Source organism: Ascidiella aspersa, chromosome 4 (assembly GCF_963924565.1).
Source record: "Ascidiella aspersa chromosome 4, kaAscAspe10.2, whole genome shotgun sequence".
Classification (NCBI taxonomy): Eukaryota; Metazoa; Chordata; class Ascidiacea; order Phlebobranchia; family Ascidiidae; genus Ascidiella; species Ascidiella aspersa.
The window spans coordinates 28834571-29064181 of NC_139450.1; the positions used below are offsets into that span (position 1 = coordinate 28834571).

Sequence of the window (229611 nt, forward strand, 5' to 3'; positions counted from 1 at the left end):
ATTGCTATCGCTGCAGGCAGGTTAATTAAGATCAAATAACAGTTTTTGAAATTCAATTTTAAGTGAACAAGGTTAAGACCAGCCTCATATTAGAATGTGACACATTTAGGTTTGACTTGACTTATTCATATATGAATCTATACCAAGTAACTATGGGCTATTTGTGGTGGACAACTAATAGCTCTCAAACAATAGAGCATTTAAACCATTCTGACGAGGCTTTTCCGCTTAATAAAGTATGCAGCTTGCGGTCTATTTAAAAACCTTTAAACTATGACAGATCAAGTTTTGTAGATTAATCGCTAAAGGCTATTTTTACTAAATAACTGGCTTTCTTCATTGAGCTACATAAAATAACTGAAAAAAGCTACATAAAATATCTGATCTACTATACTTCCCACAACAGTGGATGACACTGTTAAACTTAAAACCGTCAGAAAGTGACAAGAACAACAGATCGGCATGGCATTACCCGAAAGTGGAACTTTTTCAAACGCTCGCGCAAAAAAAAACGCGGATGGAGAACGGGAAAAAGGTATACACGCGTTAGATCAGCCGCAACGCAAAGAAAAACGTCAAAAAACGTCGAAAAACTAACAAAACAAAACAAAAAATCGGCCACCTCGAACGAATATGCTGCTGTTTGTTAAATAGAGACGCGCAGAAAAATGGACGATAGCACAATACACATATATGACGACACAATTAGCTGGCAGAAAAAACAAACAATCAGAACTCAGAAGAGCGTTCGCGCGAACACACTTAAAGCAGAGATATCAACAAAGCGCCCGCTTACGCGTCGTTACGTCACTTCCGGAACGTAGCCTCTCTCTCATCAGTTGCCGAGGGGTCACGTGACCAAAGTTGCGTTGCGCCCCAGTGAGTCCGTTTTTAGATTTAAAAACTTCCTTTTAAATTGGATTTTAAACCGGATTTGTCTGTATTAGTTTGATGCTGTTGGTTTAAGAATTTGTAGACTAGCCGCCAAAGTGGTAAAATCAGTAATTTTTGCGTTTATAGTTGTGTATTTGCGCATTTGGTATATAAAAAAAAACACAAATATGTATGTTGCAGGATTTCGTTGCTTTAAAACAGCGGTTCCTGGGCGTAATTACCGCTGAAAACGTAAATGTAACAATGGTATGAGATGCTGTCATTAAAGCAAAACGTATTGTCAGCATTTCGACAAATTGAACTCTTTATGGTAATTTTACCGCACATATTAAGGTCATTTTAGTGTTGTTTATTCAAACTGTTGTTGAAAGGGTTAAGAACAAGTGCTTTTAAAAGAGGTAAAAACTTGGAAGTGCCCTTTGATATTCACGTAAATCGAATACAAATATAAGCGACGTATAAAGTTAAAAAAGGCAAATTTAAAGCCTGTCGCAGTGGTAAGCTGCATTAGTTGCGAAAACCACTCTTTGACACACAAGTTTAGGGCGGAAACACCGAATAATACTGCTGCAATTACGTAAGGCGAAAAAATAAATAAATGCGAAACAAACCGCTAGGTGTATTGTCTTGGTTAGGTTGTGGTAAAACATACTGACCAAAAAAAGGCAAGTTTAAAACTGCGGGCGGGGTACACAGGGGTCGGTTCATCTGGGCCTTTCGGCGCCGATGGGCCAAGTAATTCTCGCAGCAACAAACGCGCCACAGACTAGGGATAATATCGGATCGGGGAAGTTTCTGATTTTAAGTGGAAGTAAGGGTACTTGTCCGATACTAAGATCGTATCGGCGCCGATTGCAAAATAACATACAAAACAATAAAGGTAACTTCTCAGTGCGAAAGCAAGTTTTGCTAAACAACCCAACCCAGCAAAACATTACACTTGGTCGTTCAATTAGAACAATTTTCAATTGTTCCAATTTGCATTTAAACAGTTTTTTCCCACAATTTGAACAACTTTTTCCCCAAAGTAATGACGTCATTTTTTAATTTTTCCATTTTGGATTTAACCTTTTTTCCCAAATTTAAACAACTTTTTCTCCAAAAGTAATGACGGCATGATTCAATTTTTCCCATTTGGATTTAAACAGTTTTTTTTTTCATTTAAACAATTTTCTCCCAAAGTAGTAACGTCGTTTGGCAGCGGATCGGGCTTTGCACGCGGGAAAGTCCCTTTTCCGGATTGACTTCCTGGAGTAAAATGCAAAAACATTGCGAACACCGCAAGCGCTAATTTGTCTAACAATCCTCCGTTTAGAAACTTAGGGGCGATGCCCAAAGCGCTCTGGGGGGTCTCTGGCGCCGCCGGAACCCGGGGGCGACTATCTCGGCGCCGGGCCCTTGTAGTTCGAGGCCGGCGCCGGAATCATGGCCCGTGCGGCCCGCGTGGCGGCGCTATAACACTCTGCCACGTCGCAGACGCCCTTGGCCCCCGGTGAACCGCCGGCGCCCGACGGGCCTGGGGTTCCTGGTTGGCCACTTTTTCCGGCTGGGCCTGGTTGGCCTGGTCGGCCGATTCCTGGTGGCCCCTCCTCGCCTGGAAAAGAGATATTGGAATCAAACGCTGATCGCTTTAGATTTTTATCACAGAATGTTCGTGTTTCTGAATTTAAATTTTCGATTAAAATGGCAAGAAGTTATTGGCTTTGACAATGTATAGCAATCCGTTTTTGGTGTGTTTAAAACAAATTTGCCAATAGCATCGGTCAATCGATGAATAATGGACAACATATCAAAATATGGTTTCTTATGCCTTGTGGAGCATAAATATACAGTGATTGTTTTATGTTTCTTAATAAAAAATAGCAGTTCTCGGTGATAGAAAAAAAGCACACTTTTGTTACTCGGGGTGGAATTTCAGTTATAACATAATTTTTTTTTACAATTTCAAAATAATTATTTTTATACCTTTTTATTAGCAATATTCTTACTTATTTAACTAGGAATAAATGCGAACAAAATTTGAAGATTTGGTTAGGGCTATTTTTATGCTTTAACAAAAAATTACAGTTCACAGGAGCGGGAAATAAAACACACTCTTGTTAGTCGGGATGGTACTTAACTTATAACAAAACTAACCTTTTTTAATAAAACAAAAAATAACTTTTTTTTAACTATTCAAAAATAATTGGAGCACAATGGCTGGAGGTTGTAGTAAGACGTAAGAAGAATATTAAAGCCCATACAGAAGTAGGTAGCATTTTAAATGTGTTGATAAAGAGTTATTCGAAACGTTCAAAATGATATCAACTTTTGTAAGGGCTTTGATTTTTGTTATTCCGTATTTAAAAATCGTTTTATACCTTTTAAAAACCAACATTTTAACTTACCAGGGCGTCCGACTTTTCCGCGTGGACCTCGCTTTCCGATTCCGGGACTTCCCGCATCACCCTTGGGGCCAGAGGTGCCGGGTTGGCCAGGAGGCCCTGTCGGGCCAGTTTGGCCGGGTAGGCCTGCCGGGCCGGGCTCCCCTGGACGACCGTTGCGCCCCGGGCTTCCGGCTGTCCCTGAAAAGCCCCTGGGGCCGGGAGAGCCTGGCGGTCCAGGGGTTCCGGTGAAGGATTTCTGAAAAAAATAAATAAATGAATTATTTGCAATGGCGGAAACGAGATTTTTAAATTATTATTACGAGTGTAATGATTGAAGGATTTTATTTATTTATTGTTTTATTTCTGATTTAAAATATAAAAGCAAAATTGCCGCAAATCCTAATTGTTCAAAGACCTTTAACTAAATTGGTTGAATCAATGTACTGGTGTACTGTATACGTGTTAAACATTATCTGTGGAAGTACATTTTAATGCTTTATTCACGAATTCAGTTTGCAAAATAATCTAAGTTGAGCGAAAAGCATATTTATATTCGAAAAACGTGTGCCGATTCAAAACGAAATTAATTGACAAACTGGACCGATTTTATGTTATAACTGTTACGAAAAAATACAGCAAAAAACTAGAACATAAAAACTCGTTTTCCTACAAGTAGAAAACGTGTGTCTTGTTTCATTTCGTTCACTATTCCACCCTTTGTAGCTGGCCGTCGGTTGCAGTTTAGGCCCAAGTCTAATATGAGTGTCAGCAAATACAATCAGGACACAATATACATGACTTTTTGCGAATCTCTTTTTTTTTCGCACCATGTTTGAATCGGATTTGAGCAAAGGTGGTACTTGAAAAAAAAACACATATTCCGGCTGCTTTTATAGCGGGCGAGTAAACTGGCTCGCAAAAAAATTGCAACGTAAATTTATGTATAAAAACTGTAAATTTATGTGTTTACTTTACATTATTTCGCTTTGTTTTTATTTGTTTTAATGTCACCTCTACTCCCACTTTATTCGTTTCTGTTGACTTTCAGCTTTTGCGTTTTCACTTATCAGCACTAATTGTTTTACGCCTTTGTTTTAATTCTGAAGGGCAAATTATTTTGTTTCAGCAATTGCTAAATCCAAAGAACCCTGGCAGCCTGTTTTTTGGCGTAGAGTGACAGTTGTTTTTAGTAGTAAACGAGCTAGCGTTAGCCGCTTTGTTAAAAACTGCGCTCAGCGTAGGCGTTCGCGCCACGCCGAAATTATTATAATATTGCGAGATATTGAATTGCTAAGCCAAAAAGGTCGAGTAGATCGACATCATCTTAATGAAGACATTTCGATACGAGCTTGTATCATCTTCAGTTAAGTGAAACAAGCTGGTACCGAAACGTCGTAATCAAGATGATGTTGGTCTACTCGACGTTTTTGGTTTTGCAATTCAATATCAAGATACTTTAGAACACTATATACGGATCTGTTCATAAGTTTAATGGTGAAAATAACGGCCCAAATAGACGTTAAAAGCGACATGCTTTATTTTCAAACGTTTCGGCAATTTCTAATGCCATCATCAGTGATCAAAATAAAGCATGTTGCTTTTAACGTCTATTTGGGCCGTTATTTTCACCATTAAATATCAAGATATATTTTACAAATGCGTACATAGTGTACCAGATTAGAATATTACACTTGAATGCGGCATCCGGCAAGTGACGATCGTTAGGCAGGAAAATGAATTGGCGTTACAACGAATAAGTACGTAACAGTGACTTACCGGCTGCGGTATCCGGTCCAGGATGTGATTGGTAATCCGGTCAATGACGTCAGGCAAGCGGTCGTCAAGGAGATTATCAACCGCTCGATTTACGATGTCCTTGAGCTGGTCAGGGGTCACGGAGCGGCCCGGGGTTCCGTCTTTTCCGTCCTTTCCGTTTTTTCCGGGCCTTCCATTTTTTCCCGTCGTCCCCTTCAGGCCTGCGAGCCCCGGGGAGCCTTGGAACCCAATGGGGCCCCTGGGACCGTCCTCCCCAGGCGTGCCTGGGGTCCCCTTGGCGCCGTCGGAGCCGGGCGAGCCTCGGTCGCCCCGCACCCCCTTGGAACCGTCTCTACCGGGCTCGCCAGGGGGTCCTTCTACACCTGGTTCACCCCTGGGACCCAAATCTCCCTGGAATAAAAACAGTTGACATGATTGTTTGGATTTTTTTTTTTCTAAAACTCAAAAAAAAAGATTTTATTTATACCGCTTTAATATTTGGTTAGAAAAATAATTTTTCAAATAAAAATAAAAAAACTGACATTGTGTAAAAAATCGTCTTCACTTTATTGTGAAAATGGTCTAATAAGTTTTATTTTTTAAAGATTTATTTTTTTTGTGATAAAATAGTTTTCACAAAAGATAAGTTTAAAAAACATTCCGCCAACTTTATCTAACCGAAAAAATCGCTCGTCGTTTTATAACGGGCATCTCAAAAGCTCCACAAATTAAACCAACGCTGCGTTTATCCAGCAAAATTTACCCTTGGTCCTGAAGGTCCGGATGGGCCAGGTGAACCGTCGCGTCCGCTGGCGCCTTTCGGGCCTCGCTCGCCGTTCTTTCCGGGGGTGCCATCGGAACCGGCCGAACCAGGGGCACCGTCTTGGCCCTGTCAAGTTTAAAAATATGTCACAATGGTACACACTTGATAAACGAGCATATTAACATATACACAGGAATCCGCTATAGTTTATTTTTTTCATATCATGGTTTCTTTGAGTTATCAGTTATCACACAAACGCAAGTAAAAATCCTTAATAAAAATGACTTTTTTTATTTTCTAGATTCATACGGTTTAAAAGACCAAAGATGCCTTTTTGGCGAAATATATTTCTCCTAATATCATACAAAATGACTGAATTTGATAAAAAACAGGAAAGTGTAAAGAATATTTGCTTCAAAGTTATTGTCTTCATTCACTAACAAGGGAAAGAATAATGTTTATAAAATTTATTTTATCCACAACCGCCAAAATTTCGTAAATTCGGCACCCAATTAAAGCAAGGTTAAAAAAGCTAGAGCTTTTTGATTGAATCCTATACGAAAAACTCTTCCAATTTGAAATTCAACAGAACTACATAGTTCTCCAAACAAAAAACTACTGATATTACGTGATGACGTCACTTACTGGAGCCCCGGCCAGTCCGTCGAGTCCCCTCTCCCCACGGCCGCCCCGAAGTCCGGGGAATCCCCTCTCGCCCGGCGGACCCTCTGCCCCGGGTGGTCCGGGCTTGCCCTGAAATCGTAACAAACAAATATTGCGTTAGAAGACGTCGCTTTACGTCATCAAACCGATAAATGACGTCATACTTACCGAAAGGCCAGCGGTGCCAGGTCGTCCGTCCAGGCCAGGAGGTCCCTGGTAAAAATTATAAAAAATATAGTAAAAAAGGTTTTACTCTAAGAAAACAAGAGAATAGTTTTAAATTTTTAAATTTAGGAAAAAAATCCTAAATTCAGTTTACTGAACAAGGATCAAAATCACAACAATCAGTTAAAAAGGTTAAATAGCTTTCGCAAAAACAAGAGAACAGTTTTAGATTACAAATTAAAAAAAAATCAAATTTAGTTTACTGAACATTATAAACAGCTTTAAAGCCTAAAAAAAAAAAAGTTTTCGCTTTTAAAAAGTGAGAAAACAACCGTCATTAAAAAGCCGTAAAATCGCGTCAAAACTTAACATACCTGGCTTCCTTTCAGTCCGTTGGGACCTGGTGCCCCTGGTTGGCCATTGGAACCGTCAATGCCGTCCAGACCCCTCGGACCTTGGGGCCCACGTTCCCCGTCCTGGCCCTGAAAGTGACAAACAAAGAATTAGAGTTATCCACTGAACATTGCTCCTAAATTGGGCAATTACTGAGTAGTGATTTACAAAACCAGTGCAGGCAATTTTGTGAAACAAAACAAGGACGTACTAAAAATATCAAAGCACATATGAAGTAGGTATGTATGGGATTTGACATTCTTATTACGTCTAACTGCCACATCCAACCATTATGCTCCAAAACAAGGATGCATTTCGATGATCTTTTAATGTTTGTTTGGATGAAAGTGTCTTAAAAAGGGATATACTGTCCCGCTAGAAGTTCAATAACACGATTTTTAACCTATGTTTCAACCAATGACGATTTTTAACCTTTAACTGTCTACAATTCTACACATATATAGAAGATATGGAAGTTTCTGGCTGCCTACGAAAAACTTTTAGTTTTTGAATAATTTTAATAAAACTCCGCAATGTTTGCAGTTTGTTTTCAACATAGCTTTACAGCTTGTCCAAAAAAGAAAATATTATAAAATGTAATGTCATCCTTTAAAGAAAGCTATAAAGAAGTGGGGGTTAAGCCTTACCCTTGGACCACGGTCACCCTTTGTTCCGGATTCGCCTTGTGGGCCTGTGTCCCCTGGTGTTCCAGGCAGGCCAGTGGAACCGAATGGTCCTGTGGAACCCTTGGTGCCCTGAAAGAAAAGCATTGAAATTAACCGAACGAGATGTGATCAATCAAACTATATAGTTACACCAGTTTTCAGTAACGCATAGTTTTATTGTAAAAATATATAAAGCGAAAAGTTGATCTAAATATTATAATTTAGATAACATAAAAACATAACTCAAGGAAATAAATACCTTTTCTCCCCGAGGTCCAGGTATTCCTTGTAGACCGCTAAGTCCGGGAAATCCCTAAAACAAATAAAACACGAAGCCAATTAAAGATAGTTCAATTCCATGCATTTAAGCGGGAAAATTAGGTTAGAAGGTAACATCTATTTTTAAGGCTGTTTGTGTTAAAAAAAAGTTAAAAAATTTGCTAAGAATACGGCTTTTTTATAAAACAAGTCCTGAAAATTTAATTATTAAAAATCTAATTAATTGAATATCTGATACTATACTTTGCTGTTCAGCATTTGAAAAAATAGCTTCAGATATTATTGTCAAAATTAACCCCTCTAAATTGTCAAATTGCCGCTTTAGGAGTGACTATCCACGAGACAAGAAATATTCGTCCGTATATAAGTGTAATTTTGCAGAGAAACTTTCATACTGGCAAGAATTAATACGATTGTATTTTGGTAGACACTTTAATTAAAGGACTCATCTTATACTTTTCGCAATTCAGCATTAAAAAATAGAGCATCTGGTAAATTTGTCAGAAAAGGTTCTTTAAATCACCAAATTACCCACCTTTTGGGGTAATTATCCACAAAATAATAAATAAGAATCTATAAGCCTAATTCTCAAGAAACTTCATACTGGCAAGAGTTGATACGATTATATTTTGATTAGCACTTTAGCGAACCAAATTGTCCGAAAAACAAAACATTTTCATCAAACTTACCTGGTCGCCCATTTCTCCCTTGGTCCCGGTCACCCCTCTTTCGCCCCTCTCCCCCTTCTGGCCGTTCCGACCGTCCAGGCCCGGTGCGCCCTGTCGGCCCAGTTCGCCCTGTGGAATTAAAAATAAAAAGTCACTTTTTTGGGGCAAAATCTCCTCGTAGAATACTTGTTTCTATTCTAGAAAGCTTGTTCATGATTTTCGGAGAATTGCAAATGTTTTGCCAAGATTTATTTATTTTTCAATTAATGTTTAAGTACTACCTATACCTCTGGTTTATATTCGTGTTGCATTTTGTAGTCTGGAAGAATTACGATACAGATATACACGGCTATATAGTATATATAGCTAACTGACTTTTTATATGTTTTTAAATTATTTTTCTATTTTTTATACCACAAAAGCAAGTATTTGGTGCAAAACAGCGGCTAAAAAGTGCAGTTATAACGCTTTATAAGGCCTCTTTATTTGGAGACGTTTCTCCCAACAGCAAACTTAATAGTTCACGATGGCAACAAAGCGCAACACTTCCAGTTAAAGGCGCAACACAGTCCACACGGCAAGCCGGGCCCAGTAAACAGTGACACACGTAGATCGGATTACCCGAGAAGGCATGCCACCGACCCGCCGCTATTGCAACTTTGAGAAGAGTTTTCATTCGGTAATACCAAGGTTCTGTCTCGAACTTTACAAGGGGCTGTTTTATCGAGGTCGCGAATTTAAAATAAGAGATTTTAATAATGGAAATAGTAAACGTTTCTTGAAGAATACAGTTAAACAAGGCTGGGTTCGAAATATAACATGGAAATACTTGGTTTATTGTAAGATTACTAACCTGGAGCACAGGTTTCCTTTGTAAATTGAAGGATAAGAATTTATTGTTTTCTACAGATTATACGTTTACCTTTAGTTATGAGAGTAGATTTACGGATATATATTTTTTACGACCAAATAAAATGGACTACTATAACTTATAACTTATTTTTTGGTTATAAGAGTAAGTGCACGTTAGATTCTGAAACATGTTTTACATTTCATAACTTTCATAGGTAAAAATAAATAGACTTTGGTACATTATGCGCGGATCTGTAATGTAGCTTGATAATGAATTGCAGCCAAAAAGGTCGAGCAGATCTATATTATCTTGATTAAAACGTTTGATACGAACTTCTATCATGTTCAGTTGTGATTACAAATAAATACATACTGATTTTAAGTAAGTTTTTCGCTTCATACGACTTCTGCAACTACAGTAAACCTATCTCGGGGCGCAATGAATCTCCTTGCATAATTTTACCCCTTCCCCCTCTTACAAAAGCGAAAACAGAAAAGCCCCAAACTCACCTTTTCTCCTTGGTTACCGCTTCGACCAGGCGGTCCAGGCCTTCCGTCGTCTCCCTGTGGAATAAAAAAGTGTTTTTAAAACTTTTGAAACTTCACGATTTTCTCTCAAGATGCAAACACAATGTAAAAAACAAGACATGTGCCAAAAATAATTTTTTGGCGCTAATAAATGGGGTTTGAACTTTTTATAACTCTTACAAGAAATTTGGAAAAACAAAACAACTGAAATAAAACTTCGGTTTCATTTGAACGCATTTTTAATAGCAACTCTCCAAATGGGTAAATGCGTTTCCTTGCCGTGTACAAAAAAGTATAAACATCAAGAGCCTTTTTGTGTGAAATAACCATTTGAAAAAATGGTGTTGAAGATATTTATGATATAAGCCTACTAAGAAAACTTCATCGGAATAATGGTGTTCATTATCATGATGCACAATAATATGCACGGCTTTTTAGTTTTTGTTTTTAAAGCTACTTTAAGTACGCTGCAAAAAAATAACAGCGACCCCTCCTCATTCGTTCTTTTTACTTCGATATTAAAATGGCGCGAGGGTGAGCCAAGGCAATAAAGAAAATTACTGTTTGGTTTCTATGGTTTTCTTGCTGATCGTTACTAAAATAATATGTGCAAACTGAAAGTATTAAATTACCTCAATTATAGAGCATTTAAAATCGCAGAGCCCCAATTTAAATAATTTTATTTTTGTGGGTAAATGAATTTGTTCTTATACTTTTAGTGTGTAAAAAAACGTAAGGCTGTCTTCTCGCAATGCAGTGTTGGGCAACTCCCCCTAGGTGTCGCAAGGGAGCGCAAAACCAAAACTATGTGGCGCCAAACAAACTTGAAAGACACACGCTTTGCAAAGCATTCTTTCTCGGTTAAAAAACACACGATGCTGACTTACCGGGATGCCGTTGGCTCCTGCTTGACCCTCAGGTCCCGGCGGACATTCCTCGCACAGGCTCTGCTGTAAGAATGAACAACAGTGTGACGTAACAAAGCCAACAAAATTTAAATAAAAACACGCCTTTAAACTAGTAATATCTTTTCATCGGGTTAGTGTGGTTTAACCTCATAAATTTGCATATTTTTAACGGTTTTTATAACACCGCTTTACAACACGGTGCGAATTTAAAATAGTAATGGTTGAATTTAATAGGTTTATATTCCAGTTCAATATGGTCATATAATTACCTGGTTTGGCAGAGGTTCTGTGATGACTTTTCCCTAAAAACCAAAGCAAAATCATTATTTAATTGGTACGAGATTTGAACAAACGTGAAAATATCACCCATATATGTCGGTGTTGGTCGGAAGGCAGTTACGGTATAATTTACAACAAAAAATAAGGATTCCAAGAATAAGCGGTTCCATTGTTAAATATTGAGGTGTGTTTTGATTCCACAAAGGTATTTTTATAAATAATAATGATAGATGTTAAGTAATGAAAAACAAAACTACAATAAAACGTTTAACAACAAATTTTTTCTGCGGCTTTTATCAAGTTACAAGAGTAGGACAAATAGATTAGCACACATAAGCGAATTATAGACAAGGGTCCCTTGAACTTTAGATGCCGGACAAGGCCCTTGACCATGCCCTACATAAAAAGGCTATTTATAAACACCATTTCCCCCAAAATACCCGCCAGGCCTTCAACAATGACAAAATAAAACCGTTCAAAGAGGACCAAAAACAACAACGTGGTGTATTGACGGCGTTTAAACACTGCATACATTATAGCGCGGCGACAAAAAAGGGATTGACAAACGGTCGAACAGAAATCGGCCTACAAAGGGATACGCTTTGTCACGCTTGGGCGCGCGTGACGACGTCACAATGGCAGACAGGGGCACGTCACAATGACGAGCGCGACGCTCACCGGTAGTCCAGGTGCTCCCGGCTGTCCGTTCCTCCCATCTTTGCCAGGAAATCCCTAAGAAAACAACAACAGATCTTTGAGTTCATAGGCTCGCTTCGTTATTGAAAATCCGATCGTGTTAGAGGGATTATTGTGAAATCCCGCTCGGGCGTAAGATTTTCCACCGGCCAGGCCTTTCGCAAAGTCAGAAACGAGATTCTTAGCGCTTTTGTGTCTTGTTTATGGGTTTAGGGGGCTTCGGTGCCGCTAACAACACGGAATGCCGTGTGCTGTGGTTTTGGCGCTTTTCGGAGATAAATTGTCTCCAGGCGCCAACAGGAAAACGGTGATTTCCTGAAAGTGAAAGGCGGCTAATGAGGCTCAAAAGTAAGCTGCGTTTTTTTAAAGCGGTAAGCAAGAGTATATGACAGCTGCATTTTGATGGCCCTAAATTTAAACAAACAAAAAGTTTAATAACCTGAGTAAAACCGTGATCATACATTTTTGTTAATATTCCTTTAATAAAATGTCTGATCCTGGTTTTACTCAGGTTTTCAAACTTTAATATTATTGTTTGCCAAGCGTCAGCGGATCAGTGATCGACAAAGCAGAAACCTGCTGCCAATGATTTTGGATTTGGATTCCATAATGATATGCCCTTTTATATCCCCAAAAATTAGGTGTGTCTTACACGCGCCAATTTTGCGCATTTGTAGACAGTTTCAGGTTGTGATATATGCAGCTACACCTAAAACACACAGACCACTTTGTGCTAGACATAGTTTGATGAAGTCTTCCAACTCTAATATCCATATAAAAAATAATACAATAAATCAGGCAAAACACTTGAATGGCAGTACGGTTGCTCATTTACGAATACCTTGAGTTCGAGAGTTGTGACTATAGAAAACACAACATTTGGTAGCGATGCTTTTTCTTAAACAGCGGCTTTACATTCTTAAAATCGTTGTTGCTTCTATACTTCAATCCCATAAAACACATCGCGACCTGCATACCGCAATTTCAATTTACACAATATCGCGTAGTAACCTATACCAAAAAAGAACGGCGACGACATGCAAATGGCCAGCATTCCGCGCCGGGTGACTGGGAGCTATTTCGGTAAGGAAGCCACAACCACAACCAGTAGCAGTATAGCAGCAGCAGAATTCGACATTTGTTGCGTCGTTTAAGGGGATCAGCTCATGTTTGCGCGACCGAGGCAGCGTTGAAAGAACTTCTCGCCTCGTTTGTCTAGTTTACATGGCCACCGCCAAAACGGCCGGCTCCAATTTTTTGTCGTTTTGGTGCTAAATTCGCGGCCACGCGGCCTGTCTGCACTGCCTATAACTGCAACCTTGGTGTTTGCAAACTATGTTAAAAAATTTTTTTTTGCAGCCTTGATTAGGTATGACAAAACCAGCCTTTTTCCAATTCTTTACTTGTGCCTTGGCTGAGGGAATTTTCCGTGGTTTAACGGATTTAACCCACTGTTTAAATTCCTATTTATATCCTATTTTGGATATTAAATTCCTATTTGACTTATATTTTGGATTGCGACGTGTTTTCGTGACATTTTCGCAAGTATGGTCAAATAACTGCCAGTTGGTATTGAAACGATCACGTTGGCCGATCAAACAGTCAAAAATATGTCATAAAAAAACGAAAAAACAGCATTTGCCTCCGCCTATATACAGAAACCGGCCTTTTATAGAGTGGTCGAAAGTAGGGCTCTCTCAAATTTGATGTGAAGATTGTTTATTTGCTAAGCATGGGTATTTCAAAGCAGGGTTAGCAGAGTATAGCGCTAAACGAATTTCACATTGTACATTAAACACTTTGTACGTAAAATTAATATAAAAGTTTATCAAAAAATGGTACAAATTCACATTTAGTTCACATAGCTTCTTCGTGATTTTCAACAGCTCACACACTTTGCCCAATTTTATTGCTCATTTAAAATAATGTTTTAATTTGCGAGTTAGAATAAATACAACTGCATAAATGGCCCGGCGGTACAGCACAGTTGTGCACCTTTGGGAGGGAATACTGGCCGTGTGGCCCACACTATATCTATACTCGTCTGTCGGCGAGAGCGTTTGTCAAGGCGCTGGGCTTAAATCGAATCTTGCAACACCCGGGCCGAGGTATTTAATTCGCTTTGCTGCTGTGTACGATCGCATCGGATCATTGATTGTGAAAGGTTAAACCACGACGGTATGATTTCAACTTTGGTAGGGGTTAAAATTGCTTGAAATAGGTCGCAAATATCTGCTGATTTCAAAACAGTTTTATATACGAACCAACTATTTAAGGTTTGAAAAAAAAAGTGTAAAACCTTTGTTGGAACACAGGGAGATGCTGTTCAACCTAAAGCATAAACTAGCTAGGAAAACCATGGCCGGAAATAGCATAACCAGGCGAATTGTGATGCAGTGACCATATCAACAGACATATTAGGATATAGAGTCGTTTATGGTTTTCACACTATTTGTATCGCAGGGAACTTTTGTCTGGTTAGGTCAAATCTGTAAGGTTATCTCTTTTTACGCTTCGTCTGGAATAACAATAGTTATAAGCATAAAGTTAAACATTTAGAATTAAACGTGACCTTTTATATTGCTTTTGATTTTTTTTTATATAAAATTGAAATCCGACAGTGATTCATTCTCTTTATCTAAAAATTGGATTTAAAACTATTAAAAATTATTTTTAAACAATCTAGAAAAAATATTGTAAAACACAAATCTAAGTTAATTCCTTAGCTACGCGAAAAAAGGTATTTACCCTGGGTCCCATTTGACCCTCTAATCCAGGCGCACCAGTGGGTCCAACTACCTGATGGGTTTGACCGTCCCTTCCAGGGGGTCCAGGCACCCCATCCACCCCCGGCGGACCCTGAAACAAAACACGGTATTAGGTGAAGGTTAGGTAAAATCGGGGGTAATGGATACAAAAACGCACATTACTAAATAGATAAGTTTTGGAACGTTTTGTTGTTGTGTTGGTAAATTTAAGCACAGGCACTTTTACAGAAAAACTTTTTATACGACTCTGTATTTCGATCAAGAAAAATTTCTTTTAAAGAAAGCTCATTGGTTTTCAATGTAAATCGAAAACAAAGCAGTATAAATGCCATGGCCAGCACGATGTAAAACAGTTTAAAAGCACAAAAAAAATCCAAAGACTATTTAAAAAAAAAATTTGAAAAACATAGGGTTTTTTGAAAGACTTCTCGACGCACTTTAACTATTTTTGAACAAGTTTCCACCAGATGTCGCTAAATAAATTCAGGGACTTTTAAAGCGCAGACAGTAAATTACTGTTGTTAAAAAAATTAGAAAAAAATTAAGGCGACATCTGGTGGAAACTTGTTCAAAAATAAAACACTGTTTCTTAACCTTTTTTTGCTTCAATAAACGTTTTGCAAGCTTGAAGCTAACAAAACACAAATAAGACAATGGCATAAATAAGTTAAATTTGGATAATACCATATCTACGTAATGCTATCGTAATTTATTTTATTTTTGTTTTAATAATGTTAGAGAAATAACGTCCGGAAAAAAATCTAACAATGTAAACTACTGCAGTCGGGGGCCCAAATAAATCAAAAGGCCGACACGTAGGTTGTGAAATACTGCTTTAAAATAAATCCAAAACGTTAGCAAAACAAGCCATGCGTTAACAAAAAAAAATCTAAAACATAAATTAATTTTTCCGTTTAGGAAAGACTCACAGTAAGGCCAGGGGTTCCGGGCGGTCCTGTTGGGCCGGCGTATCCCCTGAGACCTATCTGGCCATCGCTGCCCGGCTGGCCTGGAGGTCCTTGAACGCCCTGCGATTTATATTACATGTAACATTAATTATTTGTTAAACAGTAGTAAGGTTTAGCGATATAAAACAAGAATCAAAAGTGGATTGAAAGAAAATTAATCAATGCTATACTACGAACAGCCTGCAGACCTGTAACTTTTTAAGATGGCGCACCAACATATAATTCAATAATTCATGAAATTAAAGTGTTTCAATACGGCAGAGTGTCAAATAAAACAAACTAAGCGAAATTGACAATAGTAAAGATTAAAATGCAGAATTTTTACAGTTTTCAAAGTTCAATCAATTTATTGCAGTTTTCAAATAATAATAAAGAAGTTATTAAACTTTATAATTTTCAGTAAATTTATTAAACTTTTCAAATTTTCAATAAATTGTCAATAAAAAATCCTTTTCAACAATAATTTAAAGAAATGAAGTTGAACCCAAAATCAACAAACAATTACCGGTTCTCCAGTGGCTCCAACCACTCCCGGATCCCCGGGAATTCCCTGACCCCCCTTGGGGCCCCTGAGTCCGTCGGCGCCGGCTGGACCAGGCTCACCGGCGGAGCCTTTCTGCCCCTCGTCCCCAAGGGGTCCGATACGCCCCTGGGGTCCGCGTTCACCCTGCGGAAGAATGAAAAGCTTGAAGGAACGCGATTTTTTTCATTTTTAGCAAATGAAAAACTTATTTTGTTATCGAGTATAGGCAATGCTAACATTGTTATATTAAATATGAATTTATTAAAAAAAAACATTAGAAATTGTTAACCTAAAAATAACAAAAGAAGACTAAAATATATTGCGAGGGTTTTCGCAGCAAAAATGTAACGAGAGTTTTGCCAGAGTTTTAGATAAAAGAGACGCATACGATTATTATCGTAAAATTAGCAACATTTTCTTGAATACATTAGCATGTTTTTATTTCTTATTGTTTTTTATTTAAAAGCCAAAAAATGCTTTTTTGCTTCTGGTAAAATTCCAAATTAACGTGTTAAATTAAAATCACTCTTCAAATATTTGTATCTAGGTCGAACAAGTCTAAATATTCACGGAGTTAATTTTTGCTCTGCCATTACAAAAAAAATTTAAAGGCTTATGTGGTATTTTATTACATAGCAAACCTATAATTGTTGTGTTTGCTATTGGCCCAACTAGTTACAACGAAGAATTGGACTCCAATCCAAACACAATGGTTAAGATTGAAACACTTACACTATTCTGCGGTTTGCGCGTCTATAAACAAGATACCACAACAAAAGCAATGTACTTATAAAGGAAATCGTAGATTTCGGTTAACAAAAAGGTCTAAATTCAATTGCGAGTCATTTATTCTGCCACAATTGTCCCTGTTGTTATTCCAAGGCCTGTGTAAACAAGACCGCATACAAGGGGGTATATATGGCGAGGGTAAATATTATGAACTCACCTGGCGTCCCGGTTGGCCGTCGGTACCGGGAAATCCCCTTTCTCCGCGCTCGCCCTGTGAACATATTTCGGACGAGTTACCACATCGTAAAAGTACATCGCAATTTTGATTTTTGGAAAAAATGCGTGTCCTGCTATTTTTCTTTAGCTTGGAGTTTGTTTAAAATTGAACTGCATATGGCCATCGAAATGAATGGCTATATGCACAAAATCTTTTAGCATTGGCAATGTGACTTCCTTTAAATTTGGCCATATGCACAACATTTACTATAGCTACGTTAAAAAAAGTATTTTTAGTAAAAATAAAAACAGTTTACATGCTCTCTGCCCGTTTTACAAAAGCAAAACACTCTACATAAGCTTTAAAACCACATTGACAGAAACAGTAAACCTAAAACTGCAGCTTAAAAAAATGTTAAAAAAATTTACGGGAATGTGAAATAATGCGGAAAAGGTGTACAAAACATGAGACAACGGCGTGGATAAATGGAAAAAAGTGTAAAGGAAACACGAAATTCGGTTGGGGTTGAAATTATCAGGGGAGTTAGTGAGATACCTAGGGCTGGGATTTGGGGTTAGGTAAACGGTTGTATATGCCTCATTGGGACAATCTATGTCTTCTATCGACGGGTTAGGATATATTTCGATTTATACGTTATTAAAACTACTATGTATTAGTCATATACTGATCTTATTCCAAACTGCATTTTATTCCGTTTAAAAGCGGAAAAATACGGAAAAACGGTTGCGGTAAAATGCGGAATACCTTGCTTCCAGCTTCCCCGTCTGTTCCCGGTAATCCATCCAGTCCGTCGAGCCCCTTTTCTCCCTTGCTCCCCCGTTCACCCCTCTCTCCCTTCTGACCGTCGGCGCCTGGAGCGCCCACTTTGGGTTCCGGCGGGTCGGTGAATTCCCTCTGCCAAAACAAAACGACGTCACGGCGCGGACAATAGCTACGTTGTGCTTTTTGGTGTTTTAATTTATAAAATCTATATTGTCCGTGGTTTGATTTGTAGATTTAATGGAATAACAAAGATGCAAGAAACATTTTTTTTAATTTTTTTTAGAGGTTTGATTTTTTTTTAGTTGCTAAAAAAATAAGTCTAGTCCACCACTGAATACGCGTTCTTTAAGACTTTTGACAACGTCGCTTCTTTTATATGAAAGCAAATTTATAAGCCTGCATTTCAGAGTTGTTGTACAATTTAATCATGCTGTGGACTTTTGCATAAAGTGAACCTTGGTGAAATTCAAACCTTAATCGTGACTTCGGAGATGCCTGGAGTACCCGGACTGCCCGTTTCACCCTGTCAATCAAAATATTCAGTTCAAACGATCAGTAAAATATATTTGACAAACCGACTTAACAACGTCGTACGCCTGGACTTGCAAGCCAAATATTAACAACATGCTAAGATGACGTCGATTTGCGTTAGTTAGGTAGGGATCTGTGACATAGTACTTTTTGTAATATATTTAAGACATCCAAAAATAGTTAGTTGAGATACTAAGACTTAACCAGGCAAATTTACAACGCAAAACCATAATTTAAAGATGGTTTTTGATTCATTGTAAGTGGTGCTTTAAAAACATTTCTTGTTTTACAAAAAACATTTTAAAATGGCTTCGAAAAACTTTTCGCTATAGGTATTAGGTACGTTAGCCACATGAAAATACAATAGATTTGCAAAGACAAAGACTTGTACTGCACCTTTTCGCCAGTTTGGCCAACTTCTCCTTTGGCACCGCCATCGCCTGGCACTCCCTAGTAACAAAAAAGTAAAACAAACTATAAATTAAAAAAAAGCAGGAAATATTTGAGTTTGCAATTTCATTTGCTTGTTGAGACACATTTAATAGGCTGTAAACACTCTAAAGTTAAATATGTTTTAAGAGTTAACACCTAGCAAATTGCAATCGAAATTTATAATATTTTATATTACGCGATAACAACCGGATGTAACTAAACGTTTGTTGACTGGCCTGAAAGAATTATTGTTAAAGAATGTTATGGTCAACTGGCCTGAAAGAATATCTTTAAGTGTCAGCTTTTTGGCGCAATTTATTGACGATATTTGTTATGGGAACGGATCGTGATACTTTTTTTTACAAGGTATCAGAATAAAGTGAAGTATCGAACATTCCTAGCACCAAAGTATTTTTATCACAACCAGCCTACTAAGTGTTACAGGTATAAACGTTACGGAGACGCCAACGTATACTTACCGGTTCTCCTGGGTCTCCGGTAAGTCCCCTTGGTCCCCTTTCACCGGGGTTGCCCTTTGCCCCAGGGTTGCCGTTGAACCCGGCTGGTCCCGGGTCACCCTACAAGTAACAAAACATTTAATCATTAGTGGACGATAATATTGGATCAGGTTTAAACGCCCAATGATATAAGTTTGGCATCACCATAATCGGAATGTTTTGCAAAACATTTTGTTTGATTGGGTAAATCTACCGTAATTCTTTGGTACACTATGCACGGATCTGTAATGTAGCTTGACATTAAATTACAAAGCCAGAAAGGTCGAGTAGATCGACATCATCTGATTAAGACGTTTCGATGCGAACTTGTATCATCTTCACTTAATGTATTTCAACTAAAAGATGATGCAAGCTCGTATCGAAACGTCTTAATCAAGATGATGTCGATCTACTCGATCTTTTTATCTTTGCAATTTTGTTTGATATTCATTAAATAACCCGGTGTTTTTGCAAAAGTTCTGTTATTAAACATGTATTTTTGAGTTAAGGTTTTACAAATCCATAACAACTCGACATGCATCAAGAACGACGCCGTGGTTTTCTGGGACAGGCATTTCAACTGAATTTTTACATTTGCAATATTATTACTAATCAAATGACACAAATAAAGTATTTAACAATGCAGAAAAACTAATTTTCCAAAATAGTAGACCACGCTTTCCACAAAAATCAAAGTTTTACACAACAATTAAAATAAGAAATATTTTACAGCAGCATTTAGGACCAACTTATAAGCAGAAACATTGTATTTTCACCCAACTATATTAAAGCCAATTTACCTCGCGGCCTGGAGTTCCATCTCTTCCTGGTGGCCCGATGGCGCCGTCGACGCCGTTTCGGCCATCCCGCCCTGGTTCTCCAGGACTCCCTTTGGGTCCAACTTCGCCCTGTGATGGTACAGATTAATTAATAAGAGCGTTGATATTGGCTTAGTTTGATACTTCTGTTTGAATTGCAACTGAACATTTGTATCAATTTGTCAAGAAAACAGTGGATTAAATGAACGATCAAACTAAATGATTTTTCTATACTTTCGTCTCAGTTAGTTATATTATAACACTTGTGAAAACTTAAGCTTTACCGTTTGCGTATAGTTTACAATGGGAAGATCTTAAGACCCACCCCAAGTCCACGTATATAACTCAAACCAAGACAACAAAAAAAAAAAGTTTGTAAAACGAAGAGGTACAAATGCAAGTTTAAATGAAATTGTTTTACTGCGGTACTTTTTGAACACATACCTTAAGATTAACATGCACATAAACTGCATTCAAAGACTATTCAAAGATTTTTGAAAAAATAAGGGTTTTCTAAAGACTTTCAACATACAATTCGAAATAAAACATAAAATAAAACATAAATGTAAAGAAGACTTAGGGCAACCATTTTAAGCCAATCATAAAGCGTACAAAATCACGCAAAGAATAGGAGGCGTGGTTTCTCCGACAAACCAAGTTTTTTATCAAAAAATTGTGCGCAGAACACGGCTATACGCACGTACCTGGTCGCCCGGGTACCCTTCCAGTCCAATCTCACCAGGTGGGCCAACGTCGCCCTGCAAATTGACGAGGTTGGTTACGGGTGGCCGGCATACAATAACACAATAAATAAAATATAGCGCAAAAAGGGTTGAAGTACTTGGCATCAGACAATGGAAACAGGATGCTGGTGTGTGCGGTATTTTTAAGGGTGAGTGTCAGATTTTCAATGGGGAAAAATTGATTTGCCCCACCTGGGTTCACGGTCAAGGCGATTTCGAGTGGGCTAAACTGGCAAAAAAAGAAAAATGTGTCAACTAAAAATGTTGTAGTTGAAAATGTCAGGCATATACATAAGATATGGCTTTTAAAATTGCTTTTTTATGATACTTGTTTAAAAGGAAATTTCAAACAGGTTAGAAAAAAGTTTCAAATTTTTCACAATAGCATTGCAATATTATACTCCTATATAGCAGTAGATCTCAGTATTTGTCATAGGCAGACCCCTTTTGTTTCCTTAAAATAATAAAAACATCAAAGTAAACATAAGAAAAAAGGTAAACAATTATGTACAACAATTACTAATATACAAGTCACCACTTTTACTATCACTTATTGTACATAACCGGCCAAGCTATTATTTTTGTTATTATTACAAATTAATGGCTATGTTCCGGCTAATATGATTTAACCAATGATACTATAAATAAGAAAAATCTTGCGCGGACCCCTTTAAATCATAATTACTGAAACCAGTTTGAGAACAACTCCTATAAAGAACATACATTTTAAAGTCAAGCAGAGTGTAATAAATTTCTTAGACAAAAACAATCATAAAAATAATTTTAAAACAACAGCAAAACAAAATGAAAAACTTTGTAGCATAATTGGAGTTGGTAGTAAGATGTAGTAAGAATATCACAGCCCATACAAATAAATAAAGGTTGAAAATGTAATAAAGAGTTTATTCGAAACGTTCAAAATGATACCTACTTCTGTATGGGCTTTGATATTCTTATTACAATAGAAAAACTTTGGAGCATATTGGTTTGAGGTCGTAGTAGGACCTAATGAGAATATTAAAACTCATGCAAATGAATAAAGGTTGAAAATGAAATAAAGAGCTATTCACAACGTTTAAAATGATACCTACTTCTGTTTGGGCTTTGATATTCTTCTTACAATACAAAACGTTTTACCTTTTGTCCTTTTTCTCCATCTTTCCCGTCTTCACCTGGCTTTCCGTCATTTCCATCTTCTCCGTTATTTCCAGTCTCCCCCGTTTTTCCGGTTTCACCCCGGGGTCCGGTGTCCCCCACCTCGCCCCTGTCCCCGGTCGACCCTTTGGCCCCTTTGGTTCCAGGTACGCCCGGCTCCCCTGGCTGACCGTCGCGGCCCGGACGACCTATTTCACCCTGTTGAAAAAATACTCCTGTTTCAACTTTTAACAAAACATTGTAAACTAGTAAACCGTACGACCGTAGATACAGTAAGTGAATTGCATTGTTTAAACCTTCTAATAAAACAATGGGCATTATCGACGTCATATGCAGCCCAGCAGTGTTGTAAACTGAAGTCATTACAACAGTATGGCAGATAAACAATTTACTTTGTAAACAATTAACTTTAAGTTTAAAACGACTTGATTTGAGTCAGGTTATTTATCCAAATGACTTAAATCAAGTAAACCTATGTAGTCCCAAAAATTGACTTAAATGACTCAACACTGCTAGCTGATAAGAGTTGACAAAATGTATACCAAATCCCATATAAGAATATGTTGACTTGCGCCAACGTTTGTGAGAAAGTGGTTAAAAATATTAAAAATCCGTAATCGGAGTAAAACTTTTGGAATAAAAAAGTGTGTAATTAAAAAGCAGTTGTAACGGCTCGGTTTCAGTTGTTAATGCTCGAAGGTTGGATTTGTTTAACGAGTACAAAATCAGGCAATTCAAACAAATGGTATGCGCAGTGTTGCGTGAATTTATTTGCAAAAGTACAATAGTTTAAAAGTCGTACAAAACTATACTGAATCCGGAATCTTAAAAGACAACAAAACCGAAAATAGAAAATCGAAAATCTCATCTTGTCGCCTTATCATTTTTATTAATGTATCCTGTTATGTGTTGACTTACACAGTTTAGTTTTACAATCGCAATGTTTGCCAAAACGGCGTTAATCGGGCGTCGGCTTCGGTTTTACAGCGCGTCAATATCGTAAAATAGTGCCAATCCTAACTCGTTAACATTTTGACGTGGTACGTCACTACACGATAGGTTGCGTTTCCACAACAGTTTGTTTGTTCGCAATATATTAAATAAAAGTGATTTTCCGCATATTAACTTGACTTAAAATTACTTCAGTGAATATTACTGAGTAACTTAACATGCTTTAAGTCTTTCAGACAAAATAATTTCCTTTGGACTGAGGTCATTTAGACAAATTACTTAACTTTGACTTGAGTATTTTCATAAAAAAAATTTTTGGGTAATATTAGGTTATTCTCAGTTTAGACAGGATTGCTATATATTTTGTTCATGTTGTTGTATAGATCAGACAAGTTTACCAATTCAATTAGTTAAACATTCTATTGTGAAAGCAATGTCTTCGACTTGACTTAGGCAACTAAAGATTTTGAAGTGCTATTTTTGAGAATAACTTATATTTTACTAAGTTATTTGACTTGAGTGGGACTTAAGTGATTTCCAATGGACTTCTTTGCAAAACTGCCACATGCCTTTTCGCGTTTTTGACGCGTCACAGATGGTTTTGCCTAGAACCTTAAATTGCCAACTTACAGGGGGTCCAGGTGGTCCTTCCACGTCACTGACTGGTCCAGGTGGGCCGACTGGTCCGACGGGCCCAATAGCACCCTTTAAAGTATAAAATATTTAAACCAAGTCAACAATTGGGTACACTATGCAAGGATCTGTAATGTAGCTTGATAATGAATTGCAAAGCCAAAAAGGTCGAGTAGACCGACATCATCCTGATTAGGACGTTGATACAAGCTCGTATCGAAACGTCTTAATAAAGATGATGTCGATCTACTCGACCTTTTCAGCTTTGTAATTCATTATTGAGCTGCAAGTGACAATTGTTGGCTAAATTTCGTTAAAAATGCTACGAATTTAGCATAACTTTTTAGCATAAATTCGTAGTCGAAACCAAATACAATATTACTCAAGTGCGTAATAACGAATATGAAAAGTGAACAAAACTTACAGCGATGCCCTCCTCTCCCGGTGGGCCTTCTGGACCGGCAGGGCCCCTGGGTCCTTCTGGCCCCACTGGGCCGGCCACGCCGACGGCCCCCGCAATTCCGCGCGTCCCCTAAAAGAAAAAGAATATTAAAAAATGAAGAGCGAAACATCAAGTTGGAATTTGAAAGATTTGTGCAAAATAATAAAAATAACTGATATTTTTTAATTGCTGCAAAATTGGAAATGAAATTGCCCCGAACGTGTTTCCCGGAAAAGTAAACAAATACTATTATGGAAAAACAATCATTTTATAGGATCTGCCTTTCCGTTTACCATAATGCCTATACTTTCAAATTACAATATGGGCCTAAAAAAAACAAAATTGAAGAGAACTGAAAATTGAAGACAAGGGCATTTCAAGGTTAAACGAACACCCATTGGCATTTTCCAAAACATCCAAAAAACCGCCCCCGTTAACGGCCTATGGCTAGACGTTTAACGACCCCGCTGTGTATCGCTTTAGCAAAACCCAAAAGCCACGCGGTTTCCTGTGTCTAAAGAACGGTACTCTCCTCTTGTAGATTGCAAACACCCTTGACGTGATGCCAGAGGAACAATCGAAACCATTTAGCCTTGTTTATTGCGCGTATCGTGTTGACTTTGCCCCTTAAATGGTCGCGCGCGTGCTTGCCTTAGAGTTGGGTTAAGGAGAATTTCTCGAACCTTCCGACTATAAATAGCAGTTTGAGCAAAGCTGGTCGACAACAATGCGGACAAGGTTGTTGCCATAAGAAACCGAGACACCGTTTAGAGGCGACCAACTATGTAAGGTCCCTTCTCCTGAAGTTCAATTTCTGGGGGAATTGAATGCGCTTTGGGGAGGTGTTAGGGATTGGAAACCCCATAATTAGTTTACATCATAATCCCAGCCTGTTTTTCGATTGAAGTTTTCAATTGCTCTTTTCGTTTGTTATCCGACTGGTGTTCGGTTTGGACTTGCTGTCATATTATCGTTAGGAGTCTCGGTCTATGTAGTAATTCAGTGTTGTAAACAAGTCATTTTGAAATGACTTAAGTCCCAGTCAAGTCATTCGTAAAATAACTTGAGTACAAGTTTAGAGCAAGTCAACTTCAAGTCCAGCCCTTGTCAAAAAAATAAAACTTTAAATTTTGAAAACCGGCAAACTCCTCCGATTATTATGAGCAACTCAAGTCAAAAATAACATAAAAGCAGCATATAACAAGCAAATTCTTTTATGTGCAAAGATTGGGCTAAATTACGCAATTTTATAATTAATTGCTTAATTAAAACAATTTATTTTAACCCAAGTCATTTGTCTAAATGCCTTAAGTCAAGTCAAGTCATTTGCCCAAAAGACTTAAGTCAAGTCAAGTATTTTTGCCCAAATGACTTAAGTCAAGTCAAGCCATTTAAAAACAGTGACTTAAGTGCACTTAAGTCAAGTCATTGACTTAAGTCATTTCAACACTGTGTAGTATTGATGCAAAATTGCAACGCATTTCAAAACTGAATTTTGTGGCACCTACCATGACGCTTGGTAACATAAATGGCGCTTTTCAACATTAGTTTGACTACTCTAACGACGCCTATTTATTTTAGACGACGTTTACGTTCAGATCACATAAATGAAATACAAATGAAACCATTCATATGCTATGCATACAATTTTGTAAACTAAAAAGCAGGAAATAAGTCGACAAGACTAAAACGCTATTTGATTCAAAGAATTTTACAAGTAAATTCCACCGCTTATAGCTTCAACTATAGCTCGAATTCCAATGCGTTTGATCCCCTAAAATCCATTATTTCGCGAAATAATTGGGGCTTAACTTCAAATTGGCCAATTATTTAACACCTAACCTAAACATCGACTCTGTACATCACACAGTAGGAAAGGGGGGTCAAAAAGACCTCTCATATTTCGGAGGCGTCCTTTTAGCGCCCCACGCATCAGCTAAGACAACACGCGCCGTCTGTGGAGTTAAACCACGCGGGCACCGGGCGAGTTCTATACCCGGCCGGTCATTGAGCCATTGACGGGTCGTTTTGCTGGTCGACGGGGCGTGAGACAGCCTAATCAAAAGCAAGGCAGCCGACCGACGCCGCATCAGACGGACGAGATTGGATCTCGCGGTCGGCTTCTGTTGTGCAAAGCGAAATTCTGTTGGTTTTTCGCACGAGAACCCACCTTTTGGCCTCGCAGTCCGCGCTGGCCTTGCTCGCCGCGGGTTCCCTGCAAAAACAAGCGCTCGGGTTAGTTGTGCTTTCAACGCTTGATTAACGGCCTTGGTGTCATGTGGCGGGTCTGTTTTTTTATTATAAAGGCCTAATTTGCCAGAACCGCGCCTGATCTGTGTATGCCTCAATTTACAAAAAAGGCTCCATGAAAAACAGGCTTGATTTATGAAAGCCTTACTGCTTTGTAAAGAGTTTGATAAATACATTGCCAGAGCACGACAGTTATGGCCTGTTGAAAGTTGTTATAGTGGTAAAGCGCACGTTGGCTAGACGTGTTAATGGTTGCGGGCCAGACTTAACAAAACACTTGCTTTATTTCGTTTGCACGTACATAATAAGGAATACATAGATATATTAATAAAACTGTAATCAGAATACATATATTCAGACGGTGACGAAATTTTAACTTACTTTGTTTAGTTATTTAGTTAGGCTACCTAATTAAAATCAAGAAAGCCTATATTGTCTTGTGAAATTATAAAGGCCTTATATTTGCAAAGGTCCGGATCTTAATTTAAATTTAATCAAATCATTCACAGAGCGAGGCATACAGTTGGAAGTTTTCAAATTAAGCAACTTTTCTGCACAAAAAACACAAGGTTCCACAACTTAAGAATACAGTACAGTACTGCGGTAGTAACCGTAAGATTGGTATAATTAAAACTCGACGGCACATCGATCTCTACTTACGGGGGTACCAGGGACTCCGTCCACCCCGTCGCCCCCATCTTCACCGGGATTCCCCTTTTGCCCCTTGCTTCCGTCATTTCCCTGGAGCCCAGGTGCGCCGGCTTCGCCCTGCAAAAAACAATTGGAATAAGACCTAAATATTCCAGCAATAAGGCCTAAATCAGGGATGTCCAGCCTGCGGCCCGCGGGCCACATTGCGGCCCGTCTGAAATTTTTGTGCGGCCCGCTAGTCATTTTCACTCCCTGTAGTAGTATTTTAAATGTTCAATATTAGCCTAATTAAAATGTACCTGTCAGCTTTTAGGGGCGCACTAATAGTATAGTATGGGTAAAATATATATATATAACTCTAAAGGCCCGTTATAACTGTAAAGAGCAATACTTAATCTTGAAACTTAATAGGTTCTGCGGCCCATTAAATTATTTCAAGTGTCAATGCGGCCCACTATAATAAAATGTTGGACATCCCTGGCCTAAATAAACAAAAGACTAATACCTAATAATCGTAATACTGTATAAATCAGAATAAGCCCTAAATCCGCCGGAATGGGACCTAAATGGTCAAAATCAGTCCTATACAAGATTTTGCATACACCCTAAGTACATCACTAATTCCCCTAATAATTGTAACCCTAACCCAAATTATTTTCTCACCATTACCACAAATAGAGGCAAAAAATCCGGTGCCGAAAGAGGACAAACTCAGCCGACCAAACGTCCACACTAAAACACCCTATGCAAAAAGGCACTAAAAATTTTTATGTGTAATCGTTAAAAGTAACCTCCACTTTTTAAAAAAATTGTTTATTTTGCACGACCATCCAGCAAAATATGATTACACCTTGGAAAGTAATCCAGGAAATGGTTAGTTTTTTTGGGCTAAGGTAGGTTTATTTGAAAAGTGTGATTTGTTGGTAGAACTATCGCCTCATAGCCATCTAGTTGGTTAAAATGTCGAACATTGCAAAACTTCTGGGTTACTAATCACGCCATTTTTAAATAAAATACATCCAACAAATATTTCTCGCTTACTCACGTAGCTACAAAAAAAAATATATTGTATTTTTTTTTAATTTTCTGCCCATCACCTGTTTAGAAAAAATAACCAGTTGAAAAACAATGCTGAGTATGCACGTCTGCATAGACGATTAGACGTGACTGCTCAGCAGTAAACTATCGTATTACGGGCGGCTTAGAGGTTTGTGTACAGCTTGCGAATAGCTGTGGTTTGCCTGAATCACTAAGCTAAGAGCTTAAGCAGTGGCCTTATAAGGCTACAAAGCAGCGCCAAGGCAATATTAAAATGCAATCTAAAACGGTCAAAAATATACAAGGATGGTCTGATAAACTCGGGGAGTTTTTTACTGTAAACAGTTGCACTTTAAGTAACAACAACTTGTGCGTTCTGTTTTTTTAATTTTAATGTTATTTAATTTATTTTGGTTATTTAAAATGTTTGCCCGCTTTTAGTAACACATGCGAGTCTTTTACTGTAAACAGTTGCACTTTAAGTAACAACAACTTGTGCGTTCTGTTTTTTTTAATTTTAATGTTATTTAATTTATTTTGGTTATTTAAAATGTTTGCCCGCTTTTAGTAACACATGCGAGTCTTTTACTGTAAACAGTTGCACTTTAAGTAACAACAACTTGTGCGTTCTGTTTTTTTTAATTTTAATGTTATTTAATTTATTTTGGTTATTTAAAATTTTTGCCCGCTTTTAGTAACACATGATATCAGTTCGAAAAAATACATGTTTCTTTTCAACAAAAGTCTTATCTTGTGTTTTACTTATGTAATTTTCTATATATATTGACTTAAAGTATCAAGTAGGCTACATGAAACAATCCTGGCCGCACAGAAATCTGCTGGTTACATGGAATGTTTAAGAAAATTAGTAGTTTTCCAACAGGTGAATGCGAACGCAAAAAAGGCATCAAAGAATGGCCACCTTTTTGTGGGTTACCATTTGGAAAAGTACCCCTTTATTTGTGATTTGAAATGGGTCATTTGCTACATATTCAACAATGTTGTTGGGATTACCAGGTCGGGTATAACAAGTAATTCATGTTCATGTGCAGGTTATTGGGTGACTCTCAATTTTGCCACGGAAACACCGGCCTATATATTCTCAAGCACTAAGCACACCACTCCTTCACGGTAATTTGGAGCCTCGTAAGTTCATATTTGACAAACCGAAGCCGCTTCGTACAAAACCCGAAACTCGAAGCAGCATAACGCCAAAATCCATCCATCATACTCGACATTCCTCAACGGCGCGGCGAAAAACAAAAAAATGAACGTGATGTTTTTTAAGCCCGGAAGAAACACAGCAAGCAGTGCCAGCAAGCAACAGAAGCTATAGGGGATAATTGACCGGGGCCAAGCGGCGCTAACAAGGCTATGCTGATCTGAGCCGTCTCCCGCACGCCTCAAAACACAAGGATGATGACAGAAAGGGCTCGCACGTCGCTCGCGGTCTGCCGCCGACTCGGGCGAAATCCGAGTTCACGTTCGCTTCCTAATTAGGCTGCGTCGAACGCTTTTCGGCTGCTGTTTTTTTTCGTTTTCGTTTTTTTTTTTGGCGAGATATCGCGACTTGGAAGAAACGCTGGCGGAATTTTCGTGGTAAGGCGTCTCTGCACGGGATTAAAATGGGCCAGGGCTCTGTTACACTAAAATTTCAGGCTACCTACTCTACGGCCTGTCGGATGCAAAGCGCTACACCTATCGTAAACTGTATTAATAAAAGTTGAGCAAATAAAACACATAAACAATAAGAGCGGCCAAAGACTAAAATAGGGCGTAAACGATGACGATATCAATAGGTGGTTCTCCCGGCATTGCTCAAACCTGACTGCCCACATTCGTTTTGTAGTGCGCGAATTAAAAATCGAAAATAAAGCTTGAAAGGTGAGGTGCGAAAGTGAAAAAGCGATATAAAGTGGGTGAGAAAGAAAGAGTAAAAACAACACACAACAAACGATAAAACATTTTGTGCAACACCTCTTCTTTTTAATCGTGATTTTGCAATTTTTTTAGGCTGATTTACGGCCTCGAGACGGTCCATGCAACGTTGGTGAAAATCAAATTATTTTTTTTCTTTTAGTAAACCTTTTAATTTTTAGTAAACCCTAAAAAAACGGTCGAGCTTGCCATACATTAAACAGTTGACGGGAATGTACATTGAAGAAAGAGTACTGGTTTTGCATTCACATCTCATTTAAGAGATTAGATTAGGAGGTCAAATATAAATTGTGTGTTCAGTCGCTATATATATATATAGTCCTTTAATTTTTTTATTTTTTAGAATAAAACGCTCACGATTTAAGCAAATTGAGCGACTACAAAAAGTTGTAACAGTGAACTGGCAAAAAAGAGTTGAAGTTAAACCTAAAAGTTGCACTTTCTCTCTATTTTGTCACGCTTTGTGGTTGTTGTGATGAAAACAAAACGCAAATAGCAATAATCGGTGCCAAAAATGCCAGCTCTTAGCACAAAGTTTAACGGAAAAGCCTAAGAAATACCAGTTGCTGCGACACCCGTGACTACCACAGCACGACCTCTTGTTTAAGAACCTGGTCTTTCTATAGAACCTAGACCAGGGTTTCTTACCCTTTTTATGGTCGTGGCCCACTTTGTTTTGAAAAGTTTCCCTGGCTCTGGCAATCTGGGGATAATAGAATCTAGACAAAGCACAAACCAACAGCCAAAGTCCCGCCCGAATCGCAAATTTGCGCGAATTGAGAAGCGAAAGCGTTGTTGTATTTTCGGGTGTCGACCCCGTGACTGGGGCGGTAACTAAGCCCCACTCAGCACAGTGACCCCACGCCCCTGGGGGAAATTAAAGCGAGCGGCGGGGCCCGGCTGGCGAAAGCGCGTTATTCCGTACATGGGCAAAAGCCGCTGGTGTATATAGGTTGTCTGCAGACCGTGAAAGAACTCAAAAAATTCAAAACCGTGGTGAAGACTTGGGATTTTGCCGACAGCTGATTCTTAGCTGTCAGATTTACGAGATAACATTGGCTAATCAAGTCGGTGGAATATGCCAAAAGTCGAATCAAAAGGCCTGGCTGGTTTGAGATCAGTCGTTCGGTAAGCTGTGATACTTGGGAGTCTGCATTTCTCTATTTTTCCGCGCAGCTTTTGGATCAAAAGTGATCATATCAAGTAATAAAGGTATTGGAGTTTTGGAGGGTACAGTAAAAAATTAACCACGATAATTTAATTATATCGAACACCATTGATTCTCAAACACAGGCATATTTATTAAAGTGTATTTTACTTTCCTGGACACATTCGAAATTCTTAAAAATAATAATCGAGTGTTAGTTATTTTTATACTCGATCGAGTAAATTTGACTAAAACAATCACCTGAAAAAAGCTATATTAACCGCTATTAGTTTTCCCAAAATTCTTCCCAAATTTTTTGAATTTTAAATTCTCGATGATCCGCAACTCTACAAGACAACTGTGTTCGATGTTTGCTATGACGTTACTCACATAATTAAAGTAAATACACAAATGATGATCAGGCTAAATTATTCGTTTTTGATTTTTCTTAAACAAAACACTTTTGCGTGTTATACTTCTTCACATATAACTACTTTGCGAACTGCGTTTGTAGGCGAAGAAGGGTTAAAATACCCAAAAAAGTAGACAAATTGACCAACGCTGGAATCCGGCATTTATGTGTGCAGATCGTCAGCAAAGCACTCATTAATCAAAGCAAAATCGCGCTAAAAACGCGACGTTTTGCCAGCTGGGCCAACAGCAACTAGGATCCAACTTCCAACGCGGCGTCAGCGGTAACACAATCGCCTAATGCGCGTAAGACGAAACTCTACAAATCAAAAAGCGGGCGTGAAATTACCCCCTGGTTGGGGGTCGGCTGCATCGGGGTATCGCTTTGCCTTAACCGCTTCCTAACACGACACTTTGTGGTTCCATACTGCCAGAGAAGCCGTATTTGATGGACGAAAAAATTGGATAAAAAACAACTTGAAAATTTTTAACGGCACTTAGTATCTAACTGAATCAAAATATCTGATATCAGGTTGACCATACAATAGAGAACGGAATACCGTTATAATGTGTTAGGTCAGTGCTTCTCAACCGTGGTTCGCCATTCAAAATTGGGGCTCGGTTTGATTTGGTTGGGTGGCCGACTACACTAAAAAAGTTTTGTTGAGATTATAGTTTTAAACAAGATTTCTCCAAACTTTGTAAAAAATTCGGAGGCCAATAGGTAATATGGCCCATATTAAGCAAATACATGCTAATTGCCTAAAGTTTTGTTCATTTTTTTAATGAAATTATAGGGGTCGCCAAAACTTTGCTGCTATACCGACGCTTCGTATTTGGGTCGACGCTAAAAAAAGCTAGAGAAACGCTGTGTAAGGGCTTGAGAGTTTAACGAACAAGACAAACCAGCCGGGGTTATTAATTTGTTTCACACGATACCCGAGAAGCGTAAACGACCACTTGTTGACAGAAACAAACTCGCCGTCGAAAGCCTTACACTTAAGTTATGTCCGACCATGATATATAGGTGTTGCGAATTTGATGCCAAACTGTGACCGGACGTTTGCAACCACCCTGTCAGAAGCAGACTTGAACAACTAGATAATAATAATTTTCTAATTCAATGAGTTAGAGCAAAATGCGGCTAATTCTAATCTAATCTAAGTTTGTGAATTGCTTGTGCGCTATATTTCTAGTTCTAATATAATTCGGATTTTATTAAAAAATGCTACTTAGTCCAACGGCATTTTAGTCTCTTTGTCAAAACAAATAATTTGAATTAAAACTCTTTGGTTGGAACGCAATTTTCACAGTCCGAAAAGCATATGCTATGCTAAAAGGCATCAAAATTAGCACGTACATAGTTATTTACCATTGACATTCTATTAGAATACTTCTTGATTTACTGAAATTCATTGTAAATAATAAAATGTAATTTTGGTTTAAATTCGTTATTTTAAGAATTTGGTAATTCAAATTCTAATCTAATTTGGTAAAACTCAAAATGGCCTAATTTCAATTCTAATTTAATTTATAAAGCTAAAATTAATATCTGGTTAAAAGAGTTATATTTCACGAAACAGCACATACCTTTTCTCCGGGTGTTCCATCGTTTCCATCTAGCCCAGGGATACCCTGAAAAAGAGTAAAGCACAGACTTAAGTACTATGGTAAAAATACGGATAGGGGTAAATCATGGAATTAGCTCTAAGGATAAAACGCAGAATTAGGAATAAAAGTAAAAACACCGAATTATGAATAAGAGCGAAACATGAAATTAAGAATAATAGTAAAATTCGGATATACGAAAAAAGCAAAACATTTGATTATGGATTGAGTAAAACACGAAATTAGGATATAGATTAGTGGTTCTCAACCGGGGTGCCGCGGCGCCCTGGTGTGCCATTTCTAATATTCAAGGGTGCCGATAGGTATTTGAGAATTTTTAATAACTTAATTTTTGCTCTATTGGTAAGCATCTTGATACAACTAATTGTGTACGATTAGAGACCATTATATCAAATGACATTTTCCAACATGTTTTAAGTTGATTGTGTTGTTCCAGTTCCATTTATGGTTATATTTTAGCAAAAAAACTTAACGAAAATTCCAGTGGGGAGCCGAAAATCTTTTTTTTGAGTGATGCCGTACGCCATAAAAGGTTGAGAACCATTGATATAGATGGTGGACGGCGGACAAATTCGTCTTGATTTCAAACACATACGTTTTATCCTCATTTCACCAAACCGAAAGACCCCGGCAATTTTCGCTTAAAATATGTAGGTCACGCAACGCCCCAACTTCAAACCATATTCGGTAAAACGTTACAGGCATTGCATCCCGGAAAGCGGTAGTTCAAATGAAACGCGACATTTTTGTCGGAATTCTACACGTGAATTACGCCATTTCGGATGCTTGATTACAGTACAGACTACAACAAAGAGGCGTAATCGAGCGCGTACTGTGCACTTGATTTTGCACCTGGGCCACAGCCGTATGTCGCCCGAACCCAAAGCGCTCGTTTCGGCAAAAGTTGAAAGGTGAGTTTGGTTGGGTTTTAAGGGGTCGGCACGCCACGGCGCTGTCTGCACGAGACCACCCCTAAAGCTGAGGGGCCCTTATTTGGTGCCGTTAAAATGAGCAACGGCTTCGAGACGTAATACTGTTTTGTGGTGAGACGATTGGCGACAAACGCGGCCTTACGAATTTTCTTATTAAAAAATACAAAAAAGGAGACCTTGCGAATTTTCTCAATTAAAATAAAAAAGCAGGCTTGCGAATTATCTGAATTTAAAAAAATTGTGCAACTTAAAGAAATGTCGTTGTGCTATAAAAAACGAATGTATCTTCCGACGTTTCGGCAGCCGATGTCAGCTGCTATCATCAGGTTCAATAAATAAATTAAAACTACGTTTGCCAACTTTTATAACAAAGTGAAACAGAAAGTTTTTATGACATTAGTCAACGACAAGCCATGTTTGCAGCCTAAATTTTATGGTTAAATACCCATTTAAAAAATCTATCTAAATCGATATTTTACCCTAAAATCCACCAGAATCTGTATATTGTCCTCCAAGGCAAAATGTTGCTGTAAATTTCACCACGGTAACGATTTCTTTACGCAAAAACAAATAACGAGAACCCTTTCCGATTCTTATATATAAAAGCTTTACCGACAACGAAAAATAAAAAAATCCACCTGTTGGCCGTCAATTCCGTTTCTTCCGGGTAATCCGTCGTTTCCCGGAATCCCATCTTCTCCGTTTGTTCCGGGAATTCCGTCTTTTCCCGGCAACCCAGTTTCGCCTGTCAACCCGGGCGGACCTCGAAGTCCCTTCAAAAGGAAGACAAGGTTGGTAAAATGGCCTGAACCAGGGATTGATAAACTACGGCCCGCCAAGTTGATTATTAAGGCCAACGCAATATTTCCTTAATGATATAAAACTAGTAGACCGAAAGCTTTTCTAGCCCTTTTTTCTGGCTGGCTAGAAAAGCCTATCTTGCTTGCATCATTGATTGAAAGATTCGGTGAGTCTGGGATGGCTTTCGGTGTACTAATGATACGTAAGCCGTAATCGTTGGGCAAAAAGCAGCTTCAGAAGGGCTAGATCACAGTGGTTTAACACACACATGTGTGTGCATGTTTCATTGATATAAAACTACGCTTATCACTATTTTATTACAGAAAATGTTTGTCAAAGGCAAACCAAGCTGAATTTTGATTGAATTTGAAACAAAACGACAAATTTATAAAGCTTGCTATTAGGGATGTACTATCATATCGGATCTGAGCCGATAATAGCGGTGCTCGCCCGATGCTATGCTGGTATCGTTGCCCATTCGATACAAAATTAAATTAGGAGTTTCATCCATAATTTGCGATGAAACGCAGAATCTTTTATCTTGAAACGTAAATTTATCCGAAAATAGTAAGTTAACAACTTATGTTAACTAAAATTCTTAACACTATGGAAAGTTTTGTCGTAATAACTTGAAACAAATACCTTTGTACGATTTAATTTTATCTATTATGCTTCTTTGAGCCTTGTAATGACATCATTTGGTATATGATCGAATCCCGGAACTTTTCGCACGAAATGTCGGGTTTCGAAATCAGAATAAAACGACAAGTATCGGAAATCGATACTCACTATTTTTATGTGTCCTTAGTTTAATAAAATAATTGAGTTAAATAAGTTCGAAACAAAATTATATATCTGACACGCGATCTTCAATCTTTACAGTTACCCGGTCATTTATAAAGAAAAACTTGGGTGACCAGTGGCCTAAATCGAAAATTGACGTCCGTAAAATCGACAGGGTGGGCGCCTTCCCGTCTCCACGTCACTCAATACTTCCGATTCTTTCGTCGCTGAATTGCTAAGTCACGTACCAAATGACGATAATGTATGGTATTAGTATAGGGTTACCGGTTTGGGACACATAGAAATCGCCGGCACATTCCTGACAGTCACCAACAGTCGCAACGTCGAAGTTTTTTTTATCAATTGTTTTGTTTCCCAGCGGAATTGTAATGTCGAACTTTTCTCAGCGCAAAGTTATTTCGGGCAAATATATGCATGATTTGTGCAAATAAAATAAAAGTAAATAATGTTTGACACAGTACAATATGCACAGATATTCAGCAAACATTAATTGGAACCCAGCAAAAAGATATTACAATCAAGTATATCATCTTACTAAAGATGATGATTTGCTCCAGCTATTTGGCTTTGCTTCTAATAATTGACAGCTATGTTAATCAAGGTTAACATTAATTTCAAAGATCGACGTCAACATTAATTTACTGTCGATATTATTTTTTAACCTATATTTTTTTTAAATTTTTTTTGCATATTTAAAAAAATGGAAAAACAGTCAGTTTGCCACCGAAGGTAACTAAATTACGTAGCGCGAAAGCAACTTTTAGCCTATATTGTGGGAAAAAATACCTTTAAATGTTTCATTTATATGTGGTTTGTTTGTTTAAGCATGGCAAAGACGTCATTTGTTATCTGACAAGAACGCGATGCGTTTTTACCAAAAGAAAAAAAAGTCTAAAAAAACGAACATCTTTAAACGCAACCATTACAATAGGTTAGATTTTAAAGACATCTGTCCCTCCAGTGATTTACAGAATTTGCCAGCAAAAAAAACAACCAGAATCATAAGATTGGGCGTTTTTAACCACGGAACTTACATCCTTTCCGTCTTGTCCGTCAGTTCCGTTGTATCCGTCAATTCCACGTTCGCCCTGAAATTGCGTATAAGGTTAAGCACATTCCATAAATAATCGTTACATCTTTTTTCGGACACAAATTTAGGACAAAACCAATGATAACAAACATTGTACCAGCAGAAAATAAACAGATATATCTTATAAGATGTGAATTAAATGGGTATTTTGTTTTTTGTATATTTCTTGTACCAGTTCGCAACTTGTAACTCAGAGTGTTTCTATTTTGATCAAGTATCAATACAAATTCGCAAAGTTAAACTTTTCAGCCAACTCAATCTTGCAGTCTCGAAGCATTCATGCTTAATCCATATAACATTTGCTTAATGTCATAATGACTGTATAGGTTGTAGGTTAACGTATGAATATCAAAGCCCATACAGAAAACACTTTTTATTGCAAAGTTATTTATCTTTCCTTCGTTTAATGATTATAAAGTTAATAAAGGTCGACAAACAAATTCATCCGCGATGGCCAGGCCTTACAATTATCCGGCTCCTTACACAAAAAGAAAAATGTTTGATAAACCCTGTTTTAGATGGCCAAACATAATTTTTTATTGTTTTTTTTATTGCTTTTATTTAGGTTTTTATTGATAGAGGTATTTATATTTCCTTCGTTTAACAATTGATCGACAAAAAAGTTTATTTCCAAACCATAATCGCAAATCGTTACAAATCCGGTCCGCCATGGTAAGGGTACAGTTATTCGGCAAAAAAATCGGTTACCATTTCTCCCTTTTCTCCGGCCGGGCATTGGCAATCGACGGCTGGCGACTCGACGGCCACAGCTATCACTTCGGGCCGACGATCGCTGCTGTTGAACCGATTGTTTCCAACGAAGAAGGGTCGGCCCACAGTCGGTCGCACTACAAGGTCGATTTTGGGCGGTCGGGTGGCTGGGGGCTTGGGGGTCGTGGTGACCTCGGGGGTCGTGACCTTTGGGGTCGTGACCTCGGGGGTCGTGGTCTTGACGTCATCGGGTTTGGTGGTCTCCTGCGAAGCGGACGTAAGCTCGATTTTGAAAGGAAAATAAGGAACCCATTGAGATCTTCATGTGTATGTTTACACGTATGTTGAAATGACATAAAATATGTCAGGGGTTCGTGAACCTTTTATAACGAACCCCTTAAAAAGTGTTTTGGGCTGGCAAGACTTATCCAATATGAAGTCATAGCCTAGCCAAAAGGCTATGACTTGTAATTTAGCTGATAATAAATTGCAAAGCCAAAAAGGTCGAGTAAATGGACACCATCTTGATTAAGACGTTTCGATACGAGCTTATCATCTTCAAGATGCTGTCGATTTACTCAACCTTTTTCGCTTTGCAATTTATTATCAGCTAAATTACAAGTCATAGCCTTTTTTCCAATATGAAGTCATTGTACAAAAATGCTTAAGAATTCTGCTGTTGTCGGTCAAACCAACATGCAACTGTAATGGAGTCTAAATACCATCAAGGAAAAGGCGTCAAAGTGTTGTTTTTTTCAAAAAATTGATTTGCAAACGAACCCTCAAGTGGTCCATGCACCATAATTCAAGAACTCCTAAACTAAACTAAATGCTGATAGCCTTACTCCAAATCTCTCTCCTTCAAAACACAAACAACTGTAAATTTCATTTTTTTATATTATTAGTGAACATTTATCTACCTTAAAATTTTATTAATGTTCACTATAAAGATACTTTTGACTACCTTGAGGCCAGCTGGAAACCGTTCGTCGTCATCCAGTGTTCCCGACGGAATCGTGCTCGTGGTTTCTCTGCAATTAAATAGGAAAAAAGCATCAGTTTCTTAATGCAGAGACAGAATGTGCCAGGATTAGAAAAGCTACAAAATGACATAAAATTTATGTCCAATCCACTTTTCGTATTTTTTATCGTTAAAAGGACGTTTTGTCGTCTTGGAGGTAGCCAATTCTATTTTGCAGCGTCCGCAAAACAATAAGACATTAAGTACTGGGTCGAAAATAGGACAGAGTAAGCATCAAATAAAGTTTGATTTGTTTTAAAAAAATACTAAAATAGCATTTTTTGGGTCAAGCTGGTGATTAAAACATGTAACGTTGCCGTACAAATGTAATTATTTAATGAAATATTATAGAAACAAGATAAAAAGTAAAGGGTTATTTTAATTTAAAAAAAAACGTAAATTAGTCGCGGACCGTATTTAATTGCTTGATCCCCGCCCAAGAAGACTATATAATCTATTAAAATAAATGAGTGCTTACGGTTGCTTTGTAGTTGTAGTTGTTGTAGTTGTGGTTGTTTTCCTTGTAGTGGTCTTTGGAGTTGTAGTTGCTGGTATTGTACTTGGTTCATTCGTTCCGTTGATGGGCGGGCACTGTTGACCGCAAGGCAAGGCAAATCAAAGCAAGTGGTGCTATCATCATAGTTTTATTGTTTAAATAAACACCGCACCTATAATTTTGGTTAACTTCAAAAAGGATTAGTGGTTTTTAGACATGAGATCACGCGTTTAAATACTGGAATTCTACAGAAATCGTTACAACTAAGGAGGTTTAAAGTTTATAATTAGCCATGATTTAGGAATACATGTGTGGTTATTCTTAGGCGAAGAATTGTTCACAGTTATAAAGACATAGTTTCGAACTACGAATAAAGAAAAATGAACAAAATTAGGAAGTTTCAGTTAAAAATCTAATCACGGTCAGCGGTGTTTTTTCATATTTGTCGAAACGTCTCTCCAAATATAGCCCACTTATGTAACTACAGCAGTTTTAGAAACTTTATGTTTATTAAGCGTACGTGAAAATTTCTCAGTGGTCACGGGAATCGATCTAAAAGAAATTGTGATAAGTAACATTAACTTCTTCGTTCATCGAAAATTAACCTACAAAAAGTGTTTAAATGGCAGTTTTACATTGAAAAATGCAGTTGCATTTTTTAAACTTCACGCTTTACTACGTCACAATGGAACAACAAAGGGAAACAGGTGCTTACGTCGAGGGCTTGTCTTCCAGGCAATTCACAGCAACCCAGTTCAGCGTCATCAGCCGATTCGATTTCACAGTAGAGCTTGATCGACTGGATCTCGAACTAAAAAAGTAAACAATCTTTTTTATGATCTTAAAACATAAAATCAATTGGTAAAAGTTTACAGAAATGTATATTTCGCCTACAAGGCATCGTCAGTTTCTCAACTCGAATTCATTCATCTGATTTTAAATACAGTCTTAAGATCATCTGATACGAAAACAAGAATCTTTCTTTTAGATTTTATTGTCTGCGGGAGATTCCTTACTTCATAAAGTGTTTCAGCTTTAATTCTTTGCATGTGTTGAAATACCTTGATTTGTTCTGTAGTTTAAGTTTGGGTCAAATATGGGGTTTGAATCTCGACTAATCGGCGGGGTTTTAGGTGCTAAAACTAACATACACCAAACACTGTCATTGGCTGAAGTTATTCGTGCTAAAATTTAATATACGCAAAAATCGGACGACCTTGGCAAATATTCTTATTTTTACTTTTTCGCTCAAAAAATTAGCAATTAAAATATTTTTCGTAAAATTTGTCTATACCGAAGAACGTATGTGTCCAATTAAGTTTTTGTAGCGCCTTAGGTTCAAAAAGAGATTCGCATATTGCTTAAATTAACGGCATTTTTTCCAATTTATCAGAATTTTCACTTTGTTAAGTTTATGGCTGTTCAGGTAAATAAATTTAGACATGAAAACTTAGTAAAAACGTGCATACGTTCGTACGAAGCGCTAAAATGTTTGTATTTACATACGTTTATTTGCACTTCGGACGTATTCTTTACGTAATTATAGAAAACAAAGTCGGGGCACTTGACGATCCCGGAAAACTTGTTCTTGAAAATACGAGACATTTCGTGGTTTCGAAGAGGTTTTGTAGAGACGGCGCTTCGAAAAATCGGAAACCGGTGGCTCTCTGACACGTTATTAAAAACTTCGTCTGTATACGCTTTGGAGTTAAATTTTCGTGCCGCATTTTTTGGCTAACTGCATTATTATCGGAAAACACATCACCGGCACTAGTTAATGCATCTCTAAACGTACGTGCCAAAGGCGAAAAAAATCTGCCGACGATAAGAGCATTATCTTACACGGAGCTTAACTAACGTGGCACCAAAATACAGTTAAACGCCTAATACGGTTTCACCGTAAGTTTTGGCGTTAACCCAGCTGAGGTGCTCAGTTGGGCTGTCAATCAAACAAAGGGTAACTCACTCGCTAAGAGCTAAGGCCATAACAAACGGACAGCATCGATAACATCTCATTCAAACACCTAGATTACATTTTACACAGGGTTTATTGCGATGCTCATTAGCCGCCGATGTTTCACAACGCGATGTTGGTGTCTTGAGCGCTTATCGCAGCAAATGCTATCCAAGACGCATAAATCACAGTCAAATTTGAATTAAATTCTCGGCTTGGGGCTGAAGAAAAATCGAGAACACCTGTGCCGTTTGTGCGTCGGTCTCTACTCATTGGTTACATTTGTCTATAAACCCGTCACGTTTTATTATGACTTGCTCATTTATCAGGTTATTTTAGCAATACAATTTTGTCGTTTCACAAAGCTACATTTACTGAACGCTATCAAACAAAGCGAGTACGGCCTGTGACGTTTTTAATTGCGTATATATTTAGACAAAACAGAATGTAGTTTTTCGCGAAATTGCATAAGATTGTCCGAAAGGAAAAGCTAAAAAACATAACCTTAAAAAATGGTTAAAGCATGAGTTTTTAAAGCGTTTTCATATTTCTTATTTCAAAACCCAAACTGCCAATTCGTTCCCGTCACAAATTACAAATATTAACTAAACATACTACTTTATACGTCAATTACTGTAGTAAAAGCAGTTTTTATGCGTTTGAGTAAATCATAAAAAACTTAACGTTATTTCATCCAAAGCTTGTCTTTTTAAAATCCTTCAAGAAATTCAAATTGGTCACTTGTTTTAAAAGCCAAGTGACTCCTCTTTAAGAATCACTGACTTAAAAGTGGTATTTAAACAAATAAATACAATAAATAATTATGGAAGCTCATATACAGAAGTGGGTAACATATATCAAGAGTTAAAAAAAATCGCAATGTTCTCTTTGGATATAGGCTTTAATATACTTACGACACTTAAACAATTCCCCAGTTGTTACTACAATTTTCGAATCAAATAAAATATTTCACCACATTGGTAAACAAAGAGCGTGACGTCATACCTCGGCGGGGGCGCCCCTCTTGGTCCTTCCCAGGTAGGTTTTTCCCCCAATTCCGATCTCGTTGGCCTTGAGTCGCATCTGTTTGGTGCCAATCTTGTCACAGTCGATGAAAAGCGTCACGGAGCCGCTGCGTAACAAAAAAAGGAATATTACGTCACACAGCCATTAATTGTTACGTCACGCTGTTATTACAGGGGGCCTTGTCACGCATAAAACCGCTAAGCTGCTGGCACGAAAAACGGGTTTGATCGTTGAGCCCATTTCAAGCCATTGGGAGAGCGCTAATGGGTTGTCGCGCCTAATCGTCTATTCGCACTTCACGCCGTGAGTTAAGAGCCTTGGGTTGAGCGATTGGAATGGAGCAGTTGAGAGACGGGAATTTTGCCTGGTTAGCCGCAACGCCAATGAACACGGCCGCCGAAAGACACCCGACCTATGACCTAATACGTCTGACCCAATGAGATAAGAGCCCACTTTTTGGATCTAAGCGTTGGGGATAAGTCTTAGGTGAAAATTGAGTGGAAAGTATTGTTTTTTTTAGTTGTTATATAGACTAGCTAAAACGATTTATATAAACTAGAGTAAAAATATTTTTTTAATTTCACAGTAGAACCGTAATTTATTTTAAAAGTCAGTCCAAAAAATAAGGTAAAAATCACTTTATTTAACTTTGAAACGAAACAAAAGTTACACGTTAAGTGAAAGTTTATTTAGTAATCCGCTTAAGGAGCTTATCAAGTAGTACTTTGAAGTTGGTTCGTTGTAACGTGAAACCATAACGGGAATCGGCTTAAACGACAAGGCGCACTAAGCAAGCCTAAAAATGAAAAACGACTGAAAAACGATACAAACACTTTTAAGCAGGTTTTTGAGATAATTCAAAGCCCGAAGTGTATACAATTTGGTTACGAAGAAATTATGGTCTGTAGTAAAAATGACAGTTTTACGGGTTCAGCTTGAAGGGGTTGCCGCATTAAATGTATCTAATATAAGAATACAAAATATCAACATGATATCGATCCACTCGACCTTTTTGGCTTGGCAATTCATTAATATTATCAGGCTACATTACGGATCCGTGTAGAACGAAATACAAAATATGTAAATCCATTTAAAATCGCTCTTGCATTAATTAAAAGGCAGGGTGGTGGCGAAATATATAGGTTACTAAATAGAGCCTCGTTATGATCAGTAGCAAAGTAAACATTTAAGGTCGCTTTAGACACTGATTACTGAGCCCAGACTGTGATAAATAACAACTTTATGGACAAAATCTAATCAGTGGTTTTGAAACTTTTTTAGCTTGTGGCACGGTATAAAAAAATCAAAAATAATCGCGGCACAACAACAGTTTAATAACTTAACCGTCACCCTTAATACATGGCAAGTATATGACCAAATGTCTAAAAATACCAGATTTTAATGTATTGCATGCTTGCTTGCAAAATAAAAGTCATATTTCAAAACAACAAAAAATCACGCGACACACCTAAATTTCTTTATACAAGCACACTAGCGTGCTGCGTCACACAGTTTGACAGTATCCGACAAAGGTTGTCAAAAAAAATAAACCTTACTATGATGTTTTACGATATACGTGAATCGTACAATATTGACTTTAGCTATATGTGTTGACAATACAAAACCTTCTCTATAAGTAAACGTATTAAAAAAGATAAAAATTGTCCATATATACCAATAGATCGACTTGATAATAAATTGCAAAGCCAAAAAGGTCGGCTTGATCGACATCTTCTTGATTACGCTAGTATCATGTTTAGTTAGTGTGATTGAGAAGTAATCCCACCTTTCATGAGCGATGCTTTGATTTACTCCTCAGTCACATTAACTAAAAATGATACAAGCTCGTATCGAAACATTTTGATCAAAGTGATATCAATTTACTCGATCTTTGTGGCTTTGCGATTCATTATTTCAGCTACATTACAGATCCGTGCATAGTCTACCCAAATGGATCGACTAATGTGGCAAAATAATACGATTAGTCTTTAATTTCCATAACTCCGCATAGCAGCGCACCTGTTGATGTGCATGATGACCTTGTGAAACTTGTTGTCGAAGAGCTTGCGAACTCCCGGAAACTTCTTGGCTCTGAACTTGCTCGCCGTCACCGACCCGTCAATGCCCACAGCCACGAAGTCGAGCGATTTCTGGAAAAGCCGCAAAGTCGATCACAGATCAGCGGTTGAGCTCGTGCTGCTGAGAGCATCGGCTTTTTTCATGAGAATGATCCGACGCGCGCTTATGGGCATGGCGCTCGTCAAGACTCTTATAGGTGTGTTTGTTGTGTGGCCTCGTGATTACGTCAGTGGCGTTGTTTACTACTTCGAATTAGGCCCCGAAGGTAGAGTCAGATTTGTAAGACGTTTGATTGAAATATTAAAAAGCAAATTTATTGGCGTTGGAATGAATAGAAATTAGTTAAAAGTATAATATATAGAATTATTTGGGAGCATTTGATGTAGGCCGACTCATGACCCTTAAAACTCGTTACATGTAGTTATGCAGGGTCACCAGCAGGGGCGGTTCAAAAAATGTGCAAATATTTTGATTTTCCCGATGCGCCAAGTCCCCTTCAAGTTGTTTTATCGATTTAAACCAAATAAACCTAGTTTTTTTCGCGCTTCGTGCGTTTAAAGTTAACTTCAGTTATTTGCGCACAAATTTGCTCACAGCGGGAGGTTTACTTGTTTTATGACGTCATCTTTGATCATTTTCATGGACCCCCCCAAAATAAAGATCATTGGCTATGGGTGGGGCCACTAACCCCAATTGTTGAAATTTTTGGTATAAGTCAGTCATCTCGTTTAGTCCCGGACAGACTTGGACAACTAGATAATTGTAGTTTCTAAACTAAATGAATTTGAATAAAATGCGACTAATTCTAGTTCTAAACTAGTTTGTCAAATGCGGGTGTGCTCTAATTTTAGTTGTAATCTAATCCGGGTTTTACTAAAAATGTGTGTTTTCTTCTCCCAGTTGAAACAAACATTTGAACTAGTACCCTATGGTAGGAACGACTCGTAAGGGATTTTTACTGTCTGAAAAGCATATAGATATAGGCTATGCCAAAACATATAAAACTTTTTAAGCACACAAATATTTACCAAATGTCCAGCGAAGATGCTGAAAAGCAAAAAAGTCAGAAATAAAATAAAAGAAATAACCCACGCGTCTCGGGTTGAGTCGGATGTTGAGTTGCTCCTTCCCCTTGGCATCCACCACACGCATCAGGCTCCAAATCTTCTTTTTAGAGGACTTTGCGGTGAGACGGAAGAGGGAGGTGAAGGCGTACTGGTCGGGAAGACCCTTGCTGAAGAGGTCGCTAAGAATTTCGAAAAAAAAATGTGTGATAATTCAGTAATCCGAGCAACGAACGTCGCGCGATTTTGTAATTTTTGTGAAGTACCCGGATAACTGTTCTAATGTCGTTTATCATGTTGTTTTAATATATTTATAAAATTAAAATACATGTATTTTGGTTTGTGTTTTACTATTGGTAATTTACGAACCAACCTTGAAGCTATTCGTTTAAAATTAAATTAAAATATTTGTTAGGGTTATGTTCAATTTTATTTTCGATCACTCAGACCTGGCTAGGTAATTAGGCCTAACTTTTTTTCCAGTAATGCAATAAAGGTTTTAGTTTAACTCTTTAAGTAAATTTCAAGCGCAAGCCATTTATCAGTTGAATATAGCCTAACTTTTAAAAATCCAATTTTAAGTCAACATTGTATTTTCATGTGTATGCTAATATGGTTTAGCAGACCATATTCTCCATACTAAATCAAGCAACATCAAACCGTGTTGAACTTTAAAACTTTTATGTCCAGCATAAAAAATCTGGACTCAGTGGGAGTCAAACACACGTGCATGGCGTAACTCGACCACTGCTATAGCTCTACGAAGCTATTTATCACGCCTTTATTGTCCCAAATTAGCAACAAAGCCGTGCTAGGAACTCAACAGGTTGCCAGTCGGTGAAGGCCGCTTGATTTCTAAGCAAACGAGACGATCAAAACAAAACCGCAAGGCATTTGCTTAACCTATTCGACGACGGCAATCTGTGTGTTGTCGAAACCGCAAACGCGACTTTAGAAGCGTTTACAAATCCGTCCTTGTGACACGAACAGCGCGCTGTAACATACCAGAGAAAAAAAAACTAAAAAATGATAATAATACCACGCGTAAGGTAATTTTTGCTCTGGGTTTGTTTTTGTCCCGCTTTCCGTTTGATACCTTGCTTATAATTTACGTGCTCTTTCTTTCTACTTTTTTCTCGATTTTTTCACGTTTTTGCTTGTTGCCGTTCGCTAAGTTGCTGTTTTTGCTTCTGACCTCTGCAGGTATTCTATAATTTTTTACGCGATCTTATTTTTATATATTGATTTTACATTTTAACTACTATTATTAGCATTTTATACATGTTTTGTACAGAAAACTGATGACGCCTATTAATAAGGCGAAATATATATTTCTGGAAAATTTGAAGAAACGATTTGATGTTTTATACCTGTTTTAATAAACAGTTTTAAGATCACATAACAGAGAAATGAAGTGGTTCTCAAACTTTTATGGCTTGCGGCACCCCTCAGAAATAATGAATAAATTGCGACACCCCTACAAGATTTTTACGTAGGTAGTTCACTAGAAATCACAATAAACGAAACTGGAAAAACACACGTCTACTCTACACAACGTAGGAAGTTATAATTAATTTTATTCCACTCTAATCTTTCAAAAAAGTCTTAAGGGTTGAGCAAAAATTAGATTTTTAAACATTCTCAAATATCTATCGGCACCCTTGAGCATTAGAAATGGTACCCCAGGGTGCCGTGGCACCCCGGTTGAGAACCACTGAGCTAATGCAAGCACCTGGTAAGAACCGACGGGCTCTTTGAAAGGCGATAGGCCTCCAGTCCCTCAGCTGAACCCTTCACCAACGTGACTCCGCTTTTGGGCGCGCTGGCCCGGTCATCCAGCTTGAAGGCCGATATAAGATCGAAACCTAGAGATGGCCCAAAGGTCAAAGGTTAAGAACGAGGCTAACTGGCGAGTTGAAATCGTTTCGGAACACGAGTGATTTATTCCCGATTGCATTTCATGCCGCTATAGGATTGGCAGAGCTTGACCAAAATCCCGCTAATTACATCTGGCGTGGCGCCCTGAACGTATGGTGGTTTTGCAGGTAAATATGTGTAACCTGCTGTTATTTACTGGTGTGTCAAACTTTGTAGATTTGGCGAACGGCGGTGAACTTTGGCGCGCCCTGGTTATAAAATGCAATCAGGCCGGTCGCCATCTTGTAACTTGGTAGTGGTTTTGGGGAGACTTAACAGAAAAATCCGTACAAAATCACAGTGTATATTGCGTGATTACCTAGTTTATTTGGCTCATAACCTCTTATGATATACGAAACACTACATGTTAAACTTGAATCGTTAACAATTGTCTTGATACAAAATGGCGACCGAATTGTATTCAGCTCGTGTTCCAACAGTTAGTGAACGTGCAAGCTACAATGTGAGTGGATAGAGCAAAAAAGAGTAGAAGTTTTATTGCAACATGCCGATTGGTTGAGCTGAGCACGCACTAACCTGATGACGTAACCACTCCCCTGATGTCACCGATGACAATGCTGTTGATGACGTCACTCGCGAGCTTTTCCTCGCAGAAAGATCGCGACTAAATTATATGCGGTGATCGTGTGATAAGGAAACGACAGAAACGAGACTCTACCGATCAAACAACGGTGACGTCACGAACTGTGACGACACCGCTCTACCTGCTGACGTCATGCAAGTTCTTTCTGTGTGGAGGTGACGTCATGCACACTACTGGTATATACGGTATAAGCAGTGCTCGAAATAGGAATTTAAAATGTCCCAGAAACTGCATTTATAAGTAAAATCTTATATTTCAACAAAAAAAAAAGCTTCATAGAAAATTAATTTCAATAAACCGAAAGTTCAGAGAAAATAAATTTGGTATCGCGAAAAATAACGTTATTTTACAGATGAATAACAGCGATGGCGTCGTTTTATCGATATTTCCTTATTTCGAGCCCTGCGTTTATTTCGCGCGACAATATAACCAGCAGGTTTAGTTGCGAAGGTTTAGCTAAGCGTGCAAGCTTGCCTGGGACAACGTCACGGTCACCTTTCACCGGGTCGCCTTCGCCGGGAACCCCCAGTTCTGGACAGATGGCGTCTGCAAAAAAAATCAAACATTTAAGGCTTGAAAAAGTAATAAGGCACGGATTGGACACAGTGGGGCGATGTTATCTATATAACAATATTTGTTCTGCGACTTATGAGCCAACCGCCAACCATTATGTTTCGGGAAAGAAAATGAGCATTTGACTATGGAAATCCAATTCAAATATTGAAGTAATCCTAAAGCGGACGCATGTTTCAATAAATCGGAAACTCTTGAAAGGGTCGTACAATCACCAAGCTTACGGCAGTAAGAAAGGGAGGTGGTTTTTAAACCAAATGTCAATTTCCTGTTTTTCAAGTTTAAAGACTTGTTTTTCGTCGAACAATTAATATGCTTAAAATGGAAAATATTACCTGAAAACAAAACACTCGTAAATAAATATGAGATTAAAAGCAACGAACAAATCATCTTGATTACGAATTTACTGTAAAAATTACCAGCATCCACATGGAAAACCTTGTATAAGGCTCACTAAGCGTTTCAAAAGTAAACAAAAAATACAATACACATTGTTACGTCACACAGCCCGGTGTTACGTCACGTACCGACGCAGATGATCTGCCGAAGCGACTCCCTGATCCTTTCAATAGCGTGGAAGTCGTCGACCTGAAAGACGTGACGCGAATCCGGATCCGACGCGATCTCATTGAGCTCCTCCACCACAGCGCTCGAGACCTGTTGTGACGTCATAAGCACTGTTTTGGTGATGTCACAATGGATGGCAAAGCTTGATATTAGGATCGGATTAAACCGTCGTATAATGCTGCTGTGTTTTTAAAAGAGTGTTTCTCAAACATTTTTAGCGTTAGTAACAGAAAGAGAATAAAAATAGCGGCACACTATCTTTCATTAATACCAGTGGTGAAAGTAAGGCGGAACGGCCAGGCAGGGCTCCCGGTAAAAAAATGTTATTCTTTACCAGGTCATGTCCCTTTTTCACCAAGCCATCCCGCCATCTTCTTGAATGTATTTAAACTAAGAAACTAAGACTACAATTGCATATTTGTGCACTGTATTGAACGATAACCTTAGATTTCCTAAGATTGCTTGTTATAGACGTCCTGTTATGACGTAACTGTGTGACGTCATCTCGAAAAATGTTTATGAGTTTCGGTAAAAGAAATGATTCTACTGTCACCCCTGCATAAACCCCAATACAGTTGCAACTTGACAGTAACCACCACTTTAAGCCAATGAGGAGAGACCATGGCATTATCAGTCACTAAATGGACAGGGTGCAGTTTTTCTTCCTCGCGTGTTTTATCTTTGTAAAACGACCTTTGTAAGCGAGATATTTTTTAAATTACGAAACGTTTCGCGGCAAACTTGAAGTTCCGCCGAGGAACACTGTTGTGTTTAAGAAAAAACTGGTTAAAAAACAAGGCACATTAGTATAGCAAGCGGCAGTTTATACATGGTGAGATAGGCGAATATCAGGATGACATGAGCACGGCTTTTAGGTATTGAAAATTGCAATTTCGAATTTTTACGGCGTGTTTACTGTTTAGCGATTGTGTGAACGATACCAGGGTGGAAAAGGGAAACTTCTCTTCCGAGTTACAGGTTTGCAAAAGTATGAGCTGAGCTTTAGAAATTGGAAAAAGGGAAATCAGGTGGCACTATCTAAATGAAAAATTGTATTGAATTCTCGACAACCGTGGTTTACAAATCAAAGTATAAAGGTTTTATAGTGCCACCTGATTACCTTATTTAGAATTCGACAAATACGGTCATTTGCAAAGATAAAGAAAAAATTGAGCAACCCTTAAAATATTGCACAAAAATCAGCAAAATGTCTGTACATGTACAAATATGACATGGATTGTTTAAAAATGGCCAGTTTGACACAAACAAAACCTTCAGGCTAAATCAGCCGACGTATCCTCGTAAACAATTACCCAACTGTACTCGCCGAGTGGTTACACGGCATCCCAACAATTTCACCACTGACAAAGAAAACTTATCAAGGAGGTCAAGGCCCATTGTTACGCGAATTTCGGGAAACATATTTCTCATCACAAAGCTCTTGTCTGTCTGTACAAACTTCACCCGGCGTAAATCTGACTCGAAAGGGGGGACAAGCGAAGCCATTGTTGGGGGCGCGTATAAGCAAAGCCACTTGATTCGGTCGGGACCGCCGTCTGTCAGCCGTCCTCTCCCAACAAGGCAAAACCGCAAACGAGCGTGCTTGGAATGACTTGGAAACCGCACAAGGGCGACTGGTTTAAAGATTGAAGAACGCCGCTCGACACGTGTAATCGTGCGTGTATACTCGGTGGTTTATGGATTCGAAAGTCCGTTACGGCGTGCTCTGGGTTTGAAATTTATGGGTGTCTTCGTCCCAGTTAACACGGCCACGTTTAAGGTCACTCTCCGAAAAATACTATCAGGGGTCTGTGGCGTTTTTTCGCCCACCATATCAACGTTGACTGATTGTGCCTATATTTAGGCCGGTTAATGAATAGTATGGATTTATTCATATATAATTTATTTACCTTAGCTAATATAACCACGTTTAAAATCGCCATCGGTCTTCTTTAAAAAAAAAATAGAAACGACTGCATTTGAATCGAACGAGTAAATGATAAAACAGAACATCGGTGGAAAGTGTTCTTTGACAGTTTTGGAATAGTATACAGACAGGGTGACATTGAAAAGTACGTTATTCGAAGCGACAATCATATTAAATATAAGAGTTGGTCCTGTAGTTTTATCGTGTTTTTTATACAAACTGACCAATTATTATATTGAGTCACCTGTAAAATAATTTAGCCTATGCCAGTCGTTTTCATAAATGATAAGTCAAGGCACAGTTCGAAAAAATCAGGTCATTGGTTCTAAAAGCGATTGCAAACCATTTGAATTTTAGACAGAAATTTGGTTTGCGAAAAGCCAGATCCTAATTGTAATTAAAACACACTTAGACCAAGTAAAAATATGTGGTCTAACATAATGTCAAATTGTCCATAAAATTCATATAATTTCGGCATAAATATGCAAGTACAGCCATGTAATATGAAGGCAATGACTTAAGTGTACCTGTATGATAAGTTGTCATAACAAGCATATCTCCAATCTGCCCAATGTAAGGAAGTCTAACTGTTCATAAGACGAGCCCACTTTGTAAACGTTTCCTTAAACTAAAACGTCACAATCACGAGTAAAGTAACGAGCCTGGGTTTTATTGTGTCCACCTAATCCGCTCTTGTCATCATTTGACCGTCACGTGGCCATCAGGTCAAAGGTCACGCGATGTTGTGATAACTGTACTTAAGCGGTTTGACAAGATAACTGGAAACGAACTATTTGTTTTGCACAGATGACTAGCTAGAAATTCATATCGTTTCACCATATACTGCATGGCCACAATGTTGTTTTTCACGTTTTCTACAATTTTCTTAAGTTGAACAAATATAACCCAAAGTAAAAAAAATGTGTTATTGAATGAAGAACTGGTGCTGCCGCTAGACGAATATTCGTTGGGGAAGCTTCGTTATGCAATTACCTTAAGCTTGAGTTTTATATGTTTATTCACGCGTCAGTGGAGCAACAATCGACAAGTAGAAGCCTGTTATCAATAATATCAAAACGAAAGATATAACCTTTAACTTTGCCTTCAACTTTTTCAATCGACTTTACTTTACTGAACTTCAGCTTTTACCGAATTTACCATACATTTGTTTAAAGATGTCTTCTTCTTAAGTCATTTTTAGCCATATTATTTTCCAATGGTGTGGTGGCGAGGGGATCAATTAAAATTAATTATGTATTTAAGTAAATCTACCCATTGCTTTTGGAGTACATACCTATTCCTTTGCTGTCTACTCAGGAAAATTGCCAAGTTATATGAAATTAATATTTTGTACAAATTGCAACGCGAAATCTTTAATTTTTTTAGTGTGTCGCAATGTAAAAAACACCGACCGAAAATGTAAGCTTTCTCTAATACTGAATATGCTGTTGCTGCCAGGCATTGTTTCAATTGTACAATTGTTCTTCCAAATGTTCTTCTTTAATACTAAGCTTACCCCGACGGCGTAAAGCTGAATGCCGTGATTCTGGGCGTCCCTGGAAGGGTTGTAGACGTTGTCCTGTGCGCGCCCGTCAGTCAGTACGATGGCCAGCCGGTTGTAGCCATACTCAATGTCCCTGGCGCCGTACTTGACGTTGAAAGCGTTTTCGTGTAAGAAGCGCACCGCCTTGCCCGTACGAGTGTTACCTGTGTTCAAATAAAAATCGTTATTTTTGGTATATTTTTGCTGTTGCTTTCGTTGGGCTGCTGAGTGGGAGTCGGACTCGGGACTTAAAGGAGTTGGTTTGTTTGGCTTGAATCGAACTCGAGACTCGATTAAGATCGCGTAAGACTACTCGAGTCCAGAGTTCGAGGATAACAAATTTCAACACTGATATAACTGGTAATTGTAAAAATGCAATAGCAGAGGGTGAAATATTTTTCAATCATTGATTGTGGTTGGATTGGATAAATTATATGACACCTCTATGAGTGGATTGCTGAATATCCACCTTATTGTAGTTACATAAATGAGTGAATTTCAGGCTGTAAATTCGGAGCTGGACTCGGGACTCGACGTAATTGCACATTTGTGAGTCGGGCTCAGGTTATTTTTAACCGGTCCAGCAGCCCTGGTGTGCCAAATGCGGTCGCGTATTTCCAGTGGGAATAAAACAAAGATCAGCAAGGCCAACGTGGTGGAAACACTACCAATCGAAATCTAAAGATGAATACAAACCTTATGTATTCGTTATTAATTCACGGATATATAGATAAGTTTTTAACTTAAACTTCACGGGTGACCTAAAAACCTAGCGTCGAGCGAAAATTTTCGACATCTCTAAATGGGCAAAAAAATAGATTTGGCAACATGAGCACTGAGCAGGTTTGTGCTTCGGCTCATTGGGAGCGAACGGCGCGAGCTTATCTCAACGAGAATCTACACCGGGCAGATTAGTCGGGCGTGTCAGTGCAACGCGCTCTTTAAAGCGGCACATATAAGATCATCAGAAGTTGACAACCTGCAATATTCTTTCCGAGTTGGCCATTTTTTTTATAATAGAAGGATTCAGACTATCGTGAAGGAGTTTGCCATGTTTTTCTTGCATCGAACGTTTTGAATTAGAACGGGTTTTCATACAATAGCTTTTTCACTACACAGGCTTTAAAAAAATATAATTAAATGAATGCTTTTTATGTTAACTCAGGGTTTTGCCGAGTTTTTCATTTTTATATCAAAACTTTTTGATTAAAACAGTTTTTTTAAAGATATACTTAAATTCATACTTCGCGAGTTTTCTCACGAGATTGCTTTTATTCGTTTAAGAGAACATTTTGAATCAGAACGGGTTTTCGTGAGAGAATTTTTCGATTTGAAACAGGTTTTTATTAAGCTACTTAAAGAACACGCGAATATTTACGCAGCTGGTATTTCGTAGAGAACAAAGCAAAATAAAGATACCATAGCCAATAAACAATATTTAAACGATTTCTCTGCAGTTGGCATTGATTGACGATTCAAGGCGGAGAGTTTTAAACAAACGAGCTCACTAATAAGGCAAACATAGACAGCAAGCCAGACGCTTCCCTGTACACACAATGCTGATATTTAGCCCTATTTCCCAAACTATCCGTTTCCGTGTAACTCAAACAGACAACGCTATAGGCACGGGTCATAATTGGATCGTGTCGAGTTTAGGGCCAAAACCGCAAAACAAATTTTTGCGATCTGAAATTCGAGTTTCGGCCAATTAGCGGCAATTATATCATCCAAAGGACTGTTTTGCCAAGCCACCGCCAGTGGGGGTGCAAACAATCACCTGTTTGTTACGTAACAATCGCGCGCCCGCTGCTGTGTTGCGACGCGTTCATACGCGATCGGGTATAGTTGAAAAGAAGTGAGGGATTTATTTGTGTGCGGAATTCGTGCGAAAATATTAGGTCGAACTTAAAGCTTGAAAGATGTTGACTTGGCATGATGGATGGTTTGACTCTGAAAGAGGTTTTGATTTTTAAAACATTAACATTTTTCAAGTGTTGTAAGCAATCATTTTAAAAGGACCAAAAAGTCCCAGTCGAGTCATTTGTAAAAAAACGTAGGGCCAAGTGCAAAAAATAACAAGTCAATTCACGGTTAAGTGATTATTAAAGCAATTTAAAGTTGAATTTTTGACATGAAAATACAACGTTAAACCATACAATTTTTCAAGCTAATAAATTTCTTTACGTGGTAAGGCTTTTTGTCCAAACGTCTTATACAGTCAAGTCATTTTGTCCAAATTAATAAAGCCAAGTAGTATAAAAACAATGACTTAAGTAAAGTCACGCCCGTTTCACACGGTCCAATAAATAGACCGCCGTTCATTTTTGTTGACCTTTTTGAAGAAGGTTGTTTTGGGGTCGAATTTTTCCCTATCCCTCATAAACGTGCATGTCGGCCTACACAACAGAGCGGCATTCATCAAACAAGGATATGCTAAAACACTTGAAAACAAAATACTGTAACCAACGTTTGGTGGCCTAGAAAAAAATAAAATAAGGCTTAAAACGTTTGGTGTAACTTTAGCATCAAATGCTTGGGGGTGGCTTGCTTATTCAGGTGTCTGATTCGATTTCGTAAGTGTAATATTGTTGTCCAAGCGATTCACGGGAATGATTTTCTCCATACGTTAAAAGGTAACGATTATTATCAAATTTCGTCTTGCAGTGCAGATTTCCTTGACTTATCGCTTATCTTGTTTGAGGCGTGATTAGCAACTGTGCACCGTATCTCTGGAATGCTAAACCCGTAAATAATTACGTATCGGCGCCGCATCGCCTATTAACATTTCAGACCTAATTTGGTTTGAAACGAAACTGATGTTTGATTCGGACCCAGATTGAGGTTGGCTAAATTAGTTGGGCTCATTTATACAGTTTTACTCACCAGCATTGTTGATTTTTGTAACAAAACCAGCGAAGCCTTAAAAAAAAAAAATCGTAAAAAGAATGTCAAATAATTAAATCGCAATAGTCGTACCACGCGTTTAAGCGGTTCAACTTTTTACCTCACAAACTCGTAAAAATATTTTTCAAATTTCAAACGGTTTTAAATAGTAGTAAACTCGCAATAGTTGTGCCAAGCGTTGAAACGTTTCTTTTGGCGTATTTTTTTTACGGATTTAAATTTTTAAGATTTAAAAATTCGAAAAGTATGGCTAGGCAGCAGGCGGATTTATTTTCGGACAACAAAATTCGTGATTTGCGGCGCCAAAGCGATTCGCCCGGAGCTGGATTCGTCGACGGGGCGAACCTTGCATTTTGCGCGTTGCTGTTTGCCGCATTCCGCCGCAACCGAGTGGTAAACAGCAGTTAGGCTTGTTTGTTGCCGCTGTCTGTCCAAGTTGACGTCGATGGGAAAATGGTTTTCGACTGCTGGCACTTTAACCCTTTGCCCACGAGGGTATAGATCAGTTGTTTCTAACCTTTCTATAGTGTCATTACCTCTTACGGAGAACCGAATGTATTCAGGGGTACTATTTATTATTTCTACCTGTGTCAAGTGATGAGTAACCTGTACACCTTCATGAATTTGCATTTAAATAAACTTGTAAATTTTAATCAATTAGATTAGACGAAGGATTCTGTGTTTTTTTCGACAGTTACCGATTGAACAAATCGATTATAAACTTTGGAAGATGTTTTTCTTCAGCAAATAGCAACTTCACTTTAGGCCCGTTTAGGGGTTAGCTCATAGTTTCTCATTAATTTTGACCACAGGTCATAAAATAAGATAAAGCAAATTTGGTCATAAAAGAAGATAAAAAGACCCCTTACAGGCAGTTAACAACATAAACCTCCTTGGGAAACCATATAAATTGTTAATGATATTTTTCTTCGCAATAAATATGGATGCATATATTTGCAATTTTACAATTTTTGGCTATTAGAATAGTCGTGAATTTTCTTTTTTCAATTTATGGTATTTCAAGCCCTATAATAAAACGCAAAGGATTTGCACAAATTGAGACTATAAACCTATAACATTAAGTCAAACAGCTGCAGCTATCATCTGGTGTTTTAGTATCTTATTAACCTTTTTTGACGAGTTACGTAATTTTGCAGCTTGAGCTGAATGCGTTTAAAATTGCCGTTTTGATAAATTGCAGTATCTTTCAAGCGGTTGTCGAGCGACGTAATCTAGCTTGGATGTGAAGCAGAAATGTTTTCCAAACGAGATTTAGGTTTACAATTCGAAGGATTAACTCAGATATCCGATTTGGTCAACAAATTACTTCGCCAGCTGCAGAAACTCAAACTAAAACGGCAACATTCAGCGCTTTTTTGCGAGTGCGCAATAGACCGCTAGGAAACCACCTGGACTTCGTTTCGTAAACTGCGGATTAATTTGCCTTGTCAGTAGGCTGATGAGCGTTTTTTGCTCCTTTGTGGAGAAATAGCTGATGGGTTGTTGTATATACATATACGGAAAACGTGACCGGGTAAGCCTGGATTTTTTTTCTAATTTTCAGCGGCGAATCGTTAAAGCAGACTTGGGCAGCAGGATTCTCCAGCTTTTGTAAACTAGACTGGAAATAAATTTGGAGCTTTTCAGTTTTTCCGAGTAAGATTGGAATAGAATTATCGATTCGCGAAACTGGTAATTAAAACTAAAATCCATTTAAATTACAACGGGTTAATTTCTCGCACATTCGTCCTAGATAAAATCGCATCTTATATGGTCGTATTGGTAGACTTGGTAAGTTTCGCGTAGTACAATTGGCCTTTGTAACGGCTTAAAAGTGTTTGGACAAAGAGCCTAAAAACGACATTAGAAAAAGCAGCATTTTTCGCTAAAAAAGGTATTAAAAATGATTCTCAAAGATAAATATACGACGGTTATTAACGAATTAGATTAGAATTAGAAATGTTCACATTTCGCTTTAATTCGTCAAAAAATACAATTAGAAATATAAATTGCCCAAATCTAACCTATACCTTAGATCCCAGAAAGTTAACTAAGCGACCTCGACGATGGATTGTTACAAGCGATCGAATGTCGCGATAACGCAAACTACGTTATGGTTTAACCGGTTTGGTCAATATCAGATCGGAGGGTAGCAGTTGCCGAAATTTCACTGAAATCGTCGTATATTTTTTAGGACAAGCCAAAGATGAGTCGGATTTAGCGTAGCCGCACAAATATGCCAAGCTTATGGAATAACAGGGTTGATTTGTTTTTAGTTTACGTGACCTTAATATAGTCCTTAAGTATATGCGACAAGAATGTTGTTCTTTTATAGCACATGCCCTTTCATTAAACCAGCATAAACATATAAGGTTATTTCAATAGGGAGCAGTTTTTTTAAAACACAACCCCACTTTTAAAATCACATATAGTTTTACTATACAATAGAAAGAGAGTGGCCCAAATAATAGATAAAAGATTCATTCTTTTATTAGCAAACGTTTCGGCAATTTCTTTTGCCATCATCAGTGCAGTAAGTGAGACTAAGATAAAAACGAGTCACTTACTGCACTGATGATGGCAAAAGAAATTGCCGAAACGTTTGCAAATAAAAGAATGAATCTTTTATCTATTATTTGGGCCACTCTCTTTCTACTGAAGATAATCAACAGATCCGTGTTTAGTGTTCCTTTACTATACAAGTCTTACAATAAAGGAAAGCACAACCTTATTTTTTTAAGGGCTATTTCCAGCTTGTTTACAGATTTCAAGTAACTGTAGTTGTTTTGTAGTATCAATATAATTAAAAAAAGATTAGGAAATATCAGATGATACCATATTTACTCGTGCTTACATTCGGTATGAAGCGTATTTTTTTCCTTATTTTGACTGAATTAATTCAAGCACAGCTTGCAAAACATCCTACTCGTGATATTCGTGGTAAAAAGTTAAACAGGCCATAACAAGCTAATAAAAACGACCGCAGGTTGCGTTAACCAAATTAAAAGGTTATCTAATAAATCGCCTAGCTTGTGTGACGTTTCCCAGACATTGCTTGACACTTCCTCTAAACTAGAGAGCTCATCAAGAAAAGTTTGTTTGGCGTCAAAAAAGGCGGCTTGACGCTCGAGGAGCGAAACACCAGCCAATTTCTCGCGAGGGGTTCGTTGGCTTGGGTTTTTGACGCAACGCTGCTTTTTTGAGTTCTAGTGTTTCTTCAAGGACCGGGGTACTCGAGTGTTCTTGAAGGTAAAGATTGAATACTTGCGATGCGATATTACGGCCGAAATTCCGACCGGGCGCCGATCCTTCACCGCATCCGCATTGTTTCGTCACCGACCACGCCGTTTTTTTTAATTGTGACGTAATAAACGCGGAAAGTGCGTAATTGCAGGTTTTCGGAAAACTCCGGAAAGATTTAATTGGCGTCTGGCGGTTTTTTTCGAAATCGTGCTCCAGCGTCGAGCGAATGAGAAACGGTTATTTGTTGCTTGGAGCTTAATAAACGGTCGTAACGCTTGTCGCGGTTTTGCTAATTCTACAGGGAACCTTAAAAAAAAACGGCGCCCGTTCTTGGCTGCAAATTAAAGCCGTTTAACGCAGCTGTAGAACGATGCCTGGTAAAATATTTTTAACAAAATTTGCTGAAATGAAAAACTGCGGTGAAACACGCGTTTGGGAGTTTTAGCTATATTGAACGATGCCTGAAAAACATTTTTAACAAGATGTGCCGATTTGAAAAAATCGCGTGTAGACTATAACCATGTATAGTTGATTAGAAATGGCGCAAACTAATGGAAATCCCAAACGCACAGAGTTAATTGCATTATACGAAAGACACGTTCGTTGTGCGTCCATTTATAAAAGCTAAAGTTAGCTTGACAAACAACAACTTTGTGATATCTGTTTTTGAAAAGGACCCATCTAAGATGCGTGTTTTCTCTTTTTACAATGGTAAAAGAGAAACCCTTCCTTATAAAGGAAGATTGCCATATACTTCGACAAGAGTTTGGATTCTATGGTATAAAAAAGTATTACACATTTATTTTTTTCCAATAAATTTGTATTTCCTTATGATTTATGCGTCTCCAATCCAGTGCGATAAAAAGGAGCGGGAAAAAATTGTATTTTTGCCAAAAATTAATTCCTGTAACAGGGATGAACGAAATCCGCATTAAATAATCTTTCAAAAAGCAAGATTTCTATCAAATTAAAAAAAAAGTTGTAAAAAATATTTTTAAAATCAAGACTTCTATAAAACTAAAAAGATAAAAAATCAATTTTTTTTTTCAAAAATAATTTTTCATAAAATTAAAAAGTTAGAAAAAACATTTTCAGATGCAAGATTTCTGGAAAATTAAAAAAACTTAAAAAATTGTGCAAAAGAGCACGAAGAAGGACAACTGACCTGTGAGATAAGTGATGTTGCCAACGGCTTGCACCAAGTCCTCCTTGTTGGTGTGATCACTGAGGCCGATCGCCATTTGGGGTTGGTCCGAGTACACCACCACACCCACATGGGTCTGTTGGGGCCCCACGTCGAACGACTTGACGAGTTCGGTCACCCACCTGGGTGAAAAGTGGGGGTGAGAAATTGGAGAGCGTGAGAAAGCGTCGAACCGCGGTAGAAAGGTCAGGACGATGATACCGGATTTGGCGGGTTAACTTGCAGCGTTCAATACCGCGTGGGTATGCAACTAAGTATTCGAGGAATGGTCGTTTTTTTGTGGGGGGGAAGGCGGGGGTAGATGGGGCTATTGACCCAATCGGGGTGATTATTGGAAGTGAAATTAAAAAATTGAAGGACGCACGATTAAAAATTTCTCTGACATGAAGTTTACCCAACTCCAAAAATGTTAAAATTTAGAGACAACATAAATCGTCCAAAAAAAACCCTATTACCAAAATAGTAAGATCCGTGTTACCAAATACCGAAAAACCCCTTTAACCCCCCAAAAAAATTAACACGAAGTTTAAAAGAAAAGCTTGTAAACATTCGCCAAATTTGTTAATTTCTAAGAAAAAACATGAATAATTGACATGCGACATGTTATTAGCCCCTTAAACATGAAAAGGTTTTAGCTGTATTAATTTTGAATAGCCAAAGTGGGCCAAACCATAGTTTTTTGTTTTTTTGGCTTGTATGACTTATTTTTAATCACATAAATTTCAGAATTTGACATCTTTGTATCGATACATAGTATTTAATTTCCTGAAATTTTTTTTGGTAATCGTTGGTCATAAAGCAGCTTCCGAGGGGCTAGATCACAGATGTTATTAAACACATATGTTTGTGTGTCTTTCATTCATTCATTATTTAATTCCTAGTAGACATATTAAGAATCATTTAGTGTTTTCGGGATTACGTTAATATTTGGCAAGATCTTTTCGACAAGTGATGATGACGTTTCGTGGCGGTGAATACCAAAAAGCCTTCCAGACCCAACCGATTAAGCATAAAGGCGGATTCATTTTGATGATTGAACTTGATTGAGACGATTGAACTACTATAATTGATAATAATCTGTGACATAAATCTCGAAAGAGCCATTCACAGCGATAGGTCGATGATTTGTATATTGAATAAAAACGAGTATAACGACGATTTTAAAGAACTTTATCGAGTTAAGAACTTTATTATAACTATTAAAATGTTTAAAGTGCGAATACGAATGCCATCTATACTGCTGTAAAAACAATTAAATTATATATGGAGTGTTCAGGCATAGATAAAACAAATTTTAATGAACGAGCCTAACGTGCAACTATCTTAAATCAACCAATTTGGCTGGAGTTTCGGCCATAACCTAGGGTAGGGTTATGCACGTGAACGTTAAGCTCTCGAATGATAAAAAACCGTAAACGGACCGAACTATACTTACCTACGAACCCTGGCGAAATTTTCGTCTCCCACGCTACTGGAGGCGTCCAGCAAGAACACCAGGTCGTAGTACACCGTTCGGCAACCTGCGTTGTGACGTAACAAGGGAAGAAATTCAAAAAACAACACGGGCAAGCCTGGTGGAAGTTAAGCGAGCTTATAAGGGCAAAGTATGTGTCTTAATGGAAAGAGGTCAAAGCCTTGTTCTAGGGTTCTAGGCTACTGGCTCGGCTATCTAACAACGCGCTAAATACGCGGTCATTCCCGGGGATTTTGCGTGCTCTGTTACAGTCGCGGTTCACGTAAAGATACCTTAAGCTTGTTAGAAATCCGTCGACGCCCCCAAGCCCATCGTATCGCGTTATGTCAACATATTGCAAGTGATTTTATCTGTGATACCCATTATTTCCATGTCTGTCCGAGTAAAGTATAGTTGGATGGGTTTCAATGACTGAAATCACGGATATTATTACATAGCTTTGGCATAAAGTTTGGATTATAAAGACCGTAATGTCCTTAAAATTACCGGTTGAGATTTTTTTTTGTTTCAGGGCATTACTTGAAAATAGCATTAGCTTTCAAAAGACTACGGCATTTGATACATTTTAAAACTATACAATGGGCTTCTAACAAAACACAGACGATTACACCGAGTTCCGTTGTCATTATTTTGCCCTAATCTTCAGACCCAGGATATAAAGGGATTTTATTGTATTTATCCAACTTATAGCAATTGAATGCTTACGTAACACCCAACGCACACTATATACGAGTTACAATACTAAACATTTCCGTGCCGTTTCTACAAACATACAGAGTTAACCATGCAAAGTTGTTCGTCAGTTTCCTAAACACTACCAACTTTTTAAAACAGGAAATCTTCAGTCTTGTCTAAAAAAGTGCAACCAAAATAAAACGGATGAATCGACTTGTAAAAAGAAAGACAAATATTTATGTCTGAGGTCAGTACAGAAAAAAAGCACACTTATGAAATATGAACGTGTAATTAATTTAACCAAACCAAACAGGAGATAAGAAAGAAAGGATAAACTTCCAAACAAACAAACCAAAAAGATATTATTCTACCACTACATCAAAAGCGATTGTTTACCCTTTCCAAACTATTAGTTTTTAATTATGACATCACACAAAGGGGAGTTTTTTAACCTTTTTTAAAACGAAAAGAGACATGCTTTATGATCGATGCAACCAATCAGGAGATGTCACGCGCCAGTGATTTTTGGCTTGTTTCGTTCCGGTTCATATGTCATTGGGTCAAGCACTGTGAGTTAACAACAATCAATGATGACGTCATGCCAAGTAGGACGATCGTCATGCAATCGAAATCACAATTTTCGAAATTGTTTTTCTCTGTTTTTTTTCATGTTTGTTTTTGTCGACCAATCAAGGGTCATGCTCGTGATCACGTGACCACTCACGCAATCATGACGTCACCTCCGTTTCCGTGGCTTTCGTCGCTTCCGGATCTGTCGGCTTGTTCTGACAATGTTTTACGGAACCAAACGATATGTAGGTGAGCAATAAATGGTCAACAAACAACAAACAAACAACTGACTCTCACACAATCACGCTTTGAGGCTCAAAAAACAGCACAAGTGACATAAAATTCAGTATTCAACGTGGCTGATTATATAGTTATTTGTGGCAACAAAAAGCGTAGTTACCAGCGCTCAAAAATAAATTATCGTTTAACCGAAAAGTTTAATTTTTGTTTTAATTTTTAAATCTCACTCTCATGTAGTTCATTTTAAAGTTTTAAAATACTAAAGTTTTAAAATATTAAAATTTAAAATATTTTAAAATAATAAATTTTAAACCAGCTGACATTAATTGGAGCTAAGAGGATTTTAAAATTGAAAATTTTGTTAAACGTTAGGTTCAACCAGTTTGAGCGCTGGTAGATATTTTAAGCAGCGCAAAAAAATAGGCCAGTTTAACAAATTCACAACACAAACGGTTTAATGCAATTCGCAAACCTTTTCGGTTGTCCAACGTCTGTTGCGTCATCACTTGTGACGTCACGAGGAGCGCCAGGAGCAGCGGGGCGCATCGGCGGGCGAGTGATGACGCCATACCGGCCTTCTGTGAAGTAATAAACTATTCCTCTTGGTCGATACAAGACAAGCGCGAAAGACAGACAGACAGATCACAGAAGTAGCAGTAGCAGATTTAACGAGCAGCTAATAGAGCTGAAACTACTGGCCGATCAATCAGGTGCAAACTAGCATCTCGTCCGTCAGCTGCAACAAGACAAGGCTGATTGCGTCGGGAGTACTTTTGCCGGGCAAGGCCAAGCAGCAGTCAACCTACGGGCCACTTTACACAAGGCCAGCTCCGTTTTTCGAGGCCGGCGCCCTTCTTTATACTTCACACGAGGCCGGCTCGATTTTTCGGCCAATTTTTTCGGCCCATTTTTCTGGCCATCTGATATAGCCATACAGAAAATTACATTCTTTTCGTTTTCTTGGCATTGTTTAAGCCGCGATCGGAATCTGGCCACGCCGAATGGCCAGCGCAGAGTTTCTTAACATATTATGGCTAGCGGCACCCCATATTAAATAGATTGCGGCAACCCTACAAGATTTTTCCGTAGGAAACTCACTAAATTACCAAACCATGAACGGAACTGGAACAACACACATCAACTCTAGGCAACGTACGAAGTTACAATTGGATTTATCCAATTTAATCTTACACAGAAAGTTATAAGAGTTAAGTAAAAATCAGATACCTAAAATATCTCAAATATGTCGCGGCACCCTTGAAGATTACAAAAGGAATCCTAGGGTGTCGCGGCACCCCGGCTGAGAACCACTGGGCTAGCGCATGGTCGAAATGGCCACGAAAGAGGGCCTGGCCCGTTCACAAAAGGCCGCGGCGAGAGGTTGGCGTGTTAAGGCGGCCACAAACTGTTATGGGCAGACTCAGTCAAGCGCGCTACAGAGGAAACCGTTGTGAAGTGTCACTATTGCGCTTTAAGCGTCGACTTCGACCTTTATGTGGGGCGGGGCCCCTGCTGGGCAAATCGTTTCCGCCCCTTGCTGGTGACCCCCGGGTCTAAATGATTGCCTGTTATTTTTTGGAATCGTTTTTGGGCGAATTACGGCCTCCCTGTGTTGACGCGAGCGTTTGACGATATCAGCGCAACAACTTTTTTGCCATTTTTTCTTCCAATTTAAGATCGTATTATCTATTACAGTTTTTTAATGCGTCTCGACATAAGTTACCGTCACCTTATCTCAGTTAAATCGCTCGGCGAAACCACATTTCAAATTTAAAGAATTTTGTTTTTCTTTACCCACGTCTCGGCAACCTATGCAAGTAGCCTTCGTCATGGCGAATGACACTGAACGCTCGTACAATAATGGAAAACTCACAAAGATTTTTTGTCTTTTACGAAACGTTGGTAAAGAAATACAATTACCAGAGGAGCTGTTTTTTTTTTTTTTGGTAGCAACAGTTTATATATTAAATAATTTCAGTTTAAGCGCCGAAAAAAACGATCGACACTTTTACAAAGATCAAAAATCAGTGCCGCAAATGTCAAGTGACAGGTGCGTTTCGGCGTGAGTCGGGCTGAACCTTTCGCGCCAACTTTCAAAAGGGCGTAATTTGGGGTTAGGGGCGCGTTAAAGGGATCAGTCCTTTTCACAACCGGCAGACGAAAATAACACGGCGCCTCGCCACTGCAAATTCTTGCGGATTTGCCTGAAAGCATGGCAGTGTTGCCGATTGTAATTCACAGGCCAGTTGAAATTGCTTCATATGCAGCAAGTTCAAATTTACGGCCGTTTTAGCAGCGCTAAATTAAAAAAAGTATCGCGGCAAATGTCAATGCCAATTTTGCAATGACTCCAATGCCTAAACTTAAGATCACTTAACTCACTTTTTTTAAATGACTTGACTTGACTCAAGTCATTCTGGCAAACTTGCTTTACTTGAGTCATTCGGCCAAATGACTTAACTCGGACTTGAGTTATTGAGTTAAATGACTTGGGTTGAATCTAGGTGTTTTGGACTTGACTCGTTTTTTGTTTGAAACCCATTGACGCGAGTTATTTAAAATGACTCGTTTACAATACCGGTCAATGCGAAACCACCTTTAACTTTAGAAAACCTGGTAGGTGAACATTCATACCAAATCACACAATGAATAAAAGGTAAAAAAATAAAAAAAATTAACACGTTAAAACATCTTATTTTCCTCAGCCACAACTGAATTTTTCGGAATAACAAGATCACCGACCACCGGTCGAAAAGCGCTAGGCTAAGGAACGAAAATGGCGCAAGAACAAGGCTGAAAAAGGGATTCAAAATTGGAAACGTAAAATAAGTTTATTGCGTCACTCGAGTGGGACAAATGCACCCACCCGAGCCCCAATTTGCGCATTAGCATAGGTTACGTCGTACAGATGGCGGTTCAAACCGACTGACGTCAAACCTGTAAATCGCTTGGCGCTCGAGACAACAGGTGGTTTCGGCGGAATGCGATAGGCGATCTCGCGCGCCTATATTTAAACACGTTAGCATCTAATCGGACGGATAAGGCTGAATTCCGCCACGCGAAATTTCCGAATCGAGAAAGGGGCATAGTGCAAGTGACGACGCCGAAAAAACGACTGGCCCCAATTTTAAGCAAGCATTTTTTAGGATAGGTTGTTTTGCCGTTTCAAAAAGCGGTCGCATATACATTTGTTCATCTCATTTGCATGCTGTTTTAACCCTATACAATTTTTGCTCTGTATAACGGTCAAAAAGCGGAAAATCAATCGGATTTTTAAAAAATCGTGCAATTATTTTTTACTGGGCTCCCAGTTTTAAATGGTCCGCGCAACATGTTTTTAATTCATTAAAATATAAATTTATTATTGGCAGGAGCATATCTTTCTCGTTCAATAGGAAAGATAAAATAATAATTCGTTTACCGTAAATACTGTAATTAGTTTGAATGGGGTCTGTTAAATTTCATAGTTTTTAAGATTGACATGGCCCGCCATTAGTTCAAGATGCAAATAGCGTTTCAACAGGCGAATTTTTTTTTTAGAATTTTTTAGTTTAGGGATTCGCTGAAGACGTACATAGGCAAGGTTCGCAAATTGCAACACGACCTATTTTGCTGTTTTAAATCGGCCTAAGCTGTATACAACAGTGTTGTAAAAAAGTCTTTTGTATAATATTTTTTTTAATTACAAGACAAGACCCAGTCCAAGTCATCAGTTGTCCAAGTCAGGACCTTATTGTTTTGTGTACAAAAAATAACTAAATATCTCAATTTTCTAAAAGCACCCATCAACTCCGAGGACAAATGAAACGCAGACCAACTCGTTTAAATTCTGACTTTGAACACTATAATGAAGCCGGAGAAACGCTCAGGTATTGACGCGTCGAAGCAGCGGCGCACTTGCAGAGTGCTTAATTGCGTCTGGCCGCCGGTCGAAATTCCGCGCGTGCCTAGCAGACGAGCCGAGGACAGCGGGAGGTACGTGGCCAATTAAGGTCAGGCGCTTAATGCCGCGTCTTAATAGGCTTAACGCTCGTTGTCGATCGTTTTACCAACGAACGTTGCGGTTAAGGCGGCCGCTTAGACGGAAAGGTATCGTTTTTTTCGACACGTTTTTGCCAGAAAAGCGAAACGGCAGTGAGACAAACGATCTCCTACTAGTATAGCGGCTGCCGTTTAGACTGCAGTTTAACGGTATTAAAAATACACAAAAGTTGAACAAAATCAATATTTGGAACATATTGGTTTGAGGTTGTAGTAAAACGTAATACGAATATCGAAGCCCATACAGAAGAAGGTATCATTTTGAACGTTTCGACTAACTCTTTATTTCTATTCAACTTAGTGGCTATGTTGAAAATGAATAACGAGTCATTCGAAACAAATAAAATGATACATACTTCTGTATGGTCTTTGATGTTCTTATTAAAATCAATATTAATTAACGGCAGTGGGGTTGTAATCTCAAAATAAACGTTTTTATTAAATATTCTTATTAATGTTTTTAAACTGTGTTTAGTATCCCCCCAAATAAAAAAATAATTTAAGGCGATTTTGACGTACGTCGCTAAACGTTTTACTATTCGGTTTTAAGGTTTAATATTCGGTTACCGGATGGCCAGAGCATTGTTGTGCGCCGTCGTTCGCCTTACAAAATACAAGTTTGTTGATAAAAACGATCGGCGATGGCAAATTCTCTCGCGCAGGTGCCATTCGGGCGAACTTTTGACTTTTCGACAAGTGGTCTCTTCAAACCGCCCTGGCATTTTCGATGCTCTAAAGAACATAAAATGAGGCATTTCTAAGCCCGCTTTATAAGGATATAAACTGCCGCGTTCTTCAGACTACTCTTATATCGCTTCACTGGGTATTTTAGTATTATATAATTTTGTTTTTACGTGGCAGTTATAAGTCCGCTCGGAGATTTTCTTTCACATTGCCTGAACGTTTATATAAATAACAGAAAACTACACGATAAATGGAAAACTGCTTATATAGGAATTAAACAATATTTCGTTTGGAATACTATACGGTTAAACGGAAATTGACTTTCGCTAAGTCAAACCATCAACTCACTTTTTTCAGGGACCTGTAAGATTACGATTATCTGCTAAACAATGACGACTGTCCAGCACTTGGGGTAAAGCAGGGGTTCTTAAACTGGGGTCCGTGGACTAGTTTTAGGGGCCTAATTTAAATCAAAGTGTTCAATTTGAGAAGTAAAATTTCAATTTTCAGAGTTTAATTAAAAAAAAACGTTTTGGCGTCTTCTTCTTAACGTTATTTGGACATTTAAGTTTTACATTTGCTGGATCAAAAATAGCGGGTTTCTTAAGTCTACTTATTTTATGACGTCATCTATAAAAATTCCATACCGACCTTTTTCCACGAGAACCAAAACGTAAAACCATTTTTAGGGGTCCGCCTTAAAAATGTTCAAGAACCACTACTCTAAGGCCGAATCTAACCTTGTTCCTCTTGAAAAGTACACTGTGCTGAGTACTTTCATGTTGTACAAGTTGACCATACCTTTCCTACTAAACGCCTAAAAAGTTAACGCTACCAAGCATATATCCGTCGCCAAATGGCGATATTTCAACGGCGCCGTACACGAAACGTCAATTTAGGGCCTGTTTGCGGAGATGTAGCGGCGATACAGGGCTGCGAAGTGCCGCCTAATGCCGTAAGTGTTTCAACCGGTTCCACTATGCTCTTGGCGAAACACAGTCGTATCTTTCAGCTGCGAGGCCTCACGTAAGCACGCAAGCGAACAAAAGACCTAGTTACGCCGGCTCTTCAAAAGCAGTCGGACCACATTTTTTACCCCTGCTCTTTGGTCATGTTTGTAACGAAAAGCTGTGAATCATAGAACAACGAAAACCTTCTGCTTTTAAAACAGCTTTGTAAAAAAATAGCCCTTCGGGTGATAAAACAAAGACATACAGTTCCAAAAATGCTTTTTAAACCGGTCAAACAAAAGGGACTATCCTTAAACTATGATTTCTGCCGACTGTTTTTTAGGCGATCTTAATAGGTGACCTATGGGAATAGAAAAAACAAAAAGGCAAGGCCAAAATGAGCCCTGCGCTTCCTACGTTAAGCCGCCTAAACTACCACTGAAGCTTACAACTCTTTTCTTGCCTTGTGTTGCGGATATATTATTCCTCGGTGCGGCAAACGCGATTTCACAGCTTAAGTAAGCGGTAAGCGCGCGTTGTTGATGTTTGGCACACGTCAACACCAGGGCTACTGGCTTCTGAGCACGACGGGTGCCAGGTTTTTCTCGGAGGAAATTTCTAAGATTCGCCGCTTGCGCTGTAGCCGACGCGACGCTGCAACACTCTAAGGTGACGTCATAAAGGCCATTGTGTACGAAGCCCCCCTTTTTCAAGAGCTGAGGCGTGCAGTCACACTTTAAGTCACGCGAGCCACAAAGTACAGAAGGCCTACAAAAACGTACGACCCTATTTTCGCTAATAAGCATCAATTTTCATATCTGTCTCGGCCTGACGGCGACAAGTCGCGATTTGTTCGCGCGCGCACGAAATCTCGATTGTGACGTCATCTAATCCTAGGCGTTTGTTCAGCTTTGATGTCTGTTTATGCGCGCGCGCCACCACAAAGGGGTCCGTTACGAGGGGCCGGAAATAACAACAGACACCCGAAGGCCCGCCCGGGCCCACTTAGGCCCAAATATCGGGTTCGCTCAGCACCCTTGGCACCGCCGTCGACGCATTGTTCCAATCGCGGCAAATTGATTGTGACGTTACAGTGCGGCACGGGCGACCGAAGGAAGGAATTTTTCTGCGCCGCGGCGTTTAGTTTGAGCTTTGAACAAAACTGCACTAATGTTAATATGGGAGTACGTTGCCAGTAAACACTCGATTGCGAGGCACATGGTGCACCTGCATTTAAATGCACTAATGTTGTTTAAGCCAATATGCAAATCGCACAGTTTCGCGTATGCTTGATTAGCAATGTTTGTCAAACAGCGATTCGGTACACACTTCACATACAGCTGTTTACGCGTTCGTTCAGAGTATACGTGAGTATACGTTACTTGAAAAATTTAGTCCGAAATATCGCGTAGGCAGCAGTGGTATGACTCACCAATTGCTAACTCAAAAAATGTCAAGCATCCGCGGGTCCGCCACGACGATAACTAAAAAACGAAACACGGTAGAGCGCCGATCCGGAGATTTCTGATCCGCTACAGTCAACACAAGAAACACCAATTAAAAACGCAAGGCCTTGAGCATTTTGGCAGTCGCAATTGTGTCGTTACAAAGGTTTAAAAATGGCGCGGCAAACCGCACCGGCGCAAACGGCCCACGCGGAGATTCAGTGTCGCGGGAAGCGAAACCCTTCAAATGGGGACCCCCTGAAGCTTCGACCGCTATGCCTACGCTTGTTCATAGCTGGGAAGCATAAATCCCTGGCGCGCGCATAAATCCCTGGCGAAATAATACCACGCTCGTTTTGTTGTATGGCCACGTCCAAGGCTTAAATGGCAAACGACTTCGGGCATTGTGAGCTCTAAAATCGAGCAAAGCGCCCCAAAATAGCTTCTCAAACCTTTTTACGCGGCAAACACCTTTCGCTTGCTTAAACTATTAAAGGACCCAATGAACTTTTAAACAAGAAAAGATATGGCACGGCATTGCTGAAATATTCAAATCAGTACTCATAGCTACTTACTGTACACACGCAGTTAAATAAAATTCGACGTTGTTGAAACTCTACGAATTGGATGTGCTTCTCCTAATAAAACCCATCCGCCAAAAGAATTTAAAATATATTTCGCGGGTCGCTCATAACTGTTTCACGGGCAACAGTTTAGGAACCACTGGATTCGACCCAAAACTACTTGGCCGCGGTCCTGAACTCGTTAGTTAATCATTATTTACGCCAGAAGCAGCAGCAACAGAAGCGGCGCCTGTAAAACTTGTAGCCTGGCGCGCAACTCAAACATTCGAACATGACAAGCGACGCCGACGCCTCGACTCTAGTGTCATTTCGTATCTAAAAGCGAAGGCGCGCGTCAATGGGGTTTGTTATGATTTTGCTGCCATTCGAGCGACAAACGAGACAGGTACGACCGCCTTCGTTTTTCTGCTAAATCCTAAAAGCAGCCTTAAGCGTCTTTAACGGTGTTTTCTCACAGATCTACCTATATTCTCTCTAACAATAACCCGAAACTGTGTTTTCGCTTTGTCTGACTTTGCTGTACACGCATGCTGTCTTTGCGCAAACTAGCATTGTAAGCAAGCTACAGCTTGTCTCTCAAAATTCGCCTGTCGAAACCCTGTGCTATGTCCGACGCTGAGCCGTACAAGATGTCGTCTGACCGTGAACTAGGGCTTTGTCGCTATCCTCGTCTATATTTAGATGCTGATCAAATCGCAGGATTCGGCGTCTTTTATTGCTGATCGATAGCGCCACCTGACGGGTTATTGTTTTGAGACGGTGAGGAAAACGAAAAATTCAGCGCAAACTTACGCGCTAGGGATGTTCGATGCTTGACATTGTAGTGCGACTCGAATATTTGGACAAAAAGTATCGCCAATCCGATACCAAATGACGTAATTACTAAGCTTCAAGCTTTCAAAGGTTTTATTTTAGGTTAGTACGACAAATTTGTTTCACATTTCAGGTGTTCAGTTACCAAAAGTTGAGTTTGGAATAAATTTACGTTTTGACATAAAAAATTTTGCTTTTGTCAGCAAATTATGGATCACCACCATTGTATCGGACGGCCATCGATACAAGCACTTGGCATCGGTTATCGGCACCAATAGCCTACGATGTTATCGGACATTGCTAGAACGCGCATCAAAGCAAAATCGTTTCACTTCTTTATAAACTATTGCCATCCGATTGTTGTTTTATTACAAATAATTTTTCTTTACTTCGTGTACCATGCTAGTAACAAATTCAATGTTGATATACATATTTGGAATTTAAATAATAGATTAAAAGCGCACATAAAATAATTACATTACTCGTGTTATTTCCACTAAACTTAACCATGATTTCACTTCAATCAGATCATGGAATGAATAATATATTGGCTGAAATGTTTTACACTTTCTGTCCTAGTAAAAAGTAAAATAAGCAATATTACAGGAAAAAATATAAAGTTTAACACTTTACCTTGATCAGCTTGACCAGACATTTCTTCTACTTTAAGACTAAAACATTTCTTTCCACTTTAAAACGCTTTTTAAGACTTCTTGCATGGGAATAAATTATGTAGGTGGACGAAAAGCAACATCGTTTATCTTTGCAAGTGTACGACATCGTTTTTGTGTGATTTCGTCCTGATTAATTCCACTTGTGATGAATTGGGAGAAAGTATTACATCAAACAATGAAAACAAATGCAATTCTTGAAGCATACAATTTTAGTGGTTCTAACTGGAAACATGCAAGTTTAAAAGAACAAAAACATTCCAAAATCACCAAACCGTGAACAAAAATTACATGCATAACGATAAATCCCAAGCGGTACAGTTTTTAACCAGTGCGAAAATATTTTAGATTTTAAGTTCCACGTTTATCTATGGCTGATGTTACATTTAATTTCGCTAATTGTTAAATTATTTTATATTTAGGGATATTATACTAAAGTAATGCAACCTCAAGTAAATGAAAATCACTTCTTTTGTGCTTCGTTATGGACTTACACGTTTCATTGGAAAAGCTTTTTTTATCGGCGCAATGCAAAGATAGAATGTGACCTCTTCAAATGACGATAATGAAAATTGATGTAGAAGGCTTGTTTTTGCTTTTTTTCGAAGAATTTCATAGCCAGGCATTGTTGCTTCTGCAATACATGTACTAAAATTGGAAGATACAGAGCCAGGCAACATGTGTTAAGCTATCGTTAACCTTGTACCCAGCGCCATGGATTTTTACACGCATTTCGTTTTTTTTTGTGTAATACGTGTTGTTTGATCTGCATTGATTACTATTTGCCGCTGGGTTTATTTGACACTGTCTCCTCGGGAATCCTACCACAGCCTTCAAACAATTGTTAAATCAACGCACACTAGCACAGTATTTGGGTTAGGGTGCGGATTAGCGTTGGGGTATATGGGTGCGCCAAGTATTATCATATCTATTATTAACCGGCACCCTTACCAAATAATGTTTGTGTGAGGGTGGGTTTACTATTATTATTTAATAGTATTGCTTAACAAACGCTAACCCGTACCTTAAACCAAATAATGTGTGCTGTGGTAGGATTGCGCGGATAAATCTGTATTACTATTTTTTCTCACAGATTAATTTAGCTTGTCAGGTTTTTATAGCTGTAGTGGTCTTGCTGTTTTTAACTTAAGTAATGGTGTAATTCAAGCTTCTGAGGTACTAACTAAGTTCAGTTTGTAACGCTGACAAACAGCCACAGTTTCACTTAGTAAATTTCTCACATTTTACCATGACTTCAAATGGCAAACAGTTGGAGGTAAGGAATTTTATGGGTTATCCTTTCAAAAAGTAAAATATTCAGGAAACCTTGGCCCTATAAAACAAATCACCTGCTTTTTATTAATTAAGATAACCGACCAGACTGACTGGAGAAGATCGGGTCCTATGCGAAGTATTGTAAGGAGGATAGGGTCAACGTTACCCCTTGCAAGTACTCAGCGACCTCGGTTAGTCAAAAAAGCTCTATTTTGTTTAAGTTTATGAATAAAAAAATACCATTTTTTTTTATTATTAACCAATATAGATTTGCATATTAAAACAACAAAACATTGTTTAGTTTAAATCATCACTAAAAAATTATCTGTCTGTTATATCTTTATCACATTTGTATAGGATTTTTTCGTGGATAATTTTGAACAGATAAATATGTTTGTTTTGTTATCTTACTATATTTTTTGACTAATTTTTAGGTTTGAAATCCTTCCCAATGGAGCTCGCTTGATTGACAATGACCAAAAGTCATTATTTTCTCTCTCTGATATATCTCAATTGATTGAAATACCTGATGTGTAAGTTAGATCTTTTTGTTATATTGGTTAATTAAAAGGTGTTGTAATATCAAAAAGTTTTTATTTACTGTGCTTTTCGCTTTAGGAGGTTGGCATACTCAAGATCTTCAAACAACCTTAAGGCAGAATCTGAAGAATATAGAACAGGTTTTTGTTTTTCTCATAGTAAATTGATTAATTTAGTTTTGACTTGAAACTGTCCTTACAAAAATTATAAGTTTTGTATGCCATTTTGAGCTTGCCTGATTTTAAACTTTAAGCCTTGTCAAATGGCAGCTGATAAAAAAATTTTGATATCGGCAATAATAAACTTGCTTAACAGCTTATCAAAAAAATTTCAAACATTGTATAGTGGTTTATTGTAAGTAGTATTTAACATAATGTGGTAAAAACACTGTTCGAAATAAAAATACTCCAGATTATTATTTTTTTAATAACGTTACATCCCATTGACAGTTATGCATAGCTTTATTGTTTTTGCGCTATTTAGCCGATTCTTCTGGAATGTTCACAAACTCCACTGTTTCATCGGCGCCACAAGAGGAAATGGTGACAAAAATTTCTGCTCTCGAAGACGAGCTTTCTTATCTACGATCACAAATCGCAATGCTGGTCTCCAACCAGTCAAAACAACACGATACAAGTAAGTCTGGTGCTATTTCTCAAAAAAAATAGGGACATTTTTGTTAATTATTTGCCAATGATAGCCAAGTGGAAAACACAGTGAGACCTGCAAAGCAACAATATATGACCTACAAAGCAACAATCAGCAGCGACCTAATAACACCAAATTGGCATTAATAACCACGACAGACTAAATATAAAATAGTCTAGAGTCTGAAGTTGATATTGTTTTTATTTTGGTCTCAAGGCTGAAGTTCCTTTGAAGATATGCAACTATAAACAGGGTTGTTCCTTAGCAAAAATGTACACTCGCCAGGCGGGCAGGCGGCTATCAATCAGCACTTGCCCGGTCGAAATAACACTCGCCAAATTTGTTGGCACGCCCTCTGCAAATTTCCGTCCTAGCGCGGACATTTCTTGGGTTTTCGTTAACCTGTCTTGTGGTTTCTATACGTAAACATGAGTTTTATAAAAGTTTGGTCGTTTATTTTCATGCATGGATGAACAAATTAATGCCATAAAGCACTTTGCGCTTAAAATAATGTTTTTTAGCAGAAACATTTTTTACAATCTGCAGTGTCTTCAGTGAAAAAAATAGCACTGATAATTTAGTAGTCACGGCATGCCTGTTTTCCATTTTTTCTAAAAATCCTCGCGCTCTGTAAATGCTATAGTTACTGCTTACTGGTTGAACAACAAATAATGACTAAATAATTGTACGCCTTATAGTGGGTCGTTTTAATTTCCAAGGGCGTCCGCAAAGGTTCTGATTCGTATCTAAACATACACTAATTGCAATATAAATGATTTACAGACAGTTATATTTTAAGGCTGCTATGAACTTTAAGAGATCGCAACAACATACTTACAAAGACTAATTCCTAATTCTCAGCCATAGTTTCACAAGTAGGCGGTATTTTGAAATACTGTAGTGTTCAGTGGGCCATATCGGTCCCTTAAAAAAATACTAAAAAAACACTGCTTACAAATATTATATTTCTTATCGCTAGGTACATCGCAAGTCCAATAAACTTTTCGAAAGGTGTTAACGACCGGGTTAAACAATTAAAAATAAACAACGTTCAAGGTTAACAATAAACCTCATAACTATTTATCACTGCAGCAATGACGTTTTTTGATTTGCGGATAAACAACTTTTTAAAACTGGACGAAGAGTCTTTATTACGAGCTTCGAACGTGACTTAGATTAACATTATTTTGTGTGCAGTGTTGAATGTATTTGCGTCTTAGTGATTAAAGAAATAACTGGCGCTAAGTAATATTTTGCTTTAGCACCAACTAATTTAATTTATCGCTAAAGCCACTCGCCAGTCGAAAAAAAAAAATTCGCGCTCGCAAGTGCGGCGCCCCTTTTTCAAATATCTCTAGGTGCACCCCGAGTAAAAAAGGTTGAGAGGCTCTAGTGTAGTGGTTCACATTATTTTGCTGACCAAGTGCATTTTTACTGTCTCAATTTTATTTCTGTTTAGTTAAGGTCAAAACTGAATTAAACAACCCCTACAAGTGCTAGCCTTTTGACGATGGGTTTATTCAATGTGGAAGAGAGAAATATAGCTTTGGCAGACCTGCACAGTATTACACTAGTATTAGATTTCCTAAACGTCACATAAGACCTAAAATCTTCTGGAGTACTACCTGAAAAGCCTTTGCATGCCACAAGTGGTACATATCTTCATGTCCATTATTGGCAGGTTTCTGCTTGTTGTACACTACTTTGCTAATTTTAACAAGTAAAGAGTTTTAAACCATAAATATATTACGGGAATAGACCTTTGTTTAAAAAGAAGTTTGTATTTCCCCTAAGCAGTTCTATCAGTTTCCCAACAATTAAGCTGCAAACGACATGTTTCACTTTATTTTGCTTGGTGCAAAACAATTTAAAAAAAAAAAAAAAAGTTTTATACAATTCGGGTTATTCTTAGTGGATTGCAGATAGTTACCACTCCACAGTTTCAGAATTATGATCAGTGTTAACAATAGACACAAATTACTAACTGTCCGCTGTAATTTACTAACGGAGTCTTTTTGCTTTTCAGTGTCCGCAAGTTTTAGTTCCACGATAAGCGGCGCAGGTGAGCCCGCCTCCTGTTCAACCCCCATAAAAGCCCCTGCCCCAGCGGTACCTCCACCCCCACCAACCCCTGTAATGCCCCCTCCTCCACCCCCGGGAATTCCACCACCCCCGTTGTCAGAAATACCCCCACCTCCTCCCCTCATGGGGATTCCCCCTCCCCCATCATTGTCTTCCATTTCAATGTTTCAATCTAAACCTCAGAACAGTGTTTTGGATTTGATTAAACAGCGAAAGGCAGCAAGGGTAAGAATGTGAATAAAATGATATTTCATGTAAATTCTGTGTATAAAAAGTTGTATTGTATAATTATGTTAGTCTAAATAAGGTTTTTAAGCTGGCAAAATTTAAAAATGTATTGCAAATTATTTTAGAAACAAAACTGTTTTAAAACTCAAAAGAAACAAAAAAAATAAGTTTTTGTCTTCTGCTTTTATTTAATTTTTATCGTATGTTATGTAAATGTGAACTGGGGTCTTTAAGGGTGGTAAACTGTTTTTTGTATTCATTTTTTTATATAATTTATAAAAACTCAATAAAATAAAGTGACTGTTAAGCCTAAACCAGCATAAAAAGGGTCAGTTTTCAAGTTAATTTTTGTGTTTAAAAGCATAGCAATGACAAATGTGTTGACTCATTTTAAAAAAAATCAGCCTTTATGCAATCCACACACATTGGCAATTCTGATAATTATATGTCAACAACTGGCTTGTTTACATAAAGCTAAATTAGTAGAGCGAGAAGCTGTTTCCTGCCAGCTGCCAAACTATTCCTCAATAGGTCTAATTTAAGTACATCTTTATACTCTAGTAGTCGTTACGCAAATTTACTTAATTGAAGGGTGAAACGGTTTCTGAGAAACCGAAGGCTGTACTTTCAATGTCCGACGTTTTAAAGGACCTTCATAAAGTCAAGCTCAAGTCCGTCACAAGGTAAAAGAATCTATATCTAAAATTAGAATTTTAAAATTCAATTCAAGTTGTTTTATATAGCATCGTTAGTTTAACAATTTTGTATTTCCTAATAATAATCACTAGGGATGACCAATTAATATTGAATCGCGCACGATAGCCTGTGCTAAGTAGTAGTATCGGAACTCCTCTAATACTATGGATCAGTGATTCTCAAGGTTGAGAATCACTGCTATGGATGGTGATATCGGTGCCGATAACAAATTAATATAGGAATTTCAGTCATCATTTATGATCCATATCAGCAAGAACTCTTTCTGCATACTCCAATTTGTTCAATTAACAAACCACTTATACATACAACAGTCAACAATCCCATGTCCACACCTACCATAACAACAACGCACTCTGCTATTTATTTGTGTAGAAAATAAGTAAGTTTCCGAAGTTTATACCGAGTGAAACAAATACACGCTGTCAGGGATTTCAGATGCCACATGGACACCCTGCGTTATTTATACATTGAGTAACAAACTCCACAAAAAAACCTTCCTATTTACAAAACAGGTCTCCCGGCGGCACTCCCATGAACAACAAGCGTCCGAGCAAGGACGTGAGCCAACCTGTGGACGCAGCCGACTTCATAGCGGCCGCTCTACGCAAGAAGTTCGCCCACAGAAAGAACCTTATCGATTCACCGGACAGCGCTGCGGACTTGGGACTAAAACGCACCACGATGCGAGACCGCGAATGGGAAGATTCACCACCCAAGGTACGCCCACTAGCTACCGGATTAACGATGTCCTATTTTTCGTGTTTTATCACTATAGTCGACTTTTTTGCTTAAGCTTAATGTCGCTATTACTAGGTTCAAATAGGAAAGCTAATGAAATTAAAACATGGTAATGTTCGGTTGCAAAATTTGTTCCAAGTGTTACAAAGATTAGCCTTATCCTAAAATGTTGCATGTAAGCATAAAATGGACGCAGCTATTTTCCGTTCGTCTTCGTTTTTTATTGATTTAACGACAATCAGGTGTCAGGTCTTCAAAGTCGATCAAGTTAGATTTTAACCTGGTTTTAAAAACCATCAAAATTTGTCATTTCGGAAAACGCTATTTTGCATTGCGAAACATTGTTAAAATACTTATTTTAAGATCGGTGCCGATTCGAAATTTTTAGGTATCCACAACTCGGAATGTAACGTCACATGTTGGAAGTCGCTGTGTCGTTTCTGTGAGAAAACAACAGCAAAAAAAAACAATGATTCATTACATCCTCTGTTTTGTGTTCGTCATAAATGTATCACGTCACAGTAGTTTGACATTGTTTTAGGTGTCGTTAAAAACATCTTAAAAATCATGAATAAAGTTAGCAGCTTTGCAAGTTTGATAAACTGGGGACGAACAAACAATTTAACCTGAATGTAAGGAAGACAAAATCGGATATGAGTCGATATTGAGAGATATCAGGGTGGCGTATCAGTGCATCTCGTAAAGGCATTCCAGTCATGGTTAAAGTAAATCAAACCTAATAATCTGAAAAAAAAATTACGTTTTTTACAAAAGCAGTTGTGTGAAATGAAATACATGATTAAATTATTTATCACCGCAGTTTTACTTAAAAAGTGTATTTCTTTGCAGTTCGGACAGCATTTGCTGAAAAAAAGGTCGAATAACACAGTTCCGGCAACCTAACGTCAACATCGAAGTTCGCTGCATTCCGTGTTTTACCTCCACGCGCTGGTTGTTCCATGCAAGCTGCAAGTCATCGCTTGCCCTTCACCACCCTCTCTAACCCACCCACGTTCTGCTATGTCGTGTTTTCTTTTAACTTCACTTCTTCCCATGCTTTATCCTCTTTTTTTTGTGACCAGCGGTGGTGCTTTGAATACTTTTATCGTAGATCGTTGTTCTTCGCTGCAAATAACTGCCGGTTGCAGAGTTTTATCCTTGTAATAAATTCGCTTTCAAAGAGGCGAGATGCGTTGATTGTTACACAGAACCCTTCTACTATTGGTAGGGCTATATAACAGAACATGAAAACACTTTCTGTTCCACAGAAAATTGTGGTTCAACAATGCTACCTAATTTCCAGATTAACAGTGTTGTAAACAAGTCATTTCAAAATAACTTAAGTCCAAGTCAAGTTATTTGTGAAATAACTTAAGTCCAAGTCAAGTCTTTTCGAATAAATAACAAGTCAAGTCCCAGTCCAAGTCGTCAGTTGCGCAAGTCAAGTCCCAGTCAAGTCATAATTAGAGCAAGTCAACTTTAAGTCATGTCCTTGTCATAAAAATAAAACGTGAAACTATTACAATTTTTAAACTCGCATGATTATCAACAATAACTGAACTAAAAAATAAGGAAAACGGAACATATAGCAAGCAATTTGTTTTTCTTGCAAAAATTGGACAAATAGCTCAATTTTATAAAAAAACATACTTAAAGAAATGTTTTATTTAAAAAAAAGTCATTTGTTAAAAAAACTTAAGTCAAGTCAAGTCATTTGTCCGAAAGACTTAAGTCAAGTCATTTAAAAACAGTGACTTAAGTCAAGTTATTGAGTCATTTAAAAACAGTGACTTAAGTGCACTTGTCAAGTCATTACAACACTGCAGATTAATGCCAAAACCAAATTCTTAGACTGAAGTCCCCGCGCTACGTAATCCTTTATTAATGGGAAGGTATCGTTTTCTGCTAATTCTGCAATGTAATTTTCTACGGATATCGTCAAGACAGTGTTGTAAGCATTTAAAAAGAGGACTAAGGTTTTTAAACAAATTTTGTGATGTACTTTAATACCAAGCTTAATTTTTTATCGTCAAAGACGCTTAAATTAGTCCTACTGACAGAAGTATAAAGCGTAAGTCGACGAAAACAAGAGGAACTGAAAACAGGCCACAAACAAAAGGTTTACATTGACTAAAGACGCTTATCCAATGTTATTTTCAATGACAGTGTTGTAAGTATTTCAAAAGGACTAAGGTTTTTTAACAATTTTTGTGGTGTACTTTTATACCAAGCTTAGTTATTTTAATTTGTTTATAGTCAAGACGCTTGAAATAGTCCTATTAACAGAAGTATAAAGCGTAAGTCGCAGGAAACAGAGAGGAATTGAAAACAGGCCACAAACATAAGGCTCACATTGAATAATGACGCTTATCCAATGTTATTTTCAATGACAGTGTTGTTTAAAAAACAAATAAGGCTTTGTACCAATTTGTGTGGTGTAGTTTTATACCAAGCTTAGTTGTTTTTATTTGTTTATCGTCAAAGACGCTTGACAGAAGTATAAGGCGTAAGTCGCAGGAAACAGACAAAGGAACAACAAACAGGCCACAAACAAAAGGTTAAGATTGATAAAATACGTTTTCCAATGCTATGTTCTACTAATATCGTCAAGATAGTGTTGCGAGAATATAAAAAAGGGCAGAGTTTTTTTTAACTGTTTTAGTATTGCACTTTTATACTAAGCTTAGTTATTTTCATTTGTTTATTGTCAATGGCACTTAGAAGAATCCTGCGGACAGAAGTACAAAGCGTTAGTTGCAGGAAACAGGTCACAAATAGTAAACATGAGCAATGCATGTGCAGATAAAAAAACACAAATAGAAACTTTTTGAAATTTGTCCATTAAAAGGCATTGGTTCTCACAACATATAAAAATGTGAACTCATAAATATTTCGGTAGTGAATTAATTTGCGTTACTACAGAATACCAAAGGCGATTATTTTTTAACATTTAAAAAAACTAAAAATTTACACAGTAGGATAAAATTATTTCAAGTCAGAAACGATTACAAAATTAAAAAAAGGAAAACTGTAGTCAGCTGCTATTTAAAACTGTAATTCAGTTGATGATTTTATCAAATTTAGTTTTGAATTAGATTACATCAAACAACGATTTAACTGTATTATACCTTCTTTAGTGAAATATAGAGTGTTAAAGTCTTTATTTATTTCAAATAGTTGTGTATCTCTGATATGACAAATCTATTGCAGAGTTGTTAATGTGTCATTTTTGCAATTTTTTTTACCTTGTATTTTAAACTGTTTTGCTCAACTTTTTTTTTAAATAATCAAGCCTTGATTTCTTTGGTCTTCTGACAGTTGTTTGTCTTTCTAATGTGCCAAAAAATATCAACAAACTATATACTTTTTGTCAAGGGTTTTACATAATCCGAAAAATATAACTGAATTATGTTCCACTGGTCATCAGTAAAACATCATCACACTATTTATACAACAAAGTGTTGCTTAAATCAATAGGTCAAAATTTTCCCAAAAAAATTGTTTTAAGGTCAAAATTTATCATTTTTAGGTCAAAAAATAATGGTGTAATGCTAAAGCAGAAGTAAGAAAAACACTAAACATGTTCTGATTTTAAAAAGTTCCTACAGGATCGCAAGCACTGTTCAAACACAACATCAAAATCTTTATCATCTGAACCCTGAAACAAAAAAACAAAATTAATATGTCACATGCAAAGTGCATAACAAATTGCAACACTTGCAAAGTAGGGATCGTTGATTATTCCTTTCCAAGTTTCATCGTCATCAAATGAGCCAAGTAACAATAGCTTTGCTTTAAACGGCTTTTTCGGGGCCATTTTCTCCAAATCCCTGTAAAACAAAAAAATTGTTGGTTAGAAAAAAATACTAAAGTCGAGTCAAAATCTGGCCAAGTTTATCAATATCAAATTTAATATTGGGCAGTGGGCATGCGCACATCAGGCTCGGGCAGTATTATATAGTCTTATTAGGTTCCGAGTCTGACTTTAGCAAAATAAACCTACTCTAATAAGTCCAGAGTCTGTCTCCGAAGGCCTGCTTTTAATCCCAAACAACCAAGCTTTTCACAGTTATTCATTGCCTACAACATTGCTATAAAACCTATATAAATCGCAATTGTAAACACCTCATGTTGCTTTTATCCATGCCAAAAATAAAATCAAAGTCATCATAATCTTTTGCAGTAATCTGCCGGGCACTGTGACTTTCAACCAAGTGATAAACGCCATGTGATTCCATACAAGCGCGACCTCGGTCGTCTGGCGAGTTGCCAATTTGGTATTGTGAAGTTGCAGCACTGTCAACATTCCACTACAAAAAAGTTCACATTTTGATAATAAGACATACAATATTATTTTATACAAAGCACAGATAAATATAATACTCAGCTTACTAAACAGAATTGCATTGGGACTCTATTTAGACTTTTTTTTATTAGAGCAAAAATCAAAACCGAATTTAGATTTTTGTGATCAAAATTATTAAAACAGCGAAACTAAGAACTACGAAGTTAGATAAACGCTTTCAAAACAAATTTATTAAATGAGAAACACAATTTTATTTTCCAAACAAATTTATTAAAAGAGGAACTGAACAATATTTAATAAAATATTTTTATTGGTAAACTCAACCTACATCTTTTATGGAACCATTTCGCATTAGAATTTGCTTGAAGCATGCTTCTGCAATAGGAGACCGACAAATATTACCTAAACAAGAATTAAGAGGTAAAAGTAAAGTTATATTTTACTGTTGAAAAATTATATTTTAACATACACACCTAAACAAACGAATAATGCCCCTTTCATCTTTAAAAGCACAATCAACCTAAAAAGTAAAACCTAAAACAAATATCATGAAAAACCGAAGGAAATACAAAATAAAGCCAATATTCTTTTGGAGTCATTTAAAATGGATTACAATCGTGCTACATACTTAAGTTGCCAAAATAATTGTTTGTTTTGTTCCCGTCTAACGCATTTTTACCTTATTTGTTTAAAAATTGGGCGCTGGTCTAGAATCTTACGACACTTTTTTATCAGTAGGGCAGGCCGATTGTTTAGTTGATTACAACACAGAAACTATTTTTTGTTGCCCTAAATTATTTTTCAAGGTTTGCAAATAATGAATTCCCCGCACTTAAAACTGTGTAACTTTTCTATGAGTAACAGCTGCATCAGGCTCTCGAACTTATTTTTGAATCAAAACATTAACTGAATGAAGCTTTAAACGAATAAAGCAGTGTTTTGACCATTTGTGTTAATTTTAGAGTAGGTTATCTTTAAAATGTGAATGGTAGAAAGATTTAGATACAATGAAATGGTGTGCAGACTGAATGTTCTTTTTTCAAAGCTAATTTCTTGAAAGTTGAGATGATTATTGCAACTATAATGGTTAATCTATTTTAAAATTGTACGTTAACCCTGAACCACATTTTACTCTCCGTGTACAACAATTGCTCGCATCTAGGATTGTGATATTTTTTATCGATGACGGCACGAAGCTAGGCCAAACGTAACGACACAAGCAGCCTACTTCAAATGGTTTCGCTTTAACTAAATACCCTCAATAATGCCACAGAGTTCCCTTTTTTGGTAAAGTTGAGGTTGTGGATGTGTTACGAAAGCGACAAAGAGTTGCAGTGGATTCAACAATACCAAAATAGTGCCTAGTTTAATCGGTACAAGTTGCCAAAACTTTTATTTTTAGGGAGCTACATTTACATAGTTCAAATGGGGCTTGGCGAACCCGAATTCAAACGCTAACCCGAATCAAAAATTGTGCGTTGATTAAATATTTATTTGAACGGTGCTTTGGAAATAGGCCCAAACTCCGGTAGGCACAAACAATTTCGTCCGGGTTTGCACATTTAATAGATTTTCAACTTAACCTACAAGCCAAACCAAATTAGTTCCAAAGTTATGACGCCGACTTTTGTGAATATAACCGATATAAGAAGCAACTTTTTGTTTTGTTTGAAACGTGTTTAAGATTTCGTCACAGCACCACTTTTCAACAGTTCGGCTGTGCAGCCTAGGAGTTCACATTGCATAACCTTTCCGGAACATTTTCCGGCATTGTCCATGCGAGCATAGTGCGACTAACATGTAGACTAATTTAGTTTTATTGGCATTGTCAACTGGTAGATGTAGTTCCAAATAAATTGGTAAATCCAACTTTCGACAGGACTAGATAAATAAACTGATTGAGTATTTTTGTGGTCAGAGTTTTAAAAGCAAAACGACGTTCTCCACATTGTTTACGATGAGTCATTCCGTTTTGTTCGTGTGTTACGGTAAGTTTTCTTTCAAGTTGAACTCCTTATAGACGTTTGGACAAGCGTTGAAAAGCGTTTGTTTTTAGGCAACACCTGTCGTTCGACGATGTCCGAAGCAATATTCAAGGACATTTTGGACAGAAATGGAGCGACTAATAAGGTTTGGTTTGTGAGTTGAAAATACATCAGCAACTTTTTTTGTAATTCTACTAATGGCTTGGCTTAGCTTTAAATGGTAGAAACGTTGCCCATGCTTCACGAGCGTTTGTAATACGACGCACGCGACAAGCGTAGTCAAAGTAAAGGAATGAAAAAATTCTGCCAAATGCTTGTAGTGCAGTGTTTTTTTACCGGGGTGCCGCAGCAGCACTTATGATTTCTGTAGGGTGCCGCAAGCCATAAAAAGTTGCGAAACACTGTTGTGCCGTGAAAGCTGGTTCACACTGGGTGCCTTGTGCGTTGATGAAAAACGCGTGTTCCTGAAGCGTGAAAAACGCTATTCGTTGCGTGTAAATTGGATGACGGAAAACGCAAAACGCCTAGTGTAAACCAGAGTTTGATCAATTACACTAATTCAGTTCAAATATAATTACTACCCTACATGTTTCAATTACATTAAAAACTGTACTTAATTACATCAATTCCATTTTTTGTCATTGAAACTTCAATTTTCTCTATATCAATGTATTCAGCCAAAATTTTAGCAAATAACAATCACACAGAATGAAAATGCCTCACAATTACATTATAGTTACAATAAAACCTGTAATTAATTACATCAATTACAACTAATCCAACTCTGATGTATACCAGTCTAAAGCATCACTGTTAGCGATATCGGTTGGTTGCTCGTTTAATATAATCAATTGGGTGGTACCGGTTCCGATAGCAAATTAGAATAGGCATTTTAGACATTTTTGGTGGTCCATCCAAGCCATTCTTCCTTAAAGGTAAATTTCTATAAAAGCAGTAGGTGGTAACTGCTGGTAAATTTTATCATTAAAAGCTGAAGCTAATTTTAGCCTATAACATTCTAAAAAATCAGTATGAGCGTCAGAACTGCGGACTCGAAGAAGTTGGTTTGTTTCGCTCGAGTCGGACTCGGGATTCGAGTAAGATGACGTAAAACTACCAGAGTCCCGAGTCCAACGTGCGCGTGCGCAGTACAAAATTTAGAAACTGATGTACCTACTGTTACTTGTAAAGGTGGAACAGCATATGGTGGATATTTCCAACCATGTATTGTGAGTAAATGAGTTAGTTAGGTGACATTGCTGGAAATCCACCCTAATTTAGTTAGATTAATGGTGCAATACACGCCGCATGGTTGGAGTCGAGTGGGGGACTCGACGAAATTGTACAATTGGCCGGAGTCGGACTCGGGTTACTTTTAACCGACTGCGCTGCCGCGATGAGCGTATGAATTTTATATTTTTTAGTTGTTTGGGCATAGTAATGACGTCATTGGAATCGGATCGAATCGCGAAAGGTCCAAATTTTCGATACGGGAATAAAATGTCAAGTAAAGGACACTCTTAATCATCCTTTACCACAAATGACAACTTTTCATTTATTACGTCACAGTGGAAAGTGGACAGTTGTGGGACGAACGCCAACCCGGGATCGCCCCCTAGTGGTGGCGGACGACGATGCTTGGAATCCCGTGGCATATTCCACCACGTGGAAGGTCATAAATCGAGAAAACTAACTGCCGCCGACATTCAAAGCTACGAGTATGTGTTCGGGATGGACGAAGGAAATATCAGGTACACATAACGCATTAAGTCCAACAAATGAACGTATTTTCGATAACAATAGAGAGAAATCGCTCTTCTGGTGTAAACGAAGTGGAAACCTAAAAATAGAGTTAGCTTCACCAGGCAACATATCAATAGATAAAAATCGCTCTTTCTGTATTTTAGGTAACTTCAAAAAAGGTAATGTATGCTTTAAATCAGGGATTTCAATCTTAAGGGGTCGCACAACATAAATTAAGAAAGCCTGTAGACAGAACCAACATAAATAAGAAACAATGACTTTTTTTAGAAATAAATGTAATATTTATATTGCGGGCAATGGAGTTTGACTCGGAACTCTAGTGAGACTTCGTAAAACTACCCGAGTCCCAAGTCCGGGTGCGTAGTATCAAATTTCGAAACTGATAAGGCTGCCAACTGTAAGTTGTAAAGGTAAAATAGCATATGGTGGAGTATTTTTCAACCACATGTTGTGGGTGACACACACCTATAGGTGACTTTCTAAGTATCCAGCTTTTTTAATTACGACAATAGTGAAATACAGGCTGTAAAGTCGGAGCCGGACGCCCGACTCGACTAAATATCAAATTTGGTCGGGTTATCTTTAACCGACTACGCAGCCCTAAGGCAGTATTTCAATAACTAAAACGTGATTTGCGCTGCAGTCGGATAAAAACTGGAATGTTAGGCAGGCCATACGTGTGTCTGTCAAGGCGGCATGTCGCTGACACGCCACAATTTGACACACCTGGTTAGGACATATATTTCTCATTTTTCAAGGCAAATTAGCCAAGTAGTTCGTTGATTGATAATAGCATCAACAATGCTGAATACACGCCAATGCATTTGGTGGTCCTATCTAAAACTTATTTCGTCTCATATATGCACAGACGTGCAAATGCAACAATCGCCAAAAAAAGCTGTGTTTTAAAAAGCAGGTCGCCAGTTTGTCACACAGTGCTTTAAATGATGCTAGAAGCTCTGACAAACCTTGTTATGCCTTTAATACAGGTCAATACAAAGAGAGGCAAAAAACATCAAGCACAATGCTAAAATCATGCTGTTAGGTTCGTTCGATCAAGAATCTACAAGTGGTGGAGTTATCACAGACCCATATGTAAGTGAATTCCATTAAGTCAAAGACACCAAAGCAACAGAACACACTTTAAGGCTTCACTTATTTGACACAGGGTGAATCAGACGAGAAGTATCAGTTGACCTTTCAGCAGTGCGACAGAGCATGCATCAACTTCTACAACAAAGTTTCATAGTGCTTTTTGTTTACATCGTGCTTTTTTTACTTTTGTAGCCTTTAATTGATTTCAGCGAACGAATCTACTCTTTTACACTGCACCAAGAAAACATTTGCACCTTTTCTACTATTATATTGATCTATTACAAAGATTTTCAACAACAAAATGACTTGTACTTTTTGTATTGAAAATTTGACAAGAGGATAAAAAGAAATGACGAAAGGTTTATTTAACATGATCTGATTTCAAAAAATTAGTACACGATCTCAGGCATTGTTGATAAACCACTTCAAAGTCACTCTGATCTTGACCCTAATAAAATGCAGAAATAAATATAGAATACAGACTTGGTCATACTATTTTATAGAGGTAATTACTGCTAAAAGTGGAACGGACTTACATAATACGGATCTTCTATAATTTCCCCAAATGATTTGTCGTCGTCGAATGAGCCAAGCATTAACAATTTAGCTTTATACGGGGATTTAGGAGCCATTTCTTTTAAATCCCTGTTAACATAACACTTGGTAGATTAATGTTTCCTACATTTCCAAATTTTCCACAAAAAAATTGCTTTTTAATGTAGACACAAAAAACCTAATAGTTTTTTTTTTGTATTTGTCATATTTACATTTCTACAATTATTCTCATCTGGCAAACCTGGTAATACATACCTATATTTATATAAATATATACTACACTGTAATGAGAATGCTTATTACCATTTGTTTAGCGAATATTGATATATTACATAAATAATTATCTTTGTACAACTTATTAGGCAGGGCTAATACAGATATCCCTTGAAACTCTGGTTTACTAAATTTATTAGCATTTCCATTTGTTGCTAGAATAAAAATTAGACAAAACAAGGATTTAAGTAACATTTTTTTAGAAATAAGACAATAATTTTCCAAGATGTAGACAAAATAAGAACTTATCTGGGAAATAATGGGAATATGACATGTATGTAGGAAAAGGTCTTGTACAAAATCATACCCCTCTGTTATGGCGAGTAGCCTAAAAAATATCTTGGAATAAACCAAGGGTGACAACTATCACTATTTGGCACTTCAAAATACCTCATGTTGCTTTTGTCCATCCCAAATATGAAATCAAACTCATTGTAATCCTTATGGGTAATTTGCCGGGCTCTGTGTTTTTCAACCAAGTCGTAAGTGTTATGTGACTTCATGCATGTTTGGCCACGGCTATCGGGAGGTGAACCAATTTCATATCGTGATGTTGCAGCACTGTCAACATTCCACTGCAAAGGTAAACATTTGTTGGGGAGGTCAATGGAGTTGTGCTTCTTATAATAACATTGGTACACATACTTCTTTTGAACATCCTTGATCTCTTATAATTTGCTTGAAACATGCTTCAGCAATTGGGGAGCGACAAATATTGCCTAAAAATACATGTTAATAGCATCACTCCATAATGATACTTTCTGAGAGCAACGGTCTATTTCAAACTTACCTAAACAAACAAATAAGGCTCCCTTCATCTCATTCAGTTCAAACCTAATCTGTGTGGTTAAACTTAAAAATAAGGTAAGAATAATTAGGCAGATTATTACAAGAACACTCAGAAATATGCATATTGCCTGAGTCACTTAGATGTAGATTTAATATATATATATATCAGGGTTGGACTTACGCACTCGCCCGCTCGCCAATGCGAGTACAAATCACTCCGGGCGAGTGTTGATTGAAACCCACTCGCCTGACTGGCTTCGGCGAGAAATTTAATTTGTAGGTCAACTTGTGTTAAGCACCACTACTAACGAAATATTACTTAGGGCCAGTTATTTCCTTAACACTAAAAAAAGTGACTTATGAGGTTGATTGTTTACCTTAAACATTGTTAATTTTCAAATGTTTAACCCGACCGCTGGCACATTTGAAAAAGTTTATTGGACTGGCGATGCACCCAGCGATAAGACTTTACTTTTTTGTGTTTATTGAATTGTTTGTATTAGAAAATTATAAGCAATCGCTAAAGTTTTTGGTAACATAAGTTTTAATAATATTTGTAAGCAGTGTTTTTAAAGATGTTTTAAGCGACAGAAACGGCCTACTGAACACTACGATATTTCAAAATATCGCCTACTTGCGCAACTATAGCTTAGAGTTGGCAATTAGTCTACATAGTATGTTGTTGCGATCTCTTAAAGTTCATATCGGACGTCGGTCAACCAAGCCAAAGCTTAAAATATAACTGTCTGTAAATCATTTAGTACCCAATTAATGTATGTTTAGATACGAATCGAAACCATTGCAGACGCCCTTGGAAAATTGTAACGTTATTTTATTTAGTCATTATTTGCTGTTCAATCAGTTACTATAGTGTTAGGCGAAATGTGGTGTTTTGTTTGTGGCGCGAAGCAACCTGCGTTAAAACATCCTTTAAGCACAGAAAAACCAGAATACGAAAAAAAGAGAGTGCGAGGATTTTTAGAAAAATGGAAAACAGGCTGGCCGTGGCTACTAAGTTGTTAGTGTTTTATTTTCACTAAAGATTGTAAAAAATATTTCAGCTAAAAAACATTGTTTTAAATACTCGACCAGACTTTTACAGAAACTATAAGACAGCTTAACAATAACCCAAGAAATGACCGCGCTAGGACAAAAATTTGCACACTGCATGCCAACAAATTTGGCGAGTGTTATTTCGTCCGGCCGAGTGCTGATTGATAGCCGCTCTCCCGCCTGGCGAGTGCAAATTTTTGCTTAGGAACAACCCTGTATATATATATATATATATATATATATCAATGATTTTGTGGCACCTCTGCATAAATTAAATGCTAAAGTTGATTTCAGTTTGAGGTTATCTCAGTTTAACTTTGATTGAATTATGAAATGGCAAAAAACTGATAAATCGATAATGTAATCTTACCCGTGATCCAAGTTTATAAATAATACACATAATGTTAGCCTGTATTTGTTTATAAAAATTATAGTATGATTTCTACAACAGAAATGTATATTTAAAATTTTTATATTTTTCATTGCAAGCAACTTCGGCGCTCTTTCACTTATGTACGTAAAAATTAATAAAAAAAAAACTTTCTTCAAATGCCGCATACCACAATGCATATTGTTTGGGTTAGGGTTAGCGTTTGGTTGAGGGTGGGTCAAGTTATTATTAATAATAAACATAATAATACTTGACCCACCCTCACCCAAATGCTAACCCGCACCCTAACCCAAACAATATGCGTTGTGGTATGCGGTATTATTTTGTTTTTTGCACAACTTTTCACGTACATAAGTGAAAGAGCGCCGCAACTTCTGTAGTGCATTCGTACAATTCATACAACTGCACAATTTTTGGTTTAATTCCATGGCCTTGCATTTATTTTAAACCCTCTTCCGAACCCTCCAAATGTGACGAAATAGTTTGCTAAGACAACAAATTCTGGCGCACGAAAAATGTAGGCCTATAACAAATTTCGGAATTTCGTTAAATTGTTTTCATTAAATTCGTGAATAGATGTTATAGGAATCACCATAAAACCCACGAAATAAGAAAGATAAAAAGAGGCCGAACCACGTCGTGGCATATAACTTTTTTGTAAAAACACCTGCGTTTACCCTTCTGTTTATTTGATGGGTATTTCCCAGTTAGCATAACATTAACAAGTATGTATGACCAACATAATGAAAATGCCTCAGATAAGTTGTTTTCTTTCCAACAAATTCGATTTATGCAAGGCACAACAATCTAACTTAAGGTTGCTTGAGTATTAAAATAAAACAAAATAAAAATAGGAACAAATTTAATAGCAGAATGTTCTTTCGTTAGTCTCATTGGATTAACGGCGGTGACGTTTGTTTTGGTTTGTTGGTTTTTGTTATTGCATATTTTCTGCCTTTGTATCTGTAAAGTTTTTGTTTTTGTTAAAACGTTAGTCATGACCACCAAAGTGATGTTATGTTACCATATATAATGTTACTAAGGTTTAGAACCGATAGTTATAACTGATGCCTTTCTGTTAACCAGAATATTAAGACGAGACATTTTCTTTGTTTCAGAATCTACAACCAATTGTTTTAATCAAGGCCGCCTAAAAATGACGGAAAACCTTAAAATGCACGTTAACAATTTAATAAGTCAAATAAACCATGATCATCAGGACATAAAGTACAGCGTCTACAGGGTTGCCATGAAGCTGTGTCAGTTGCAAAACCATTTTAACTTGAATCAATTGTGTGGTTCTCAAGTGATTAAGGCCTTCACTAATTATCTAACAGCCAGGCATCAAACACCCGTTGATTTTGTCAGCGAAGAAACTGTGCCTTTTCCACAACTCTTTAAGATAATCGATGGCATTTTTAATCTTTACGGCATTGTTAGCCATTCATGCAAAGCACTGACTTGTTTGATTTATGAAACCTTCAAAGATGTGAGGGAAAACACTGTTGGAATTCTTCCCGCTTTGCTGTTTTTTATTGTCATGGGAAAGGATGACGTGAAGTTAAAATACAGTCATTTGTTTGACGTTTATTCCGGACCAATGCAGGTTTTATCGAAAAGTCGACTTTCTTTATGTTTGACCCATTTTGTGAGGATCACAGACATCGTTGGAGAGTCCGGCAACTTTTCAAAAATCAAACCTGCGGTGGAAAGCTGCTTTCAGGGTGTATTGGGATCCTCGATTTCAGAAGACCAATACCTTCACTGGCTTCTAATGGAGCCTCAATCAATTGTCTGGTTGCCAACAATGCATCGCTTGGAGGCTTCAAAATCATCTGTGCACAATGTCCGCTGTGCAACTTGCAAAGTCCGACCAATAATCGGCTTGCGCTTTCAGTGCCTCCGCTGCATCGATTACGATTCCTGTCAGGTTTGCTTTCTCACCCGTAAGTCGGTCACCCGAGCGCATCGCTTGAACCACCCCCGGCAAGAGTACTGTCTTCCCGCCGGATCCCGCGAAAAGGTCAACGCGCTGGCAAGAACCGTAAGAAACATGGTCACAAAGCGATACAAGCGCAAACCCCTCACGTCCAGTTATTTGCCGATTCAACAAACAGGCAGCGGTAATGATGATATAGACGACCATACAGACTTTAATACTGTTACTCAACTAGCAAGGCAAGAAAAGCACGATCTCGAAAACCTGGTCGACAAACTTAAGGAAGAAAACGAAAAGATGTCCGGGACAGTGGGTCTTCTCGAATCAAGCAAACAAGAAGCAGTAAAGTTGGACGAAGAGCGCGAATTGCTGCGAGGCGAACTGGACACAGTGAATATGCACAACCAGAGTCTCAAGGCGGAGCTTGAAAACCTCAAGTGCGTTGTGTTCTCTGACCGTTTTCTTCCAGGAGGAGGAAACTCATCCGACTTGGATCCAGGCGAAAGTTCATCCTCCTCATCAAATGCCCCGGAGACTTCCTATCAGTTAAACACCTCTCAACGTTCCAGCCTATCTTCCCACTCGGCCACGTCTGAAAGATCGACCAAACACGTCAATCAGAAAACTGCAGCCGATGAACTTGAAAGCTCCTTGCGGGAGATTGTAGTAAACCTGACTCGTTCGTTGGACTACGAACCAGTTGATAGAACTGGCAAAGAAGACCTTATGATAATCGCAGCTGAAAAAGTGAGAGACAATTTGTGTGAGCTGATTGATGTCTCTCTGTGTTCTTCTTAATTTGGTATTTTAAACTTGCTAAAGCTGTGAAACTTTGTCTGAGCTCATAATGTTTCAATAAAATTATAAAAATTTGATTATATTTTGTATAGATACTGTTAATTAGTTCATTTATTGTACTAGTGCGAACTTTAAATGTACAATCTCTTTAACCTTTAGGTGCTTTACGTGGCTTGGTTGAATAAGATGTATTTAACCCATAAACTTTTGTACAAGAAAATTTTATGATGTTAAAATTTCAGATTTTTATGTACACTCACTGTTTCTTTACTGGATTTATTTGCACTGTTTTATTTATGTACTTCATTTTTATTCCTACAAAATTTTACTTTTTGTACTATTTTTTTAATTCAATTCTTCATATATGTATATACATCACAGCAATTACTTTGTGCCATGTGTTACTGTTTTTTTATTTTAGATATACCAATAACCACATACTATAACTCATTATTAAAATTACCTTTTACAACCAAAACAACTAATAGTGTAGTCATACCTTAGTATATTAAATAGTGAGCTATTTTAGTTATAAAAAAATGATGCTATTTGCCTTCATAAATGTTTCGTTAAGTAATAATTGCATTTGAAATTTAAATACTTGGCTGACACAATAAACATTACTAGGTCGACTGATTTCGATAAACCTTTCCGGTGATATCCGTTGCACTTGGCGTTTGGTTGAAATATTGTGTTTAAAGCTATTTTCGTACTGCATGTTTATTTTGTACCCATTTTTATTTTTAGATAATCGTATAGCTATATGTGTGTTAGAAACAAAATGTTTGTTTTGTGAAAAGTATGTAAAGTTGAACTCAGTACAGCACTCCTTGCAGATCAACATGTCACAAAATGGGTAAGTCACGCTATGTGTTGTTCTTTAATTTAGCCCAACATAATTTTCTAAAGAAAACATTTTTTCAGTTTATAATTTCAGTACCAATCAAAAGCGGTAACATTTTATATTTGCGGTCACCAAATATTATGCCTAGTTATTTTGTCTGAATCCTACTCAATTGTTTTGCAAAACAAAGACTATTTTTCATTGTAGATTTTATTGGCTGGTTGTATTTTATGATAAATGTCGTCACTGGCAGGGTTTTGAGCAAGAATTTATGCCAAAGATCCTTTACAGAAATAGGTCTTACGATGCAATCGATGTTAGAAACAAATTTTTATAACACAGAATTTTTATTTGGGAGTTTTTTTTTATATAGTCACCTATTATTGCAAAATGTAAGCCTTAATTTGTTGCACAAAATGGTGGATTCTAATACCAGTTATAAACAACGTATCACTTTCATTTTCAAGTTTAAAGTTTGTTTTTCCAGTGATGAAGAACCAGAGGAAGCCGGGTCATCATGGTGGAATTCCTTTTATGACTCAGCAAAACGAAAGGTAATTTTACCAATTCTTTTGTTTTTCTGGTCAACCTAAAAACAGCCTTATGTGTAAAACAGCGAACCTACTGTAATATGTAAATAATTACGGCTCCGAAACTCATGTAATGTGTCCCTTTTTTGTCATGTTTTTTTTAGTTGGCGGAAACAAATGAGTTTGTGATGCACGACATGCGAGAGTTTGCCGACACGGTCAAGACCGATGCCTCGAAATTAGTGGCGGCCACTGCTACTTCCATGAAGGATCAGCTTAACATCAAGGTAAAAACATTAATTTTATTGTGGGGTAAAATGTTTCGCTTTAACAAGGTTGTTCTTACTAGGTTTACTATATGTAAGGTATTTCATACCTAACTTTCATTTATTTTGTTCATTGAGAAACAAGTCACACTGTTTCTTATTGAATATTAAGTTAGCCAAGTGCTATGAGTAGCGTTTGTTGACTTTTGGTATTCTTAAGTGAGACTTTGTTTTATACTGATTAAATTGTGACAACAATAAAAATCTTGATGTGCTAGGCCAGGGTTTCTCAACCGTGGCCCTCGGCCCCCCTGGGGGGCCACGGATAGGTGATTGGGGGGCCACAGGCATAACTCTCAACCTAGGTCATGGTATTACAAAAGTTCTTCTGTTTATGTCGGGTAATTAAATACGATATAATTTATTCGTTTTATCACGGAAAATTTGGATTAACGCAGCTCATCGCTGTGGATAAGCAATCACTGTGCTGCAGCTTCAAATGCAGCCATATATGCGGAGAAGCGTTTTTCAGCGACTAATTACTGGCCGATAACCTTTGCCTAATCATTAGGTATCCGTCAAATGCAGTTGGGCGAGCAACTAACGTGTAATGCCAGGTACAGATATTTCCTTAAAGGGCGTTAAGTTGCAAAACAAGCATTTCGTTGTAAAACGAGAAGTAAACTAAGTGAAAACATGTTAAATACAATGCTAGGCATTTTTAAGAGCAAGGGGGCCACAAGAGTTAAGAGCATATAAAAGGGGACCACGAAGCATAAAAGGTTGAGAACCACTATGCTAGGCAAAGTTTTACATCCTAACTCCCAGTAATTTTAAAAGTGGCAAGATAGAGTCCATGGTTTTATTATTTTCAAACATATTGCAAAGTATTATGTAAATAATACTATTTACCAAGGTTTAAATGTTGTGTTCAATAGACGATTACTGGTATTTTGATTCTGCTTTCCTCCAATACGCCACCCAGCAGTGTCTTTGTTACCATTTTTATTGTGTTGCATTTCATGCACTTAGGTTGATTTGGAGGAAGCCTCTCAGGCCACAAAGGTGGTCACCAACACACTGTCTGGATTTCTGGGAAGCGTTGTAAGCCATGTCACCCCACAGAGCCCGGATTCAAATGGTTAGTGGACCCTGCGTTTACAACTAACACATCTTGACTATATTTAAAGTAATGTAAAAAGGTTTGTTGTCATATACAGTCTTTATAAAACCAAAATCTGTGCATGATTTTTATATTTGTGCTTATCATATTTATCAAACGATGTGTATTAGATTAAAAGGCTGTTTTGTTTATCTATTAGCTTATTCAATCAATTTTGGCAAATTGTTAAACTCAAAAAGTATTTCTGTGAACACTTAATTTTGATTCTTGCACTTGTAGAAGTTTGCCTACGTATTTGTACACTTTAAGTCAAAGTAAAAATCTCTTTCAGAAAACGATGATTCAACAGCTTACGTCGGAACCTATTCGGGTGTAAAAGTTGTTTCACCAGCCGAGGTCTGTATGACATCATAAACGATAGTGTGTGTCATTGTTATGCATTTCAAACGGCAACAATTGATCGAATCACTTACATAAGTTGGCTTATAAATTGATTTACAGCAACACAGTATTATTTTCATGTAACCTGTGTTTGTAACTAAGTTTGTTTAAATATGCTGTTAACAAAGTATCTCTTTTGTTTAGGCTCGCCTGTTCGCCCTACAAACCGATCCTGCCACTTATTGCAACGAACCAGACAGTAAGTAGAATGTTGACCTTGCTCTTGTGGTAATTGAGTGGGTGTTGTTTAACCAACCCCGTCTGGTGATGCTGGTAAAGTTCCATTTTATATTGATGAAAGACTTTTCGTTTTCTCATTATGGGGTCCTTCTAAATGCCACTTTGATGCTATTAACTTCCAACAAACTTAACTGCACAGCACAATTAGCAAACATTTTTGTGGCCACACACAATTTTACTTTGCACAAATTTTTCTTTTTTTTATTATGCATATTAACGTCGTATATTATATGGTATTTCCTAGCCTACTGTACAGAACTAGAATTATAGGAGACAGCTGACTGGATGAACTTTACGGTCTTTCGTTGTCTCCTGGAAACGTCAAATATTGCCAAACATTTTGATTTCATCGATTTTTGTTTTTTGATGTTCTAAATAAAATCATATCTATGTATTTTTAGATTTTCCATTAAAACTTTGGGACGTTCTGAGTGTCATGCAACTCATAATTTGTTGACATACCCCCCTGTATTTTTTCTCGTTAATAGATTCCCATGATTTTGAATTGTGGTTAAAGTCCTTTAATCTCGATGACAGAAAAGAAGAAATATCGCTTCTGATGTTGGATTGCAAAGAGGTATTAAAGTTAAACTATTGTTGATTTGTGAGACATGCTTGGAGATCACGATTCTTCAATAAGGTCTTTCTGGGCCTTTCTTAAGTAGCCTTTCTAATACTTCTTACTATACATTAACAGAATAAATTTTATGAAAAAACCTTCTGTTAGATTAGTAATTATCGAACATTGTACTTTAATACTACACCGAAAAGCCATCGCAGACTTGCCGACTCTGTCGATCTATGATGCAAGCAGAGCAAGCCAGAAAAACAACTGGCCTGCAGTGAGGTTCGAACTCGCGACCTCCGGTCAAGCCGGGACCGTCGCTCTACCAACTGAGCTATGCAGGCTCAGAGAGGAGCGAGTCGAGAAACAACCATGCGCCAATACATTTTGTTAGTACAAGCAACTTCACACTGGGGGATCATCAGTCCGTATCAATCAATGAAAGACACACACAAACATATGTGTTTAATAACATCTGTGATCTAGCCCCTCGGAAGTTGCTTTATGACCAACGATTACGGCTTCCGTATCAATAGTACACCGAAAAGCCATCGCAGACTCGCCGAATCTGTCGATCTATTGATACGGAAGCCGTAATCGTTGGTCATAAAGCAACTTCCGAGGGGCTAGATCACAGATGTTATTAAACACATATGTTTGTGTGTGTCTTTCATTGTACTTTAATGTTGTAACGTTCTTATTTCATTATTTTTCGCCTCAGGTACGTTCCCTTTATACGAAACTAGTTCCCGACGCCGTTACCCATCTCAACTTCTGGACACGTTTTTACTTTAAAAGGGAACAACTCGAAAAGGTAATCTACGTCGGCGCTAAGCAACCGTTTTTTCTAGTTGTTTCATGTGACACGTTTTTTTAAACGGCTCTTTCGGCTGTTTTCTTATCGATTGACTGACCTATTTTACGTATATTTACTAAAGAATTGACTTTCGTGTTACAGTTATGATTATGAATGCTCTTAGTAAGTTGCGTAGATCATTATGCACAGTTATTTTGTGTTTACGTTAATCCTTGTGCTTGTAACTAATATTTATTTTTTGAAGTCCGAAAAGAAAAGGGCTGAGCTGGTTCAAAGAGCCGAGGAAAAACAAACTGAATTGTCGTGGGATGACGAGGGTAAGTCGTTATTGGCATCAATATATTGTATATTGATATTGTGGCCGTTGTGTAATTAGTAGCATAGTCCTTAGCCCACACAATGAATTCTATTCGCAGAAGACCTCGATGCTAGTCCTTCGCAACCATACCCTCCAGCGGACAAAGTCACTACGGAATCTAAACTACTGGAGGTCGCACCAGAGCAAACGACGGGCGAAGAAATCAAGGCCGATAGAACGCCCGCAGAACCCTTGCCCGTAACGCAAGTGACCGCCGAACCATTGCCACGGGAGATCGTCAGAGACAATGCGCCACCAGATGTCAGCACAGACTCACCGCCACCAGATGTCAGCACGGACTCTTCGCCACCAGAAGTCAGCACGGACTCTTCGCCACCAGATGTCAGCACAGACTCTTCGCCACCAGGTGGCGACGTTGTAAATAGTGCTCCTGAAACTCCCGTCGCAAGTAATGTACAGAAACCGGAAAAGGACATCTGCCAGTCGAAAAATGTACAGGACTCTGTAAAGGTCAAGGTTGAACCCGAACTTGATGCTGTAAATACCACTGAAAGTGTTAATCCCCCTACCGAAAGCAGTCAGGAAATTCCGGTCCAGAAGGAATCCCAGCCAGAAGTTTCCGTAAAAGGTCAGCAAGTGTTTGTTTTTTATTATTTGCAAATCATAGCCGAAATGTTAGTCTGGTAGCTTTTGTTTGGAATGGAGCATTAAGGTGTTTTTCGATCGATAGCGTTTTAAATTGTCAACCTTTACTTATGTGTGAAAAAGAAGGGTACTTGTTCCACGTATAAATTAGTCATTTCTCTCTCATGACATTTCACATTTCTAAAAATAAACCACTGTCCCACACATCCAACAGGACTTGCCAAAGGGCGAATAAGCTAGCAATCATTACAACTTTTAAATAAGTGAATGTTATTTTTATAAAAGGTTGACATACGTTTTCCAAACCTAAAAGTATCTTTCTTCTGTGCTTAAAATGCTGAACACAGAGGCTTAACTTTAATATTTGCCAACCATACTTTTCTACCAGAATCTTCTAGCGGCGGTAGTTCCGACTGGGAAAAGGAGTTCGATCTCGAAATGACTGAAGACGAGATTAAAGAAGCACTGTTGGAAGATGGGGAGGAATTGAACGAGGTATTACGAGGAATAGATATATGTCTCGCGGGGATATCATAGGTCCGTATCAGTGGTTTTCAACCGGGGTGCCGCGGCACTTTGGGGTGCCATTTTAACGCTCAAGGGTGCCGAGAGATATTTCAGATTCTTTAGGATTTCGATTTTTCTATTTTGGTAAGCTTCTTGATACAATTTTGTACGGGAAAAGTGCCAAAAATGGAAAAGATTTTTTAACGTTGTTGCACAATTAATGTGTTGTTTCAATCTCGTTTAGTGTAACGTTACAGTCAACCACTCAGTAAAAATACGAGCAAGGGTGCCGTGAACTATTTATAATTTCTGTATGGTGCCGCAAAGTGTTATATGTGTGTCTCAGTTGTTCTCAGTTGTTAACACACATATGTGTGCATGTTTCATTGACTAAATGATACGGTACTGTGGATCCCCTTCAATGAGGTTGCTTGTACTAACAGATTGAGCAAGCATTGGCGTATGCGTATGGTTGTTTCTCGACTTGCTCCTCTCTGAGCCTGCATAGCTCAGTTGGTAGAGCGACGGTCCCGTCTTGACCGGAGGTCGTGAGTTCGAACCTCACTCATAGATCAATAGATTTGGCGAGTCTGCAATGGCTTTCGGTGTACTATTATACGTAAGCCGTAATCGTTGACCAAAAAGCAGCTTCAGAAGGGCTAGATCTCAGTTGTTAACACACATATGTGTGCATGTTTTATTGAATAAATGATACGATACTGTGGATCCCCTTCAATGAGGTTGCTTGTACTAACAGATTGAGCAAGCATTGGCGTATGGTTGTTTCTCGACTCGCTCCTCCTGAGCCTGCATAGCTTAGTTGGTAGAGCGACGGTCCCGGCTTGACCGGAGGTCGAGTTCGAACCTCACTGCAGGCTAGTTGTTTTTCTAGTCTGCCCTGCTTGCATCATAGATCAACAGATTTGGCGAGTCTGCAATGGCTTTCGGTATATTAGCTTTCAAGTCTAAGGGTTGTCCATGATAGTTTGTCACGCGTTTAAGTTTTTGAACCATCAATATTTAAGCCAGGTAAAATATAAAATAATGGTATTTTTGTGTTTCAGGGTGACATCGAGGGCTGGGAGGATTGGGAATAAGCTGCCGTGTTTTTTGCTTTTTGTCTTTCGTTCCATGTGAAAATAAAATATTATTCGCTAATAAATTTTATGTACACAGCTTTAAGGTGACCATTGAAGTCAACTTGTTTTTTAAGTGGCGAACAGAATACCAATTGCTATAATGAGGCAACAGAAAACATAGTTACCAATAACAAATGAATCGTTTTTGTTAAGCATAAATTGATATTTTAAATTGATATTTCAGCGTGGATCTCGAGTAAAATTTAGTGACCCTTAAATGATAGAGGTATTTTCTTAAACAGGCCCCGAATATCTTGTTAAACCTCTTATATTTATGAAAAATATAACGACATAACGGGGGCCTTACCTAATTTAAACAGTATAGTTCTATCTAACGAAGAATTGTTTTTTACATTTATATTTTCATGAAAAAGTTTGATAACTTTCGGTATTTCTAGAGAGACAAGTGGGTCATTAAAAATCTATGGTGGGTCACTTCATGACATGCGGGTCAGTGGTTCGCCATCCCTGAACTAAACCAATCCCCAGGCAATAATCTTAATACCGAAATTTTTGACAAGTGTTGGAAAATCCTGATATAGTAGAACAATTTATTATTGTTTTTGTGCAGGAATTTGTTACTTTGTCCCACCCATACTATATTCACAGACCTATGGACATTTGTCTACTATAGGGTTCACATTAACAAAGGCAAAATCCAGGACACATTTATGACAGGTTAAATAATCACCTGTAGAGGTATTATTAATGCACTATTTTTTTGTATATTTCTATAATTTAATAAACACCAAGCGTCTTATTCCAATATTTCTACTTATTTTAAATTTCCTAAAAAAATCTCACTTATACAAAGTGTAACATTAAAAATTCCGGACAAGTCCGGAAAACTCCGGACGTATGACAACTCATGTCTACTATGTATTTTGGTAAATTAGCGGTGTGTTCCTTATTCTTTGAATATAATAAACCTAAAAGTCATCGGTATCGTAGCAATACACATGGTGCCCCAAATGCAGGAATATATATTAGATTCCAGTTCCGGGTAAAGAAATTCCACACCTCGGAAATCCAGGAAAGGAATGAAAACAGTTGCCACTTGAGAATATTTGCGAACCCCAAGTAACCAGAGCAGTACAGCCAGGTGATTGTTTGGTCACAATAGGCAGAGTCAGCTGGGCCGACGGTGTGAATTACCAACTCTCATAGATTAAAACTCTTTCAAAGGCTAACCTCGTGTGTTTTTCGGTCTGACAGCAGCTCCTCGTTTATACAACAGCTTTATTTCACCACAAAAAAAACGCGCCAATGTGCTAGATTGTGACGTAACACTGCTGGCAAATTGGCAAAAAAAGTAACAAATGCGGAAACGAAACGAATAAAATATGGCAACGAATTGTCATGCTCAAAGAAAAGAGCATTGCTGTGCCGCGTCATGGGTTCCTTTGTGACGCGATGTCATACTGTGACGTCATTGTGACATAGATTCTTGTGGACAATCGATAAAAAATGGAAATGTATTTGAATAATTAATTCGGGGATTAAAAATTTCAGGTATAGTTTAAAATAAAAAGCAAAGTTGATGTCCGTCCCAAAAAACGCCAGCCTTTTTAATCTCCATTCCTTAATTGAAATTGCACGATATCGGTGTGAGATCACAATGTCACTTTGCGTCGTCCGGAAAAAAACGAAAGACGTTACGTCATGCACGTAACGGCGGGTCGGGGTGACGTAACGAAAGCGTGACGTGCTCGTTCAGAGATAGTCTTGTTCGAGGGCGTGGTGCAGTGCCATCAGGTCCGAATGTGAGGAGATGCGCCAGAATGGCATATTATGCTGAGGAAGAAAAAGCAAAAAAATGGTTAAACTTGAAACTTAGGCGCTGTCGAAATATTTCAGGCGTCGTTGCCAGCCTAAGTGGGCCTGGCTTGTGTTACATCGTTAACCGGGCTTAGTTTCTCAGGCCTTGCCGTTAGAAAGCGACTGAAGAAGTGGGGCCTTGTCTCGCGCACTAAAACGTGATCGTGTAACCTTGGCATTGCCCGTTGCAGTGCATTCTTCGGTGGCAAATCGTCTAGGACCAGGCTACATACAGGCTTCCAGTCTGACAAAAGAGGAAGTTTCGGGATTCTGTAGCGACCGAGTTCATATAGGTGACCTACGTAAATCCTAAAATTGGCGATTTAGGTGGATAAATATGTAAAGTTATTCGGGTGATAAGGCTTGTCAGGCGCGACACTTTTTAGCGATATACTTGGACCAAATACAATGGCACCCCCAAAATGTCTAAACTTTTTCGCAAGAAGAATTTTTAGTAGCCAATTCAGAGCACTTTTCAACCCCCTATATGCATATAAGTTACAAAAGTTTTTTTTTAAGTTTTTCGAAAGATAGAAACGTTCTCTTTAATTTTTAAACGCCCAATATATATCCTAATTCTGTAACTACAGCAGATATGTAGAAGTTAGTCCCTCAGAATTGCTTTTTGCGATCCCACAAATTTTCTTAACGGTCGCCAAAGTCAATTTAACTCCAAAAATGGCTTCAACTATACACAAAAACAGATGGTTGCAAATATTTATGGGAATTTGCAAATATAACGCTGAGCACATTTTAGTATCACAGCGCAATCAGCACACTTGTTTTAAGGGCGCCTAATAAGTGTGTCGGGACAACACTTAGTGGCCATCCAATCCATACAAACAACCAGTGTTTTAATGACTCAACTCAATGACTTGACTTAAGTGCACGTAAGTCACCGTTTTCAAATTACTTGACTTGACTTGAGTCTTTTGGGCAAATGACTCGAGTTAAAATAAATTGTTTTCATTAAGCAATTATTTATAAAATCAGGTTATTTGTCTTAATTTAACAATTTGGTTGTTGTATGTTGCGTTTATGTTATTTTTTACTTAAGTTATTCCTTATAATCGGAGGATTTTGCCAATTTTTATAGTTTTATTTTTGTGACAAGGGCTTGACTTCAACCGATGACTTTGACTGGGACTTGACTTGGACTTAAGTTATTTTACGAATGACTTGACTGGGACTAAAGTCATTTCAAAATAACGGTTTACAACACCGCTAACAACATTCGCGGTTTATTCCATACTAAAAAACAGCTGCAACTGAGTAGAAAGGCAAGAACTTACAACTTTGGCGGCCTGTTCCTCGTCCCGTCCATCTCCAACCGCCACGTAAGTGACGTTTCGTCCGAACCGCTGGATAATCCGTTCAAAGCAGCTTTCCTTGCCTATCTTCGTAGCGCTGTAGACGTTCTCGATGTTAAACACCTCGCCTAGGCCGTACAGAAAGAGCTTGGCGAGAGCTGGCACCAGCTGCGTCGTGGTGGCCAGCACGTTCACGCAGTTCGGCCTGTCGACGAAATAAATGATTGTTTTTTGGGGGTTGCTTGGTTGTTTATTGGGTCTATATGGTTGGTGTTCGCACGAATTTCAAATAACAAAGATTTGGTGAAACATTTAATATTTCCCGAAGTGTTTGACTGTAATTAGGTATTTCTAGAATCTAAATAGACAAGTGAACCAGGAAAAATGTGTAATGGGTTACTTCGTGGCCCGAGTGTCAGTGTTCGCCATTCCTGGACTATTTAACTGTGTTGAATAATTCTGAAAAAATTCATTCCTAGTGGTTGGAAAATGATGTAAGATTTTTTGTCCACCAATGGGGAACTTAACTAAGAGAAAGTAAGAAAATGTACCGAAAGTAGGTAAGGGTTGTGGCTCGATTCTTTCCATTGGCCAAGAAAGAGGTTGAGCCCAGTCCTCTGACAACCTGTCTCCACTAGGGAACAGGTGCCGCCACGAAGGTAGGGCCCGAGTTAAAACTGCGCAAGGCGTAACAAACCAAGCATTACACTCCTTTGGGAAAACTGACTCCGACCAATGTGTTTTCTGTCGAAATGCCCCTGAAACTATTTCGCACGTATTTTATTACTGTCTTCATATTGAAAGCTATTGGGAAGAAATAACATCTTGGATTTCTTCAAAACTTTTAATTTCATTGCAAAACGACCCTGTAACTCTCCTGTATGGAACTGGTGTTGACAATGATTTGTTGAATTGCTTACTGTTATGTGCGCGCTTCGTTATATACCGTTCTAAGTATGCAAAGACATTACCGACGCTTTCCGTGTTTGTTTTTATGATCAAGTCTGTAAAACACTCTGAGTATATCTGTGCTTTAAATTCAGAAAATCTCGCAATTCATAAAGTTAAGTTGGCTGGCCTTTAGCCCAACCTGTCGCTTCTTGATAGGTGCTATTTTTTATTCTCGTCCGTCTTTCTGTTTTGTTGTAATAAACTTTGCCCCGGTAAAAAAAAAAAGAAAAAAAAACTGCGCAAGGCAGGTCAACATTTTAACCTTTAGTTTGCGTTGGTGGGTAAGTATACGAAAGTATAAGGTAAATGCTTAGTTGTTTTAAATTTTAAAAGTCACCTTCTGTGGATAATTTGAAGGGACTTCATGGCCAGCGTGAGCCAGTTGTCGGTGACCGTTTCGAGGTCAGAGGTCAGCTGCATCCAGGCGTCACGTCCATGGGAGGGCAGCAGAGCTTGAACGTTGTTGGAATAGCGCTCATAGATCTCCTTGATTCTGCAGAAAAAAATGACGAATGTTACGCCAGGTGTAAAATTTTCGGTTAAACAAAACATCTTTATTGGATTTTATTTGTGTATTTGATTGCAGAAGGTTGTTTTACTTAGTTTACTAGCACTAGGACAATGTCTTTTTCTAAACACACGGGTTCGTTTTCCATTCCACGTAAAGAGGATTTTATCAACACACCTTATTACACCATTCGTAGGCAAGTTAATGTGACACTTTGGTAATTATTGACCCGTTTATAGTTAGGCAGCCCTATAGGCAGATTTGAGAATGTTTTCTCGAAGGGAACCTTAATAAAACAACTTGTTTACGTTCATCGGGTATCTGAGGTAAAAGTTTTTAAAAAGGTTTAGCCTCACAGCAGTAAACCGGTCTGAGTATTTTCGATCATAATGGTTGGAGGTTGTAGTAAGACGTAATAAGAGTATTGAAGCCCATACAGAACTAGGTAACATGTTGAAAATATTAAAAACGAATATACAGTTATTCGAATAGTTTAAAATGCTACCTTCTTCTGTATGGGCTTTGATATTCTTATTAGATCTAAGTATTCTTCAATCGAAGTTAAAAACACCAGCCGCCCGATTTAGTTCTTTCGATACTCTAATTATAAAACGATAAAATGGTGGGCCACCGAGAGTGTCATTACATTCAAAGTTCATAAAACACCCCTGAAATCCCCCCACGCCTAGTACGACGGAGATTCCCCACCTTCTATAGCGGAAGGCCAGCTTTCGCATCCAGTCGACTCCGCCGCGCACTCCAGTGGCCATACATACGTTGCCGGAAGTGGATCGGAAACCGTCGGTGGCGAAATTGTACGTGGACAGGTCCTGGCCGTTGTCGTCCGACGAAACGTCGTCGATGTGCACTTGGTCGCACTCCTGTATTGAAGCTATGAAAGTTAACAAACGGACTCGCTGATTCGTGATATGCCCAAAACAAAATGGAGATTATACACTCTTGCAAACACACGATACTGCCGTGTTTGGGAAATAAATGGCGACATGACGCGAACAAAAATATTTAGTGCCTTACAAGTATTATAAACTAACGAATAAAACACTAAGGAAGAGATTTGAGTAAACTAGTAATAGTGCTTTATCGCACAGGAAAGTTATCGCGCCTTTTCTGTTATTTTCAGGTTATTTCACAGTGGTGATGTAATAAACAGTATGGGGGCCCAAAATAAAGCTTCAGATGAATTTTCAAGAATAAGATAAATTATAATATGGTAACTATAACCGTAATAACCTGTTTTTGTTATATCTCCAACGAAGGTTAATGTTATGTAACTTTTAGCAAGAAAAACACTATTCATTTGATACGGAACCTACATGCACCCCTTTGCTATCGTTTATATAGGCCAGTGAATCCTATAAAATGATACATGTGAACTGAAAAACGAAATTTAGAAAACAAATGTAGCTTAGTAATATTTTTTTCCTTAATTAAAAAAGGGGTAAAAACTTGAACTGGCTACATTAGTTTTGCGCGAAATGTGTTTTTATCGCCCTTAAATATAAGTTCTACTCCCAAAGGCCAGCAAAGCACTCCTTTATTTTTCTACCTCCAGGTGAAGATTAAACCAAGTATAGAACTTAAAAAAGCGAAAACCAGTTTGTTTGGATGTTAAAAGAGTATTTGGCTACTAAATTCGGATTTCAGGCAGATTCTGTTATTCCAACGAAAATTCTGATTCTACCTCCAGGTCGTTGAAAAATAGGTGCGTGTCAGCCAAGTTGAAAATTAGCTCTTCCATTCTGAGGCCCAAGGCGCAAGTAGTCGAGGCGTCCTGCAACAAAAACATAAAAAAGTCGACATTAAAAAGCGAAACCCGACACTGCTGGCGCCCGAGGGCGATGAATTATTCACGGTCCCGGAGTCTCTGTGACGCAACAAGGGCCTGGTTGCGACTTTTAAAAATGAATTGGAAACAGGAAACTAGTCGTCGTATATAGCCCCTAGCGAAAGAAACTCTACGTTCTTTTCTTTGAAACGTTTTAAAACGCTCGCCAGGCAGCGAGACGTTTTCTATATTTTTATTTTCTTTTCTTTTCTCGGAGATTAACGCGCCGTAGCTGTTCGCTGGGCACCATTGTAAAATGAAACCAGGATGCCGTAGTTGCGTTTAGGAAAGAACCACTTTTCACATATAAATTCCAAGTTAAGCGGTGCGCTTCCCAATATGGCATTAACACAAAAATTCTCCGCCCACAGTAAAATGCAGGAAAGTTTTAGCGACCTTTCGGAGCTATGCCTTAAAATAATGTTGAACGATGACCGAGTCTTAATCTGCAGACCGTTTTTTTTTTAAAAAACAGTCAAGGCAAAAATCTCTTTTTATTTGGTATACTGCAACTTTGTGTTAAATTAAATAGATTGAGTTCTTCTTTTACAGTTTATTGTCTGCATAAAATTACAAGTGTAAAATTACAACTTAAAGATATTGCCCAGTCTTCGTATACGCTTAAATAAAAATAATTTATAATTTTTGCGCCAATTTTACTGGTGAAATGATACCTGGATGTTGGAGCTGCGTTTAGGAAAGAACCACTTTTCACATATAAATACCAAGCTAAGCGGTGCGCTTCCCAATATGGCATTAACACAAAAATTCTCCGCCCACAGTAAAATGCAGGAAAGTTTTTGCTGTCTTTCGGGGTTATGCCCTAAAATAATGTTGAACGATGACCGAGTCTTAATCTGGAGACCATTTTTTTTCAAAAAACAGTCTAGGCAAAAATCTCTTTTTACTTGGTATACTGCAACTTTGTGTTAAATTAAATAGATTGAGTTCTTCTTTTACAGTTTATTATCGGCGTAAAATTACAAGTGTGATCCAACTTCAAAATATTGCCCGATGTCCAGTCTTCGTATACGGTTAAATAAAAATAATTTATAATTTTTGCGCCAATTTTACTACGTTTTATTGCTGATACCAATAAAAGGACACTTTGTAACAAAAATCTAGAAACAAACCACGCTGTCCAAAGAAGGACACAAAAAAGCGCGATAACGCTGTGAGAAAAATCCTTTTAAACGCCGGGCGATAAAAGGGCAAACAAAATTAGCCGGCTCCCGTGTGCATCGGTCAGTGGGACCCTGGGAAAATCCTGGGGCCGTCAAAGTGAGTTTAAAGGAATCGGCGTTTTTAAGCTCCCGGGGGCAAAGCCCCAAATTAATCAAAGCCGTCCCGGGGCCTGTCAGCGCGGCGTCACGCGTCAGTGGGCAGCGCGAAACTATCAACCTTCTGTTACAGTCGCTGTCGGTCACGTGACGACCGGGGGCCGCTAAGTGGGTCCGACAGATGATTCACGACCCCCGAAAATGGGGAAAGCACTTAATGATGCGCCATCGGGACGAGGGGTCGTAAAATGGGGGGTCGGATTTCTGCCCCCTGATGATGATGCTACTGCTGGTTCGGGCTGCAATTGTTTGGACGGACTTTTGTTTCAGCTTTTAGAATGGAGAGATTTTTTCGACGCTTTCGTTCTCTTTCGCCGCTTACAAAACACTGCGACGTCAGGGCGATCGGGAAACGGTGATTTACAATCGTGCAACTATTTATGGGGGCTGGGGGACTGTTAGGTGCACCTTAAATGTCAGAATTGTTTTTTGCGGGTTGTGTGTTTTGCTATAACCTTATCGTAGAGTTTAAGTAGAACTATTTTTTGTAGCGTTAAAAAGTTGTACAGTTTTAAAATGGGATAGCCCTAATCAACAGGTGTGACTTTTGCGTCATTTAAAAAAAACTATTCCGGGCAATTTGGCTGAAAGAAGAATGCATTTTTTAATAAAAATTTTCATCTTACAAGTTTACAAAATATTTTTGAGGACAAAGATTTTGTGCTGTGTATTTTATTTATACCAAAAGAGATGTTCATAATCTTAACTATGTGTTACACGATGCCCTACGCTGTTTTTGCTAAATTTTCCTCTAAACCGGTTTGGGTTTAAAGCTTTCTGTATTTATTAAAAGTACAATTTAAATTTAAAGTCTAATTAAGGACGAAAGAGAGCGGTTGACCGATTAACATCGAAAAATCGAAATCAAGGATAACCATTTTTGGCTTTGACGCGACACAGTAGGTCGGGCGAGACGCACTACACTTTCCCTCCGACAAAGCGAGCCAAAACATAAACAGAACGCGAGAAAGGGGGGCGCGAGAAATACCCAGGAACCCCCTTCACCCCAAACAAGTAGCACCCCACCAATTCCCCTCGCAGATACGAAAGCATCAGCGGCGCTTGTGATTTAACAATCGGCCGTTTGTCTCGGTCGCGCGAAAGTCGAAACAGGAAATTAAGCGGTCACGTGATCACCCCCTGCCTGCCCTCCCCCCCAGCCTCCCTTCATGGGAGCGCCCCCAGTGGTCGCGCATGGCCGCCATTAAAGTGGCGTGGCATTCCGCTAAACGCTAACAAGGCACAGAGGCTCGGACGTTTGCTAATAGATTACTTTTTCGCTGCTTTTCTCGCGCCAACAGTAGCCAAGCGGTCGGCGTCGGCGCTCAGAAGACGACTTGAGACGATTTTACCGCGACGGCGATTTCCCACCCTCTTCTATACCCCCCTCCCCACTCACCCAATGCTAAAACCCCCAAAAAACGATGCAATATCGTTTAACAGCGAGGGGCTTCCGAGGGGCTAGATCAGAGTTGGTAATAAACACATATATGTGTCTATCTCTTAATATCGTTTAACGTTTTATTGGTTATAGCCTAGAACATCTTTACAAGTATTTTCGCTGAAATTCTAATTATCGTTTTTGTTTAAAGTTGTTTGCCCAGCTTTTAAATATCGCTCAAGGTATTTTTGCTGTTATTTTAAATAAATTTAAAGTTTTATTGCTCAGCTTGTAAATTTTGTTCAAAGTATTTTTAGCTCAATTATCGCTTATTAAATTCGTTCTGAAAATGTCTCTGAAACTTATGAAGTGAAATAAACATTTCAGATGTTAAAATGTTGGAGATCAAGACTTTAAATATAAAAAATTAGTATTATTTTATTTTCGGTTGCGTTCGCTGTGTGGCTTTGATCGCTGACAACAACAAAAATTCTATCAAATAAACATTGATTTTTTACGGCTAAAAAAAGCGCACGGAATGTAAACACTTGTTTGAAGGCCAGAAAACAATTTCCATCGCAAAATACATAAACAAAGTTTGCCGTGCGAAGCAGCGCCTTGCTGCAAACAAAAAAGTACAAGAACTCACTTTTCCGTAGCGCTGGGCGTACGATGACGTCAGAAGGGAATGGAAAATGATGATTGTTTCGTCGAGGTCCCAGACAAAGACGCGCTGTCGAAAAAACGAAACAATAAACAGTTTACAGGGGGTAAAAAAATACCAAAAACGGTAGAAATGCCTCGCGGCCAAAACTGTGAAACGCCCCGTGACGGAGTTCAGCCTTTGTTACGTCACCGAAGTCGTTATGTCGTCATACGTAATGTAAACAAGGAACAGAGCTCTCTAAGCTTCGCTCGGTAGCAAAACGGGTTGGGAAACGGCGCTTTTGCAAAAATGCACAAACTGAATATGAATGGTAAGATTGGTAAAATATTTCTCACTTGTTATTTTCAGGGTTATACCGGTGCGAGTTTTAATGTTTCAACCTTGACACGGATATTAGGAATCGTTTATCCGTAGTATAGCAGAGGCTACAGGTGACGCAAGAAGAATCTATTCAAGCGTATATTGTAATGTGTGGTGTTTTGAATAAAAATATTTTCATTTAACTTAAAAAAAAAATTCGAATTCAACTTTAAAAAAGTATAACACAAAAATAAAAACATAAAAAAATAAAACACACAAAAAAAATTGTAAATAAAACACAAATTCTCACAACCTGCTATACCTGCTGGGTTTAATAGTTGTTGTACACCAAGAGCAACTGCTATAAAAGGTATGCCACACTATAGAAACCGTTTTTCCATAAAAGGCACTATTTTACAATGAAACCCCGTTAACATTTGATGTCGTCTAAAAACACAAACCGAACTATGCAAACCATATTTTTAAAGCCTTAGGCTTAGGCAATGTTATAAAATACAACCCATCCAAACCATGGCAGTCGCCCAAAAAAGACAAAACAAACTATATAGGCAAATTTTGCGGGTTGCTCAGAGTATACAAGCCTTTAGAATGGATAGAGTGTGGGTGGCATCGTTGGGTAATGGGCATTAATACAAAAACTCACTCAAGAGGAACTCTACACCTCGAAAACACTAGCCATTCATCGACAGCTGTTCGTCGCCCGTTTGACTGGCTTTGGCAAACGAAGCGAAAAGCTGCTGCTTAATTCACTGGAAACGTTGACCCCCAAATGGACCCACTTTTCTTACCCACATGCGATGTGTATGCCATTTACTTATCGTTCTTCCACGGTTTGAAGTTTTTTTTTTAAACAGGTGCGTATGAAAAGCAAAAAGTTTGACTAAACTGTGTAAACTTTTCGTTGGGCAATTTTATTTCCGAAATTACGAGTTAAAGCCGACCATCTATAAATAGCTTGTGAATTTTTTTACGTTTAAACGCAAGGCGTCCTATTTAGTTTTAGGGTATAGTCCAGTGGTTCTTAACCTTTTTGTGTCCTTATCCCCAATAAAAAAACAACTTCAATAAATTCAATAATTTAGGTTTTGTAAAAAGGCTAGATAGTACTTTTTCTACTTAAGGTTGAAATACAGTATCTCGTATCATTGTCAAAACCCGCCCTATAAACGTTATTTACCCACAGGTTAATGAACAATGACATATAGACATAAAAAGGCCAGAGGTAGAAATGGATTTTTCTGCGAGCTGCTAACGTTGCATTTTATTTCTGCGCAAATTTTGCGGCTGTGACGGTCGCACACATTGGCGGGGCATCCGCAAATTGAAAATCGAGACATATTCGATTTGACAGTTCGATTTTTTTTAACGATTCAATTAAACACGGGAGGGGGCTTTGGAGAAACGGGAACGCTTCCTATACTTGCCTTAGACGCGAAACGAATGATTTCAATAACTGTCACACGCTATATTCCGCGGTTTGAAAACGTCGGCTGTTTTACCGGTTAACGTTCAAAAAAGCGTAGTGTTTTTTTGCAATTTCCGTTTGTGGCAGTCAAAAAATATGTGTACTATCTGCCATTACAGAATGTATTTCTGTGTTTCAACAACTTTGAGGTAAAGGACACTGGTAGGATTGTTTAAAACAATGTCATGAATTTCTAAAACTGATTGCATTTGAGTAATTGTAGCACGTTTTACGCAGACATGTAATACTAGTTATAAAATGAGCGGCTTAACCTTTTCATGAAATAACTAGGAAAATAACTGACACCGCAAACACTCCTAGAACATTCAGGCCTAATAAACCCGGAATAAAAATCCCTATGGTGTAAGCAGACCTTTTTTTCATGTTAAATTTGTTTGGCATGGAAATTGCACGTTCTGTGTAACATAGACTGGAGAAACCAGATGTGTGTCATGACTTCCGATGACCCAAAACCATATCTTTTGCATATAACTAATGCTTTATGGCGATACGCTATTTTTCTTGGTACTACTGTACAAGCAAAATAAATACATTCAGCGCACTAGCCCAGTAAAGGAAAACATTGTTTGTGACAAAAAGTGATATATAAGTAATTCAAAGTCCAAAATAATAAATATTAAGTCAAGTCAAGTCCCAGTCATCAGTTGACCAAGTCAAGTCCCAGTCATCAGTTGACCAAGTCAAATCCCAGTCCAAGTCATCAGTTGACCAAGTCAAGTCCCACTCCAAGCCATTATTCAAGCAAGTGAATTCATGTATAAATAAAACACTAAACTGATAAAATTTGTACGCTCTTTCGACTAAAGCAATAACTCAACTAAAATATAAGAAAAACGCAGGTAGCCTAATTTGTTTTAGGTATAAAAGTTGATAAAATTAAACAAATTTTTACAACATTGTTATACGAAAACACTTAATTTTAACCAAAGTCGTTTAACTAAATGACAAAGTCCAAGTTAACCCTTGTCCAAAAAAACTTTATTTCAAGTTATTTTGTCCGAAAGACTTGATTCCAGTCAAGTCATTCGCAAACAGTGACTTAAGTGCACTTCAGTCAAGTCATTAACATTAACTTAAATCAGTGGTTCTCAAACGGGGTGCCGCGGCACCCTGGGGTGTCATATAAAATGCTCAAGGGAGCCGAAAGATATTCGAGAATCCTTAAAAATCTGATTTTTGCTCATCTCTTACAACTTTTTTGTAAAGATTAGAGTGAAGTAAATTCAATTATAACTTCCTATACATTATGTAGAGTTGATGTGTGTTGTTCCAGTTCCGTTTATTGTGACATTCTAGTGAATTATATCTACGGAAATATCTTGAGGGGGTGCCGCAATCTATTTATTATTTCTGAGGGGTGTCGCTAGACATAAAAGGCGAAGAAACACTGACTTAAATCATTACAACACTGAAGTGTTGTTAACACTCACATCCAGTTGTGAATCGGGGCCTGGCGACGGGTTCTTGCGATTATTTCTTGACTTTGACTTCCCGCTTGACTTTCTGCGGTCAAGGTCGTCCACCGAGTACTTTATCGTGTCGTTACTCACCGAATGTTCTGTCACGAATAAAGCGCTGTTACGTCACAACGGGCAAAAATAACACAATGTTTTAAAAAAATAGGTTCTCGACTGTGTACCAAGTGATTGTTAATAAAGGTTACGGTCTTTAAAATAGATAAAACACACATGTATCTTTTTATCTAACTTTAGGTCTTGACATTTCAGTTCAGTAATATGTATGTAAATCAATTGTTCCATCGTGTGATGAGGTCCGCCATTATTGCAAGTCCCAAAAACTGGTCTAGCAGGTTATTAAGTTAGAAAAAAAAACATATAAAACTTCAATTTCACATTATAAAAGCCTCGTTTATCCTTATTTTACAGCGGGTAAAAAAACTGTTTACTCAACCAACATGTGGTAGCGAAGAATGCGTAATAAAGTCATCCAAAACGGTAGAAAATGAATCACTTTACAAATCCAACCCCTCTCGTTTCACAGATACAGTAATGGCCATCACATAGCTATTTCGAGTATGACGTCAACTTTAACAACTTACCTGGAGGGGGCTCTTGGAGCTGGTAGGTGATGGGTGACGAAATGACGGCAGCCGCGCTGTTGTTGCCGTAGTAACCGCCCTGGGTGCTGTAATAGTGAGCGTAGCTCGCAGCTCCGTAGCCCTCCTGAAACACCACAGCAGAATAATGAAGAGCTTGTTTTGTTCTTTACAGAAACGCGATTTATGTTCGGTATTGTGCAACCTGAAAAGGTCGTCCGGTAATACCTAATTAATTAAAAGTTGAAGAGGAAGTCTAGTTCCTGGTATTTATAGTATTAAAAACGAGATCTAAAGTTAATAAGATAAACCTAAAAGCCGTAGTTCCAGGGTTCTTTAATTTTTTTTAACGCGGATCCCGAAAAATACTTTTGGTTCGCATGGACAGGGTCAGCATAAAATTTTTAAGGGATGACGTCATAAATTGAAGTCACTAAACAAGTTGACATAGGAAACCTACTGTTTTCAGGCAAACAAATATAAAACTGAAATAAAATATCAAAAGCATCAAAGGAGAAAGTAACAAAGCGTTTTTCTCTGTTGAACTCTAACTATTTAAAAATATTTCATTTTTAAATAATACGCTTATATTTTAACTAAGCCCTCATTGACCACAAACAATAGTCCACAGACTCCCAAGTGGTAAACAGATCCCTAAGGGGTACACGGCCCTCAAGGGGTACACGGACCCCCGTGGCGTACACGGAGACCCCCAAGGGGTACACGGACCTTAAATTAAGAATGATTAAGTTTGCCATAAAGCTACGGTTAAAGACCTTTGACAAAGTAATGTATGTAATAAACAGTTTAGGAATTACATTGGAACTATGGGCCTACGTTTTTTGTACAGTTGAAATGTAAATAAGATTTCGTACAATATCAAGCACCAGTATGCCTCTGACTAACGAACAAACAACTCACCTGTGGTGACGTATTCATATTGTGTCCTGTGCTCAACGAAGCGTGACCTCCATAGCCGTAGCCTCCGCCAGCACCTGAAAGAAATGACGTAACGTCAGTCAAACTGCTTATTGCTCTTGCAGCGGCGAAAAGCTACATTAATTAGCTCGACTCCATCACCCTTACCGTAGCCAGTAGGCAGAAAGGACGAGAGGGTTTCCATGCAAAACAACACTGACACTTTTAACTAGACTAGAGTAGGCTTTTTTTCTTTTCTAACCGAATACACGTCGAACTAGTGCGTCATAATCCGCGCGCCCAAAAATCGACTGAAAATTCGCTGTTTTCTCGTGTAGCACATTAGACGCAAGACAAGGCAAAGCACAAATGGTTTTCCTACACAAGAGCTCGCACCACACTAAGAGACCCATTTCACGCATCATCAATGGGACGTGACGATTTAGGCCTTCCTCGCTCCGTTTTCTGGACTCGCGTTTTTGCACGGACGGCGACTTGGGCAAACTCTAAAAAATCCTAATGTTGTTGCGCCGTTAGGGCCGGCGCGGTAATTGTGACGTTTACGACTAAATTGAGCGCTCAGTCGGACAACGCCGGCCGCTGTTTTTTTTTCTGTCTTGTTTTTTCTACGTGGCGTGTGCGGACGTTTGAAAGAAGAAAAAAAAATAAACTTCTTTTGAACACTTTTTCTTTTGAAGAAGAAAAATAACGGTTTTGGCTTTGATTTCGGCAAAGTGGAAGGTTAGGTAACGCAATTGTTTGTGGTAAATTGCGGTGATATCACCAAATTGATGATTTCTGTCGTACTATTTAGCGCCGGGCAAAATATTCGACACATGTGACGCACGGTGTAAAAATGCCCAGTGATTGTTTGATATACAGTAATGAGTGATTGTTTACTTACAGCAAAATCCCCAAAAGAAGGTTCGTTTGTCCGTGCTAAAAAACACAACAAAATATTTTACCGAGAATCGTAAAACACAAACCGACAAAAATGGCCCAAATCACCGCTAACACATCAATCAAATTTGTTTTTCGCCACACAAACTTGCCGTAATTAACTATAACCACCTTTCGAGCGAGCGATCGAGCAAAGAGCTGAGCCATTGTTTTTCGGCGCGCGGCGGTAACAATGCCCAGCGATGTGTCGTCACAAAGCGCATTATCTGACCCGCGAATCAATTTTCGCGCTCGCCGCGCCATAATCGCGCCGCGCGCAATTACGCCCCGGGTCAGGGGTCCCCGCTCAGCCCCCTGGGACGGGGGGCGCCGGGGGTGAGTTTGTACCCACAACTCTGCGGCGAAAGGCGACACCCTGGGAACCGAGCGCGACCGAATTCGAAAGGTCGTACGCGTGACCTTGAGAATCGCGCCGGAGATAAACTTTCGCCCCCAAAGGCCCCCGAGTCGCGACGCGACCCTTGAAACGGCGACTCGCGCGAAATCCCCGCTCAAAAATGAGGGTTAATTGTTTTTTTCTCTATTTAAAATAACGGCAAGAAAAATCCCCCCCCACCCCCCAAAAAAACCTTGGAGCGCGTTTTTTTTGAAGCCGACGATGATCTTTTCGATACGATTCGTTTAAAACCACTCGGTCACGGTCGAATGCGCGCGGAATGCTAATTGGCGCCTCTCGCCCCGGACGTCGCGCTCATGAGGCGAAACAATAAAAAAGGAAAATTGCGCGAGTTTGGGGCTGGTTATTTCGTCATAATGCTCGTCGGGTGTTTAACGGATTATTGCGCCAAACAATTGTCAAGCGAGCGGCCGATGAGCGATAATTGTCACGGCGCGCGCTAATCCTTTGACAACAAATGGCGCCCGAAAATATTTCGAGCGTGCTGGTGTGACAACAAAAGTCGGGGGCAGGCAGGTGAAAAGCTTTTAACGCGCGCGACATTTTTTTCTGGGGCACGTCCTCCCACTGCAAGCCTGAAGCGTTAAAGACCATTTTTTTCTCAATTTTTCTGCGGGCCAGTTAATGGCCGCGTTGGTACCCTGGACAAAACACATCAAAGGTACTTTAAACAGTGTCAGATTGGATTTATATGTATCAGGAAAACAAAATCTACGGAATTGTTTGACGCTTTCTTGTTAAATTTACACGAAAGCTATTCGAAACTATTTTGAACTGCGTAATGCCTTGTTGCAATCAAATTGACAAAAAAAAAACAGAGCATGGTAAAACGGACGAACAGAAATCTAAATGCACAAAGATTTATATGTTTGTTTTGAAATAGGTGGATCTTTATATATTTTTTCGTGCCCTGGTATCGCCCTAAAATACATTTCTCTCTTGATTTAAATACACAAAGCGTTATGGCTTGATGTACCTTGTAAGTCAATTAATCTAAAATAAATGCCCAGAAAGTCATACGTTGAACGGACTTTATTGCCTTGGTTACTTCTTTGGCGCATTTGCTACAAATTCACAAAGGTTTTTTGAGTTAAACTTAGAAGCACAACTGGCCACGAAATTAATCTGGCAATATCGAAGCGCAAAACAGTGCATGGCACCGCCAGTCGAAGGTATATTAAAAATTCAAGGTCACACAAAATGTGATCGTTAAATAGAGAAGATTTTTGCATCCTATAGTAGCCATATATATTTTACGTCCTGCTGTAGCGCCTAGGGCAAAATTCCATTTTCTTATTAAATTACTATTGGACGCGGCAGTGGCTCAGAATCAAGGGTTTTAAACAATATTTGTTCTATGGCTTGCTTAGTTTTACTCGGTTAGAACCGAAAACACACCACAAATACTCTCGGTGTTATTTACCTTGAATATATTAATTTGCCATATGAGATGAAATCCGTTTTTTTTACTAAAGCCACGGACTGAAATTCTACGGAATTGTTTGAAGTATTCTAGTTAATTTTTCCCTAATGCTATTCGAAACTTTTGAAATAATGTGGCGGCGTGATGCCCTGCAACCAAAAATGAAAGATAAAATGGTAATAACGTACGATCAGCAAGTTAAATGAAAAAGCGATTTCAGCAGACAACATCAAAAAGGTTTGAGTTTGTTGCATGTATATCTACATTCCAATAATAAAGCATATACATTGTTTCTTCATTTAAAACCATTTCGGGGTGCGGCGAACGCTCTTGGTAATGCAATCGCGGCGTATATATCGTGTTTCGACAAATTATTTGCTTACATGGTGGGCGCAACTTCCCTTTGTATACAGTCGTGTTTCAAGTGGGAAATAAACACAAATCGATTTTGCCATTGGCGACCCGAACCCAATTTGCAAAGTATGCGCCGACGGGTTTACTCAATATGGCGACACAAAAGTCAATATTTAATGTGATGTGCGTTGCGCATATATATATAGGGATCGCTAAGTTGCCCTTTAAGCGCGAATGATAATAAAAACAGTTTTGAGCTACATGCAATATTTTTTAGGGATTTGGAGTGATGGAAAACGACTTGTAAGTCATTTGGTTAACGATTTTTCGCCAAAATAAGGCAATTCGTTGTACTTTCTCATTGCAAATTCGCAACCTTTACTAAATACCGTGTCACTTAACCTTGTTCGTGTTGCATAAGAATGGCACAAACGTGTTAAATCCTTGTCGAAGGAAAACAATGTTTTTCTAACATTATCGATGCCAAAAACAAAAATATGTAAATGGCCCTGAAATTAAACTTACAGAAGTTGTGCAATACAAATGTATCGTTTATAAATTGCTTTGCGTTAATTGTTAAGCCTGAAATTAAACTTAGAGGACTTAAGACACGTTTTGCGTATTTCCTGTTTCACTTAGCAGCCTTTAGGTGGAATACAAGACAATGTCGAGTAGGATTTCAGTTATTTATCGATCAACAAGCTTACGTGTACAATCACCGGTTGTGTGGATAACATTTTCTGTTTTTTGAATAAAATATTTATGTATTATTTTACGTTTGAAATGGCATCGTGCAAAAGTTAGGTTGGCAATCTCTATGTAATGTATGCCATCAGCTATTGTTACCTTTAAGTGATATTGATTTATATTATACATTTTGATAAGCTGTTGGCCAAATGCCATACACTGATGGGCAAATGTTTGGCGGTTTTTGTGATTATCGACAAATTTCTCTATATTTAAAAGTAAATATCTCTTGCTGATCACGAAAACCGCGACAATATGTAGCATATTACACATTACATTTAGCAGAATAGCAAAAAAAATAAAATAAACAAGTTTTCCGTTACAGTGGGCAATGTCTATTACAGTGGTTAGTATTCTAGCAAGTTTATCTGATTTTTTTTCAACAAAAATAAAAACGTTTACAAACAACTTAGATAGACGTGACTTCGAACGTTTGTTATTCACAGTAGGGTGTTTTAAATGTTGTTAGAAAGGCTTGGTTTTAACATCGTTCGCAATTATTGTTAACCAGGTTAGGAACGGTGGCTCAACTGGTCCCCATGTGGTTCAACAAATCCCACAGCTTTCCAAAGTGGGCTCGCATAAATAAAATAAAAAACGTAAAATACATATACATAGCAAAGTAATAATAAATTCTGTTTTTTCTCGGGTTTTTAAACTTTGAGTTTTATTGTTTATATACGCGTCAGCGAAACAGTGACCGACAAAGCAGAAACCTGCTGCCAATGGTTTTGGATTCCCAAAAGACATACACCCTTTTATATATTTTTTCCTTCAAATATGCCTAGCAGCAGATAACCAGAAACACTCTGTTTATCGCTTTAGTCTTGCGAGGTTTATAAGCCGACCTTACGACGTTACCGGATCAAACGGCAACCTACGAAAAAAATCACTTTTTAACACTTTTGTGAACAACAAACTTTGGCAACGGGTTTAGTGAGGAGACGGTGTCCACAATGGGCCCCCCCTTGTTTGTTTATTCTGGCGCCGGGCGTGAAATTCTAGAACGAGGCGGCAGGGTCCGTCGTCGCCCCTGTCCGTCGCGTCGCAAGACAAAGGCCATTGACACGTCATTATAGCGAGACAAAAAATAACGCGGCCCCCTTGTCAGTCGTCGCGGAAAACCGGAAGAATGGATTGGCGAGAAATTTTCGCAAGCGGATTTGGAACGGCAGCTTTTCACGCTTGACTTTCGTTAAAATAACATCCGAAAAAAATCGCAAGAGAGAGAGTTTCGAACAGGGGCGAGCGAAATGCCTGAAGAGGTTTGATTTCGACAATGTTGCGAAAAATTCTGTTTCTCAGGGAAAAACAAGAACGTGGTATGGCCGTTTTTCACTTTGGTTTTGTCTCAACTAAACTATATTGTACAACCTTTAAAGCAAGCATCGAGACATTCATCATAGTAGAACGCTGTATGGTTATTTTTCTTATTGGGAACCGTTTCAGACCCAGACATACCACAAATGCAATCAATATGTTGCTGTGTACACATTCGCCCCGTTAACGCAAGTAAATTTAAGCTTTACTTTTTATTGCTTTTTACCTGAGCACTGGATGTATTATAACAAAGTAATTGGCACACTTTAGCAGGTATTCAAGATGACTAGTAAACGTGGGTTTTAATTAGAGACAAAGAGCTTGGCATTTATCTATTAACAAACAAACGTTAGAACCGTTTGAATTAAAAGGTTGGCACGTGTGTAGATTGCTTTTGAATTAATGGGCGATAGGTACTTTTTTAAGACAATAGAGGCAATTGGAGCAAACTATTGTTCGTAAGGTCTACTATATAAAGAGCTACCAAGTAAAAACTAGTTAGGAAAATTCCAAATACGAAAGTTTAAAACTTGTTCAGGTCCTATATTTGCGATTAATTACGATAAAATATTGCAAATGCAATTTTTCGAAAAAAACAAGTCATTATTGTTTTGCTAGTCGGCGCTAATGAGATTTTAAAAAGGTTCATGATACCTCTGCAAACTCCTCGAATTTGCTGTTTGTCAACTTTTAATCAATTGGCTTGTGCTTTTCAACACTTTGAAAGTTCGGATGCGAATTTGAGTACCTCTAAACATCACACCTCCATATTTGCCAACGTAAAAAAAGCGAGCAAGAAGGCTTTTAAATCATTCTTGATGTTATCTAACTTCAATTTGCAAGGGCTACAAGCGATTTCAAATTAGCCCAATCTTACGTAATAAACAAAACGTACGAAAACTCATATTGTCAAGGTTTCCTCGCGCACGAAATTCAAAATGGCGGACGCGCGCTCGGGACAGCGCAAACGTAACAATCGGCTGATTGTTTGCCGAGCGCATAAGGTGTGATGTCATAATCGATTGGGGCCTTTTAACGGCCTCGTTTGACGCAATGATGGAAACAAACAACAATTTAATTCTCATAAATAACGCCTCAGAAAATTGTTAACTATAATTTTGCAGCTAAGCTAAGTTTAGGGTTTATACGTGGGTAAGGTTTTTATAGCAAATTGATGCAATCTTTTAGAATTTAGAGAACACCATCTTTTTCATAATTTAACAAGATATTACGGTGTATAACACAAATAGCTGTGGGCCAAACAATATTGAACTTTTTTTATTGAATGCTATTGTTAACTAACTTTGATCGACAGCCAAGTGCCCAAACTGTCAACAACGCTGCGTTTCAGTTAAAATTTCGCTGTATAAAATAAATAACGCTTCAGAGAACCGTTAACTATGTTTTTCGAAGTTTAAGGTGAATACGTGGGTAAGGTTTTTATGGCAAATTGATACAATATTATAGAGAAAACCTTCTTTTGTAATTTAAATAGACATTATGATGAATAACATAAATAGCTGTGGACCAAACAATACTGAATGATTTTACTAAAAGTTATTGTTAACCAATTACAAACGACAGCCAAGTGTCCAAGCTGTCAACAAGGCTGCCTTTCAAACAATCAATTGGAATTTAGCTGTTTAGATCAAGTAAAACGTTCAGTTAAAATCACAAGCCACGTTTACAACAGAATAAAAAATCAGCGTAAACTAACTGAGAATCTAAATTACTTTGAAAAAACGGTTAGCAATTTTCACTTTAAAACAGCGCGGCGACTCGGCCTTAATTGACAGGCAAGGCCAAGCCTAACAGATCGACGCCAAATTAAGGCGAAAGCGCGCAGCACAACAATCGGGCACCCTTGAAATTTTACACCCCTACTATATATGACGCACATACGTACACACATAGGGGGGATACTGACGACTTACCGTACATATACTGGCCCCACATGGCCGGGTAGGCTGCCATGTCGTTCGCCGTTCACTATGCTCAGCTACTTTGAACGGCAGTGCGTTTTATGAACCACTATCGACTTGTCTTCTTAATTTTTGCAGCTTTACTTGCTCGAATCAGCCAGTCAGTCAGTGGGAAAGCGACATAATCTCTTTCGCGGCCAGCGGCTGTGTGTAGTGCAGCAACAGCAATGCCTAACTAAGGGGGATGCCGGTCGAAAGCGAGAGCTCGCGATTGGAGAAAAAACGCCGCCTTCCTTCGTTTTTTTCGCGCCGCCAGCCAGTTAGTCAGTCCGTCGCGAAAATGCGCCGCTTATCGCCTTTTGCCGATCTCTCTCTCTCTCGTCAGTTCCCAAGCGCGAAAAATTGAGAGCGGCACCGGCAGGGCGCGAATGGCCGCGGGCGCTAACGGGACGCAACCCGATACCCTGATGGCCCTGGCGCGCCTGGCCCGAGTGTTTCAACCGGGAAGCAGATTAAGCAAAAAATTTCAACACCTTGACTATTTCTAAATTCCAAGCCCGTCATTTTGTTGGATAAAAATACTGCAAACAGGTATCTTTGTTTTATTGTTTTGAATAAATTTAATTCAAAGGGATTTATTAAATTAAATTAAGGGACAGAATATGTTATTTGAAACCATTAAGTTTATCCTAAAACGGTTATTTGTGCCGCATTGCTGGTTGTTGGACAAATTTGCCCTCAAATTCGAGTTTCTACTTTTATGTATTTTTGTCCACTTGGCAAATGTTTTTACGATATTTAGGGTTCTGCATAATTAAAAAATTTTTTTTTGTATTTTTCCCGGCTTGATTACTTTTCTAAGACCTATTCGTAGCCAGTCTAATTTTTTCACCTTTTTCACAATAGCGACAAAAATGGGCCAAAAGGCTGGAGCCGACCAATCGTAAAAAGAAAACGGCCATGAATGTACGGCCGGTTGTGTCCTGACGACTGTGCAGCGCATTCCGTGGCTCATTGTGTGCGCCCTGTCTTGTTTGTCGCGAAACAAACGCCTCCTTACTTGGCAATCATCACAGCCGCTTCGGTTTGGACGGAAACTCAGCGAAAAAAACGTCTCGCAATATAGACCGGCTGAGAAACGCACTCGGATTGGGTCGAAACCTGTTACTATTGTGATCTTGTGATCGGAGTTTTGCCCATGCACAATTGAGGCGGTAGGTTAGAACCGCTTTTTGCTAAATGTGGGTATTTTTGTTGCAGGTTTGCACAACTCAAAAGTTAAGCACGGTTCAACAGTTGAAAAACGACATGCTACATTTCGTGAGCAGTATACTAACAGTGTTGTAATGACTTAACATAAGTCAATGACTAGACTTGGGTGCGCTTAAGTCACGGATTTTAAATAAGTTGACTTGACTCTAGACTTTTGACTAAAATTACTTGAATTGACTTAAGTCTTTTGGACAGATGACACTTGACTTGATCAAAGTATTTAAAAAAAATGATTTAGGTTGAAAGAAGGTGTTTTTATAAAGTATTTTCAGGCATTTTTTTTTGGTAAAATTTCGGTATTTATCCTAATTTTTACAAATAAAAAAAATTACTTGCTACATGTTGCGCTCTTGTTTTTTTTAGATACGTTCTTCCTCAGTTTACCAATTTTATTAGTTTAATTTTTATGGCCTTGCCTACTAACAATGTTGCCACGACTGAAGCTCTTGTTCTAATAAGCGCGAGTTAAAATAGACACAAACTGCCAGAAAGGTAACTTTCGAAGGAAAGTTGATCTTATACATACAGGCTGTGTTCTTAATACACAAACAAGATCACAGTCCTTGTATACACTTGTACACATACATATGTGTATGTTAACGTTTTAATAAACATGCAATTTACCCTTATTAAAAACCAAAGTAATAAACCGAACAACGACATTTCGTCGCGGAGCACAATCAGCCCACAGTTGCAGAGTCGTAGGCAGGGTATTTTGCGCCCGGGTGCAAACTATAAAATTGGCGCCCCTCCTCCATGTTTGATCACATTTTCTATTACATTTACATAATAAACCTTGCTTTATGCGAAAAAACGATTCAAATCTTAATGCAGCCTTATTTTGGTTTTTGAAAGCCTCATTTTGGCGCCCCTGTACCTTGGCGCCCAGGGACATATGTACCCCACCGCACCCCCTAGCTACGCCTCTGCACAGTTGTCTTAAACAGTTTCTTGAAGTTTTTTGCCACAAAAAATACTCTGCGACCAAAGTCAAAGCATAAAGGCGCAACAAGCGTCGTTTTACCATTTTTATTAAACTGTATTTGTCATATTGAAACTTAATTAAAATACGAACCTTGTATTGGGATGGCGTAGGGCGCGTGGGGCGGGAAAGTCGCCTGTGTGACGTAAGAATAGGCCGCCTGTGACGTAGGCGTGTTCTCCTCCAGTTTCACCGGGCGGTTCACTATAAGAACATTTTGAGTTAAAAGCGCCGCAACAAACTTGGAAAAACTCAACCGCTCAGCTTTAAACTTTTGCACACACGTCTTGGTTTGCTTACTTGAACAAACAATTAGAATATGCATCCTAATAGTTTGATGACAAATTGAAAAAAACTACAACATGGTAAAAAGTTTATTAATTTGTGGCAATTTTGATGGAGCAGCAAAAATACCAGAATGATGAAGAATACTTGATAACCAGTCTCTTTTCTAAATATATATTTTGTTGAGGCAGTCGAACATAATTATTTTCATACTTTTCCAATTTGAAAGCCCAAAGGTAATAAAACACTAACAGTAGCATTTAAAAGGCGAATGGCTCTATTGCAAGTTTAGCTGCCCCAAAGAAACATTGATTTGACAAAGATAAATCATCCAATAAGATCAGATGCGTTTCAATTTAAAACATTCCAACAGGGTAGGATTAAGGGTACTCTAGGCCTCAGGCTGTTTACCAGAGAAGGGCCTAATTTTGCTTATTCGTTTTTAAGCAAAAACTGTACTGTACTGATTGGATCTGTGTCACTAAATTTAAACCTAAAAAAATTGAGGGATGAATTTTTTCAGCGCGTAAGGCTGCAGCCTTATAGTAGTTTAATGGTTAATTCTACTTTATGGCGGCTTCAAATATACCTTTATTACGATCGGAAGGCAACCAAGAAACACATAAACAATAAAACTCAAAGTTTAAAAACCCGAGTAAAACCACGATCAGACATTTTGTTAGTTACAGGAACATATATATTTTTTAAAGAAACACAGAGACACGACCCGAAGGCATGACGTCACTCGCCTGGAATCTGAGGGGCCGCGGGCAGTCGGGCGTACTGGAATTGACTTTGCATCGCGGCGTAGTCTAGGGCGGCCGCAGGCGGCGGTAGGACGTGAGCACTCGGCGAAATCTGAAACGGGAGATTCGTCAGCAAGGTGGCCAGCTTACACGGACAATTTTGAATGGCCGGCACTCTTATGTTTAATGCGTGAAAAATAGATTGGCCGGTTTTAGAACGGTTTGAAAACTCAATAAAAATATTAAAGCCATAAAATTCGATAAAATCGACATTTCGCAGTTTACAGATGTCTCAGCAATACCTCATGCCATCATTAGTCCATTTTACGTCATAACGGCCTTATGTATTTGGCCCCCTTTTAAAAAGACGTAAAACGCGGTTCACAAAATAGGCCGGTCCATTACAAAGTGGCCACGAGCAATATTGTAAACGACGAGGTTACACATTTAAATTTGACTCGCTTTTCCTTTTTTGCAAAGAGGTCGAAATATTGAGCCACCGACACACGCGGAAATGAGTGTCTATGTTTTAATAAAGGACGTTTAAATTTGGCCACGGGGTGAAAAACGAACCAAAAATGTTCTCCAAAAAACAGAGAGTCAGTCCATTTGGAAGAGTGGACACGAACCTAATTAAGGCTGTCGCAAAAAAATGAATGATTCACCTCACGACGTTACACGAAAGTTTCAACAGGGAAAAACCGGGACAAAACAAATAAATAAAATGTCGCCGAGTCAGCGTCGCTACCTGTTCCGATTGTGACGTCACCTGCTGGTGGTATTGTGACTCAACGGGAATTGCGATAGACGGGCCGAACACCGTTTCGGGCAATCTGAAACAAAAGGAGTTGCTTTACTCGCTTTTTGGCTAAAAAACGTTTCAATTTGCCTAAGGGCACGTTCTCGCTTGTCGCGACACAAACACGTTTTTAGGGGGTTCGGGTGGGGGGGGGTGTATTCGCCAGTCACCCCTAAGGAATGGCGGCGTTTGAGTCACTGACTTTGGGACAGGAAACGTCGTATCAACTGCTGACTTTTAAGGAGGTTCAAACTCTTTTTGAGGGGTTCTAAACAAATTGCTAACTTCACGGCTTTCCAAACTTTCTCATTGTCCAACCTCTTTAATTTATCAACACTTTTCGCGACTTCGCCATTTGAAAAGTGGAGAAAGCACGCTACTACTTTTCTGCTTCTGCAGCCAGTTGCCGAAATTATGAGCAACTTACTTAGTGATTGTGTTTTGTTCAAGTTTCCAACTTTCGTATTGCACGAAGTACAATTTACATAGAGTGAAACACTTATATATAAAGCGTGGAATTAAAGTAGGGATATTTGCAAACCTAAATACCGTTGTGCGACACACAGTTTGACAATGTTTGGATTGCCTTAACGCACAATCTTCCAACAGCGAAAAATCTGTTCACTTTATCTTCGCTAGACATAAACTATAATAATTTTCAACTAAGGAGGTAGAAGTTTAACGTATAAGAAATATCAATGCCCGTACAAGTAGCATTTTTTTAACATTTGGATGTATAAAGTTAGTCGAATTGAACAGGCCACCGTAGCAGTTTTACACTTTTCCAGACAAAATTAATTGACCATAGGTGTTTTGTTGTCTGCGTCGTACGCTTGTAAGCTGGATAACAGGCCAGGCTATGGTGCCAATTCATCTCTATCCAGCAACGGACGACAACTACTTAAGAACAGCGTACAACTGTCTTTCCACGTTGGAGAACGACCGCCTAAGCCCCGATCCAGTCGCTTCCTATTGGTTCTTATCGAAGTGACCAGACTATATAGACTAACACATTCAAGCCGATAACTGTACCCGGGGGGTTGAGCGACCGGTGTAGGACCTTTAATGCCTAATAATGCATCCTGGTGCCAATCTGCATGCTATAGTTAAGCGTCGCCTTAATTCGCCCGTTTTTTAGGCCTACGGTGTAATGTGAAACTGAAAGGTTGGATTTATAAACCAGCAGTTGTTTTATCCTGTAGTTTTATCTCGAATAAAAAATAAAAAAAGTTTATCAATACTAATTATTTTTTGACTGATTCAAAAAAAAATGTGTGTTTTTACACAAATGTATAACTCAGTGGTTCTCAACGTTTTATGGCTAGCGGCACCCCTCAGAAATAATAAATAGATTGCGGCACCCCTACAAGATTTTTCCGTACGTAAATCACTAAAATGTAACAATAAATGAAACTGGAACAACACACATCACCTCTACACAACATAGGAAGTTATAATTGAATTTATTCCACTCTAATCTTACACAAAATGTTGTAAGAGTTGAGCAAACACAAATTTTTAAAGATTCTCAAATATTTCTTGGCACCCTTGGGCATTAGAAATGACAGCCGGTTGAGAACCACTGGTATGACTAGTGTGGAATTTTTGTTGAACATTTTCTTGCAACAAAAGCTTTAAACTGTATTGATATTTCCAAACGTAGCATTTTTTTTAAATTAGTACTTTTTGAATTTCCAAATATCGAAGATACTTGCATGAGCCGCTTCGGGGCTGATTGACTCTCGTATTTCAGAATTGGGCAATTAACCCCCACGAGAACCGAATGTGGGCAAACACGATTGATGACCCTTTCAGTTTCACACGTACCGACAGCGCTCGTTTACTTACAAGAATTGCTGTGGTGCGTAGGGGGCGTGGATCGTTGTCAAGGGAATGGGTGCACCTGCAATATAATGACAAACGATCACGTAAAAAATGACTTATGAGGGTAACTATAAAAGAAAAGAAAATACTTAACGTAAGAATCAAGTCTAAAGATCGCGGATTGTAAATCAAACCTTGTGCGCTGCTTTCACACAAAACAATTTTTTTGAACATTACAAATTTGACGCAACAAGCAGAAGAATTATTATTTAACACAGATATGTTAGAGTTTAACAGTCTGACACGTTTTGTCCAAGAGTCTTCATTTAATTGTCAACACGGTATTTATAAATTGTTCAAGATATTTTAATTAAACAAGGACTTTTAAAAGATTTAAGGGGTTCGGCGTTTCTGTATTAATTAATTAAAAGGAAGTAAGGGAAAATACGTTCGTTTGGCTTGGTCCTTGTCGAGGACTAACAACAATATATTAATACTTATGAATATATAGAAGTAGAGGGTAGCAAACATTTGCATATTTTAAATGCTTTCGAACTTTATTCATTTTCAACATATTATACAAGTATAGGTAGAGCATTTTACAAGTATAGGTAATAGGTAGAGAATTTTTCAACATTAGGATGTGTAAAGTTACTCGAATTAAACAGACCGCCGCAGGGTTACTTTCAGTTTTGAACTTTTTCGGGCAAAATTAATTGAGTTTGTTGTTGTTAGAAGTATGATAAACATCTAAGCCCATGCAGTGGTATAGGTAGCGTTTTTCACACTAACACTTGATTGGTGGTCGAACACTAAACGTTGACCTTGCTGGTGGCAGTCACAAAATCCAGACCAAGTTTTCCTCACAAGTTAAAAAACCGGATCCCTCCTACCTTCACTGCTGTATGCCGAAGACACTTCCTGTTGCTGATGGTGTTGTTGTTGTTGCTGCTGATGCTGGTGATACGTTTCCGCGAGCTCTGATGTCATGTGCGTGACGTCATGCATCTGCTGGATGACGGCGACGTGCTGAGGCCGGTTCTCGTTGCAGTCTGCGACCCAAGTCGAAAAAAACGCGGCACGTGTTACGAGTCTCGGAGTTGCCGTACAAAACGCAAGGACCCCCTTAAGAGAAGAGCTCGGCGCGTGCACGCTTGTGTGTACGCGCGTGTGCGTTTGCGTGTGCGCGCGTGTGCGTTTGCGTGTGCGCGTTTTCGCGCAAGTATAAAGGGGAAATTGGCCTTTTCCTGTAACACGTCGCACTTACCGTTCTCGACGGAGTCGCTGCGGTCCGTTGAAGGTTCGGCTTGATGCTGGTGATGGTGTTGCTGGGCAACGCCTGATGACGGGGTCCCGGCCCCCTCCGGCACCACCGTTGTCAGGGTGACCGGCGATATGGCCGGCGGATGCAGGGGAGGCGTCGGCAACGTCATCTCTGAGGAATAAGGAGGATTTGTTCAATTGGTTTCCGGTTTGCATTGCGCTGGGCGCTTGACAATCAATTGACTTCGGTAAGAACAAAATGAAATACTACTTGGAAAAATTAAGAGGTTTTTGAAAGACAAATTTCATTTTAAGAGGCTAGTAAGGAAATCGCAATAAGTAGGGCATATGATGCATAAAATTACTCCATGGCCTAAGGAGGTGACTTGATTTCTGATTTGGTTGAAAATCTAAACAAAAAGAGCAAAAAATATTTTGGATACCCATATGTTTATTTATTTTAATTATTTAATTTTGACAATAGGGTTCTTGCCACAACATTCGGCCTACAAGCGGCTTTAGGCTGACGTCTTCTTTAGAGATTCGAAAGGGCAACACGCGACTGCCATGTAGCGGTCGGCGGTTTGACTAAACAGCGCCGCTACAAGGCAGTACAGGCAAGCTTTGATTAAAACCAAATCTGCGTTTTGATACGACAACCTTAATGGGTAAACCTCTCTCTCTAGCGGTAGCTTAAATATAAGGCATAGCTTGGACTTTAAATTGGGGAACTATCTACAAGGGCCAATGGTTTATGCTGCAAAACTAATACCGCTATGAATAAAGCTTAAACAGATGATAAATGATATGAACAAAATGTAAACAAATGAAAGTCGATCAGTTTTAATTGGTTAAGTTTGATTTTTAATTGACAATCACTGAATCACCATCAATCTTCCACATTTTGTCATGCTACTGACATTATTTGCGATAGGTCTTTCGTAGAAAATGGTAAATCAATATTTTGGTAATATCTAAGGAAAGGCACATATACTTGGATTACACAAAACACCCATTTTTTTTTTCTAGTCTGCTCTGCTTGCATCATTGATCGACAGATTCGGTGAGTCTGCAATGGCTTTTCGGTGTACTAATAATACGTAAGCCGTTATCGTTGGTCAAAAAGCAGCTTCAGAAGGGCTAGATCTCAGTTGTAAGCACACATATATGTGTGTACATATGTTTCATTGTAACACCCATTTTATTTTGAAAAAATGCTAAGCCGATCCCACTTAAAGCTTGAAGGTGTGTTGCATGTAAATGCAAAAGCTTTCCATAAACTATTTATCTGTAGTCGTTATAGTTCGCTAGTAAGATTTTTACACTTTCATCTTTCAAGTACTTGAAGGTGTGCATAAGTATAAACTTTCTCCTAATGTCTAAATTTAACATACTGCTGTTCTCTTTTACTTGACAATAACAAGTAGGCAAACATATAGTGTTGACTTTTCTGTGAATTTTTTTTAAATGAGTAGCGCTCATCCAAATTCACGAAAGCTCGATTTATGCACTTTGGCATGAACCATCGGGAACACACAATAGGACCTGAAAACAACAATACCGAATGAAGAAAAATCTATAAAACCAAAGCATTAAGACCAACGACATAATCAAGTCAAATACGCAGTAATTGAATAAGAACTAAATCGTCTGAATAAGTCATAAATTCATCGGAATAAGGCCTAAATGGCGAAAATAACGCCTGAAACCGTAGGGAGAGGGTATCGAACAATCGAGACCATTGGTTTGGCCTTGGCCGTTTATGGATCAGCGTTTGAGCGCTATAGTTTAAACAGCACCGTTAGGGCGCCGATGTTGTGGTATCGAATTTTTTGGCCCTGGTTTTGGTTCCTGGTGGGTAATGGGTGGGGTTAGAAAATGGGTTAGGGTTAAGTAAAGGCCTGATTAGGGCCATTTAGGTCCTATTTCGACGGGTTAGGAACCGATTTAGACAGTATTACGTCTATACGTATTAGTCCTATTTTGGTCTTATTTCTAACTGTGTTTTATTCCGAAGTTGATCTTGTTTTTATTTCGGTCTTATGACTGGAGTGCGAACGATCCTACTTGATTGGGCCAGCTGCGATTCATTACAATCGCTTTTAATTTTTATTGAAATCCAACAAGATTTTAAAAACACTTACACGTCGGGATGTTTTAAATTTAGCCTGACAGTTAAAACTGTAGCGACTAGCTGAAGACCCCAAAAGCAATTCCTGAAGCTGCAACAGAAATTCAAACAAATAAAAATCAGTAAGAAAACTCGGCGGTAATGCTTATGAAATTCTTTCAAGTCGCTTCGCTTCTATTGACAAGTAAAATATTTCTAAATAAAGTTAATTGACCTGAAAATTCTTATACAAAAGTTTAAAGGGTATTGTACAATAAAAAAAATACCTATCGTCAACTCCCAGTTTTAATTCGCTTTCCTCCTCTATGCGCAGAAAATAATCCTCCTCTTAAAAACAGACAGTTATCTTTCGTTATACTCGTTGGGCATATTGACAACCCTCTAAGAACCCGCGACGCAAATTGTAAAACGTATAGAACTAAAATCGTAAAAACGCACTGGAATTAATAAAATGTATTGAGCAGAGTGTGGTCTCCCGCCCAAACCATTCTTGGTCCGAAATAGTCGTTTCGTGTTACCATTCTTGTGGGGCGTTATGGAGTCAGCGGTTTCTTACTCGTCGCCGTTTTGAAGGGAATTGAAATCGGAGAAGGCGCTATTGGAATCGGTCTGGCCACAACATTTGCATCACGCGCATGTTTGTACTGTCCGCATTTTTTTGTTAAACAGATCCTTAGTGGGCGGGGCTTAGTCCATTTTATCCGAAATGATATATAATTTCTATTGTCGACTTGTCTCAGAATTCCTTGTTTTCATAGATACGTTTTTAAAGGCAATCTCCGTGAATGAGTTTGGGTTGAAGAAATTATTGGCATAAAACAAATACTGATAAAACAATTGCTGCCTCACAATCAAGTCTTATTTAGATCTGACAAATCGCGAATGATAATTCTATATATATATTTTTTTGCTGACGGTGGACTTGAACTGATTTTCAAAATACTGATTTTCAAGTCACATTTTTTGTTAAAGGACAGAACCGCAATGCAATTTTCTGTTCAGCAACTGCTGGTGTGATAACTGATAAGTAACAAAGGTCACGTACCCTTTAACCGCGATTTGATTAAATTACTTGAATTTTCTTTTAGCGATTTTAGCATCCCGGTGGGTAAACGGTAAATACTAAACAGTTATATGGAACTGGGCCACAAATAGAAGACACACTTATATATTTTTGAGTTTGTGTGTAGTTTGACAACCAAGCAGAGTGTCTGATTTCTGTCTTCCGTATTCAATTAAACCAGTTCGACGAAAAACAAAATAAAACGAATAGGCTTTTTTTTAATCAAAATAAAACGCCATTAGAATTATCAAGACCAGATAACCGCATCTTACGGCAAAGTTATGAAAAATGTAATACTTTTAAACTAGAGTCATTAAGATACAAGTCCTGTCCCGCCTAATCTATAATCCACGGTCAGTCGGTCAGCCACCAGTTTCAATGAAAGTTACTATGGCTAATGGAGGTTATTCAAGACTCTGAACTTTCCAAGTTTGTCCGCCTTGCTTAAACTGAAAGTTAATTGTATAAGATAAAATATTGCCTATTGGCTATGGGCCAAAGGCTTTCTGTTTAAAATAGGGCGCCCACACCAGGGAAAGCATTCGACACACTTATTCTAAGCAACCAACCTCTTTCGCTAGAAGGGCGGTTTGGGGGTAGGGGCGACAAGGTTGACGTAACAACGCTCAGTGTGACGTCATCACTAGCTGTCTTGAACTCGGACACGGCGGTTGCCATAGCGATGAGGTTTCTGTGAACAATTTAGCCATTAAACAATACGCCAATAGAATGCCAGGATCACTTTATTCAGTGAGGTTTAAAGGTATTCGTTTCCTTTATAAAATTAAATATTTAAACCGACATTTTTGGCAGCAAATGTTCTTTAGAACGAATAGGTCAAATTAATTTATTGCGGTGTTGTAAAAGCTGTGTATAAAGAAACATGCATGATATTGAAAAGCTGAATGCATTACAGACCTAATAATCTCGTTACCCATACTAGGTATTAGTACACATTGTACTTCTACAAATTTCCAATGTAAGTTAAAGTTTAAACTAAAAACATTTCACCACATCAACTCAAAGTTTATGTTCAGCAAACAACAACAAAATAAACAATTCTTCCGTAGTTTGTTTAGAATGAAAAATTAAGCGTAGAACCTGCAAAGTTCGGCTGACATAAAAACATAAGCCTATAGATTTTTAAGCGTTAAACTGTTACTGGAAGTGGGACGGTCGTTAAACTTTATGCAATCCATTTGTTATATTCCGGTTAGGCTACAGGTCACCTTGGGCTGTCATACAACTAGGCGTACAAACGTACATTCATGCATAAACCACTTCAAATGTTTTTTTTGCAAATTACTAACCCATTGCTTTCTAGTACTGAAGATTTCTAAACTTTTAATTAACTGATCTGTGTCGCTGTTGATGTCTTGAATTTCGGCGTTTTCCGTTGCATTGCCGAAATACAGACAAATATCAGCAAGCATTCGGGTCTGCCTTGACGATTTATTCCAACGTAATAATATCTTGGGTGCCACAGGAAAGCTAGTTCCCCATACAATATATCGGGCATTTGCCTGTCTCATCTTGGCACAGGATAATCGTACCATTACGAAAGCGGACTTCGGAAATTAGGAAAAAGGGATTTTTCCAGCATCCGTGTATTATGGGAAGAGCTCCAAATACACATAACTAACTTAATTGTTGAAACATGGTTTTCTTTAGGAGTGCGCCTTCATCTAAAGATCCTTTGACATTTCACAGTTCATTTTTCGCGGTCATGGTCTGCAACCAAGGACAACCAGCAGTACACTGAAAAACCTGTGCTACCGACTACTACTATATCATCACCACTACCTCTACTACTGCTACTATGCTATACATCAGGCCAGGCAAAGCGGGGTCTTGTTTGGCCGAACTCGAAACGCTATCATAGAATTACCACCACCCGACACCACTTGTTTGCTGGCAGCAGGCCGGGATGCATTACTGAAATCTAACCTAGCTCGATTGTAACCAGACCGGAACGCTGAAATTTTACGCTGCCATAACACTGCGTTACGTCACTATAACTGGACAGTGGCGATTTGGCGTGGATTGCAGAAAACTATATATTGCGTTTACTAGCAGGTACTTAGAGGTTTATTATTAGGTTTTAAACGACGTTTTTCCCTATTAGGAACTGCTTACACACGCGAAACGACACTCGCTATTGCTATAGGGATAACGAAGAAAATATACTCTTTACGACGGAAAACGTTGTTATACTCTAATAAAAAGTAGCACGACACAAAACTCACCAGCAACAAGTGTCCTACGAGCTCCGCGACACTCGGTACGAAAATGCGGGCGACAAGAGACAACACACGAGCGAACGAAACCTACTTTGTCGCGATAATAAAGTGGTTGGGAAGTTTTTAGATGAGTTGGAGCGCCGAAAGGCTGGCGTGCGTACAAGGGATACACAACACAAGAAGAGCGGGGAACCTGTGCGTCGTAAAAAGCCGGGTCAGGGGGGTGGGGCGTCGGGCAAGTGAAAAGGTAACCCTAGCTGGGTGGGGTCGGGTTACAGGTGGATCGCACAAAAGCACAAAAGCGCGCAACGGTTGGCCCGCGCTATTCACGCGCCTTGTCGCAGCCGAATCGACGAGCAAATCTCGCGGGTGAACAAGACAAGAGAACCCCCCCCTCCCCTATTTAACCCCCGAACCCCGGTCCGCCGCTTCACCCACAAAACAAGAACGCGATAAGAACTCGCTGTTTCCCAATCATCAATCGTTTTTCGACGACGTCACGCTGATCTCATTGTCCCGCTTTGTGACGTCAACAGAGTCCCAGCCAACCTCCTCCCAGCCGCCCCACGAGTCCTTGCCACCCTCTCCCGATGACGTCACTGCTGGTGACGTGGCTGGCGGCGCTGTGGGTTCGGTGCCTTCGTTCAGCCAGGCTTCCAGGTCGACCTCCTCGCTCCTGGGTGCCGATGGTGTCGCCTTGGGCTTGTTTCCGATGACGTCATCGAACTCGGTGCGTGATGACGTCGACTTGGTGGAGTAGGTGCCAGGGGTGGAGGCGGGGGAAGGCTCGGCCACACCAAACGTGTCCCAGAATTCCTGGTTGGCGTCTTCGGGCTTTTGCGGCTCGCTAAGGAAAGAAGGAAACGAGTGTGACTCTGAGCCCTGTGTAACATTTTAAACCCGTACAGAGCAGTGTTGTGACCACTTCTTAAGATAAGTCAATGACTTGACATAAGTCATTACAACACTGCTCTGTACGGGTTTAAAATGTTACTCGACTAAAGTACACTTAAGTCTATGTTTTCAAAAGACTGGACTTGACTTAAATGTTTTGGACAAAATGACTTGAATATTCTTTTGGGCTAAATGACTTGCCTTAAGTCTTTCAGTAAAATAACTTGACTTGACTTAAGTCTTTCCGGCAAAATGACTTGACTTAAGTCTTTCAGAAAAACAACTTGACTTGACTTAAGTCTTTCGGGCAAAATGACTTGACCTCATTTAAGTATAATTGGACAAATGACTTTTGGTTGATACGAAGTGTTTTCATTAATCAACTTTTCATAAAGTTGGGTTATATTTTATATATTTTAATTATTGCACGTAAAACAATTTACAGTTCTTGCTGAGTGATGTGCTGATGTTATTTTTTACTTGAGTTATTGCTCATAATCGAACGAATTTATCAGCTATAATATAGTTCAACGTTTTATTTTTATGAAGGACTTGCTCTAATTACGACTTGACTGCGACTTGACTGGGACTTGACTTGCTTTATTTAATTATTCGAAAAGACTCGACTTAAACTGGAGTTATTTTACGTATAACTTGACTGGGACTTTAGTCTTTTCAAAATAACTGGTTCATAACACTGGTACGTAGAGACCTCGGTAATTCGGAATACTTTGCTTGTCAAAATTTGTTGTTTCAGCGGGTCAATACTTATATTCGGAGAGCGAAAAATCAATCTATTTTAAATCAATGAAGACTGTGGAGAAGTGTTAAGAGTAAAATCGCAACATGATTATTCGTGTACAATTAAAGGCCAAAGGTTCTCCCCAACTAACTATGTATATAAAAAAATTAAAACAGCTTCGCTTTACTCCTAATTTAGTGGTTTATTGAAAACCATTTTGCCATTGATTAAGCAGAATTTTTTTTAGTTTGATAGCGGCGTTTTTGAAATAGCGAGAAACTGGTTCGACACTTTTTGTTTCAAAGATGTCGCGGTAATTGTTATCTTTGAAAACAAAGATGAGAAAAAATTACCCCAGTTGCCTCGGGATGAGGTAATATTGTTATGAACAAAAAACATTGCCACATACACCAATATTAAAGTTAGGTAACGTTACGACATCGACACCTTGTCCGGGTTTGTATTCCTAATATAATGGGATTTTTTCCGAAATCCCCATTCAAGATCTTAGCGAAAAATATGAGTTGATATTAATTAGCAATTAACTATAGCATTGTTAGCTATGTCCAGTATATGTATTGTATTGTAGTTTTTGTTGTGTTTTTGTGTATTTCTGTGTGTATTAGCAGGAACGCCAAGGCGAAACCTAATTTACACTCGGATTTAAACACTATAAAAGTATTTATATCAAAACACGAGAAGCTATTGTTTCACAATTTAAAAAAATGTTAATAACTGTCAACCGATGTTAAATAACCTAGTTTTAGGCACTTACTTTTTGTTCTGAACCAGGTTGGACAAATTGCTGAAGCCCGCTTTGCTGTAATTCGTTAACTGCAACAAAAAAGAAACGATGTAACATAAACTATTTGACAAAAATCATCCATAATAGCAATATTCAGAGTTTAAATTCTCAAGCTTTTGAATTTAAACGAAACCGCAGAAAGATTATGCAGTTTAACAACGGTAAATTTTTACACGAAAAAGGCAATGTGCTGTTTTGTCCCTTTAATTTGGAAAGTTTTTGTCTTCCTATTTACGCTGAAACTACCTATTTTTTGCTAAAGATGGCAAGCTTATCTGAACGTGGTTTTAAAATTCCGGTATTTTATATACAGGGGGTTGATCGGGGATTTTGCTTGGGAGGTGGGGTATGCAAATTTTCAGGGATGGCGTTAGTCAGTTAAACACGCTAGGTCAAAAAACATTGGAACATAAAAACACCTAAGGTTCTCGTGTGGAAAAGCAGCTGAAATTCACCCTAATCACGCGAAGTTACTTAAACGAAAAAATAAAAATGTGTGTATTTGGTTTAAATTGGCAAAACATCTCAATTAAAGAACAAAAAAAACGGCGCATTAGGCAAATAAAGAGATTCGCATGTTGATCGATATAACGGCATTTAGTTATCTTGAATTACATAGTAACACACGGCAAAAAATAGACTTTCGATGGGCTGATTTCTGTGATGCTACAGAACATTTGTTATATTGCCAAACATGTAATTTAAACTTTCTTAAGACAAAGATAAATTAAATTTAAGTATCATTGAAAGTTTTTTACAAAAGGCAATGTTTGATTTTTCGAATCTTATCAGCACCGATACCACCAACAGGCGACAGGTATTAAACGTAGAAACATAAATTGCCACCTTTGCGAATCAAAAAATGTAGCCCATCCCTAATATCCGGCAAATACTGCCATCGCGTAGCTGCATTTAGCGGACTATAACTATGGATTAATTATCTGTAATTAATAAATACTGCCTTGATGTTTGATTAGCACCGATACCATGTCAGGCACTTTTTTGTCACTCAAAACTGTAATAATCGCCAGTTATATATAGCTATGGTTTTTCGGCAATCAACACATGACTGTCTATGTATTCAACAAGCACTAGTTCTACAAACAGCTATTGAATACGAACCGAAATGGCCACCCTTGGCTTGCGAATTGAAATTTCGTTCCAATCCGAATACTCAACCAAGACCAAAATTTTGTAGCTGCATTTAACCGACGCACTTTTATAAAACTAGACAAGACGACAGGTGCGAACGGATTGTCATAGCCTACTGGTAAGATTTTTTAGAGCAGAATTTCAACCGTCTTTTTTAACCAAAAGTCGATTACTCGCCAGCTAAGCGCAGCAATGGCTTATCTTTAAATACATTGCTGTTTCTAACCCAGTGGTTCCCAACATTTTCGTTCTCGCGACCCCTTTTAAGTTTAAACTTGCGCGACCCCCAGATAAACCAGAGCGCTCAGGTTGGGAACCACTGCAATCTAACCAATACATAAATATCACCCAAACAAGGGTATATCATTGAAACCGAAATTGCCATCCGTCTTAACGCATTTTCGCCCATCCCTGATATTTGGCCAATAATAATAGTTACCTTGCCGGCCCACGTCGACACGCTAGATGTAAGATCGTCCACGACCTTGCCTTCGGTTATCTTCTGTTGTGTTGGCTTTACCACTTTTTCATTTACCTTGCTCGTAATGTCGGTGGCCATGGTCGACGCTTGAGAGCCCAATTTCACCGCCTGGGCACACAAGAGGTTAGATAGGTTGGTTGCTTGGTTGGTTGGCGTGAATTATTCATGCGCAATCCTCGCCGCTAATTTCGACTTACTAAGCTCTATATGCGAGGCTTTCGCGGTCCGCCGAGACCCATTCGGCACAAAACAGAGCGATATGTAAGATGGCTTTGGTTTAAGGAAGTGACTAATAACCTGATAAACAATACTGTAATGAAAATGACGTGACTCAAGTCTTTAGGTTTAGGGCAACAACTTGACTTAAGCCTTTTGGAAAAAAATACGAGACTCACGCCTTCGGGCAAAAATACTTGACTTGAGTCTTTTGGGCAAAATGACTAGACGTATTTTGACAAAAATGACCTGTTTTGGACTTGAGTCATTGTGTTAAATAACTTGAGTTGAAATTAAGTGTTTTCAATATTGGTTTATAATAAAATTGGGTTATTTATCTTGCTTGTCATATATTGCGTTTTTGGATTTGCTCATACACGGACGAGTATACCAATTTTAATAGTTTAGCGTTTTTTTCCATCCAAATGACTTGTTTAGAACTCGACTTGTTATTTTCTGCAAAAGATTTAAATTAGACTAAAGTTGTTTTTTTGAAATAACTTGATTGGGACTGAAGTCATTTCAAGATGACCTGTTTCCAAAACGCTGCCCACAACACAGTTTTCCATTTTTTGAGCTCTTTGGTTAATTCGACAGGTGTTGCCTAAAGTTTACGGTTCTACTGTTAAGCAAAAAAACGTACATTAAATAGCATCGAAATTAAAACAACAAACAGGAAACATTACAACGCATTACAACATTCCCGTAATACAGCTATACTGCTTAACGTAATCGCATTACGCTAGTGACCCGTTTTCAAGATTTAAGTGTTTTATGACGTAACTTTGTGACGTCACTCGTTTCACGTTGTGTTTCAATTGGGCCACGAAAAAAAAGTTTGCCGACCGCTGAACTAGGATACCATTTTTTTAATTCCTTACATTTTCTTTGGCAACTGTGGCGGCGGAGGCGGTCCACTTGGAAGCCACTTGCCATCCGGAAGACAGGGAGGAAAAGGCCCCGGTGAAAAAGTCGGAATCGGGGTCGTCCTTTGGTGCTGGGCTGTTTCCGAAGCCTTGGTACTTGGAATTGGAAGCAGGCTGACGCGGCATGGATTCTTCTGTGATTTTAAACGTGGTGATAATATTTTAGCGATCTTCTATACCAGTGCTTCCCAACCAGTGGGTTTATTTCGGGTGGGTCGGCAAGCATTTCTAAAGTTTTCTATTAGATCGGAAAATTATTGCATTTAATTAATTATGATTACGTAACATTTATGCAACAATGTAACAAATACTTAGAATAAGTCGCATTAACTATTTCTGTACATACGCTAGTAGTAAACATTATTTTTCTTTCTTTTTAATTTGTATTTCATTCGTTTGGTCATATCTCCTTGTGGGTCGCACAATAAAACTTGCATTAAAAGTGGGTCGCGAACTGAAAAAGGTTGGGAAGCACTGTTCTATACTTCATGTTTTTATTCTGATACCTAGACCCAGTAAGCAGGGCGGTGCGATTCAATATAAAATAACGTCATTACCATTGACAAATAGGCAAAATCGGTCAAACAAAATCGTTAAAATGTAATATTTAGATTGCCAGGCAAAAAATTGCTTTATTTTTGGAAAACTTGGTTACCTTTATCATCACTTAAGCTATTTTTAATCAAAATTACATTTCACAGTGAAACAAGCTCAGCTAAGTTGCTGACCATGGCTGAAATGCTAAAACTGATTGGCCATTGCATTTGCACCGAAACAACCCTAGTTCGCATGGACAAGTATCCATACTAGAACCTGGCATTGGGTATAGGCTCCGATGAAAAATTATCAGAGATAACTAATGATATTTTTTCATGTAACAAAATGTAAGTTTTGAATTTGTATTGTACTACGAGCCTGTGATATAAATGAAGCATATTTCTGAACCAATTTTTTCCAGCAGAAAGTTAATGGAATAATTTATGAAAATCAACCAAAATAGGTGATTTTAGGGTTACTTAATCAAATTTAATTAAAGTTGAACTCTTATTATAAATAATCTTAAATAAAATCTTTCAAAAGTTAAGTGGCATTTTGCATACTACTCCAGTACTCAAAATGAGTGTTTACATGTTATATCAGATAAAGTGATTGGTTAAATGATGTTAACAACATTGGTTAAAGCTAGAGTCAGCTGCAAAAAATGTTAATATATTGTAATATTATTGCCAGCAACAAAAAATTGGTACAATTTGGAACCCATTTTATAATTTAAAAAATTTGTGATAGTATTACTTCTAACATGTATTTCAATTTGATTTCACCTCACATGTTTTTTACCTCGCATGAGGGATTTATGTAAACAAGAAACAACCCTGAAATATATGTCATAGGTGTTTACATATAAATGTACAATATCCTGGCATGACATTAGTCACCAAGTCATGAGACATCTTGCAGGTGTAAACAGTAATGTAAAAAACATACAATTTCTGTATTTGTGTTTACACCTCTGGCAGAGATACTGTGTAAAGTTGCCTTGTCCACTCAATTCCATGCCTAATGCCAGACTTGGGCAACTAGATAAGTCTAGTTTTCTAATTCAATGAATTACAGCAAAATGCGACTAATTTTAATTTTAATCTAATTTGTGAATTGCTTGTGTGCTCAACTTCTAGTTCTAATTTAATTCAGATTTTACCAAAAATGCTACTTTGTCCAACAACATTTTTAGTCTCTCAATCAAAACAAAAAAATATTAAATTCAAACTCTTTGGTTGGAACATAATTTTCACATTCTGAAAAGCATATGCTATGCTAAAAGGCATTAAAATTGGCACACATAACACACATTCTAATCTAATTTGGAAAAACTGAAATGCTTTAGTTTTAATTCTAATTTAGTTTTAAAAAGCTAAAATAAATCAAGTTGTCCAAGTCTGCCTAATGCACACAATCTTTTATTCTGACAATTTGTTAAAAATATGTATATGTAAACCTTTGGGAGCATAAGTTTGGGAATAGAAGCTGTCATCTTGTGCCAACCAGGATTCAAAATCGTCAATGTCATTTCCATCTTTTTTAGCTGATGCTGCGGCTGAACTTCTGCCATTAAAATAAAAAGAATAATTTGAAGGGAAGCCACAGTAAAATTATGTACATATACAACACAGAAAAAAAAGAATAAACAAAAACTTTTCTTAAATGATACACAACAAAACTTGTCATAAAAGTTGAGGTAAAATACAAGTAATTTTATAGTTTCAACATAAAAATAGGAATAAAAATGAAAAACTGTTTATGGTGGTTACAGGCATAGGCGCCGAACGTGGGTGTTGTGTGCAGAGCGTTTTTAAACACTCTGAATTCTAACAAGGCATCAAAACGCCCTGGAATTTAGCAAAGTTATGTGCGCTATTAGTGTGCCGAATTAATTTCTATAGCTCAGTTTTAGTTGACAAAAAGTATTCAAAACTTTTTCTGAATTACCATATAGGCATGACTATGAGGCCATGGATCTCAAAACTATATCTTTTAATTTTACATAAATGCAATTTTTGTGATTTCATGTTAAGTTTCGTCTATTTTAAATAAACTTTTTTGGCCTAAAAGATGTAAAAAAAGTTACACTATGTAAAATGACTAATTTCTGTCATAATGTGCAACAGCACAAAGAACTGTCACAATCTTTATAATCACTTTTGTATTGGTTAGAAAAAAAAACGCCCCAATGGTGAAAAACAAAGATAATTCAGTGTTGACAATATTAATTGATTCAAAGCTAAAAATGATATAATGTGGACCTACCTGTGATTAGAGCTTAATCCAGATGATGCTTTTTGCTGAGGAACATAGCTCTGTGCAGAGGAAGTGGATTCATCCCACGAGTCTCCTGCTGCAACGGTTGATACCTTAAAAGAAATTGATATCAACCATCTGTTAAAAGCAGTTGATCAACATTCAACTATATATGTCAAGCTTATAATGATATTGCATGTTGAAAGAACTTGTTTCTTTTGTGTTTAATAGAGGTAGAACTTTGATGGAGAATGTAAGTTTTTTAATCGTTGTAGCCAGGACTGTGAAGTCTGTAAATGGGCTCGGGACTTGAGTAGGAGTAAACTACCAAAGTCCAGAGTCTTAGGGGCGCATGGGCAGTTATAAGTTTGAAATCCACAAGGTCGAAACCTGGTAATAGTAAAGTTGGAATAGCGTATGTTGGAATATTTAACACAAATTGTGAGGTGATAAGTTATATGCACACCCCTATAAGTGGATTGCTGTATATCCACAAATGGACTCAATGAAAATCCATAAATTTGACAGATGGTGACCCGGAAATCGGGCTGAAGTTGTTCTTAACGCACTCCATGGCCGTGGCGGTAGCTATATCATTTAAGTTAGTTTACAATGTTGTGGCACAAACAGCAACAAACTGAATAAAGTGACTTCTGGTAATTAAAAGGTGTACATGTAACTTAGATGGTGGTTATACACTGATCTAAAACAACACCAAACAATATATTTTATTACTTTATCTCGAAGAAGAGCAGCAGTTTTGCTCCCGTACTTTTCATGGATTGTCCAGCCCTCGCTATAATCATCGTGAGACTTGAAAAACTTTAGTGCTGGGTCATTTCCACCAGCCTAAAGAGAATAATTTGTAATAGGCACACTTTTTTACTTGGAATATATTTTCAGCTAAATACTGTAACGTTTAGAAAAAACTGTTCTTCTTTTTTTTCAAAGGCTATTTTACAATTTTTCATATTTAAAAGAACAAATTAAAACAACAAACAAATTTAAATTTCAAATTCATCAGGGTGCTGTTGTTTTTTTTGCGACACTTTGTGTAAAACACAACATTTGTTCAAATACTTAACTGTACCTATTGTAATTATTATGACTTCCATTTTTTTCTTTATTATAATTTTTCATTACTTGACAGATTTTCTCTTGGGTAGAATAAAGAATTTAAATCGTTTGATTTAGTTTAAATATTGTGTACATGGTACTTTGGTGACTTAATTAGCAAGCCAATTGTACCTCATAATCAATAGCAGCAATTAAATGCACTACAAAGCCAAGAACACTGGACATTTCCCTGGAGTGAAAATGAATCAATAAGTGAAAGGCTAATAATAGCAAGAAAATATTGATTTTTAGGCAAATTATTTACATTAGTGTTAACAGTTGGAAATTTGAGTGCACTGTCTTAAATCTAGAATGGCACTAGCTTTAAATGAGAGCAAAACTAATTTGGCGAGCCTTTAAACTTCAGAAAAATAAAATGTACTAAAAACAATTTCTGAAGGTAACACCAAGTTAGATCAAAGAAATATGAAGAAAATACTTTGTCATAATAATCATCAACAAAAGCATGAACAAAAACTACTGCAATTTTTTAATTTCTGATTTCCTTACGGTGTTAAAAAATTCCTTAAAGTAGCATAAAATTTTAATTACCTTCATTTTCTCTAATTCGCTCTCCTTCCATTTATCCATGGTAGTTGAGCGAACAAAACTGAGATGCACACCCAGGCTTCTGTGCTTTCCCGAACATTCCAAGCATATCCAGATGCCATAAGTAACGGAAACCCATTGCGGGTTAAGCGCTCCACATTCGAAACAAGCCTGCAATACAGTTGTGGTTCATAGACAACATAGAATAGCTTTAAATCACAAAATGCATGTACTCTGGAAAATATGTATGATTTCATTGAGTCCCGAGACCGTCCCCAACTCTACAGCCTGTATTTCACCAATTTACCCATGGTTGGAAAAAATTCCACCATATGCTATTTCACCTTTACGATTTCCAGTTGGCGGCCATATCAGTTTTAAAATTTAGTACTGCGCATGTGCATGTCAGACTCGGGACTCGGGTAGTTTTACGTGGTCTTAATGGAGTCCCGAGTCTGACTCCAGCAAAACAAACCGACTCCGCGAGTCCCAAGTCCGATATTGCAGCCCTGATTCAAACTACAATTTTTTAGTAGGCATACTAATTTTCCAGTTACTATTTTAGAAGTGAAGTTCAGGATGGCAAATTATAGATTTAATAACCGTACAGTAAAACTTCTCTAAAAAAGTAGTTTCTCAAAACTAGACAGAGCTAGATATGTTTTGCCAGATTGCTTTTCAGTACCTTTCCATCAATGACTTTGGCATAACGTCGCTAAAAATCTATAAAATTGGGCAACCGTGGGCACCAAAGGTCTTCACTAGGGAAGTATGGCAAATTAGGGTGCATATTTATTTTTTAGGATAACAGTTTGATCTGTTGAAAAACAGGTGCGCGTTAACTGATTATTTTGCTTGGTTGGGCGGACCTGGCCGACATGTATGTTTTTGTCCCCTTGTCCACAGAGCAAACTAATATTCTACTTATTACTGTTGTTTACAGTTGTAAGCTAAAAACACAATCTTTCTAAGAATACGAATGTTCAAGACTGTCTAACAGCTTGTAAACAGAACATTAAATATTTAGAAGTATTTTAATCATCTTTATTGTCTTGTTTTAAAAATTGGTCAACACATGTCGGAAAACCAAGCTAACAAACATGAAGTATTTATTGGACAACAATACTTACTTTGTTTCCATTCTTGCATTTTAGTTCCTTCAGTACTTCGCGCGTCTTGGGACTTGCCATTGTAACAAATATACAAACTTTTTAATCAGGTGCGCACAATCTTGACAAAACACAAAGTCAGTTAACAACAAATCTAAGCAACATTAACGTTGAAACACCTCTTTCTTGAAGTGCATTACTGAAAAGACACTACGCACATTTTTCCACTCGTACTCATGTTACGCTGAGCATATTAAGATGTCTTCCAATTAATTTTTAACCAACAGATGTGAAAACAAAGTAAGATTAGATCAGCTGGTGATGACGTGTTTGTTTATGTCGTAACTTATTATTTCGTAACAAATAACTTTACGCAGACGGCAAGACACCAAAATTGACTTCAAGCAAAAAAAACAGAATGTTACGCAGAGAATCAGTCGGCGAAAATGATGCAGATGTGACATGAGCAAGTATATTGATTTTAAGAAGTTTCCCGAAACGGTGGGAAACAATCAGTCGGTACGAAATGCGAAATTAGTCGCAGGAAAGCAAACGCCGTACGTTTATCCCTTTCCAAAAGATGTAAGGTGAGTGAAAGGGGCTTAAGTGTAAAATTTTGCACTTTTACTATGGCTACGAATTTCTGTATCAGCATTTTTCTGTATCAATTAAATTTTGCTACAAACTTAAACAGAGTTAGCGATTTCGACACTATAATCTGGTTTTTTTTATTCTTGAATTGCTTTCACCAAAATACATTTGACGAATTAAATAGACTTTGACGCGTAACAAATAGATCGCGTCTTTCTCAGCTTTCCTTTACTGACGTCAGAAGCGCTCCGCAGCAACTACATGTCCCAGTTCAACATGAAGCGAAGTGCCCGAAGGAGGTTGAGACCTACTTCGTCTCAACGTCGTCACAACCCACAGTCGAAGAAGGTGATTTTTGCATGTGTTTCTGCTATTTAATGGTTTTATAATATTAAGTCAATCTCCCCAAAACAGTTAGAACATAGACATCATCGCAGAACACAAAGGTGTAACGATATAAGACAGAATTGTTAAGGGTTGCGGCAACTTTTAGTGTTGCGGCAAAATTCTTTTTTTTTTCAAAGATTATCCATTATCGTTTATGGTTTAGCATTTCGTAACCACGATAGAACGGTCTTCTTGATTCATTTTGGTATAATTTTGTTTTTTTCTTTGAATATCCTACGGATGTTTTAAACTGTTCCCGTTATATAATGCTTCTAATAAAATATTTTTTAAAACTAACTCGCCCACTTTCTTGAATGTTTTCACCTTTTTTAACGCCCAGGCCATTCACCTGCTGCGCATCTACAACGAGCCCGTCTGTGACGTCACGACGTCCAAGTGTGACGACACAAAGGCCAAGGTGACGCAACAGGCCACGCCGCTGTCAACGTGTGCGTCTGCCTTCCGACAGCCGAACGTTTTTCCGACGGTTGCGGAACGCTTTCGATCGAACCTTAAAGCAGCCCGGAACATCATACCAGTGGAATCGAGCACAAGTGAGATATTGGCAGTGTTGTAAACCAGTCATTTTGAAATGACTTAAGTCCCAGTCAAGTTATTTGTAAAATAACTCAAGTCCAAGTCAAGACTTTTCAAATAAATAACAAGTCAAGTCCCAGCCATCGGTTGTTCAAGTCAAGTCATAATTAGAGCAAGTCAACTTCAAGTATGTCCTTGTCATTAAAATAAAACGTTAACTGATAACTCATCTGATTAACGCAACCTATAGCAATCAAATTGTTTTATGTGCAAATATTAATATAAATAACACAATTTAACCAAAAAAATGCTTAATTAAAATAAACTTATTCAATGAAACATTCACACATATGTGTGTTAATAGCGGAGGTCTGGCCCTTCGAAGCTGCTTTTTGACCAACGACTACGGCTTACGTATAATTGGTACACCGAAAGCCATCGCAGACTCACCGAATCTGTTGATCTATGATGCAAGCAGAGCAGGCTAGAAAAACAACTAGCCTGCAGTGAGGTTCGAACTCACGACCTCCGGTCAAGCCGGGACCGTCGCTCTACCAATTGAGCTATGCAGGCTCAGAAGGGAACGAGTCGAGAAACGACGCCAATGCTTGCTCAATCTGTTAGTACAAGCAACCTCATTGAAGGGGATCCATAGTACCATATCATTTATTCAATGAAACATTCACACATATGTGTGTTAATGGCTGATATCTAGCCCTTCGAAGCTGCTTTATGACCAACGACTACGGCTTACGTATAATTACCAACACCCGACCGAATGTATGGTCTATACTCCCTCCACCAACCGAGGATGGTAAATCATATTTAGGGTCTATTTTATGTGAATTTAAACGTTCAAGGGAATTTTTTAGGTTGTTCAAAATTTGAAGTTTACTTTTTGTAGAAATCACTGGCTATACTTCCTATATTAATTTGATATCGAATCGGCACCGATACAACCAGGGCTGGGGAGCCGGAGCCGGAGCTGGAGCCCGGAGCCCGGAGCTAAGCATTTTCTCTGGAGCCGGAGCCGGAGCCGGAGCCGGAGCCATTGTTATTATTTTTGTGGAGCTGGAGCCGGAGCCGGAGCCATTTTTATTATTTTTGTGGAGCTGGAGCCGGAGCTGGAGCCATTTTTATTATTTTTGTGTAGCTGGAGCCATTTTTCAATTTGTGGTGTTAAAGCTAAGAAATTATATTTTGTTCCATCTCCAACGTTAGTGAGACAAAAGCAATTTTTAAAACTTGCCATTGAATAAGTGACTGGTGGCACCGGAGCTGGAGCCGGAGTCATTGGGTTTATGTTTGATGGCTCCGGAGCTGGAGCCGGAGCCAAGGGATATGAGTTTTACTACTCCGGAGCTGGAGCCGGAGCCATTTAATAATTGCCTGATGGCTCCGGAGCTGGAGCCGGAGCTAATGCTATTTTACGGTGGCTCCCCAGCCCTGGATACAACCCTAAAAAATCGGACGAGTACCGATACTACCACTTGGCATCGGATATGGTTCCGAACCGATGTTATAGCTATCGCTTCTAAGATAGATCAAAACTCCGTGTCGGCTCATTTTCCATTTGCAAGTCTACCTTTAACCCAGTGTTTCTTAACCTTTTTTACTTGGTGGCGCACCTAGAGACATATGCAAACAGGGCGGCGCACATTGCGAGCGAAGCGAGCATGAACTTTTTTGTACCGGTATTTCTCTCAAATTGCCTGCAATTTTTTACTATATAGGTTTTATAGTTGAATATCTTTAAGGGATCCAGCCTTTAAGACTAAAAACGTTATTTTGTCCATTTAAGTCTTATTCCGATTAATTCTGGACATATTTCGACATGTTTAGGTCTTATCTAGACTATTTTTTATCTTATTCTGTCGTGGTTATTACTGCGAATATGGCGTTATAATGTCGTTGGTCTTAATAGGCCTACTATGGTAGCCTATTATAGATTAATTTTCTGATTTAAATTTGTTGCTTAGTAGGTTTTATTGCGTTTTCTACTTAAAAGGCTTGTGGAATCAATGAGCTAAGCTTAATAGGAAAGTAAAAATATATGTTTTATATAATTAAGGACCTACATTATTTTTTCCTTTTGCTCACGGCGCACCTGGCAGCCTTCCATGGCGCACCGGTTGAGAAACTGCTTTAACCGTTTGTCACATGACGAAATAAAGTTATCTGATATTGGACTGCTGAAACTTTTGTTATAGTTTAATTGAATAACATGCCACATTGCCAACCGGTGGCGTAGCCAGCCTAACATTTTTGGGGGAGGCAAAAAGTTTAAACTTTTTTGTTTAGCTTTTGTCATTGTATTAAGTGCCGTAACGAACAGAAATACAATGCTAGCAAACCGTTTCGCGCCTATGGCCACAACCTTACTTGTATAGACGAGTGGGTTGTCATTTAGGGTTAGGTAATTTATTGTACGAAAAGACAACAGATATACCGATGTTCGTTTATGTTAAAGCAAGTGAAGAACGTCAAAACTGTAAATTTGCTATTTGACGCAGCCGACACATTTGTTTGCCAGATGCCGCTTTTGCACGAAGCAAATTCACGGGTAATTTTTTTTCTAATCACGGGTAAAATTTCAGATTCTTGACAAAACATATTAAATCTTTCGAAACTGGTTTGCTTTTTTGTTATTATAAGAAAGGTCTACGCTAGTGTTGTTTTTATGAAACATTCAAATTCCAGCAAGTATACAATTGAAAAAACAACACTGTTTTGCAGAACTCGTCCCTCTGAAGCCCGTCATACTTTTACCAGCATGTGAAGTAAGTATAGAACTGCATTGTTTACCTAAAACGACTCGGGATCAGTTGTGTTTCGCACAAAACTGTTTTATATGTTTTTCAGATGAGGGAAATCGACTTCATGACGTCACACGCATGGAAAATGAACCCGAGAAAAAAGAAATTCTTTCCGCTCAAAACCTACCACAACTGGAATTCCCAGCAAGGTATACCAAGCAAATACAGTGCAGTGTTGACAAACGATGACGTCACTTTCATATATTTTTCAGGGTGTGACGTCAAGTTCGAGGATACCATGGCGACGACGACTATGACGTCATACAAGCCGTTGCCGCTGTTGCCGCTTCGGCGCAAGGAGACGAGAAAGTTCAGCCGAATACTGGACTCGCAGATATTTTAAAGAAAAACGCCCGGCATGACGTCACAAAGACCACGTTGTTACGTCATACGAGCAGGGCGGGGGCGGGTCTCTTTCCTGGCCACGCCTCTTTTACGTATTTCTTTCGCGGTTTAACTTCCTTGAGCTTTTCGGTTAGGGCCTTCGGACGATTTGTGACCAGCGACGTTTCTATAGCAACCTGTAATAAATATGGAATGGTAATATTTTTTGAGTTTTTTGAGAGTTTTTTTAACAACTGACATCTTAACTATAATTCGTTTAAAAGAACTGCAAAAATATGAACATAAGTCAAATGAATATTTTTTTGTTGGTCTTGTTTTCATAACAATGATTTTTTTTTTCGAAATGCATAAAAAAAACAAGCAGAAGATTAGACAATTTTTAGGAAAATGTTAATAAATAAATAATTAATAATTAGTTATAAAAACAGGGCACAACATTTAACAACAGAAAAACCACGTTAAGTTAAAACATCATATTGAGCTTAACAGTGATAAAAAACAAAAAAAAATCGGAGTGGTAATAATATAATTTACCTTTTCATCTTCCTGTTCAATATCTGGAGCAAGGTTTGGCACAAAGTTACTCATGCGTGACTGAATCGGATCTGGCTTATTTTCATCTACAGACAAAAAGATATGTCAATTTTTTTAAATTCAGGGTTCCAATTTTTGTTGATGTCTTGAAGATAACTAACCTTTCTCAATGTCTTCATACAGGCCTTGGTTATAAAATTCTTGGATATGTTTCTTTACCTCAGTTGTTGACGACACAAGACCAGTGCTTTCACGGGGACGCTGGATAATTCAAACAGACATTTTTTACAACTTACAAAGAGTGACTGAAACATTGATAAACACTTTGCGTATATTCTGTGATCAAGCCTTTCTAAAGTGGCCAACAATAACGGAGCACAGTATAGTACACTGGATACCTTTGAAATGGCTTTCCAAAATCAGTTGGCTTAATCAGGTTTAAACTGTGAGGTGAGGCCAGAAAAATCTATCCTGTGTTGAGGTTCGAACTCACAACCTCTGGCAAAACTGTGACCTTCAGTTTATTATGACACGTGGGGTTAGCTAGAAGTGAGGATAGCACCCTTGCTGATTTTGGTAAGGCTTTTTAAAGACATTTGGCTTACAAATAGTGAGGTATATTTTGTATTGCAAACCTGTGTGGATAAAAACATTAAAGCCGCAAAACAAAGTAGAATAGTTATTGTTTAATCTGAAATTGCCTCTCAACCAACATTTTGTGGCAATACATGAGTAATAGATTTCTTTTACCAAGGATAAAAAGTCAGAGTGGAGTAGATATAAACTTTCAGAACCCTAGTTAAGTTCTATACAGGTATTACATTTATAAGTTAAATACCTTGTTTGGAATAACTTGGACAGAAACCATATTTCGAAACCTTCCAACAGATGAATCGATATCCTCTGCAATAAAATGTCAGTTAAATGTCAATACTTATCAAAAATAAATATATACTGTATCTAACCCAAGTAATTTAGTATTCTTACTTGTCCAAAACTTTTTGGTTAATAAATGCTTGTTTAATTTAATATTTAAAGAGAGAACAGTTTGTTTGCTGTGTTTTGTTTTTATAAATTGCCTATTTTTTTCGCAGAAATACATTATGTTCCTTAAAACTATTTCTTCCAGTTGGGACTTAAAAAAAAAAAACTTTAACACATGATTTTTCGAAGCTAAAGAAATTGATTTTATTAAAATAAATATATATAGGTTTTTTAATGCAAAAGCAAACTTTGGCCTAATATTAAAAGTTTAAACCACAACCAGTATTGATTTTCACTTATCAGTTGCTAAGTTGGCTATAGTAATGACATCACTTTGGAATATTTCACCAAAAAGTCAGGTATTGGTATCATAATAAAATAGCATCAATGTACAGTTCCTAATATAATATTGAAAACTTCAGCTTGTACAAAATAAAGATAACATTCCCATTACTATATGAGACAATTAACTTGCAACCTCACAATACATTTAATGGAGTTTACCAGGGTTTATGACTTCTTCCTCCTCTGCAAATCCAACAGACTTTCGTTTTCTCCTGTTGAACTTCGGGGTCATATCTTCGAGTTGGAGGGCAGTCACTCGTTTGTTGTGGGCTGTATTGAACTCCGTTAAATTCTGCAACAATTGGATTAGAGTTAGGTTATGCCTGAAGTTAAAGATTGGTAAAATTAACTTCAGAAATCCTAAATTTTAATTATAAATGTATGCACTGTATACAGTAATTTGACAGGGTTCAATATACAGTATTGAACTCTGTCAAATTCTGCATCAAGGAGAATCAAAATTAGGATATTTTAATAAGAATATTAATTAAACTGATTTCAGACAAACTCACTTTAAATTATAAACAGATGTATACTGTTAAAGGGAATCAATTAGCTATTGTGAACCATAATATAATCTAACCAGAATAGTGAAAATTATAAACACCAACATGGATTGTATATTTGTATAATCTTTAAAATGACTCAAATAAATGGTAAAATCTCTTGAATTTATTTGCATAGGTTTCTGTAACACTGCATTGAACCATCAGCAAATAAGGAATTGGTAAAAATGTGGAAGATGTTTTAATTTCAAGTAAAAGTACAGAAGTAACTAGCTTAAAACCAAAGTATAAGAAACTTGCTTTAGTGGCTGTTGCAATACTCAACAGTGGCAAGCTAATTGAATTCTGATATATATAGAAAAAAAGCAAGTTCAACAAAAACTGAACTCACATCTAGTTCATCTTCCTCTTCTGGAAGGTCAAAGGTCATTTCTTCATCCTGCTTTTCTTCTCTTTGAATAATTTGTGGTCTTTCTGCACAAGTCGAGAACAAATATGTTTTTTTGAAATCATGATATTTTTTTGGTAACTGTAAAACGTAAAGAAGAGGATAAACTAACCTTTTAAAATGTAAGATCTTGTAGAAGCTCCGAACCGAAAATGTGTATCAAAAGGAATTGGTGTAGGTTTCTTTCCTTCCAGGCGAAGGTTGCGAATAAACGACCCATGCACTGCAGAAAAACAATAAAAATTAGGATCAAACTGAACACAAAACTAATAGAAAAGCAGAAACAGTGAAAAAAAAATCGAAAGCCAAAACCTTGTTTCTAGTAAAGAGGTTAACTGGCGAACCTTCAAATGTTCTATTTTATTTAAAGTCAAAGATGCAATAAGAAAAAAGCTGATGTGCCACCATAGTCTTTGGTTTTCACCACTAGAACTAAAGAGGATTTGTTATCTAAAATAAATTTCGGATTCAGTTTTGAGAAAATGACATTAGGGCCCAATATTATTTTGACTTGAAAAACACATAATATATGAAACAACAATTCACTTTCAACAAATCAATGGTTCCTAATGTTTGTTTACCTGACTTAATATTGGTGGACCCAGTTAAATGTTTAATAAAGTTATTTTGTTAGATAATCCTACGATAATTACTTAAACAGCCAATTCTATACAAAATACTTACTGTGGTTTATTTGGGTTGTGGACCTAGATTTGAAAATCACTACTCTTAAAATGGTCAACCAAAACAAAGACATTCTTAAAAATGGCATAAAACATAAAAGTCAACGTATGCTACTTACTGCTTCCCAAATCTATGATGAACATTCTCTTGAGATGTTTGTGAAAAAGCAGAGCGGCATGAACTCTTGAGCAAGAAGCGTGCTCGATAATGAAGTCACAAGACTCGGAGTTTCGCCCAAAAAAGTAGCACTTCTTCTCATCAATGATCAGTTTCTAGGCAGATTTAAAACAAAAGATTTAAAACGAATCGGATAGTTTAATGGGTTTAATATATAATATTTTGATCATTTGCTACTGTTTGCATTTAAAGTAAAGTGCAACGCAATTGGGACTTAGGTGCCTTTAAATTTATATTTGCATAACATAATAGGCCCGCAGTGTTGTTAATGATTTAAACCTAGCACTCCAGTGTCCACTATTTAGCAATCAGCAAGGATAAAATAGCCATCGCCGAAAATGTTTGCATGTCATCCTGTCTAATAATAACTTTTACCAACAATTTAACCTGCCTTTTTATTTAGGTTGATATATATACATAGTTCTTAACAGCAAAGTTGAGTGTGGAGTTTGTTCAGCAACATACATAGCGGAAACTAAACGTTCCTTTCACACCAACTTAAACATATGCGTGATGTCCGCCATGAAAGGGCATCCCGGTCAGCTCTGGCAGAGCATGCAGTTGAACTTTGACACAAAATTGATGGGTATAATTGTAAAATTCTAGACTGGGAACCGTACTATTACTTTCATTGAATCATTCCGGATTAACAAATGTCCTAACACCATGAACAAAAAGGATTTGTGGTATCCGGCTATCTACTTGTCGTTGTAGCTAAGCTCCAGGTTGGAAAGTAAGGCCTGGGTTGAGGATAAAAAAAATCCCCGGCGCAATTTGCTGCTCGGCCGCGGTCATAGCTGCGCATTTTATGCAAAATCAACGTAAAATGCAGCCGAAAATTTGGGCGGAAATGTCATTACAGTCGCGCAATTTCAAGCTGCAAAATCGTCTCCCCCGCGCAAAATCTAAAGTTTCCAATCTGGGGTTAATCTGATAAACACAGTTCAATGATTAGAATAATTTTTCAAACATCAGACTTAAGAACCAATCGCTGCAGTAAAAATTCAATTTTGAATTATTAATGTAGCTCAGGTACATAACACAATATCAATAGTTTTGAAATTGGGCCTAAAAACTATCATTTGTTTTGGATGCAAGTTACATACTTCACAAGGTTACATATACAAGCTAATAAACTTACGAAGATGTGGCATCCATAGTTAAAAATTTAGATAACTGTTAAACGTAGATGAGGGTGAAAATGTCAGCAAGGTTTGGTTCAGAATCCTACCACAACACACATTATTTGGGTTAGGATGCAGGTTAGCGTTTATGTGTGGGTGGGTCAAGTATTATAAACATATTAATGCTTGACTCACCCAAACCAAGATGCTAACCCGCACCCTAACCCAATTATTGTGCGTTTATTTAATAATTGTTTGAACACTGTGGTAGAACTCTAGATGCGCTGAAAAACAATAAAGCACAATATGTAAAATATATATTACTTCGATCAGTTTTTCACCCTTCATTACATCCAAGTGAGTTCCCGAAGGTGCAATTCCAGCCCTGTGACAAAAATAGTAAATTAACATCAATATTGCACAAGAAGGATCATTTATGACAATTTAAGCTTACCATGACGGTACTACAAAGTCAGTCAGTGTAGGTTGAATCACATTTGATGACTTTGGACGAGACATCCTTTTGCCTAAAGTTGCAAACAACAACTTTAGGAGAAACTATGTCAGTCTTTCACTTTTTAAGTTTCCTATATGAACAATATGTCTAAACAACCATCAAGATTATTTCATTTTGCTTACTTAAAACATACATGAGAGATTTCAAGTTTTTGTTTAATTGTTATTTAGTAATACATACTATTTACATGAACTAAAAAGACTAAATTTAATATGGTGAAATGTATTGGCGCAACTGTGCAAAGTATGGCAGGTGCACCAGCGAGTATTTTACAACCTTTCAAAAGTGCACCCCGAAAAAATCTAAACTGCACCCAAATATGTAAAACGCTTGTCGGGCATACGTTTACAGTGCAATGTATGCAATACAGCGTGCTTTGGAAAATCATAAAGTGCACCCAAGGTGCACTTTTTTGACGTTAGTTGCACCCAGTCACCCGGATTTTTTCGGCCGTACACCCGCGAGATCTGCCATACTTTGTATTGGCGGCGCTGGTCTAGAATCCTACCACAGCATTAAAACAATTAATAAAGCAACACACAATATTTGGGTTAGGGTGTCGTTCGGCGTTTGGGTGAGGTTGGGTCAAGTATTATTGCTTTATAATATTGCTTAGCAAACCCAAAAGCCAAAACCCTATTATTCCAAATAATGTATGTGTGGATTCTAGACCAGCGACGCATTGGCTGGTGCACAATGCAGCTTTTAGTCAATAATACCATAAACATAATCAGGTCGTCTAACAAATGAGTTAAAAATAATAAATTTGATATAGTGGAAATTGAAGTTATTGCTTGTAAACAATGCATTTGTAGAGCGTAAAGTTAATTTCCGTTAACTCATTGGATGAATAATTTTTAATTTTCGAAACATTTTACTAAATAGTTGCTTTATATTGTATTTTTCGGTTCAACTTTATTGATACAGTTTTAACATTACCGTCTACATTACCAACTACCCTAACATAAAAAAAGATTTTAGCTGCACGCAAAGTTAGATTCAAATGTCGTGACGTCACGGAATTCTCAAAAGCATGGCGTTGTTCAAGTGTTGTCCGATCGTCCACAAAAATTTTCTCGCCGGCTCTTTTAACCGGACATTTGTAACTCACGTACGCACTTCTTTCCAGTTTTCTCTCACAACAGTTATTAAGCAAGTATGTGGTTTTATTTTACACTATTAAAATAATGTAACTTACGTAGCTCATAAATCTGAAGTTTGTGGGAAGTTAACGATTGGAATAACGAATTTGTGGTTTGATATATTATTAGCATGGAAATGGAAGAGTTGGATGAAACTGAACAGGATGCCTTGAAGCTTCAGCTTCATTCTATCCCACTTAACCTGGATTCCATGATATCGATAGATACAGAAGACGAAGAAAGTGATGAAGATGGTATGACAGCCCCACAAATAATAAAATTTTGGACTTGGATAAGTTTATTGCATCTATCTTAATATGTTAAATTAACCTTTCATTTGTGGTCCTATCATTATTTCTTTTTTTATTTAGTTACATTTTGTGGCTTTAGATTCTCTTTCTTTCCCACAAACATTTATTCCTTCTACAATTTCTAAACCCCAATCACCTCCTAATGCTGACGAACCTAGTACTTCAAAAGCTGGTGAGTTGAACGATAAATAAATAAAATATCATTTTTTCTGTTAATCAAATTAAACAGATAATTTTGGTGATCAGTATGTATATAACCTCATAGGTAGGGTCATGTCCTAATGGAAATGTCAATGCGACAAACTCGTTTTTCCTTAACTTTATGGCGATTTATATGTAAAAAGGGTTGAACAATTAATAGAAAACAAAGTAAAAGTCCCCTTTGTATATATGTTATATTATATGCTTTTATAAATTGCAGGTAGTTGGGAGCAAGAAGTCCCAAATGAGGATTCCCTAACTGAGGAATCCCAGGATGAAGCTTCTGATACTGAAGAGGTATAAAACAGCAAACATTTAGTTGATAATCATTTCACAGACCCATATAATAATTTTATTACAATTCATTAAACAAAACTGTATTATAACTACATCCAAATCACCTGCGAAAATTATCTTGGAGTCCAAGGTAAAAAAAAATAAACTAAGTCACTCCAAGACCAGTCTGCATTCCGTGGCACTTCGCAACTAGATCTTGTGTGTGCAGAACCAAATTAAGGTGTGTTTTGCACACCTTAGTTTTTAAATACTATCACAATTTTGATCTTTTTTCAATATTTAGTGTTTAATATACCAATTCAGGTGTGTACACAAACTTCTTGAAAAAAAATATTGGGTGTTCACCTGCAACTGAATGCAGTCTGGCACCAAAAGATCATATCAAAGTTACTGTAGAACCTATTTAACTAAACAAACCAAAAAATATATATGAAATACCCCTTTTTATTGAAATATTTCATATATATACATGTGTTAACCACTGTGTTTTAGACAATCAGAACTAGAATTTCCGACTAACGATAGTAGCTTACATGTAGCATATTTTGATGTACAGTTACCCTCTCTTGGATAAAGTTTTATTTTTATTTTTTAGCTGATTGATTTGTCAGCCGACCTTCCCCCAAATCCTCTCAACCTCCTAAAGTTAAACCTCGCCTACCAGGAGGTCATCCAACAGGAACTGGTCAAAATCGACCGACAACTGCAGGAAATACATTTCAAATCGGTTTGTGACTAAGTTCTTTATATTTGAACAATTTCATAACCTGCAGAATCCGGGCGGAGAATGCTGAACATCTAAAGTGCTGTTCACATTAAGGCAAAAATTTTAACTGTCTTTGACTTTACATACATTTTGTTAAACTAGGCCTTTGCTTCCAAAAATTGGGATGTTTATTTTTCAGTCTTTGATAAAAGAAGAGGAAGAAAGGAGATCTGCCAATCCACATGTTAAATCTTACATCCCCGTCAATAGCTTCAGACCTTTCTTTAAGGTACTTCGCTTTTCAATTTTTTTGATTGCAAGATATTCAATGACATACAAAATGTAACCTGTAACCTAATCAAAACCACTTTCTATTTATTTACATCTTTATATTGTTTTATTTTCAGGACATAAATGGAAACCCTGCCCCTCCTAACATTGAATTTCATCGGCGAAAAGATGAAGTTGGTGAATTATATGTTCCAGACCCAAAGGGAGCGAGAAAGTGGACCAAGCAAAATGAAGAGTGTATTTACAAAATTTATCCGCTCTTTTCACAAATAAAGCTATAGTGTATATTTATGGTATACCGAAAAGCCATTGCAAACTCGCCGAATTTGTTGATCTACATGTGTGTGTGTCTTTCAGTGTATATTTCTATGATACAAAATATCAAATTCATATCTGCATTAGGTATTTAACTTGGAGAAAAAAATACTTTAGGACTCTGATTTAAGTTAAAAAATGTTTACAATTTTTTTTAGTGAATACATTGTTTAATTTTAATTAAATTTTTATAATTGCATTATTTAGGTTTGCAGCAAGCAATTGAAAAGAATGCACTGCGTCATGCGACTGAACCACTACTATCAAAGTTGGAATACTTGCAGTCAAAATACAAGGCCTCTGGTGATGAAATGTTAGTACTTACTACTATGTTGATTTGCAGTAATTTAAACCACACAAACCGTGTATTTGTAAATTCCAAGTTGTTATTAAAATCTCAATTACTGATATTTAAATAAAATTCAAATATGCTTTTCTTTGAATTTTGCAGATATCCAGAAAAGATTGCAACGGTAAAGAAAGATATAGCGAATGCCTCTTCAAAGGTTAAATTTTTATATATATTTTGCTGATATATTTTTAGATTTATGTTGTTTTTTTAGAACCTAAAAAAATTAAAAAATTAGCGCTAAATCTTTTAGAATTATCTGGAACACACAAAAAATCTGTTTAAATAATAAGTTTATGTAAATTTCCATTGGTAAGTATAACGACCAGGCAAACTCGATTGTAAAAAGAATACAAAACGATTACAATGCGTATTGTTTTTATATTTATTTTCATTAAAATACATACACATGCTTCTTTTCATCTTACCAATACTGAAGGGCTAAATTTAACTTCAGGTGCCAGGTCTGATAGCACAGCGCTTTTTCGAGTGGGACTGGGATTCAATCTCGATACTGGACATGCAGAGCACTTACAACCCGATCAATTGTCGCCTGCACTGGATGAACGTTCAGCACCCATCTCTCAAAAAGAGCAAGAGCTGGACTGTGGGCGAAACAACGGTAGGGCTACGATAGTATGATGGCTGTTTTTATGGATGATCAATGGGCGATTTTTGAAATAACATCTAAAATATCTTTCCCCAAAAATACAACGTTTTAGTGCCTCAATACGTTTTGCTTTATTGTGATATATTTTGAAAAATCGTATTGTCTTACAAATGTCAGGAACTTTGACGATATATATTGTACAGCAATTTGTGCTTGACGCAGGATATTTTTAAAGTAAGACAAGGATGTAGTGTAGGTATATAATTTCAACAAACATTATTTATGTGATAAATTGACGTTTTAACGTAGATAATACCGACTTTTGCCATGCAAAAAATAAACGAAACCCGCTTCAAAAGAGTAACTACTCAAAATAAAGGCGGTGGTGTTTTTATGAACCACTTACTGATGTTTAAATGTTATTTAAGGCCGAAATTTGCTTTAGTTTTAAGAAGTTGAGTTCACTCTTGATTTTAATAACCTTCCATAGTTTAATAAATTTATCTTTCTAGGTAGAAACTATGTGATCGCAAACCATGGCTGAAATTTTATACCAATTTAGTATTACGGCCACCCTAGTATAGGACTAGTTCCATACTTCCACTTGGCATCGGGTATCGGTTCTATTCCTATAGCATCACCCTACTTACAGTAAGAAAGTTCAGAAATTTTGTTTAATTGCACAGTTATTGAAGGACGCGATCGCAGCCAACAAGAGCCGGAACTGGAAGGAGATAAGCGATCAAATACCCGGGAGATCTGCATGCGATTGCCTCGCCAGATATCACACCCACATAAGCACCTCATTCAAGTAAAAAACAGTTTTATACGAAATCAACGTCAGCTTTAACAAACAAACATTTAGTTGTTTTTAACATCGGCACCTCCATCAAGTAACCAGACTTGGACAACTATAGATAATTCTAGTTTTTTAATTTAAAGAATTAGAGCAAACTGCGACTAATTGTATGCTGAAATGTATAACAGTTAGCACACAAATATTTACCATTGACATTCTTACTAGAATAAAATGTGATTGAAATTAAATTGATTTTAAATTAATAATTAAATGTGATTCTAGTTCAAAATCTGTTTTTCAAAAATTCGGTAATTCTAATCTAATTTAAGAAAACTAAATTGATCTCATTGCAATTATAGTCTAATTTAGAAAAAAACTGAAATCATTAGCACCCTTGCTTTTGACACTACTATTTTTGTGCGAAACACGCTAAAAACGTCATTACCAGGTATTTTTAAATTTTTGATACCGATACCAAAATTTTGGGCTAAAAGCACGTCCGCCCGTCCTTATAATATATAACGTCGAAACAGTTAAAATAAAATATTGTTTTTTAAAAAATTGAAAATATAAGTAAAACAAAAAAAAGTAAAATTAGTAAAGTGCAATGTTACGCGTGTTTGCTGCAGAAAAAAGTCGTGGACTCCTGAAGAAGACGACGTCCTCATCAAACTCGTCGAAAAGTTTCGCGTCGGTCACGTGATCCCATATACGCAGGTAATAATGACGTCATAATGAAACCCCCGGCGTGTACGTTTGCTTGGCTTTCTTGATTGTAGTTATACTGTTTAAATATACGTTTTGTTTATTTTTTTGCCAAATTTCAAATCATTTTAACGTGATTAGATTTATTGAGATTTTTTTATATATTACTATTATTTAACATGGCTCGTCTTAAATAAATTCGCACTTATTTGCACTACTATATAATGTTATTTTCACTTTAAGCTTAAAAAGTTAGTGAATAGAATGGAGTCGAGATTATGCACAGTTTTCTACCTTTTGAAGAAAATTGACTTCAATTAAGTAGTAAAACGGCAGCAAAACGTGCTAGAGTGCAAAGCAAATAATAATGCAGAATAATCTATTCGAACCCAAAACTCTTGTGATCGACACATTCCGTGCATTGAAAAAACTTTATTTTAATTTTCTGCCTCTTCTACCACAGATAGCTTGCCACATGAATGGCAGAATTGCCGCTCAGCTCGTACACAGGTGGACCAAGACGCTTGACCCCGCTTGCAAAAGAACAAAGTAAGTCAAAGAAAATGTTAAACTTTCTAGTTGTTCGCTCATCGTTAAACTTTAACCACTCTTGCTGAAACTGTTTGATTCATTGAACGAAATATAGGCTTGTTCGACTACTATATCGTACCAAAGCCGATAACCGATGTCATGTGACAGTGTTGGTCCTCGTCCGATACTAGGGTGGTATCGGTGCCGATCCGATACCACATTAATATAGCAATTTCACACATGATTTGTTTTAAGGGAGCCCATTCTACTTTAGAGGGTGCACATTTCTAAAAATTGGAAGTAGTAACTTAAAGTGACTAAACCTCACGCTAGAGCAGATTTTGGCTTAATTTCCTAAAAAAAAATATTATCCCTTTCATTTTCACCTATATGGCTTGTTTGAACTAAGTAATGACGTCATTTAATATCGGGTCAGATCGAGAAAATTTATGGCGAAATAAAAAAATTATAGTGAAATTTCAAAATTCGATACATGTCGCGTCAATTCTTTATCATAATCGATCGCTCGATTAACGTCCATTTGTATTGTAAAACATTAGCAACTAAACATCTCAACGGCGAAATTGCACCTATATGTAAGATATTTTGCAACCAAGCCTATAGCCTCGGCTACTGTATTTCGACCTTGTTTAATGACGTTATTTTCCCGAAGCTACAGCTTTTAAACTTATTTTTTACCATAGGTGGACTCCAGACGAGGACGCCATGCTAATCAAGGCCGTTCACATTCACGGACAAAAGTGGTCTCGTATTCGTGATCTTGGACTGGTACCCGGTCGTAACGACTCACAGATGAGAGAAAGGTGGGTATGACGTCATCGATACGCCCCACGTTTCGCATTTACCCCCCCTCCCCATGTGTTTAAATTGATCGTGTGATGTGTTTCTTCGTTACTTTCTGGTTTTAGTTGCTTATCATACTGGCTGTATTAGCAACTTTGTCTACTTAATTTGACAAATCTTGATTTACGATTAATATACTATACATTTTAAAGCATATTTGTGTTATTTAATCCATGCAAATATTGTACTCCTAACCTAATTGATAGGGCGATTATTTTTTGACCTAAAAATTTAAAATTTTGACCTAAAAGTATATTATTTTGACAAAATTCTGAATAACATGAAAGCAACCATGCTTACGCGTAATTTGAAAATACTCCAAAAAATGGACAACTAGATAATTCTAGTTTTCTAATTCAATGAGTTAGAGCAAAATGCGGCTAATTCTAATCTAATTTGTGAATTGCTTGTGTGCTCTAATTCTAGTTCTAATCTAATTCGGATTTTACCAAAAATTTTCACGGACTAAAAATCAAATGCTATTCTAAAATGATTAAAAATTAGAACAAACATAATTGGCATGCACATTCCTATTAAAATACTTCTCGATTTAAAATTTTTTGACCTAAAAATTTAAAATTTTGACCTAAAAGTATATTATTTTGACAAAATTCTGAATAACATGAAAGCAACCATGCTTACGCGTAATTTGAAAATACTCCAAGAACGCTCCCGAAGAGCCGCTAAAACGAGTCCTCCCATCTTGCTCCCAGGTACATCAACGCGATCAAGTCGGGGCGCGTTGGAAGCTGGAGGCGAGAGGAAGACGAGAAACTGATGAAGATCGTTGCTAAGGCGGGCCATGGCAACTGGAGCAAGGTGTCGGCCATGTTCGAAGATCGATCCGACTCCCAATGCGCAAAGCGATGGAGGTTGCTGGACAAGTGAGTATATTGGAGAATCTAAAAGTATTTTAAAGTGGGGAAAGTATTTCAGACGTGGTAATTAAAGAATGTTTTTCAATAAAGCAATTCATTTTAACAGACTTGCTGGACAAGTAAGCATATTGGGGAATCAAAAATATTTAAAGTGGGGAAAGTATTTCGGACGTGTTAATGAAAGAATGTTTTTCAATAAAGCAGTTCGTTCCATAACAAGACTTGCTGGTTAAGTAAGTATATTGGGGAATCTAAAAGTATTTTAAAGTGGGGAAAGTATTTCGGACGTGTTAATGAAAGAATGTTTTTCAATAAAGCAGTCCGTTCCATAACAAGACTTGCTGGGCAAGTGAGTGCGCTGTTTTCGATAATATCAGATTTATACCTATAACCGGCATGCCATTTTGCCTAATTTTGGATAAATTAGGCCTTCTGAAGCTGTCTGATCCAATTTACCACAGATTTTTCAATCGCTTTGTTATGGCCAACCACGGCTGAAATACCTAAAGTCCGAAATAATACCAAATGCGAAACCAATGATATCAGGTGGAAGTTACGAACGTACTAGTATTGCTGCTCCCTGGGAATCTACTTCCCTAACAATAAACATATCTATCTATATCTATCTATCTATCTATTGATGGTAATTCAATATTATTTAGGTACTTCTGGGTATGTTTTAGGTACTTCCTGTATGTATAAAGCGCAACGTTTAAAAATCTATATTTGTAGTAAATTTTCGCTTCAATAAAAATACAATGCTACCATTTGCTTTTCGACTATTAGTTTTGAAATAAATGATTTCAGTCAGGCGGTTGCACTTTTTCTCAAAACTATACAGTTTCAGCATCGGAATAAAAGTAGTTGCCTTATACCTATTAACGAATGCAACGTCTGATAACATCCTATTGGGACACCATACCTATTTTTATTTCTTGCATGGATGCTGTTTGTTGTTAATAGGACGCGGCGAATCTCGAAAGAATCCAGTTAAAACATTCAAAAACAGGCCATGTCATGGTTCATGGCAGCGTAATGAGGCACATTGGCAACGCTTTATCGACCCCAAGAACCACCACTCTGTTCTTTGTCTATTGACTTGCATATAGATGCTGTTTGTTGTTAATGGAATGTGGCGAATCTCAAAAGAATCCAGTTAAAACAAGTCGCGTCATGGCAACGTAATTAGGCTCAATGGCAACCCCATATCGAATCCAAGCCTAAGGATCTCACCTCTTTGTTCTTTGTCTTTCAAGTTCGCGCAAGCACGGCATCCAAGTGACGTACAAGGCGGTTGGGGCTTCCCCCTATTACCAGAACATTCAGCGGATGAGAGCGAAGCTGGCCAATTCGATTGTCGCCGAACAGATGTCCGTCAAAATCGGTGAGGATTTTCGACCAATCAGTGCTATTATCGAACAACTGATTGTCAATATTAAATAAAAACAGCTCCTCTGGTAACTGTTTGAGTGAACCCTGAAACGAATTGCATAGGATGCCGAAACGTTGGTTAAGCAATACAATTGCTAGAAGAGCTGTTTTTACTTAATATTACTGTGCCTTGGAGCAACAGTTTATATAACTGGTTTCAGACTTGGACAACTAGATAAATATAGTTTTCTAATTCAATGAATTAGAGCAAAAATGCGGCTAATTCTAATCTAATTTGTGAATTGCTTGTGTGCTCTAATTCTAGTTCTAATCTAATTCGGATTTTACCAAAAATCTTACTTTGTCCAATGACATTTTTAGTCTCTTAGTGAAAACAAAGAATTTGTATTCAAACTCTTTGGTTGAAACGTAATTTTCACTTTCTAATTCTAATTCCAATCTAATTTTGAAAAGCTAAAATAAATCTAGTTGTCCAAGTCTGACTGATTCTCAAGTTTTGCTCAATTCGAAACAAAAAAACGCCATAGTTTTTTGTAGATTGTGTTGGTTTAAGTTTTGGTTTGATTGTAGTGCGATGGTAAACAGTTGTAACAAACCAGAAAAAACAGAAAAGGGTTCATTACTTTAATAATTTTTAATAATTATGATTAATTTATGTATTATATATTTTTACAATGCATCATTTTATATTTTTATAGAATCTGCTAATTCCTCAACGGCGGACGACGGTGGAGGTACGATCTTTATGCATTCATACATTTTTCTCAATACCACAATTATAACCAACACTCGATAATATATATTGTATTGCAGCACTACATATCATACACACTTTAAAATGCTTCAAAAATCAAATTAGCAACCTGTTTTCGTTCAACAAAACGTTGTGAAAGTTTTAACAGCTACCAAGTACTTACTCATTTTTCCTATGTAATTCAAAACAGTAATGTTCAAACTGCGTGTCTCAAAAAAGTCTTTAATGTGTAGCGAAATAGCCTTTTTGCATTTATAGATAGGTATAGCAAGCATTAAATTCACAGTGTCCATTAAAGAATTGATAATACTATGACCTTACCTATATTGCCTTTGTATAATATAATAATATATTAAAAAGCGATTGCTGGTAATTTTATTTTGTAGAAAGTGTGCCGTATAGTTTCTTGTTCGAGAAACACTGGTTTCAAATAAACCGAAATATTCTTTTTATTTTTTGCATATTTTTCTTCAGATCTAATCGAGGACCCTTCTACAAAGGAGCGTCACTTGATTAAAATCTCGCACGAGCGTACAAAACGAGGCACCCAGAGCTACAAACAACTAGATGTTCTCGACAAGGTATTCAGATATTTAATATTAATCTTGCGTTATGCTGTTCGTTCTTTAAAGAATATGAGACATGGCTTCGAAAACGTTTTAAAAAACAGAAAACGGTTTAAATAGACGTAGTAAGATTATCAAAATATCCCATACAAAAGTAGGTATCATTTTGAACGTTTCGAATAACTCTTTCTTCATTTTCAACATAGTAAAAAGGCACTGATCATAAGTATATATAAGTTACTGCTGAGGCAGACGGCAGAAAACAACCTCCAACCGTATACTCCAAAGGTTTAAATAGAAGTATATTAAAATTGTAAAGTCTGTTACAAGGGCTGAAAAGGGTTTACATTGACGACAAGTTGATTGTGTGCGTCTAAGTGGTTAAATTTAATGTAAAACGTGCATCCTGTACTTTCACGTGTAATTTTTCGCCGCCGTAAACCTGAAATGATAACAAAAAAGTGTGCTGCGGTTGTGCAATGTAAAAATAGATCTAAAGAAGATTTAAGACCGTGATAACTGCACTTCGCCAAAAAATTGGTTGTTAAAATTCCAGTTATCAAGCAACATGTCTAGCGAAGACGTTGTTAAGCTCTACAACCAACTGATCCGACTCAGTGCTGACAAGCCAAAGAAAAAAACCTCGAAAGAAGACAAGATGCTGATGGAGGCAGTCGGTAAGTTGAACTGACGCCTTTTCCAAATATATATTAGTTCAGTGCTTTACAACCTTTTTGGCTTGCGGTTACCCTACAGAAAGTATTTCGCGGCACCTTTGCCCGTATTTTTGCTGAGTGGTTAACTGTAACGTTACAATAAACGAGATTAGAACAGCACATTAACTATACAACAAGGTTGTAAACAACATTTTTTTGCACTTTTATCCTACACAAAATTTTGTATCAAGAAGCTTACCCAATTGGAATCCTAAAGAATTTGAAATATCTCTCGGCACCAAGGGCGTTAAAAATGACACCACGGTTGAGAACCACTGTATTACTTAAAAGACAAGGTTGTAAATTTTGCATTGCCGAACGGTATAGAACTTCCATTTGGGCTTGGTAAGGATTTGTCGGTAGAGCTGGAAGAATTTAGCAGTATTCAGCTAAGGCAGTGGTTCTCAACCCTTGGTCGCGACTCGAAATTGGGTGGTCGTTAGATTTGTTAGCTCACCGACTGCTGTAGTTCACATATTGTTAGATTAGATTGGTACTGGACAAGATATCTAAAATTTAAGAAAACTGCGGGAGAAATACGAAACATAGGTCATTTCAATTAGATTCGAACTTTTCATGCTAAAGTTTTATGTTTTGATCTCTTACAAGGAGTTCGTTGTAGACAATTGGGTCGTCAAAACTTCGCACTTATACTAACGCCTAATATTTGGGTTACCGCGAATAAAACGTTGAGAAACACTGAGCTAAGGTAACTGCCAACCTTAAGTAACAATGTATTCATTTAACCTAGGTCTAATTAAAATTAGCGAGAGGTAAATACCAAAAAAAAATTTTCAACTAATGCGTCTCCTATCTTTACTGACCTATTTTAGCAAAATATTTCGCAACCTGAAGGGACCGCTGGTTAAGAAGTCTTGGTTTAGACTTGAAACTACCACAAAGATCTAAGGTTTGGCCTTGCTAACTATATTTTTTCCTCTAGGGGAATTCTACCAACCGCTGAAGGCACTCAGCCGTGAAGCGGGCAATCCAATCAACGATCACTACGAGCGTTTGAAAATCAAAGCGAGTGATGCGAGCGCCAAAACCTTGTTCATTCATTACATCAAAGGTTTGTGAAAAGTGTTTTATTATTTTTTTATACAAAAAGGCCAGCTATCGACAGTTTATCAGTTGGCCATTGAAACTAGGCTCAACTGGGTTGATATTAAATTAAAATTTGACCCGCTAGTGGGGCTAGTTTTTGCCAATCGGCTAATATTTATGCGAATATTCATCCACTAGTAATATTGGTTAGGAGGCGACGTGTACCGTTTGTATAAAAAAAATATTTTGGTCAGGAATTTTACCACTCTTTATAAAGGTTTTTAATGCTTATCCTTAAAAAAAATGATGACCCAATACAGGGAAATATGTTATTTATATGTTTTAATTTTAAACATTCTTTTACTTAATATAAACAGAACTAAAAAATACAAACTTGCGTGTAACAGTTTTTTCTGAATTTTACAACAAAAAAGAACCATGAAAATATTGTGATTTGCTGTATTTTCATTTACTAAAACTTGATTATTCAACTCAGCGCTGAACATCAACGCCCACAGTGCACTGGATTCGATCAAGAAAAAGAAGAAGGAAAAAGAAAATTCGAAGCACGGTATGTGGCCCATCCAACGCTTCACTGCAATTCCTGCATAACGGCCAATCAATAATGGAGTTGCTGTTAGATTGAAGAAGGGTTTGTCAACCGTTACTCTGGCGCCAATAAATAAGTATTTGTGTAAAAAGCTCATGACGAAGCCGTCCGGGGTGCAGCTATGTAGTGTCTGGTTTAATTTTTAGTACTTAAGATATGTTTTAAGTACGTGTATCGTACATGTTTGCCTATACGCTACTGGTTACTCTTAAGTCTGTGGTGCAGGGCTGCGGACTCGGGACCCGACGGAGTCGTTTTGTTTTTCGTGAGTCGGACTCAGGACTTAAGTAACACTACCAGAGTCCCGGGTCCGATGTGCGCATGCGCAGTACCAAATTTCGAAACTGATAAGGCCGAAAGCTGTAGGTTGTAAAGGTGGAATACCAAATGGTGGAATATTTTCCAATCATATAATAAAATTATATGAAACCCCTATGGGAATTGCTAAACATCCACTTTATTTGCGTAAATTGGTAAAATGTAGACTGTAGATGCGCAGCCGGACTCGGGGCGAAAACACACATGTGGTCTGAGTCGAATTTGGCACTCGGGTTTATTTTGTTTGTTTTTGTTCAGAGTCGGATTGTTTTTTACCCTGCGGTGTGGCATACCCTCTTCATTTAATAAGAACGATTTTTGTTGCCATTTACGCGTTCAAATAAACTAATATTTCTATTATTATTCTAGGTACTTTAAAGGATTATCTTAGTGACGAAACGGCGCAGGAACAAAAGAGACTGAAAGATATGAAGCAAATGATGACTGGTAAGCCAACCTCGTAATAAAACACATGATATTGAACATTTACTTGCCTTACATTCTGGCCAATTGTGAGACCAAATCAGCCCTTTTAACTGTAAGGATTTTAACCAAGTGATGTATTTATTTCATCCATGGCAATCAAATCAAAACAAATAAATGCAGCGCTAGAGCAAATTGTGACTTGGTAACATTTAAAAAAAATGTAACTCACAATGACACGTGTTCAAATTTCACCTTTTTCAGGGTTGAATACGTGCTGAGCTGAAAGCATTGAATTTGTTATCATGACTTCATCTCCAGTTTCCTGAAAAAGACAATAAACTTTCTGCCAGCCGAAATACTTTTGTAAAATCAGTGCTTTGTTTATGTTCAGGAAAAACGAAAGAAAACGCCAAGTCAGCGACGAAAAGTCCCCGCGTTTTTGCGCGAAATCTTTTCCTGCCCCTTTGCGCCCCCAACCGGGCGACCAGTCAAGCGTATCGGAAGCTGACAAAGGTACCATTGTGACGTCACTGTGGTGTGAATAGATAATTGTTATTACCAAGGGTTCTTGGAAACACCGGACGGCTAGTAGTTCGTTTTTTTTCGTTTTTATTGTTTTTTTTTCGTTTTTATTTGTTTTACACATGAACCGTAATGGGTTTAAACTAACCTCGTAGGTTTAGAAACTTTTACTTTCTGCTGGGCACGACAAAAGGTCAAAAAGTAAAAATGCAAAGAAAAAACAACCGGAATGCTTTGGTTGATTACGACACAAACGCCATCTTAATGTCCTAGAGAAAACTGTATTTTTTTAAGAAGCTGTATATTATAACCAAACAAGTTGGCGTAAATAAACCTGCAAGCAAAAGATATAGTTAAAAATGTTCTTTAAATTTGGTTTTGGATGGCAGCTGATGGAATCCTATATATTTCCAGCAAACCCTAGGGTTCTTTGTTACTGCTTTAGGAGTTAATGTACGCAATACCAAGCAAACTCGTCAACCCTTTCACTGTAAGAATTTTATAGTTTATAAAATAAAAATGATATATAGTTTATAAAATAAAAACGATATAAAATAATAACGATAGGTTCTTTTTTTATTTTTATCCTGTCAAAAATCTGTCTCAGATTTTTTTTCACATTATTATGTAATTACATAAAACACTATATATTACTTAGAACCGTCAATACCGGATCGACACCGCCAAATCGATCCTTACCGACGCCAACCGCGCCCCAACAACCCGCACATCTGTGACGTCATCAAGCATTGCCCCCGACAACGCTACGTCATCAAGCCCCGGCGCACCGGTGGCAACAGTGCGACCCGTGGCTTCCGACGAAACGCCAGCTGGTACCAGTGACGTCATAAACGACGGTGACGTCACTGGCATGGCCGAGAGCGTCACTGTCGAGAACGATGACGTCGCGACCACCAGCGATGACGCCACGCCTGACAACGGTGATGTGAAAAGGTTCAGGTCGGCCGAGTTGCTGGCCAACATGAGGGTAAGTGTTTTGTTTAATGGTGATATATTTTTTTAGTTTAAACGTAAATATCAAACTTTTATATGTAGTCCTGTTTTGAAAAGTCTAACTATACAATCGCCAATTTCAAAAAAGCCACTTAATCACTTGTGGAAAACTGTTACTTCACTAGTTTCTACCTCTTGATCCCTCTGGTATAGTTGGTCACAATTTGTAGTTAGTTTTCCGTGTGTCTGGCCTGCATCTATATTTCTGCATTTTTGGAAGATGATTTTAAGTAGCAATTGTATGAATAAGTCATTTCTTTTGAATCCACAAAACTAATTTCATCAAAACGGACTTTCTGTTGTTTTAAATAACAACAACTAAGTTTTCGAGCAATTTTAAAATAACAGAACTAATTTTTTGAGCAAATTTTAACTAATAAACCCAAAATGCGATGCCCTGCGCATTGACTAAACAATAAATACGCGTCCTCATCTCCGTGACCCGTTTTCAAACTCCAAACCACAATTTCCATTCGCAGACTTCCTACAAGTACAAAATCTTCCGGTCACGCTTCAACGCGCTGCTGACGTGGCCCACCTTCCTCTCGTCACTGGTGCCCTACGTCAGAGTGCAGACTGACAACACTCTGCGACCAGCGGTTCGCATCAAGAGACCGGCCACGCAACCACCGCCAGATGTCGCCCAAGCGAAGAGGGCAAAGCGTTGAAATTTCAGTGTACGTTTGACCCTTAGTAGGGGGTCGTCCGATAATATCGGATCGGAGCCGATACCTGAAGTGGTAGTATCGGTACTCGTCCGATACTAGGATGGTATCGGTGATGATGCGTTACCAAATTAATATAGGAATTTCGGCCATCGTTAGCAGCGATTTTTTCCTTGACATAATTTTATCAAAAAAAAACTAATTTTATCAAAAAACAATTGCTTGAGATAACTAAAAAACGCTAAAAATAATTTGGCCTAATATCCTAAAAAATGCCTTTTAACGATTAAATTTCATCTATCCAACTTGTTTGGTCATATTTATGACGTCATTTGGTATACGATCGGTACCTTGTTGATCATAACCTTAATAACAACCACAAACACCCAAGTGTTTAATATTTTAATTTATTCCTGGTAAGATCTGAGCAACCGGTACGGTTAAGTTGCGATTTGTATGGCAAAGTAATTTCTAAATTGAATCTACAATAACTTTCGGCCAATGTAATATTATCTCACCAATAAATGCCTAATTTTAGTGTTATCATCCTCAAAAGCATCGCACGAACTTGTAAAGCAATTACATACGTTGCGTAATGGCTCTATCCAACCCATAGATACTTTTTGTCGGAAATCACTGGTATCGCAATAAAATGTCAAGCATCGGACATCCCTATAGCGCTAAAGATTTGCGACAAAGCGGCCGGGCTCCCATGGTCAAAAAAAGAAGAAATGTGGGCAACCATCCGCGAACAAGGGAAAGCGCAGAACTAAAATTTTGTAATTTCCCGATTAAAACAATACTTTAAAAAAATATCGTGTTTGTTTGGGAGCTCTGGATACAACAGCACGCGATATTGTACGAAGTTTGTCATTCGTTAACTGAGGCATCGTGTAATTGGAACAGATTGCAGCTTTTATACATCTTTATAAGCAAAACAGCTCTTGCCATTCTGAAAAACGTAACCCCGGTTTCATAAGGATTACCTTTCATCTAATTAGAGTTGGCCAAAACCGGACTACCAAGGCCAGAGACTCAAGTCAAATTAACCGACTTTGTCGAGTCCTGCGTCCGGCTCCGACCCCGAATTTTTTCACCGGGTTTACAATAAACCAAATTGGAACGACAAGCATCCACTGTGCACAATTGATAAAGATAAATTCTGATTTATTGGGCTTCAATCGTACACAAACAAATTGCCACCAGGACACCAGAAATTAGAATCCTAACTAAGCCAAAATGGGGACACCGCTAAACTTTAAAAACGATACCCTGTTGTGTGAAGCTCTCATAAATGCATTTGTTAATTTATTTTGGGTTTCTTTGACGTTTTGCGACATCGTATGGCTTACATTCTGGATTTACGTTTATGGTCGTTCATATTACGGTTTTCGTTGAGTACACAAAATTATGTTATACTGATTTATGGCGAGCGTCGAACTCACAACCCTGTTAAAACTTACGCAACTATGTTCAACCTTTCTTTCCTTTTTTCGCCATATTCTTCTACCTCTTCAGTTAGTATGTGTTTAGATAAACGTGTTGCTCAATAAAACGAGACAACCCATTTTGTTCTTTTTTATTTTAGAGAAACATTTTGTTTGAACCTGGATTATGCAGATAATTGTTAAGTTAAGCCAGTGGTTCCTTGAAATGTACTAGATCCTCACGTGTATTAAGATCTGTTTATAATTTTGTAAATCAACGGGCATACCCGACCTGAATTCACACTATCCATTAGATCAGGTTTCTTAAACTGGGGGATGTGAAGGGTTGGTAAGGAGGTGCGAACTCTCCAGGTCATTTATTTAATTTTAACGTTTGCTAACACAAATATATATTTTTTAGTCTTGTACTAACACACATTATTTTATTCCGATCACTTCATCCCTTCCCCTAACTGATATGGATCTTGATTTTTCTTGTATTCAGTAACAGACACCTGACTACGGCAGAAAACTTAAGTTTTTTTTTACCGTTTGAAAGTGCTGTGTAAAGTAATATTTTCTAGAATGACAATGGTATAAGACCTAGTAGGCCTAGTCTACAACTCACCTTCATACAATTCGTAATGGTGACATAATAAACAACTTGAAAGTTCGATTCTGAATTACATAATTGCATTGCTAAACTAGCATTTAGCTTCCAAAAAACACATTTATTAATTTCGCATAAATTGCAGGTTTGACATTTAAGCGCCTCCTTGCATTATCGGTGGTTCTACAAACACCCCCTGTGTAGTGGTGATCATTTTTACTGCGAATTATACTAGTCGCATGGGAGGGGGGTCTAAATAAATTGTCTCAAGGGGAGCGCAGCCCCAAAAGTTTAAGAACCCTTGCAGTAGATAACCAATAATTCCAGGATTCTCTCTGCCGAAAAGGATTTAATTGCCAGCATGGCGTTTGCCGCCTAAACAGACTATAGCCATTTGCAAGTCGTATGCTTGACCATACCGTGTGGTTAAACCTAATATACTATTGTGTGTTTTAAGTTTTCGATTGGGAGTTGCGTTTAAGGCTACAAACGAATTTACAATTGTTTATATTGATAGAAAAGCAAGTATGGATGCAATTACGATACCTACTGAACGACATTGATCAGGTGTAAGTTTGCTAGTTTCAAAATTCACTGTAACAAAATACTAAAAACGTGATCCACAGACCTACAGTAAAGATCCCGTCAGTTTATCGCTTAGTATATACAAGACTTAATATTCGAACTCGCAACATTGGCTCAGTTCATAAGTTTTTGCCTTCTATGTTGCCCAATAAACTTGCACACAAAAACAAAGGTCTGTTTTATTTGGTTAAGGTCTGCCTTCATTTATTTAGCAAAGGTCCGCCTTCATTTTTGCCGGATCAAACTCCGTTGAACTTGAAATTCTCGTGTAATCGTTTGTTTATTTCTGCCCCGGGGCGCTCTTTTTGTCAAACGCATCGCCGCCGCTGCCCTACTTTTGTCTCTCACTTGCAATTTCTGTCGCAATAAAACCAAAAAATAAAATAAAATCATCTTTTGATTTCTGGCGCGTGCTGGGGAGCCATTACGCCGCAGTAAAGACGTTTTATCCGTCACAAGGGACTCTCGCCTTACCGTGTAAGTGTGGCGTTTACGGTTTACGGCTACCGGTCGCGTGCTAACCCCTGGGTCTATCCGACGATGGATGGGGGTTTTATGGGGCCCACCGACCCCGTTGGGCCCCTGGTGGCCCCAGCCATCACGCCGTTGCGGTGGTTTTTGATGAGTCTGTGAGTCGTCAGTATAGCTTCGTGACTCGGAGAGTTGTAGCTCTTTAAGGTTACTATCCGACTTGGCGTAAATAATAATCAAGAACAGTAACGCCCGCTTAGTCATCTTCCGCGAACGAGAACCTTCATAAACGAGAAAACTGATTCGTCATCCTAAAGCGCCGAAGATTGCGTGATCCGTTTCCAGAAACTTGAAAAACAAAATCAAGGCTTCTTATTCGTATATGGCTCTGGATGAAATTGCGATTTACGGGTTTCAGCTAAACTCCTCTTCGTTAAATCTCGCTCCAAAACCTCAATTTTTATCTTTTATTATGTTTAGCAAATTTCCACGGTCAGCAGACGCTGGCGACTGTTATTTCGCAGGCACAATGGCCCGGCCCTTTCGCGCACGAAAGTCGCTGATAAAAACGCCAACGAAAGACAACAATGTGCTCGTCTTATCGCGCGCGCAAGCAGCCGAACGCGGGGCGCGAGCCTGGGCATTGTTTCGCGTTGATTGCATCGCGCGCCATTGGCTCGGGCGCTACGATTGTGCAACGTCGAGTCTCAGAGTCCTAATCGCTTCTTATCAATCGCGACTTTCGAAAAGTGCGCGACGGTCGGTGGAGAGAGTCGCGTTATAAGTCGCCACCGTCGCCCTAGAGGCATTTAAACCAGCAGCAGCGGTAGCAGCAGCACAACAAGCAAGAGAGAGCCTCTTCAGGTGGATTTCACGTACACAGGACCGTTGTTTAGAAAATGATCGGATCGCTTGGCCGATGACGATCGCCTTCACCCGCCCCAGGCCAAATACGCGCGGCCGCGGCGAAATTCCTCGCCCGTTTGTGTTTGAAAAAAAGCAGAAGAACTGGTAGCCGGGCAATCGGCGAGGAGATTTAGTTTGTGACTGCAGGTGTAGCCTTAGGTAGGAGCTCCGGGCCTCGCCCGAGGATTTTTGAAAGCAATTTAGTGCAGAATTCGAGCAGGCCGCCAGTTTATTTCAGAATTGTTGTTTTAAGGCACTTAATTGCCGGCGAAAACACATCGCCGCCAAAAGGCCGCGAAAAGTCGCGATTAAAGCGCGATTTAACGCACCAGAGCACCACAGACCCGCACCTGCCAAGGATAGAGATCTCTAATGTGGATTTTTATTTCAACCGACCGCGTAGAATATTGCGTTTCACTCCGCTTGGTACTCTGCGCGAAAAAACACGCGACCTGAAAATTTTACCGTTCAAAAAATCGCGCAAACACGTCTTCCGCAAGGTTTGCCTTACTGCCATAGGCAAGTTTGCGGAAAATACGATTTAAAAAAAATTAAATTGTCATTTTCCGCGTCCTATTCCCTACGTAAGATAAAAGTCACGTGGGCGCTTCGGGCGCAAAAATTTTCAAGCTGAGACCGCGAAGCGATGAAAATGGCGGCCGCTAACTGTGTATCGGACTTTGAGGCAAAACGTCCTGAAATTTTCAGTCGTTTTTTTTTTAAAAAATATATAACAAATTACATATTATTTTGCTTGTGTTATTTTTAGGCATTTTTATGGGCCAATTTTGTTTTTGAATTCAGTTTGTAACATATAAGCAAATAAAATACGCCCAAAAAGTAAAACACATATATAAATAGTTATTAGTTATTTGCAAAGATTTTTGCAGCATAGCATTTAAATATATTTCTTCTGTTCCTCCTATGATTTTAAAAGTTTTATTTGTTTAATTTCATAAATACAAACTTATTTTTCAATTCGATAAAAGTCATGCACGGTAGCCAGCCAGTATTAGTTTTCAGTTTTGATTTAGAATAAAATAATTTTACGCTCTACGGTCACCCATTTTAAATTCGTATTAAATCTTCAGTTAGGGGTTATAGATTTAATCGAAAAAATCGCAAAGAAACTGCAATTCTCGTCAAGCAGCCATAACTTTTATGCATTTTTTTAATTTTAACAATACCATTAAATGAAACAACAAATAGCCTAAAAACAGTTCGCAACAAAATGTCCCGAACTCGGTTAATTTTTATCTGTTTTCGAAATTTTATTCGTAATAAGTTTTCATGTCCTAACTCGATTTTCTTCATAATTTTCCAGACTTTTACTCTTACTCAAAAATCAGCAAATACGTAGAAAAAAGTAGCAATTTAAATCGAGCCCCGTGCACGAGCAATTAAAGGAAAAAATGAGCGAAATCCGGACCCTCACAGTCAGGGGTAGCGAGTCCCCCCACCTGCAACGCCCCCCACCATCTCACTCGGTCACCCTTCCAATCCACTCCGAGGCCGCCCAGACCATCCTCATTTCGGATGAGAGCGAGCATCGCATGACCCCCCCGGCCGCCAAGCGCCCTCGTCTCGAGGAGGGCCACGTCATCGTGGTGGGGGGGCAACACCCCCAACTAGACTCCAGCCAGCATCAGTCGACCGCCATGCCGAGCTTCGCGCTGCTTCAGCAATCGCTGGACGTAAGTATATACGAGTTTGTGTGTTAGGGGTGCATGTGTGTTGTGACGCCATAATATAGGTGTGTGACGTCACACTTGGCTGTGTGAATTTCGCCCCAAATCGCGGTTAAATGGAAGTTGTTCAGCGATGCTTTATGTGACGTCACGAGGATATTTCTTTTAGGTTGATTTAAACTTTTAAATGTTTTTTAAATTTTTTTATAAAAAACTTAATTTGTTTTGTTATTTTAAAAACGAAAATCGAAATACGCTAGAATTCAGGAATTTTTTAAATCCTTTCAAAAAAGTATTTTTACATCCAAAAAACACCTCTTTAAACACTGTTTTTCGCCAAATTTAATTGGCCACTTTCGCTTCCACGAACCTCGAGCCTTCTAAAATCGTGAGCCGACGCGTTTCGCGCGCGCGCGCCTGATAGTCGATCATTGTGACGTCACAGTCGTGGCGAGGTCGAGCCCGGGGGTGTATCGCTTTTGTTTACGCGTCAGCACAAACAAAGGTGTCATTGCCGTCGCTATTATTACGACATAATGGGGCGCGGTGTCAAAAAGGCGACCGAGCGAGTCAAGTTTGCAAAACGATGATGCGCGATTATGCGGGATTAGTTTCACTCGCTTTTGTTCGGGAAAAAGTTGTTGTAATACAACTCTGCGTCCATGCCTTTTATGGAATTTGGAGGTCATTTAATTTCATAGTTAAAATTATCATCTAAAAATGGCTTTAGATGTGTATGACCCAATTAAAATCGAGAATGACAAATGCGAGGAAATTAAACAGCGATTAAATAGGGATTACAAAAATTGAAAAATTATTGAATAAAAAAGTAGGTGTAATGATTGCATGTTTTATATGCAGCAGTTTCAACATAAAATCGCACATCAAAATTTAAACGTTTAGTGTACACTGTATACATAAACCAGTAAGCCTGGATAATTCCAGACGATCACGCAGAATGCCAATAGAAACGCTTACACCTAAAACAAAGATACCATCGCGGTGTTTTGCAGCGATTGGTACGGCCAACTAATAATCGTTATTGAACCTTAGTTTTTTACCTTAAACCAATGTACAATGCATTAAACACATGTTTTGTAAAAAAAATGAAAAAAATCCTAATGCTCGACCGCTTTTAAAAGTTTTTATCGATAATCTTGTTTTTTACCAGAAACGGCCAAGTGGCCTTCTGACCAAGTAGTAGAGAAAAACCGTGACCTTAAAGGTGCTGTGCGGTATAAACTGGTCCATTTTAAACCAGTGAAAAGCAATCATCGCATAGTTTACTCTGTTGAGCTTTTAACTCTCACTGTGTTTACAGTCATCCTCATAATACATGGTTAGACATATGTCCATTTTTTTATGTGCAATTTAAAATCAAGCAATTATTGTGGCTGGTAAACCGCCTTGTCAAAAGCAATCATTAAACATTTTCTTCGTTTAGCTGCTACAGTCATCTTCATAATAGTTACCTGAACATTTTCTTAGCTTGATTTATTTACTTTCAATAACTGCCAATCTAAATCGAACCTTAAACCATAATGGCTAGTAAACCGGCCTGCATTAAACAATTGTAAAAAGCATCCATCACATAGTTTTCATTCTTTAGCCGTTAATCCTTATGTGTTTGCGGTTATCCTCAAAACACATACCTTAACATTTTCATAGTTTGATTTATTTACTTTCAATATTTGCCATTTTAAGTCGAACCTTAAATTATAATGGCTGGTAAACCGGCCTATGCGTTAAACCCTTGTGAAAACAGTTTCCTTTGCAGCCGCGACCTGATTCTACCAATCCGGACCAGAACAAGTTCACGCAGCTCGACACCGTTTCCACCGAAGCGCTGCAAACCTACAGCCCCACTCCCACCTCTGTCGTCACCCGGCTCGTGACGTCAGAGTTCACGTCACAGTAAGTCTCGACGCTGCTGTTGTTTTGTTGTTGGGCAATTTCCGCTAGGGGCGCCACGGGGTTGGTAGAAGGTCAAGTGTGCTTTTTTGGCAAAATTATATCAGGACTCCTGTGGTTTAAGTAGGTTAAATCCTAGAAAACTAATTAAAAAAAACAGCTAAAATTTTCTATAATGGATTTAAATTCTAAGCTTACAGGTAGAATAAGGGATTAAATTTCGGATAGACATTTTATTGCCACCAAAACATAAATATTCAAAAGGTTGGTTTAAACTAATAAAACTCACAGTCACAAAGCACAAAGTTTCAACACGAAAGTGTAAATAAATTTGTACCAGTAGAATTTTCTTAAACTATGTGAAGTCCTGACTTTTGTATCATCATTCTTAAACTATTTTGATCGGAACCTTTGTTACCTTGCGCAGATACCAGCCGGTGAATTCGATCGACTTCCAGCAGGCTTACTTCCCCCCACCCCACTACACCCACCAGCCGACGCCCCACATTGACTTCCACAACATACACGACCCTTACATACAGGTGAGCGAGACGAAAGCCCAAAAGGCCAATCCCCTACACAGCAGTGTGATTTTAGGGTTTAATAAAACAAAAAAAAACATTCATTTTGTTAGGGTTCAATGGTAAAAACTAGTCTCATTTTGTTAAGGCTCAATCATACAAAAAAGTTTTATTTTTCACTTAAGAGTGGCGTGTGGAATTACGAATAGCGCGAATAACAATTAGGCTTGACGAATTTATCTAATTCTAAAAGAGTAAAATTAAAAATATTTGCATTTATTTTCATCCAGTGTAAAGTGAGGTGTTTTTCTTTAGCAGGCACCTGTGACAATGTTCTAAACGACATACCTAGCATTTCACGTTTACGGAACATCTTTTGTAAAGTGTGGTACCAGTGCTTTTAAACAACTGTTCTTTTTAAGCCCCTTGAATCAAATCTTGAGATTTTTTTTCATCAAACGCCTGCGAAAGTGTGTTCGATGCCCTAAAGGTCGTTTGTTTTCCTTGTAAACACGCCAACATCGGCCGGGCCCAGAACGACGTCACGTTCTGACGATTCGAAGCTGTTTAACTAAAACCAAATTCCCGCGGTTCAAAACGCCACCGATCCTCGCTTGTCGAATCAGTAATGTTGTAAACAAGTCATTTTGAAACGATTGAAGTCCCAGTCGAGACATTTGTGAAATTACTAAGTCCAAGTCAAGTCTTTTCAAATAAATAACAATTCAAGTCCCAGTCCAAGTCATCGGTTGCCCAAGTCAAGTCAGAATTAAAGCAAGACAACTTCTAGTCAAGTCCTTGTCGTAAAATATAACTTTGAACTATTACAACTGGTAAACTCGTCCGGATTATGAGCACGCACTAACACAAGAAACATAAACATAAACACAACATATAGCAAGCAAATATTTTTATGCTAAAATTAAGTTAAATAATCCATTTTTTTATAAATAATTGCTTAATAAAAATATTTTATTTTACCCAAGTTATTTGTCCAAATGACTTAAGTCAAGTCTTTTTCCCCAAAAACTTAAGTCAAGTCATTTAAAAACAGTGACTTAAGCGCATTGACATAAGTCATTACAACACTGCGATTCAGTGAGATAACGTCTGGGATTCTGATCCGCGCCGCCATTTCGACTAATAGGCGTCTAACAGTTTGCGTTTTGTTTTTCAGCAGCAGCCCTACGCAACGTACGGTGGCCAGCAGCGCATGTCGCAGCAAATCCTCCCTGCAATCCAGTCGTCGCTGCCGCACCACGTCATCGAAAGGTAACTTCTGCTTTTCATTTTTCTTTTAGTAATAGCTTTACCTTCTTAACCGTTTAAGTATTTTGGGGCGCGTTAATTTCTATAAGCAGGAAACCTCACAACACTTCGAAATAGATAGGATCGGACAAAAAAAACTGCTCACAGTTTCTGAAATAGCAACCCAAGGCAGTAGCCTAATTACATAAAATAAAAAAAATAATTTTAAATCAAGTGTCGCTCGGACTTTTAAAGGTTTCTACTTTCTATGTTGTCCTGTTTTTGTTTTGTTTTTTTGGTTGACAATTTTTTAAAAAAAGTTTTTTTGGTTTTGTTTTCAGAAACGGCGATCTTGAATTTGTCTGTCAAGATGACATCATTCCAAGTGACGTGGCTGTCAGTCAGGAGCCATCCGGAATGCTCTCACCCATACACATAATGCATGACGTCACTCAGGTAAATGAAATACAAAAAGAAGCGAGAAAAATACCCAGAGGAGATCTTAAGCTTTAATCTGTTTCAGTTTTTAAATGCAAATTAATAGCATTTTATCCGATAAAAATCGGTAATTTGCATGTAACTTTATTAGAAATATTTGTTGTGAATTATATGCATATTTGTGCTGTTCTACTCTGTATTTTTATTTGTTAATAATGGCAAACTTTAAATAATCTTAGGCTCAACCTGGCGAGGTCACCTACATTACCACATCCGACTCTGGTGTCATAAAGAAAGGTGAGGCTTCGCTCTTTTTCAGATAATTTTTGGGTTTCGTTTTTTGTTCATCGTTCTAATCCGTTGATTTTTTCCTTGCAGCCAATCAGACGATAACAATCAAACCACGTGACGTGAAAAGTTCCTTTGTTTCGCACGCGTCAACTGGTCTTATTCCAGGTGAGACAAACAAAAGTTGTATAAATCACCGTCAAAATTGTGTTTTTTGTATATTTTGTATAGATTTTTTCCATTTCATATGAATTTGAAGAGATATACGCCATTAAGTTTGTTCAAATAACTAACTTTTTCTAAAAAACGATATATATATATATATATATATATACAAGAAGCCAAATCAAGTTTTGAATTCAAAAACGCATCATGCTAACAATGCCATAATGTTACGTCACAGTTACGGGAGGCGCAAACCCGAGCGACGTCTTCTGCTCGGTGCCAGGCCGCCTCAGTCTGCTGAGCTCGACCTCTAAGTACAAGGTCACAGTTGCTGAGATCCAGCGCCGACTTTCGCCCCCGGAATGCCTTAACGCGTCGCTGCTAGGTGGCGTCCTCAGGAGGTGAGTCACTCACGCAAAAGGTCCCGGTTCGATCCCCGCCGTCGGATCGGGTTAAACAACGCAATTTTGGAAATGTTTAGGGGCGAAACGAAAGATTTTTTTGTAAAAAATAGTTTTGTTGTGAATGACTGAATTTATTTCACACCAATTCCAGTCATGTTTTGCACATATACATCTTTACAAAAAAACACATATAGGCCTACATATTTACAAAAAAAAGAAGTATATTGTAGAAAAATGCTTGATAATAGTTTAAAACAAAAACTAGTAGGTCGCACTAAACTTAAAAAAACGATATTTTTGTTTGGCAATTTTATCTACAAGTTTTCCACAGTCAGTTAAATTTATTTTTTGTTGCTTCCCATAGAGCCAAGTCGAAGGACGGCGGCAAGAGACTTCGCGACAAACTCGACAAAATCGGCCTCAACTTGCCAGCTGGAAGGAGGAAAGCCGCCAACGTCACGTTGCTTACGTCGCTCGTAGAAGGTACGTCATTAAATAGACTCAGAATGTTAACCACATCTTAGCGAGAACATATATATAAACTGTTTCTACCAGGTATAGTAATATTAATCAAAACAGCCCCTCTGAACATTGCTCGTAGTACTACAAGCATTCGGTGTCATTTACCCTGACGAAGGCGATTTGCATAGGTTGCAGAAACGTTAGTTGATGATAATTACAAATACCAGAGGAGCTGTATTTTAATATTAGTGAGAATATACTAGGTCAAAAAACAGATTTGATAAAAAGTAGTTTTGTTCTACAAGGTCCTAACAAACTGATATTTTCTTCATAGGTGAAGCGGTCCATTTGGCGCGCGACTTCGGGTACGTTTGCGAGACCGAGTTCCCTGCCAAGCCATTGGCCGAGTTCGTTTGCAAGCAGCACTCGGACCCCGAGATCTGGCACACCCGGAAAAACATGATCCTAGCCACGAAGTGAGTTTTAGACCTGGTTGTTTGCTGTTAACTGCCGCAGTAGATTTAGATCAAACAAAGCGAAGACTGTCATTGGCCTACTTATCGGAACTTTTGGAGAAAGTTGATTAATACATGACTCATTTATAGTGTAACCAAAACAACACTTAAATTGTTTGGCGATGGTGGGCTTTTGATCTTAACGTTGCTTGATTAAGTCATTAGCGATTAGGCAATAATGAAAACTTATTACTTCTCGACCTTAGTACTTAACATTTAGGCTACATCGATAAAAAATCCCCCACAGAATTGCTGAAATTATGTTCAAACGAACGATTCATTGCTCTTGGGAAAGTGATCAAATCACTTTTAAGAAGTAGAGTTGTTAAACCAACTTAAATTTATCCTAAAATGCCCTCCACTCATTTTTCACCGTACAGCGCGTTTAATCATATACTTTGACTCTACTCCAGGCAAATCGTAAAGGAGATCCAGGACCTGATGGCTCAGGATCGCTCACCCATCGGCAACACACGGCCCCAGCCTATCCTGGACAACGCGGTGCAGAGGCCCCTCACCCACTTCAGCTCCACCACCCACGGATTCGGGACCCCGGCAATCTGCGCCGCTCTTACAGCACTCCAGGTAAAACGAAGAGCTAGAATTTGATTTTTTTAAATTTCAAATCCCCTATAGAAGTGGGTATGATAACTACTTCTGAATGCGCTTTGATATTCTTATTATACGTCTTACTACAACCTCCGATCACTCAGCATATAATATGATTGTTTCTTTGCTTGAAGTGGAGTGATTTGTTCTCATATGTTGTGAGGGTTTATTGTTTAAAGAAAATGTTAATCTTTACTGTAGAGTATGAAAGTGGTGCATTTCATTTAAACGACATTTCAAGCCCCCATAATATCAGTTTAACAGCTTGCCTTAGGAGTTTAATGCCATTTCGGGCCGAGTAAGTTAAATTTTTGTCTTACAAATCCCCTGTGGAAGATTTTCTAATCAATATATTTCCTTCGGACCAAGCTCTAAATTATTTTGGTGAAATCTAAATGTTTCTTTCACTTATTTCGGAATATGCTAAATCGGAATTATAGCCTGTGTTTAGTCGCGAAGACCGCTTGTTAAAATTAACTGTGTTTTGTTTTTATCTGAAATGGGACTTCTTTCTAAATCGCCTTCACTCTTTCCAGCACTACCTGACGGAGATGCTGCGCTACCAAGAGAAGAAGCCCTTCCTCAACGGCGTGTCGTCAGGAATACAGACGTCATCATCGGCTACGTCACACCAGCATGACGTCATCCGCCTGAGCATGCACCAAAGCCAGTTGCCAACCCACAACATTTCGGACAAGCTCGAGAAGAAATGAAACAGCGAGGAAAGAAAGAAAATGACATTTTTCTCGACTGTTCGACCTGGAGACCATTTCACGCTTCAACGACTAATTGTTCCACCACTTGTGACGTCATAAAGCGACCGCGCGAAGAGAGAGACCAAGCGATCGGGCCGATGATGGCGTCAGGGCCGACGAACGGCGTTAAAACTTTATTATTTTGATAATTGCACACACGTGGTTCTTAAAAGCGTCGATTTGTTTGCAAAATAATAACAACAAGAATAATAGTAATACCAGCGAAGGCCATTTCGCCGGTTAAAATCGCGGACGGTTGTACATTTGAACAAAACAAAGAAAAACTTGTAATCGTGCGAATTAAACTTGATCGCCTATGTCCGTGTTCTACTCCGCAATTTATCTGCGTTTCCGTGTTTTAACCGGCGAAGTGGCCCCGCTCATTGTACTCTGTGCATATCGCGAAAAAAAGTAAAAACGCCTGCTTATCGTTATTATTATTATTATTATTATACGTGCGTATGACTTGAAAAGGAGAGATGAAAAATAAACGCAAAAAACGAGACACGATCTAGAATTTTCCTATCGCGGCGCGTCGCCCCAGGATTCGGGTTAGCACCGCCGCCGAGCCCCCTTCTTCGTCTGTTACGTCACAAAGGCTTCGGGGCGCTAGAAGATGTCAGGGCACTTGGACCAATCGCGCTTTAGGTAGTCGCCGCTGAACAGCCAATCGCTGCCCTTCGTGGCGGGGTTTTCCCCTTTCGCAAACCACCTGTGTGTTTAAAGGCAGTTAAAAGCAAGGGTTGTATTTTTTAGGTTTAGGCAAAGTTTTAAATCAGACGAACTTATCTTCAGTTAAAGTGACTGAGAAGTAATTTATTTAATATAGCTTTACAAAGCTTATGCTAAAAATGTAATTTTAGTCCTTTAACGAGTAGAATTATATTTTTAAAATATTTTGTTTTTCAGTCTTAATTTTAGTTATAAACCAAACAAGTGTAGTTTAGTTTTAATCTATGATTAAGTTCGGGTTAGAAAAGCAAGTAAGGAATACACATAAAAAGGTTAAGGCTGTTAGTAAATATAAATGTTTACCAATACAAAAAAAATTTAAAACTAAGAAAACGAAACTAATTACAAACTATCGACTGGGACTCATTGAAAGTTCTGATTACTGACGCCGATATAACGTCACGCCCACGTTTTTTTTTTAGATGACGTCAGGTCATAAAGGCGGAGAACTAACTACGTACCTCGGTGTCCACTCGCCCTTCTTTTTGTGACGTAACTTGCGCACCGCCCGCTGTTTTTCTTCCAATCTGTGCTTGTGCTCGCTAGCGCCGTCTGACGGAAGAATAAATACGATAAAATTTAGGCGCGGGTATTTGCTTGGAGAGAAAGCAGGGGAATAAAAGCAGAAAGAAGTTTGCTGTTTATTTGAATAAAATATTTATTTCTTGTGATGTAAAAGTTGTAAATGGTCAAGGAGTTTTTTTCAAATTAGGGAATAAAAATCTGCCCACCTTAACCGTCATATTTAGATCGGTTAAGCACAAACGGTTTACATAATTAAATTAAGCAAAGTATGTTGTAAGTATTTAGTATTTTGGTACGACTTGAACAAATGTTGAAGCCCATGTAAAGAAGAAGATAACAAAAACTGACGTTACGAATAAATTCCTTATTAAATTCAAACACATATCAAGGATCTTAAGACTGTTTATTTATTAAAACAGATAAAACATAAAATCATTTCTTAAAATCTTACAGAAATATATATATTACGCCTATAAGGCATCATCAGTTTCTGTACAAAAAACAAACATGTCAAAATGCCAATATGGGTGGGTGGTTAAAAAGTAAAATATATAAAATTAAAATTAAAATTTATATCAAGGATTGTGATACACGTAATGTTTCATCCTTGACATTGCTTCCATACGTCATAGCCGACTAACTACTGAAACCGCCCGAGTCATGAAGAAGTGAAACAAGCGCCGTTTAAACATGCGAAGCGATTCAGGAAACGAAAAAACAAGTGACCGAATTCACAAGCGCGTTTGTCGACGGTTTCGAAATGACTAACTTCCGAGATATTGAGTAAGTGATACTAGCGTTCCTTCCTTGCTAAGCTATAAACACAAGTCACGTCCTGCCACTGTAGAACAACCAACAACTGCTCATATACCATAGATTAGACCAGTGATTCCCAAACTGTGCCTCGAGAGATTGTAAAGTGAACCGCGAAACTTTTTGTAATTTCCGAAAATGGAGTATTTTTTTACCATAAGGCATACACACAACTAGGGATGTTCAAAGTAGAATACCAAGGTATTCTAGAATAATAGGTTTCGAATCTAGAATAACGAATCCAGAATAGCGAATCCTAGTATATTTTTATTAAATTATTTAACCTCGATTTTGTTTGGGGAATGGATTAATCTTTTTCTACCCTACAGGGCCCACATTCACAGCAATAAATCGCCCAAACAATTTGCTAACATGTGTACATTATAATAAAAAATGTTTTACATTCTTAACAACTGTCATTTGAAGCAGTTGTGTAAACTGTAATACATGTCCACTGACCAGGTTGTTGCCAAAACTCATATTTTTGCCAATAGTGAGTACAATGCAACACTGCACACAGAACTCTTTAGCAATTCGGTACAATTTTGAAAAGCATTGTTGGGTCTTAGTGCTTCTTTTTTGACTAATTGATCTGTTATGCAGTTAAATAATGTACTGCAAAGAATACAAAGTTACTATTGACATAACGAATACTTGACAATTTGCGCTGTGCATAACTGCATAACCTCGCTGAATATTGGCCTAAAGTTGACCTTAAGTAACCCTATAGCGCATTTTCTCGATGGCCAGCACGTGTTACTTTTGCAACTTAACGCTTAGACGAAACGTTATTGCAATTATTAGAACGAACGTTATTGCCAGACGCGAAGTAATTGGTAATTGGTCGCCCTTAAAAACGCTGACACTGCACTACCACTACACAACCATTGTAGACTTAAATACGCACTATTCATCAGAAATTTATAATTTGAGGCATTTACATGTGATAAGTCGATCGATTGTTGCGAAATAGTTGAGATTTTTTTAGTGTGCCGCGAGCCAAAAAATCTTTGGGAACCACTGTAGTAGATAGACGCTTGCGTATTGCTCCAACAGTAGTCTAGAAGCGATTTAAAAGGCCAAATGTGGCCTAGCCAACGTATAGGCCGAGCCATTCAAGCCGACACTTCACGGTGCTCCACGGGGAAGAATAGACGACAGACGTACATGACATATCTTTCGTTTAGGACGGCGACTTGTTTCCGGGTTTAGGAACTTGGGAATGTTATTTTTTCCTTACAAGCTTTAGGCATCTTAGACAACGACAATACATTCGATCAAAATAAATCGATCACGACTTCAGACATTTAAACGCGTTAATACGACAATCGTGACCTGGTATATGGTGTCACCCCTAAACCTCACAACCATATATCATTCAAAAATTCAGTTGGGAAAACCCAAAGCACCAGTTCGGCAAAAGTCAACAGCGAACGATTACTTATCAACCGCAAATACATAGAGAACTTATTTAACAAGCACTTGAAGGTGAGAACAAGCCATAGAGTTCCAGGGTGTGTATGAAACTAACGTTTGCCAAATTGTGAGAGTATTTACTCGGTTAACCGCTAAGGTGTCTTGGTTGGCGGATTTTTGTCGTAATTGTCTCTAATGATTTAAATATCTCAAAGACCATTTCTTCGCTATTCCAAATTCACCACAAGCTTATACGGAACAAACAATTATTCCCAGTGTTAAACGACCGACCTATTCTGTCGTCGTATGATTTAAAAATCAAAACTGGTATCCCTTAAATAGACGGACTCAGTTAGTCTTAAATGAATTCACACAAAATTTCAGCCGATAACGATGCTTACCAGTCTTACAATGACTTAAGTAAATATTTTTACAAAAAAAAAAAAATACATTTTATTGATTTATGTTTAGGTTTTCGTATGGTATTATTGCTGGCTGGGAATTAAATAATTTATTAATTCTCAAACTTTAACATTTCTTTTGTGAGGTCATACTAATAGAGCACATTTGGGCAAACTGTGGTCTGCGTGTTATAAACTTTTTTCAGCATAGTAATCAACATTTTCATACTTTTATCTTAATTTTAGAACTCTAAATTTAGTAAAAAAACACTCGTAGGGCATACTTCCACGCTTAACAAGATTCCAGAAGAACGAAATTTACAACTTATTTTAACTTTATATTATGTGTTTTTCACATAAGACAAAGACAGTTTCTGTGAATATATCGTTACTGCCAGACATTGTATCAATTAATTATTAAATTGTGGTTCCAGGAAATAGTTTTTACACGGACATATGTCGGTGTCGGTACATTTATTAATTAAAAATATCGGCCGGAAGAAAATTTTTATAATTAAGAAAGTTTCTGCGCTTTACGCGGCCTGTCAAAATTAAAGACCCGTCCCTGCAATAAAGGGTTAAAGACCCGCCAATAGTGAAGAAATTCCGCTTACCAATGTCGCCGTTTTCGAGCTGGCGTATGTCGGGCCTGAGGCGGCTGTCAGTGGGCGGGAGCTCGTAACCTTTGACCTCGTTTTGGTTGAGCGACATGGCGAACTTGGTCATGTTGTACATCTGGAAAAAAGGGAAAACAGAAAGTGTTGCAATTTTTTTTATCTCCGTGTCAGGGCCTTTAGCTAAGAATGGATCTTCATTATATTTTTATTGCTAACTATAATATCCTTTATTATTATGGGCAAACAGGTACCTGTCGTTCATTACTTTTTCGTACAAAGGCAAAAGTAACAGAGCGGGTACAATAGAGACTTGACTTGCAATACAGTTCCAGGCTTCTAAGCCCGGATTCGGTTACCATAATCATGAATCTAGTAATATTCTGTTTGGAACCTAGTAATTTCTGACAAAAAACGCCACTGAAACACGAAAACCCTGCTTTCGATAACACAAAATGACTTGAAAAAGCCTTCATCTAATTCTAACAAATCTTATTCCAACTTTTATCTTGTTTAAGACAAGTGAACATTAGCAATGTTAAAACAGCTTCTTGCAAGGTTCAACCTGTTGTTATGATGTACCGTGACATCACAATACAACGCGCGTGCTTTTGCTCGACCGAGCGCGACTGCAAGCCTGTGATGACGCAGTTGTTTGCTTGATCGCTAACGAATCCCCAGACATCCGGGGGGATTTAAATCAGGACTGGAGCTGCAAGCAATAAAGGCCTTGGGGATTGAAATTGCTGAAGCATCCCCCGATTGGTTGGAGAGCGCGGGGTCATTGTAATAAAGTATAATAATTGCCTGCTGGCAAGCTGGGGTATTTTCGTTTAATATCATGCTGGCCGTTATTAGTCGGTCGGAATTTAAAGCACATTTTTAAGGCATACTCGTTAGACTTGTGTGTAAACGTCTGTGAAGTGGTGCGGAGCGCATAATATATGTACCACAAATTGCGACAATATCACCAGGCATTTAATGTTTTTAGACTTGTGTGTAAAGTTTGATTCAAAAGTGTTTAAGCGTCACAAAAGTTGATCTATAAAGCGGTGTTGAGCGAAAAATAGATGCACCACACATGGCGATACCTTCAACGTTTTGCGAAATTCTACAGCAGTGGTTCATAACCAGTTAATAACCTCAAGAGATTTCCTCAAGAGTGTGCCGCGGCGTTTTTCGTAACTTTAAAAAAAAAACTATTTGTGTAACAAAAAACGCCCTGTTTGATCCTGCGACCAAACAAGACTGCTTGAACTGTGACAAAAATGCGTCGCTAAAACGCCCAGGAACAACAAACAAACCCCATTTTTGAAATCACTTTAGCAATGTAACTTGTAAATAAGCACCACGGCCAAATAATAGGCTGAGTAAATATACACCAGCTTAAGAAAGACGTTTTCGATATATTTAGCAGTGGTTGTCACAAACCTCTTCAGAGGATGGCGGTCGGTCTTGAACTTGCCACAAACACTTGCAGTCGCCATCGTCGGACAGAGTGGACAAAGTACTGGAAGCATCGTCGGAAGACACAGAATGCTGCGGACGACATAAGGAAAGGGTTAGAACCGTTTTTTTTATTAGCCACTGTTGTAATGACTTATGCCAATGACTTGACTTAAATACCTGTAAGTCACTGGTTTCAAATGACTTGACTTTACTTAAAATGACTTGACTTCACTTAAAATGACCTGACTTCACTTAAAATGACTTTACTTCACTTAAAATGAAAAAAAATAACTTGAATTTGACTAAAGTCATTATTGACAATACCCTGGTTTAAAATTAGGTGTATTTACTAAAAAAAAAAATAGTTTGGGCTATTTATCTTTTTTGATTTGGTTGGACTTAAATTATTTTACTTGAAATATATTAACCTTTTTACGTCGATATACAAACTTAATTTTTGTTTTTAAGTAGTGCCTAGCTTGGAATCAATAAAAAAGGCAAAATATTTTAATCTAACAACGGAATCGACGAGAACAATTGTCTATATTGTTTAAGTGCAATCCAGCAAAAAATGACCGTCATTTAACGAAATTTATTATAAAAAAGGATCGAAAACTCTTCCGTGTTGCGTAAAAACGTCAGTTACTATCTTAAAATACGTAAAAAAAAGTAACTACGCGAGAGCTGACAGCTGGGATTGCCTTATATCCGCCGCTTACGTAAATACAGGCTTGACTGCTGTAAGCGTGCTCGCAGCAGACAGGCAATTTTGCCGCGAATTGCGAAGAAAAACAGACTCAAGGCGGGTGCTTAGTCGGGGTAGGGCAAATCATGGATGAAGCGTGACCTTTAGAAGCTCCTATCACGACCTCACAGCAAATTTTCGACCTTTATTGCGCGTCCAAAACTGTTTTGTCAGCCTGTGCGACTAGCACTGGGGCCCTCATGACTAATTGGCAGCCTTAAAAGTCGTTAAGTGCGGAAAACACGATTTGAGATTCGCATGCCCTCGTCGTGAGAGAAAACAGGGGTTACTTCAGGTCAACGCATCGCGACTCCAACAACACAGCCACACGTCAATTGGGCGTCATACTATTTACGCCTACTCAGTGAAAAAATCCTGACCAACCAGCCATGAACATTGCAAGAAAAATATAGGTATAATTTCTTTAAAGCTGATGGTTGGGTTTAGTTTGGAAAGCAATTTTTTCAGCCTATTTTCGTGCTACCTCGTACTTAAATGTAGGAACACCACACGTGTATTGCAGTAAAATAAGCGCTGGAATTAAAAAAACGCGAAAAATAACACTAGATAGGCCAGTGGTCTCCAACCTCTAAACAGTTTTTTTTTAAGGTTTGGTTTTGGTGACCGTTAAGTAGTTTTAAGAGACCGCAAGTGTTTCATTTAAATACCAAAAATTTCCGACAAAAAACGCCACGGACCGTTTCGGTCCCCCAAAACACTTTAAAAAAACTCTGGGTCTAAACCATTTATGGGGTCGCCATTACTTACAAATTTATGCAGTTTTAGTCATTTCATTGCGCTCGTGGTGTAAACGAGTATATCAAAAATATCAAAACAAATTAAAAATATGTTTTGTTTCATTGTTAATTCAAATCCAAGTGTTAACTTAAAGTTCTCATCTTGGTGTACATGTGTAGCCACAGTTCTCTAGACTCGTGTATAATTTAAGCATATAACCAACCAATATATCGCTTGTGTTATTTAGTTCAAGCATTATTATTTATCTGAAAACTAACCGCGGGGTCGCATGTAGATGCTGACTTCAGTTTAATTAAATTGGTGTCGGGTAATAAAAAGGTTGGAGACCACAGAGATACGCAATGTCAAATACACGAATACACCTTATTTCTAATTCGTGACCAAAACCAAGCAATTTTGGACTCTAAGGTCTGTCTTTTGGCATATTAATTAATTGGTTATATCTTACCGAACGGGATTTTGATTTGTGCGAGGAATGGTTGGCACCGGTGCCGGACAAGGCCAGGAATCGGTCATGCATGTCGGGGCTCATCGAGAAGATGTGCTTCGTCCAGTCGCCCTCTAGGATTCGGACTTTCCTGTTGCTGTAAACGGAAAATCGATATTGATGTTAAATCAGTTGATAAAACAATAATAATATTATTGTTATTTGTATTGGTAATATCGGGATCTAAGCCTGATCCGACATTTCTAGTTGTTGATCTTTTCTCCATATCGTAACATCCAAACAAAACCATTAGGGTTATAAAAAAGACCCAAAACAACTTTATTTGACAAGAGCAGAACACTATACAGTTATGAAAATTTGTATCATCAGTTCTGCTTAGAATCTGCAAACACAAGCAAATACAAAAAAAATATAAAAAAAACTATTCACAAGTATAAATGCCAAGACCGGAATTACTATACAGTACAGTCCAGGTTTGAACCGATGCTGAAGTAAGTAATGTGATGTTAAATCAGAGTAATGGTAAATCGCCCCACACGACAAACTATATGTAAACGTCTCAACATTATCAATTTGAAATGGCTAGTACGTATTTACACCTAAAACGCTTGCGTGTGTGCCTATTTGTAATGCAAATAAGTTATTTTTGAAAGTTGCAAAATGTTTTGCGGCACACTTAGCAATCTCTCGAGGCACAATACTGTACCGCGGCACACAGTTTGGGAATCACTGCACTAGTGTGTCTCGAGAGCTTGCCAAGTGTGCCACCAAACGTTATGCAAATTTTGAAGAAAACTTGAGACATTTACATATAGTTTGTCGTTGCAGTGCTCTTCAACCTTTTTTGGTTTGGTGAACCCTTAAAGTTGTTGTGACGAACTCATTCATTTACTTAAAAGGTAAACTGAAGTAAAAAGCGATATTAAAAATGCCGAAAGTTTTGCACGCTGTCGGTGAGAGTTTGATTTTGGCTGAAGGCTGCTTGCGAGTACTATTGCATGTCATACAACAGCATTCAACGTCAAGTATTAATGATTCATTAAAAGTTTGTGATGCACCCTTGTACCTTTTAGTAATGGTGTACTGCAAGCGTATTTTGGTGCACCCTAGGGTAGGGTGCACCGTGCACACCGTCCAAGAGCACTGCTCTACTGTATTGCTGTTCTGTTATAAGTGTGCCGAAAAATATTTAAAAAAGTTTTAGTGTGCCGCAAGCTAAAACAAGTTTAAGAACCACTGCACTAGTGTGTCGCGGCACACAGTTTGGGAATCACTGATGTAAAGCATTCGTACAGTCGCCCGATGCACGTAAGGTCAAAGCGAAGCATCTTTGCGCAGGGCGTCTCTTCGAACCGACAACAAAGGCAACAAGGCGAAAACTCGCGCGTGACAAAAGCAGATTTTCAGGCGACGGGCAAAAAAAAAGAAATAAAGAATAAGGAAAAAAAACAGTGCAGACTTACTCGGAGGAGAAAAGGTGTCCCTCCACTTTGTTCAAATCGTTTCGGAACCAGCTGTAGGGCTTGAACGTCACCACGCAGCGTTCCTTTGTCCTGCGAGCAAAAAATAACCGTGTAAAGCGTTGCGGGGATCTGGCGAAATTCGTGGGCAAACTGTCGAATCGAAAGGTGCGTGTTTATTGTTTACATTGGGCGACCACTTTCGAAAAAGCGCTCGGCACCGTTTTTTTGCCAACGCTTTTTGTGGCTTAGCTCAGAGTTTGGCCAGCTGACTGGGTCATTTTTAAATGCGCTAGGTTCTTTTTTTTAAGACGATTACTTTAGAAAAAACGGAAAATCGTGGCTTTCTGTACAGCTTATACAGTTTTTCTTGGCCCATTGAAAAACATAAAGATCTACTTTTTGGCCACTTATTTTGCGCTGTTTGATACAAATTGGTTAGTTTTCCTGCCACTTAAATTGCAGTTATTGACGGGTTTGTCTTTTTTTGGCACTTTTACGACTTTTTAACAACTTGGGAAAGTTACCGATTTTAAAGCGCCGTGTTTCATTTAACAGCTTGGCCGGCGGTTTTCTTACATTATAGTCAGCTACCTTTTGTCAAACCACTCTTTGAAAACATTTCATCAGGGCTGAGATATAAAAGAAAAACAGCTTTTAGAAAAAGAGGTTAGAAAAAGAAAAACAGGAGCGGTAATGCAATCTGACTGAGGGTGGGAGAAAAGGGAGAAAAGCGTGTTTGGAAAAGAGAGATGTCCCCGAATGCCCTTACAACCGGCCTTAATGTTTGTTAAAGACGAGGCCGCGCCACTGAGGGTAAAGTCCGTGAGCGTGGGATCTGGATGGAGCCGGGAAAATGTAAATGTTTGCATTGGAAAACGATTTGTTTCAGGCTGATACGCATTTGCGATGGTGCTATAAACGTGACAAGAAAAAAAACTTAACGGTCACACAACGTTACTAACTTGGATTCTGTATTTTTTCACTTGATTTTTGTAGAAAATCTCTTAAGATTTTTGTTAATTTAGTTCAACGAACTTGAAACGCAACTAAAAGTTATTTATTATTCTAAAAAATAAAGATGGGCATCACTTTTAAGAAATATGGATATCACCAATTTCTGCGCCATTATTTCTATAAGTAGGCACAAATGTGCGACATACACAAAACGCCCTGATAACCCCATCTATGGCCGAGACCCGATATATTTCAAACAAAAGAAGTTTAAGCGCTTTCGCAGATTCAATGACGGGTTACGAGCATTGTGTTTTGCTGGCAAAGAGTCATTTTAAATCGCTTCTTTCAGTCATTTTTTTTTTCAAATTTCGGATGGGAGCTAGTCACAATGTATAAGGCGACAATAGACCAGACGGTCGATTTGAGAACAAACGATTAGGCTTTCTCGAACTGCAGTTATGTAAATACCACACCAGCAGTAATAATGGTTCCAAAAAATAGGTTGTTGACTCGATATAAAGGGGCGGATACCACAACGGTAATATTGGTTCTGTAAAATAGGTTTTTAAGTCTGTATAAAGGGGCGGTTTTAACGGCAAACAAGCAGGAAAGGCAGGGTTGGCAAACAAATTTATGAAAATAATTGAAATACATTCAATCAAACACTAATTTTTTTTATATCTTTTGGAATATCTATAATGGGATCTCTCAACGTTTTTTAAAAATATAATTTGAAAACGAAACAGTAGAAAAACCGTGGTCACCACAATTACAAATATTAATTGTTGAAAATTTTCTTTGACAATTGCACTTTCTCAACACATAACTTTAATTGTACAATTGAAACAATGCCTGACAGCAACAGCATATTCACATAACTTTAGGCTTAACATAATAAAATGCAAAGACTATTCAAAGACTTTTAGATAAACAAAATGTTTTTATGAAAGACTTTTCAAAACGAAAATCAATTCAAAGATTTTCAAACACTTTGTGGCAACCCTGAAAGATCGCGTCAAATGATTGGTGAAAAGGGAGCACAGCCAGACGACGCTACTCACTTGTGATTCACGATTTCCATGACGCCGTGCTGTTCGATCCAGAGCTTGCCGACCACTATGTTGTGCACCGAGGCCTTGGGGTTGGTCCAGGTGTACGTCTCGTCGTATCTGCGCCGGCAAACAATGTAAAGTGAGCGTTGGGGGAAGGCAGACGGAAAAATCGGGAAAAATAAGGCGAGGTGAAAAAACGAAAAAAACACGAATGGATTTTGCGTAAAACATGGCCGTTAATAAATTTTTTTATTATTTTTTTTTTATTAATATTATAATTTTAATTGGGTGCAATATGCACGGACCTGTACTGTAGCTTGATAATCTCAGTCACATTAACTGAAGATGATGCAAGCTCGTATCGAAACGTCTTAAACAAGATGATGTCGATCTACTCGACCTTTTTGGGTTTGCAATTCATTTTTGTTTTATGTTATTTTTATATATTAGGATCTATGCTTGTTCCAAACATTCCGTCAGTTGTTTACCTTTTATCTAATTGTAATAACCCAAAAGGGTCACACAGGTTAAAAAAAGCGGAACTGCAGTGTTTGGCTTTTAAAGTTGTTTTATATCCTTTTAGGTTTTGCGTGTTTTTTGAAGTATGCTGTCACGTTGTCTGCAGGTCATTCGACATAAAATTGGTTCACGAAACATTACGACACATAAAAAGCTTAAAGACATAAAATAGGCAAACAACAACGGCTCATTAATAGATAGAAATCACTCTTCTGGTGTAAACGAAGTGATGCCTCCGTTGCGTCACAGTTTATTGCATACTTCAGAGACGTCTAGATTTATTAATATTAATCTATAGTTTTTTTTATTTCTATACTTTTTAGTACATAAACTGGCTAACGCATTCTCGTTTTAATTAATAACTCTGATGAGGTCAGCTGGTATCTGCTGCCGAAGCGTCGGTTTATACTTCGTTTACACCAGATGGGCGATTTCTATCTATTGGTATGTTGCCTGCTGGATTTTAAACAACTGCTTATAATAAAGTAGGACCTGCAATAACAAACATTTGCTTTTCAGCATGAAGGTTGAAGATTTTAGTACGACGTAATAAGAATATCAAAGCCCATACAGAAGTAGGTATCATTTTGAATGTTTCGAATAACTCTTTATTAATTTTCACACATGTTGACGATAATGCAAGTTTGCTTTATACTTACTGGGGAAAGGTAAGGGTCAGCGTTCCCTTTGGTTCGATTTCGACGGTTTTGCCCCAGAACTTGAGCTTGGGGTGAATACAGCCGTGGAAGCGAAATGGGTGGGAAGGGGTGGTACCGGTGGCGTGGAATGCTGAGACCGGCGGATGGTGGGAAACTTGTTCAGATACCCAGGAAAACCCGAGGTCGGGTCTGTGCAAAGCAAAATGTATGTTGAACTTATTGTGGTCCAAGCAGTGTGTTTTGAAAACTGCTAATTATATATATCTGGTGTAAGACGTACTTTAAATGACCACATGGTGCAAATTTCTATAACGGCCATTTAAAATACGGCCTAGAGCAGATAATTAAAAGTTTTCAAATCGAATATAATTAGCAGTTGGTCCATAAAAACGTAATGTTCCACTCATGGTTATATTTTAACAAAACATTTCACTGTAAAATAAAAGGATTTGTAATTTTTTTTGTGTGTGTAAATTTTGAGTGCACACAAGTTTTACATGTGCAATGTGCATGTTATCCTCAAGTTTCGCGTCTTTATAATTGTTAAATAATAAAAAACTTGTGCTTGTTTTAAGCTACCGGTAATACATATAACTACAATTTGATATTATTAAATCGCGCGGCCGCAAAAACCCTTGTTGAAACACACTGCATTATAAAACAGACATACTATTTTCGTCCGTTTAAGATATACAGGTAGGTAACAGAAAACGCCAGAATTTAGTAATGGCGATCTTGACTTTGCTTCATTTATTGGCACTTTAAAAGTTGCATAAAATCGCAAAACATCAAATTGGTTTCGCACTGTTCGCGAAATGTTTGACATCAGATAAGATAAGTCTCCTTGCTTCGCACAAAGCTGTCAAGCAGTCTGTTTAGCTGACTGCCAATTTAGCTGACTACCATTTATGGGGGTATTATATCTAGAACTAGAACGAAGGGCCTAAGGTTATAAACAAGTTTGCAAACAAGCTACAGAAGTATATGCATCATTTTGAACGTTTCGAATAAAACTTGATAATGGCTGGAGGGTGTAGTTAGACAAAGTACGAATATTCATAAATTTACACCGCTTTTTTATAATATAAATGCGTGTCATTAATCGAGGCCGAGTTGTGTTTATCTACCAATCCAGCAGAGACAAGTTCACGACCGTAAAACATCATAAATTCTCTGTAAGTTGATGGGATGTAAGTGATTGCTTACAAGAAGTCGCTTGCAACTCAGAGGCCAACGGATCGAAAAGCTAATTCACATTTAGAGGCAAATCCAACAAGCACTGTACACAGTGTACAGTCGATTGAGGTGACATCGCTTTTTCCACCTTATTTACTTTGTCTGTTGGTTTTCGCCGGCAAACATCCATCGACAAACACTTGATGGGCATGTCTTGTGTTCTGTTTGGTGTTCTTATCTGGCGAATCGACCGAACATGCTCCAGTTAATAAAGTTCGACAAGACAGGACAGCAAAATGGGCTTGTATTATAAGGTAGACGTCTAATGAAGTGATTCCTAACTCTTAATGGCTTACGTCACCCCTCAAAATTAATAATAAATAGATTTTCTACACCCAAACTGGAATTTTCGTTGAGTATTTTACTGAAATGTCACTATAAATGGAATTTGAACAACACAATCAAATTAAAACACGTATGAAAGTGTCATTTGACATAATGGTCTCTAATCGTACACAAAAATAGTTGTATCAAGAAGCTTACCAATTGAACAAAAATCAGATTCTTAAAAATTCTAAAGTCGGCAGCCTTGAGCATTAGAAACGGCAGCCGCGGCACCCAGGTTGAGAACCACTGGTCTAAGGATTGGGTAACCCCGCTACTGCCATGCAGGTTATCAATCAAAAATATTTTCGACGCTTTAAAAGCCTATTTTAAATAAGGAAATAGCCTCAGTGCCTCAGCGTCTCAGCGTGTGGTCTTTGAGGTCGAATTGGCAATGACAATTTATGGATGTAACTAAGTGGTTTATTGTTTGGCTTTTCTTGTCTGACTGACGTTTGCATTAAGATAAGGCTTTTTTCACACAACGCATACGACCATTTTCATATTATTATTAATCATAAACATTTAAAGTTATTGTTGTTTATTGGTAAATCAAAGACCAATGGCTTAGTGGTTTCATATATTAAAAATTTTAGCTGCATGATGAGAATGCATGGCATCATAACCAATAAATAGACATTAAGTGTTATCTAAAAGAACTAGAAACTTAACACAAAGCCTCCAAATTTGTAACCACTTGTGAAAGTGGCCTAAATGTATAAATTTATTCACAGGAAATGTCACTCTTGTCTGCAATTTTGCAGACTACAAGCAATTGAAACATGTAGCAGGTGTCAAACACGTCTGATGCATACCTCTGATATTCGAAAGTTTCACCCAGAAGTGGATTGAAGGGCTTTCCGAGCCGGTTCAGTTGTGACGCGAGGGCAGATACAGCGAATGCTGCAACGTACTGTAAATAAACGGCGGATTAACTACAGCAGTTATGCAACTGCAACAAGCCAACATGACACTTCGTATGCAAATCGGTAGACTACTGTAATAACAGGCTCTGCTGATGTATGTGACTGAAATATTAATACAAATATGGGTAAACCCGTGATTTATCCAAGGGGTTACCAAACTTTTTGACTAAGGGCCTGATAACCTTAAAGACTGATAATCACAGGCCAGACAATATTTTTTTGTAATACTTATTATTCAAACACATAAAAATAAATAATTATCAATAAAAAAACAGTAGCTTTATGAAATTGCTGCGTGGTTTAATTTTTCATTAAAATTTAGTAATTTTTTCAGACGAATCAATGATGAATGTGATAACTCTTTTGGAAACTTAAGTATGTATGAACTTAATTTGTTTTGCACAAACGTTGTCACAAACCTCCATTCTTTCCAATGATGTTGAAGCACTGCTTGCTCTTTCAAGAAGTCGACTGTACTCCATATACTCGCAAAGCCTTTGTATAAAGCTTAGTGGTTCGTTGAAGATGACTGGCATGGTAATTTTGGACAATTCCTGAAAGACAAATAAAAAATTTATTTGTTTTTAATAAATATATCGGTAGTGGTATGGAATATAATTCAAAATCAAACAAATACCTTTCAGTAAATGTCACCCTTTAAAACCAAGCATTTTATAATATTTCAGGTGATTACTCAACTGCGTATTTTTTAGCCAATTAGAGTTTTAATTTACTTAATGTAAAAACTAATTAGAAATTATTTGTTTTATAAATAGCTAACATTTATTTAAACTACCATAGGGTTGACAAACAGCACAATATTAAATGCAAAACACACTTCACATCTATTTACACACCTTGCCAATACACTGGCGCAAAATGTGCCAAATACTGAAGTCATCCCTGGAAAACATTGGAAAGGGGAGAGTTTCGCGATACTGGAATTCGCGACCGTTCGGCTCAATTTCAAGTTTTTCACCACTTGAGGACAGCACAGAAATATCACTTTCATCCTGTTTGATGTTGCTGTGGTTGTGATTGTTTATAGTTGTTCTGCAAGTCCACGAGACAGAGCTCGACACACTTGCAGTGGTTTCGGTAATTTCTTCTTGGTACACTGCTTGGTAGGCGGCCTCAATACTCGTTGTAGATACTGCACTGACGTCAAAGGACTCCGAGTCTGAAAATATAGAAACATTATTTTTATGCATACATAAAAAAAACACTTTAAAAAAAAAATACTTTTAATTACACCACCACAAATACAATGTACAATTTGAATAAGAAAAAAAGCCACAAACATCTTATATACATACATGAGCTCAGTTAGTGTAATCTAATACTAAGTTTGCCCCTAGTTCTGAGAATTGAAAATTGAAGGATGGTTAAAAGAGACATGGTTTTATCTCATCATGATCGACACCACGTCATTAATAACCATGTGTTCCTCTGCAGCTATATTACATACTAAAACAAAGGGAGGAAATTAAGTGTGACCCAATTAAGACGAAACCATATGTGGAACTATAAAGCCAACAGTTTTTCACAATTAAAGAAAAAATGCTGTGTGTAATTTTATTTCCACGTGTTAAACAAAAACAAACTAGATTCTTGCAATTTAAAAAAATATTATTGGCTTAGCGGTGAAAACAATTAACAATAATCCAATAAAACATTTCAATATTATTACCTCAAACCCATACATTTTCCTGGCCCGAAAACTGTTTTTATAACTTGAAATATCTTTTTTGAAATCCTACCAACTAATGCTCTATTTCGCAATTAACATAAAGAGATTGTAAATGAAGATTGAAGAAAAAAAAAAAAACTACATATTCCAATTTTTTTAATTGATGCTGCCAATTTCTTGTTTGATGAACGAAATCAAACTAAGATTCTTGCAAATTAAAAATTCTTGCCTTGGCGCTGAAAACAATTAACAAATTATCTAACAAAAAATTTCAATATATTACCTCAAACCCATGCATGTTACAGATCTTTTTTTATTTGATGCTGGTTTTAAAACTAAATTACCCGAATCTCCGGATACTGCATCATAGAAATCATCCTCTTCACTCATCATCCCTTCACTTGATTTTGAAATGGACGAAGGACGGTCTGTACTATCTATTGATCTAAAAAAAAAACAAACACGATATTGAATATAGATTTAATGATATTCAAATTGTCATGTGATTACATTTAATAAAGATTATGTGACCTAATTAGAAGCTCAGAATAAATCAATGCATTACAGTATAAATAAATCATTTCTTTTTTTACCTACCTTAAAATATTCTAAAATTAAACACATTTTAGAGATGCTAAAAAACGAAACAATAAAACACACTTGGTATTTTTGCGATGATAAAACGCTTAACAATTAAATTTTATGTTTTAACCGGTTTTGAATGTCAGTGATAAAGGTTAATTGGTTAGAACCTTTAAAAATACATTGGTCATTGAACTATTTTTTGCCATAAGTCTTAATTTATAAAAATTAGAGAAAACTAAAAAGACTCCAAAATATATTGCCACCAATCGAATAACTCTTAGGAGCATAATGGTAGAAGGTTGTAGTAAGACACAGTAAGAAAATCAAAGCCCACACAGAAGTAGATGTCATTTTAAACGTTTCGCATAACTCTTTATTCATTGGTGAAATGACAATGTTAAAACGCCCTTAATGTTTGAAGCCTAATGGTTTGAGGTTGTAGTAAGACGTAATGGAATATCAAAGCCCATACAGAAGTAGGTATCATTGAACGTTTAGAATAACTCTTATTCATTTTCAACATTATATTATATTATTTTTTTTCATTAAATGTCTAACTTGGCATGACAAAAAAGTCTGAAGAATTCAATAAAAAAATAGAAATTGCCAATAAAATTAATTTTGAATCCTTAAATTTTCCACCAATCAAATCACAAAGCCCATACAAGGGTGGGTATCATTTTGACTGTTTCGAACAACTCTTATTGATTTTCAAAATGACTTTGATATTCTTATTTTGAATCACTCTTACTTTTCATCGTCTTCTGCAGGTGAGTGCGGCATCGATTTGCCAGGGGACGTGGAGCCCTCGTGCGTCGAGATGGCAAGTTCCAGGTTGTGGTGCGTCGTGGCAAGTGACTGGAGCGCTTGTTGCAAGACACGACTTCGCTCGCGTTCGTCACGCAACTGGATCTTCGAAGCCTGGTGACAGTTACGATCAAAGGTGGTTTTGGCAAACAAAAATTATCCAATTTTTTACAAACTTTTTAGGATTTTTTTATATGGCTCTTACGTTATGGGTCTGCAACGCTAATAAAACAGCACCTTAAAAAAAGTTTGCATGATTATACTAAAACATAGGTATATATCAGCATGGTGAAGCCTCCAAAACACAATAAAATTATTTTTGTTAAGAAAAATGTGACTTATTCAGAAAAACTGTCAATCGTTTTTCAACTAATATCTTTTCAGCAATCCAAAAAAATCTAAACATAGAATGAATTTTGTTTAGGTAAAATAACTGTCTTATAATGACATAACTTTGGTAATAACCTCACACTAATTTAAAACAGCAAGTGATAAAACAATCTGTCTTATGACACAGTGAGGAGAAAATAGTCGAAAGAGGTGTGTTTTAAAATGTGACCTTTAAACTCACAAACTTTATGCCCTCTCTGGTCTTACTGCATTATAAACATCAATTGCTTCACTTTTCAAATGTAGAAATTTTAAAGATTGAATGGGGGTACTTTTTCGATGTATAAGCACAAAAAAGGAAATGGACTGGTCCTAAATTTACAAAAGCATATAAAGCTTTATCCACATCCTGGTATGTAAAGGCAGTTTGAATGTTGAAATTCGGTGGCATCACACAAAACAAAAAAGATCTCCTGAGTTTTAGCCAGAAGGCATTTTACTGTGCAACCTGTCCAAGGTTTATGCAGGCATAGCAGACTTAATAACAACTGTATCTAAACGTCAACCATAAATTGACTGCTAGCTGCAGTCCAACATAATTGGCCCAGTTTAAACAGGAAATATATTGTTTTCTAAATATCCCAGACTGACTAAGTCTGTCAATGGAACATTCATGCACTGTTCGCTTCTAAAAATTGTTAACGAACTAGTAAAATTTGTAATCAACCATCTTTAAAACTACGGGCAAAGAATATCGATTGGCCAATGAATACCAACTAATACACCCCTAACTGTAGTTAGCTAGACAATCATTTACCCAAATATAACAACACAGTATGTTGTGAACTTAATCTGTCAGCATGCATGGCACCTACCATCTAAATATAACTATGGTAATAATAGGCAAATTGCACTTTAACTAATTACCAAATTACAACTACATACTGAACTGGTCTCCTTCCCTGGTAAATATACCAGGTATGCATATATAGATCTAAAATGCAATTATGAGCTTTTGAAATCTATAAACAATTTGCTAAAGTATAAATTCCACTTATTTATTAGTCACATTTATAAGAAATGTCCCAAAAAAGACTTTAAACATAAATTTTCGCAGATCTCTTTTGTCAAATAACATCTATAAAATAAAATTACAGCAGGAAAAATGTTAATCATAATAATGAATGACGGCATCAACACAATTAAAGGTTATACTATAACACTTTACAAAACACCAAAGCAGACTAATTTATGCCAGCAAATCCAACCAACAAAATAAACGTAAATTACACTAATAATCAAAAAACAGCTCATCTGTTTTACTGATTATTATTACTGGTAGCAACAGTTTATATAGTAAATTACAATGTATATATAGGATACCTTATAATAAAAAGAAACGTACAAGCGTGAAAACAAATGCACTTAAATTGTCAATACAAAGTTGGGGGCATCACACACACACCAACTAATAACCAAAACAACAACAAGAAGAACATGCGCTGCCCAAAGCAGGAAGTGACTGTGGTTTGAACTAATCAGCGGGAACGCTTGGTCACAACTAGAACGATGACTGGCAATGAAATACGGTTTAACTGGTTCGTTTTAGGCCGGCTCCGTATGGCCGTCGTCGTTTTGTGCCAAATTCCCCGAGTCCGTGAAATGAAATCAAGACAAAAACGTGACGGGTAGAAGAAAGCTTTAATGCTGTTTTGTGAGCACACATGGAAACTGGACGCGGGATTAAAGCAAAGACACAGACACTAAGCACAGTTGGTTAGAACGAATTGCGCAAATTGGCCTATCGAAAAAAAACGTCCAGACCTTTTTCATCATTTTTAGCGCGCTGACTTTAAGGAGACATTTTTTGACCAAGTACAATGTATATTATCACTGATAACGCTTAAGAACTTGGATATGCAGTGTTGACATTTCTGCACAATGGACTAAAACTGTTTACCATTTTTAGAAAGCCGACATTTTGATGACCGGACGCTTTTTAAAATTGGCTGCGGTGTGTTGAAAGGATCACAACAACACTTTGACAGTGGTGATTGCCTTGGTTAGTTTTGCCAACTTGCGCAATCCCCTAATTTCAAACATCTAAAGCTAGCCATCCCAACATTTTTTCTTTTTTTTTTTAGTGTCGACTTTATGCGCATTTTTTGACAGTGGAAATCGGCCTGGGCGCACCGAAAAAACGCCTAAAACACGAAAGAGGCAGTTTTGAGTGCCTAGTTAGGCAAACCAACCTGCACAATCCGCTTATTTCGACAAGGGAAGCAACAAAAACTGCGACGAAACGCCAGCGACTTCTGGGAAATGCGGTTTAGACATGACAGACACGGGCCTAGCTCACATTCAGCGAAAGCGTTTAACCCCGACCTACCCTCTAACATTTCATCGAATCGGCTCCGTCGGCATTGGGCGTTACATTTTGCGGTAAATTGACAATGCGGGGCGTTTTCCATATTTGCAGCGCAATAGACGGTTCGGCACAAAAATGCTTTCGAGGCTAAACTGGCAACCACAAAACGCGCCTTTGTTTAAATTGGCGGTGTCACAAACTGACCCACGCCGGATATCATTACATAAGAAAAGGCGGCTAAATCAATACAGATTTTTTCCTTTCGTCGTCCTGAGCTGACCAAATGCGTTTACCTCTAGATTCTAAAGTCTAGGTAGGACCTGCATAGTGCATAAGGCTAATCGTAAAGAGCGAAGGTTGCTCTTTTTAATTTTTCTTTTAAATAACAAAATCTGCCTGAATCCGAATTGTGAAAACAAACGAATGCGATATCTTTTAACTATCTGTAAAGACCAGAACAAAGTAATGATTTCAGATATGACCTCTTCAAAAGTCGCGGTCGTTCATCCTTGCTGTTTTCGTAACACTTCTGCATCTAAATATAATCGGCTGGACAACTAAGCCGGACGCAGAGAGGCCTTAACCTTCTGTATAGAAGAGAGGCAGCAGCTATCCTTCGGAAGTGAAAATATCTCGGTTTCGACTCATTCGCAACCGCAACTCAATTGCTATTCGCTCGCTAAATTGGGCTACGTAACTAGCGCTATAAAGACGGGGCCGTGGGCTGACCAATATGATGCGTATAAATTATTCATTATGACATCACGAACATAGCCGCGATCACTGTACAGCTGGAAGTCGTGTTTTTACGTAATACTTGCCAGTTTCTATTTAACCTTGTCGCGAAATCTGCCTTTGCTTTCTGAAACGCTTTTTGGCGCTGGTCTAGAATCCTACCACAACGCACATTATTTGGGTTAGGGTGCGGGTTAGCGTTTTGGGTTAGGGTTGGTCAAGTATTATTATTGAATAATGAATATAATAATACTTGACCCACCCACACCCAAACGCTAACTCGCACCCTAACCTAAATATTGTGCGTCGATTGAATAATTGTGGTAGGATTCTAGACCAGCGCCCGCTTTTTTTCTGGCAGCATCGTCGGAATAGAGCGACTACTGACGGCGCCTTGCTTAATCCGCACAATTATCGTATCTCAGTATAATTTTTACATCGAGAGAACCTTTGTATACGTCGACGTCGCCCGCGTATCTAAGCGCAAAATCCACAGCCGTTAATATAGAGAAGCTCTAAGCGAAGGCAGCGATGCGCGACGAAACGTCACCGCGCTACACTAAATTAGCTTCCCGGTTATTTAACGCTGCGCTGCTGGGTTCACGTTGCCTATTACTTCCGACACTCGAGCTTTTATCGAGTCCAAGCAATGACACGGCGACATTTCCTTTTAGGTCATGACGATTTTGTGATCGCTGCCTTTTTTAATTTTTTTTTCTAAATGAATTGATGTCAGTCTTTGACAACATTGACTTGTCTACTTTGAGTGGCTTCAGAGATACTCATCGATTAGCAACGAAAAAAATGATTTTCTAAATCAACTATAATAGTTATAAGGAAACATGAACGCAACAAAACATCATTGAATAAAAGCTTGCCCTAACTAAAAAGTAAAAAAAAGTGTGGATTTGAAATGTTAAGTTAGATCTTTTATTTTGCTTGTTTTGTTTTGTTTAAATTCACTTTACCTCACTTCATTTGTTCTGTTGCCTTTCTACAGTACTTTCGAATTTTCAACTTATGACCACTAAATGTTTTTTTTTGTCTTAATGCTAAAGGGCAATGACTTAGTTTTGTCACCTGTGAAGCTAAAAAAAAACGACAGTCCAGCAGTCTAGTTTTAGGCGTTGTATGATGCAGCGCAGTTGGTTTTATGAGCTAGCGAGCGCCGCTGTGCTATAGATTGAGATGAACGGCCATTCTGACAATAAATACTAATGTACAATTTGAGTGCGACATCCAGTCAGAGAATGGCGCAATAAAATCAGCGATATCAATAATTTGCATTTATTCTGTTTTTACTGATAGTTATATTTTTATTTTTACTTATGTTGAAGACAGTAAAGCATGTAAGCAGCGATTCATGTAAAAGAGGTTATTATTCGCATTTAGAATTTAATAAAAGAGAAACGCCATTTTTATCGCTATCACAAAAAGTTTTTCATGAGTCAGCAAAGTGAGGTCAGCGATTACGTAGCATTGAAGCTGTCAGATTGCAACATTAAAACTGCCGTAACACATGATCAGCGCAACGTAACTAATTCGGTACTTATTGTCCATCTAAAGATAATTTTGTGTAAAGTCATTGGCGTGTTATTACTCTAAGTCTAGGTACCTTATCAGCAGTAGACACATTTCAAGGCTACCTATTTTATACAATCCGTTGTTTTTAGCAAAATGTAAATCTTTTACTAATACCAATCACATGATTGCCAAGGCTTAAGAAAGCAACAACACAGCTACTAACACAGTGGTTCTCAAACTGGGGTCCGCGAGACAATTTTCTGGGACCGCGAAGCACCTAACAAAAAATCTACAACCCGACGCTCCTGAAGAAGAAAACCTCTTGTGCAAAAAAATTCAGGAAACTTACTTTTCCAAAGCTTTTTTTCCAAGCTGATTAGTTGCTCATTCACGTTATTGTACACTTTGAGTTGAATTGTCCATTGTGACGTCATAGTATTGCATTGTGCTAATGAGAGTTACGTTTTTACAGTTTGCTGCACTGTCACTGTGAGCTGTACGGTCACGGTTTTAAAACTGTTCGTGATTGCTTTACTCAAATAAAGTGATTTGTTAGAGGTTAACATAGCCGAGCTGATAGCAAATAAGCAAGTGCACCCGTCCCATTGATAAAAACAAATGTTATTTTGTATATATTTTTAAGGGACCGTGAGCAATTTAAAAAGTTGCTGAGGGACCGTTGCGCAATTTTTCTAAAAAAGTTTAAGAACCACTGTACTCTAACACATGGTACCAGCAGGTATCGAAAGACAATATCGGACATTTTTTTAATTTACATTTGAAAATTTGCGCACAATTAAGCAAGGCGCATACGGCCTCTTTTTTATAGGAGTGCAAAGCTACAGGCTAAGGTACCTAAGCATAATATATGAAAACCAAGGCAATATCCCCAGAGTATCTTTACCACGTTCGTTATGCAAGAAAGAAGTTTATCATCATAAAGCGTTCCCTGCCTTACGAAACAAGGTCTAATAAGAGGTTGACGCACAAATTAACGGTTTAGTATCGGCAGCTTTGAAAACGAAACACGTGTACTGCACAGTGTACACGTAACAAAAGCTAATAGTGATTGTTAACAATGTTTTCTCTTGGATGTTTTATACTGAAAATCGTTTGTTTAAATAAGCATTTATATATTTTAAGGCTGAAATATACAAATTTTGCAAACTAGTTAAATCAACAAAATTTGAAAAATGGCGAACAAAGTCCATACCATATTCAAATAACATAGAAATCTTATAGTGTCTGTGCACTTTCAATAATTATGTACTTTAAACAAGCTCGTAGCTGAAATTTGAAAGACAAGCTCACTCTGCAACTGCGCGAGGAAAACAAATTGACTGTGCGAAAGGCCTGGCGGTGACGCGCATTTGTGGGCCTTAGAGGATTACTGGTGCTGACATAATAACCCGGAGATAGTGCGATAAGAGAAAATCAATACATAACGTTTCTGGTATCTGGTAAAAAGTCGTACAATCTAATATGCCATGTGAGGTAATTATTTCGACAAACTGCAACTCGAATTCCTCAATGCCGTTACGCGAATTTGAAAGTCATCACAAACAGGGCTGGGGAGCCACCGTAAAATAGCATTAGCTCCGGCTCCAGCTCCGGAGCCATCAGGCAATTATTAAATGGCTCCGGCTCCAGCTCCGGAGTCGTAAAACTCAATCCTTTGGCTCCGGCTCCAGCTCCGGAGCCATCAAACACACACCCAATGACTCCGGCTCCAGCTCCGGTGCCACCAGTCACTTATTCAATGGCAAGTTTTAAAAATTGCTTTTGGCTAAATAACGTTGGAGATGGAACAAAATATAATTTCTTAGCTTTAGCACCACAAATTGTAAAATGGCTTTAGCTCCACAAAAATAATAAAAATGGCTCCGGCTCCGGCTCCAGCTCCACAAAAATAATAAAAATGGCTCCGGCTCCGGCTCCAGCTCCACAAAAAAAAATAACAATGGCTCCGGCTCCGGCTCTGGCTCCAGAGAAAATGCTTAGCTCCGGGCTCCGGGCTCCAGCTCCGGCTCCGGCTCCCCAGCCCTGATCACAAACACACATGTTGTTCTAGCAGAACCCTGTAGAGCAGTGTTTCTTAACCTTTTTAGTGCTCGTACCCTTTGAGCTTTCATGAAATTTTCTCGCACCCCCTGTCTACGATGGTCGACGGAAGTAAATAAAATTTTCATAATAGGAACTAAACTCAGTGTAGGCCTATTTATAACTTACGTGTTAAATATTTACAACACACAAACAATAGGTCAATTTACGAATGTTTTTTGTTGTTGCTTTTCGTACTTCCGCATTCTTTGTTACGCATTCTTCACAAATATGCCTAAATAGCGCATAATTTCAAACATGTCGTACCCCCTGTTATGGTGCTCCCTACCCCCAAGGGGTACACGTACCCCTGGTTAAAAAACCCTGCTGTAGAGTGATTGGCACAAAATTACTTCACTTGTAAAATTAGAAGTAGAATAAAATATGACTTTTAAAAAAACAGCTTTGTATACCCGATACAGCGAATTGAACTACACCATTGGGGTTTGCAAAACGCAGTCAAGGTCAAGCTAAAATATAAGGTTCAAGAGAAAATTAGAAAATTATTCAGCTGTATCGATTGGAACGCCTGATTTCATTCGAACTTCAATTCCGACGACCGCAAGCTTTAGAAAGAAGTCTACACAAAGCCATCGGGATATGATTGGTTGGCGTGCCAAGTACAATAACCACCATGGATTAGATGAGACAAGAAACTCTATATGCCTTTTATTTCGCTTGTTTTCTTTTAGCATTGTTCCTACTTTAACCTGACAAAAGCACGATTGTGCGAAAGCTTCTTAACTTCACAAAATAAGGTTCGTTGTCATTGCAACCTATACGCCAAAATTAAAGAAATAAATTTAGTTTTTACCTCGTCCCGTTTTTGCAGCAAGGCTAGACATTGATTGAAGTAGTTGCTCATATCGGTTGAGGTCGACAGAATCTCGTGGCATTTTCCCAGGACTTGGCTCGTGTGACGTTGTGCTATGGAAAAAAAAAACAGTAAAGTGAATGCTTTTCATATGTCGATTTTTTTAAGTGGAAACTTCACCAGCAAAGTAGTTTCTTTAAAAAATGTTTAATACGAAAAAAAAAAAAAAAAAAAAAGTAAAAAAAAATGTTTAATACGATGTACAACCAAGACAAAAACACATTTGGGTATATCAAGTTTTATTAATTGATTTGAATCAGGACACAAATTAATATTAAAAAACATAAGTACAGTTCGGGGGGTAAAAAGTTGTGGCGTTAGTCCCCTTGGCCAAAAGTGGTTAAAAATTTCTGAGAAGTTAGTAGTTAAGGCCCCTGTCCCAGCATTCATCACCCTACAAGGGGGCCCTAAATATTAAATTGCGCATTAGCAGAAGGGAATTATTTCTTTGATAGTGGTGGTAGCAATAGTACTATAATGGGGAGTTTTGCAAATTAATAGTCGTTAAGTTAGTGGATATTGCTTTCACGGTTTCTACATTGAACAAGGCAGTAGCGCAATTTATCTTATTAGAATAGAATGACGCAAATTAAAATTGTCTTTTATTTTATTATACTCTTCGTTCAACGTATCGTAATTCGATGTTCTTAAACCCAAGTAATTTCGTAAAAAAATACGTTCTACGAATTTCTTTTCGCGTGAGGAATAGCATAACTTAAAATTTTCGCACTAAAACTACAAGTAGTCAAAGCAAGAGTGCAATTTTTTTTTTTTTTTTAATATCAACTGTTGGTTTATTTGTCAACACAGATATTATATTTTAACTCACAAGAATGTTTTTGCTGTTTGTTGTTTGCATCATTTTGAACAATTAGTCCAGCTTAACAAGTCCAATGTCCTTCGCAAATTCACGGAAACATTGGCGGGAGATATTTAGGCCATATTTTCTGATCAAACCTTGTCGGTTTCCAGTAATACGACAGAAACGTGAACCGCGTCCATATTTTCGAGGGTGAGAGTGCCAGATATATATATATATATATTTTTTCTTTCTCTTTTTCGAGAGTGCCAGATATTTTGATGGCCAAGAGTGCAATTTTAATAGCAACTTAGTTTGCTATTCACTCGCCTGTACCTTCTGGAGTTTGCGAGCCCTTTAAATTTTCGGCGAACTTCTGCACAAGAACGGTCAGCTCTTCAACATGCTTGTTTAACACTTGGTGGCGCACTTGAGCGTTCTGTGTGTGCGGTTATAAATGAATAATTTTGTTAAAAGTTTGCAACAAAACAAACAAAACAGCAAAATTAGCGTTTTTCATTTTGAGGTATAAACTCTAAACAATGTTTAACAAGACAAACGTGGCAATAAAGAAAAACATTTAACATAAATACAAACAAAACATTTTTATTTACAACCTGAAGTGTGTTTTTGATGTCCATTAAAGGAACTTCTTCATCCGAGTCACTTTGCTCACGTTTGTCGGCCACAACAAAATGGTTGCTGTAGTCGATGTGCTCCTGCAATGCTTCAACCCATTTCTAAAAAAATTATACGATTTACCTATTTTGGTAACACTATTCACTGTATAGCTTGATAATGATGAATCTCAAAACTTAAAAGCCAAAAAGGTCGAGAAAATCAACATCTCACGTCTCGATACGTTCTTGTATCACGATCAGTTAATGTGAGTTGAAACGTGATGTCAATTTACTCAACCTTTTTGGACATTTTGAAAAGAGCATATTAAGGTGAAGCTTCATGAAATCATTTTTAAAAATCACACTGTGGAGACATTGTTTAAGGTTCATCAAACCAGGGCTGCGGAGTAAGATTCGGAACTCCGTTTGTTTTTGCTGGAGTCTCACTCGAGTAAGACCACGTAAAACTACCCGAGTCCCGAGTCCGGCATGCGCATGCGAAGTACCATATTTTAAACCTGATCTGGCCGCTAACTGGCAATTGTAAAGGTGGAATAGCGTATGGTTGATATTTTCCAACCATATGTTTTCGGTGGATGAATTATATGAAAAACCCTATAAGTGGATTGCTGAATATTCATATATGGTGGAATATTTTTCAACCATGTATTGCGAGTGAATGAATTATACGACATCCCTATGTGGATTATTTTAGTTACGTAAATTGGCGGAATACAGGCTGTAGAGTCAGGGCCGGACTCGGGAATCGGGTTTATGTTTTAGACCGGATTCGGACTCGGGAGTCGGGCTCGGGGTATTTTTAACCTATTCCACAGCCCTGATTTAAACCAATAATTTTTCAGGGAAAAAAGAGATATTTAGTGAGAAAACTAAAAACAATATTAAACAGGAAAAACGTTGCATATTTTCCAATTTAAATAATCCAGGTAAAAAGCGATTAGAGGACACAAAAAGTTATATATTTTAGTGACTAGAACTTAGTAGCATGACTACAGATTTCCAAAGGCAATATTTCTTTCTGTGTTTTGTAAAAAAAAATCCCACTTTTCTGTTGACGACTGGTTGATTCCTCTGATGAACAGTGAGAGTGTGGTGCGATCCATCAAAGTAATCGATGCGGAATCCCCAGCCGTTATCTTGCATCTGTCAATAAAGAAAGCGATATTAAAACTAAGGTATAGGAAAACAGTGGGCTGCAATTAATAATGTCCGATACTTGACATTTCATTCCGATACCGATAGCCGATATTTTGGGCAAAAAGTATCGCGGCCAGATCCGATAGCAAATGACGTTATTGTTCTAGTCAGCACACCAACATTGTTTGCAGATTTAGTTTAAATATAATTTACCTTTAAAAAAAATTAAATTAAATTAAAGACTCGACAACAAACTATCCATAAAAAGGATATTTTTTGCAGGGTGAACCAATAAAGCTTCATAAAGAATTTCAAAGCCAAAGAGGTCAAGTAAATCGACATCATATTAAAAAACACATTAAGTGATGATAATACCAGTGACCAATGTGTATTGAAACGTCTTTATAAGAATGATGTATAACTTACAGATACTTTAGCCTCTGTCAAATACTTGAATTGTCGTCGTTTCGATCCGATGGCAGCATCAGCGCGACGGGCAAAGTAGGATATAACACCCTTCTCCAAAACCACCCAATGCCAGCGTGGGCTTAGGATTCTTTTTCTCTAAAATAAATGAAAACTGGGTTAAAACATGCCAATAAAGCGTTTTCTTGACACCGCTAGTCAACTTTTTAGAATGCATTATGCTTTTGGAAATTAAAATTTCAGATTTCTATGTAAGTTTAAAAAAAGAGATGATTGAAAAGTATTTTAACTTCACATATGTGTTGTTTTCTTTTCTTTTGGTTGAAACGAAGTAACTTTACATATTTATAAACCCCGATGAGGTCAGCTGGTATCTGCTGCCGAAACGTCGGTTTATTTTTCGTTTGAATCAGAAGAGCGATTTCTATCTATTTACACATGTGTGTTATCTGACTTGTCAAAACCATCTTGTGGTTTGAAGGTTACATTGCTTGATAGGGAAAGGAGTATTTTAACTTATAAAACTAAATAAGGAGTTTTGGTCAAAAAAGAAACCTTCATAAGAGGACCCTCAAATCGCTGAGCAGTTTTGAATCGATGTTGTCGTGGTTTCAATTCAAGTAACTTCTTGATTTGTAAACTTCTACTGACATCTAGAGTTGATTCACCTGTAGATACATTTTGATGTAAAAATGACCCAAACATTTTCGAAATCGCTTTAAATCCACATACAAATATCATAGCATTAACTTTTTATCTTTTTTCGTATTTTTTAGCATGCATGTTGGCTGTTAATTTTGTTTGAAATGTGTTGTACACAGTTTATTATTTGGTGCTTCGTTGATAAAATGCAAATAGTTCTACTCTATTCTACTGTTTTTGAGGTTCACAAACTGTGCACTGCAGAACCAGGTGAGGGGGTAATTTTGCCAAGGGCATTGCATAGTGATCCCATTTTTTATCCACCGCAAATGGATTTCAATTTATTTCAAAGAAATAAATAAATTGGCTTTTTTTATTTAGTGAAAATTAGCATAATTGCTTGGTAGGTCCGAAGAATAAAAATTGAGAAGCCTGATATATATTACAAAGTACAATATTTAATATAAGTACAAAAAGGACTTTAATTTAATTAATTTTATTTTAAACAACAATTTTTTAGCATAATCAAGAAAATAAACTCAGGGACCCTTGGACCTTGATTATTTTTCCGCGATGGGTCTGCTCCGTTTTGTACAAGAAGCAGTGTCATTTGTCGAAGGTCACGCATGGCTGCATGGTGCAGCACTGTGTTGCCACGCTCATCTGCGGCATTGATGTCAATTGTGTGAATGTTGCTTGATATCTGAACAAAAATCTATTTAAGTGATTCTGAAGTTTAAGGAGTTCAAAAAACGCAACAAACAGAACCATAAACTTCAATTAAAACACAAAACCTTGCTTGAATGCCTTTTAGAAAACTGCATATTTATTCTCTGATAATGTGTATTTACACAAAAAACCCTAAATTGGCAAGGTTTTATGAATATTTAACAGTGTGTTTTTTCTTTCACTGTGTGTCCAATATATATACTTTTTTTTTATACTTTTTTCGCCTATGGTTGCAATTATACTGCACTGACAAAGATTTCCTGAATAGGTGGTTGAAACGTTGATACTTTAATAAAAATTTGTAGGAAGAAGAATTTTACAATAGAAACAATGCCTGGCAGCAACAGTATTGGAGTTCTACACAAAGACAACAGAACAACAACATTTTTTTGTAGAAATTGATTTACCAGCTCTTCAACAATCTCTACTCTTCCTTCCTTAACTGATCGGAAAAACAAATCATTTCTCTTTAAATTCTGAACATGTTCAGCAGCTAAAAAAACAAAAAGACATATTTTAAAATATTGGTGCAACTATGTAATGACAAGAAGACTTTAAAAAAAAAGATTTATCTAACATTCCATTATAATATAAAGTTTGGTTATAATTTTAAATTGTTTTTTAATCACTTTAAAGTCCTAAATATAGTTTACGACTTTTAGTAAATTTTATTGTCAATAGGTAGAACAAAACTTTTAATCAACCTTTAAATAAAGGTAGTTGTCAAAATAATGCTTTGAAATCTTAATAATAAATAACCATTTTTTCAGTGAAATAAGAGCTGCCACCTGGTAGAGGTGTATGAATATATGGAAGTGGCCTTTCATGGCAAAAATTCAATGTCATACCTTCTAGTATGTTTTTGATGCCAGCATTCAAAGTCATCTGGTGAGGCTTTTTGTTGTCTTCATTGACCAACGCCGCACTGGCACCATATTGCAAAAGACACTGAACAACATCCTGCAATATAAAAACAACTTTGCTATGTTGCAATGAAAGAATTATAAGAAAAGGTAAAAAAACATAAAAAATAGTTATGCTAGGTGCTAACACATCCCATTACCACTCATCAGTAACCAAAAACATTGAAGAGGGATATTAAATGTATTACAAATATCTAAACATAATAGCATTTAAAGTGTAAGTTTATTGCTATACTATGGTTAAGTTTGCGCTGTGGAAGCATAGGTATATAAAAACAGACAAACATGACATCTGTTTTAAATATATTTCTGTCAGAAAGTCTCAGATGATTTGTACTAGAACGATGGTTAAAGTTTACATTTTACTTTACAATAATCAGAAAACGTGCATATTCTCTACAATGTATAAGTGAAGGACAAAAACATTTAAATGACAAAGGTGTTTGAATTGTAAGTATACTGTAAGCTCATAATTTGTCGAATGCCAAGGCTCTGATTGATGTAATTCTACCTCTCTGTTTGTATGAGCAGCTTTGTGCAGCGGAGTGTCTCCGGTGTCATTGAGAATGTCGGAATCTGCTCCTTTGTTCAAAAGGAGTTCTACCACCTCCTTGTGGCCAAAATAGCTCGAAAGATGAAGGGCAGACCAGCATTTTGTGCTTTTCGATTGACCTGGATAAATACACAATTACTTTTAAAGTCAAAAAGGTCAAGTAGACCGACATCATCTTGATTAAGGCAATCGATACAAGCTTGTATCATCTTCAGTTAATGTTTTTAAGCTACATTACAGAATCGTGCATAGTGTTCCTATTTTTATTTAATATAATAAAAAGAGCAGCACTAGTTTTTTAATAAAAAAACAACACACTTTACTGTTGTGCATTTGACTTCGGTATATTTAACCTGACCCAGACATAAAAAAGGCAAGAACAAGTAGATTGGCATTACCCTGCCAGTATTGTATGCAAGAGTTAAATGGTAATTGACAGAAATATTGGTATAAAAAATGTATTGTACACAGCATAATGCTTTGCTACCTTATTATGGCTGATTAAGTTTTTTGAAGCTATTTTATGTTTTGCAGACAGTTATGCTTTTAAATTCAAAATGCATACCTTTGAAGTTTATGTTGATTTCCGGATTTTCATCAATAAGTTTTGTTACCTCCTCCAAATTGCCATGACGGGAAAAAAACAAAAGCTTTTCATCTACAGTGCCAGAGTCACACATAATTAAAATACCAAACGTTACATTTATACAGCTATACAGTAAAAAAGAGCTACTAGAACCACAAAAAAAACTAACAAAAAACATAGATAAGTTTCATAAGCGTAAATTAAATTGATGTCAACGAAGCATTTTAATGTAAACATAGGTTTTGTAATAAATAGTCTAAGAGGTTCTTCAAAACTTTAGGGCACACAAAAAAGATTTTATGTATAGTAGAGACAGTGGCTTACACATTCAAAAAAGGGATATATAAAAGGAATACTAATGCTGTACAATACCTAAAAATTACCAAAACACAACATTAGTTAGTAGCCGTGTTTCTCTAATACAAAAGGTACTTTTGATAAGCAAAAAAATCACTTTTTCTAAACATCAACTAGATTGTTTTCATGCAATTTTGTCCTACGGATACATGCCGGGTCTAAGAAATGAAGCAAGGCAAAAATATTTAGATATCAAATGTGTTAATAGCTGCTACACATAATAAACAAAATAACACTGTTTTAGTTTTATTAGAAGATCCATAAAGTTCAGATTTCAAGTGGAAAAATTTAGCATTGAAGCTTGTCAGACTGGCTGCATTACGAAACGAATGTAACTTATTAACCAGAATGCAAGCAAGCCAAGCATAAATAAACAGGATAGCCTTTTGTATTCCCTTTTAACTTTCGTTTAGCTGAAAACTTGTTAATTTATGGATTTCAGGTAACAGGTTAATTGAACAATTGGAAGTGGCATTTTATGGATCACGCCTTCATTCTTGATCAAACAAAAATTAGCGCTGGAAACTTAAACGTTAAATATGTATAAAATAAAGTCCGGCGCTAATCTATAATTCTACCACTTTTTTACAGTAACACAACGAGTTGTCAAACATGAAATTTTAAGAAAGAAACCAGCGCCCATTTTTTGGAAGTTAATGTTTACAAATGTGTGAAGTGAAGTACCATCGCATGATAACCGCGATCAGCTGATTTTCAATCTTTTTCCTTTAGGAAAATGTCGTTTGTTAGTATTCTATGTTTCTCGATGGCAAAGTCGCTTCCTTATTTATTAGATGAATATTGTGTTTCACATGCAAAAACACTTTATTTGCAAACAATTTTCATCAAAATAGGCCTTACTAAGTTAGCACGGTGACGACTAAGTTAGCACGGTGATGCCTTTACAGTTCGGGTTTTGGGGGAAAATACCTTCGTCCGTCACGTGGCCCTTCTGTTAATTCATTGCTAAACAAATGATGAACGAAATTAGGAGTCAAAACGAGACCTAAAACCATTTAACGTAAGGTGGTGGGGAAAACGCCCTTTTCAAGGCGATGTTTCCAAAAAGTACCTAAGAGCTACGACCCACCATTCTGCAGTTGAACATAGAAGGACTTAATTACCGCCAGCAAGATAGCGTTGTTGAACAACTGGTCTATAAACACAACAGCTTGGGTTGGGTTCGCTATCATGGTTTATTGATTTTTTTAAATCCGGTATAGTTCGGATTTCGGTTCAAAACAAGATTAAAAGCCCAAACTAAAAGTTACCGTTTATATGTGGCAGAACAGCGTCATGTATTACACAACCTGTGTGATACAAATAACGATTACTAAATATTCTATGTAATTTGTCATATATGACCAATTAAAATAAGTACTAAATACCCTACTGCGCTACAACCCCAAAGCAACTCAAACTCATCAAAGTAAAGGACAAAACAGGTTCAAATATAGGCTATATTCCGGGTCGGGTTCGGTTTAGAGACCCTCGTTATACCAGATCTTGGCTGTGCATGGAGTGCGGCTGAAATTTAACAAAATGTTAGGCCTAGATTTTATAATTAACCATTATCCTTGGGAGGGTGTAAACTGTAAAGCTTGTTAAACTGTTCTAAGTTAGATTTTAATAGCGCGAATTTGGCATACTGTAGCATGGTTGGGCTGAAAGAGTTTAGATTGTGGATGACAAAATAAAATGTTTTTGACAGTCGTGAAAGACCCTACAAGATTCGGGAAAAGTGTTAATAATATTTAAACCTATAGCTTATACCGGTATGGTAGCAGTATAGGCTATATAGGTGGACAAAAATGTGTTTATAGCGAAATATGATTTTCCTTACGCTGTATCAAAATAAGTTTTTAAAAGATATACCTACACGCAAAGCGTAAAACATATTTTAGCATTTTTAACTTATTAAAACAAAAATCAGTTTATTAAAACCAAAAACCAAAAACGGTAAATTGTTTTTACTCCGCTATCAGTGGCAAGTTACACAAAGCTATAGCGGGCATAAAAATGCGTTTTTCGAATGCCCTGGTGTGTGGAACCGCAGGTATAGGCTACTAAATGTTGTGATGCCGATCGCAGCAACACAAAAGGTACGTTGTTAGCGGCGGAAACGATCGAACCGAACCAGCGTCTGTTTCTTTATTGTAAGACAGGAAAGCAACCGGGTCGAAGATGATTCAGACATTCTAACGTTAATTACAATCGAAGGAGCTGGTGGTTTTACATTGCAGTGTTCAGAACGCCCGGTGTCGTAACGCATTATAGCTAAATCCGACTGATACATGCAGAATTTAATACAGGTGACTGTAAAATATGACTAGGGCAGTAATGGTAAAATAGCAGTGTATGTTTGCGGTATTTAGCACAGTGGGATATAAGGGTAAGGTTCTAGTAGGATATCAGGGTAAGGTAAATACCAAAAAATACCACAGCAAAACTGGGATCGATGGTCTTTACATTAGAATTAATTGTAGTTCATATTACTCCAAAAAATGAATGAGAAAACCAGGTAAGTATTTAGGTTTTAATATAGTCAATCGGTTTTAATATAGTCAAACAAGCGATTATAGGGCGCAAAAAAAACACTAAATAAGATAAGTTTATTCAGTCTTTTGTGCTTGCAATAAAATTGAACGTGCGGTTGTAGTAAAGATTGAACATACAGTTGTACGAGCAAAGTATAAGAAATAAATAAACCGTTTATGCAAAATACAAGTTAAACTTTATACTTAAAAATTGTCGGCATCTTTCTAACCAAAGTTTTTTTCGAAATAAATCTTTTTTTTTGCTGTCTTCCAAATATATCGAGGCAAAGATAAAAACGTGACTTACAAACAGGGACAGATCATGTCTTTTAGAGGTCCTAAACACTTTTTCTAGAGGCAACTCTAATGCCCTTTAGCTGTCATTCAAACTATAAATACAATAAATTATGCAAGATATTATCCATCGAAAATATAGGTTTAGGATGATACCAGAAGAAGAAAAATAAGCATAAAATTGTTTCAACCTGGCAATATTGGGGCCTGAGTCGTCTGACCCACTCGAATTACCTCCTTAAACATTAAACTAAAGCATCATTAAAAATTCGGCTATGCATATTTCTGTCGTGCCTCTCTTCCCTTGGTACACGTGCTTATTTTGCTGAATGGTTAATTCAGCATGCTCACAGTGCAAACAAACAAACGTTTTTGGTCTTTGTTTCAGATTAATTTATTTAACCTGTAACTGCAAAACCTCACCGGGCGCCGTTTTGTACGAGCCCGCGATCGCAAGTTTTATTTTCGGAATCGGAAACTTCTCGAAGGTTCTCGAGAGTTCGAGACGCAAGAAAGATGAGGAGCTTTATCTTCATCTTCCTCTTCTCCTGTTGCGCATGGAACGAAGTCCGGGGTGTTCCGGCCATGGCTGAAGTCACCTGCGGCTCTTCCTCCATCCTGATCAAGTAAAGAGCATATAATTTTCTTACGATTTTCGTTTACTCGGGGCGTCACTCGCCTTTGGTTACTTGACAAGGAGTTGGGAAACTAACTTTAGAGTTTTAGCCTATATGTTATACAGTTCAGTTGGATCAATTACATTAAATGAGTTTAATTACAATTACGCCGTTAAATGTTTCAATTACATTACAATTACATTAAAAACTATAATTAATTACATCAAATAGAATTTTGGCATTGAAACTTGATATTCTTAATATTAATGTATTGAGCCAAAATTTTAGCACATCACAATTACAATTACTACTACAAAGAAGGAAAATGGCTCAATTACAAAACAATTACATTAAAAGCTGTAATTAATTACATCAATTACAATTACAAATTTGCAATTGCTAATCTAACTCTGTAGACAGGGAGCCCACAGATGAAAATCAAATTTCACCTTAAATGTTTGCATGTCCAGAAGAAAAACAACATAACGTTTATAAAGTTGTGAAACATCCAATAAAATTATTGCCCTACAAAATCTGTACTACAACAAAACCCATGGGTATAGCTATATTATACGGAGCCTCATCAAGCGCGAAACACATCAACTCAAAAATATCGCAGAAATGTCTCACAATATAACAGTCATGATTTACTACTCAACACGTTTTCCTTGACAGATTTTTCAGTATAGGTTAACAGCTGAAGGTAGCTACATTTTAAGGCTAATCCAAATTCCGGTCTGTGAGAAAAAAAACTTGGAACATTTCCATGTCACATATTTTGCTGGTTTGAGTATAGGACTGATGTCGTTTAGTTTTGAATTGACCGCCGTACTTTCTTTGAAACACCGCGTATGGGGAATAGCTTTCGAAATAGAATATCTGGTGGCGGACATCCCTATAGAACAGCGGTTCTCAACTAGTGGGCCATGGAAGCTTTTTAGGTGGGCCACAGACAAATTTAAAAAAGATAGATATAAAAATTTAGTTTCACTTGTGTCACTATACCTAATTTTACAGGAATAATGGTTTGGAATGTAAATGAAACGAAAATTTATTGTTCAGAAGCAAGTACCTCACTAATGCACGGTTGAATAAATAATAATCTGTTTTGATATATGCTCCGCTATTTTTTGTTCTAAACCTTTTTTATAGTTTGTTTTTTCTTAAAAAAATATTTGGGCCAATTTATGTGCAAAGAAAATGGGCCACGAAAGAAAAACGGCTGAGAACCACTGCTATAGAGATAAACGACCTGAGCCAGCACAAGTGTAGCGGCAATATTTCAATTCAATTTAGATTCAACGAAACCTACCTTGACGAGCTGGTTGTGGACCCGGTGAAGACGGTCGTGTTCAGGACAGCGTCAAACACGGATGCTGAAGTTTACGCCGTCGGTCCGGGTACGGCGTGCTCGACCACTGACACCGGCATGGAGCTGGAAATAACCATCGCCGATTTGATGTCCTGCGTCTTCGAAGAAACCGTAAGTTGCATTCAGTGTTGTAAACTAGCCATTTTCGGGACCCAGTGACGTCATTTGTAAAATAACTAAAGTCCAAGTCAAGTCTATATGTCAATAGCAAAAAGCATCTTTATCTAGGTTAACAAACTTTTAGCTATTTAAAAAATTAAAATAATAAAGTTTTTTTAAAATTTGTCCTCTATTCCTAAGTTTTGCAAAATCTATTTATTTTTTTCTAAACTCATATATAGGTTGCTAGACTATAATTTAATTACCATAAGAAAACATTTTAACATTCGATTGTTCATTTATAATTTTTTTATTAACTCTGTAAATTAAAAATACTGCGTTCGTTATAACAGTGTTTCTAAACTTTTCAAAATCGGATCGCCGTTTGATTTGGTAGGGTCGCCGACTGAAAACAATTTATATGCCAAACAGCCACAAAAATTTCGTGTCAAACAGACACATAAAAATATTAGTCTGTCAAAAAACAACAGGTAAGAGTCGCAAGGAGCCCAAAAGGGGACATTTGAGCGCTTTTCAGTATTGGTTTTTCTCTAGAAGGAGATATAGCCTACTCCCAAATAGGACAGTATCCCTAATATAGCTTACCCAGTCGTTACGCTTTCGCGCAGCAAAGTGCCAACAGCCTGATGTTCACCTACAGAGGCGTGCTCACCACAACGCCGCAAAACGACGTGGTCCGGGACTCGCGGCACATTTTCGACTTTACGTGCACCTACACAAAGCAGTACGACGTTTCGGTGGCGGTACAACCGTTCGTGGCGTAAGTGCATTGGACGCTGGAGTTTCAATACGAAGTATTTGAATAATGTTAAAGTTTTAAGCCATAACCCTCGCTAATATACACAATACGGAATTTCTGGTGCATTAAATAATTTCCTGGGGTTCAATATTCGTGCTTTCTGGAAATAATGAACTTGCACGCAAAAAAAGGTAACTATTCCTTATTAATCAAAAAGTCCGGCTTTAAACTCTAATGGTTTGCTAAAATCAGTGTTTGTTTCTACCTTATCAAGCCGCTAAGTGTTAAAGGAGCCGAAAATTAGTCTGTTGCTGTTTTTTTAATAGAGGCGCCCAATCTTCCTAAAACATTCTAGCCTGTGCTGAAATTCGAATCGACGACTTCAGCTATACTGCTCCAGTCGTGTTAACAGCTATAGGCAAATTTACCTCTTAATTTTGCTGAAAATACTTCCCAAAACGGGTTACACATACTAAATAGTCCGGTAAAGATTCAAACAGTTTTTTCATTTTTGTTGTTGATATTGTTGATTTTAAAAGGGTGGCATTCTCCCTGGAATCGCACTTGCTTGGGAAAAACAAAATTCGACGCATTTTTTTTATATTGCCTGTTATAACGTGAATGCCGAAAAAAATTAAAACCGTAGCTATGAACGTCGAACAAGGTGTGGGTTTGGATATTTGCAGTGGTGGGATTTAAAATTTTGTCAACCGGTTCTATCACAAAAGTCATATTTTTCAGCCGGTTCTGCTGCAAAAAGTTATATTTTTCGGCAAATAATTAAAGTAGTTGCAATAGCAGGATGCAACCCCTGGTTACAGCGAAAAGTTTGAACCGGCTGAATCCCATCACTGCGAACAGCCACACCAAAAAGCAGCAGTCGTCTCATGACTTGTGCTTATGACGCAACAATGCAATTTCCAGACAAACTATTAATGAAACTTATTACAATTATAAAAAATTAACACTATGTTACGTGCGAACTTAAGAATTGCACATTTTGAAAAAAAACACGTAAAATACTTGGATATCAAACATCGGTGTATCGGTCTCAGATAAGAAGCAAAAATCCATTGAGTAACCAAGACTGCTAACCGGTTCGCTAATTTCATAAAATTTCGTAAGACGGTTCTATAGAACCGGTGCGAACCGGCTGAATCCCACTACTGGATATCTGCATTTATCGTTTAAAATCAGCTAATTCGTCGATGTTTTTATCCCAATAAAACTCTAAATTTAAAAACCCGAGTCAATCCAAGATCAGCCGTTTGTTTAAAGCAGTGTTTCTTAACCTCTTTTAGGGGCGCACCTAGAAACGTATGAAAACGTGGCGGCGCACCTTTCGAGCGAAGGGAGCGCGAAATTTTTGAGGTGTACTGATATTTCCCTTAAATTGCTTGCATTTTTATATTATACGGGTTTTATAGTTGCATATCTTTAAAGGGACTTCCAGCCTTTGAGAATAAAAACGTTATTTTGTCCGTTAAAGTCTTATTCCGATTAATTTTGGAATGATTTCGACATTTTTTCCTTTCGCTCGCGGCGCACCAAGCAGCCTTCCATGGCGCACCAGTTCGCCGCGGCGCCCCGGTTGAGAAACGCTGGTTTAAAGGAATATATTTCGCCTATACTGGCATCGGAAGTTCCTTATTCAAACTGTTACTGGGCATAATAAACTCTTCTTAATACCAATCATTACTGTTAAATAAGCTTTTTATTCCACATAACCGATTAAATAACTACTTTTTCATCCATTTTTCCACCCCAATTTCTCCCTGGAATAAATTTCTTCCCCATAAATTTCAGACGACTAACATAAGCATTGAACGCCCGGCCACGCGATTTGCGCAAAGCTAGTGCAGTAATTGGTCAGTGGGACGACATGTTTTCTTTCTCAGAAATTTCAACGGCACCATGGCCACAACCGTTGCCATGCCTGCCACCATACAGCTCTTCCAGGACGACTCACGGACCATAGTTGCTCACACAGGTTTCAACGTATCCGAAAAGCTCTATGTGTCGGTCAACAGCGGAAACGCTTTCGATGTAGAGGTAAGGCGCCTTTTCTTGTTGACGCAAACTTTTCAGTTACTCCCCCAAATCACCACAGCTTAATTTGTTTAGTATCACGTTTCTCCGACACGAATATATAATTTTCCCCCGACTGACACACATTAGTTTATCATATTACTTAATCCAGAGTTTTCCAAAACTATTTTGGACCACGGACCACTATTTGTGAATCTGTTTTTTTCGCGGATCGCAATGCAAAAAAAAAAATCAAAAAAAAATCAATAAAACCGAATTTCATATATTTACAAAACTGACAACATCAATGGATGGCATTGCTTCTTTCTGCATAAATCATCAGTTCTCAAGAGTTATTTGTGAAAGGCAAACTCGTAAGTCAAAGTCCACGGAAAGTCTGGACCATTTCTCCGAATGGCGATAGGAATGTATTATTACGTCATACACAAAGAATACGAGAATGTTTCGTAAACAACTTTTTGACTACACTGGATAGCAAAAGCTTTCGAATTCATTAAGTTGTGAATATCTGCGGCAATTGTTGAAAGTACTGTACAACGTATATGCGTGACATTTAATTTCTTGTCATATCGCCACGGACCACCTGTGCAGTCGTCGTGGACCACCAAAGGTCCGCGGACCACAGTTTGGGAAACCCTGACTTAATCCAGGGTTACCTAAACTGTACATCGCGACCAGACTTGGATAACATAGTCTAGTTTTCTAGATAATTTCTAGAAAAGAACCTTGGTTTACATGCATTACGTCGACTGTAACGATGACGTTCTATGCATTGTAGTGTCACACAATAAACAACGTCACAACGACTTTCTCTAAGATATTTTTGCCCGAAATGCAAAACAAACATTTAACAACGTACTAACGTACTTGTTACCCCAGCAGGACTTGATTACGCATTAAGCAACATATGCACGTGTGTAGAGCACCAAGCGAAAGGGTATGTAAAAAAAGTAATTTCCATAAACGAATTTCCAATAGTGCCTTATAGGTTTTAGGATAATGAAATAATTTGAGTTGGTCAAACAACTCAAACCACAATAGTGCACCGGTTGAAATATTTTTTGCTAACTTTTTCTTTCTCAAGTAGACCTATAATCTTAATTCTTTACTATTATAGTTTTGATTAATTTCGATGGATAATATTTTGTGAGATTCGTTGTGTTTATTTTGTGAATGCCACATATAGGGGAACAACGAGTTAAGTGCTTAAGCTTAGGGCAGTGGTTCTCAACCTTTTTTCTTTCGTGGACCATTTACGTTGCAACGAAATTCTGTGGCCCAATAGTTTTATAAAATGAAAAAACTGTAAAATAGGTTTAGAACAAAACACAACAGAGCATATTTTAAAACAGATTATTTTTTCAACAGTGCATTTGTGATATACATGCGGCTATACAATAAATTTACATTCCTTTTTTATTCCTCCCCAAGCCATTATTCCTGTAAAATTAAATATAGTGACAAAAATGAAACCGAATCTAGCTTTTTTAAATTAGTCTGTGGCCCACCTCAAATGTTGTTATGGCCCACCAGTGAGCCATGGTTGAGAACCGCTGGCTTAGGGCCTCTAAAAGGGATGATAAGGTCCTTCCCTGATATCTTCGAGTAGCCAACTATTTTTTTATCGACGGACGCCCAGATCATCAAATGTGTGTCGAGCCTCTTGAACACCCTGGACAATGAGCGTGACCGAAGAGACTTGGTCGTGAACGACTGCCCAGAGTCGGATGTATTGCTAACGCAGAAGAACAACCCGAGTGCCCAGTTCGAATTCAGTCCAATCCTCATACCGTTCAACTACCCCGTCAACTTGCAGTTCAAGTACGTCGTCTGCGAAGTGACCATTTGCAACACGGCGCTCAACGGCGGGGAGTGCGTCGCGGTGAGTTGATTTGGCAAATATGTTTAAACCATAGACAAAGAACTATTACAGGTTTAATACTATGTCACCTTTGCTTGGAATGAAACTCACCTGGACTATATACTGGCGCTCTCCCAGCGATAAAAATTAATTGCCGTTGCAATAAAAGTGATAATTTGCTAAAACTATACCTGAAAATTGCGAGGATGTACAAAATGTAATAATCCATCATGGGCCTACTCTTTTCTTTTAATCGTTATTAAATATGATGCTGTACAATCCTTGGGTAATTAAGTTTGCAAAAGTCGGTGGTTTAAATAAAAGGTTGTGTTAATTTTACACTCAACCAAAAAGCAATGCTGTGTATTGTGTCCGAAAATTACCTCGATTAAACTCTGGCTCATAGCGCGCTACGCTTGTTTAATTACGTCGTACATAGCCTACTTGCTACAATCAAAGAAGATCCACATTTCAGAGCTCCGAGCATCGTCCTTCTTCCGTTTGCCTGGAATAAATTTGGCCTCGTTTAGCTATTCGGAATAGGTAACGCGGGCCCCTCGCTTTTGATCACATAACGCCTTCTTTCTAGCCTGTTTAAACGGAGTCCTTTTGGATGTTTACGATTTATTTTTTAAGTGGGCATTATCAAAATGATAGGATGGATACATTTATACGCAAACAATATTCTGGCCACAAAATATTTGACCACCCCGGTGTGGGGTTTCAAAATAAGATATAAAGCATAGCCTCTCGATTATCTCCCAAAATAAACACTTGATCGGGCAATTTCAGGACGGCTGCGCGAAGCGGCGGAGGCGAAGGCGTCGTCGTTCTTCCCCTGAAATGGAAACCCAAATCGTCGTGTCGACGCCATTTCGAGTGCGCATGCAGGAGGCCAGCATGGACGAAGCGCCGGTAGACTCGACAACAAGCACCAGCACACTGGCCGAAACCAGCAGCACGACAACTACCAGCACCATCTCTTCAACCAGCACCACTTCTCCAACCAGCACAACCATTTCAACCAGCACCACCATTCCAACTAGCACAACAACTACTACCAAGTCTGATCCTGCCCCAAAAGCCGTAATCCCACAGAAGTCGCAGCCAAGTTCGCCAGTTGTGCGCGAATATAAGCAACCGGTGGATGTCTACCGTTCCACGTCCGAAGAACCGGCCGTTCATAAGTCCTGGTACGATTTGGGTGTTACGAGCGTCTTCAACTACGTCGTGGTTGCTCTTATGGCAGTCATGACGTTGATGGTATTGGTGATGGTGTACAGAAAGTGCAGGCAAAGCAAAGTGGCCCAGATCAGAGACGAGGAGACGCCCTATCGGAAGTTTTAGGCTGCCGCAGTTGTCCGGCAACCAACTCATGACAGTTTGTTTTTTGTGTATAGACTGTAAGATATCGAGAACGGAACAGCGACGCGCTTTTACACGGGTATTTTATGCGTAGTAAACTTTACTGTTGCGCTCGTCTGTTTCGTTTCTTCGCATATACGGAATAAAATGCAGCGAAAAAATCAATTTGTCGTAAATTAAAACTTAAACAGTATTTTAAAATACAAACTTTGTATAGACTAATACTGTAAATATTAAAAAAGTAATCTTTATGTAGTACACTTTTTTCTTTCAGCTACCGGTACCGGTATATAGACAAAACAATATCCCGTGAGTTCAAGATTAGATACCTATTTAAGATGGTTGCGTGTAAAGCTTATAAGGTAGGCTAAACTGAATTACGTTTTTTGCTTTGTGTTTTTACACCTTGTTCTGCATTAATTTTACAGAAGCAGGATTGACCTAAGATAAGTTCAACGAAAGATATAACCAGCATTATAATGTCACTAAACTTAAAGTCAATGTTTTTTAACCTTTTTTACCTCGCAGCGCAAGTTCCTGTATATTTGAAAACGTGACGGTGCAGCAGGCTAGCGCGATTTTTTGGGTCTTCTCAGTGGTGTAAGTAGAATAGTTCTTCTACAGGAAAGATGCAGAATTTTCTTATCCGAGCGCAATACATTTTCAGAAATGTAACAAATTTTCATCATAACGGGACATCTAAAACAAGTAGGCCTAATCAAAGGAAAACCGAAGTTATCTTTCCATGTAGGCTAGTGCACAAATATGCAACACGAATTTTAGTTCGAATACCTAAATTCAAGAGGATGGCGGAATGGCCCGGTGCAAAAGCATTTTTTAACCGATACGGCGTATCTGTAAAAATTATATTTTAACGTAACGCCGCATAGTTTACTTATAGTTGCATAACTGTTGATCAATGAGTTGAAAGTTAAAGTAAAACAGGCTATAAAAGTATATGTCTAATAGTTTAGAAAGTTTAATTTTTGATAATTTCCTTCGACGCATCGTTAACAAGCGTGCTTCACCAATACTGTTATATATTTGTCTGATTTAGTAAAATTAGAAAGATGAGAAATTCGCGTGCTCCTAAGGGTGTTAGTTCTTACCGTAGCAATGTCAATATAACAACGCGAAACATGTAGACTCGGTTTTCTTCGGCTTATTACCATGTCGGTGTTTGAGTTGCTTTTAAGTTACTTGGTGAATAACTTCGTTTACACCCGATAAGCGATTTTTCTAGTGATATGTTAGCTGGTGGAACAAAATCTAATTGCTGTTTTTTGTGTTTATTGTTGACATATTGAAGCACATGTTTATTTCAGA

The 229611-nt window shown here is 37.8% G+C and overlaps 12 protein-coding genes and 1 pseudogene across 17 annotated transcripts; 6 read left to right on the plus strand and 7 right to left on the minus strand.

Moving 5' to 3' along the window:
• Positions 1 to 486: 486 nt before the first annotated feature.
• On the minus strand, positions 487 to 63344 carry LOC146157341 (uncharacterized). Its single transcript, XM_083388180.1, has 46 exons — positions 63020 to 63344; positions 62478 to 62522; positions 61024 to 61108; positions 59550 to 59710; positions 52211 to 52401; positions 48728 to 48857; positions 48102 to 48173; positions 46839 to 46971; positions 45135 to 45288; positions 43983 to 44113; positions 41943 to 42069; positions 39699 to 39794; positions 38993 to 39078; positions 37464 to 37707; positions 36700 to 36753; positions 34699 to 34833; positions 26975 to 27082; positions 26235 to 26279; positions 24047 to 24154; positions 23620 to 23694; positions 22021 to 22236; positions 21076 to 21112; positions 20845 to 21008; positions 20123 to 20230; positions 19305 to 19403; positions 18790 to 18843; positions 18335 to 18385; positions 17883 to 17994; positions 17080 to 17135; positions 16116 to 16277; positions 15572 to 15670; positions 14623 to 14733; positions 11857 to 11910; positions 11169 to 11201; positions 10879 to 10941; positions 9974 to 10027; positions 8633 to 8740; positions 7924 to 7977; positions 7647 to 7754; positions 6981 to 7088; positions 6610 to 6654; positions 6424 to 6531; positions 5779 to 5904; positions 5037 to 5426; positions 3282 to 3516; positions 487 to 2488 (listed from the first exon to the last, which is right to left on the minus strand). The coding sequence occupies exons 1-46, from the start codon at positions 63114 to 63116 to the stop codon at positions 2274 to 2276; spliced, it is 5247 nt and encodes a 1748-aa protein (XP_083244306.1). The 5' UTR covers positions 63117 to 63344; the 3' UTR covers positions 487 to 2273.
• A 9489-nt stretch (positions 63345 to 72833) lies between these two features.
• On the plus strand, positions 72834 to 79136 carry LOC146157342 (mitochondrial fission regulator 2-like). 2 transcript variants are annotated; one of them, XM_083387736.1, is made up of 9 exons: positions 72834 to 73011; positions 73104 to 73201; positions 73445 to 73543; positions 73629 to 73690; positions 74034 to 74195; positions 76225 to 76505; positions 77100 to 77191; positions 77738 to 77942; positions 78798 to 79136. In XM_083387736.1, exons 1-9 carry the CDS (start codon positions 72985 to 72987, stop codon positions 78864 to 78866), a joined length of 1095 nt encoding a protein of 364 aa, XP_083243862.1. In that variant the 5' UTR covers positions 72834 to 72984; the 3' UTR covers positions 78867 to 79136. The 2 variants fall into 2 exon arrangements, with proteins under 2 accessions (XP_083243862.1, XP_083243861.1); XM_083387735.1 differs by having other exon boundaries at positions 74034 to 74186; positions 78813 to 79136.
• A 1322-nt stretch (positions 79137 to 80458) lies between these two features.
• LOC146157343 (uncharacterized) lies at positions 80459 to 89837 on the minus strand. Its single transcript, XM_083388181.1, has 10 exons — positions 88732 to 89837; positions 88587 to 88660; positions 88332 to 88516; positions 87650 to 87758; positions 87484 to 87561; positions 82743 to 82803; positions 82598 to 82671; positions 82089 to 82273; positions 81681 to 81793; positions 80459 to 81614 (listed from the first exon to the last, which is right to left on the minus strand). The coding sequence occupies exons 1-10, from the start codon at positions 88757 to 88759 to the stop codon at positions 81538 to 81540; spliced, it is 984 nt and encodes a 327-aa protein (XP_083244307.1). The 5' UTR covers positions 88760 to 89837; the 3' UTR covers positions 80459 to 81537.
• LOC146157344 (low molecular weight phosphotyrosine protein phosphatase-like) lies at positions 84147 to 87595 on the plus strand. Of its 2 annotated transcripts, none has more exons than XM_083386724.1 (5): positions 84147 to 84257; positions 84326 to 84399; positions 85824 to 86005; positions 87008 to 87113; positions 87187 to 87595. In XM_083386724.1, the coding sequence occupies exons 1-5, from the start codon at positions 84227 to 84229 to the stop codon at positions 87265 to 87267; spliced, it is 474 nt and encodes a 157-aa protein (XP_083242850.1). In that variant the 5' UTR covers positions 84147 to 84226; the 3' UTR covers positions 87268 to 87595. The 2 variants fall into 2 exon arrangements, with proteins under 2 accessions (XP_083242850.1, XP_083242851.1); XM_083386725.1 differs by having other exon boundaries at positions 85824 to 85972.
• A 1316-nt stretch (positions 89838 to 91153) lies between the features above and the next one.
• Positions 91154 to 100390, plus strand: LOC146157345 (uncharacterized). Of its 2 annotated transcripts, XM_083386768.1 has the most exons (12): positions 92917 to 93767; positions 94243 to 94309; positions 94450 to 94572; positions 95584 to 95692; positions 96006 to 96070; positions 96260 to 96314; positions 96844 to 96932; positions 97642 to 97734; positions 97982 to 98054; positions 98154 to 98684; positions 99090 to 99196; positions 100273 to 100390. In XM_083386768.1, exons 1-12 carry the CDS (start codon positions 93628 to 93630, stop codon positions 100303 to 100305), a joined length of 1485 nt encoding a protein of 494 aa, XP_083242894.1. In that variant the 5' UTR covers positions 92917 to 93627; the 3' UTR covers positions 100306 to 100390. The 2 variants fall into 2 exon arrangements, 1 of the variants encoding a protein (XP_083242894.1); XR_014494779.1 differs by lacking the exons at positions 95584 to 95692; positions 96006 to 96070; positions 96260 to 96314; ... (4 more) ...; positions 99090 to 99196; positions 100273 to 100390 and having other exon boundaries at positions 91154 to 93767; positions 94450 to 94522.
• Positions 100391 to 101577: 1187 nt separating this feature from the next.
• LOC146157346 (protein phosphatase EYA1-like) lies at positions 101578 to 135071 on the minus strand. 3 transcript variants are annotated; one of them, XM_083388557.1, is made up of 17 exons: positions 134684 to 135071; positions 133007 to 133128; positions 129248 to 129415; positions 128874 to 129032; positions 128005 to 128059; positions 126106 to 126190; positions 125361 to 125469; positions 124420 to 124530; positions 114953 to 115026; positions 114035 to 114158; positions 113406 to 113533; positions 110151 to 110234; positions 106637 to 106726; positions 105643 to 105815; positions 104764 to 104919; positions 103458 to 103680; positions 101578 to 102141 (listed from the first exon to the last, which is right to left on the minus strand). In XM_083388557.1, the coding sequence occupies exons 2-17, from the start codon at positions 133113 to 133115 to the stop codon at positions 102061 to 102063; spliced, it is 1929 nt and encodes a 642-aa protein (XP_083244683.1). In that variant the 5' UTR covers positions 133116 to 133128; positions 134684 to 135071; the 3' UTR covers positions 101578 to 102060. The 3 variants fall into 3 exon arrangements, with proteins under 3 accessions (XP_083244683.1, XP_083244682.1, XP_083244685.1); XM_083388556.1 differs by lacking the exon at positions 134684 to 135071 and adding an exon at positions 133748 to 133902; XM_083388559.1 differs by lacking the exons at positions 124420 to 124530; positions 125361 to 125469; positions 126106 to 126190; ... (3 more) ...; positions 133007 to 133128; positions 134684 to 135071 and adding an exon at positions 122085 to 122286.
• LOC146157347 (ADP-ribosylation factor GTPase-activating protein 1-like) lies at positions 135071 to 145623 on the minus strand. Its single transcript, XM_083388560.1, has 9 exons — positions 145485 to 145623; positions 144358 to 144525; positions 143425 to 143538; positions 142699 to 142802; positions 141890 to 141996; positions 139849 to 140024; positions 138710 to 138859; positions 137089 to 137147; positions 135071 to 135524 (listed from the first exon to the last, which is right to left on the minus strand). The coding sequence occupies exons 1-9, from the start codon at positions 145542 to 145544 to the stop codon at positions 135155 to 135157; spliced, it is 1308 nt and encodes a 435-aa protein (XP_083244686.1). The 5' UTR covers positions 145545 to 145623; the 3' UTR covers positions 135071 to 135154.
• Positions 145624 to 145925: 302 nt separating this feature from the next.
• Positions 145926 to 150137, plus strand: LOC146157348 (uncharacterized). Its single transcript, XM_083388182.1, has 6 exons — positions 145926 to 146050; positions 146276 to 146402; positions 146782 to 146995; positions 149715 to 149758; positions 149841 to 149943; positions 150007 to 150137. Exons 1-6 carry the CDS (start codon positions 145926 to 145928, stop codon positions 150135 to 150137), a joined length of 744 nt encoding a protein of 247 aa, XP_083244308.1.
• On the minus strand, positions 149668 to 155541 carry LOC146157349 (nuclear inhibitor of protein phosphatase 1-like). Its single transcript, XM_083387304.1, has 10 exons — positions 155396 to 155541; positions 155266 to 155326; positions 153759 to 153912; positions 153069 to 153179; positions 152900 to 152982; positions 152162 to 152294; positions 151512 to 151576; positions 150835 to 150934; positions 150674 to 150759; positions 149668 to 150315 (listed from the first exon to the last, which is right to left on the minus strand). Exons 1-10 carry the CDS (start codon positions 155458 to 155460, stop codon positions 150181 to 150183), a joined length of 993 nt encoding a protein of 330 aa, XP_083243430.1. The 5' UTR covers positions 155461 to 155541; the 3' UTR covers positions 149668 to 150180.
• A 984-nt stretch (positions 155542 to 156525) lies between these two features.
• Positions 156526 to 172988, plus strand: LOC146157350 (uncharacterized). Its single transcript, XM_083388183.1, has 25 exons — positions 156526 to 156614; positions 156730 to 156854; positions 156991 to 157083; positions 157333 to 157409; positions 158005 to 158136; positions 158315 to 158404; positions 158523 to 158643; positions 158929 to 159034; positions 159173 to 159227; positions 159528 to 159692; positions 160367 to 160491; positions 161109 to 161196; positions 161648 to 161733; positions 162420 to 162539; positions 163293 to 163463; positions 164714 to 164841; positions 165548 to 165583; positions 166078 to 166184; positions 166726 to 166846; positions 167829 to 167957; positions 168429 to 168503; positions 169230 to 169320; positions 169637 to 169799; positions 170467 to 170796; positions 171302 to 172988. Exons 2-25 carry the CDS (start codon positions 156731 to 156733, stop codon positions 171488 to 171490), a joined length of 2922 nt encoding a protein of 973 aa, XP_083244309.1. The 5' UTR covers positions 156526 to 156614; position 156730; the 3' UTR covers positions 171491 to 172988.
• Positions 172989 to 176898: 3910 nt separating this feature from the next.
• On the plus strand, positions 176899 to 185005 carry LOC146157351 (transcription factor AP-2-alpha-like). The gene is made up of 12 exons (XM_083388437.1): positions 176899 to 177180; positions 178952 to 179061; positions 179513 to 179627; positions 180784 to 180878; positions 181196 to 181310; positions 181532 to 181589; positions 181671 to 181748; positions 181984 to 182146; positions 182514 to 182632; positions 182946 to 183087; positions 183540 to 183711; positions 184272 to 185005. Exons 1-12 carry the CDS (start codon positions 176899 to 176901, stop codon positions 184446 to 184448), a joined length of 1626 nt encoding a protein of 541 aa, XP_083244563.1. The 3' UTR covers positions 184449 to 185005.
• Positions 184593 to 217116, minus strand: LOC146157352 (oxysterol-binding protein-related protein 1-like). Its single transcript, XM_083388435.1, has 24 exons — positions 216954 to 217116; positions 216347 to 216507; positions 215761 to 215872; positions 215320 to 215405; positions 214739 to 214886; positions 214097 to 214209; positions 213542 to 213679; positions 213023 to 213121; positions 211955 to 212077; positions 211674 to 211776; positions 210479 to 210591; positions 202552 to 202721; positions 201560 to 201660; positions 200383 to 200705; positions 199945 to 200079; positions 199415 to 199512; positions 197040 to 197228; positions 195871 to 195978; positions 193856 to 193945; positions 192393 to 192528; positions 190423 to 190530; positions 188992 to 189112; positions 185684 to 185774; positions 184593 to 185202 (listed from the first exon to the last, which is right to left on the minus strand). Exons 1-24 carry the CDS (start codon positions 217066 to 217068, stop codon positions 185100 to 185102), a joined length of 3084 nt encoding a protein of 1027 aa, XP_083244561.1. The 5' UTR covers positions 217069 to 217116; the 3' UTR covers positions 184593 to 185099.
• On the minus strand, positions 211410 to 211625 carry LOC146157353 (small ribosomal subunit protein uS14 pseudogene; annotated as a pseudogene).
• Positions 217117 to 229611: the final 12495 nt, after the last annotated feature.

What these genes read in the sequence shown, in the direction of transcription:
- LOC146157342 (XM_083387736.1), top strand. Translation starts at nt 72,985, where the DNA reads ATGACTTCAAATGGCAAACAGTTGGAG. An exon ending in AAGCTCAAGTCCGTCACAAG is followed by an intron (nt 77,192 to 77,737) that starts GTAAAAGAATCT and finishes TTTACAAAACAG; the next exon opens with GTCTCCCGGCGGCACTCCCA. An exon ending in GGGAAGATTCACCACCCAAG is followed by an intron (nt 77,943 to 78,797) that starts GTACGCCCACTA and finishes TTACTTAAAAAG; the next exon opens with TGTATTTCTTTGCAGTTCGG.
- LOC146157343 (XM_083388181.1), bottom strand. Translation starts at nt 88,759, where the DNA reads ATGAAGGGAGCCTTATTTGTTTGTTTAG. An exon ending in ATGGACAAAAGCAACATGAG is followed by an intron (nt 87,759 to 88,331) that starts GTATTTTGAAGT and finishes TTATGTTAACAG; the next exon opens with GGATTTAAAAGAAATGGCTC. An exon ending in TTATAGAAGATCCGTATTAT is followed by an intron (nt 87,562 to 87,649) that starts GTAAGTCCGTTC and finishes GCATTTTATTAG; the next exon opens with GGTCAAGATCAGAGTGACTT.
- LOC146157349 (XM_083387304.1), bottom strand. Translation starts at nt 155,460, where the DNA reads ATGTCTCGTCCAAAGTCATCAAATGTGATTCAACCTACACTGACTGAC. An exon ending in GGAAGAAGTCATAAACCCTG is followed by an intron (nt 151,577 to 152,161) that starts GTAAACTCCATT and finishes ATTTTATTGCAG; the next exon opens with AGGATATCGATTCATCTGTT. An exon ending in TTGAACAGGAAGATGAAAAG is followed by an intron (nt 150,316 to 150,673) that starts GTAAATTATATT and finishes TATTTATTACAG; the next exon opens with GTTGCTATAGAAACGTCGCT.
- LOC146157346 (XM_083388557.1), bottom strand. Translation starts at nt 133,115, where the DNA reads ATGGCAACCGCCGTGTCCGAGTTCAAGACAGCTAGTGATGACGTCACA. An exon ending in TGACGTCACAATCGGAACAG is followed by an intron (nt 125,470 to 126,105) that starts GTAGCGACGCTG and finishes CTCCCGTTTCAG; the next exon opens with ATTTCGCCGAGTGCTCACGT. An exon ending in CTGGCCTTCCGCTATAGAAG is followed by an intron (nt 104,920 to 105,642) that starts GTGGGGAATCTC and finishes TTTTTTCTGCAG; the next exon opens with AATCAAGGAGATCTATGAGC.
- LOC146157348 (XM_083388182.1), top strand. Translation starts at nt 145,926, where the DNA reads ATGAGCAAGTATATTGATTTTAAGAAGTTTCCCGAAACGGTGGGAAAC. An exon ending in CCCTTTCCAAAAGATGTAAG is followed by an intron (nt 146,051 to 146,275) that starts GTGAGTGAAAGG and finishes CGTCTTTCTCAG; the next exon opens with CTTTCCTTTACTGACGTCAG. An exon ending in ACCAGTGGAATCGAGCACAA is followed by an intron (nt 146,996 to 149,714) that starts GTGAGATATTGG and finishes ACTGTTTTGCAG; the next exon opens with AACTCGTCCCTCTGAAGCCC.
- LOC146157344 (XM_083386724.1), top strand. Translation starts at nt 84,227, where the DNA reads ATGAGTCATTCCGTTTTGTTCGTGTGTTACG. An exon ending in CGTTTTGTTCGTGTGTTACG is followed by an intron (nt 84,258 to 84,325) that starts GTAAGTTTTCTT and finishes GTTTGTTTTTAG; the next exon opens with GCAACACCTGTCGTTCGACG. An exon ending in ATGGACGAAGGAAATATCAG is followed by an intron (nt 86,006 to 87,007) that starts GTACACATAACG and finishes CCTTTAATACAG; the next exon opens with GTCAATACAAAGAGAGGCAA.
- LOC146157352 (XM_083388435.1), bottom strand. Translation starts at nt 217,068, where the DNA reads ATGTGTGACTCTGGCACTGTAGATGAAAAGCTTTTGTTTTTTTCCCGT. An exon ending in AATCAACATAAACTTCAAAG is followed by an intron (nt 216,508 to 216,953) that starts GTATGCATTTTG and finishes GTATTTATCCAG; the next exon opens with GTCAATCGAAAAGCACAAAA. An exon ending in GGGCTCGCAAACTCCAGAAG is followed by an intron (nt 210,592 to 211,673) that starts GTACAGGCGAGT and finishes TTTTTTCCATAG; the next exon opens with CACAACGTCACACGAGCCAA.
- LOC146157341 (XM_083388180.1), bottom strand. Translation starts at nt 63,116, where the DNA reads ATGGCGTCATCACTCGCCCGCCGATGCGCCCCGCTGCTCCTGGCGCTC. An exon ending in CGAAAGCCACGGAAACGGAG is followed by an intron (nt 61,109 to 62,477) that starts GTGACGTCATGA and finishes GTCACAACGCAG; the next exon opens with GTTGCCGAACGGTGTACTAC. An exon ending in AGAGGGGCGCCCCCGCCGAG is followed by an intron (nt 39,795 to 41,942) that starts GTATGACGTCAC and finishes TTACTTTTTTAG; the next exon opens with TTCGAGATCCAGTCGATCAA.
- LOC146157347 (XM_083388560.1), bottom strand. Translation starts at nt 145,544, where the DNA reads ATGGCAAGTCCCAAGACGCGCGAAGTACTGAAGGAACTAAAATGCAAG. An exon ending in AATGCAAGAATGGAAACAAA is followed by an intron (nt 144,526 to 145,484) that starts GTAAGTATTGTT and finishes ACTGTATTGCAG; the next exon opens with GCTTGTTTCGAATGTGGAGC. An exon ending in TGTCGACGTGGGCCGGCAAG is followed by an intron (nt 137,148 to 138,709) that starts GTAACTATTATT and finishes TTTTTGTTGCAG; the next exon opens with TTAACGAATTACAGCAAAGC.
- LOC146157351 (XM_083388437.1), top strand. Translation starts at nt 176,899, where the DNA reads ATGAGCGAAATCCGGACCCTCACAGTCAGGGGTAGCGAGTCCCCCCAC. An exon ending in CTAGGTGGCGTCCTCAGGAG is followed by an intron (nt 182,147 to 182,513) that starts GTGAGTCACTCA and finishes TGCTTCCCATAG; the next exon opens with AGCCAAGTCGAAGGACGGCG. An exon ending in AACATGATCCTAGCCACGAA is followed by an intron (nt 183,088 to 183,539) that starts GTGAGTTTTAGA and finishes ACTCTACTCCAG; the next exon opens with GCAAATCGTAAAGGAGATCC.
- LOC146157350 (XM_083388183.1), top strand. Translation starts at nt 156,731, where the DNA reads ATGGAAATGGAAGAGTTGGATGAAACTGAACAGGATGCCTTGAAGCTT. An exon ending in CCCGCTTGCAAAAGAACAAA is followed by an intron (nt 161,734 to 162,419) that starts GTAAGTCAAAGA and finishes TTTTTACCATAG; the next exon opens with GTGGACTCCAGACGAGGACG. An exon ending in AACGGCGGACGACGGTGGAG is followed by an intron (nt 165,584 to 166,077) that starts GTACGATCTTTA and finishes ATTTTTCTTCAG; the next exon opens with ATCTAATCGAGGACCCTTCT.
- LOC146157345 (XM_083386768.1), top strand. Translation starts at nt 93,628, where the DNA reads ATGTTTATTTTGTACCCATTTTTATTTTTAGATAATCGTATAGCTATA. An exon ending in AGGATCAGCTTAACATCAAG is followed by an intron (nt 94,573 to 95,583) that starts GTAAAAACATTA and finishes TCATGCACTTAG; the next exon opens with GTTGATTTGGAGGAAGCCTC. An exon ending in GCCAGAAGTTTCCGTAAAAG is followed by an intron (nt 98,685 to 99,089) that starts GTCAGCAAGTGT and finishes CTTTTCTACCAG; the next exon opens with AATCTTCTAGCGGCGGTAGT.